Source organism: Sarcophilus harrisii, chromosome 2, assembly GCF_902635505.1.
Source record: "Sarcophilus harrisii chromosome 2, mSarHar1.11, whole genome shotgun sequence".
NCBI classification, from domain to species: Eukaryota; Metazoa; Chordata; class Mammalia; order Dasyuromorphia; family Dasyuridae; genus Sarcophilus; species Sarcophilus harrisii.
The window spans coordinates 628,774,545-628,987,453 of NC_045427.1; the positions used below are offsets into that span (position 1 = coordinate 628,774,545).

At 45.3% G+C, this 212,909-nt stretch overlaps 2 protein-coding genes across 2 annotated transcripts; one reads left to right on the top strand and one right to left on the bottom strand.

Annotated features, from left to right (window-relative positions):
• Positions 1-2,582: 2,582 nt before the first annotated feature.
• Positions 2,583-5,177, bottom strand: LOC116421973 (relaxin-3 receptor 1-like). Its single transcript, XM_031956763.1, has one exon. It carries the CDS (start codon positions 5,049-5,051, stop codon positions 3,798-3,800), a length of 1,254 nt encoding a protein of 417 aa, XP_031812623.1. The 5' UTR covers positions 5,052-5,177; the 3' UTR covers positions 2,583-3,797.
• A 17,937-nt stretch (positions 5,178-23,114) lies between these two features.
• ADAMTS7 (ADAM metallopeptidase with thrombospondin type 1 motif 7) lies at positions 23,115-182,713 on the top strand. The gene is made up of 24 exons (XM_031956764.1): positions 23,115-23,408; positions 31,283-31,641; positions 64,671-64,866; positions 67,495-67,691; positions 76,584-76,667; positions 77,405-77,529; positions 79,366-79,515; positions 84,582-84,725; positions 110,454-110,598; positions 111,457-111,549; positions 114,831-114,976; positions 127,780-127,949; positions 128,541-128,674; positions 131,969-132,089; positions 134,426-134,670; positions 138,418-138,559; positions 148,347-148,473; positions 149,446-149,659; positions 151,786-153,585; positions 155,965-156,117; positions 156,611-156,784; positions 157,185-157,331; positions 157,958-158,117; positions 181,801-182,713. The coding sequence occupies exons 1-24, from the start codon at positions 23,291-23,293 to the stop codon at positions 181,962-181,964; spliced, it is 5,508 nt and encodes a 1,835-aa protein (XP_031812624.1). The 5' UTR covers positions 23,115-23,290; the 3' UTR covers positions 181,965-182,713.
• The last annotated feature ends 30,196 nt before the right edge of the window (positions 182,714-212,909 follow it).

The following is a 212,909-nucleotide window of genomic DNA, read 5'->3' on the forward strand; positions in this document are numbered from 1 at the left end:
TGAAAAAAGCACTTTATTATTAACCACTGTATATGGGGTGTCTAGTGCCCTAGACTTTGGGGATTTTGTCTTTGGGGATACTCCCAAACATACACACACAAGATTTTCTAATTATTATTCCTTTTGTCAAAAGGATACCTTCCTGATTCTCCCCATCTTTGGAACCCCTCCTTTTCTGTCTTCTTCACTGGCTTCTTCCTCCTCTTATCTCTAAATATTCTCTAAGATACAATCCTTAAGTTTTCTTTACTGTTTTCCTTTGAATAATTCACTCACTGAGCCTTTACTTATTCCATTCTTCTTGCCAAAGATTCACCTATGTGACTTCTCTTCACCCTTAAAGGTCAATCTCATCTTGGAAGCTTCTCTGACTATTTCAGCTCATTGATTCTCTTTTTTTCCTGATTTCCACTTATTTGCTTCTTTTACAAACTATTATTATTGTTGATGATTTCTTGTTTAGGTTTCCATGAATTTCTTTGATAATTAGTAAGCTTTTTGAGAACAAAAAGTCCTACATGTCATTGTATTGTCTCAGGCTATATCTATAGGACATAGCTTTCATTCTAGCTTACCTTTCTAGGTCTCTTTCCAATGAGTCCCTCTCATATATGCTAGGCTGCTGCTGATTCCTAGAAATTACTTTTCATTTCTTTGTGCCTTTGCCCTGGATATTCCCTAAGAATGTTTTTTCTTTTTTCTCCTATATACCTTGGAACTTCTAGCTTCTTTCAAAGCTAAGCTTGGCTGTTATACTCCATTAAAGGCCTTTCCTGATCCTCCCAGTTGTCAAAGTTTTCTCTACCTAAAATAATATTGCATCTTATTGTATATATTTTGCATTTATCTGCATAATTTGCAGTTAGGTGATAAAATAAATAGTGTGTGGAATCATAAGCTTGGCTGTTATACTCCATTAAAGGCCTTTCCTGATCCTCCCAGTTGTCAAAGTTTTCTCTACCTAAAATAATATTGCATCTTATTTGTATATATTTTGCATTTATCTACATAATTTGCAGTTAGGTGATAAAATAAATAGTGTGTGGAATCGGACCCATAAAGACCTGAGTTCCAATTCTGCCTCAGATACTAGCTGTATTAAACAACCTCTCTCAGTCTGAGTTTCCACATCAGTAAAATGGGAGTAAGAGCACCTCCTTCCTAGGGGTGGTGTGAGAATCAAATCAGATGATATATGAAATTCATCTCCCAAGCCTTAAAACACTGTTATTATAATGATTATGCCCCACCTGCCCCTAGCAAAATTTAAGCTCTTTCAGAGAAAGATCTGTCTCATATCATCAGTCCCTGCATAATAGTTTTTTGTGTTTTGTGCATAATAGTTGGTTATCTAGTGCTTGTTGAGTTGAATCACAGCCTCCTTTCCCCACAGTACTGGTATATGGCCAAGCACAAAGTATATACTTTAAAAAATGGATGCTTTCCATCTGATTTGACCACAAAGAATCACCTTCCAGCTATATCTTAAGGATGCATTTAGATCCCACTTTAAGGAGCACCTTTCTGAGACAAGCAAAATACTGCTTCAGAGATTCAGAAGAACAGGTTATAAACAGTTCCCAAGCCTCACTTATTACTGGGGAATATCCTTGGCCCTAGAGCCTCAGTTCAATAGTTTTATTGTATTGGATCACAAGTAGGTGCTGTTTTCACCAACCAGACACTTAAGCTGAGAATCTAAATAGATGGAAAAAAAAGCAATGAGAGTAGGTGGAGATTGAGATAAAGATCAAGGGAGAGAAAGCAAACAAACTTCTCCTTTTTGCTACCATGAAACAATAGGCATGTAAAGGAAATTTGGGAGGATAAATTAATGTCTCATCTTATAATTAACTGAAATCAATGTTCTGTGCTAGCTTTCAACTCCTGTAATAGTACGTTCTCAAAGAAGATATTTCAGAATTCAATAAAATACATCTCTCAACCATTCCATTAGCAGAACAAACTTTCCCAACCATTCAGAAATTTGAGAAAGACACCGCAGTTACCTACTTCTAAAAGATGAAAAGGGTTGCATTTAATAAGCTCCTGGATTTAAAATCTAATCAAGTCCGGTCAGTTCACTCCATTTCACCAACATCTCCTGCCCCAGCATCTATTTGGACCTTTGACCATGATTAATACATTTCCAGCATATTTTTCTTTGAATATTTTAATAACTATGTTTGCTCTATTGTAGCAGACAAGTGTAATTCTTTGGAGAGTCTCGATAGGAATGGTATTGGCCACATCTCTAAATGGAGCAGGTTCCATATTGTGAGTCTAAATCTGTGGCCAGATAAGATATAAAAATTGATATAATTTACCTTCCTCCAGAGTACCTTTACCATTCCAGAGGTGGGGGAAGGAGCAATTTTTCCAAGCACTGGGCTTGGAAATCAGGAAAGACCAAGGTCAAATCGGGCCTCATACTCTTACCCTAGGCAAGTCATGATCCCTGTTTACCTCAGTCTTCATCTGTAGAATTCAATAGACAAGAAAATGGCAAACCAGTCCAGCATCTTTGCCAACCATTCCCCCCCCCAAAAAAAAAAAAACCAACAACAGATGGGTCACTGAGGAGTCAGACAGGGCTGAACAGCCATAACAAAGGGGTGGGGGAAGGAGTCTCTGGGATTTAGGGAGTATTTTGTAATGTTAGATGCATCACAATGAGCTTAAGTGATAGCATACAGTTTAAAATATTAAACTGGAAGGAAATGTTGAATAAATACATGGCCTGTTTAATCTGATTTGACCACAAGGAGCCAATTTACAGCTATACCTTTAAAAGCCATTCCATTTCCAGCAAAATACTGCTTCAGAGATTCAAAAGAATACTGTAACTGTTCCAAATGCTTCATTTCCTACTGGGGGAAGTCCTTGGCCCTAGAGCCTCAATCCAATGGTTCCATTTAAAATACACAGAAGGAAATCGAGGATATGATAGTACCAAGAAGAAATGTCCAGTCTGGAGATGAGCATGAGAGGTAATGGTGATTCCATTTATACCCTTTTGGTTTCAGAAGCAGTTGTTGTTGTTGTTTTCTTTCTGTCATGTACGTATAAGGTGATGCAGTCAGAATATTTTGGAACCCATCTGAGGCTCAAAATTGCCTCCCCCTTCCCCCTCAGGCAGGTTTTTCATGCTTGAAGTTTTCCTGCAATCAATATGCTTAGTTAATGGATACAACCCCTGAGCTCTCGCCTCCACTTCCCAGCCAGATCCACACAAAAACAAAGCAGGGATTTTCCAGAGTAGAAAAAAATCTTAATCGATTCAAAAGAGAATAAGCACGTCCTCCCTTGTACCTCTGGATGACATAACTGTAGGTCATGAGTGAACCGAGCCCTGGGACCCTGGGTTCTGAAGTGCCCCCACGTCAATAAAACGTCATTGTCCAGACCATCTCTTCACAGCCCCTGCCCCTTCGCCCAATCCAGGGCTGACATCTCCACATAGCTCAGGCACACACTGCCACTCCAGCCCGGAGTGGAGGGAAGCAGGGGAAGGAAAGGAGTGCAGAACCTGGCCTTAGAAGGCTGGGATTTAGGTCCTGCCTCCGCCACTTACTAGAAGGTGAGTCCTTAAGTGCCTTTCTTCCATCCAGTCACTATTTGCTTTTCTGCAGAGTGAAAGGGTTGGGCTACCTCAGCTCTATTTCTTGATCCGGCTCTAACTTTCCCCCAGGGAAGCCACTGCCCACTCTCCTTGGTCCTGATCCCCGGAGCTCAGCATCTGTCGGTCCTTTCCTCCCTTCTGGTCCCGGCCAAGGCGGCCGCGGGGTTTCCCCGACTCAGACTCGGCCCCCCGGGGGCGGCTCGCTGCAGCTCGAGCTCCTCCAGCGCCTCTGGGCCGGTCCAGTCGCAGCACTCGCGGGCCCGCCCTTGGCTGGGCGGGAGGACGAGGGACCGCAGCGGCGGCAGCACAGCTCCCACAGCAGCTGCCGAAACTCCGGGCGCAGCAGGCAGTAGAGCAGCGGGTTGAGGCAGCTGTTGGCGTGCGCCAGACAAATGGTCACCGGGAACAGGTAGCTGTGCACCAGGTAGTAGGCCCGGTCCCAGGGAACAGCGTTGAACTTAACCAGCACCCCCCAGAGCGTGATGGCGTGATTGGGCAGCCAGCACAGGAAGAAGGCGAGCACCACCACGGTCACGGAGCGGGTCACTCGCGAGGGCCTCCGGGGGGTAGGGGGGGGCCCCGACGGGCCGGAGGGCCCCCGGAGCCAAGGCCGCGGTCGCCGGCGCAGGAAGCGCACCAGCAGCAGGTAGCAGGCGGACAAGGTGGCCAGGGGCAGCAGGAAGGCCACGGTTATCTTCTGCACGTGGTAGAGAGCCAGCCAGTCCCAGCTGCCGTCGGGGAAGCGGAGCAGACAGAGCCGCTCGCCCGCCACGCTGGCCACCGTGGAGAAGAGCGCGGTGGGCATCGTGGCCAGGGAGGCGGCGACCCAAAGCAGGCCACACACCCAGACCGGGGTGGCCGCCCCGCAGCAGGCGGCGTCTCGGCCGTCGGGGCTGTAGCGGCGCAAGGCCCCCGCCACCGTGAAGTAGCGCGCGATGCTCATGGCGCTGAGGAAGAAGGCGCTGGCGTACATGTTGAGCACCGTCATCGACAGCACAATCTTGCACATGGCGCTCCCGAAGGGCCAGCTGAAGTCCCGGGCCGTGTCCACCGCCCAGAAGGGCAGGGTCAGCACGAACTGGAAGTCCGTGGCCGCCAGGTTGAGGACGAAGCAGTTCAAGGCCGAGGGCCGGCGTCTTTGGCGAGCGCGGACCAGCACCATCACCAGCACGTTGCCCACCAGGCCGACCGCGCACACCGTCAGGTACACCGCGGCGATCAGCAGCCGCAATGCCAGCGCCGCCCCAGCCGGCACCTCCATGGTGTCCAGACTCCCCGAGCCGCGGTCCGGAGGCTCCGACTGGGACCCGTTGCCCGGGGCTCCCGCACAGGCATTTACTGGTCGCTGCGACTCGGCCCCTTCCAAGCCGCCACAGGAGGGCACTGCCCCGACGGCTCCGGGACCGCGCGCGTCCCCTTCTGCGTACATTGTCCCAGGCTGGAGTTGGAGCGATGGAGCCCAAGGCAGGACACAGCCGGGTCTCTCCCTAAGCCGGCACTACTCCCGCGCGTCAGTCACACCACGGTAAGTAAGGACGCGGTGTCCTGGGAGAACTCCGGGGCGCAACTCGCTGGAGGTGAGCATCCGCTCGGTGCTTTTAACAAGAGCGGATCCCGCCCTTGTGGGGCGGCGATTGGTCACTGCAATTGTAGCCCCACCCCGAAAACCCCAAGTCCCCTTTGCATTGGATTCTTCTCCAGCCTCCTGGGGATCTCTTGCCCTGTTATGGTACAGGGCGCCCCTGGGAAGAGACCCAGGTGACTTGTCTGTCACCCAACTGCCACTTTTTCTGCCAGCTAAGACTGAAGGCTCGCGGATGTCCCAATTCCTTCTGGGAAAACGCAGGCATTGCTTTGCGGGAGTGTGGGCTCGGCTCCGAAGGGCTGAGAGAAGTGGGGGGAGGGCTCACTGTGTCCAGCTGCTGGGAAGGAAGGGGTGGGAGGTACATAACGTATTTCGCAGTTAGCTTGCCTGGGGTGGCCCAGGTCCCCTGCACGCATCCTTCCCTCCTCCTCATCCATCCTTCTAGTCCCAGATCCCTCCTTTTCAGTCTTTTTCTCTTCCTTTCTAACCCTCTCCTCTTCCAGTGTTTATGGTGTATCTCTGTCTTTGTCTTTGCTTCCTGCCTTCCTGCCTCCCTTTCCTGTCTGTCTCTGTCCTCTGTGTCTGTCTTTCTCTGACCCTCTGTGTCTCTTTTCTCTCTTTGTATCTGTGCCTCATCCTTTCTGCGTCTCATGTTTCTCCATCTCTGTCTCTTCATCTCACACTCCCCTAATATTTTCCTAAACTTCCCTCTTCCTTATTGCACTGGATAGAAGAACCTAGTAGAGTGGGGGTAAGGAGGAAGAAGTCTAACACGGGAAATGACAACCCTGTCGTTGTATGAATTTGGCCAAGTTACTTCATCTTCCTGAGCCTCAGTTTCCCCATCTGTAAAATGGAGGATCGGTGTAATAATAACACCAGAGTCGCTTACCTCATAGGACTGTTGTGAGGATCAGAGAAGATTGTGAACATGAAGCTTGTGTCTAACGTTTTCTAAACTGTGATGCTGAAAGCACCTTCACCTTGGAATCTCATCTATATCCAAGTCTTAGCTCTATCACTTGCTAGCAAGGTGACCTTGGACAACTGTGGTGCCTCTTTGAGTTTCCTCATCTGTTTAAAAAATAGGTTGAATTTCTCAGAACCCTTTCAGCTCTCACCTTCCATTATTATTTGGAGACGTAATGTGGTGTAGAAGTTGGTTATTGGAAGGCCTGAGAGAAGCACAGAGTTAGAAGGGATTGTGGGGAATATTTAGACCAACTTTTATTTCTCTACAATAGCTCCCATACAGGTGCTTATCTGTTCTCTATTTATAAGTGTTCTGTGATGGGGTCATTAACTTCTGAAAGAGCCCATTCACCTTTTTCTGTTTATTTTTTCTCAATAGTATTTTATTTTTCCAAGTACATGTAAAAATGGTTTTGAACTTTCATTTTTCTAAGATCTTGTGTTCCAATTTTTTCTTCCTTCCTCTTTATCTCCCTCCTCCTCAAGATGGCAAGAAATCGGAAATAGGTTAAATATGTACAATCCTTTTAAACATACTTCTGTATTTATCATAAAGTATAAAAAAATCAGACCAAAAGGAAATAAACCACCAGAAAGAAGTCAGATAAAAAAATGAAAATACTATGCTTCAATCCACATTCATTCTCCATACTTCTCTCTCTGAACGCAGATGGCAGTTTCCATTCCAAATCTATTAGAATTGTTTTGCCATTCAACTTTTTATTGCTATTCAGTTATGATTGACTTTATGATTTCATGGACCATATTGTCTATGGAGTTTTCTTGGCAAAGGTACTGGAGTGATTTGCCATTTCCTAAGATAAGTAGAAGTTATTTGTTTAAGATCACATAGTCTCTGATGACTTCCTGACTCCAGGCCCAGGCCCTGACTCCACTTTATCTACTGAGCCACCTAGATGTCTTTTGATTGGACTTTTAGACAGCTCTAATGGTTAGGAAGGTTTTCTTTGCATGGAACCGCAATCTGTCTCTATCTCCTATCCCACTTCTGCCCTTTGAGGTCAGGCAGAACAAGTTAGTCTTTCTTCCATTGTTAAGTATTAAAAGAGAGATCATGTCCACTTACACTCTTTTCTCTAGGCTAAACACACCACCACCACACCTCAACTTTCCCCAGTGAATCTATTTTTGCCTTGATATTCAGCTCCTTCTCACCACTCCAGGCAGCAAAGCTTCTTAAACTGAAAAGCTAATGAAGACATAATGACTTTCACATTGTTTTGCTACAATATATAACATTTATTTGGGATGTCAGGCTTGGCTAATAAGAAGAATTGCCTGGAGGCCTTTCATTGATCATCCAGTTACTTTACTCTACATTTTAAGCAAACTGCAATGAAGTGGGTCAGCTGGGACACGTTGGAGAACCTGATGGGCAAAGCAAGTCCTTCTGGACAACAATTAGGAAGGAAGTTCTTTTATTCTATTCAACTTTCTTTTCTCTTTTCTTTTCTTTTGTTGTTGCTGAGGCAATTGGGGTTAAGTGACTTGCTCAGGGTCACACAGCCAGGGAGTATTAAGTGTCTGAAACCAGATTTGAACTCAAGTCCTCAAACTTCAGGGTTGGTGCTCTATCCACGCACCACCTCGCTGCCCCTCTATTCCACTTTCTTTATAATTAGAAGATATTTCTTGTTGACAGTCCTTTTGAAGCTAAAATAGCTGAAGGAAGCATGACTTGATATATCACAAAGACCATTCATTGTTCTGGGTTCAAACCTCAGTTGTATGACTTTACTAGTTTTGTGACTCTAGGTAGGTCACAACTTCTCTGAATATCACTTTCCTCTTCTGAAACATAAAACAAATCATTTGGCAAGTCTTGTCAATTCAAGTTCCATATTTATTTCATCCACCCCTTTCTTTCTATTTCCACAGCCAATTACCTAGTTCACACTTAAATAAGCTCTTGTTTGTATTCCTGCAATTACCTCCTAATTGGTCTCCTTGACTACAATATTTTCCCTTTCCTTCATATTGCTGCCAAATTGATATTTCTAAAGTCTAAATCTGACCATTTGCAAAAGCCTCTTGGAACTCCCTATTCCCTTTAGGATGAAATATAAAATCAACACTCTGGAATTCTGAGGACTTTAAAATCAGACTCTCAATCATCTCTCCAATCTTATTTCATACTATGTACTCACCTTCATAAATTTTCTCTTCCAGATAAATAGACTTGTTGCTGTTTTGCCTGTGATATCATTTTTCCAGTTTTTGTGTCTTTGAACAGGTGTTCCCCCATGGACTCTTTTTATTACTATTATCCCTTAGGAATCTCTAGCTTTTTTCTTTTGGGGAGAGGCAATCTGGGCTAAGTGACTTGCCCAGAGTCACACAGCTAATAAGTCTGAATCTGGATTTGAATTCAGGTCCTCCTGATTCCAGGGCTGATGCTCTATCCATCTACCTTCCCCATAGCTTTTTTCAAAACACCATATCCTGGTCCCCATCAGTTGTTGGTTCTCTCTGTTTCTCTAACTCTATCTCTATCTCTGCTTTTGTCTGTATGTCTGTCTGTCTCTGTGTGTGTAGAAAATAGGCTCCTTGAAGGCAGGGACTGTTTCACTTTTGCTTTTGTGTCCTAAATACACACACAAAATTTGCACGTTAAAAATGTTTGATGGATGTGTAGTGAATTTAATTGGATGTTGGACTAATGGATTAAATGATTTAAAAGCTTTCTTTTTACTCTAAAACCAATAATCCTATGATCTTCCATCTAAATTAACAAATCCCTGTACCACATTATTCAATTTGGATGTAGGAACAGTCACTCATTTGCAATGGGCTAGAGATTTTTTGGAAGCTAACCTCTATTAATTCTCTAAGCAGACTGTCATGCAATGATTCTAGTCCAATTCAAAGGAAAGATTTTTCAAGGTGAATCAAGTGGTTCTTGTGAATAAAAGTGAAGTGATGATATTTCCTTCATTTTGCTCCAACTTTCTATAACAATACCATTGTGAATACCATTTCTTTTCTTAAATATTGATATATTTTATTGCTATATTTTCAAACTACATTGAGATGTAGTTCCTTGAGTCAATTTCTCTTCCTCTATACATTATACCCACCAAAGTGCCTTACATATAGTAGAAACTAATTTTTTAATGAAAAATATCCATTCCTTTCAAATACTTTGAGCTATATTAATGCTGTCAATATATAAAATTAAATGGAAAATAAGCCACAGGATGATTTGATGGTATAAAATGCAAATTCAGGAAAAGTTTTAAAAAGTCAAAAAACTTTTATAGTGACTTGCCAGTCACTGGCAAGGACACACAGCCTTAATTTTGCTACAGAAACCATGTTTATTTTCAAGCCAATTTGGGGCCATCAAGGATCAGAATTCTATAAATAAAAAACCATTAGGGGAATTTACTCTTATAAGGATATATAAAACCCTTGTCCATTTGGGTGACTTAAAATAAGTGGTTGTTTGATGTCATTTCAGGGAAAAAATAAAATAAAAGGGGAAAAGAAGAATATATAAGTGAGTATCACTTCTTTAGCTGGAAAATCAGATGGGAGAACCCTCGTATTCCACTTTTGTTTCTCAATATAGTTAGCCATTTAGTAGATGAAATGGTTATGAATTGCACAGATGGGTAGGAATGGGCATGGTTCATTTGTATTACATGGGAGATGACCACACCAAGATCACAGATCCAGTGAATTATTCAAGAAAGAGCCATTTATCTGCCTCATTAATTTTAAACAACAGTCCTGAAAAAAACATAGAGATGAACTAGTGATTTAGTAATTCCTCTAGTCATTTCAGCTTTACATTCCGATCATGCATCGAGAAATAGCTTGACTTCAGGACAAAATGAACTCCAAATGCATATAGGGAATCTCTTAACTAGATAAACCACAATCTTAAATGCAGCACATGCACAACCTGACTCATTTCCTTCTTCCTTCCTTTCTCTCTCCTTTCCTTCATCTTCCCTCTGTATCTCTCTTCTTCCTTCTTTCCTTCCTCCCTCCATTTCTTCTCTTTTCCTTTCCTTCCCACCTCTTTACCTCCCTCTCTACCTCTTTTTCTCCCTGATACCCTCTATTCCTTCTTTCCTCTCCCTCCATTCCTTTCTCCCTTTCCCATCTTTTTCCCTTTCTTTCTTTCTCCCTTCCTCATGTTTCCTTCTTTCTTTCCCTTCCTTCTTTCTTCTTCCCTCCCTTTTTCTTCCTTCTCTCCTCTCCCTCCCTTTCTCTCTTTCTTTTGAACTCTTTCCACTTCTCAAAAAAAACTGCTTCTCTTGTTTAAATTTAATAAATCAAATTAACAAGCATTTATTAATCCCATACTAAATGCAAAATACTATAATAGGTGGTGGGGATACAAAGACTGCTTCCAAGATCAATCAGTCAATATCTGTGCATTTATTAGACATACCTACAATGACCAGAAATAGTGCTAAATAGTGGAGATTAAAAAAAATAGTGGAGAGAATGAAAAAATGCCCACTCCTAAGGAGCTTACAATCTAATGAATTAGACAAAAAGTATATATGAGAGAAAAAGACAGATATTCAGAAAGATATATAGGGGGAGAGACAATCAGACAGAGACAGACTGACAGAGGAGAGACAGAGACAGACATAGAAAGATGGAGAGAGAAAGAGATTGGGAATACAAATAATTCTACTGTACTATGGGAGGGAGCACAGTAGCTAAGGATGAAGGAGAGAATCAGAAAAAAGTTTCACGGAGAAGATGGTGCCCGAACTGCATCTTAAAGAGATGGACTCTAGGATGTGGCCATTAGGAGGAAGTGCATTCTAGGTATGGAATGGCTAATGCAAAGTCATGGTGGTGGGTGCATGTATGAGGAATACATAGAAGGTCAGTTTGGCCAGATCACAGGGTGTACATACAGGAAAGATGCCCAATGCATCTGGAAAGATAGGTTGGGGTCAAGTTGTGTAGGGCTTTAAAAGGTACCATACCTTTAAAAGTATGGTACATTCATGAAAAATAGGGAAGTTCCGAAGAAAGAAAGGTTTAAGGCAACAAAAATATGAGCTCAAGTTTTAGAAATGCTGAGTTTAGGTTGTCTGTAGAACATCAAATTTGAAATGTCCAGTAAATAATTGATGCTGTAGAGCTGAAATTCAGAGGAGAAACTGGAGCTCAATCTATAAAGCTGGTAGGTATCTGCATGGAGATAATGGCTAAATCCATGGAAGCTGATGAGGTTACCAAGAGGGAATAGAAGGAGAAGAAAAGAAGGACAAGAATCAGCCTCAGTGAACATCCACAGCAAAGGGATACATTGTGGATGATGAAAGAGCAAAGGAGACTGAAAAGTCAAGTCAATACACATTTATTAAGCACTTACTACATCCCAGGCAATATGCCAAGCACTAGTAATACAAAGAAAGGTAAAAACAGACCTTGTGCTCTAAATTAGGAGAGAATGAAGTCATGAAAATGGAGAGGGAATGAATATCTGGGAGTAGAGGCAAGGTCAATAGTGTCAAGTACAGCAGATTGGGCATGAAAGAATTAGAATGAGAAAACACTATCAAATCTGGCAATTGAGAGATCACTAACAACTTGGGATAGAGCATTTCCAGTTAAGTGATGAAATTAGACTTTCAAACGACTGAAGGGTCAGTGAGAGAAGAGGAAATGAAGGCATTGAATGTAGGTGACTTTTTCAAGTAATTTGTCTGAGAAATGAAGGAGAGATAGACAATATCTTGAGAGGACAGTAGAATCTACTGAAGAATTTTTAAAGATGGGGGAGATTTGGACATTATTGAAAATAATATGGTAGGTGGATGGTACAGTGGATAGAGCATTGGGCCTGAAACCAGAAAGTACTGAGTTAAAACCTGGTCCTGGGCACTTACTAGCTGTGTGACTCTGGGCAAGTCACTTAGCTTCTGTTTTCCTCCCTTTCCTCATCTGTAAAATGGGGAGTAATAACATAACCCTCCTCTCAGGATTGCCATGAGGATCAAATGAGATAATAATCATAAAGCATCTGGAACATAGTAAGTGCTATGTAAGTGTTAAGATTGTTATTAAGGAAGGAACCAATTGTTAGAGAGAGATTCAAGGGAGAGGTGGTGGTGCTTGAGAATATAATCTACTGGTGGAAATGGAACGGGATAGAATCAAGTGATGCAAGAAGAGTTGTTGACCTTAGTGAGAAGAAAGAAATTCATATCTGATTGATTAGCAAGTTTTATTTTGTCTCCTTCACGTTCATCTTTGTTCTAGGGTGTTGAGACAAATAAAACCATGTCAATCCCCTTTTCAATACATTTCAATAGCTTTCTGTTTCTTCCAGGAGAAAATAGAAACTCCTCTCTAGATTTTTAAGCCCTTCACAATCTAGCCCCTCCATGTCTTTTCAGCTTCATTACTCATTAGTATCCTTCCCACACTCAATGGTCCAACCAAAATGACCTTCTTTCTCTTCTTTATTCTTGATTCTCTCCCTCCTGACTCCATATATTTGCAATCACTGTTCTCTATTTCTATAAAGTACTCTCACCTCACTTCTGCTTCATAGAATCCCTTACTTCTTTAAAGATGCAGTTTCATCAACATCTTTTCCACAAAGCTTTTTTGGGTCCCTCTAAATGTTAGTACCTTCCTTTCCTAATTACCTTTTTTATTTTTTATATTTTTATGAATACATATACATATACATATTTATGTATACATATGTGTGTATGAATATATTGTTGATTAAGACAATCCAAAACCTAAAAAGGTTTTAAGAAAGTTTAGCAGAAGAGAGAACCAGAAAAAGATGGAACTCTCTCCTTAAGTCTCTTAGAGGCTTACATTATATAGAGTTGAAACAAGAGTATAAGCACAAATATCTGGATGATTGGCACATGTCAGTTAGATGATGTCCAGAAAAAGGCAGTGCCCAGGTGATATTGCTTGAGATGCATATTAGCAATTAAGTTTAAAGATTCCATAGAATTTGGGAGAAGGCAAATGAGACATTGGTAAATCCTAAAACACAAGTTTTGGGTGCATCCAAAATAAAAGTTGGATGGGAGCTAAGTATTCTTTGCAGAGATCTCAGCTTTCCTGGAGTAGCTTTCAGGTCAGCCTGATCTACACAGTAAGCTTTGGGTTAGACAATTGGGTTAGACATGAAGCTAAGTTTAAGCAATATCAACACATAACAAAGCATTTCTCCCAGTATATATTATATGTTCTTGAATAGTTATATAAATACATGTTGTCTCCCTCCATAAAATGTAAGCTCCTTAAAGGCAAGGATTATTCAGTTTTTGCTTTTGTGTTCCCAGCATCCGATATAGTGTCTGGTACTTAGTCAACACTTAATTAACATTTTTTGATTGCTTGAGAGCTGTCTCTCCCCTCTTTTCTGGTCTCATTATCCTCATCCTTATAAAAGCACCTGGGGCAGCTAGTTGGTGCAGTGGATAGAGCACAAGCCCTGAAGTCAGGAGGACCTGAGTTCAAATCTGGCCTCAGACACTTAACACTTCCTAGCTGTGTGACCCTGGGCAAGTCACTTAACCCCAACTGCCTCAAGAAAAAAAAAAAAAAAGCACCTGTATTACCTATTCAGACAAAGTTTTCCAACTCTGACTTCCTCCTTCTTCCAGCCCATCTTTGCCACACTGCCAGACTAAAGGACATCTAGACTAGACTCTCCTCTGCTCTACATTTTGCATTAATTCCCTACTGTCTACTAAGTCAAGTTCACACTTCACAACTTGGCACCCCACCTATTGCACCACTATTCCTTCCATACTCATTGTTCCAACCAACTAGTGGACCACTAGTCTTCTCCTAGCAATTTCCTGCTCTTATCTGCCCCCTACTATTCTTTAGTCTCAGAATACCTTTTCTTCTCTCCTATCTCCACCTAGATTTGTACCTGTTCAGTAAAAGCTAACTGAAATATCCCCTCCTTTAGGAAGCCTCTCTTGATTCTCGCAGTTAGTGATAATTTTTTCTGCTTGTCTCTTATCAAATACTATTATATTTAGTGCAATCGTACTGAATATTTATTGCAATCGTACTGAATACTTAACGCTTATGAAGTACTATTGTATATTTTTATGTTATGGGGGAGGGATCAGTGTCTAAATCTGTTCTTTCCCAGTGGTGGAGAAATCTTGTAGAGGAAACTTCCTTGACTAATGTTTATCTGCAAATATTCTTCAATTTATAGTTGCCCCAGAACCATGTGGCCAATATGTTATGGAACTTGAACCTATATCTTGCTGACCCCAAGTCCAGTTCTTTGTATACTGTATCAACTTGTCTCTGTAGTTTTATGTGTCAAGGATTACCCCATTCCTATAAATTCCAATAGGGACGGGATCATAAAGCATGTAAACTTTGCATCTTTGAATTTAGGAGATTAATCAACCAATCAAAATGTATTTATAGGGTACCCACTATGTGTCAGTCACTTGAACTATAAAACCAAAAATGAAGTTGTACCTTGCCTTCAATGAGCTTGTATTCTATTGAAAAGACAATATATACAAATTCAAGAACAGACAAATATATACTAGATAAATTCAGGGAGTTGAAGTAATTAATTTATAAAAGCTATAAACTGTACTAAGACTTTTGGGATATCCTATACATTTAATTTTTTAAATTAAAATGACTTCAACTCCAAGATCCATCCGGAGTCACTGTGGCTGATGTCTTCTTTCCAAGGTCTCTACTTGGCACCTGAGAAACTGTTTACTGGTACATCATCATAGAATCCTTCAGTGGCTGAAGATTTGAGGCCCCTTTGCAAAAGTGGTTAAGGAACCTCCTTCATCCTTTGCTATTTGCATTGTAGAAAGATCTTCACCCTTCTGCAATTAAGAGCTATTTGAAATTATCAGATTTTAGAAGAAGAAACTTTTGAAACCAGATCAAAGATGTGAAATGGAAGCTTAGTGGGATTAAGTGATGAAAGTCACAAGCAGAGTGATGACCTCAATGGAATATACCCTGCTGCAGGAAGATACTTTTTCCAAACATACTAGAACCTAATGGACAATCACTGATAAGTGATTAGTAAATAAGTAAAAGGGAATATCCTGCAAGTTTAGATGCTTTAAGTGCTGCATGTCAGCTAAAGTGAATGTTTGCTGATGTCTTCTAGAAAGGGTGAAAGATTTTCATTTTATCTTAGTAGATATATGGCAACCAGCTCTACCATCCTGAGTTACAGGTCAGTCCCTTGACGCAAGCAGACAAAACCAACCTGACCCTCAGTGTTTCAACCTATAACTTTATTGGTTCATTCCCAGTCTCATCACTACTACCACTTAGGAAGACTTATTATTATTAATTATTATTAGCATTCAGACATAAAAGCAGCTTTAAAAATTATGTAGTCCATATGACGAAGCACTGACTCCCAGAAAAAGAACTGAAGCTATCTGAATACAGACTAAAACATGCTATTTTCACTTTCTTTCCTTTTTTTTCTCAAATTCAAGTTTTCTAGTACAAAATGGCTAATATGGAAAATTTTACATGATTACACATGTATTAACATTTCAGAAGGGAAGGGAGGGAGAGAAAAGAGAGAATTTAGAACTCAAAACTTTTTTTAAAGTTTAAAAAATGGTTGTAACGTATTTGGGAAGAATAAAACATTATTAAAAATTATATGTGCCCATTTATGATTTGGGGTCCGGCAATCCTGGGATCAGAGAAGGTTATTTTTTTTCTCTCCACAAACTCTGTTGCCCCCAAACTTGGCACCTGGCCTGTCAGAGCCAGTAGCAGTTACAGATGAGAGGTCCTAGTTCCGTGGGGCCTTTGAATGCCACCTGTGTTTTTGGCATCTGTTTATGAGCCCTTGTGCAGCTTTTGTTATAATTTACTGTTCTGTGTGGTAACTATTTGCCAGGGTATGATTAAACTTGCATTTTTGGCATTTTTTGTGGTAGAGAAAATAATTGTCCTCTAGTTTAAAAAAAAATGAACAAGGTTTTCATGAGACCAGCATCTCTCAAAAGCCTAGAAATGAATAACTAATCAGATAATCAAGGAATGTTAGAGTGGGAAAGGACCCTATTGTTCGGCTGGCCCAGCCCCTCAGTTGACTGAGTAGGGAAGTGGTTAGGTAGAGTGGATTCAGAAAGACCCGAGTTCAAAAACTACCTTTTGCCACTTACTAACTGTGTGATCCTGGGCGAGTCCTAGAATCTTTCTCAGCTTCAGATTCCTCATCTATAAAATGGGGAATGATGATAGATAGCATCTGCCTTGTAGAGTTGTGAGGACCAAATGAGATTAATTGATGTAAAATGCTTTGCAAACCTTAAAATACGACATAGAGCCACTAGGGGATGCCATAGTGCACAGTGTTGGTCCTTACTGAACTAAAATTTGGCCTCAGACGCTTACTGGGTATGTGACCCTAGGCAAGTCACTCAACCGTATATACCTCAGTTTTCTCATCTGCAAAATGGGCTGGAGATGGAAATGATGAACCACTGTAGTATCTTTACCAAGAAAACCCTAAATGGGGTCATCAAGAATCAGGTGTGACTGAAAAATCACTAAACAACAAGGACAGTGATTTCGAGGGAGAGAATGGGAGACCAGGAGTTCCAATCCTAGCTCTTCTATTGAGTAGTTAGGCTACCCTGGCCAAGTCACCTTGCTGTAGTGGAATCTGGAGACAGAGGATCTGGGTCTCCGTTATTTACTATCTGCATGAGTTTTGGCAAATCACTTAAATCTCTTCATCTATGAAAGAGTGGATTGGACAGGATGATTTTGAGATTCCTTGTCCTCACTTTGTATTGGAGTCCTGTTTAAATATAAAAACAAAGTAACAGGACTGAACACCAGAGGAAACAATTACATTTACTTGGTAGCTACATTTGAATGAATTATAAAGTATCATTACAAATTCTCATGGCCCCCCAGTTACTTCTCCATTAGGACTTTGTTTATCCATTCCCACTCACTTTCTCCCTCTAAGGTTGTGATTAATTTGTGCTCTGCGGTTTTTTCCACTCTGCATTATGTCAGGAAGGACTTTGCAGATGTTTTTGTACTCTTCAAACCTGCTGGTCTTAATGGTGTTATATTTGTAGGCAGAGCATTTGGCACATAGTTAAGTGCTTAATAAATGCTTGTTGACTGATTGGGAAAATCTAAAAGATGGAGAGGACCTTAGAGAACTTTTGAACCTTATTTTACAGAGAAAAAAAATCTTTTGAACCTTGTTTTTACAGAAAAGAACCTTTTGAAGCCTATGTTACAGAGAAGGAAACTGAGGATCGTAGGAGTTATTTTTACTTAGAATAATAGTAGTCACCCTGGGTTTCATTAGAAGAGCCCTCAATCAAGTGTACTAAACTACTATCCATTTGGGCTGATCCTATGTCCTTGGTCCCTTCCAGTGAATCCCATGATGGGGGTTCACAAATGCTCCACAATTTGGAGCACAATTTATTCAGCCATTCCTTTATTATTGTATATTTAGGTTGCTTCCAGTGTTGTTCAGTTACCTCTGAGGTTGCTATTAAAATCTCTGAATAGGGCTGCACAGACTCATTCAGCACTTCAAGGAATTATAATCTCATTAGACCATGCATTTCCTCTTCCAAAGCAGATTGTAAAGGCTCTAAAACCTAGTGAGCAGAAACAGGAAAAACCCTCAGTCAAAATAACATATACAATGACAATAAGGTAAATAGAAAGAATAAAAAGATAAATCCATGGGGGTCATTATCATAACTAATGGAGCCCAGAGAAGAATTGAGGAATGATGATGAGAGTAATGGATAACACCTATATACCAGGCGCCAGGCATTGTGCTAAGCATTATGTAATTATTGTTTCATTTGATCCTCAAAATCACATTGGGAATCGGGTTGTTATCTCCATTTTGCAGGTGAGGAAACTGAAGCAAACAAAAATTGACTTGCCCAAAGTCACACAGGTAGTATCCAAGGGTGAATTTGAACCTTTCTGATGCTACATTCAGTGCTTTATCCACCTAGTTGCCTAATTTTGTGGCTCTTTGGAGTCAAATTGCACTTCTAAAATTTACCTGGTACTTGACCTTAGGTAAGCTCCTTGGCCTGGTGGGGAGGAGCTTCAGGATCCTCATTTGCAAAATGAGAGCTGGGCTACATGACTTCTTAGGTCATTTCCTGTTCTGAATCTAGGCAGCTACCTCTAATTTCCTGGCAGAGGTGGTGGACTGTGGGTGTAGAATACTGTATAACATCAAGCACAATTGAAATGTTGGTTCATTTAATGGCCTGTTCCCCTTCCTCCTTCCTTTTTTAATCTTTGTAACAAAGGATGACTGAATGGGGGAAAGGAGAGAGAAGCAAGTATAAAAACAGAGGATATAAATAAAAATTTTATATATGCACATATATAATGTAACTACATATGATTTAATTACATAAAATATGTAGTTTTGATGGTTTCATATATGTGTATAACAACTATATATACACACATATACATATACATATACATATACATATACACAGTGTGTGTGTGTTTGTGTATGTGGGCTCTGAGAACGTCTGGGCTGAAGCTCATCACTCTGCAGCCAGCTTGGGAATGAGCTTTGAATTGGGTTGGTCTTTGGACAACAGACCTTGTTCCTTTACAGCTTGATGGGTCCTATCAGAGATATAACTCTTGCCTTGGAGAACAGGCCAAGTTCTCCATGTCATGCTGAAGGGTAGGATGAAGGCATTACAGGTTATATGAATCTATTAGGAGGTCATTGGGGGAGCACCACTAATCTGCATTAGTGCACTTCCCATGGATCTCTGCTCTGATCCCTTTCAAAGGGTCCCCAAAGTGGCTCCCACCATGGGACTCACTGTAAAGGACCAAGGACATAGAATTAGCCCAGTGCGAAGTATCTTAGTCCATTAGATCAGGGCTCCTCTAATGAAACCCAGAGTGACTAGTATTATTCTAAGTAGAAATAATTCCTATGATCCTCAGTTTCCTTCTAAATAAAATAAAGTTCAAAAGGTTCTTTTCTATAAAATAAGGTCTAAAAGGGTCTTCTGGTAAAATAAGGTTCAAAAGTTCTCTAAGGTCCTCTCCATCTTTTAGATTTTACCAATCAATCAACAAACATTTATTATGCACTTAACTATGGGCCAAATGCTGGGCATGCAAATATAAGGAGAAAGCAAGCTAGTGTTTGCCCTCCGGGAGCTTACATTTTAAGGGGGGGGGGGGCGAGGAGAAGAACCAAACCACACATGAAAGGAAGCTGCAAAGATAGGATGTCCAGAAAAGCCAGGAATTGGGGACACGGTGAAGAAAGTCCAGAGCACAGCCTGGAGAGGAATGAGCTCTTGCTGGCTTGGGGACCTTCCTTAAATGGAGGTTCTAGGAAGAGTCACTCAAACAGCCGGAGAGGATACTTCCACTGTATGGATTCCAGAGAGAGATTTCAGGCTCTGTAATTCTACATTGTTATTTCTGCTGATTCCTCAGCAGCTTCCTTTAGAGCTTACCAGAGCTGGCTTGGGGATCACACTTGCCCACCCACTAATGGAAGCACTACCCCCCATCCCATTGGACTTATTGTCTGCAGAGAGAGAGTGTTTGCCAGGGCATACTAACATGGTTCCAGGAAAATCTGGTTTCTATCAAGTTGTAATCAGTCTAACAGCAGCCCTGCTGTTTACCCCTGGGCAGGCTGGCCTTCTAAGTGATGTCAGGGGGGGCGGAAATCATTCTGGGGGAAAGGCTGTGCTTGCATGAGTTTCTCTTGTTTTGATAAACATCCACGAAGCAAAATTTAAAAAGAAGCCACTGTCGAGAAGCTCCTCCCTGAGATGGTTGTCATTCATGAAACCGCTGGAGTGGGCTGGCAAGGATTCCTTACTCTTTCACTGAAATCCAGTGAAAGCTGCAATGGGTAGCCTTCTCTCCTACCCAACAGCACCTCTGCTTTCTTGAAGGTTGCTGAGGTGGAGTATCGAGGATGGAAGGCTACAGAGACATGGTCAACAATGGTTCTGCTCCCTCTGGCTGGTGCCCTTTCTTTCCAGCATTGCTAGATATGGAAAGTCTCTGACTTCTACATTTTGTCTGCAGACTGGCACAGGACCCCATTACAACCTGCCAAGGCTGTTTCAATGGCCTCTCCCTTTTGCCTTCTCCCCCCTCCAATTTATCCTTCACAGGCTGTCAGATTCATCTTTCTTAGAACACAGATATTGTGCTGTAGCCCCCTCATCCCCTTCTCAGATTCCTTTAATAGCTCCCTACAGTTTAACCAGCAAAAGTTCAAACTACTTTGCTTGACACTCCAGACTTCCCCAAATTGAGAACCACTTGACTTTTTTTTTTAACCATATCCCATAAATCACTTTCTCTCTGGTCCTCAATTTTTTTTTTTTTTGTAAAAATGAAATGATTGAACTAAATGGTTTAGCTCCAATTCCTTTTTCTATAACTAATTTCAAATGTCTTATAGCCTTGGCTGAGGCAAGGTGAGATTTCTTCTCCTGCCAGGAGGCCCCCTCGCTGCCATTCAGCTAAGCTGTGCTGTCCCCTGCTGCTGTCCCAAAGCCCAAGAGATTGCTGTGCAGTCTGTCAACCCTTATTTATTAAGCTTTATGCCCACAACGGGTCAGACACTGCCTTAAAGTGCCAAGAGTACAATGAAAGGCAAAACTCAATCCCTGCCCTCAAGAAACTCACACCTTATATGAATGTTATGGAATATTACTGTTCTGTAAGAAATGACCAGCAGGATGAATACAGAGAGGATTGGCGAGACTTATATGAACTGATGCTGAGTGAAATGAGCAGAATCAGGAGATCATTATATACTTCAATAATGATACTGTATGAGGATGTATTCTGATGGAAGTGGATTTCTTCGACAAAGAGAAGAGCTAACTCAGTTTCAATTGATCAAGGATGGACAGAAGCAGCTACACCCAAAGAAAGAACACTGGGGAATGAATGTAAACTGTTTGCATTTTTGTTTTTCTTCCTGGGTTATTTTTACCTTCTGAATCCAATTCTCCCTGTACAAGAGAACTGTTTGGTTCTGCACACATATATTGTATCTAGGATGTAACATGTATAAGACTGCTTGCCATGGGGTGGGGGAGGGAGGGAGGAGAAAAGTCAGAACAGAAGTGAGTGCAAGGGATAATGTTTCCGGGCATGGGTTCTGTCAATAAAAAATTATAATAATAATAAAAAAAGAAACTCACACCTTAATGAAGTGGGCAAGAGGGGAGCACATAAGTAACTATATATAAACAAGACATACATGGGAAAAGTGGAAGTAATCAACTGGCTGTTGTCAACAGCAACAAAGTAGACACATTTATTTAGCACCTACTGTGTGCAAAGTTGTGCTAGATCTGAGGGGAAAGAGACATAAAGATGAAAAATGCTCTAGTACCTGCTATCTTTTTTTAGGAGAGAGATAGAATGAGAAATGAGAAACATTAACCTGTTAACGTGTCAGGAGATGATTCCAAAGTAACCAGACAGAGTTGTAAGAGATTCAAGACAGATCAAAGACAAATCACTTCTAGCTGAGGATTACAGAGGGCATCATGGAGAGAAACAATAGCACAGGAGCTGTGATGTGGGAGATTTTCAACATGTAAATGACACGGTGGAAATTTGTTCTCAGAATGGGGGAGAGCCTTTGAAATTTCTCCTCTGTCCTACAAGTTAAGCATCCCTACTCTACTATATCACCGTCCCATGAGTTCAGTGACTATCTGGACTTAGATGATTCCCAAGAATCAAATTAGAGGCAGCAGGTAGTACAGTGAATAGAAAAAAGAAAAAAAAAAGATTTGACGTCGGTAAGACCTGAATCTCAGACACTTAGTAGCTGTTTGAACCTAGGTAAGTCACATAACCCTCTGTCGGCCTCAGTTTCTTCAACCGTAAAGTGGGAATAATAATGTCACCTACCTCACAGGGGTGGGTGTGAGGAACAAGGTGCTTCGTGCTACCTAACGCTAGCTGTTACTGCGCTTAGCTGTGCCCTGTCCTGTCTCTGTAGAGCTCCAGATCCCCGTTCAGCTGCCCGGTGGAAGCTACATTCGAGTCTCCCATCTCCGTCCCATCCAACACGCGGAAAAACGAAATTCATTATCTGCCTGCCCCTCTCCCCCCAGACTCCACCTCCTCCACGCCGTCTCCTGGGGTTGTAGTGATGATTCCCGGCCCTCCCAGGGCTGAACTACTTAAGTTCCGAGGCCCTTTCAGTTCGGAGATTCCGTAAAAAGGACGGGGCTGAAATGGCACCCTCCTTGGAAGCTGTCCGAAGGACCGAAGTGGCCCCGGACTCCGAGGGTGTTCCTCCGGTCGTGTCCAGCAGAAGGCGCCCTCGCACAGGCTGGGGCCGGGAACCGGACCGGGACTCCGGGGTTGGCCGGGCTCCCGGGCGGCGGGTCTGGGGCAGACGCGCGTCCCGGCCCCCGGGGAGAGGGCGGGCGCTGCAAGAGGTCAATGCCCAGCGTTCCAGCGGCCGCGGCCAGGCGGAGGGAGACCCGGCCTCGAGGCCCCAGAACGGGGGCGGGGGGGCCGCTCCCGGCTTAGCCCCGGAGCTCGGGAGGGGACAAAGGAGAGGAGAAGGAGGGAAGGAGTAAGCAGGGGGGCGGGGGAGGCTGAAGGAGAGCCCTCCGGGCTGTATGCAAATGAAGCCGGGCCCAGTAGCGGGCGGGGAGGGGGGCGGGGCGCAGCCGAGGGGGCTCGCTCGCTGCCGCCCAGTGCCGGGTGCTTGCCTTACTCTGTGGCTTCTCTCTTTTCCCCTTTTTTTTCTTCTGCAATCCACAAAAGGGGGCCGGCCCTGCGGCTTTTGTTTGAGCGAGAGGAGGCTGGAAGCAGCGGGCTCTCGGGAGTTGGGGGCCGGGACATCGGGGGCCCGCGGGGCAGCGGCCGGGGGACAGCGGGGTCGGGGGGTGGGAGGGAGGGGGGCATGCCGTAGGAGAGAGGTTGGGAAAGTTCGAGGGGAGAAAAGGAGGCCGCCGAGAAGGAAGCCGTCCTGCCAGCGCCCTCCCGGGACCGAGTGAGGCGGGGGAGCCGAGCCTTGCTCCGCTCGGGCCCCGCGTCCGCACCCGCGCGCCCTGGCCATGGCCGCCCCCCGGAACCCCCGGTCCGCCGCGCTCCCGCGGCCGCTGCGTCTCCTCTTCCTCCTGTGCGCGCTGCCGCTGGCGCGGAGTCTCCCCGGGGGCCCCGGACCCCGACCAGGTGGGTAACTGACTCGCCCACCCATTCACGAGTCCCCTCGTCTCCCCTCTCCCTGCGGGGTCTCCTCTCGGTCTGCCGAGACCACCCCCTCTGCCTAAGCAGCCCCCGGCCTGCTCATTAGCCGGGCGGTGCAGTGGAGAGAATCCTGGATTTAGAGGGGGCTCGAAACCCGCCTCTACCACTTTAGAACAGTGTGCTCTTGGGCAAGTCATTTTACCTCCACGAATGCCACTTTTTTAGGGCTGGAAAGCGAGACTAGACGATTTCCAAGGCCTGTCCCTTCCAGCTCTTTCTCATGACTCTGATCTTCAGGCAGCCTCCCATGCAGAAGGTTTGGGAGGAAAGCGGAGGGCTTAGTGGGATACCCTTGAGGACAGTCCCGGGACCCCCGCGCCCCTGTCCCGTGGGGGACCTACTAATCTCTGGCTCGCTGCCGGGGACCTTGGAGCATAGCGATTAGCGTGTGTGTGCGTGTGTGTATGTGTGCGGGTGTGTATTTGTGTGTCTGCACGCGCGCGCCTGCCTTTGCCTCGGGTTCTGAGCGGGGACGCGAGGGCAAGGGCTTCGGGACCCCCGGGAGGAGGGCGCTGCCGGGGCCCTGTGGCCGCGAAGCCCAGCCCTGCCCTGCCCAGCTCGGGGCTGCTGGGATCCCTCTGTCCGCTGGCCGGCCTCTCCCGCTCTGCTCTGCGAGCGAGTTTGGCTCCTTGGAGCTTTAGGCGGAGCTCAGCCGGGAGCCAGGATCAGGAGTGTCCGGCTTCGGGCAGAGCGCGCTTCCAGCCCGGCGTTGGGACTCCAGTGCTCGTGCGCCGCGAGCTTCGGCTCCCCGAGCGCGGTGCGAGCGGCTGCAGCTCGAACCCCTCCGGCGCTTTCCGCTGAGCCACACTGCCTCCTCTTGGAGTCAGGGTCGCAGTTCCCTCTACCCAACTAGCAGCCGTATGGCCCTGGGCAAAGCTCACCCATTCTGGGCCTCGGTTCCCTTAGCCAGGGTGGGGAGACTAGCTCTCTGACAAGCTCCCAGAGGCAGCGGCGAGGAGGGACCTCAGGTAGGATCTTGGGTTTGAAACGATATTGGCTCATTGAAGCCTGCTGGTCCAACCCCGCGGTTTTTCAGATCTGGAAGGTGAAGCTCGAGGTAGGTTACTGGCCCAAGGTCATACATTGCAAACTCAAGCTTTGGACACGCTGCCTGCAGGAGGAGGCCCCCGAGCCCACCCCCCTCAATTGAAGAGGAAACAACAGCGTTCTGAGCTTCTCCCAGAGAGCACGGGGGAGCGGGGTGGGGGAATGGCTGCTGACCCAGGGGGCAGGAGCTCTGGGTAACTCTGTGGTCTTCAGAAAGTCACTTTCCCCTTTGAAGTTTTCTTTCCTCAACCGTAAAATGAGAGGCTCTTAGAGGAATTTCTTACCTTGGTGTGAATTTAAGGCGGGGAAAGGAGCAGACAGAAGCAGGGCTGGTTTGGGGGGGGGAGGGAAGAAGATGGGGGGAAGGAGGAAAGGGGGAAGGGGGAAGATCCAAAAGCGGGGAGAAGAGGAGGGGAATGACGAAGGGAAGCGAGGAGGGAAGAAGGGGCTGAGGAATCGAGAAGGAAGGCAGGAGGGGGCGAAAGGAGCATAGAGTCAAAATTGGAAAGAGATGGAGAGGAGAGATGTGGAAGAAGATAGTGAAGGGGAAAGGGGGAGTGAGAAGGCAGAGTGGGGCAAAGGCTGGGGAAAGGGATAGCAGAGGAGGGGAAGAGGGGAATAGCTGTTGAGAGCTTTTCTGCACCTTTTTATGATTTCCCAGGCTCCTCCCTAGCCCTTTCCCCTTTGGTTGGGGCCCCAAGATCGAGTCTGGAGCAGAGACTTGGGAGAATTTGCTTTTTCGGCTTTGCTCCTTTAATGGAATCCACCCCAGACTGGGGATCAGGGCCCAGGGCTGTGAATTTGAGGGTGTCTTCTGCTAGAGTGTATGTAGTGGGAAGGGGAGAGGAGGAGACTAGATGGAGGGGAGTGGCTCTGAACTATCTGGCTCCTCTGACTCAGCTTCTGCAGCTCTCTACCCTGGCTTTGAGGCTGAATACTTTGCCATTCCTGTTCCTGGGTCTACCTTGGGGTGACCCTGCCCTGCAGGTAACAGGATGGCTCAGGTGGGCACTGGTGGGCTTGTGCTACCCTGTGAGAGATGAGATGAAATAAATATGTGTGCCCCCCACCGGAGCCATGGGTGATAGGGGCTGGATCGGTCCCAGCTAAGGGAATTCCCTCCTCCAGGGCCGATGCACCCCTTCTCCAACTTGACTCTCCAGAGCAGATCCACCTTCTCCTGCCTGACTCTTAGAGAGTTGCTTAGCACTGAGAGGTTAAATAACTTGCCTAGGGTCACATAGCCACGATGAGTCAAAGGCAGGACCTGCACACAGGGCTTTCTAGACTATACCATCTCATTCTGTGGCTTGTCTCTGGCTCTCCTCCTTCTGGTTCTCTTCTCAGTGTCTCTCTTGGTTTTGCCGATTGTCTCTGTCTCTGACTCCAACTTACTCCCTCTTCATCTCCCGTGAGCCTCTCTCCCTCTCTCTTTTTTGTCTCTGTGTGTCTCTAAGTGTCTGTGTCTCATTCTCTTTCCCCGGGAGGGTTGGAGATCATTGGATTTGCCATAAAGAGAGACTCTGGGTAGAATCTTGCCTGTGACATTAGCTGTATGAGCATTTGCTGTATGACCTGAGCCTTCCCCTTTGCACCTCATTTTCCTGCTCGGTAAAATACAACATAAAATGCTTGTCGTATATTACAATCCCCTGCCATACTCATGATACCTCATACACTCCCACTTCTTTGCTGGAAGAAGCAGATGAGGTACATGGAAAGTACTATGTCACCCTAAGAGATGGGGACATTTTCTGATCTAGATTTAGCCTTGAACTTGTGTGGGGAAGTCTCAGTGTGGAAGCTCCCTCCATTGGTAGAAGGTGGCCGAGGATCTGGGACTTTCTGGTCTGGGACTTTCTTATAGTATTTGAGTCACTGTGGGCACCGGGAGGTATAATCCCATAGTCTCACAAAAACACTTGCACACATACTCACACATGTGAACTCATATGCACACTCACAAACACACATGCACTCACACATACACTTTCATGTGCACACATGTACTTCTCCACACTCACTTACCCACACATACCCACATTTCAGATGCAGGTCTTGAGACCATATTACCCTGACTCTATGGGGAGCTCGGTGCTCTCCTTCCTCACCAGGGAAGTGCTTCAGGTCTGGGTGAGGGCTGAGAAATCCATGGCGAGAGATTCTTTTGTGGAGCTTTGGACTGCCTTTCTCCTTCCTGAAACCTGAGGCTCCAACAGGTTGCTGTGGGTCCCCTCTTCCTTCCCCTCCTGCTTGGGCCCCCTGGCTCTTCCTGACATTCTGTTCTCTCCGGTGTAGCCGCAGACCCCGGTGGGGCAGAGCCTTTGTTTTCCAAGAATAGATCTGGATCCTCGGGCCTCCCACTTCTCATCTCCTCTTCCTTTACCTGCCACTGAGGGTGAACGAAGGAGTCTTATTTCTGAGTTCTGGAAAATTTACAGAGTGACCCTCTCCCTCCCCCCATGTTGGGATGAGATCCCTTAATGCAATTAGCAGCATCACAGTCTTGGTCCTCAGGTCCCTCTTCTCTAAAATAGGAAGATGAAAGGGACGAAGTTGCAAAGCAATTAAGTCTTGGAAGAAAGACAGAGACAGATCCATACAAACACAGAAACAGAGATTCATCTGATGTTGCCAAATGCATCTGCTGCTCCCTCTCAAATGAAAGGTTTTGGAACAGGGGCTCCTGAGGCCCCTTGTAGGTCTGTGTAACTGATCTTATGTTCTTCAATCTGCCCCATGATTCTTTCCTCATTCTTGCTCTGTTGCCCATCTTAGTCTAACAAACATATTGGATTGTGCATTAGGTGTTGCAATATCTATCTCTGTCTGTCTATCTATCTATCTATCCATCCATCCCTTCAGGAATAGGAGAACACAAATACATCCATAAAACACATTCACATTCACACACACCCACTTGTGGCAAAGCAAAGTCTCTCTGGATCAGGATCCTTTGATAAATCTCAGTTAGTTGCAGAAATAGAACCACTATTTGGTTCCAACCCTGTGTCAACTGTTGTGGGGAGTGCAGTCACTGCCTTTAGAGCACAGTAGGGGAGAAAAGTAGACAGCTATGAAAAAATAGTTGAGACAAAATGCAGACAATCAATGTCAGAGGGAGTAAGAGGTGTTTGGGCTGAGTTCAGAGGAGGGTAGAGGTCAGGGGAGGCACTTTGGAGGACCTAAGTCTTGGGTTGTATTAGTCTGTGTTGGAAGTTTGCTTTACGCTTGAGATGACCGTCTTGTCCAAGCTGTATCTGAATGGGAATTTCCCCATCCCTACCCCCAGAGCATCCTCAAACAATAGTTATTCTTCCTTGAGATGAATATCTCCCTAGGCTACCCTTTCCGTTTGGAGACTGCTCTCATTGTTAAGAAGATTTTGCATGGAGTGAACTGAAATCTGCCTCTCTCTAAGTTCCACCCATTGCTCCTATTTCCGTCATCTGGGGCCAAGTAGAACAAATCCCTCTTTTATAGGACATTCTTTTGAGGGCCTGAAGATAGCTATCACACCCTAAGACTTCTCTTCCCTAGCCTAAGCTCCTCAGTCCCTTTACCCGATACTGGTCCACTCTACTTGCTCTCCACCTTTGCTAAAAGGTGATGCTGAAGCTCAGTAGAATATCCTAGATGTGGTTGGACTAGTGTATCGAGCCACGGGGACTGTCACTTCCTTAGTCCTGGATACTCTATCTCAGTCAATCATCAAGTGTTTATTGTGTGTCTTCTAAGGGCCAATCATAAGCCTTAGATTGTATCAGCTTCTTAACTGAGAGGACATTCTTACAACTTATTTTGAGCTTTCAGTCCATTGAGGATCGTTTCCATATGAACTATTTATTATCCGGACATCTCTTTACTACTATGAAATTGATTTTTTGGACACAAATGTAAGACTTTGCATTTTCCCCTATTAGATTCTAACTTATTGATTTGAACAATTGTTGTAATCTGATTTTCTTTTTTTGTATTCCAGTTCTTGTGTCAGATATATTTGGACTTAGGTAGCTCAGTGTATAGAATCTTGGAATCAGGAAGATATGAATACAAATTTGTTCTCAGATGCTCACTGACTACACGACCCTAGACAAGTCAATTTACCTCAGTCTGCCTCAGTTTCCTCATTTATAAAATGAAGATAACAACAGCAGCTACCTCCCAGGATTGTTGTGAAGATCAAATGAGATAATATTTATAAAGTGCCTATAAACAGCTCAATGCTGGCACACAGGTGCTATATAAATGTTAGTTATAAGGGTGATTATTGTGTTAGCTTTCCTTGCCAGTCTGCATCTGTGTCATTATCCAAGTTATTCATTAAAAAGAATATGAGTCAGGACAGAACCCTAAGGCAATTCACTAGAAACCTTTTTCCAGATTGATAACATCTTTTTTGGTTCAGCCAGTTCTGAATCCATCTAACCATGTTCTTGTTGAGCACGTATCTTCCCACGTTGTTCTCAAGGATATCTTTGGAAACTTTGCTAAGTGTCTTCCTCAAATTCATGTATAAATTATGTATTAATTTATGTATAGCTCTTTTAGGCAGCATTTTCTCTTTCTGCCAGTTGAGTAATCCTGGCAAGAGACACAATGAGATCTTCTGGGTTGACTTAAGCTAGTCACAGAGAAGAAAGGAAGACATTTCCGGGGTAAGGGAGGGAAATGGGAGAAACAGGGGTGTTCTAAATAAAAGTATGAAAGGGATATAATGCACAAAATGTCTGCTATGACTGGAACAAGAATTGAGTCATAGAATCTTGGCTAGAAGGGACATAAGAGTTTGTCTTGTTCAGTTCTAACCTAAGTGGGAAGCCTTTTTTTTTTTGCTATTCTGGATAAACCTCTGCTAGATCCTCCGGATAGGGACCTTCTCGCTTCTTGAAACTGTCTTTTGGACAGCTCCCATTATGACTGTTATGTTTTCTAAGAAACAGAAATGTGCTTGTAAAAGTAGAACTTTCGCTATAGGTTGCACAGCTCTCTAATGGTAGATCCAGGATTAATGCAATCAGTGGTGTATTCATTTATTCATGCACACATTCAACATATAGGGGAAAGAACACTGGATTGGAGCCAGAGGACCTTAATTTCAATGACATGAGCAAGTCATTTTGGTCCTCAGTTTCCCTATCTCTCATGGTTGTGCAAGGGAGGAGATTAATAATTGATAATGATGATAACTGACATTTCTATAGTACTATTTTGTGCCACACACTGTGTTAAGTACTTTATATCTATTATCTCATTTGATCCCCGAAACCCTAACGGTAGGTATTATTATCATCCTTATTTTGTGGATGATTAAACTGAGGCAAGCAGAAATGAAAGACTTGCTCAGGGTCACCTAGGTAGTAAATATCTGAGTCAGTTTTTGAATTTCAGTCTTTTTGGCTTCAGGCTTAACATTCTACCCACTGTGCTCCCTCCCAAGATGCCAGCTGACCAGAGGATATCTGAGGTCTCTTCCAGATTTAAAAATCTTACAACCTTTAATTTTTTAAAGATCTTCAATCTAGACTTGATAGGACTTTATAGATCAGAAAACAGTGGTGAAATAATTCACCCAATATCATACAAGTAGGAAGTGACAGATCACAGAGTACATTTTTTAAAAACTTTGAATTCAAAACACATCACAAGAAATGACTGTTTCCATATACAAAGTAGAAAAGAGGATTTTATATGAAACTACTACTTTCTATTATGGACGGCCCTTTTTTTTTCCTTTTAAATATTTGATAAATTCAATATGTAACTTTCAAAGTTGTCCTGCCTGTCGGTGCTGCATTCTGATCTTCTTTTTCTCTATGCTTTAGAAAAACACTTCAAGTCTTTGATTTCTGAGAGAATCAGTAATCTTGATTTATTGATTATTTGCTAGCCAGAATCAATAAATTATTATTAATTCCCCTTCTTTTCTTTTCTTTCTTTTCCTTTTTTTTTTTTGACCCCTTTTTCTTTCTCCCACCATTGGGGAAAAAAAAGAAAGAAAACCAGAAGCCTTATAACAAATGTGTAATAAGGAAAAGCATATCCCATATTGGCCACATCCCAAAACATGTCTCATTCTGCATCTCAGATCCCTCGCCTCTCTGCCAGGAGGTAGGTAGCAGAAGCTCACAGAATTAATCCCATTTTTTTTTGTGTGAAAAATAGTCTTGGGACTGGCAGAAGATCATGTGGTAGCAGGTGATATAGACATTCAAAGATAGATTTACACTGTGAGAATGCAAAGGGACAGAGGTCATTTGGTACAATCTCTTTGGTACAATCTTCTTTTTTTTTAAATTAATGTTTTATTGATTGATGCATTTTATTTTTATAGGAGATTTCCAGATGCACACACACATGCACATTACTCTTTTAGTAAGTCTTCTCTTATAACAAAGAAAAACATTTAAACAAAGCTAGTGGACACAGTGACCAAATTTGACAGCATATGCAGCATTCTGCATCCATAGCCCTCTCCCTTTACAAAGAAGGGGAAACAGGTCCATTTTTTCATCTTTTCTATGGGATCAAGATTGGCCATTCCAAATTACATAGTATTTAACTTCGTTTTAGAGTTCTTTTATCAAGCAATTTTAAAGAGAAGGAAACTGAGGTCCGTGGAGGGTGGGGGAAAGGGGCGAAACTTCCAAGATTAGTTTAATGAGTTGGTGGCTATGATGGGACTACAACCTGTTGTCTGTATATTTCTGGCTGACTGCTTTGGTTGACTATTTGATGATTTCCTTTCTCAGAGACACTCCCTTGGGGCCAACCCTCCCTGGATATCGTGCACCCCATCCGAGTGGATGCTGGTGGCTCCTTTCTCTCCTACGACTTATCTCCCCGGCTGCTTCGGAGAAGGGACCTCTCCCCCAGGACCAGCTCTCCCACGTACTATGAACTGTTATACCAGGGGCGGGAGCTGAGGTTTAACCTAAGCATCAACCACCAGCTGCTGGCCCCCGGCTTCGTGAGCGAGACCCGCTTTGGAGGCATTACCCATGCCAAGATCCGTCCCTACACAAAATCCTCTGCCTGCCATCTGGTCGGAGAGGTTCAGGACCCTGAACTGGAAGGGGGGGTTGCCGCCATAAGTTCCTGCGAGGGTTTGGTAAGTGTTCTGGTGCTATTTGGGGACTCTGTATGCATGTGGGGGGTGTGCGTGCGCAATGAATGCTGGACAGTGCCCATGTAGGGGCAGCAACTTGGTGGCGTTGTAGCTTAGACTCTGCTACTCAGCCTTTAATTTAATTTAATTTTTATTAGTATTAGTATTAGTAAATTAATAATAAATTTAATTTAAAGGCACAGCCTTTAATAGGGCACTGAATTCTGTGTCCCTTGGTTTTTATTTAGTCAAATAGGGACCAAAAAATGTGGTATAGTGGATGGAATACATGGGATACCTGAGTTCAGATCCCTCATGTGACTAATCAGCCATTTGATTATGCACTCCTTGAGGGAAGGGACTGTCTTGTGCCTTTCTTTGTATCATTAGCACTTAGCACAGTACCTGGCACATAGTAGCTGCTTCTTGTTTCTTGTTTGAATGACTGACTAAGCTCTTTGTATCTCAGGCCTCTTCTATTGTCTCATCTAAGTCACACATGGCTTGAAATCTTTCAAAGTGAAGGGATTTTTCAAACTGGGAGGTCCCTATGTTACTCCTTCCCTCATTCACCTAAAATGGAAATAATTAAAAAGATATGCATAGAATGCTGGACATAATATCAGGAAGAATCATCCAGCCTCAGACATTGAATAGCTGTGTGATGCTAGATAAGTCACTTAACCACTGTCTGCCTCAGTTTCCTCATCTGTAAGATAATAGTAGCACCCACCTCCTAGGATTGTGGAATAAAATGAGATATTTGCAAAACACTTGCAAACTTTTAAGCACCATATAAATTCTAGTTATTATTGTTATTAAAGGATTTAAAGTCAGGAGAACTAGATTTCCCTCTCTGCTCTATTGTTTACCTGCTCTGTGACCTCTGTCTCATTGTTAGTCCTCTTGTCTCCAAATGGGAACGCTAATACCTAGATCAGCTGCCCCACAGGGGTACTGGAGGATTGACTGGAATAATGTTTGGAACACTGAAGGAGGGCAGGCCGGAGCTGTTAGGATTATTTGGAGGATCTATTGGCGATGACCTCTAGTAAAGGCATTTTGTAGGGAATGCTGTACAATTCAAATGCAGGTTATTATGACTAGAGACACATGGACTGATTAAACTTTAAAAAGAGAAAAAACCTGCAAGTTGAAGAAGGATTTAGTTCACTAAATATTTCTTATAGGTCCCTTATCATAGATTCATAGAGTCTTAATTTAATTTGGAAAATAGTGGTTTCTGGGTAGTTGAATTTTTTTGGCCGACCTGTCCAGCCTTTGTTGTTTTTGGGCAGGGGGAAGAGTCTTGGAATATATTTGCAATTCAAATCACAGTGGATCTTTAAACAGACTGTCATGTTATAATACCCACTCTGAGACCACGCATCCTACATTGGCAGGTTGTTGTCAGAAAGAAGAATACTGCATCTTCACAATTTCTACTGCCATTTTTGAGCCCCTATCTAGCTTGTTTCCCAATTACAGTAGTCAGCAGAGGTATATTATGTTACTTTCTAGAATGAGTATTTACTGAGAAGTTATTGCAAGAGTAGTAATTACAAAATATTTCTTTCCAACCTAAGAGAGCATTATCTTCTTTTTTTTTCCTGAGGCAATTTGGCTTAAGTGACTTGCCCAGGGTCTGTGTGACCTAGGAAGTGTTAAGTGTCTGAAACCAGATTTGAACTCAGATCATCCTGACTTCAGGACTGGTACTTTACCCACTGTTCCACCTGGCTACCCTGAGCATTATCTTCTTATACAAGAGTCACAAGGTAGAGTTCACTTGCTGGAATCATTTGTATCTACATGTACTTCTCTGTCTCAGCTTCTCTTGTATTACTGATCCTTTTGACTCTGGGGTCAATTAGAAGATTTTTAGTGGCCAAATAATCCCTCGCAGCTGGAAGAAGGCTCTCCAAGCCTGCACTTATTGAACTGGATTCAGGTAGAAAGTATTTGTGTGTTCGATATAATTCACCAGGGAGGTCAAGTCTATATATGCTCTGGGGATTGAACAAATAAAACATTTATTAAGCTCTTATTATGTATGAGCACTGTCGTAAGATCTAGAAATGAAAATAGAAAAATAAGATGACCACTGTTCTAATGGAGCCCACATTCTAATGGGAAGAACAGCATATAGGGAAGGTTTCAGCAGTAACACAGATGGAAAAGTCCCATGATCCTTTTAAAAATACCTCTTTTCAAATGCCATTTGCATCGATAAAATAGTAGCTGCTCCTGAGGTTGAAGTATTTGACATCACCAAAGACATCGGGCAAAAACTTTCTTCCTGGGGTCTTCGGTAATTATGATGATAGATAGCACCCTTGTGAGAATTTGCCTGGTTTCATCTCCAGGATGATGGCTGCGGATCCTGAGTTGGGAGCGTGGCTATTCTCAAGGCTTCGGGGTTCAGTTAGGCTGACTCCAGCAGGGTTGCAAAATGTGGTGTTCGAGGTGGTGGTGCTAGTGTGACTCGCCCGGCACATGGTGCCTCCTATCTCTCCTCCAGGACGCTTTGCCACATCCCATGAGTGGCAGTTGTTTAGCACTTGGTGGGGATGGCTGGCCTGGCCTCCAGATAATAGTCGCCTCTCTGGATGATGACTCTGAGGGCTCCGCTGGAAGCAGGACTGGGGATGCTGCTAGGTTTCCTATGCTTATCTGCCTCTCAGTGGTAGTTAGTCAAAACTACCACTAAGTAGTTGTTGCTGCTGGTGGTGAGGAAGATGGGCTCGTTCTCCGTAATAATGTCTATGGGGGTTAGGTAAAAGCAGGGCTCATGGTTTGAGTGAGACTGATTTTTTCCCCCTATGCTTTGGGGCTCAGGTCCTGGGCTTTCTCCATCGGAGTCAGAGGGAGGGAGAAAGTGGCGGCGGTGGTGGTGGTTTGACTTGCTTGAGATAAGCTGCTTCTTGGCTTTGCTTCAGGGTGCCTTCCTGCTTCGCTATTCTGGTCATTCTCCCCCACTTCACATGGTGAATTCAACCAGAAGATGGCTATGAAAGAAAGAAGACAAGTTCAGTTTTATAAGGAAGACCCACAGTCACAGACTCCCCCAAATAGGAAAGAAGCCGCATCTGATTGGGAATTTCCTTTATGTTGACAAGTGGCATTCAGATTTCTCCCAATGATCTCCATTAATGAGGGGCTCACTATGTTCTAAGAAAGCCCATTTTGCTTTTGGAAGTTGTTAGGAAATTCCTGTCTGTATTTTGTTCTCTGCCTCCTGGTCCTGGCTCTCATGTCTTCAGTCATTTGAATAAATCAAATCGCCTTTTCAGGTGATAACCCTTATCAGTATTTGAAACAGCAATTACATCCCATATGTCTTCTCTTCTCTAAATTACCCCAGTGACCCTGTTGATTTTCTCCAGCTTTTATATGGCCACTGTAGAGGCTAACGCTCTTTCACTGATCTGCCAGTTCTACTTTTCCCCTATAGACCCTGCTGGTCTCTGGCTGTGTCCTGGCAGTCACCTGCCCATCCCCATCACATTGTTCATGTCTTGGTATGGGACGTTGATATATGGATTCTCCAAATACTATATCTTGGCAAGAGTCTCTATTTCCATAAGAGAAAATGTCTGTGGCAGTTGTACCCATCATGAGTTCCAAAAGGTTCTATGGATTTCGTTGCAGTTCAGTTCTTCCTCTGCTTAAGATATATGGGTGATGATATGAGTGTGAAAGAGGTTCTTGTCCAGGAAATAACATCTAAGAATAATAATATCTAATTAATATTATATAATATCTAATAATAATAATAGCTCACATGTTCAATGCACTTTAAGGTTTGCAAAGTATTTCATCTATGTTATTTAATTAGGAATGAGGAAATCCAGACACTGATAATACATTCACAGAGAGCTGGGTCAGAATTCCATGAGCTCGTCTGTCGGGGTCCCACGATGTCTGACTGTCAGGGTCTGATGCCTTCTAACTCAAGTGAGTCTGTGAAAAGGGAGGCACTCAAATAATTCTGTCATAGGCTCATAGGAATAGAGCTGAAAGGGATTTTAGAGGTCATCTAGTCCTCAAGAGGGTGTATAGTGTAATGAATGAATAAAGCATTGGAGTCAGGAGACCTAGATTTGACTCCTGCCCCAGATTCTTACTGGTAGTACAACCCTGAACTAGTAGTCCCTCACCACTCGGTTTCTTCATCAGTAAAATGAAGAGGCTAACTTCAATTGCAGCTATCTAAGATGTCTTTCTAGCCTTTAGCATTCTCCGAACCTCCTCCTTGTACAGATGAGGAAATGGACACCCTGGAAAGTTAGGTGGCTGTCTAAGATCAGGCAGTACAAAATACAGGTAGGGAGGACAGGGAGTAAAATGCAAGATTATGCAAGGCAATAAATAGCTGGCTGAAAAGTTTGTACTTTATCCTAGGGTAATAGGGAGCCACTGGATACTTGTGAGCCAGCGAAGTGACATGGTCAGATCTATGTCTTGGAAGATAGTTCTCCTTCTGTCATACTTGTAGGAACTCTGGACCATAGTGACTTAAAAAACTCAAGTTAACATTATTTGTCTTGTATTTATTTTTATTTTGTTAAACATTTCCTAGTTACATTTTAATTTGGTTGAAGGTTGCTGCCTCCAAATTTGACATCTTTGGTGAGTGGATAGAACATTAGCCTTGGAATATAAGGATCTGAGTTCAAATCCTGATTTAGACATTAACTAGCTTCATGACCATAAGGAGATCACTTAATCTTTTTTTTTCCTCCTCAGGCAATTGGGGTTAAGTAATTTGCCCAGAGTCACATAGCCAGGAAGTGTTAAGTGTCCGAGGGCAGATTTGAACTCAGGTCCTCCTGACTAAAGGCCTGGTGCTCTATCCACTGCACCACCTAACTGCCCCAGATAATCTTTAAGACTCAGTTTCCCTATACGTAAAACGAGAATACCAATCTTTGTGCTACCTAACAGGATTGTTAATGTTTTCATGATCATTGTTGGTAATTCTTCTTCCCCCTCTTATCTGGATCCTCATTGCAACAAGATGATACTTTGACCCTTCTCTAATCACTTTTCTATCTGATCTCCAAAAATTGTGGAACAAGCCTTTTAATGCTTCCTCAAGCATTCCTCCCCCAATCTGTCAGCTGAGGACCTTGTCTTAGAAAGTACCAAAAAAATCGTCAATTCGTCAAGGACTTTCTCCTCTCTCCTCCTTCTCTTTTCATATTGCTCAGACGTCTTTCCTCACCACTGGTTCCTTTCCCCACAACTCACCTCCTGGATAAACGCCTCTCCATGCTTTTCTGATTTCTGCAGCAGATTGCCTGTTCTATCACCTCCACGGTGCCATTTCTCTTCTCTGTGTGTGTGTCTCTTTCTTTCCCGCTGTCTTCAAAATTGCTCATGTCTTCCCTGTCCAAAAAACCCCTTGCTCAATTTGCCCATCCATCCAGACTACGTCGCTTCCTCACATAGATCACTATATTGCTTCCTTTGGACCTGACAACATGTTCCTTCTGGCCCAATCCATCCAGACCTTGGCTGAGCCCAAACTCAGCCATTATTGAAGATAATTCTGTCTTAGAGATAGAATTCTTCTAATTCTAAGAGACTCCTCTCGGGCGAGGGATGACAGTGGAACTCTGGGAGAGGGCCTGAGTCAGGAGGCCACACGGCCACTGGCAGCATATGTTTGATGTCAGCATCTGCCCTGATGCTGCGGTGTGAGTTAGGAGATAATTGCATGTTTGTCAGGATCCTCCCCCACCACGGTCCCTCTGCTGCTTAAGTTTCAGCCATCCTTGACTTCAGCCGAGCCCAGCACTTGAGGTCCGGCAAATGAAAGCATAAGTTTGATTCTTTTCCATTGGTGAGGTCTGACTCTGCTGAGCTGGACCCTATTAATTTTGGGCTGGCTCACTTCCTGGGGCCCCTCATCAGTGTCAGAGGTTGTGCCAGGGCAGAGACTGGTCCAAACTACCTCCCTCTCCTCTCATCTCTCAGTATAAAGTAGGTCTGCCCAACTGGAATATAAGCAGGAATATTTTAGTCACCAAGCATTTATTAAGCACCTACTACATGCCAGGCATTGTGCTGACACACACTCCTTCAAGGAGTTTACAGTCTAATTTGGGAGGCAGTCTATAAATAAATAGGTATGTATGAGATATGGCAGCTTTAGGAGAGAAGGCATCCCACCTTATAATGAGCAGTTACTGAGTTATTTGCATGTGGTGTCCCTTTATTGGGGAGGCAGGAAGGTTCAATGGTATGGTGGAAAGGGCCGGGCTTTGGAGTCATGAGTCTACCTCTAGATTTTATTATCACTCAGACTTGGATTGCTTTGCTACTCTGGCTCTGCCTCTTTTGCTGGCCTAGGAACAGTCTCTGATCTATCATCTATATTATCTAAATCTATAAACTTATTGTAAGCTCCTTGGAGGCAGGAACACTGCTTCATTAATCAAAATAGGGTGCCCCATTTAATAAAAGATCGCTCTCTAGTTGACATAGTGGAGAGAACATTGGACTTATAGTCAGGAAGACCTGAATTCAAATCTCAGCTCAGATGCTTAATATCTACGTGGTTGGATTGAGCTTCTCAGCCTCATTTTCCTTTTCTGTAAAAAATAAATGCACCTATCTCCCAGGGCTGTTGTGAGATCAAATGAGAAAATATTTAGAGCATACTTGACAAGCATGGGTGCTATGTAAATTCTAGAGCAATTATTATTATTATTATTATTTAGTGAACATTTTTCTTTTGAAACATGGATTGTTCATTATTATTTTAATTTTATATCACTTCTCAGCACCATCCCCCTTCTGCCATTTTAACAGATTTTTTTCTAAATAACAAATACAAGTTAGAAAAACAAACTACCGACACATTGATCCTCCAATGAGGGCCTCTTTTTACACTTGCAATCAGCTATTAGCTGTCATCATCATCATCACTATTGTTATTATTATTATTATTATGGAGAAGAGAGAGGACTCCTTTCTAATTCTCTAAAGTTAAGCTTGGTTAGTGGATTAATCAGATGATGCTTGCTCGATCTTTGTCTCTGTCTCTGTCTCTCTTTTTTCTGTTTTTCTGTCTCTTTCTCTCTGTCTCTCTAACACCGTCTCTGTCTCTCCATGCATCTGTCTCTGTCCCTGTCTCTCTCTTTTTTCTCTTTTTCTCTGTCTTTCTCTTTTTCTGTCTCTTTTTCTCTGTCTTTCTGTCTGTTTCTGCATTTCTATTTGTTTCTCTCTGTGTGTCTCTACATCTGTTTCTGTCTCTCACTGCCTCTGTCTGTCTGTTTCTGTCTGTCTCTCTTTTCCTCTCTGTCCTTCTCTGTCTCTGTCCCACAAACCTGTGATTGCACTGGTTTGGGAGCTCCCAAGGGAGTGTTTTCTCCCCCAGCACAAGTCTTCCTCTGCTCTCCTATTGACTGCTTTAGGAATTTGCCTGGGGCTGGGGAGGAGCACTAACATTACAGGACTTGCCTAGAGTCACACATTAATAGGAATCCACATGGGACCGGGACTTCTAGACTACAAAGCCTGCTCTCAGTCCCTCAACTGCTCCATTCTGCCTCTCTGATGTTTTTCAACAGTGTTTTCTTTTATCATGGTGATGCAGTGAGATGATATAAGGGAGAGAGTACAGAACTTGAAGTGAGAGAATGCAAATTCAGTCTCAGCCACTTATTGGGTGTGTGACTCTGGGCAAGTCATGGAACTTCTGTTTGCCTCAGTTTCCTCATCTATAAAATGAAGATAATAGCCTTTAACTTCAAGGATTGTGAGGATCAAATGTAAATTAATTTATTAAGCACTTTGAAAACTTTCTATATATAAATGTTGTTTGTTGTAATTATTAATGATTGTTGAAAGCCCATTCTTCATTCAATTATTCAGCATTAACATTTATGAGTCACTTATCTACCTCATTGAGTCCCCTTCTGGTGGCTCATTCTGGCTTGTAGGTGACAATGTCAATAAATTGTCAATACAAGGAAGGTTCAGACAAATCCTCCCAAGTTGAAGGGGGCTCAGTGAACACCATATGTTTCCCATCCCCATCCCCCTTGCACTAGCCTAGTTAAGCCTAGAAAAGAGTAGAGATGCTGATTACCAGAAAGCTGGATGACCAACATTATAGGATTTTTCTTTTTGGCTGCAAGAGCTCAAAAAGATTGTGCTCTGGAGGAGTGGTGGTAATGAGGACTGAGGGGGTCATAATCTGTGTCAGCAAAAAGAGTGGGGGGGACAGTGTCCACACAGATTGCATTATAGTTGATTTTAGTTGAAATATTTCAAAGTATACTACTAGATCCTGGAATTTGTGTAATGGAAATGGGAATGGATTTTCTTCTCTTTTAAAAAAAAGTTATTTTGAACTTTTTTTCTTAATAAATTATGAGCTCCAAATTCCTTATCTCTCTTCTACCCCCTTCCATCTTTACTGAGAAGGCAAACAATATATATCAATTATATATAATTGTGAAACCATGTACATATTTCCATGTTAACCATTTTTTTTTAAAGCAAGAAAAAGAAAGGGAGAAAATTATATTTCAGTTTCCACCCAGGATTCATGAGTTTTCTCTCTGGATGTGGGCAGCATTTTTTCATCATGAATCATTTGAAATTGTCTTGAATCATTTCTTTGATCAGAGTAGTCAAGTCTTTCGCAGTTGGTCATTACAACATTGTTGTTACTGGTTCTGTTCACTTCATTTTGTATCAGTTCATATAGGTTTTTCCAATTTAAAAAAAAACCCACCCTGTTATCATTTCTCACAGCAAGTATTATTCCATCATATCATATACCACAACTTGGTCAGCCATTCCCCAAATGATGGGCATCTTTTTGATTTCTAATTCTTTACTACCACATAATGAGTTGTTATAAATATTTTTGTACACATAGGTTCTTTTTCTTTGATCTCTTTAGGAGATAGACCTAATTGTGGTATTTTGGGGTCAATAGATGTGTACATTTTTTATAACTTTGGGCATAGTTCCAAATTGTTCTGAGCACTTCATTAATGCACCTAATTTTTTTTTTCTTCATCCCTTCGAGCATTTGTCATTTCTGATAAGTATGAATTGGTACCTCAGAGTTGTTTTAATTTCCATTTCCTCTAATTGATAGTGATTTAGAGCATTTTTTTCATCTGACCAGAGATAGCTTTGATTTCTTCTGAAAACTGCCACTTTATATTCTTTGATCATGTATCAATTGGGAAATGGCTCTTATTTATTATAGATTTGACTCAGTACTATGTTCAGTATATATTTGAGAAATGAGCCCTTTATCAGAGAAAATTATTGTAGAAATTTTAAGTATTATTTCATTGTCTATGGTACCTTTTAGCAAAATGTGGTTTCCCTGATTATCTCTTTTAGTTGGGTCCATTGTTGCTTTTGCTTTATCAATTCGAATTCCAACCTTTTTTACTTCAGTTGAAGCATATTAGATTCTACTCCAGGCTGTTATTTTAACTGTGGGTCTTTCTGTTTTAATTGTGTATCCTGCAAACAACATATTGTTGGATTCTAGTTTCTAATCCATTCTCCTATTTGCCTCTTAAATTTTCTTAGGCCAGAAAAATGGCTTACTCCAAAATTTGATTGGAAGTGTTATTTTAAATTTGTTTGGAAGGGAATGTTCAGCTGGGTGGCTGCCCTTATCCTCGCTTCATCTCCCACAATGGATTTTAAAACAAAGAATCATAGAATCTCAGAGGAAGGAATTTTTCAGGGCAGCTTTTCTAACCCTTGGCTGAAACTTGGGCTTTCCCTACAACATGCCTGACAAATGACCATCCAGCCTTCACCATAAGACCTTTAGTGTTATCAAAGAATCCATTAATCAAGAAATGTTTTTTTAAGTATCTACTATGTGCCAATGACTGTTCCAAAGATTGGGGGAAAAGACAAAAACAAAATTATATCTGCCCAGAAGGAGTTTCCCGTTTTTTCCCCTGAGGCAATTGGGGTTAAGTGACTTGCCCAGGGTCACACAGACAGGAAGTGTTAAGTATCTGAGGCCAAATTTGAACTCAAGTCCTCCTGACTTCAAGGCTGGTGCTCTATCCACGGCACCAGGGAGTTTTTATTTTAATGGAAGAGTAATATACATAAATCAATATATATATATAAGATACATACAAAGTAGTTAGAAGATAATTGTAGAAGACAAGTTACTAAAACTGGGAGAATTAAAGTTTGATATGCTTTAGAATAATCCACCTTTTCTATTTGTAGGATTTATTATAGTAGAGACTTGGCGTTGTTGCAATTAATAATGTAATAAATAAAGTAATTGTACTTACTAAAGTGATGGCTGTATGAGTAAAGAGGACTTATGACAGGTTGAGAAGTAAAATGATAAAATTTGGAATGAGTGCTAGGAAAAAGTCAAGGATGACACCAAAGTTGTGAGCCTGGGTGAACGAGAGTTGTTCTCATCTGTAATAGGGAAGATCAGAAGTAGGGGTTTTAGGATAATGAAAATAATAAAAAGAATATTTGATTTGGAGTTGTAGTTCTTTGGCTCTTCTATTTGTACAATTTAAAGCTTTTATATGTTTTTCCCTAGCCTCCTATAACATTTGTATTTTTTTTCCAATTTTACCAATCTGAGGTGGATAAGGTAGAATCTCAGGATTACTTTAGTTAGGCTTTCTCTAATTATTACTGGTTTGGAGCATTTTTAGTGGTTATTGATAGTTTGGACTTTATCCTTTTTTCTAACTGTCCATTTGATTCTTTATTAGTTTGGTGAATGGCTTTTATTCTTATAAATTTGAATCAGATCTTTATACATATTAGAAATGAGACTTTTATCAGAGACATTTGCTATAAAGATATTTTTACCAGTGAACTATTTACTTTCTAATTCTTCAACATACATTTGTCTTTTTAAAAACTAATTTCATTTTTTAATTGATGAAAATCCACCTTCTCTCTTTTCTATCCCCTTCCTTTATCCTCATGGAAAAAGAAGGAAAAGCAAAACTCTTGTAACAAATATGTATAGTCAAGCAAAACCAAATATTCATATTTCCCTCATCCCCAAACCTATCTGTTTATCTCAGTTTGTACCCTGTTTCCATCACCTCTCTCTCAAGAGTGGGGATAACGTTTCATCATGAGTCCTTGGTCTTATATCAATCTGAGTTTCCAGTCTCTTCTTTTTATATTTTTCACGATCCCTTTGTTTTGCATTTAAAGCTTCTGTGGAGTTCCGGTCTTTTATCTGGAATTCTTGGAAGTTCTCTATTTCATTAAAGGTCCATTGTGGTCCAAAAGTCCACAAAAATGTAAATTTAAATTCAGTTTTCTGGGTCTATTATTCATAGTTGTAAGTTTATATCTTTTTCTTCCTAGAATATTCTATTCCAAGCTCACCTTTTATAGTTGTAGTTGTTAAATCTTGTATGATCCTGATTAGCTCTCTGGCATTTGAATTATTTCTTTGACCTGAAAACTTTGGATCTTGATTATGATGTGGTTTTTTTAAACTATTTGCAGTATTTTTTCTTTGACTTGAAAGCGCTGGATCTTGATTATAATGTTCTTGGAGTTTTTATGTGGGGCTTTTTTTTTTTTTTCAAGAGGTGACCCAAGGGATTCATTCTAGCTTTACTTTGTTTTCTGGTTCTAAGAAATCTGGGAAGCTTCCTTTTATGATTTCTTAGAATATGATATTTAGGGTTTTTTTTTTTTTGGTCATGGCTTTAAGGAAATGCAATCATTCTTAAATGCTCTCTTTTCAATCTGTTTTCTAAATTAATTATTTTTGCAATCAGATACCTTACATTTTCTTCTGGCTTTTTTCCTGAGCTTTTGACTGTTTTTAATATTTCTCTTTGTGCTATGGAGTCATAAATTTTCTTTTGTTTCATTCTAATTTCAAGAAATCTGTTGTTTGGTTAAGATTTTGTGCCTCTTATGCCAAGCTGCTAATTATTTTTCCAATTCTTTCTTCCATTGCTCTGATTCCTTTCGAAATTTCTCAGTGTTTTCTCTAGTTCTTTCATTTAATTTATATGACCACTTTTTAGTTCTTAAAAACTTTTATTTCATATCTTTAGGCAATGCTAATTTAACTTGTTTCCAAGTGTTTTTCTTTGAGACTTTGTGAATGTTTTGGAGTTCTTGTCTGAGTTCTTGCATAATAACTTTTTAAGGTGGGATTCTTTTTTTTCTCATTTTTCCAGCCTTATTTCCCAATTTAAGACTTTGTGTTAGGGATAAGCTCTGTGTACTTCTGGAAGGAATGGCTGATTAAGCTTTGCTTCTGTAGTTCCATTTTGTGTCCTCTTTGGTCCTGTTACTGTTTTTTGAGGTGCTGGTTTGCACTGTTATCTTAGGGTCAGCTGAGATGGTGGATCTGCAGACTTTTAGTGATTATAAAACAATTTAATTCAGAATGCAGTCCCAGTGCTGATCTCTTAGTCTGATCTCTACAACTTCTTGACTTGTGTTTATGTTTGAGCAACCCAACTATAGACTTATCTGTAAATGGAACTGTAGTCAACTGCTTTTGGACTCTGCTACTGTCATCCAACTAGAAGGCTCTGCATGATGAGAATGACAGAGATGTAGGTTCCCCTTTGGTCTGGTCTTCCTGCCCTGGTTATTCCACTCTAAGGAACTAGAGGTTAGATATAGGATCCTGCTGTGTCGCTTGGTTCAGACACAGCTGCTATACTTGCTTCTTAATTATTACAGTCCAGGATATAGGTTCCCTCCTAAGTCTGCATTGGATCTGGGACCAAGCACTCTGTAGTGAGCACCTGTACATGCTCTCTGTGCCAAATCTAGCTCCTCTTTTTGCCCTGTGGGTAGACTCTTATTCAGTCCTGAAGCTGGAAGCATGGGGAATGCTCCTGGCTAGACTCTATCCCCTTCATCTGCAAATCTTTTGCTGCATCTTCCTTTGCCGACCTGGACTATAAAAATTCATCACTGTGATTTTTCTCTTGGATTTCCCATTCAGGACCGGTACATTTTCTAGATCTTTGTGTACAATTCTTGTGGGGGAGGATCATAGTGTATTTCTTCCTTGGGTTTTAGAAACCTAGATCTACTGTGTAAGCCCATGTTCTGAGACCCATCACTTGCCTTCCCTGAACTCTCTGGAATTTCTTCCTTTGTCAAATGTGGTAGTTGGACTAGATGATCTCCAAGGGTGTTTCCAGTTCTCAGGCCTCTGAGATTCCTTGGTCTTGGCTACGTTTTCATTTTAAATGTCAGAAGCAGGATTTGAACCCCAAGGCTGGTGTACATTGCCTTTCATGTAAAGAAGTGAGTAAGATGTGAACAAAGTCCTTTGAGAAAGCCCAGTAGGAGTGAAATTAAGGAGGCCAGCAAATGTGGACCAGGAGGGTACTCAGAACCACTGGGGAGCCGGTCAGAGGAGATTGCCTCCTTCAGTGGTGTTGGAGGAAAGGATGGCTTGTGGTTACAGACTTTAATTAATTAACTAGCTAATCAATTCAACAAAGAATCTGTGAATCCAAGTTTCCTGCTTGGTTCTGCACTGTGGAGGAGACTAAAAAAGGCAGGATGGAGTTCTGGTTCTTCCTCCATCCCCAGGAGCTCATACTTTAATGAAAGAAACCACACACACACACACACACACACAGAGAGAGCCCACAGGTCTCTCTCAGTCCTTAGTACTTTTTCTTCCCTCAGCTTCTTTTACCTTATTTTGTATGGGTTGCAGAACATGATGTACCCTCATCCCACCTCCTCCTACTCCTTCTATTCCCTAGGAAATGGAAGCTCCTTGGGGCCAAGGGCCATTTTGTTTTGTTTTTTACTTTATACTCCCTCTAGTTTCTACTACTTAATAGAAACAATAACTGGTTGTTGTTGAATAAGTAACCTTGTAACATTGTACGTAGTTAGGTGCTACACTAAAGTTAAGGAGGCTATAAAAGCTCTGAAAAGGTAAAAGAGGAGGTAGCAAGGAACAGTCAGGGCCAATTCCCAGGAAGAGGTGAAACTCAAACCAAACCTTTGAAAGGAGGTAGAGCTTGAATAGGAAAACTCCCCCTCCCCCCCAAGGAATTGGGGTTAAGTTACTTGCCCAGAGTCACACAGCCAGGAAGTGTTTAAGTGTCTGAGATCAGGTTTGAACTCAGGTCCTTCTGACTTCAGGACCGGTGCTCTATCCACTGCACCAACTAGCTGTTCTCACCAACTAGCTGCCCTAATAGGAGAACATTCTAAACAAAGAGCTAAGGTACAGCATTAAGAATTTGTATGTCAAGTGTTAGGGGAAAGGAACAGAGGGCAAAAGTTAGTGGGAGAAATCAAATTTGGAAAGGTAGATTGGTTTCTTACTGGAAAGATCCTTGAATGACCGACTCTGGGCATTCTCCTATAGGTAACGGGAAGACACCAATAGTTCTTAGGATTGTGAGATGATATATTTAGAGTTTAAAGGTACCTCAGGTCATTTAGTCTAATCCTATCATTTTTATTCATAAGGAAGCTAAAAAAAGGACTTGGCCAAGGTCACCTCCATGTGGCAGAGAATGGATTTGAACTCAAGTCCTCAGATTCAAAACCCAGTTCTCTTTCTGCTGCCCACAAGGACCTTCAAGGTCCCTTGCCAAGGTGTGATGTTCTGAGATTCCATATTGTTGTAGGGTAGAAGTGTCAAACTCACTACGGCGAGGAACTAGATCAAAAAGTAATTGGAAAATGTTTGTTAAAGTAAATGAAAATGTAATAGAACATAGATAATGTTCATTTGTGGTTTTTTAAAGTCACAAGGCTTCTCTGTCAGAGTGTGACACCAAAGGTGTGGAGCCTCCATAGTCCCATTCTGAGAACTGAGGAACCGTTCCCCAAGGTTCTTGGGAGCCTGCCTTTTCCTGTCCTGTCTAGGGAATGCTTCCAAGTTCTCGGGCTTCCTCAGGATTCTCTGAATTTTCCTGGAGGTGCTGCTGGGGCTGGATTGGCCTTTGATCTATTTCTGTCCACCCTTCCCCCCAAAGAATTCTTCTGTGGGTTGGGATGATTCCTTAGAAGGACCAGGGGGGTGGAGACTTCCCGAGGTAAGTTTCCAGTGGAGCCCTGAAAGAAAGGCAACAGGAAGATGATTTGAGTGGATCCTAGAAGTGGCTCTGGGAAAGGAATTGACCATATCTGTGGGAGTTCTGGGAAGTCTCCTTTCTTTCTTTCCCCACTATTAACCTATGTAACTATTGCTTAAAATAGCAAAGGAAAAACATAGGGAGAGCACAAACTTGCATATGCAGAGATCCCATGGCAAGGCAGTCACAGATGGAGCAGGAGGATGGAAAATGACCTGGGCCAGATGGCCGAGGGTCCAGATTTGAATCTTGCCTCTCCCATTTATTACATGTGACTTTGGCCAATGAAGGCCCCAGTTTCCTCCTCTGTAAAAGAAAGAAGATGAATTAGGAGACATTTCAGGGCCCTTCCCATCCTATATATGTGACCCTGTCAAGTCAAGGAAAGACCAATGTTTAAAAGTAACAACAAAACCTCACTTAGGACATATGGAAAATGGGGGAAGTGGAAGGAGGTAAGTTAGCCAATCAGAGACAAGAGGGAAGATGAGAAAGAGCTGGGATTTTTGCAGAGTGACACCCCAGAGGGAGGGAAACCCAACAGTGTCCTTTTTGGCATGTAGGAATAGGAAAGGGAAGGGAAGGATCCAGTGATCTCTCTTCCCTCTCTGGTCTTTACCCTAGACTATGAGGAAGCTTTTCTGCAGCTCTGGTTCCTTCTTTCTTTCCCCAGGCAGAATTCCTGATTACGTGGGTGTCTCATTCCTCTGCCATCCCTCTGTTTGACTTTGTAATTCTATCCCTGCCACCATTTCCTGGTTTGACAGTTCCAATTATGGATGATGGTCATTTCAACAACAAGTTTCTTATTCTTGTCTTCTGCCTGGAGCTGACTTAAATGATCCTTCTGCCTCTAACCTCTAGCCTCTTTAACCTCATCCTGCCTTCCTGCCTGGATTTCTGACTCATAAGAGCTTCCTCTTCCATTCCTAACATCATTTGCTTTCCTAACTAGACTCTTGACTTCTGAGGCCAGACTGTCCCCTCCAGACCTCAGCTGCCTGCTTGGATCCTGACTTCAGATAGCACCTGTCCTTTCCAATCCTGATGGGCTTCCCTACCTAGATTCTTGATGTCCTGAGAGTCACCTGCTCTCTCTGCAAATCACCATCTTCCTGGATTACTGACCTCTGGGAGCTGTCTACACCCTCTAACCCTCATCTTCCTTCTTGGAGTCCAGATCTTTTTTTTTTTTCCTTAGCGACAGATGCCACCCTTTAGACCTTATCCTGGATCCTAGGTCTCCTGGATGTCAGGCACTGTATGCTTATATCAAGAAGCTGAGGAGCTCATATCACTTTTACAACTCAGTCTCACTCTTCTCCCAACCCTTCCTCAAATCCTTGCTCCATCAGAGTTGGAAGGGATCTCAGAGGGCTTTTAGGTGAAATCAAAGCTGAGCAGAAAACCCATTGGCAGTACCCCCAACTCCTTGGCATCCTTCTGTGAGAGGGAGGCAGCTCAGTCTCCAATTGCACAACTTTAATTTTTAGAATGTTTTTATTGATAATGAGATTAAATCTGCCTCTTTGTTGCTTCACACACTTGTCTTAACTCTTCCTTTCAGAACCAACAGAAACATATTTCAACACTTTTCAGATACTTGGAGAAAGTTACATACATACATACACACACGTGCACGAACACACACACACACACACACATACACACACACACATTCTTCTCCCAAAAGTTCCTTCTCTAGTCAAAATATCCCCAGTTCTTTTCACCAATTCTTTTATTATTTTTAGGCTGTTTTTATTGATTATAAGATTAAATCTGTCTCTATGTAGTCACTCACTAATTTTAATTTTTCCCTTCAGAACTAAGAAAAATATATTTCAACTCTCTTCCACTTTCAAATATTTGAAGAAAGTTATATACATACATTCTTCTCCCACAAGTTCCTTCTCTAGTCTAAATATTCCCAGTTCTTTTCACCAATTCTTTTATTATTTTTAGGATGTTTTTATTGATTGTGAGATTAAATCTGCCCTTTTGTAGTCACCCACTAATTTTAATTCCTCCCTTCAGAACTAAGAAAAATATATTTTAATCCTCTTCTATTTAGTTACCTTTCAGACTTGAAGAAAGTTACATACACACACATGCACGCGCATAAACACACACACACACACACACACATTCATCCCTCCCACAAGTTCCTTCTCTAGTCAAAATATCCCCAGTTCTTTTCACCAAACCTTTAGGGTGGGATCTTTTGTCACCTCATGATCCTAGTCATGACCATGGACCATACTTCATCTTATCAATATCCTTCTGGGGTCCAACACTCCAGATGTGCTTTAATCAGGACAGAGGAAAATGAATAGGATATTTATCTTTTTTGTTTGTTTGTTTTGGACATTGTACCTTAGCCTAAGCTGAGTTGACATTATCTTCTTTTGGCATCAAATCATACCTGACTCATGTTGAATTTTCAGTCCACCAAAACGCCATAGGTTTACTTTATACAGATTCTTTTCGAGTTTCTCCTTTCAGGAACTTTTGAAGTAGCATTTTTTTTTTGAGTTTTAGGTCTTTTTTATTTATCTCTATTAAATCTCATCTTGTTATTTTTGGCGCATTATTCCATGAGGTTGAAATCCTTTTGGATCCTGATTGTCATCCAGTACATTATTTGTCCCTTCCAGCTTTAGATCATCTAGAAATTTGATAAACATGCCAGTTATACTGTTATCTGGGTTGCTGACAAAAACCTGTCGAATTGAACTGGGAGAGAAGTCTGAGGTATTTCCATCAGATACCTCTCCATAATGATACTGATAAAGGGATACATCAGGATATATAAGGAAGTCATTTATGAAGCTTCCTATGAACCACAGTGCCAAACACTGAGAATGTAAATAAAAAAATAAGACAATGGCTGCTTTCAGAGAACTCGCATTCTAATAAGGAGAGATAACATGTATAGAAGTTTCGACTAAAAGTCAGATGGAAAGGCCCCATGGTCTTTGAGATACAGGAGAAAAAGAGTTCATTTTGCCTTTTCTTTAGTATAATTCTAATTGACAAAATAGCATAAGACATTTACAAAAACATCTTTACTGATGCCAGTGTTGCTTCTAATATTTATTTATAATAACTATAGCGACTCCTTTTTATTTGGCATTTTATGGTTTCCTAAGAACCTATTTAAGGATCACAGGATTTTATGGGTCAGAAAAGATGGTACAGATCATCTGATCCCATTTTCTCATTTTACAGATGAGATTGCAGCCCAGAGACGTTTACAAAACACTTGGCTCTTAAAGAGCCTGTGATGGACAGGGTATTCATAACATTCCTATTCAGTCCAACTTTCAGAGACGCAAATGATTTCATGATCTCATTGTTTTGGGAATTCTCTCTAGCAATTCAGATCACAGTCCATTCATGGTTGCCCATTTTGTGTGACTCTTGCTTATGTTCTACCAAAAGTTCACCCTAGGGAATTCATTCAGCATCCTGGAGGTTCTCCTCAACATCTCCTCTTATCATAGGATTCTCATGAAGCTCTCAGGCTAACCCCTTGGCACCTCTCATTCTTGCCACATGACTGGGCCATCATCCCTTCCTATTATATAATGTCTTGATGATTTTTTCCTCCTTTGGAGTTCTATATTGGTTATGTGTTGTAGCCCACTCATATACACCATGGGACTCTCCAATCCTTTTTGTATACTACTCATCTGTAGATCTTCAGAGGCATGGTTCCACATCTCACTGATATATGGTAACATTAGCATTGAAAAGATTTGTGCCATTATGTAGATTGATAATTGGTTGCATTGTTTGGATTGTTTGCTTTCAGAGGAAGTTTGATGTCACTTAAGAAGATTTGTAGTTTTCTGAAAGCAATCCATTCTGCTCTCCTCCTCAAGTTCAACTCTGGGCTCAGACAATTTCCCATCTCTATGGTTTATCACATGTAGACATAGCAATAGATAAATACTCTAGACTGTCTAATAGGCAGTTAGAAGGCACAGAGCACTGGCCCTGGAATCAGGAAGACCTGAATTCAAATCTGGCCTCAGATACTCACTAGCTGTGTGACCCTAGGCAAGTCATTTAACCTCTATTTAATACCTTAATTCCTTGGAAAAGGAAATGGCAAGCCACTTTAATATCCTGGCCAAGGATACTCTGTATGGGATCAATGAAGAGTTGAATATAACTGAATAACAGCAGGACCAATAAGCGGACCAAATGCATGTTGAAATCTGGTCAACAGATATTATTCATTTGCTTTGTCTTCCCTATGTGAATGGACCAACCAGAAACTTTTGAGTAACTGTAGCTGACTTCTAAGAGGTTCTGAAAATTCTAAGAGCTTGATGTGACTAGCATAGTGTCACCCCTTTCTCCAACAAAAAAGAAGCATGTAGGGACCTTATCACTGTGCTGGATCTCCTTCATCACTGTAACAAATACCTTCAGTGAGCACGTCTTTCTCTTTTATATCTCACTTAAAGTTTATTAATCAGAGGGTCATTGGACAAAATTGTTTTTGTTGCTCTCTTCCAAGGAATTCTAATGATTTTTTGCATATGGTTGAGATATCCCTTGTGAAAGAGTCTATAAGGTGACATCTTTTCCCCTGTTGAATCAAGTTGTTTTCATAACAAACAGTAATCACAAAAACATCCCATATTCTTTTCAACTTTCAGTTAGTTGTGAAATGGTAAAGCCATGGTCTACTATTGAATATCAATCATGAACATCTGTTGTTCTCTTCTAATACCCTTGTCAAAGATGCCCTTGATTTGCATACAAGTGACCCTCATAAATGACATCAGCCTTATTATAAAAATTTTATCCAGATGTTTAATCAGCATAAATTAATCACCACAACAAGGAGAATACCTTTGTATCTTTATCAAAAAATACTTTAATCAGCAGACATTTGATTTACTTGCCAAATGGAGAGAGAGCCACATACAATGCCTTGATGATGGTTTTTATTTCTTTTCTTTTTTGGAGGTCCTCATTGTATGTCACCCCTAGCTCCCATTCACCTTGGATCTCTCTGTTGCATTTTCTTGTGGCTCTTCTTCTTATCTTCAGAGGCATATCTGGTGTGTTGTCTTGTTGATGTATTGTAACACTGGTTAAATGTTAGCATTGAAAAGATGGCGCTTTGCTTTCATAGGAAGCCTGAAGTCACTCAAAGAAGTTTGCAGTTTTCTGATAGCACTACAATTTAAATATAGCCATAAACACACACAGTTGAATAAAATCTTATAATGAAACCCAATGGACAATTAATAATAGAGAGAATTTTATGTTTTGAAAGCACTTTACAAATGCTATTTCATTTGATTCTCTAATCTTCTTAGAAAATAGATGCTATTATTATACCCATTTTTAACAGAGGAGCAAACTATGGCAGGCAGAGGTTAATTGACTTGCCCAGGATCCACAGCTAGGAAGTAGCTTCCTGACTCCAGGTCCAGCATTCTCTCTATTATATCACTAGCTCTCTAATAGGATTGTCTCATAAAGCAGAGAGAAGCAGTAGAGAGTGAAAGCAGTTTAAAGAAAACTTAGCAAGCTATCAAACTAAGCAATGTCATTCCAAGGACGTTAACGATGAAAAGTAAAGGAGAAATACAAAAAAAATATTTATAAGATTTGGAAAAATCATTTCAAAGGATTGTTTTTCTCTAAGGTTGATGAAAACATTCCACCTAAACTGTAACCTCAAAGTCCTCTGTGCTTATAGAAAAGGTAAAAATGTCACTAGAGAGAACAAAGACAGGAAAAGCAGCTGAATTAGACCACGAATATATAAAGGTGGTCTGTGCTGGAGGTAATACAATTGTGGGAGCTGTATACCAGTTATCCAAAGAGAGGAAGTTGTGTGTGTATATGGGGGGGGGGAGGGGGAAATCTCCAATCTTGTAAATATTTTAAAAAAGAGCTGAGGAAACATCAATAATTATTGACCTAGCTACCTACTCTTTCATCTATACAAAATTAAATTCAAAAAGCCTTTATTATCCCCATAGTACTGGTGAAGAAAATAAGGTGGATTGTTGACAGGACTTGTATAATGTTGTCACATAGTTGGTCATTTTCAGGATGAGGACCAAAGCCCATACCCTCTAACTCCAAATCCAAGGTTCTTTCTACCATGATGTGCCATTTCTCAATAAGTGAGGATTTTAGGGGAAGTCTTGGTTAGTCTCTTATAAAAGAAGAGTGGAATGATTCAGACTATCATTTGCTTTTTGAACTTTTAGAAGTGAAACTATGAGAAAAGCCATTTTTTTTCCTGCCAGTGGTACCCTAGAAAACCTGTTTCCAAATGTCTTGTGTCTGTTTCCAGACCCCTACCTTACAATTCATCCCTTATTCAAACTCAATTATTTGCTGATGTCCCAGCAGGAGACTTCTTGCAATTTTCTCTTGTCACCCAATTAGATTGCCTGCCATTTGGCTGGTAGCAAAGCTAATGATGGGGAAAAGGTGCACGGCTGAGCTGGAAGACATGGTCTGCAATTTTCAGACAGTACCTGGGAGGCACCATCAGTCTTTAGATTCCTGGCTTTTCATCATCTTGGATTTAAGAGACTGATGATAATTTGAGTTCAATTTAGGATAAATTCATCTGGTACCAGATCATTTGCAGCTGGCACTTGGTGTATTCATGGTTTCTTTTTAGTGGCTGTTTCTTCCATTGTTGCCTTCTGGGCCTTCTTGATTTGTGCCATTCTTGTGAACATTCAAGAGGGCAGCCCTGGATAGTGTATTGTGGGATCCTAGCAAGTTCTGGATTAGATAAAAATACAAAATAGTCTTTAGTTCTTCCATGGAGATGTTGACTGAATGGCGGCAAAGGGGGAATACAATGTGAAGGATCACAGAGTTCTTAGACTTACCCACAAACATTATCTTACTCACTTGATACTCTAAAAGTACCATTTCTTTTCCCCAATTCAGTGAGTCTATATGTTGACTTTCTTAGCCTAAATGAAACCAGAAGACAAAAAAAAAAGCTTCATGAGGGGAGGGACTATTTCATCTTCATATCTCTAGCACATATCACAATACCTGACCTATAGGAAGCTCTTAATAAATACCTAGTTTTTAAGATGGCCCAGAAGTTCTTCTCATGAATACAGATATAAATAAATGACCTGACTTCTGTGTTCAAAAACCATCAGAAATATCTCTTCATAAAATATTTTGATCATATTGTCTTGTGGGCTCCAAGAAGCTAACAAATGCATAGTGGTCACATTTTGGTATACCATTTTAGCAGATGGGCTGATCTAGGTTGAGAGTAACCGACAGGTTGAGTGAGGGAGTGTCTAATCCAAGCATGTGAAGACTTTCCCAGTAGAATCAATGACGAGAACAATTTGTCTCAGTGGCCATAAAGGTGGCTGAAATAGGCTCTATGATGGGGTTAGAGTTTGGTGAGACATTGAAAATTCCAAGGTCATCCACTACATCCTATCCAAATATTTTATATTACCTACAGTTATTTTCAATGGGATTTTTCATTCTATCTCTTATTGCTGGACTTTGTTGGTAGCATATAGAAATGACAATGATTTGTGTGGGTTTGTTTTATATCATGCAACTTTGCTAAAGGTATTTCTGATAGTTTTTTAGTTGATTCTCTAGGATTCTCTCCACATCATATCATCTTCAAAGAGGGGTAGTTTTGTTTCTTTGTTACCTATTCTAATTCTTTGAATTTCTTTTTCTTCTTTTATTGCTAAAGCTAACATTTTTATTATAATATTGAAGAGTGGTGGTGATAATAGCCAACTTTCTTTCATCCCTGATCTTATAGTTTTCCTGATTATTGAATTAGTCCCACATTCCTGATATAAATCCTACTTGGTCTGGCGTATTATCCTGTGATAAATTTCTACAATGTCTTTGCTAATATTTTATTTGAAATTTTTGCATCGATATTCATTAGGGAAATTGGCCTAAAATTTTCTTTCTCTGTGTTGAGCCTTCCTGGTAATTATTGCTTTAATTTCCTCTTCATTGGTGGTAAGTTCACCCTTTTCATTTTTGATACTGGCAATTTTGTTTTCTTTTTTCAAATTAACCAACTGGTTGGTTTTTTCATAAAACCAACTCTTAATTTTATTAGTTAAATAGTTTTCTTATTTTCAATTGTATTAATCTCTCCTTTGAGTTTTAGAATTTTTAATTTGCTATTTAATTGGGAATCTTTAATTTATTCTTTTTCTATCCTTTTTAGTTGCATGTCCAATTCATTGATCTTCTCTTTCTCTATTTTATTCATCTAAGCATCTAGAGATATAAAATTTTCCCTAAGAACTTCTTTGGCTGCATCTCTTAAATTTTGGTATGTTTTCTCTTTATTATCATTCTCTTGGATTAAATTATTGCTTATTTCTATGACTTGTTTCACTCACTCATTCTTTAGGATTAGATTATTTAGTAGGCAATTAATTTTTGGTCTACTTTTCCTTGGTCCTTTATTACATATAATTTTTATTGCATCATGATCTGAAAAGAATGTATTTATTATTTTGGCCTTTCTTTGACTCAGTATTTTGAGTGAATTATTCATTTGTATTGGATATTGACGACATCAAAAAAGCAAGGCAGTTGATCTCATCTGCAGGACAGGAAGGCAGCAGCTGCTGTTAGAAGCCTCAGACAGGGTACTGGGCTCTCTTCTATTCAAAGGCTACCCATAGGCAGCAGCTAAGAAGGACTGGGCTGGTGTCTGGTATCAGGCTAGCCATTATTTTTTGTTGGATAAAGTATTTGTTTTCTGAAAGGTTAGGAGAAATAGAGAATCGTATTGAGAACCCCTGTGTGGCTGAGCAGTGAAGCTCTGGGGAGCTTTCCTAGTGTTTCTGCATTTCTCTTTGTAGCATGCGTCCATTGGAAAAGTGTGATGACCACATATTTTAAAATCAGCCGGAGTCAGGAATTCAGGTTAAGGGAAAATCTTCACTTTTTATTCTCAGTAGAAGTGAAGAAGGATCGGAGGTGAAGGGGGGTTCATGATCGCAATGTGTGCAACTGAGTCAAGAAACCAGCCAGACCAAAAGACAGCCAGCAGTCTCTCTCCGCTTCTCTCCGCCCCTCTGCCTCTACCCACCAAAATCGTCATTTCCTATACAACATATCAGGACTTGCACAAAGAGTGGGCAGGGGCCATTTTTCTTCAAGCATATATATTAATAGAGTATGGTCCAATTACTATTTAGCCTCACGTGCTTGGGACCTCAGTGCATCAACTCAAGCTTCAGCCCATTACATCTCCCGCTTTCTTTTGTTTTATAACACAGGTGATCATGCCATCCCTGACTCCTCAGGGAGGTCAGAGCCCCCAAGAGGAGGTGATCACACCCTCCCTGACTTCTCAGGAAAGGAGGTGCAAGCACCGAAAAGGAGGTGATCACGACCTCCCTGACTTCTCAGGAAGGGAGGTGAAAGCACTACAAAGGAGATGATTACACCCTTCCTGACATCTCAGGAAGGGAGATGAAAAGCACCAAAGGGAAATGGGGGTTGCTAGCGGGTTTCTGGGCTGAAGGGTCTTATTATGCACAAACCCATCAGCATGGGAGGTATTACACAAGCACATAGCAATAATGCAGATGCTATTAGTGATGACCCTCCCCTCAGTCAGTGCAGGCTCGATGTGGTTTAACAAACATGAATTGTACACGCAAGTAGCGGAATAGCAAACAATATAAATCAACATGGTGTTGTAAAAGATCGCCAGAAGTCCTAGAATGGGGGTATGTAAACAGTCACACATACGCCTTCTTCAGCAGCCAAGAGATACTCCAAAACCAATCTATTGTCCATTGCTTCACATGTCAGGGAATTCAATGATCTCCCCCAAGTTTTTGAAGTCCTGCAAAAGTCTTTTTATGTGTTAGGGAACCCAATGATTACAGCAGATTTTGAAGTCCTGTAATAGTCTTATCATTTCTCAGAAAATCCAATGATTCCTGAGGGTTTTAAAGTCCTACAACAATCTTATGTCTCAGAGAATCCAATGATTCCTGAGGGTTTTCAAGTCCTACAACAATCTTAGCATGTCTCAGAGAATCCAATGATTCCTGAGGGTTTTCAAGTCCTCCAACAATCTTAGCATGTCTCAGAGAATCCAATGATTCCTGAGGGTTTTCAAGTTCTACAACAATCTTAGCATGTCTCAGAGAATCCAACTATTCCTGAGGGTTTTGAAGTCCAACAATATTTGATGTTCATGAGTCAAACGCCATAACTGCCATGCTCTTTCAATGGTGAGCACAATCAGCAACAGAACCACCCGATATTTCTTGGGTCTTCTCCTTCATTTCAAGGGTCTGCTCTGTCTCTCTGCAATGGACAAGGTGAATACGGCTCATTGGCCCCCATCTGATTCCTTCTCCACCTGTAGAGATACAAGCAAACCCTCTCCCCAAAGCAGTTAGCCTATCTGGTCCCTTCCATTCACCACTTTCTGGGTCTCTCCACATCACCTGGCGATTATCTAAAGATAGTGGAGCTGCTCGCAGTGGACACTGCCCTTCCAGTGGGTTATAAAACCTGTCTGCCGGAGCCAGTGCATCTTTGTCAAAAATCAAGAAGTTAATAGTCTAAAGGGTTAGATTTAGAAGTTCTCTAGGGTTACTTCCCCCTTTCTTTTGTTTTTGGAGGAGCGTCTTAATGTCTCTGTTTCTCCTCTCTACTATTGCCTATCCTTGAGGATTAAAAGGTATGCCAGTGGTGTGTAAAATCTTATACTGTGCACAAAAGTGTGCAAAATGTTTGGAGGTATATGCAGGACCATTGTCTGTTTTTATTGCTTGTGGCACACCCATAATTGCAAATGCTTATATAAGGAATTCAGTGACCACTTGGACTGTCTCTTTTGCTGCTGGTATTGCAAAAGTGAATCCTGAAAAGCTGTCTACCACAATGTGGATAAAAGACAGATGACCAAAAGATTTATAATGGGTCACATCCATTTGCCAGATTTCACTGGGTCTCAAACCATGAGAGTTCTTCCCTGGAGGCAGTGTAGGAGCGTGGAAAGCAAGGCAAGCTGGACAGGCTTTTACTATGCCCCTAGCTTCCTCTCTTGTTATTCCAAATTGTAAATGTAAAGCTCGAGCAGCCTGATGATATTTAGAATGAGATGCCTGGGTTTCTTGGAATAAAGGAGTATTGATCAACATAGTTAGAAGGCTTCCTGCCTTTAAATTACCATCAAAATGGGACCTGGAAGTCCACTATGAGAGTGGACATGCAAGATATAAATCTTACCTGGATGCTTTCTCACTTGCTCTTGAAGTTTCTTAAAGAGCGGATATATATTAGAGACTACAAATTTTATTTGGGCTGTGGCAATTCTTTGTACAACATCTACTGAATAGGCTGAATCAGATATTATATTTATGTCTCCTGGATAATAAGTAAGAGCTAGAATGATCGCATACAATTCATTCTGCTGAGTGGACTGAAAAGGAGTTCTGACTACTCTCTTTATAGTTAAATCATGAGAGTATACAGCACAAATATTATGTTTGGATGCATCTGTGAAGATAATTGGTCCTTTAAGAGGAACTTTAGAAACTTTTTCTTCAAGGATCCATTGCCAATTATGTAATAGTCTGGTTATCTTTAATGGAGACCCATGTGTAAAATTTGGAGCCATGGCTAATAAAATTTGCCACTCTGGGATGGTCTCACAGCACACATTAATTTGTGTATTGGTATAAAAGGTGTATATCTTGTCAGGTCTTATCCCAGATAATTGTACTGCTCGCTTAAAATCAGCTTATGTTAAGATGTTATTATAGAATTTGGCTTTTGAAATCTTGACCCCTAATGACTGGAAATCTATAGCAAGGATATGCCTAGAACCTGGACAAAACTGTTGTGGCTTTCTGAATATAGTGAGCTCTGTAGGATATAAGCCCAAAAAAATAGTCAAAATGCAGTTCATGCTGCAATCCTCCCTGTGACCTACTAACAGGTGTAGATTCGTATGCAAATGTCACAGTACAGATTAATTATTCCATAGCAGCATATGAGCAAATTGCTGCTAATGCTATCAAACATGGGCTTCGCTCCACAATAAAGATGACAAGGGTGAGGCCTACACAAAAATAACACAAAGGCCAAATGAACTCTTTGCTGACTTTGTGGGACGTTTGCAGACTGCTATCACAAGAACTAATGGTGAAAATGGAGCAACAGACATTTTGATAAGGTAACTTGCTAAGGAAAATGCTAATGAGGTTTGCAGAAGAATTATACTAGGACTACACAAGGATGCTCCTTTAAAGGAGTTCATAAGATGCTGTGCCACAGTGGGCATAAATGCCTTTTATAGCCAGACTATGATGCAGACTTCCCAAGATCCCAACATGGGAAGACAGGGTCCCTTCTGGCAAGGGACTTTCAGAGAGACTTGTCAATGCTTTCAGTGTGGTAAAGTAGGGCATCTGAAAGCTCAATGTTGGTATAGAGACAGAGTGAGAAAACAGGGTAGGAGAACAAGATCCAATACCCCATGTCCAAAATCCAACAGCTTCCATTGGGCCTCAGAATGTAGACAAGTTCAGGGAAATGGGATGAGGGGCCCAGCCCCAGGGCCCCAGGGAAAAAACACTTGGGGCATGATGACAGCCAATGGTGCACCCAGAGAGTGCCTAGAAGTCTAATACCCAGACATAACCAATCAGCCAGGAAGCCATATGATGGGAGAAAGGGATTACACAATCAGCCAGGAAGCAACCTGATGGGAGAAAGGGATTACAATTAGGGAGAATAGAGTTGTATGCAGCTGAGACAATTGAGATACCCCCTGGAAAGGTGAAATCTGTTCCTCTTCAGCCTATGGATCCTTTGCCTCCAAGCACAGTAGGCTTGACCATTTCACCTCCTTTTTGTATGTACAAAACGGTGTCCATCTACACACTGATGTGGAAAACTGGGGAATGTGTAGATAATATCCCAGTCACTAATACAAGTAGACAATGTGTGACTTATCACCCAGGAGAAGTAGTAGCATCAGGTTTACTGATACAGAATCCTAATAAGCAACCTGGTGATAGTTACCCAGATTCTGACTCCAGACCACAAAATCCAGGAATATACTGGACAGCAGCTGTAACAGCTGAACGACCTATGCTCACAATCTATATAAATGGCCTACCATTAGAAGGATTGGTAGACACAGGTGCAGATCGTACAGTCATTAGAGGTGCCAATTGGCCTAGTCACTGGCCAAAGATTAAAGCAGACACCTACATGTCTGGCGTAGGAGGATCAATAGCAGCTGAAATTAGTGCTGCCCCGAGATGGACTTTTGAAGGCAAAACAGGAGTTTTTACTTCTTTTATAGTTGAAAAAAATCCCCATCAATTTGTGGGGAAGAGATATTTTACAGCAATTAGGGTTAAAAATGAGTACTTCGGTTTTTTAAGCAGGGCTGCTGTTGAAGGCCTGCCAACACTTTCACCTGTTCCTATCCAATGGAAAAACTGATACACCAGTGTGGATAGAACAGTGGTCTTTAAGTAGCGATAAAATTCAGGCCTTATTAGATATAGTACAGGAGCAACTTGACCAAGGACCCTACTTTCACTGAAGAAGTCTCCAATGACCAGGAACTTGGGTGAGTATAATAGACAAACAGGGAACTTATTTTCTTAAAGACTAAACTAGTAACCTTTTTTTGGTTGAAATGGGACAGATGCTAGTTAAAGATTCCCCATCCCCCACCCCAACCTCTTCAACCACACCCAGGAATGGTGCTATAGAAAGCATGCTTAAGCTGATAGAAGACCAAGGGCTACTTATAACTTGGGAACAGACAGCTAGACTTCTGGGTACATTAAAACGCACCTCCCCTTGGTTCCTAGAGGAAGAGCAAATCTCTCGAGATAATTGGACATTAATTGGGCAACAGGTCTCCGCACATTACAATGTAAACAGTCCTCATTCAATTTCCATGGAGGCATTCTATTTATACAATATAATACAGTTGGCCTTAAAAAAACCCTGTGATTCCTAGAAAAAAGGACAAAAGCTCTAGAAATGGCCAAATGGGGAAGCCTGAGATAAAGGAGGAAGACAATGAAGAGATTAATGACCATATCCCCACAGGACATGGAGACTTAAGTGAGGCTCAAGGGTGTGGTGAATCTGAGGCAGCTTCAGCCCATTACAGAAAATTCTTGCTCACTGGGCTGTATTAGAAGCTTCTTGAAGAGTTAGGCTTGGACTACACTAAAGAGCTGGGTAATAATGAATATTTCACAAGATCAGAATCAATTATAACCATAACAACATTTTCTACATCTGTCCCTATTTTTCTGGCTGTGAGATCAAAGTATAGAACTGTATAATGTGAACAGTTAGAGTTGGAGACCCTTAGAACATGGAAGGGAGAATGTCAAAATGGAGCAAACTTAGGGGATAGAACTTGGAACATCAATGCTAAAAAGCAGCTTAGAAAATAGAACTCAGAATGTCAGAATTGTAAAATATCTTAGTACACTGAATATAGACTTGTGTCCCTGGGAGGTGATCAAGGAAAGGCCAGAGTTCCACTTATCAGTAATACACAGCTCCTGGCTTGCAGTTAATCAATGTTTATTGATGTTGGAGAGTGGGGCTTCTTAAACTTTTCCCATTCATAGCCCCTTTTTGCCTGAGAAATTTTTATGTGATCCTGGGTATATAGGTATATAAAATAGGTATACAAATCAAACATTTACTGATAATAAATCATAAAGAAATTTGTTTTAAAACATTTCTTTGGTGTGTATGTACACACATACATAATTTTATCACTTATTAAAGATGGAACCAGATTTGCATATTAATGAGATGAATGTACTTGTTTATTTTTACATAGTGAATTAAGTCTTGTGGAATATTTGATACCTAGTTTTACTGTTGCTCAATTTTTCATGACCCCTCCATTCAGTTACTTGATTCCCTGTGAGATCACAATCCACAGTTTTAGAAGTTTTGCTATAGAAGGGCTTCTCTATATTGTGTGGTCTCTTATAGATGAGTTTGGGGTCATGGGAACCTTTTAGAACAAAGGGAACACAATTGTTCCCTGTCTACTCCTGGTGGTATGTGAAGGCACCATAGAGTGGGGAACACTGCCTTTGAAATGATTCATCAGAACCAAAGAAGAGAGTCTGGGGACAAGGCCAGTCTGTGCGCAGGCCAGTGTTATTCTTCCTACTCCAGTAGAGATGAGAACAGAAGCAGGGAAATGCCATACTCCAAAGAGGAAAGAGCCAAGTGGAGGATGGAAGGGTCAGCGAGTGGAGTCTGCCTAGAGCTTTTGGCTATAACCCACATTTAGGAAGAAGTCAGGAAGGGTCGACAATTCCATTGACGTCTCACAGGGCCTAGGTTGGGGGAAGAGAAGAGAACTAAATTAACAAAGAGTCCAAACTTGCCCTCTTGACTCGAGCTCCTGCCCACTCAGAATCCATTGGAAAAACTCTAAGAAGGGTCTGTGTCCCATAGCAAGACAGTGGGCAGAACCCAACTGGCATTTCTCCAGAGCAGCTCTACACATTCAACCACTGCTTGGCAGAGGGAGGAAAGAAGGGGAAAACTGATAAGGGAGAGGGTTTTTATCTGGGTAGGATGGGTGGGATTTCTGTTCATGGTGACATTTGAAGACATGCAAATGAGATAAAAATGAGCCTGCATGTTTATTTTTGAATTAACAACTGAGGATTTTGGTCTGGTGATTTTAGAGCTTACTTCTTAGGATTAGCAACATTTCTTGGTTGACCAAATTCCTTAGCCCAGTTTCAGATATGGAAACTGAGTCAGCAACAAGCTTGGAGTAAGGTCTTATAGATTCCCAGATCGTTCAGATTCTCAGACTCTTGGAGTCGGTTGGAACCCCGGAGGTCAGGCCATCCATACCTGAAACAGAAATCTTCTCTGAGTCTGAAGGAAGTGGCCACCAGCCTTTCCTTGAAGCCTCCCATGAGGTAGGGCCCTACTCTGTCTCGTGACCTGACCTTCCTTGTTATAGTCTTGAAGATCTCTCGTTGTTAGAGGAAGTCTTTCCTGAGGTCAGATTTAAATTTGCTTCTTTTCTACTTCACTTGCTTCTCTTTGATCTGCCTTTTGTTGCCATGCAGAACAAGACTGATCTTTCCAAAAGTCTTTCTAATAGTCAATAAGCTTTTGATTAAGCACCTACTACATGCAGGCCCTGGGAAAACAAGAAATGCAAAAATTAGGTCCTGCTCTCAAGGATTCTCAATCTAATGAAAGACACAGCATGCAAACGATTGTGTACAAACAAAATATAAGAGAGGGTTAAGTGGAGATGATCTACAAAAGCAGGTATACATGACTCCATGTTGGACATGGATTGGTGGGAGCTCTGGTTCTTCATAGGTGGTGGGAACGCCCTTCATCACCTGTATTCCTCAATCACCCCCACTCTGAGAGCAGCCAACCTCAGACACCCATTGTCATTCTCCCTGGGTACTGATATGGGGTCCCTGTTCCCAGGCAAGGGATGGCAAAGCCCAAAGTGGAAAGCTGTCCAGAATATCCTCATAGAGAAGCATTCCTGAGCAGCCAGAGCAGGTGACTGCCTCCTCTTCTGATACACACGTGTCCTTAGGAGAAGAGCTACCTGAAAAGGCTTGTTACCCCCTATGTAGAAGGGTGGCAGAAGGGCAGTTGTCTACCTTACATTGCCTCAAAAAATTGGTTTAAAGGCTCTCTGGTGTCAGCTGTCCCAATAGAGTATTTATAGGGAGGTAGAACTGTCAGCATGGAGGCGAGAATGAGCTTGGGGACAGGGAAGAGAGAAGTTTGAGTAGAACTGAGGATGCCTATCGGGATTGGGAGATGAAGTGGGAGAAAGTGATCAGACTGAATTTTTGGTGTCAAAAAAAACTGAGTTTAAAGCCTTCTTCAGGTGTTTATTTAGCAGTGTGACTCTGGAAAAGTCACTTAGACATTCTCAGCTTCAGTTTTCTCCTCTGTAAAATGGAGATAATAATAGACATACCTCTAGAATTGCTGTGAGATGATTTTGTAAAATATTTCGCAAACTCTAACTTTCGGCATACATGCTAGTTATTATCATTGATTTATATATTGCTGTGAAAATAAAAGATGATTTTTGTAAACTGTTTTGCAAACTCTAACCTTCTACACAAGTGCTAGTTATTATCATTGATTTATATATTGCTGTAAAAATAAAAGGAGATGATTTTTGTAAAATGTTTTGCAAATTCTAACCTTCTACACAAATACTAGTTATTTTCATTAGTTTATACATTATATTGATAAATATATATATATATATATATATATATATATATATATATATATATATATATATATATATGTTAGTTGTTAGATCTTCTTCTTAAGGTTTTCTCCACAGGGCTTGCCATCCAAAGTAATGCAAACTGTCCCTAGCTTAGGAGAACTTTAACATGCACTCCCTGCCCTCAGAAGCTTACAGTATAGTTGAGGAAATGAGACTTGGTGTACAGAGCCATGAGATAAGAAGTAATATAAGAGGCTTGAAAAGATTATGAATACTAGATAGATGCTCAGAGAGGGGAGGAATTGGCCAGAAAAGGCTTCCGGGAGGAAGCAGATCTTATGTTGGGCCTTGACAAAGGGGAGAGTCTGGAACAGGTTGCATGGACCCCGGGAAAGGCCTGAGGGACAGCAGGGAGGCAAGAATGAGCTTGGGGACAGGGAAGAGATAAGTTTGAGCGGAGATGAGGGTTTCCATGGGGATTGGGAGATGAGGCGGGAGAAAGTGGTCAAACAGACTGGAGGAGACCTTGAATGTTTGGTCTTGCTTTTGTGGGTGATGGGGACTGTGTTCTCTCAGCTGATCATTCCCATTGGGGGCTGTCATTGACACATAGCAGTGATGTTTTCTTGTCCATCCCGCCCCCGTCCCAGAAAGGTGTGTTCCAGCTCTCCAACGAAGACTATTTCATCGAGCCACTGGACGGAGTTAAGCCCAGGGCTGGGGTGGCGCAGCCTCACGTGGTTTACAAGCGACAGACACCAGAACACCAGGAAGAATGGAGAACAGGATCCAAGGTTCATACAGGAACCCCCCTCCCCAGGATCCTGGGCACATGCGGCATCAAAGGTACCTTTTGTTTCTCATTATACAGGGGGGACCACTCTGGAAACAGAAGCTTCGTGAGGTTGGGGACCATCTCTGACCTTTCTTTGTCCCCCCGCACTTAACACAGTGACTGGCACACAGTAAGCACTTAATAAATGCCTAGTGACTTTCCTTCTTTCCCTTCCAAACAAAATGTGCCCGGCACTTACTGGTGGCTCACTTATTTGCTTTGGCCAAAGGGGAAGACTGGGAGACCACAGGAAAAATGCCTTCTTTATTAAGGGTTTGATGACTTCCAGATGGAGGCTCCGTTCCCAATCTGTGTGTGAGCCAGCCACCTCAGTGGGTCAGACCTGGGTCAGAAGCTCCACACAGTTCGCCTCTCCCTCACCTTGATGTGCTCTTCCTCCCAGCCTCGGACTGGGAGTAGCCCTGGCAATCGAGGCCTTAGTGCCCTCAGGAATCACACAGGCGTCAGGTGCTAGTGCCAGGAGAAGTGCTGGGAGAGGGTGCCATGCTCCGGGCTGGGGAGGGGACCCTGAGACCACAAGCTTGTAGGACACCTGTGTCCCATCTCTGGTCCTTGTCTGGAGAAAGAGAGGGTGGGGGCTCTCCATCCCATGAATCCCTTTCTTTCTGGATAAAGCAGTTGTCAGGAAGAGTCTCATAGGATGATGAAAATTATCATAATCACAAGAATAGCAATAGCTAGCATTTATATTAATTATTGCTGACTCATTTGATCTTCACAACAAACCTAGGTGGCAAGTGCCATTATTTTCCTCATTTTACTGATAAGGAAACTGAGGTACAGAAAGGTTAAGTGATTTACTACGAGGGTCTGAGGCAGGATTTCAGCTCAGGTCTCCAAGTTCTGAGCTCTATCCACCACACCACCTAGTCACCCCACTCACAGATTTAGATGGAGGGACCACTGAGTCACTGAGACCAGCACCTTCATTCTTCCTGGGTCGTGCCCCAGAGGGTTATAGGATCTTAGGCAAACATTTCTAGGAGCCTCAGTTTCCCTGTGGAGCAGTTGAACTAGGTCACCAGTTGCTCCCTCCAACTCCAAGGTGCTGTTGGGGGGTTGATTTCCTTAGGGAGCCAGCTGGCCTACAGCCCTGAATCCTCAGGTGTTTGATTTGGATTCCCCAACTCTCTGGTTTATACCTGGAGGAAGATCTCTCCTAAGGTCAGTGCAGGTCAGTAAGAGGGGGGGGGGGCTTTGTGCCACAGCAAATCTCCTGGAAAGAGGAGGAGAGGCAGAGGGCAGCAGGTCAGGGAGCATCTTTTAGCCCAGCTGGGAGACTGGTTGCCATGGAGATGGAAGAGCAGGAGGGATGGGGTGGGAAGGACTACCAGTAGTTCTCTGTCTGCATCCCTGTAAGCAGCCCTGAAGCTCCTGGAAAAAACACTCGTGGGGAGTTGGAAGGCTGGCTACGGACTTCTCTGCTTCCTGGCCCTGGGCAACGCACCAGTGGCATATAGTGTATAAACCTTCTCTAAATGTTATTATACCCATTTTAAAAGAAATTTTTGGGTTTTTTTAAAAATAATAATAGCTTTGTATTTTTCCAAATACATCCAAAGATAATTTTCAACATTCACTTTTACAAAATCTTCTGTTCCAATTTTTTTCTTTCCCTCCCCTCCTTTCCCTTCCCCTAGATAGCAAGTAATGTTTAGAACTTCTAACCGTATTGCCATATTTATCATTATGCCCATTTTATAAATGTGGAAGATGAGCCCTAGAGAGGGTAAGCGGCTTGCCTGTATCCATACAGTGAATAAGTCTCTGAGGCCTCAGATAATCATTGCATTTTGCTGAAGTTTGCCTAGTGCTTTATATAAATTTTCTCATTTATGCCTGTGAGATCTATTCTTATTCCCATTTTACAGATGAGGAAATTGAGTACTGTTAGAAATACTCAACTTTATGAGTTCAAATCTGGCTTCAGATGCTTACTAGCTGTATGACTCTTGGCAAGTCACTTAACCCCCTTTACCTCAGTTTCCTCATCTGTAAAATGAACTGGAGAAGGAAACGACCAACCACTACAGGATTTCTACCAAGAAAAGTCTAAATGGAGCCATGAAGAATCAGACGCTCCTAAAAACGACCAAGCACAAAAAATGGTTCCCAGTTGTGCGACTCTGGGCACGTCATTCAACTTGTAACTGATGCCGGCAACTCCCTGGCACTTCTCTACAGTCACATAAGGTGACTTTGTGACATCCTAGGCAGGGGAGGGAGAGAATGTCCATGCTGAGAGTTCCCTACACTTCACAGGCCCTTTTCACCTTCGCCTTTATCTGAGCAGCCATGTTAGAAAGGGTTGCTTCTAAACCAGGAGACAACAAAAGGGATTTTAAAACCCAGAAGTGACCCTTGGGTTCCAAAGGCTCTTCCAGTGGGGGGGTTCATTCTATCAAACTGGGAAGTGTTTTTTTTAAATAAAGGTGGGACTATCTTTGTCCAAGAACTGGTCTAGTTAAGGGTGGAGACCAAAAGGTCTCCAACTGACAGATTTTTAGGAGGCAATGACTTCCCAGGAAAGGCTTCATCCCTTTCTTCCCAGAAGATATACTGACTCAGTCTCTTTGTCTCTGTCTGTCTGTCTGTCTCTCTCACCCCCTCCCCCCCAGAATCTCCTGAGATCCAGGGGAAGTCAGAGAAGAGGAGGGAAAGGTGGGAGCAGAAGCAGCAGCGGAGGCGGCGGCTGCAGCAGCGCTCCATCAGCAAGGAGAAGTGGGTGGAGACCCTGGTGGTGGCGGATACCAAGATGGTGGAGTACCATGGCTGGGACCATGTGGAGAACTATGTGTTGACAGTGATGAACATGGTGAGTCAGGGCTCTGGGTTCCATGTTTGCTTCCTGGCTGGAGCGTATAAGCTTTCTAGTCTATCCCATCAGTGCCTCTTTATGATATGTTCATTCAGTTTTTTAAAAAAGCCAATTATTGAGCACTGTTTGTATATGGGACTCCGGGTTTGATGTCAGGGGACAAAGAGTAGAGTATACAACCTGGCTACCTGAGGAGGAAGTCTTGGAAGGTAAAGATTTATATGGTGATGATTCTGGCAGAAGGAGAGTGAAAGGAGGAAAAAGAAACAGCCCAAGGAAGAACCACAAAACAGTAATGGTGGGCAGTAGCCGTCACTGTTCCCTATGGTGGGGGCAGGGAAGATCTCATGGAAGAGGAGGTCTTAAAAGAACTTGACCATATAGACATGGGAATGGGATAGAGCCATTTCCAAGCATGGGGGGCACCAGTAGGGGAGAAGAGGGCGACATGGAGAGCAGGCTGACTTGGCAAAGAATTAGAATGTAAACAACCAATCAGTAAGCATTTATTAAATGCCTTCTGTATGCTAGGGAGTGGAAAGGGGAATCATATGAAAGAAAATAGAAATCCTGGTAGAAAGACAGTACAGGGGAAAGAATGCTGGAAGGGGAGTCAAGTCCTATATCAACATGGGCAAATCATTTAATGTCTATGAGTTTAATTTCCCTCATGGTAAACTGATTTTATGAAGTGGGGTCTTGTCTAGGGTCTTGAATGCCAAGGTCAATAGTTTAGACTTTACTGTGTAGACACTGGGAAGCCATAAAAGATTAACTTTTGGTGGACTCTGATGGTTATTTTTCCATCATTCAGGAAGCATTTATTGAGCACCCACTTTGTAAAAGGCCTTGTCATAGGTGTTGTAAGAGATCCGTACTGCATATATAAGGCATACTTCCCGCCTTCCAGGAGCCCAAGGGAGTCCAGAGAGAAGAGTGAGGGCATTTTAAGCTGGAAAAAATTGAGTCCCTGATTAATGAGGTGACTTGAACTCAGGTCCTGCTGACTTCAGGGCTGGTGCTCTATCCACTGATAGAGCCCCCAGCTGTCCTGATATCTCTATCTCTTAAAACTAAGTTGCCAGTTGGTTAGACGGAATTTCCTTCCCAAGAGCTGCCTTTGTGGAGGTGACCTCAGATTTACTATAAAATGTACTGGGGTGCTAAAGACCAGCCTTGGGGGCCTGAACTTGGGGGCCTGGATTCTATTCCCAGCTTAGCTACCAACTCCCTGTGGCCAAGTCAACCCTCCCTGTTTTGGATCTCGATGTTCTCATCCACCAAATGGGGACTGGCTCTGCTTCTTCTCCTTCCCAGAGAAACTGTTGGCATAAAGTGGCCTGGGCTGTGGTAGAGAGCCATCCCCACACATTTCCCCTCTCTCAGCCTTTCTTTCTACCACACATGTTGTTTTTCCATATAACTGCCCAGGATTAACTGGCAGCCGCTGCCGCAGGGTTTGGACTCGAGCTGGGTAATTACCTGGCTTGTTTCTCTAGCTGATTGCCGCCTGACTCCCCCTTCCCACTCCTGGCCGTGGGTCCGGGGGGGGCCCCCGGCGCCATCTCTTATACAAGAAAAACAACCCCTTCCCCCTCCTTTTGGCAGCAAGCACAGTTGGAGACACCTCCAGACGTGCCCACTTAAATCCAGGGCCAACTCCATCGCAGGGGGTAGCGGAAAGAGACCTGGATTCCTGGGCAAAAGGCCTGGGTTTAAATTTTAGCTCAAATTCTTACAGGCTGTCTGATCTAGGGTGGATTATTTAATCTTTCTACCCCTCATTTTCCTTATCTATAAAATGAACTAAGTGCTGAGGCTGGGGGAAGTTACAGGGTCACAGGAGACAGTCCCCACCCTCAAGTTTTCACTCTATAACTAGGGAGACAAAACTCAGCCCAAATCTTCGAGGGGTTCCCCCAAATCCCAAGAGCTTTTTAGCTTTTAGCTTCCCCCAAATCCCAAGAGCTCTGTTCATTTACATTTTAAATAGAGAGGGCAGTTCATCTGCCATCTTCCTCTCCACGTATTAGAAGATCACAGGATTTAGAGTTTTTGAGTTTTACAGAGAAGGAAACTGTCACTGACTAGTTACTAGAAGACTCAGGATTTGAACCCAGGTCCATTAACTTCCAATGCTGTCTTTCTGCCCCAGGACATGGGAATATTGAGTCATGATCCCTTCTCTAGACTTGACCTCTTGCTTGGAATATTGCAACAGCTTCCTAACTGATTTCCTCATTCCATCCCTTTCCCATGTTTCCAACCCATCCCATATCAATTAATTCAATGCCTTCTCCCTGCTCAAAAATGGCTCCTTATTCCCAGATTCATTAGTCTGGCAACGACAGCCCTTGGACCCACAGAGCTCTGCACACAGTAGGCACTCAAGTGAATGACTCCATTGCACACACAGTTTAGTAAAATCTCATGAGAGTCATAAAACTCAGATCAGTAACTGGAAAGGATTTTTAGAAAGATTGGTTACCAGGGGTCCTCAAACTTTTTAAACAGGGGGCCAGTTCACTGTCTCTCAGACTGTTGGAGGACTGGATTGTAGTAAAAACAAAAACTTTGTTTTGTGGACCTTTAAATAAAGAAACTTCATAGCCCTGGGTGAAGGGAATAAACGGCCTCAGCTGCAGCATCTGGCCTGTGGGCGTGTAGTTTGAGGACCCCTGCCCAACCCCCCTCATTTTATAATAGGGAAGCAGATTCAGAGAGAATAAATCCAAGATCATACTCAGTCAGTATCAGAATACATTTCTGCCCCAGGTCCTCTGATCATTGCTTTTGCAGGTCTGGTCTGAAATCAAAAGTATGCTTGTAAAATGTTTAATGATCAGTTCCCCCCCCTCCCAAAAAAGGGATACTAAAATGCACTTTTCATTTTAATCTATGTTACTAACACTGTGTATAGCTGCTCAGCAAAAATAAAGAAACAAATAAATAAAATCTTGATTTGCCACATTTGCTGATTTCTGAGGAGTAAATGCTTCTGCTGCCAGTTTAAACTCTTGCTCTGATCCTGACTGACCTTTAAACTCTCGTCCAGCTCTAATATTCTTTAAGTCTACTTCACTTTCCCATAGATTCAAAGAATCCCCAAAGTGAAAGGGATCTCAATGCCCATCTAGTGTGAAGTCCCTCTGTGTTACTGAAAGACTGGGCCGCTTGACCCAGTCTACTTTGGGGCAGCCCTCATTGTCAGCAAGCTTGTCTTTCTATGGACCCCCATTCTGTCTGTCTACAGTGGGTTCCTGTTGTGTTGTTCCTAGTTTTCCTTTCTGGGGTCAAGGAGAATGACATCCTCTCGCTGACGGTCACTTATTGAGGTGTCTGTCACATATGGGAAAAAGATGCTTGCCAACAGCATGGAAGTTGTCCCAGGTAAACCAAAGGAGGGCTTTTATTGATGGTGAGCCTCCAAATGGTCCTTTTGGCAGCTGACATTTCTATCTTGTATCCAGCCCTGGCTGGATATGACTCAGGACTGCAAGATGTTTGGCTCTAACCACTGAACTCACTGGCTGTAGCTAATTGTCTTGTGTGGATAATACTCTGCTTTAACTGTTAGCTGTAGGTGAGGGAACAAATGCATAAGCCTCTGGTCTGGGACCGGTCCCTACCAGCTTCTCTCAGGGATGCCTCTGTGGATACCATCATTGCCTAATCAGTCCTAACCAAATTAGCCACTCATTATAAGTCTATTGTGTGAATCCGACTGGCTCCCCTTTCTGCTTAATCTTCCCTTTGATGCTAATGGAAAAACTAATTGGAATCTAATTGGCATTTAGACTCCCTAGACCTGGCTTCACATTTTTAAATGTCAGGAGCAAATTTGCTTGGTAGATCTCTGCCCAATCTGCAAACCCCACCCTTTTCCTAGGGGAGGGATTAGACCTGCTGAAGACTTCCTGTCATTTAAGCCCCCCCTTGACTGCTTTTTCTGAGTTAGGTCTCCCACAAAATAGGAGATGCTAGATACCGCTTGAGTCAGATGATTTCAATTGATTAATAAATATTTCTTTATTTACATTATTATTTGAATATTAATATATTACTAATTAATTATTTTAAAATTATGAATTAATTAAGAAATATTTTATAAAGCATATGATCTAGTAGGTAGACAGATGGCTTCAATGTTAGGAAAACCCAGATTTGAGCCCTGCCTATCATATGTAGGGCTTAATAGGCCAGAGATGTCAAATTCAAATAGAAACGGTGCCACTAGACCATAAATATAGATCCTTGCAGTCCACGTAATTACTTAGAAAACTACATCTATTTCCATTAAAAAAAAAAAAACTTAATCTCTTAATAAATTAAAATAAAATAGGGACTACTTTTTAATCTGACTCAGGAGTGCTGTGGGCTAAACATGGCATATTTTTGATGTTCCTGCTCCAGGCCGTTCTAAAATCTGAGGAGAAAATACTAACTTGTATTGATAGAGTTTCTTCACTTGGGACATCCACTTACTGGTAAAATCATAATTCTAAGCCTTTCCCCAATGATTATCAATCAGACAATCAATGTGCATTTTTAAAGGACCTACTATGTACCAGGCATTGTGTTAAGCAATGGGGAAACAAAGAAAGGCAAAAAAGTAGCCCCTGTCTTCACAGAGAGTATATTCTAACAGGAGAGATGACCTGTAAACAACCCGTTGCGTACAAGATTTCTCCTGAATAGATGGAAAGTCATAGAGACTTAGGCACCGGAAGTACGGGGGAAAAGGAGGGACTCCAGCAGAATGTGATTTTGGAGCCAAATCTTGAAGGAAGCTGCTTTGAGTCTGCCCTAAAGGAGGTTTTCTTTCATTGAGGGAGCTGGGATATGCCGTCTTCCAGGTGAGCCGTAGACATGGTAGCATGTGTGGGGACAGAGAAGACACTCAGATCAATTTCTCCAAGAACATTGCCGATGGGAGGGAGAGCTCGCTTTCATTTGGGGGAAGCAGATGAGGGAAGGCTTCTACAATTCCATGATTCTGGGTGTTGCTGTCTACGCTGGCCCACAGGGAAGAGGAGGATCTGGGGTTTGGAGATGAGGAGAGAGAACGTTCCAGCTCAAGGACCGGGGGGAGAGACAGCCTGCATTAGAATGTATAGAAAAAGAAATTGGGGGAAAGCTGGACTAAAAGATACAGAGTATGAAAGAAAATTATGTGAAATAAGATGAATGAGGTAGGTTGGAGCCAGATTATTTGGGGAGGGGGCTAATTTTATCCCATTGGTAATAGAGAGCCATAAAAAAGTTTTGCGTGGGTTAGGTAGAATGTTAGACCTGTTCATTAAAAAGATCATTTAGGCACCTGTGTGGAAAATAGATTGTCAGTGTAGATCAGTAAAAGAAATCCAGTCCAATCCTCTTCTATGGGGTCTTCCAATATATCTCAGTTAGGATCTTCCAATCTATCTTAGTTAGGGAGGAACTGAGGTCTGGAGAGGGAACATAGTTTCCAGAGCTGGAAGAGATTTGGGAAACCATGGAATTCTATCTCCGACGTCCTTCCAGCCCCAGAGCTGGCTCTCTGCAGTACTCTTTCTAGATCAGATTAACTCAGAGCTTGGCCATGAACAAGTAACTCTGATTCTTATTTTCCTTATTTGTGGGGAAAAAAAAGGGTGGTGGGTGGTGGGGAGGGAATTATAATATCTTCAGTGTCTTCATCCTAGGGTTTTTTGTTGTTGTTGTTGTTGTTTTGAGAATCAGGTGAAATAATGTAGAGAAAGCACTTTGTAAGCTTTATCAATGGCCATTATAATTACAGATGAGAAAACCAAAGCCAAACTCCTCAGGCAACTCCCTTACATTTTGTAGACAAGAAACATTCTGGCAACAGTTTGCTCTGATGTAAAGACACATGAACTCAAAAAATCGTAACAGATAAGGGAGACTGGTTTGCTCCTCATTCCCTCTTCCAGAATAATTCCGAGACCTTTCCAAGGTTAAGGCGAGTTGAATTCACAGCGCTGGGAGGGGACCTGATTCATGAAATGATAGGATCTAGAGTCACTAAGATCTTGACAGGCTGGAAGGATGAACCGACATTAGCAAGATGAAATTTCACTGGGGTAAATGTTAAATCATGCATTTAGACTTTTAAAAATTACATAAATATGATCTGGGAGAGACCAGACTTGGCTTGAGAGCATGGAGAAAAATCAAATGGATGCTAGGAGGAAATCTGCACCAATATTTAGAAAAAAGCCAGGATTTCTTCAGCAGAAATCCTTTCTTTCCCATCATTCACCCCCATTTATGCCCACATCCTGGCCTGAGGCTCAAAATTGTCTCTGTCAATTACTACCTATGTGAACTTGGAAAAATCATCAGTTTCCCCCCCTATAAAATGGGCCAACTAAGCCATAGTGAATAGAGGGGTGGGCCAGGAATCAAAAGGACTCATCTTTGTGAGTTCAAATCTGGCTTCAGGCACTCATTACCTGGGTTGATACTTAACCCTGCTTGCCTCAGTCTCTTCATCTGTAGAATGAGCTGGAGAAAAAAATGGCAAACTACTCCATTATCTTTGCCAAAAAAAAAAATCCCAAATCGGGCCATAAAAAGTTGGACACGACTGAACAAAATGAGATTGGGCTACATGACTTCTAAGGTCCTTCCAGCCTCGATCTCTACTCCAATGATCCTAAGAATAAGAGGTACTTAGAGAAGGTTTATTTGACCTGGGACCTTGTAAAAAGTTAGTTTAGCCTTTAAAAAAATTTTTACTTAACATCTTAACAAATATCAAATAAAATTATAACATGTATGTACATATGAATAGAAAAAGAGGATTATATATAAAGCTTGGGCTAATTGTATATAACCTGCTTTCATTTTAAAATTAAATAACTCAAAGTATAACTTTCAAAGTTGTCCTGCCTATCTCTGATCCCTGTAATGGTTGTTTCCTCTTCTGTAAAATGGGAGTGATAAAAGCACCTGCCTCTCAGTGTTTTTATGAGAATAAATTGAGTTAGTATTTGAAAAGTACCTTGTAAGCTCTAAAACACCACAGGTTTGCTCATTTTTAAATTCAGTGATTTTTTTTTTGTGGAGGAGGGAATTCTATCTCTGATTCTCCTATTCCTTTCATCACTTGCCCTCTACCCTATTTAAAAAAAAGGAAAGAAAAATCAAACTTGGCAACAGATTGCTGAGACAAGCAAAATAAATTTGCACATTATCTGTATTTGGAAAAATAGTCTGAACTCATTGTATCTTGAGTCCATCACCTGTCTGTCATTCTGTATCTGGTCCTCTGGAAATCACGACTAGTTATTGCACTCATTAGCCTTCTGCAGCCTTTCTAAGTTATTTTTCTTTACGGTTTTGTTTCTTTCTTTCTTTCTTTTTTATTTAATAGCCTTTTATTTACAGATTATATGTATGGGTAACTTTACAACATTGACAATTGCCAAACCTCTTGTTCCAATTTTTTCCCTCCTTCCCCCCACCCCTCCCCCAGATGGCAGGATGACCAGTAGATGTTAAATATATTGAAATATATAAATTAGATACACAATAAATATACATAACCAAACCGTTATTTTGCTGTACAAAAAGAATCAGACTCTGAAATATTGTACAATTAGCCTGTGAAGGAAATCAAAAATGCAGGTGGGCAAAAATATAGGGACTGGGAATTCAATGTAATGGTTTTTAGTCATCTCCCAGAGTTCTTTCACTGGGCGTAGCTGGTTCAGTTCATTACTGTTCCCTTGGAAATGATTGGGTTCATCTCATTGCTGGAGATGGCCACATCCATCAGAGTTGGTCATCATACAGTATTGTTGTTGAAGTTTATAATGATCTCTTGGCCCTGCTCGTTTCACTCAGCATCAGCATGTAAGTCTCTCCAGGCCTTTCTGAAATCATCCTGTTGGTCATTTCTTACAGAACAATAATATTCCATAATATTCATATACCACAATTTACCCAACCATTCTCCAAGTGATGGGCATCCACTCAGTTTCCAGTTTCTAGCCACTACAAACAGGGCTGCCACAAACATTCTTGCACATACAGGCACCTTTCCCTTCTTTAGTATCTCTTTGGGGTATGAGCCCAGTAGTAACACTGCTGGATCAAAGGGTATGCACAGTTTGATAACTTTTTGAGCAAAGTTCCAAATTGCTCTCCAGAATGGTTGGATGTATTCACAGTTCCACCAACAATGTATTAGTGTTTACAGTTTTGTTTCTAATTTATTAATCATTCTCCCAGCTGTGCTCACTCCATTCTGAACATGAGTCTTTCTCAGTTTCTCTGAAACTCAGATCAACTCACAGTGTGTGACCATGAACAAATAACTGAGTCTCATTTTCCTTATCTGTAAAAAAAGGGGGGGGATCATAATATCCTCAATGTCTACATCCTAGTGCTTTTTTGAGGATCAAGTGAGATAATGTACAGGAAGCACTTTGTAAACTTTATCAATATCCATTATAATTACAGAAGAGAAAACTTCCTCTTCATAATTGTATTTGTTTATTTTTTTGGCGAGGCAATTGGGGTTAGGTGACTTCCTCAGGGTCACAGAGCTGGTAAGAATCAAGTGTTTGGAGCCAGATTTGAATTCATGTTCTGCTGACTTCAGGACCCTTAATCATTTCTTTTATATCATAATGTTCCATCATATTCATATTCCATAATTTGTTTAGCCATTCCCCGGTTGATGGGTAGCCCCTTAGCTTCTAATTCTTTACCATACAATATAGCTGCCATAAATATTTTTGGTACATATGTTTCCTTTCCCTCATTAAGCTCTTTGAGGTATAAGCCTATTAATGGTATCAGTAGGTCAAAGGGTATGTCTAAGTGAGTGCCTTTCCTTGTTGAGTGAGAAATGATCCCTTTTCCATTTCTTTTGAACAGGTGGCCGGGCTTTTCCATGACCCCAGCATCGGTAACCCCATCCACATTTCCATTGTGCGCCTGATCTTGCTGGGAAAGGAGGAGGTAACTCATATAGAGGCTCTCAGGGTTCTGGGATCTGGCCTACTTCAGTCAAAACCTGAAAGGGAGATTCACTCAGTCTGTCCCCTTGTAAAGCCCCTCAGGACTGCAGCAAGTAGTCCCCTAAATAGCATGAAATACATTGAAAGACCCACCTGCTCCCCAAATCACTCTCCTATTGACCCAACAAAACTATTCCTTTGGGTTGAGGCATTGAATCCAGAAGGGTCTTGTTCAAATTTCCATTTTACCTAGTTTGGGTAACACTAACTCAATAGCACAAATGGCCTGGCCTTTGGAAGGACTTTAGGAAATGGGACAGAAGCCAGGGTATGGTGTGGTGAAGTGAGATAAGCCCCAGTTTTGGAATTACAGGTTCAGCTTTTCATTTATTCCTTAAGTAAGTTGAGTTGAAGTCACTTAACCAGATAAGTTTCCTCATCTGTAAAATAAGGAAGATAACCTTGGTCTATTCTAGCTCTCGGTGAAGGGACAAGAAAGGGCAGGTTTTCTTCCTCTGTGTAAGCTCTGTTGGCCAGGACCATGAAGCTTTATGACATGAGATGTCCAAGCTTGTTAAGGGTTTCAAGGCTGGCTGAGGGTATCAGCAAGAACACCAGACTGGAGGGAGAAAACCAGGAAGGCATCCGCAAGCCACACTCCACATCTGGACCCTTTCTGAGCTTTCCTTAGGTCCCAGGGGAAGGGGATGCATATGAGCAGCTCATCTCTTTTCCCAGGAGGACCTCAAGATCACTCATCATGCAGATAACACTCTGAGAAGTTTCTGTAAGTGGCAGAAAAGTATCAACATGAAGGGTGATGCTCACCCCCTGCATCATGACGTGGCAGTTCTGCTGACGAGGTACGGAGTGGGAGTGGGTGCTGAGGACTGGTGAGAGCCTACTTTATCTAATGTGCTACTGACTTAGAGAGCTTCTGATCTATGGGGAAATCATGGCCCAAGCCCTTGTAGAGCTTCAGAATGGCAGAGGAATTAAAGCTTCTGCTCTTCGGGAGCACTTGCTTTAAAGAATGAGGCATGTTTAATCCTTAGAGAGCTCCCAATTTAATGGTGAAGTTCTGTGTTCTGCCCTCAGAGAGCGTCTGCTCTGGGAAATGTGTGCCCTACTGTCAGAGAGTTAATCCTCTAATGATGGAGCTGTGTGGCCTGCCCTAGGAGAACTTCTACTCTAATTATGAAGCTGTGTGCCCTACCCTCAGAGAGCTTCTGCTCTAATGAGAGAAATGTGTGCCTTACTCTCAGAGAGCTTCTACTCTAATGAGGGAAATGTGTGCCTTGCCCTCAGAGAGTTACTCCTCTAATTATGGAGCTGTGTGCCCTGCCCTCAGAGAGCTTCTACTCCAATGAGAAAGATGTGTGCCTTACTCTCAGGGAGATCTTATTTCCTTCTGACTGGTTCCTATAGGACATTCCTAGTCTGAACAAGGTCAAAGAGTTCCCGTTCTTGGAGACCCACACGGGGCTGCTTTCCCAGAATTTCCCACATTAATGCAGAAATCATAGATTGGCCATCAGGCAGGTAGCACTTATTGAATACGTGACACTCCCGGGAGTGGGGAGTGACATGGTCAGACTTTAGAAAAATCACTGGTGGCCAAGTGACGATGGATAAGAGCAGGGAGAGCTTGGGGGAAGGAGGCTTGGAGGAAGGCTCTTGCAATAGGCCAATCTCAAAGGATATACCAGGATGGGGATGCTGAGTAAAGAGAAAGGGAGCGATTGTAAAGATCTAAATGACCCAACTTGGCAAGGGATGGGATACGTAAGTAGAATGAGAATGAGGAATCAAGGATGATCATCGATCCTCACCAATGACATCAAGCAAGACAAGCACGAGGGAAGAGAGAATGATAAAAGACAAAGGAATTTTGAAGATCTTGAGCATAGAAGTGAAATACTTATGGGTAATGGTAAGATCCCAAGGTCTCACCATCCTTGTATGTGTGGCTGAGAAGGAGGAGAGGGCTGAGTCATGGAAAGTGAGCAGAAGGAGGAAACAAGAAAGTTTAGGGAGATATTTGAGGGCATCGTTGTAAATGCTGAAATCCTCTATTGTGAACTCAGAATTTGGAATGGAGACCCTCGGAGATCCCCTGATTTCACAGAGGAGGCAGGGTCGGTTCCTTAGTACATATGCTTGAATATGTTCCTCTAAAGGTAGGGAGTGCACTGAACCATCCACACTTTCTTGCCAGGTTCTCTTGGTGGGGAGGCATTTTCTATAGCCAGGAAACAGAGTGAAAGCTAACGAACTTTGAGACTGTAATAATAATGATGATGATGATGATGATGATGATGATGATGATGATGATGGTGGTGGTGGTGGTGATGATGGTGATGATAGACATTTCACACTTGGTAGTTTACAAAGTACAACAACTCTGTGAGTTAGGTGGTAGGAATGACATGATTCTTGTCATTTAACAACTGAAGAAACTGAGACTCAGAGAAGCCATCTGATTTGCTCCTGGTCATATAAATGCCAAATGACCCAGGGGGAACCAAATCTGAGCATTTCTTTGCTCAGTGCCAGCTATGAGCTCCTTGAAGGCAGGGACAGTCTTCCCCATGTATGTAGTGGAACTTTGCTGCCCCATATATTGTAGGATCTCAGTAAATATTCATCAAATTGAATTGAAATTAATTGAGTTGTCTGTCTTTCTCTCTCTGCCCCAGGAGAGATCTTTGTGCTGCCATGAACAGGCCCTGTGAGACGCTGGGCTTATCACACGTGTCAGGCATGTGCCAGCCCCACAGGAGTTGTAACATCAACGAAGACACTGGTCTCCCTTTGGCCTTCACCGTAGCCCATGAACTTGGACACAGGTATCTACCTCCTGTCTAAAAGTGATCATCTTGTGAATAAACGGGAATGTTCCTGAGAATTAAACTTCCCTCTTTCCAGGGAGAGATTCCCACTCAGCTGAGGGCTGATGAATCGCCTCTAAGCTACCTTTCTGTCTCTGAAATCCTGTGATTTTGCTGGGTAGTCATACTAGAGATGGGGATATAATAGCTAAACCGATGGAGAGATAAATATAAATGACAGAAGAGAGATAAATATGTGATGGATGGATAAACAATGAATGATAGATGATAGCCAAAAGATGGCCATCAAAACCATCTAGTAATAGTTAAAGAATAGACAGGGTAAATTGGAACATCCTAGACAAAATTTTCAGAAGCGAGAGGACTCTAATATATTAGTAAAAGGGAAAACTTAAGTTACTTAGGGAAAAAACACTCTATTTTGTTGTTTTTTTTAAAGAGCTGCTGGGAAAACTGGAAAGCAGTCTTTCTTTTTCATTCATTTATTTATTTATTTTGATGCACACTGCTTTATGAATCATGCTGGGAGAGAAAAATCCAAATAAAAGGTAAAAACCACAGGAAAGAAAAAAATAGAAAGAAGAAGTGAACATAGCATGACTTGATTCAATCTCCATAGTTCTTTGTCTGGATGCAGATGGTATTTTTTGACCAAAATCTACTTTTTTTTATAATAGCTTTTTATTTTTCAAAATCCATGCAGAGATAGTTTTCAACATTCATTCTTGTGAAACCTTGTATTCTGTATTTTTCCCTCCCTGCCTCTTTTCCCCTCCCTAGACAATGAGTAATCCAATATAGGTTAAACATGTACAATTGAAAGCAGTCTTCAGAAATTAGCCTCAGACCAACACCTCATACCATACACAATAGATTCTAAATGGATAGACACCTTTAATATTAAAAAGCAGACATTAAAAATTATAGAAGCAATATATACTCACAGCTATGGGCAGGAGATGTAGTCTTTTTTTAATGGTATTTTATTTTTCCAATTATATGTAGAGATGGATTTTGATGTTCATTTTTATAAAATTTTAAGTTCCAAGTTTTTTCTCCCTCCCTTCCTTGCCTCTCCCCCTCCCTGAGACAGCAAGGGATCTCATATAGGTTCTGTACGTGCAATCATTTTAAACAGGTTTCATATTGGTCATATTGTGAAGGGATATGAGTTGGAACAAAGGGGAAAAACCATGGGAAAGAAAAAACAAACAAAGAGAAGGGAAGGTGGTACGCTTCGATCCACATTCAGTCAATGTTTCTGTGGTTCTCCCTCTGGATGCGGATGGCATTTTCCAAGGAGATGTATTCTTAAACAAGAATTAGAGGCAATTGCTAGAATTAAAATAGATAAATTTGATTATCTGAAAGAAAAACTTCTAAATACACAATATTAATGCACCTAAGAAAGCTATCCAGGAAGAAAAGTCTTTGTATAAAATTTCTCTGCTAAGAGTTTGGTGTCCAAGCTATAGAAACAATAAATAAATAATAAACACACACATTTATTATGTTATTCACTTAATATGGGTGTGTGTATGTATAACAGCCATCCTCCAAAATAGATAAATAATATAAATAAATAGTTCTTAAAGAAAAAAGAATGATAGCTAAATATATAAATAGAGAAATACCACAAGGATGGTAGAATAATAGAATTATAGATGGATGTATGATAGGCATTTATAAATATATAAATATAGATAGATAAATAACAATAGTTGAATGAATGAATTAAAGGATAGATATATAGAAAGATGGATAGACAGATAGATGAATAGATAGACATAAAAACAAATAGAAAGACAGACAGACAGATAGATGGATAGTTAGACATGCAGAGAAGTACACAAATTTACTCAGAAAACAAATAGACATACAGATGGGATAGATAGACAGACATGTACACAGAGACAGTTAGAGACAGACAGGCATAAATAGATAGAAAGACAGAAAGATAAATAGATGGATAGCCAGAAATACAGATAGACAAAGAGACAGACAGGCAAAGATTGACAAATGGATGAACAGATTGTTAGACAGGTAGTCAGAGACAAATGGACAGATGGACAGATAGACAGATAGCTGGATAGTTAGATAGACATATAAACAAATAGATACTCAAACAGATAGACAGACAGATGGATAGATTAACAGACAAATAGACAAAATAGAAAGGCAGATAGACAGATGATAGATTAACAAAGAGACAGAAAGACATAAATAGAAAGACAGATAAGTAAATGGATAGTTAGATAGAAAAACATAAAAATCGACATACTCAGATAGACAGATGGATTGATAGACAGAGACAGACAGAAAAACAGAGAGACATAGACAAAAGACAGATAGACGCAAAAAAGGTAGAACTGATGTAGTTCTTTGTGCTTGGTGAAGGACTTCCCATGTGTTATCTCAACCAGGAAGGCTCGACAGCGGCTCTCTTAGCCCAGAGGCAGCAGGTGCTGCCATAGGCAGTGGCCTCCTTACTGAGAGCACTAAAGTCTCCCTTGTTTTGAGGGGTCCCCTAAATGCTCCATAGAATGGAGAGGTCCCAGCCTTGGGTAGGCGTTCTGAATCTGGCCCCTTCTCCTGTGACTGTTAGGAGCCTGACCGGCATCCTCCTGGAGGAGCTCTGGGGAGCCAGCTCGGGGGCCGCCGGGTCTGTGTTGTTGGGTCTCTAGGTGATCTGGGAACCTGAAGCTCCAGGTCACTGGGTCAGTGGTAGTGATGTCCCTGGCAGGAACACCTTCTGGCTTGGGCTTGCCCGAGTCCCAGAGCTCTGGACTCCCTCAGGGTGTCCCCCTGACACCTTCCTGGAGAAGCTCAGTCCTGCTCCTCTGAGATTCCTGAGCGCCCAGAATTCACAAGGGATTCAGTCTCATTATCTGAGCATGTTAATACCTGCACAGCTTACCCAGAGGCTCCAATCCACTCTGACCCCAGTGTCTTTGTCTCAACTGTGACTCATAGGGATGAGGGATGCTGTGGGGCCATGCTCCTCACCCTCCTGTCCCCAGATATCTGGGGAATTTCACTAAGCCTTCTTGAGTCAAAGGTAATGAAATCCCCCTGCAGGGGCACGAGGTAACTTTGACCCCGGCTTTGTTAGTTTTGGGCTAAAAGAATCCTTCCCAGATGTCGCTTACAAGGCATTTGGGAGCATAGATGCGGCAGGTCCAGAAGAAACCTCCGAGTCTGTCTGGCTCAGCTGAGGAAACTAAGACCCAGAGAAGCTGAGCACTTGCCCAAAGTCCATAGGCAGCGAGTGTCCAGTCCTATGGCTCCCGAGGGGACGTGTGTCCTCCATCACATAGTATCTTGAACCAAAATAGCCAAAGGGAAATGGGCCCAGTGTTTGCCCAGATGCTGGGGGCATCTTTACCTTCTGGATCAGGCAGGGGATGTAGAGCAGAAACCTCTCTGTGAGCTCCCTAGCAACGGTTCTCATTTCTCTGCCCAGAAATCGCCCTCCCTCAGGGGAGCCATGTAGGGCTTCATGCCGTCAGACCACAGTGATGGGGACCTTACCACTGCAGGGACCAGCCTGGGCTAACAGTCACTGGCTGGTCAAAAATCCCATTGCACTGGGCAAGTTAACGGGCCAAGGGCCAATCCACAGGATGCTGGGCCTTCAAAGGAGTCCTCAGACGTCTTTTGTCCTAGTGTGATTTCCAAGGACTTAGAATGTCCCATCTGGCCAGGGCTAATTATAAACCATTCTTATCTGTTCATTAAAGTAGGAGCCTAAGGGGGAGAACACAGTTTACTCACCTAATTATAGCTACTTTAAGTACTCGAAAAATAATACGTTAAAAAAATAACTATGATTTACAACTTTCCCCTAGTTCAATCTAAATGAGTGAAGTTTTGAGGTAGACTCACAAATCAGCAGGAAAGAAAAATGGTAAAAGTAACCACAGCTGGAGCCAGCTGTGGGCGCCTGCTCTCTCCATTTGGCGTGGTGACCCCTGGTTCGTGGTCTTAGATGACCCCAAACTTTAAATAGATCTTGTTTCTCTTTCCCCTTCCTCCATCTCTCTCCCCTGCCCCCTCCCACCAAACCTGTAGCCTAATGGGAAAAATAGGAGGAGAGAGAATTATGTTGGGAGAGGGGGAGCAGAGAGTGATCTGTCTTGTGGAGGGGAGTCTCCACGTTTGTTAATGAAGCCATGGGCTTCATAAATGGAGAATGGCTGAGGTAGTAGCTGCCCTCAAGAAGCTTCCATTCTACTGGGGGATAAAACGTGTATATAAAGGCTTTTTTTTTTCCTATTTTTTCCTAGAAAGTGACAAGGAAACAGGAAATCCTTACAGAGCAGCAACAAGACAGGGGTGTTCATTCCCCCACTTTTAACATTAATTTCTCTCATTTGATCCTCTCAGTATTTCTACAAGATAGGCAGAGCGTACCAGCGCTCATTAAGCAGAATTGTAAACTGAGGACTTAGAAATCATCGTATTTAAAATGGGAAGAAACCAAGAGTGTGCTAATAAATGTCTAACAATCAGCTCTGTGGAAATGTCCATACAACACACTGTAAAATTTATTCTCTAAAATTAATCATTCCTCTGTCACTTTCTTAACAAAATAGTACATTGAGCCTTGATTTATATCATTACTGATTTCTGAGGTGTATTAATAATTCCTCTGTCATTTTCTTAAAACACAATCAATAAAACAATACATTGAGATTATTGATTTATAACATTTACTGATGTAAATGCTCACATTGAAAATTTCATTACGAGTTTGCCCCTGGAGGGGCCCTTGGTGCTTGTCTGGTTGCAATTTTATAGATCTGAAAACTAAAATCCAGAAGTTTTGACCAAGATTAGGAGCCAGGTGTCCCATGTCCCCACCCTGTGCTTTTCCCCTCTCAGTTGGCATTTTTTTTAATCTGGCAGGGGAGGGTGGTCCATGGCCCCTCCTTCTTTCTCTGTTTGTGGTCACCGGTTTCTGTTATGTTTCTGTGAAGGGTTAATGTCTGCAGGTGGGGAGCGGTGCGGGCTGCAGGCCCGGCTGCTTACCCATCCCCTCGCGGCCTGTGCTCTTAATGCAGTTTTGGGATTCAGCATGACGGAAGCGGCAATGACTGTGAGCCCGTTGGGAAAAAGCCTTTCATCATGTCTCCACAGCTCCTGTATGACACCTCGCCGCTCACCTGGTCCCGCTGCAGCCAGGAGTACATCACCAGGTTCCTCGAGTAAGTGCTCGCTGCCGGTTCCCCACTCTCCACGCACTGGACGGGGCGGGCTTGTCTCCCCGACCCTCCGCGGGGACAGGGGGTGTTGTGTTTCTCGGCTGAGGGGACCCCGCCTCTAGACCTGGGCCTGGGCAATAAGGTTAGACCCTCAGGGATTCCATTAAGTCCAGAAGTTATTTATGAGTGACCTACTGTGTGCGAAGGGGTTCTGTTGGCTGTTGGACACCCAGACAGAAAACGAAAGGTTCTTTTCTGAATTAATTGTACTAGGGACGGTGGGGTGGGGACGATGTAGAATCCAACCTACATACAGATAAGGGATAAGAGACAGGGAGAGAGAAAGAATGAACAGCTGGGGGACCAGGGAGGGCTTTGGGAAGGGGTGGGCTCTCATCTGGACCCAGTGGGTGGTGGGGAGCCTCCGAGGTGCAGGAGTGGAGAAGGAGGCACTTCCCACCAGTGGGGAACAACCCAGCACAGCGCAAACAGCCAGCAGCTCAACCTGCCTGGAGCACATCTGAAGGGAGGTGAGTCAAGAGGCACTGAGGGATTCGTCATTATGTGCCAGGCTGCACGTACGAGCAAAGGGAGTGTCTGCCTTCAAGGAGCTTACATGCTACTGGGGGCAAGACAGAATGTGAAAGGCAGCTGAAAAGCCGGGAAGGAGTCAGGGGTGTGGAACAAGATCTGTTATCTGCTCCCCCGAAGTGCCTGAAATGTTCTTGCCTTGGTTGTGGAGAACCTTACATGCCAGATCCAGGAGGTGGAGGCAATAGGGAGCCATTGAAGGCTTCTGAGCAGTGGAGTTACAGAGGAGTTTGGTTATACAGGAATATGAATGGGAATGTCTCAAATCTGGCCTTGCCACTGGAGCTTTCTTGATTGAGCGCAAATCTAGAGATAGAAAAAGTGATAATAAGCTTGATCCAGCGCATTCTACAGTGTGAATACCAAAGTTGTGCATATCTGTGGGTATGTGTCTGAGAGAAAGACAGAGAGACAGAGGCAGAGAGAGAAACAGAGAGACAGCGAGAGATGGGAGAAGAGAGATAGACAGAGAGAGAGAAACAGAGAGAGACAGAGACAGCGAGAGAGACACACATACACAGAGACAGAGAGAGAGACAGAGAGAGAGAGATGGGAGAGAGGGGATCCAGGCTGGTAGATGCTCTGCTTTCGGACTCCATGGGGGATGCAGTGGTCCTGGAGCCAAAGGGACCCATGAACTCAGCTTCTTCTGGAAAATTCTCCAATTCTAACTCAGATCAAATAATGCCGAATTTGAGGTCCTGTGTGAACTGATGCAGAATGAATGAGGCCAAGTCAGGAAAACAGTACATTCCCCTGACTGCAAGACTGTTAGTGCGAACAATGAGAGCAAAAGCCAGAATAGTGTGTGACTGTCATTGCCAAACTCTGTTTTTAAAGGATGAGAAAGTCTCTCTGTCTCTCTCCCTCTCCTTCTCTCTCTCTCTCTCTCTCTCTCTCTCTCTCTCTCTCTCTCTCTCTCTCTCTCTTTCTCTCATCTCTGTCTATCTGTCTCTCTCTCTCATCTCTGTGTGTCTGTCTGTCTCTCTGTCTCTCTGTGTGTGTGTCTCTCTATCTCTTTCTGTCTCTGACTCTGTGTCTCTGTCTCTGTCTCTCTCTGTCTCTCTATCGCTGTCTCTGTCTCTCTGTGTCTATTTGTCTCTCTCTCTCTCTTTCTCTGAGGGGTGGAAGCTCTGGGTGTGGAGCGTGTCACGTACCATCAGGCCTGGTGGCCAGGCCGGTTAGCTCTGTGATGAGCTGTTTCCCTTTCATGCTTTTAAAAAAATATTTCCTTTGCCCAGGCTGAGGTGCCGGGGAGGGTCGAGGTATGTCTGGCCCCAGAGGTGATGTAAAGCCCAGAGCCAGGCCTGCTGTTCCTCCTGAGAAGCGGGGTCCTCCCTGTCTAGGAATGGGCCGTTCCGCGTGCGAGCTCTGCACATGACCTTCCTGGGATGGAGGGTTTCTGTTTGTTTTCCTTTTCCTTGTAAACACGTCCTAGAAAACACAGAGCCTTGTGTGTCTGGACCGCAAGGAGGCCGGGGCAGAGGGAAGAGGGGGACCAAGCTCTTAGACATTCAGAAAAGCACTTCCTGCCCTCCCTGCAGAGACCGGACACCCACAGAGAGACAGCCGGGGGGAGGGGGCCCAGGTGCTGCCTCCTCCGTGACGGGTCCCTTCCCACCCTCCGCTGCTCTGTAAGGACTGGGGGTAGTTCTGCTCTGGAGCCTCCTCAGGAGAGTGGAAGCTGTTAAAGGTCTGGCTTATTTCATTCTAAGTATTTCTATCCCAGACCCTAAGTCCAGATGCACATTGGTACATAGTGGGCAGTTAATAAATGCTTGCTGACTAATAATGGAACAGGTCAGAATCATTCATTCCTCCCTCTGCCCCTCTGAATGGAGCTGAGAAGGACAAACATCGTCCTTGAGGGTGGTGGGACGAGGGGTCAGGAGCCGACTGATGGGCTTCCCCCAGGCTGGAGGTGAGGGGCCGGGCAGGAGGCTGAAGGCCAAGAAAGTGTCCTTGTGAATGCGGGGAGCCCAGCTAGCGGGAGGACGTGATCTCCCCCAAGCCCCAAAGCTAAGCCCTGCTTTGCTCTCTGGGGACCACAGATAACCAGGCTCCTTCAGCCCTGGTCCCCAGGTAACTTTGGGGCATGGAGGCGTTGCTCTGGAGCACAGTGAGGTCGCCGTGAAGGGTGAGGAGGAATGTCTCTTTTGCTCAGCCTTCAGGGCTCACATCCTCATCCCCACTTGCCCGGACCCCTCAGAGGATCCCAGAGCTGGACAGGGCCGAGGTCTCCCCCTACCTTGGAGATTTTACACCATATTTCAACCCACTGTGGGTCTTTCCCCCTCCTCCATGAGAGGGAAGCTGGTCCTGTGTTATTCCGCTGCAATTGTTTGTTTGGCTTTCTTCGCAGTACGCCAACTTATAAAAGCCTTCCTAGGGCTCATCATTTCCAGCATTGTAGCAATATTCCATTATTCATATAGCACAATTTGTTCGGCCATTGGAAAATCACTGGGTTCTCTCTCCCCAGTCCTCCTCTCCCCAGTTTTTTAAATCACAAATACTATGAATATTTTTATATGTATAGATCATTTTTATTATTGTCACTGATCTCCTTGGGATAGACAGTCACATGTGATTTCAGTGAGTTATTATATTCCCGAGGCCGCAGCCCAAAGGAGCCCTCTTTACTTTGATGCTAAGAGCAAACAGAGAGATGCTTCGCTTCAGCATAATGATTACATTTAAATACAATAAATAGGGTCAAAACCTTGCTTTTGCTTCATTTGGAAGTCTCTGGCTTAGTACTCCAGGTTCTGATTTTCATCTCGAGATCGTTCTATCTGACTTTAGCCCAATCTCTCATTATGCCCCCATAAAGGTCAACACTTCCAAGTATAATGATTGCCTTGTTACCAGATTAGTATTTTAAAGAGAGGCAAAAGCAGAAGAAAAGTCCGGTTTCTAATAGTGGAAACAATGCGGTAATGGTGGGCTTTCCATTTGTCTTAGAAGGATGTAACAAGGCCGCTGAACCAAGGCCAGGCAGGAATGGCCAGTGGAGAGATGGCTGGAGCCAGTGCACCCGAGCACTGGGTTCTCACCTGGCCATCTCTCAGGACGGTGATATCCCCAGAGCCCTGCTCTCAGCTCCTTGAATACCTAGACCAGTCCATCAGTTCACAAACATTTATTAAGCACCTACTGCATACAAGGCTCCACTCTCAATGTGGAAGACCCGAAGATGGCTATAGGGGATTCTGGTTCCACTGTGGATGTGATCCCTGAGAGCCTGTCCAATCTTGAAACTCTATGATATGCTCCAAGGCTTGCTGTCAAGGAGATCATTATCTAATAGGGAGTAAAGGCAAGCCTTGGCGATGATGGTGATGATGATGATGCAAGAGAGTGTGAGATCAGAGAAGTGCTGTGGGCTTTTTTTATGGAAAGAAGAAGTTTGAAGAATGGATATATTGGTCCAAGAAGGCTCTCTGGAGAAGGTGAGCCTTGTAGAAAGGAACAGAGGTCCAGGTATCTTCAGGCATGAGAAATGGTATCACCAAATATAATGACATTGCTACGGTATTCTAAAGTTGACAAAATGCTTCCACCACTGTGACAAACATTATTATCCCCTTCTATAGATGAGAAAAGTAAGATATTCAGCCAGAGTAAACAGCTTGTTTAGGACATACAACATAAGGAGATGGACTCCCATTGCAAGCAAGTCCAGTGCTTTTTGCACTACAAGAAAAAAGCTGGCTGTGTGTACAAAAATATTCATAGCAGTGCTTTTCTCATGGCAAAGAGTGGGAAGTTGAGAAATTGCCCATTAATTGGGGAATAGCTGAATAAACTGTGATGTGTGATTATGAGAAAAAAGCTTGTTGGGGGCAGCGAGGTGGTGAAGAGAATAGAACACTAGCCCTGAAGTCAGGAGGACTTGAATTCAAATCTGGTCTCAAACACTTAACACTTCTAGCTGTGTGACCCTAGGCAAATCACTTAATCCAATTGCCTCAGCAAAAGAAAGAAAGAAAAAAAAGGAAAGAGAGAAAGAAAGGAAGGCAGGAAGGAAAGGGAGAAAGAAAGAAAGAAAAAAGATTGTTAACAAAGGCAGAGGAGATAGGAGAAGGCAGGGCCAGAACCTGAAACTCTGAAAAGTTTCTTCTACTGGAATATAATGCACATGAAAAGGAGATGTCGGTTGGGGGAGAGCAGCTGATCAAGCAGTCATCAAGGTTTATTTATTAAATATGTGTTTAGGTGTGGGGCAAGGGAGGCTGCAAGGACAAACTGGTGGGACAGGGCCTGCCCTCAAGGAGCTTATGTACTGCAAAGCTAATTGACGACCTAATTATACATTGTGCATAATCCACCCTGCTTGGGGATGAGGGTTGTATAGATAGGATTACCCCCATGTTACAGAGAGGGAAACTGAGGCTTGTAGAAATTTTTGTGGCTTACCATAGTCCCAGTCAGTGTCAAAGCCAGGATTTTGAGCCAGATCTCTCCTGACTCCCACTTACTTTTCCAGCTGGAATAACTTGGGTGCAGATTGTGCAGGGTGAGGAGTTTGCCTGTATACTCCAGGCTGGGAGGAGTGATTTACTCGAGTCTGGGTCTCGGGGGTGGGACAGGGTGGAAGCAATACTTTAGGGGGCTTGCCCTGGCAGTTTACATAGAATGTTAGGATATAAAGATAGTTTGCTGGGGAACCAAGCCCCTTGGGATGAATTTGGGAGTAAAATCATTGTTCTCTGGCTTCCCTGCGGCTTTCCTTGGGAAAGTCACGTAAGTAGTGAGCAGTGGAGGGGGACGGCTGATTGCAGGTCCCGTGTTATCCAGAATGATTCAGAAGAGTTATATCGCTGGGGCGAGTCCCTGGAAGCCGGGAGGCTGGCTGAGAGATTTATTCATCGGGTGCTAGATTAGGCCTAAATTGCCAATTTCCCTTTCTGACAAAAGCCGCAGGTGGTTTTCCTCCTGAAGCTTCAGTCCTGGCAGGTCCTTAGGGGCTGGAATGTCAGAGAATCTGGGGAGCCAAAGTTCTTCCTCAGGCCTTGGTGCTCCTGCAGCGTTTCTCTGATGGCAAGGTTGCTCTAAGGCTGGGGGACTCAAACTGTCCATTACTAAAACTACATGTTTCATTTAGGCTTTGTATTTTTTAACCTTGCTGTCTTTTCTTGATGATCGTGCCTTTCGATACAATCTTCCCTTGTCACAAAGAACAAAAACCCAAACCAAAAGAAAACAATCTGGCATTTTGTCCCTCTAAATTGGGGTATACCCCATTCTGCGTGGTAGTCCACCGCCCCTATTTTGAGCATACTTCACCATGGATTCTCTGGCCTGCACTGATCAGCGTTCGAATGGCTTTCATTGATGTTTGTTACTCTAACCATCCTGTATCCTTTCTTCTGGTCCTGCTTATTTCACTCTGCATCTGTTGATGAACTCTTCCCAATTTTTTTTTTTCAGTTTTTTTGGTTAATATCTCATTGCCGCTCCTCTCATTTTCTGACATTCTTGTTCCATTTCTAAAGGGAGCTGATGTTCACAATGAGTGGAGAGACAGTCCCCGGCCCCAGCAAGTTTTTGCTAAGAGGGCCACAAGGATTCTGCCCTTGGGGAGAGTGACTGCTGAGCCCCTGATAACGATGGATGGGGTGAGAGAGAAAAGACCTCACAGGAGGAGAGAAGGGCCAGAGTTCAGATTTTCACAAGTGGACAAGATTAGATCCCACTTGCTGGGGATCAATGAGTCGGATGGCAAAGCCCCAGGACACATTATTGAAGAATGATTAGGAAACACTTTGAAAGGGAAGCAATCCCAGACAGCCAGTGTTTTGGGCTTTATTAAGGACAGGTCAGGCTAAGCTCAGCTCATTTTCCATTTTTCCCCAGAGGTCAGGGTTTCTAGCTAATAGATGGAGAAAGTCTAGAGATAGAGTTTAGCTAAAATTTAGCCATTCATGTGCCAAAATGTCCCAGATAGTTGTTATGGGAAAGATGGAGTAGTGTGGGGCTTTGGGGACAGCCCAGTAAGAGAGATTCAGGGCTGATTGACTGAGAGGCCACAGTCAGAGAGTAGCCATCAATCATTTTCCACTGAAGACTGTACATCGTCCTGGGTTATTTAACTTTTTGCCCCAATGGCTTGATAGAAAAATGGATGGCATGCTTTTTAAAAAGACTTATGAATGGCAAGAAGCTCATAAGGATAGCTGACACATTGCCTACAAACTCGGGATCCAAGAAACTCTTCACAGCCTAAAACATTATCATACTAAGATGATAATCATGATCATAATAATAATAATAATAGCAACCAAAGTTAGTTCTTACACACACACACACACACACACACACATATGGAGAGAGAGAGAGAGAGAGAGAGAGAGAGAGAGTGTGCTCATCTGCTATGTGCCAGGAATCATGTCCTATTTGATCATCACGATAACCTGAGAGATGGTTGCTATCAATAATTCCATTTTACAGATGAAGAAAATGAGGCAAACATAAGTGACCTCCCCAAGGCCACATGTCTAATAAGTCTGAGGCCATATTTGAACTCAAATCCTCCTAACTCCAGGCTTAACTCTATATCCACTGTGCCCCTTAGATCCCAAGGTGACATTTAGGAGGAATCAATACAAAGTCTTAGGTTCAAAAAACCAACTATACTAGTACAACATGGAACAGTCAGATCTTTTTACCGAAAGAGTTCTGGGAGTTTCCAGGGTAATGCAAGCTCTGTCTTAAGTCAATCATGTGAAAACACGTATAATGCAAACCTAGACAGCATTTTGGGGTACCACGTCTGGGATTTAAGAGATGTCCAGTAACCAGGGCTAAAATTCAGTTCCTCTGTGCTCCGCCCTGGTTAGTCCATCTCCGGAGAATTTTGGTAACCGGTGTAACCCCCGGAGCTGAGAGCCCCCAGAGGAGGGGAGCTGAGACAGCCAGATCCTTGAGCTAATGTCATAGGAACAGTTGAAGGAACCGGGCAGCTGTATCCTGGTTAGGAGGACACTTAGGGAGATGTTAGTTGCCTTCAAGTATTTGCAGGGCTGTCTCTGGGAAGAGGGATTTCATTTGTTTTGCTTGGCCCTAGAGGGCAGAGTTAAGAACAATGGGTGGAAATCCAAGGGAAGCAAATTTAAGCTCGATAGAAGGAAAAACATCCTTCCAATTAGAGATATGACAGAGCGGCATGGGCTGCCTCGGAGACAGGGACCCAGTTCCCCCTCACTGGAGGCCTATAATACAGGTGGGATGGTCACTTGCTGGGGTACGGCAAGAAGGGATTCCTTTTTGGATACAGAGAGAACTGAAGGGCTTTTGAAGCCCTTGCAAATTGGCTGTTTGTGACCTCTCCTGCATTTTGTCCCCTCTCCCTTATTTTCATTGTTCTCTCTTCCCTTCCCATCCTGTCTTGCCTGCTTTCAGCCTTCCTTAGGGTCAGTCACTTTCCATGTCCCATGATCCATTCTGATTATAAAACATCTCTCACATCAGTCAATTAACGGAAAAGCATTTATTAATCACCTACTTACTGTTATTCAATCATTTTCAGCTATCTGATTCTCTGTGACCTCATTTAGGGTTTTCTTGGCAATAGTAGTTGTGGTCTGCCATTTCATCTTCCAGCTGATGTTACAGATGAGGAAACTGAGGGAAACAGTAAAAGTGACAGTAAGTGTATGAGGTCATTTCTGAACTCAGGTCTCCCTGACCCAGGCCTGCCACTCTATCCACTTGGCCATCTTGCTGCCCTTACAAATTAACCATTTAATTAAGTTGGGCACTGGGATATGCTGGGGCTACAAATATAAAAAATGAACTGATCCCATCTTCCATTGAATTTCAATTTCAATTCCTCCCTTCCTTCCCTATTTATCTACCCTTGGAGGTACAAAAATACTGGGTGTGTTGAGGAAAGATATGCGCTTTTTCTCACATCTAAATTCCTATGGCGTGGCTCCAAGGTCCCTTGGTGAATTAGTAACAGAGCCAGGTTTTGAACCAAAGTTCCCTGATCCCCTCAGTGTTTCTTTTAAACAGCTCATATTCTGGTAAGATACCTGGGGTATATGCCAACAACAGCAAGATTTGGGCCCCAAGGCATCAGGCCAGGCTCTAGATCGGCATCTCGAGCTCCATGTATCTGAAACACAAAACTGCTTTGCCTCTCCCTGAGGGTCTCTCCTTTCCCAGACTTCCCAGGGTTACCCAGATTCCCAACCCCAGAGTCATCACTCTTCAGTATTCCAAACCAATCCACTGACAGCTGGTGAATGCAACTTCCAAATCTTTCAGGTGCATCCTTCTCTCTTTTCTAATGAGAGAACTACCATCCTTGCTCTGACTTCCATTCCCAAGCCACTTAGAACAATGTTTTTATAATGAAGTTTTTCATAAACATGGATGTTTCAGTATGCAGAAGTAGGCAAAACAAAACCCAAAATGAGGATTGCCTGTAAAATTGAATTTATGTACAATTTTAAGAAATAGATATTAAAGTTGTTATGACAGGAACAAAATTGCCGCTTTTGTCCCCTTTTGAACTTTCTTCTTCTCTGCATTTTAAATGTTTTATTGACACTCTTTTCTATCTTTTTATTCACATCTCTGTCTCAAATCATTAAATTAACCTCCCCATACACATGTACCCTCAGAACCAATAAAGTATACTTAAACAAAGCACACAACCCATTGGCTGTATCTGTAAATGTGTGTGCCGTTCTGCACCTCTCTGCTCCATCATGGCAAGCTTTCTTCATTATCTCTCTTCTGAAATCATGGCTTAGTTGCTCTCTGCAGGACAGTTCTGAAGTTTTGTGAAACTGTTTCAGTTGACATTTTCATGGTAATTGTGTAACTGTTCCCCTAGTTCTCCTCTCTTCACTCTGCATCAGTTTTTACAAGTCTTTCCTTCTCTTTCTTTCTTTCCTTCTTTCTTTCTTTCTTTCTTTCTTTCTTTCTTTCTTTCTTTCTTTCTTTCTTTCTTTCTTTCTTTCTTTCTTTCTTCCTTCCTTCCTTCCTTCCTTCCTTCCTTTCTTCCTTCCTTCCTTCCTTTCTTTCTTCCTTCCTTTCTTTCTTTCTTCATTAATTCATTTATTTAAAACATTTTTTAATTTTTTAAATTTTATTTTTATTTACTTTTATTTATTTTTTTAATTCTTACAAGTCTTTTCAGGTCACTCTGAATTAGTCCCCCTTCCCATTTCTGATGGCACAATTCTGTATTAGAGTTTGTTCAATCAATCCCCAGTTGATGGGCTCCCATTTTGTTTACAATTCTTTGTTACCACAGAAACTGCTACCATAGATTCTCCTTTACATGTGGTTGAGTTTTCTCACAACAGCTTAATGAGCTGAATAATATGTTTTTTTTCAACCAACATTTTACAAATGAGGAAACTGAGGTTCACAGAGATTATGACTCGCTTGTATGTAGACAGCCAATAACCGTTGGAGTTGAGAATGGATGGACATCGTCCTCACTCCCAAGTCCAGTGTTCCTTTCCCATGTCTCTCAGCTTTCTGGGCCGGATATAGAAACTCTTCCTCGTAGGGAGCATCCCAGCCAAGACAACTGGGTGTTGGCTGTTCTTATCACACTCACCATTCCGTGCTTTCATCCTCTCAATCTGCCTTTCCGCGGGCTGACCGAGGAACCTGGAAAACTCGAGCGGATATAAAACCAAACTGACCTTCAGCACAGCAGCCGCTTGTCGACCTGCTAATTGCCTTGGGAATAACGCGGTGGACGGTGGAGGGATTCGCTCCCGTCCTTGGATATCTCCCCACCAGACCCCTCTCACAGCAAACGGGGCTGGGGAGAGCAGCCGGCCCATTGTATTATTCTCGATCCTGCTTCCAGTTGCCCCCCACGGGAGCGCTCTTGGTCTGGGCAGAGAAGGAATTCGGCAGCTTCGCTCGCAGGCAGTCCAGTCCCTCCCTGGACCTGTCTGTCTTTGGCTCAAAAGCTGCTGACTTTGGAAGCTTCTCTGGGGGAACCTCATGCTGCACCGTCCTGGCGGGGCTCCTGGTGGATGGCGTCCATCAACTCCTGCCAGGGACAAAGAGCAGAAGGGGAAAGAGAGCCTTAGGTGGAGGAAGGAGAAGAGCCAGCCGGCGCTCCCGCTGTGTTTTCACATAAAAAGGGGGGAAAGGGGGATGGCTGGGTAAAGCAAGGCCACCCAGATAAGCAGCCTCCCAAGGATTACTTCGGCTTTCTAGCATATGAATAATATTAATATTCATCGTATAATAGAAAGAATCCCTTATGTGAGTTGAATGCTTTTAGCATTCATCATTTCATCCAATCCTCCCTGAGCCCCATGAGACAACATAACCTTCGGATTATTTCATTTACAGAGAAAATAGAGTCTGGCTTCGTGGCAGACATTCAAAACCTTCCCAGATCTCCCTCTACCTAGCTGTGTCATCTTGGACAAGATGTTTCCTCTTCTATAAAATTGAATCCAGGCCTCTTCTAGTTCTAAAATTCTGCATCCTAGGATTGATAAAGCATCATCTGGTGGCCTCTATCTAGCCACTTTATTGCCCATGGTTCCCTGAGCAGCCTCAGCCTGCTCAGTCCCTTTACTGTACCCCTAATACATTACATACTTCCTGCTGTTGGGCCTGTGTTGTCCCCCAGCTCCTCCCCCATCCTTCTCTTCCTAACAGGCCCAGAGGGAGTCACAGTTTCATCTCATCTAGGAAACCTTCCTCGGCCATCCCGGCCCCTAAGTATCTCTCCTTCCTCCGAATTCCTATTGCAATTAGGCTGAAGTGTCCAGTTAGCTCTGAATGACTGTCCAGATGTTTCCTGCCCATCAGTCCCCACTCCCTGAGCAGACCCCGCACTCCTGGGAGTGACTGTCTTTTTCTCTTCTTCCTCCTACATTGCCTAAAATGGCCAGAACATATTTGCTCACTACCTCTTTGTTGACAGACTAATGGAAAAAAATCCCCTAATAACCAAACAATTTGACAGAGGTTGGGGTTTTTTACAGAACCACAGACTACACGCAAAAGGTGACTCAGTGTAACAAATAGAGTACCGAGTTTGGGGTCGGGAACACCTGGCTGGGTTCAAGTCTGGCCTCTGACACTTATTAGCTGGTGATCCTGGGCTGAGCCTCAGTTTTCCCATCTGTAAAATGCTTCTGAGGTCCCTTCTACTTCTTGATTCACAATCCTGTGATTGAGGCTAAAAGGAGCATCCGAGAATCCAGGGAGGGATATGTCATATAATGGGAGGGGTCTTTGCTGCCTCTGCTATTCTCTCCAGCCCCCCGGCCAGGTGGCCACTTAATGTGCCCGACCCCTCGGTCACCAGGGACTCCAGCTACATGGAGTGGAATGCTGCCCCCTCCTCATCTGAGGGTCAACAGCCTGGGGAGAACCCAGAGCCTGGCGCTATAGGGCAGCTGTTTTCCTTCCTCTCCATCTGTGCAGGGGGAAGGACTTGGGAGCCGGCCAGTGCAGCTGGATTTTCTGAGCCCTGTGGCCGGGCCATCTCACTTCCCAAACAGCCTCTTGGGATGAGGGGCTGGGTTATAATTAGTAGCCAATTAAATAGAAAGATGGCAAATTTCAGGCCCCTGGACTTCTGGGTACAGAAATGCCTGGCCCAGGTCTGTAGGGAGAGAGGAGAGAGAGGCTGTTTGGAGGAGAAAAAGACAGGATTTTAGTGTTACTTCTCAAGAAAGTGACTTTTCTCTTTGTACCCTGGAAGCAGAGGGGCCAGAGAATAGAAGGAACCTTCGACAGCTCTTGATCCCATCACTCCATCTTTCCAGTAGGAAATTGAGGTTGAGGGGGACAGTCATACAGCAAGGTAATGGTAGAATCAAAGCTATTTCAGGCTCCCCACCCAGGACTTGTGTCACCATATCCACTGTGAGAATCTAGTAAAGGAATCCAGAGAAGAAAAGGGTAAACTGAGGCACGGAGAAGTGAAAAACATAGTGATGGTCAGCTGTGGCATCTTCAAGTTTCTTCCAGCTTTAGCTCTTTCCCAAAGGGAAGCTGTTTTTTTTCTTATTTACCATATATCCTGCTTGGTTCTCCCTTCTGCTCTTTGACTAATAATCCTTTGAGAGAAACCTATAGTGATGGCACATTTCTGATTTAATCCTCACTGAAATTCTGGGATACAGGCAGAGCAAGTATAGAATTCTTTGCTGATGAGAAAATAAGGGTCTGAGTGAGTCCATAAACAAGAATTAGAACCCCAAATTCTCTTCTGGGCTTAGCGCTTTGGGGAGCCGTGTTTAAATGACCCAGAATTAGGGGCTCGGTGGTCACTATAATCCCCAAAGTCTTGCTTGTGGTTGTAATCTCCTCCCTCCCCTCCCTACTGGTCCCTAAATTCCTCAGGAAATGGGGGTGAGCATGGAGAGGGAGAATGGAGGCTCTAGAGAGGGAGTAAAAAGCCCAAGAAGCGTCTCCTTAAGAGAATGCTCACAACTCGGCGTGGGAATGTTTGACCTGGAAAGGACTTTAAAAATATAAGATTTAGACCTAGAAAGATCTCAAGCCATCTCAAATGAGATCATATCTGTAAAGTGCTTACCCCAGTAGTTGGTATACAGTAGGTACTTCATAAATGCTTATCCCATTCCCTTTCCCTCCTCAAATCTAGTCCAGCTGCTTTAGGTTAACTATCCGTAAAATGGGCTTATTGAACAAAATTCAATGTGGTCACAGGAAGCAGTCATTGAGAAGCAGTTAGGGAATACTTAAGATGAGGTTTCTGTGTGTGAGACGATTCCTGCTCTCAGTGAGCTCACAGTCTGGAAAGAGAGACAATGTGTTCACAAATAGATACAATATCTGTTCAGAATAAATCCATAATGTTGTGCTGGGGCTGTGGGCCTGGGGCCGAGGACAGGAAACCAAAAGTGAATTCATACCTGCCCTTGGGAAGCTTACATCCTGTCTAGTGAGATCATATGCGCAATAGAAACCTGTATGTTTTCTTGGAAAGAAATCAGGGATTCTGAGAGGCAGAGGTGTGGGTAGATTGCGTTCTGGGCCAAAGTGCAGAGACCAGAAATAAATGTCATGTGAAAGAAAGAGCAAAAAGATCAGTAAAATGTGTCTAAAAAGGAGTGGTGTTTAATAAGGCAGGGAAGATCGCCTGGATGAGGGTAGGGAAGGTCTTTTTTTATAATATTTTTTTTTATTTTTCCAAATACATGCAAAGTTAATTTTCAACGTTCATCCCTGCAAAACCTTGTGTTCCAAATCTTTCTCCCTCCCTTTCCCCCCTTTCCCCTCCCCTAGACAGCGAGTTATCCAATATAGGTTTAACATCTGCAGTTCTTCTAAACATATTTCCACATTTATTACGCTATCCAAGAAAAATCAGCTCAAAAGGGGGAAAAGCACGAGAAAGAAAATGGGGAAGGTCTTTTATAACAGGAGCCCCTGGAATTTATTGGAGGGTGGGGTAACATGACCATGCTTCAGGAAGGTCACTTTAGCAGATGTGGAGGGAATGGTTTGGAGAGGAGAGAGGAAAGGCAATTTTTTCTAGATTAACGGGGGACAGACCTTAAAGAATCAAAATTGTCGAAATTCTCTCAAGGAGTTTACACTCAACTGAGGGACACGACGTGTTTACATATAAGTAAACAGAAAAGATTTCTGGTCATTTTTTACTTGTGTTTGATACTTGAGGTTTTCTTGGCAAAGACACTGCAGTGGTTGGCCATTTCTTTCTCTGGCTCACTTTACAGATAAGGAAACTGAGGCAAACATGGTGGAGTGACTTGTCCAGGATCCACAGCTAGTGTTTGAGGCTAGATCTGAATTCAGGTCTTCTCTCAACTGCACCAGTTATCCACCCCACATACAGAGAACAGGGATTTAGTTTTTCCCCATCTGCAAACTCCTCAGTGTAACCAACTTCCATTCTGAGCAGCCCTTCTACTCATGAGGGTCAATAACTTGTCTGTGACTCATCTTAGAGTCACCTGGGACATTATGAGAAGGTCATACGATATCAGAATTTGAACTCAGGACTTCCCGATTCCCAGGCCAGCTGTATAAAACCTGCTTCAGAGGTGTCGGACACACTCAGGCCAGTCACTTGCTGGCCCACAACACTCCTGAAGGCAGCCCAAACCAGATTAAATCATAATTGGATAGTATTTAATGAAACATAATAGAAATACAACAGAGCATAGATAATATTAATATATAGTTTTCTAAATCAACACATGACCTTCACGGACCCCTGTGGTTAGCATAGCGGTCCCCATTTCTATTTGAGCTTGATCACACTGGGGTACAGCAAGCTGCCTCTCTTATGTAAAGTTATCCCAAAGGACTTCAAGCCCTCAATGACCACAGGACTTCAGATTCCAGAAGGGAGAAATGGGGTCCTTGCAATGTCCTTGCACTGACTCAATCAGTCACACAAGGGCACACTGTGCCCTAGAGATGGAGACTGGAGGAGGGGAGGGTTGCCCAGGGCATCTGGGTCCTGGGATTGCTATTTGATTCCGAAATTCCCCTAAATCCACTGCCATTGCCAAAGGGAAGAACCTTGATCTGGGAGTCAGAAGTAGCAGGACATCTCTCTGCCAGCCTGCTGGGCTGTGGGAATCTCAGAGCTGGATCTCCAAGGGCCCTGAGTCACACAATCCATACAGAGGAAGTGTCTGCCCAGACAGCCCAAGGATGGGCGACCCTCTGTGTATTCCCAGGCAAACCCACCGAGGTCCTCCTTAGCTCCAGGCCATGATCTCCCTCTCTGAAAACACCTCATCCCTTTTAATTCTATCTTTGGGGTCCAGGGAAGTCCCAACCCATTCCCTTGCTGGACCTGACCTCTACGATGGTACAGTGGGAAAAGAGCTGAGTCTGAGGACTTGGGTGCAAGTCCCACCCCTAGGGGCTATATTTGAATCTGAGATCGATAGACCAACCCCATTCATACATTCTTTATGGGGTTGTGACAAATTTCAGGGAGCTTATCCATGTGAAAGCCATAAGGAGTGTCCTGGAGACAACCGGAAGGAATTATAATTGCAGTGACATCTCAAATGGCTGGAGACTGGTCTGCTAGAAGCTTCAGACAACTGGAAATGGTTTGCAGTAGTCACTTGGCTTTGAAGAGAATCAAAGCGAAGAAAAGCTGCAATCCGGCAGTTTATCCAGCACAGATTTGACAAGAAGAGATGTGAGTTCAAATCCCTCCTGTCCCACACTGGCCATGTGACCTTTCAGAGCCCCAGTCCTCCCGTGAGACGCTTATTTTACAGACTATGCAGGAAGGCATCATGTGGAAGGTGAGGGAGACTCCGGCTGATTTTTGAATTTAGCTAAGGAGTTTTTTTTTTTTTTTTTTAAATTAATAGCCTTTTATTTACAGGTTATGTGTATGGGTAACTTTACAGCATTAACAATTGCCAAACCTCTTGTTCCAATTTTTCACCTCTTACCTCCCACCCCCTCCCCCAGATGGCAGGATGACCAGTAGATGTTAAATATATTAAAATATCAATTAGATACACAATAAGTATACATGACCAAACCGTTATTTTGCTGTACAAAAAGAATCAGACTCTGAAATATTGTACAATTAGCTTGTGAAGGAAATCAAAAATGCAGGTGGGCATAAATATAGGGATTGGGAATTCAATGTAATGATTTTTAGTCATCTCCCAGAATTCTTTCTCTGGGCGTAGCTGGTTCAGTTGGAAATGATTTGGTTGATCTCATTGCTGAGGATGGCCAGGTCCATCAGAACTGGTCATCATATGGTATTGTTGTTGAAGTATATAATAATCTCCTGGTCCTGTTCATTTCACTCTGGCTAAGGAGTCTTAAAGGCAGAACAATTAAGAACTTAGAGCTTCACTTCAGTAAAGTAAAATTGTAAAATAGAAAAAAATCGCCAACCATCAGTACAATTTTTGACTTCTCCAAAATCAACTAGTCAGGCAGTCAGTAAAGATTTATTAAAGACCTACTATATGCCGGGCATTGTGATAAGCCGGGGGGGGGGGGGGGGGGACAAAAAGAGGCAAAAGACAGTCTCTGTCTTCAAAGAGTTCACAGTCTGAGAATTCTGGTCCTGCTGGATGAGCCCGAGGTTCTCTGGGATTCTCAGGCAGCAAAGATGTAATCAGTTTTTGGTGATTCCTAGACTCTGTTGTCTGAGGCATAAAAATGGTTGGCCTTGTTCAGTGTTTTAGAACTGCTTCAGTTTTTGGAAAGATTGATATAGAACAAGGACCGGTGCGTTCCTGCAGTCCCAGAGGCAAGACAAGGGAGCTGTGGGGGCTGGGAGGCAGCGGCTGCAGCTGTCAGCCTTCTGGGGGCATTGTGGGCATCGGACAAAAGGGAGGGGTGCCAGGACCTCGGCTGCTTTTCCGAAATCAGCCTGGAATGGAAGTAGGATGGGAGCCTGCTGAAGGCTCTGATGGCCCAGCTGTGCCCTCAGGGACTCTGTTATCTGGAATGCTCTGCTTGCACAATTATGTTTACATTCTCCTTTGCTTGTGTGTGTGGGAAGTATGTGGTGGGTCATGGTGGGAAATCCTAGGATCCCCCTCCAGAGCTTCAAGGGACCTTAGGGATTATTGGATCTAGTCCCTTCATCTTACAGAGGGATTGAGTCTGGAACATAGAAGTGACAAAAGGATTAGAAAATAATATCTGTGTCCCACAGTTAGTGAGAGCTAGCTGTCTTAGCATCTCCCTGCCAGGGTTGTGGGGAGGATCATGGAATAATTGGGAAATACTTAGCACAGTACCTACCAGAGTAATTATCATTATTAGTCTGTCCAGTTGTTAAAATTCAGTAAATAATAGCTAGCATTAACATTAACACTTCAATGTCTGTAAAGTGCAAGTGCTGGGGGTACAAGCAAAGGCAAAAATCGAATATAACAGATATTTATGTATTTGCCTATTTTAATATATTTAACATGTATTGGACTACCTGCCATCTAGGGGAGGGAGTGAGGGGGAAGGAGGGGATAATTTGGAAGACTTTGCAAGGGTCAATGTTGAAAAGTTACCCATGCATATGTTTTATAAATAAAAAGCTTTACTAAAAAAAAAAACGGGGAAAAAAGTACTTATAATGCTAAATACCATGTTTAGTTCTGGATGTATACAGGAAAGGCTGTCAGGGAGTTGACAGGTTAATGGACAGAGCTCATAGATAATAAGACTGAGACTCAGTGAAGTTTGGTAGAACATGTTACAGGGAAAAGACGGCTAGATTTGGAGTCAGGGGACTTGAGTTCAAATACTGGCTTTTCCATTTACTCCTTGTGTGACCTAGGACAGGTTGGGCCAAATGGCGTCTGAGATCCTTTGCAGCTGTAAATCTCTACTGCTGTAACTTATTTAGGGTCACAGAGCTTATAAGCAAAATTTGAACTTTATTATTTTTAATAATTGTATTAATATTATTTTTTACTAATTTTACATTATTTTTATTGTTTTTTTATTTTCAAAATACATGTAAAATAGTTTTCAACATTCACCTTTGCAAAACCTTATATTCCAAATTTTTCTCCTTCCCTCTCTCCATCCCTTCCCCTAGACAGCAAGTAATCCAATGTAGTTTAAACTTGTGCAGTTCTTCTCACTATATTTCCACATTCATCATGCTGTACAAGAAAAATCAGATCAAAAAGGGAAAAAATGAGAAAGAAAAAAGCAAGCAAATAACAGAAAAGGTGAAAATACTATGTTCTGATGTGCATTCAATACCCATAGTCCTTTCTCCACTGCTGGATCAAAGAGTATGCACAGCTTGATAGCCCTTTGGGCACAGTTCCAAATTGCTTTTCAGAATGGTTGGATCAGTTCACAACTCCACCAAGAATGTATTAGCATTGCACTTTCCCCACATCCCCTCCAATATTAATCATCATATTTTCCTGTCATCTTAGTCAATCTGACAGGTGTGTAGTGGTATCTCAGAGTTGTCTTAATTTGCATTTCTCTGATCAATAGTGATTTGGAGCACCTTTTCATATGATTAGAAATGGCTTTAATTTCTTCTTCTGAAAACTGACTGTTCATATCCTTTGACTATTCATCAATTGGAAAATGGCTTGTATTATAAATTTAAGTCAATTCTCTATATATTTTAGAAATGAGGCCTTTATCAGAGCTCTTGGATATAAAACATTTCCCCCAGTTTTCTGCTTCCTTTTTAATCTTGGCTGCATTGATTTTCTTTGTACAAAACCTTTTTAACTTAGTATAATCAAAATTATCCATTTTACATTTCATAATGTCCTCTAGTTCTTCTTTCACCATAAAATCCTTCCTTCTCTACAGAATTGAGAGGTGGACTATACCTTGTTCTCCTAATTTGCTTATGGTATCACCCTTTACGTCTAAATCATGAACCAATTTCAACCTCATCTTGATATATGGTGTTAGGTGTGGGTCAATGTCTAGTTTCTACCATACTATTTTCCAATTCTCCCGGCAGTTTTTATCAAATAGTGAATTCTTATCCCAAAAGTGGAGTCTTTGGATTTATCAAACACTAGATTACTATAGTCATTGACTATTCTGTCTTGTAAATTTAACCTATTCTACTGATCAACTACTCTGTTTCTTAGTAAGTACCAAGTGGTTTTGATGACTGCCTTTTTGCAATATAGTTTTAGGTCTGGTACAGCTAGGCTACCATCCTTTGTATTTTTTTTGTCCTTCCAGATGAATTTTATGATTATTTTTTCTAACGAACTCAGGTCTCCGAGTATGGCACTCCAGCCAAATCACCACCTGGCTGGAGCTCTCTGTAACCATAAGATGCTGTGTAAACATCAGCCCAATGGCTCTTCTGCTGGACATCACCCTCTCTGTAAGCTTTAGACCTGCTGAAGGAAGCAGCTGGCCCAATCCCTATGGTTTGGGATGAGTCTGGGGTCTGGGGCTCAGCTGAAGCCGCCTATTTGGCCAGTCCTTTCTCTATCAGGAAAATTCAGGGAGAGGCTCTTAGCCCTCCAGACGTTTCCAGTCTGGAAATCTCCATGATGGAGAATCCTTGTTTTTGTGTGAGGAACAGTGAGGAGATTGGGAGGACCTTCTAAGGGATAATCTTTATCCACAAATCTGGAAAGGCTTTGAGGCGATCATCGGCGTTAGGTTTGTGATGTGTGTGCATTTTTTTTTCTTCTTTGATATTCAAGAAAATGTCAGTGACTAAAACATACATTAACCTAGTTGTGTGTTTGGAAGGTTGCTATAGAAACCAGCTGAAGCTCAAAGGGGTTGGGAAGAGGAAATCTGAGAAGCAGAAGGAGTAAAAAAACAGAAGCGAAGGGAATGGTGGTCATCCACAGGGCTGTCTTAGCATCTCTGAAGCAAAACACTTAATAGCTCAGGGGAGCCTCTCATGGCGGCTGCTTAGGAAGGAGAGATGGGAAGATTCCCAATCTTTGCTTTTCATCCCCCAGTGCTACCTCCTCCTTCCTCAAAGGGGAGAAGTCTTTGGGAGCGCCATTTATGGAGCAAGTGTGGGCAAGGTGGTGTCAGAAGGAAGCCCTGAACAGGGATTCAGGAGCCCAGGTCCAACTCTCATTTCTGACCTTTAGGATTAGGGGGTTCTAGATTTAGGACCAGCAGGCATCCCTCACTTTACACATGAAGAAGAGGGCCCAGAGAAACAAAATGACTGGTCTGGTTGCTTTTAAGGAAACTGATTTTTCTGGACTGGACTTGTAATTTCTCTCTCTGTCTTAGGGGTGTGTGGGGGAAACAATTGGGGATTAGTGATTGCCCAGGATCACACAGCTAGAAAGTGTCAAGTGTCCAAGATTCCTGATTCTTCCTGATTCCAGGGCCAGTACTCTATCCACTGTGCCATGGATTTATAATTTCATTGGTATAAAGGGATGTCTTGTACCCACTGAGATCAGTTTCTGCTGGGCAACTTATTACCTTAGAAAGCTGTCTAGAGACAAGGAGAGGCAAGTGACCAACCCTGGTCACTAAGAGGGGCAACATCTTTCAAGGATGGCTTTCCATCCACCATCCCTGGGCTGCCTTTTGTTTCATCCAAGAATTTGTGGGTAGTAAGAGGCCCAGCTAGGCCCTGAGTTTGGGTCTGCCTTGTCCTCCCTCATAGCAGGGCTCATGCATCAGCCACCAACACTATAACATCTGGACTGCAGGATTCCCCAGAGAATGTCTTCTCACTCACTCACTTTAGTTCACTTCTTATGGCTCAATATTGTCTGTCTGTGCTCTGATGGTCACAATTCCATCCTTCCTCCCAGGACACTAACTGTCCTCTCTTCTCTCCGTTTTGTGTATATATGCCGTTGTTAATTATACAGAAATTGAATCTCCTTCCCCCACAGCAGCTAATGGTCACAAGAAGCAAGGGAACATTTTGTAACTTCCTAAGAAGGGGAGTGGAAGGAGGGGTGTGTGTGTGTGTGTGTGTGTGTGTGTGTGTGTGTGTGTGAGTGTGTAAGAGAGACAAAGACAGAGAGATAGAGACAAAGAAAGGGACAGACAGAGAGACACACACACACAGACTTACCTAATAGCTTCCTAGGATGAGCTGAACATTGGGGAAAATAGAGATTTTAATATTAATGTTATTTATGATTAAAAAAAATTTGGATCCACTTATTGGTGTAAAGAATTCCCCATATGGAAACTGTCTTGATCAATGTAGATACTCCACCCTCTCGATATTTATGATCTTAAAGAATTATTTGGAGAGTTGCCTAGGATACAGCTTTTTTTTTAACATGTTAAAATATATCTTAAATACAATATATGTGTACATATTTATACAGTTCTCTTGTTGAACGGGAAAAATTGGATTTAGAAAGGTAGAAATAACCTGGGAAGAAAAATAAAAATGCAAGCAAACAACAACCGAAAAAGTGGAAATGCTATGTTGAGGTCCACACTCATTTCCCAGTGTTCTTTCTCTGGATGTAGCTTGTTCTGTTCGTTACAGATCACTTAGAACTGAATTGGATCCTCTCATTGCCAAAGATAGCCACGTCCATCAGAACTGATCCTTATATAGTCTTGTTGTTGCCTTGTACAATGATCTCCTGGTTCTGCTCATTTCACTCAGCATCAGTTCATGTCAGTCTCTCCAAGCCTCTCTGTATTCATGGTGCTGGTCATTTCTTATAGAGCAATAATATTCCATAATATTCCTATACCACAATTTATTCAGACATTCTCCAATTGATGGGCATCCACTCAGTTTCCAGTTTCTGGCCACTACAAAGAGGGCTGCCACAAACATTCGTGCACATACAGGTCCTTTTCCTTTCTTTATGATCTCTTTGGGGTATAAGCCCAGTAGAACCACTGCTGGGTCAAAGGGTATGCACAGTTTGATAACTTTTGGGGCATAGTTCCAAATTGCTCTCCAGAAGGACTGAATGTATTCACAATTCCACCAACAATGTATCAGTGTCCCAGTTTTCTCACATCCCCTCCAACATTCCACATTATCTTTCCCTGTTATTCTAGCCAGTTTGACAGGTGTGTAGTGGTATCTCAGAGTTGTCTTAATTTGCATTTCCTAAGAATACAGTTTTTTAAACTATGGTTTGTAACTCCATAGGAAGCCTTGTAAGTAAATGCGTGGGCCACAAAATTATAATTTATTATCAGCAAATGTTAGATCTGTGTACATGTCTAATATACCTATATGCCCTGAGTTGCATAAAAATCTCTCAGGAGAAAAGAGGCAGCTAAATGGAAAAAGTTCAAGAAGCCTTGACGTGGGCATGAAGAAGGGATGTGACTTGCTGAGAGTTATACAGGTGGCAGGTGTAAAAGCTAGAACTTGGACTGGGACTTCCAGGGTCAGCTCTTTATACCCTCAGCCACAGATACTTTTAAAATAATTAGAATTAATAGTTTCATGGCTACTTATGATTTATAGAATGTTAAGTATGTATGTTAATTTAATATTTATACATATATGACATTGTATCTAAAATTTATGTCAAGTATATATACATATAAGTATATATATATATATATATATATATATATATATATATAAGAATATATATGGACCTGATATATATGTTTATAATGTGTATAGTTTATATGTGTATGTATTTATTATATATGTGTGTGCACACACATATATAGATATATACATACATACATTTTTCTACATTTTCCCAACAGCCCTTGGGTTAGCCATCCTTGGCCTTATTAAGGCCATTTTATAAATCAGAACACTGTGGCTCCCATTGGGGCCCCATAGCTGGAAAGTATTGGAAGTGAGATTCGAACATGGGTCTTCTTGCCTCTGAGCCTGGCATTCTGTCTGTTCTGGCCCCCCAGTCTGACTCCTGTGGGACATAGCCCCAGGAACAGTCAGAGGGCACAAGCAGGTGGGATGGGACCCAGCCGGTCTCTGTGCTGCTCAGGACTCTGAGAAGGAGGGCTCAGTGGGCACAGATATAACTGGGAAGAATTCCCAGAGGGGTCCAACTTCAGCCTGACCTGGAGGGCGAGTCCTTCTTAGCCACACCTGGAGGAGAGGGAAGCGTGCTTCTGAGGGTTAGGGAAAGCCAGTTGGGGGTGAGCCTGTGAAAGAAACGTGGCACAGAGTAAGAGTTCGGGGTTCTAGATATGGCAAGATGATGTAGTTTGTCCATGGTCGCAGATTAGTAAATAAATGTCTCGGGGAGGGGGCCGGGGGGATTGACTGCAAGTCCATTGCCTGATCCACTGAGCCTGTAGTAGGAAGGTCCTTAATGTCTGTTCAGAAGCTTGGAATTGTCCTTGACGCCTAGAATGATGACATCCCCAAGGATCCTTCAAAGGCAATGGTTGAGTTTTCCTCCAAGAGAGCACACCTGAAATGCCCTAAAAACCCACTCCCAGGAAGCCGGGATTGCTTTGGGCGGGGAGCCTGTGGACGTCTCAGCATCCCAATCTGATTACATCCATCTCTGGACGGAGACCAAATGGCCGCCCCTTCATCATGGCAGAAATGGTCCAGCCTGTGGCAGGGGTGTGGGTGGATCAATGGGGCCCTCATCTGAAAGGGCAGGGCACTGTGTGCTGGCTCTGGCTGGAGCTGCTCAGCCCCTTCCCTCATCACACCCACGGTCCAGCCCAGGAACCAACAGCTCTCGTCTTCCAGTTCTGTGGATCCTTGTCTTCGGTCATAGGAAAGTGTGGCAGGCTGGAAAGATGAGAGGTCCCGAGAAATGGTTTCTCTCTTTGACACATCAGAAATCTTCCAGAGAGCCTTTAAAATCTCCAATACATCAAGGAAGAATAACAGCACAATAGAGGGAAAAAGATGTATCATGGCTGTGAAAAATCATGAATAAGAATGTCAGGAACAAAGGAATATTTTCCCCAAGACAATGAAGTGGGGAACAAATACGTTGCAAGAATTAAAGGAAGGAACTGACAAAAATAAAATTGGGAGGAGAAAGCCGGAGCAGACCTGCAGCGTATGGAGGGCAGAGGGCTGGCTTTCCAGGTTGGGATAGAGAATGGGAATGAGCTCTAATTTCTTAAGTCACAGTCATTTTCCTTCAATAGCCTCACGAAGTAGGTGGAGTATCATCACCCCCACTTTACAGATTTATTAAATTAACATTAAGCTTGGAATCGAGCCTAGGACTTCTGACTCCCAATCCACTGTTCTCTCTATTGGACCAGACTTGGATCAGCTGATAATCCACAGCCACTTCCTCCATGAAACTTTCATGCTCTCTCCCTGTCCCACCTTCCCAGATCATCCCCTGGATGTCCACAACCTTTCCTGTCTACCAGCCTCCCGGGGCTGATCAGGGAAGCCCTTGCCTCTGTAACCATCTCTCTGTAAAATGCATGAAATGACCCATCTTGTATAACATAATACTGCTCCCAACCCTCAACCAACCAAGCACAGAATGCCTCGCTGAATATTTGCTGAAAAACTCGAGACTATCATGCCCAATGTCCCACATCCCTTCTGCTCCATCTTACATGGAATGGAGCCCTCTGGACAGGTTTCCCAGTGCGTTACTTTCCCAGAATTCAGATTGAACACAAGGGCAATGATCAATTAAATTCAACAAGTGTTTATTAAGATCCTTCTGTTTGCTGGGGGTTGAGCATACAATGACGAAAATGGAACAATCCCTGCCCTCGAGAAGCTTTTATTATCCCACCTAGAATATGTATAAAGATAAGGTAATTTAAGGAGGGAGAGAACATGCAAAAGGGATGAGGGGGATCTCCCCTTCTCCTCTGGTGAAAGATAAGACCTGAAAGATAAGACCCTGATACTGCAAGGTTGATCTCTGCTCCATTCCTGGTCCAACAGAGGAAGGAAGAGGAGGAGGAGGAAGAAATGGGGCATCTGGGCTCTAATCCTAAGAGAGACCAACATAGAAACAGAACAGTGGAGCCGGGAACCTTCAAGCTCACGTCCTTGGTCCCACAGCTGGATTAGCTCCAGGGGCTCAGTCCAGAGAGAATTGCACAAGAGCGGAACAAGAGGGGACCTACAGAGAGGGGGAGGGGAAATCAGAGAGAGAAAAACAAATGTTTTGAGTTTCCCAAAGAAATCTGCAGGGATGCTTAAGATGCCGCGGACTGTGACCTGGGAAGTTGGGGCCAAGAAAGAGAAGTTCAGTATTTCAGTATTTATGAATTAACCTCCTTCTCCACTCCTCCCCCACCCCAGTCCCTGCCCCAGCTTTGGCAAGAATTCCCTTGGCTCCCAGTAAAGTCTAAAGAGAGATATGGGGACAAAGGCAGTCCTCTGCCCTAAGCTAACACTTAGGGCAGTGCCCAGCACATTTAGGCGCTTAATAAATGGTGGTTGATTGATTTGTAAGCCCTACCACACTCTAGAAATGTCCGTATTATTTTGAAGGAAAAGCAGGATTTTTGTATTTGGATAATGGGAACAGTTGGGGCTGAGGAGAGGAGAGAATTTGGAGGAAAGGCTGTGATATCTGTCAGTCAGTCAATAAGCATGTATTAATTGAACTTACAACAAAAGCATCTTTTACTTCTCTTTGGGCTAATAGGGCTGCTCTTTCATGAAAAATGACAGTTATTTTCCTTAAGTTTTTGTTACTCAACATGATGAATCTGTGGGGAGCTGAGTCCTTTCCTTCTGCCTCTGGGGGGTGACCCCTGATCTGATTCCCTGCTTTTCTTCCTTTTCAGCCGAGGATGGGGCCTGTGCCTAGATGATCCACCCGCTAACAATGTGATTGACTTCCCCATCGTCCCACCCGGTGTTCTGTATGACGTGAGCCATCAGTGCCGCCTCCAGTATGGGGCCTATTCCACCTTCTGTGATGACATGGATGTAAGCCGGGCTGATCCTCAGGGGGCTGGCAGTCAGCAGGGAATGGGGGGCACTGGGGTTCTGAGAGCGGTTGGGCTCAGACCAGGAGGGGCGTGGGAAGGAGGGCCCAGGTCAAGAGAGAGTAGTCTCCAAAGGGGCAGTCTGTCTCTGCTCTAGACTTCTTTCTGGAGCCAGGCTTCTTTACCTGATGTTTTCAGGGAGTCTGTGATCTTAGATAGATAAAAAATGACCTTTTTATTTTCACTGACTCTTACTGGAACTTCCTTCAACTGGTTAAAAAGTATTGGGAGAAGGAATCTATAATGGTTTCGAAGATATATATATATATCTTATATTTTATATATATATATATATAAAATATAAGATCATATATATAAAGTTTGTTTATATATATATAAACAAAAAATATATATATACATATATGTATATATATAAACATATATAAACAAACTTTATTAAGGACCTACAATGTTCCACACACTGTGCTAGGTGTCAGGAATACAAAGAGTCAAAAAAAGGGGAAAAAGGACATTCTGCTATTACAAGGACTCCCCTTTTACTAACAAACATGCTGAAATGACAAGTAGCCTTAGATAGCCAAGCATGCCTTAGGAACTAAATAATGAGTTAAAGACCGAATGTATGTATTGAGAAGAGAGAGGGAGGCCAGGAAGGTGCCATGGACAGGGGGGAGGCCAGGAAGGTGCCATGGGCAGGTGAGTCATTCTGGAGAAGAAGAGCCTTGAGCTGAAGGCCGGGACAGTGGGAGAGAGGAAGGAGAGTGTGTTAATAAATAGTTGGGCTCCTCTGGGACTTGGCCCCTCAAGCTGCTTCCTTCCCTGGACTTGTTCTCCACAGAATGTCTGCAACACCCTGTGGTGCTCAGTGGGGACCACCTGTCACTCCAAGCTGGATGCTGCTGTGGACGGCACCCGATGTGGCGAGAACAAGGTGGGTGGGCAGTGGCGGGGGAAGGGGGCCGGCAGGGTCTCCTGGCCTTGTGTCTGGAATGCAGAGGATGCTTCCCTCTGTTGGCCCCAGGAAGCAGGGTCACGGGGTAAAGGGCCCACAGCTTCTGCCACCATTCTTGGGACTAAAGAGGAGGGTTCTCCTCCCTCCCTGCCTCCCGTCTATTGATCCAGAGTAGAGACATGATCCTCCATGTAAGTTGCTTTATTCTTTTACCCGAGAGGCAAAGTGGAACACAAACCAAACAGAAGTCGGCCTGAGCTAGCTCTGGTCCCCAGTTCTGCCTGATGCCCTCGGGTATCACCCCCCTCGGAAGAGCCTGTGCCATGACGCCGAACATGCCCCCAGAGCCACCTCTGCCACCTCTCCTGTAGGGAAGCTCCCACCCTGGCAGGAGCAAATGCCATCACTCCTCCTCTTAGAGAAGAAGGGAAGGGTTTGGGAACGTTCCCTGGGAGGGTTAAGGGGCTGAAGAAAAAGGTGGGATTCTCTCCTGCCACCCTTCGTCGCACAAGCCCCCGACCCAAGTCCACCCTCCCTCCTGAGCACTCTGTCCACCAGACCAACACTTGTGGGGAGGCCCCATCCTGCCCCTCTTGGCCAAGGCGCCGTCCTGTGGCCCTCTGCTGAGTGAAAGGAGGTTCGGAAATGTGGAAAGCTTGTTTTCCTCTGTGTTATCGTGATCCTCATGCAAACTGTTCTTCTCTACCCCTTCATTTTCCCAAGCACTTGCCCTGTTTCTAATTAATCCCCTGCCTGAGAAAAAAAACAAGTGGCTATTGACAAAGTCACGCCTGCCTTCTCTTTGGGACGTTCTCACAGGAGACGGGGCCTTTCTGGTTCCCACACGCCCTTCCCTCTGCGCTCGTCTGCAGCGCGGTGATTCACACGGTGACGCTGTTTCTCTGCCCTGTAGAGAGAGAGAGAGTGTGTGTGTGTGTGTGTGTGTGTGTGTGTGTGTGTGTGTGAGAGAGAGAGAGAGAGAGAGAGAGAGAGAGAGAGAGAGAGAGAGAGAGAGAGAGAGAGACAGAGAGAAGAGAGAGACAGAGACAGAGAGAGAGACACACACAGAGAGAAGAGAGACACAGAGAGAGAGAGACAGAGAGAGAAGAGAGAGAGAGAGACAGAGAGAGAGAGAAGAGAGAGACAGAGACAGAGGCAGACAGAGACAGAGAGGGACAGAGAAGAAAAGAGAGACACAAACAGAGAGAGACAGACAGAGAGAGAGGGCGGGGAGGGAGACAGAGAAAGAGACAGAGAGAAAGAGAGACAGGGACAGACAGAGAGCCACACACAGAGAGAAGGAGGATGTGTGATGGGGGTTTCCTGATTCCCCCTCTGTCACCTAATAGATATCCTCCTACTTATTCTGCCCATGCATAGGGCTGGCTCTTTCTGCTGCACTCCGTGGCCCCCTCCTATAACCAGCCCTGTCCCCTGCTCCTTTTCACCAACTTCTCTGACCTTTCACCTTCCCATTTGCCTCCCCCTCAGGTGCCCTTCACCTTTTCCTTTAGCTCCCCTTTGCTCTTTGTTCATGGGGGTCTCCGCAGCCCATGGCCCTGTACCAGTGGGGCCGCCCACGTGGCTCCCTGCTGTCCCCACACCCGCTCTGGGGACCTGGCCAACCTTCATGTGCCCCTTACCCCACCCCCTGCCCGCTGTCCCTTCAGACAGTGTGACGGCCTCGCTGCCAGAGATGCCCCATGTGCCCAAGGGCCACCTTCCAGCTGGGAGTTTGAGATAATCACACACGTCACCCTCCCCCAGCACCAGACTGCCAAGGCGAACAGCAGCCTGCAGGATCCTGGGAGAATCTCCCTAACCAGATCATCACATGTTTGGGGATCCTGGGGATCCTGGCCCTCACATGTCCAAGGGAGGGGGAGGGCACAGAAGGGCGAGCCAAGGATGAAGGCGCCACTTTGTGCCAGCCAGCGCTGAATAATGGCTTTAAGTCTTAAAGGGCCTGTGAGGCCATCCCGGCCACGCCCTCATTTTGTGGATGAGGAAACTGGCCAGAGAGATTAAGGGACTTCCCCATGCCCAGGGAGGACGAGGGGAGGAAGGCAGCCCGAAGATCCGGTCAGCTCTGCTCGACTCCGAATGCCCCAGTGCCTGTCACTACCCAGCCCTTGCCCGAGCCCCCCAGCCACTCGCGGTGGGGCCCAGCCTGTGTCCAAGCTCCCCGGCCGCTCACAGCGGGGCCCAGCCCGGGAGATCAGGGAGCACTGCCTGGGCCTCATGAGCTTTGCTGAAGGCCTCCCCTGAATCATTGCCCAGAGGCAGAGTCCCAGGTGATTCGCAAGAAGGGGCTTATTCTTGTCTTGATCGTTAGATCAAGCAACTTGACTTGTCTGAGTTTATACAGACTGTGCTAGAATTGGTATCGGGCCTGTACTTAGGGTGAGGCAATTGGGCCTTTGTCTCAGAGGGCCAAAATTTAAAGGCCACTGATGGCATTTGTACGTAGAAATAACTAACTTTAGAAATTAAGTCAATTAAGAAGTGACCAGTTTCTTTCCCCAGCTGACCATATCCCTAAACGAGAACTTCTGGGGAGCTCCTAACTCCGTCCTGGGCTTTCTCCCTTAGTGAGACTTTGGGTTCCAGGGTCTCTGTAGCCACCATAGAAGTGATGTGTTGTCAGCTATGGGATTTTACCTGAAGTCTCCCAACAATTTCCCTCCATCCCAATGAAAAACATGTTGCTTCATCCAGCCGCATTTATCAGACCTTGGCAAAAGGCAGAATGGTTCTCTCTGGTTCGGCTCTTACCTTAAATCTAAGGTTTTGTTTACTTTAGTTACTATTTTGTTTTGTTTTGTTACTATTTTGTTTACTTTAGTTACTATTTTGTTTTGTTTTGTTTCTATTTTGTTTACTTTTGTTACTATTTTGTTTTGTTTTGTTACTATACTTTTGCTTTAAAAAATAACTAACTTTCCACTCACTTGCCAAGTCCAGCAGAACCCTTCCTTCTAACAAGTGGGGACGGTTGATGTAAAATGGCCGTGTGACAATGCGTGCCCCTTTCTGCCCCCTGGGTCACCGCCGGCTGTCGGAGACTTAAGGGGTCTCAGTCTTGTTTTCGTCTCCGTTACTGACTGTACGTTGTTCTCCTGTGGTTTACTCTCCCTTTTAGCTCCCAGTCTAAGAAGCGCCGGCCCTGACGCTGGGGGGGGGGGCGGCTTTGCCCCGGGACGCCACCGGAGGCAGCCCCCCCCTTGCTCACTGTGCCCTTCTCTCTTGCTTCCCGGCAGTGGTGTTTCGACGGGGAGTGTGTGTCCGTGGGCTTCCGGCCCGATGCTGTGGATGGAGCCTGGGCCGGCTGGAGCTCCTGGTCAAGCTGCTCCCGTAGCTGCGGTGTGGGCGTGCAGAGCTCAGAGAGACAGTGCAGCAACCCCACGTAAGCGCTGGCCTCTGCTCCGGGGCCGGGGGGGTGCAGGGGGAGGAGGTGTTCCAGTCAGCTCTGGAGAGCCCTCAAAGCCACAGGCCCTCCACCAGGGCTGATAGCAGCCCTGCTCGCTCAAGCCTTTGTCCCTCAATCTTAGGCTCCTGTTCCTGATGCAGAGGAGACTTTAGAGACTGTCTGCTAGGGCCTCATTAAACTTCAGGGAAAATAAAGATGGAATTGACTCCCATCCGAGTTTAAGCCCCTCCAGATTCAGACCTTGGATCTCTCATCACAACCACTCTTATGTAGCTGCCAAAGTACAAGGTTTATTGGATCTTCACCACAAGCCTGGAAGATGCTCTTAGTGTTCCCACTTCACAGATAAGGAAACTGAGGCAGGCAGCAGTTTCCTTAAATGACTGGCCCAGGGACATAAGGCTTGAGGTGTATGAGGCAGGATTTGAGTACAAAACTTGCTGACTCCGGGTCCAACACTATGTTCAGGGAGCCACCTGGCTGCTTCATGGCAGGGCTGGTTCTAAGTCCCCGTGATCGCTGTGATCCCAGCTGGGGATTCCACAATCTCTCTCTGGACTTTTCCCCTTCTGAGAATGGGGATGTTAGGGCTCCTCCATCAGAGCAGGGAAGGCCCCCCTCTCCCTTGGCCTGCTTCGGTCTGTCTGCATTTAGGACTCAGTGATTCCAGATGAGGGCAGGTAGGGAGAGCCGGGTGGGCTTCCTGCAGGAGGCAGTCAGTCTTGTGCCAAGGTCTCCCCTCTCTCTGGCCCTGAGCACCCTGGGAGCAGCCTGGGGCCTTCGTGGGTTCCAGAGGCCGTGTGGCCATCGGGGGCTGGGCTTTAAGCAGGGGCACCGCCTTAATGTGCTCAGTGTCTGTCGTGGTAGAAAGAGCTCTGGCTGCAGTGGGTCCTGGAAGGTCACCCCACTCCTGACTTCTGGAAGTCCTCCTGGACTGGTGGTCCGCGCCCTCAGGTCTGCGCTCGCCGCTCTCACCCTCCCCTGGTGAGAGCCCAGGCCCCTAGGGCTGCGCTTTGTCAACCTTCTGGGATGTGAATGAGACTCAGTTTCCCTGGACAGAACACAGGAGGGTTTGGCAGATCAACCTAGGGTCCCTCCCATGTTGTCACTCAGGACTGAATGAGTTGGCCTGAAGGGAAGAGATCTGCTTTGAGGAGTCAGAACTTGAACCCAGAGCTTGGGACATCTAGGACAGGGCTGCTGGAAGCTCCCGATCCTTGTCTTCTTTCCCACTGTCGGTTTCAAGGATGGATCGACCAAGATCTGAGGAGCCTTTGAGGGCCCCCCTCCCTCCAGCTTCAGTATCCCCCCAGATCAGCTTCCTGCCAACACTCTGGGGGAAAACAGGGGGAAGAAAACCAGCTCTGGAGTTAGTGGGCCGGGGTCCCAGCCCCTCCCTCCCCATGCTGATTACTGCCTGTCTGCCCTTGGACAAGTCACTTTGGCCACATGTAAATGCACAGAGCTAGGTCAGAAAGAGTTGGATGAAGATCCTTCCTTGGGTGGCTCCTGGTGGTGAGACCTTGGGCAAGACAGAGACAAGGGAGAGAGAGATACATAGAGACAAAGAGAGACAGAGAGACAAGAGAGATAGAGACAGGAGAGAGACAGAGACAGAGAGATACAGAGAGAGAGAGACAGACAGAGAGAGAAGACAGAGAAAGAGACAGAGAGAGGAGAGAAAGACAGAGAGAGAGAGAGAGAGAGAGAGAGAGAGAGAGAGAGAGAGAGAGAGAGAGAATCTAATACTTCTCTTCAGCTGTTGTGCTGATTCAGGCCATTCTCTCCCCTCCCTTCATTCAGCGGATCTTGGGGAGGTTATATTTTTTCATGGAGGATTTTAGTGAGTTCCTTCTTCCCCAAGAACTTGGAAATCAGTGAGGAGCCGGGAGCTCAGAGGTGAGGGAGCGATGGATTAGAGTCCCTATCATTTGCTGCCCGTATGGCTCTGGACAGGCCACTCCCTGGGCCCCAGATGCCTTATCTGTACATCAGGGCCTTGGAACAGAGGCTCCAGGGTCCCTTTCAGCTCGGTCTGTGAGGGGATTTCTGGGGACTCTGGAACAACCGCTGCTCTCCTGGCCGCATTTTCCGCTTCTGCCAAAGAAAAGGGCAATTGTCGGCTCCTAGGAATTCAGTGTGAAGAACCTTTCCACGTCAGAGGCCGAGGGCCCCAGTGAGATCAACTGCCCCGACCCCTTTATTTTGCTGGTGGAGAAGAGGTGATCCCTCAGCCCTTCCTGTGTCTGTGTTAATCAGTTATTTAAGGAACCTGCCACTGGCCAGCGAGGTCAGGAAATGCTGTTATTTAATCCTAAAAATAGGGTGCCAGGGGCCTGAGGAGAGATCCCTCTACCCCAGCCCGGGCTCTGGTGCTCTTATTCTCCCCCCAGCCCCTTCCTTCACCTCCTTGCCGGAGGCTCAGCTGTCTATGGGCTGGTCACCAGCTTCCCACCCTCCAGATTCAGGGGCACAAGAAGGCAAATTCCTGCCCACCTTCTAGGTCCAGGGCTGCCATTTACATCCCTAAGGCAGGAGAGGGCTTGAGCCGGCGGCCCAAGGCCTTCCCTTAGACATATACAAACTTGCTGGCAGTCTTTTCTCCTGGGATCATTTGTTTTGGCTCCTACAGGGGATATTTTGGTCCCGTGCCATTCCAGCTGGACTGGCTGGGGGATGGAGGATCTGCTTCCCTGTTGGAAAGACTCAGAACCAGAGACTATTTGGAGAAATGTCAGCTTTCCTTGAGAGCAGCTTTCTAGGAGTCAGGAAGAAGCATCCCCTCCAGGGGCCCTCCTGTAGCCTAACAAGTCCACATTTTTTGTGGCAAAATTCATTAGCAAAGTGCTTTGACATCCAGTCTCAGGAGGTCAGCAGGATATCAATTATTGGTCCTTTTTACAGAGGGGAAAGCTGAGGCCCAGAAAAGGGCAGAGCTTTTTGCCCAAAGCTGGGGCTAGAACTGGGGTCTCCTGTTCCCGTATATCAGTGTGACGTTGACATTATCTCTCTGGATCTCAGTTTGCTCATCTGTAAAATTTGATTAGCTGGTCTCTAAGGTCTCTTCCACCTCTAGATTTATGATCCTCTGAGTTTATGAACCTTAAGAAAGGTATAAATGACCCGAGATGTTGTAGAATCATTGCCCTAATCCTAGGCATTGGACTTCATAATAGCTTAATGGAACAATGTCCATTTTCCATGAGAAAGGATGAAGACCTATGAGGGAAGCAATTATCCAGACTAGAACCCAGGACTCTTGATCCCAACCTAAACCCTTTTCCCAGAACCAGTGAAAAAAGAAAAAAAAATCTCTAATTGGAGCTTTGCTTCCCAACGAATCTTCCCAAACATGTCTCAATAGATCCTCCTTTTTGGCCCAGTAAAGTCAAGCAAAATGAACACATTGACCATGTCTGATTTTGCTTCATTCTTTCCTTATGAGCTACCTTCTCTGTGCTACTCCTTGCCTCCTGTCAGAGCCTCCTCTGCCTTAATCCCAGCTCCAGAGCAGCAGGAGCATGGGTCATGTGGTGCCGACAGCTCCAGGGGCCTTGCCATCTTGGGAAAACTTCTTCCAAGGTCCTGTCATTGTGGGAATTCCCTCTACCTGGGCAGAACTCAACCCCTTATAATTCAGTAATCTATAACTTAACTAGTCTATCCTTTAAGTCTATAACTTAACCACTCTAAAACTTGGTAGATAAAACTATAATTTAATAGCCTTTAACTTAATCAGTCAACACCTGAGTAGATAAGTGTTTAACTTAACCAGTCTACAACTTAGCAGATAAGTCTGTAACATAGTACTCTGTCTGTAACATAGTACTCTATAATTTAGTCACTATATAACTTAGTATAAGTCTGGAATTTAGTAGTCTATAACTTAACCAGTCTACAACTTAGTAGATAAGGCTATAATTTAATCATCTATAATTTAACCAGTATCCAATTTAGTAGATTAGTCTGGAGCTTAGTAGTCTGTAACTTAATCAGTTTATAACTTAGCAGACAAATGACAACTTAATAGTTTATAATTTAACCAGTTTACAACTTAGTAGATAAGTCTGGAACTTGGTAATCTGTAATTTAACCAATTTTCAATTTAGCAGATAAATCTGAAACTTAATAGTCTGTAACTTAACCAGTTTACCACTTAGTAGGTAAGTCTATAACTTAGTAGTCTATAACTTAACCAGTCTACAGTTTAGTAAACTGTAACTTAGTAGGTAAGTCTGAAATTTAGTACTCTATAATTTAATCAGTCTACAACTTAATAAGTCTGTAACTTAGGAGTCTATAACTTAACCAGTCTACAACTTAGTAAACTGTAACTTAACCAGTCTACAGCTTAGTAGGTAAATCTGTAACTTAGTAATCTATAACTTAACCAGTCTACAACTTAGTAGGTAAATCTGTAACTTAGTTATCTGTAACTTAACCAGTCTACAACTTAGTAGATAAATTAGTAACTTATTTAACCAGTCTACATCTATAACTTAATAGTCTGTAACTTAATCAATATATAGCTTAGTAGATAAGTCTATAATTTAACCACTCTACAATTTAGTAGATAAATCTGTAATTTAGTAGTCTGTAACTTAACCAGTGTACAACTTAGTAGGTAAGTCTTAGGGCATTGCTAGAAATTCAGAGTAAGATTAAGTGACTGTGGTCACACAGCAGAGTCAGAGGTTGGACTAGGAGCCCAGCCTTCTCCGTCGTGCATCCCTGTTGTATCTCATGGTGTCCCTGGGTTATCGACCAGTGGATAAGCCAAGAACCAGCACCCTTTTAGGTCCTGAGGAGACGGACAAAAACATCCCCAAATCTCACAGAACTCATAGGTTCTCTTTGGGATTCTCCTCTGTCTCGGACTCATTGAGTGCTCTAGAGATGAGCCCTGTCCAAGAACAGCACGTTCAGAGGAGCGATGGCGGCCCGCGTTATTTCACCCCTCTGGGAGCCCCGTTTTGCTCATTTGGGAACTCAGACACGGCCCCTGCTCATCTCCGAGGGTGCTTTCTGCTAGAAGTCCTATAATTAGAGAGCACTGCTCCTCCTCCCCCTTCCCAGCCAGATGGAATGCTAGTGGGCTCTGAGAAAGAACCTCCTTTAATGTGGCTTTGTGGCTCCGGGAGCAGGGCCGGAACAAGGGCTCCTCTCTTCCCGAGCTGGGTCAGGGCGTTTGTCCTTGGTGAGGTCTGAACCTATCCTGCCTCCTCTCTTTCTGCCCCTGGTAGCAGGAGCCCCTGCATGGCTTCTTGCCCCATGGTCCCTCCCCAGCTCCGAGCCTCCTTGCCATTGCCCCGCAGCCCCCTCTGCTTTGGAAGGGCGGCTTCCACAGCTGTGCTTCTAGGCCCTGGAGGTCACATCACAATATGGGCATTCATGAAAGCCACATAAAAAGAATTCCGCCGCGGGCCCTTGGCAGCTGCCCACCTTGCCTACCCTTCATCCCAGCTCTGCCCTCCTCCCGGGTCAGGTTTGCTGCTTTCCCGAGGCGAGTGGCAGGCATCCGGTGAGGGTATGGGCTGGAAGAGAAGGGAGAGGAAGCCCCCGTGGCCCCCTGAGGACTCCCTAAGACTCAGTCCCGGCAGTTGGAGCAGAGAGTGTGATCCCAAGCTGAATGTAGGGGGCCAGCCTTATGCAGAAAGGCCCTGGAGGGCTGGTGGCTGATTCAGAGGGAGCAGGCTGGGCAGCGGGACACCTGGCCGGACGGGCATCCTGCTTAGGGCCAAGCTGCTGAGGGTCCACTTGGCCTCCCGCAGAGGTTCAGGGCCTTGCAGAGCTGGGGCTGGTCAGGACTTCTCAGGGCTTCCAGGCTTTCCATCCCTTTACAAAAAAGGAAACTGAGGCTCCTCTCACCCAAGGTCAGCCAGCTTGTAACTAGTCCAAGCGGGATCCCAACTCGGGGTGCCATATTGCCCATATCTCTTGGGACCCCAGGCTGGGGCGGAAGCCAGTGCTGTTCATACTTAACCAAGTAAAGGATTTTCCGCCTCTTAGCTTTGTTCCCTACAGATAGGCTGAGCGCCTGATCTCCTGGCCCTTCCCCAGGTTCCTTCTGCTTTTTTTTTTTCTGCCTATTAATAACAATTCCTTAGCAAATAGTGAAAGTATTTGGGGAAAGAAGGTGGCAGGGCATCTGGCTTTGCGATTTGATTCACGTGGGTGATCTACCAGTGTGGAAACACTCCCCCTGTTCTGTAACCGGTGGCAAACTGGCCCAGTGGAAAGGTCACTGAGCTTGGAGTTCAAATCTGTCCTTGGGGACTAACTAGCTCTGATCCAGGGCTATTCATGTAGCCTCTTTCTACAGTTTCCTCAGCTGTAAAGAGATATCAAAATAGCATCTGCCTCCTAGGGTTGTAAGGCTCAAATGAAATATGTGTACAACATTTCACAGAGGGTCTCATATACTGTAGGTGCTATATAAATGCTAGCCATTATTATTACAAGTTTTCAAGAGTTGCCTGGGAATAGTCTGAGCTTAAGAGACCCACCATCTACTTTGTCTCCAAGGCTGGCCTAGGACCAGCTATTTCTGACTCCCCAAATTCAACAGCCCCACATCAGTCTTGCTGATTTTGATGCCCACGGCCTCTCTCAGGGAAGTAACATTCTATGTGTTGGCAGCTGGACAGAAGCCCAGGATGTGGAGCTATGTCCTAATTTTGCCAGCATCACGCCAGGGACTCACGAGCTCCAAGGCTCTCTGCGCTGGAGCTCTGGGCTCTCCCGGGACTGGCCTGAGCCAGCCACGGCAGCCGTCCCTCCCCCACCCCGTCCTGGGTCATCACGGTTCTGTTCAGGAAATGGCCTTGGCCAAGTAGATCTAGTGGTTTAACCATTCCTGGGAAGGCTTGCCCTAATTCCAGTTAGTACAGTGACCCTCACCAACGCAGAATGAGGGGGGTCAAAGTGACCCGCCTCTCATGTGCTTTAGCACTTAGTGAAGCCTTGAGAAAGGCGTTCACATTTACGCATTCATTCACCATGCTCCACTCTGAGTTTCAGCCATTATTTCATTTGATGGATGAGGTGGCAGAAGTATAGGGAATATTATCCTGGTTCTATCAGTGAGGAAACTGAGAGATTAAACTCACCCAGGTTTAAAAAAAAACTGAGACTTAAACTCACCTGGGTAAAAAACTGAGAGATTAAACTCACCCAGGTTAAAAAAAAAAAAAACTGATAGCTTAAACTCATCCGGATAAAAATCTGAGAGATTAAGCGCACCCAGGTAAAAAGACTGGCTCTTCTGGGATTTTCTCTCCATCTGCATATGATAATTTTTTGTTGTTTTGGGAGTAATCGGAGTGATTTTCCGTGACACAGATAGTAAGTGAGAAGCTGGATTAGAACTCAGGTTCTCCAGCCATGCTCTCTCCACTACCACTCAGCTGCCCCTGCATATGGCACTTTCTGAGCTAGAAGCCCTTCAAGAAGGAGGGAGCTCACGCCTTTCCAAGCAGCCTGTTCCTCTGAGGGATGCTCATGCTTGTCGAGATAGCTCGAATGTTGCCTTCAGGCCAGAACTGAGCTCCCTATAACTTAACCCTAACTGCGGCCTGATGGGGACCAGCCTGAAGGATCTCATCTCTCCAGTCCAAAAGCCCTGATATTCCCTGACATCTGAGGGAGGGATCCTGCCTGAGGCCGAGGAAACACCCCTTGCAGAGAGAGCCCGCTCTGGGCCTGCCAGTTGTGAGACTTTGGGGTCCGTGTCTGCCAAAGGAGCTTATGGGAGCAGATGAGTTCTGGGGTTCTTCATTCCATCCCCATGGATTGGTCAGAGAGGGTCAGAGTTTTGTACAGTATTTGGAAGTGGGGAGGAATAATTGCAGAGTTCTGAGAGGCAGAGCTTTGGCCAATCTCAAAGTAAATTGGATATTTGATAAGATGTGCTGCATTATGGGGAAAAGGTCGTTTCATCTTGTGTGGACAAATGTTTTTGTAGTATCTCCTGTGTCCAGGGTCCTGGGCTTGGTCCGGGGGATACGAACATTTAAATAACAAGAGCAGTCTAGGTCCCAGCTTCTTAAAGTTCATGAGTCCAGATGGGGTCTTGTAACTGAATGTGGGGTCCCAGAGTTCTGAGTTGCTGCCATAAATGTTTGACTTGTAGATCTATTTCATATACTTACCTACCCAGGATCACGTAAAATTTCTCTGGCTAAATGGAGAAAGTTTAAGAAGCCCTGGCCTAAGAGACCCCCACAGTGCCTTCGCTCTCTGAGCTTCCTCTGATTCCGAGTTGTCCCCATTCCAGCAGTTGGGGCTGGACAGGGTAGAAAAACTCACTCTCCGAAATAGCGAGGCCCCAGTGCCTCCTGGGAGGGCCAGGAAGGAGAGAGGAGAAGGGCGGCAGTGTCCACCTGTGGTCATTCTCATGCCCTTTGCCCTGGCCTCCCATCTCTAAACAGACCGGCCTTGCCTAGAAAGCAGGTCGCCTCTGAATAGTGCATTGTTCCAGGGGTCACAGAGTTGAAGGCAGCTCAGCTGTGTCTCTGGTGCGTGAGGGGAGAAGAGCAGAGGGGCTTTGTCTGAAGGATCAAGACCCCTTCCTCTCTTTCCTCCTCCTCCCCCAAGCCGGAAGGGCCAGCTGGGCCCTGAGATCAGTGGTGTCATCCCCAGGACACAGGGAGGTCTGTGCAGAGGGTCACTCCTGCAGCCCTGCTGGGGGACTGTGGCGGGGGAGGCTGCTTCTGGGCATTCTCCTGACCACCCAGAAGATGTCCAGAGTGCACCAATTTTAGTGTCAGAGAACCAGGAAGCGTGACCTAATGGAAAATTCAGCAAAACAAGAGTCATTTTGAATCCTAGTCTACCATTTACCAGCCGGGTAACCTTGGGAAGAAGTCAGTCCCCCTCCCTGGGTCTCAGTTTCTACATCTGTAAAACAAGAAGACTGGATCTTCAGGTCCCTCCTGGCTCTGACCTTCTGGGAACCTGTAATGTCATTTCCTTAGCCTGGCATTGAAAGCCCCCTCCCCAACCTGTGTTCCTGTCTTTAGCTCACCTTGTCCTGTGCTTGGCCAAACTTCTCGCCATTCTCTGAGCACATCTGCCATTATCTCACCCACGAGCCTGTGCTTGGGCCGTTCCATCTGCCCCGAATGCCTTCCTCTCCTGCCTCCTTCTCCTCCTCTCCCTTTTCCCCCAGTAAATAAATGAGGAAAAGGCCTGTTTTAAGTTCTTATGACAAAGCAAAGGCTATGGAACCCATGCCTCCAAGCCCAGGTAAAATGTCCCTGAAGTTCGACCAGATTCCTTAATCAATTTATCAACAGTCATTTATGAGGTATTTTACTGTGTGCCAAGGGTTGTGTACAAAGGACTCGAGATACATAGAAAGGGAACAGCGGACGCGACGTTGCTTTGGGGAGCTCCCCTCCCCCTTTGGGTCCCATCACGCCACACTGGACAGCCGGACCTGTTTCCCGGCCCGACCCTGGCACTCGTTTGGGAGCACAGCCCCGGATTTAGTTCTCTCCGTCTGTCAGTTCCTAGCCCTTTCTCTGGAACACGGCTGGTCCTTTGTACTTGAAGTGTTCCACAATGACATCTCTGTGTTCGAGTTGAGTTACAGTATGTCTGACTGTGGCTGACCAGACCCACACAGGCTCGGGATGCCCTGCCTCGGGTCAGCACAAATAAACCCCGGGAACATCTGAGGCTTCTCTGATTTGGGGCATCTTGCATTTCCTTTGGGCTACGTCGGTTCTGATTTGCCATAGAGCCCAGCCCCTTCTCTGACCAGGGCATCCCATGCCACACAGTCCGTGCCAGGGTCTCCCATGTCATCCAATCGATTCTGAAGTTCAACAATGATAATAATAACTACAACAATAGGAAACATTTTTAAGATTTCTAAAATGCTTTACAACATCATCTTACCTGATCCTCACAATATCCCAGGAAGGCTGCAGCTCCTGTCCTTCCTGATTTGCAGAGGAGTTGCCCAGGGAACCATAGCTAGTAAATGTCTGAGGCGGGATTTGAACTTATCATTTCTTGACTCCAGATCCAGCACCTTATCCCCCTGAGCCATCAGCAGCCTCAAGTGCTGAGTGCCAATCATAGGATTATAGCCTTGTGGAGAATTAAGGGCCAGAAAGAATCCTTTGGGGCAGCTCTTGCTCCACTTGAGGGATGCGATATTCCAGGCTAACTGAGCCACTTGTTGGTCCCAGTAGATATCTATTCATCTCCCACCAACATGTCTTTGCACAGCCTGTCACTCATACCTGGCATCCTCCCCCCCCCCCACTTATTTCTGCCTTTTAGAATCCCCAGCTGCCTGCAGAGCTCAGCTCCAGGGCTACCTCCTGCTTGAGGCTTTGGGAATTCCCAGCTGCCAAGGTCTCCTCCCATCCTAAATCACCATAGATCGAGTCGGCCCATAGGAGGTTGACACATAGGAGGCACTGAATAACCCAGGAAGGCTTCACCCTTTCTGTGTTGTGGACATCTCTGTCAGTCTGGGTAAACCCTAGGAACCCCTTGTCAGAATAATGCTTCCAAATGCTTAAAATAAGACCAATTATATTAAAAGTAGAATTTTCCCCATCCAAGTTCACAGATCCTTTAAACTCCATCAAGGATGTGTTGTGGACCTATCAGTCTGGATAAAGCCTAGGAAGCCCTTGTCAGAATGATGCTCCCAAATGTTTAAGATAAAGCCGATTATATTAAGAGAAAAGTAGAATTTTTCCCATCCAAGTTCACAGAGTCTTTAAACTCCATCCATAGATGTATTGTGGACCTGTCAGTCTGGGTAAAGCCTAGGAACCCCTTGTCAGAATGATGCTTCCAAATGCTTAAGATAAAGCCAATTATATTGAGAGAAAAAGACTTTTTCCCATCCAAGTTCACAGACTCTTTGAACTCCATCCATGAATTCCTTGTGGTTCCCATGGAACCCGGTTTAAGAACCTGATTTGGTCTAGTCCCCTCATTTTACAGATGAGGAAAGTGAGACCCGGAGAGGTTCGTGACTTGTATGACTGCCACACAAGGGTTAAGGAACAGGTCCTGAGTTGGAATAAATGAAAAAGCCTAGAACCTGGATGCGAGCTCAGCCAAATCAATGATAACAAATGAAGGAAAAAGCACTTACTAAGAGCTGACTGGGTGCTCTGAGCACTGTGCTGAACCCTGGGGTACAGAGAAACAAGGAAGACATTCTCTGCATCTGTATTTCATGTGGGGGAGACAGTACATAGAAAAAAGTTTCTTTCAGGGAAGGTGAAAAGACTAAGGAGATTATATAGGATGCAATAGCATAGATGGTAAGACCCACGGGTCCTTAGGGTACGTCAGCTGGTTGGATTACAGTGCTGAGGATGTGCAGGGTCTAGAGTCAGGGAAAGCGTTAAAGTCCAGTGGATCTCCATCTCATTGGAAGGAATAGAGTTGGTGGTTCTCATCTAAACTGCAAAGAGCGGTCAAGCTGCTCAGACGAGTTCTGGGGTTTGGGGAGGCAGAAAAGGCAAGGCGGGAGGGTAGTCCTCATAATGGCGACTCTGCAGCCAGAATAGGGTCTGGGAAGTCAAGGATGAAACTCCTTTTCCATCTGTAAAATGGAGATAATAAAGGCACTTAACTCCTAAAGTTGTGAAAATCAAATGAGATAGTACTTATTATGTGCTTTGCAAACCTTAAAGCATTGTATTAGGTGCTAGCTTTTAGTAGGAAATAATCTCTTCAGCTTTCTCCTTTTTATGCATTCGTTGATCTAACTGGACTGGTCTTGGAACCCCTTGCACATGAAGTTCCCTCTTCCTTCTCTCTGCACGGGATCCCTGTGCATTTGTGCAGACAGTCTCCTACACCTGGAATGCATCACCTGCTCAATGCACCCAAGGTCCCTAGTTTCCTTCAGAGCTCGCTTATTATTAGGCCTCAAAAATTATTTTACAAAAGACAAAAAGAACCGATAGCTACAGAAATATTGTTAGCAGCTCTTTTTGTGCTATTAAAGACCTGGAAACAAAGGGAGCGCTCGTTATCTGGAGAATGAGTGAACAAGTTGTGGTCGAGGAAAGCGCTTATGCTGTAGGAAACAAGGAGAAGGGTGGTTTTAGAGAATCCTGGGAAGATTTGTATGTAGTGATTCAGAGTAAAGCAAGCAGATCCAGGAGAACACTTTATACAGTAACAAAAACACTGGAAAGACACAAACAATTGTGAAAGACTTAAGAACTCTGATCAACACAATGTCCACCCAGAGTCCCAGAGGACTGATGTCGCTACCCTGGAGGATGGCCTATATTTGCAAAATCAGATACATATTTTTTTGCATGTTTCACCAATACAGAATTTGTTTTGCCTTGACTATGTATATTATGTAATATATATATCATATGTATCATATTATTAAATATATATTATGAGAGTTATAGTTTCCTTTTTTCCTCCATTGGTGAGGGAGAGGTATAGGAGGGAAAGAAAATTTTAATTGAAAATTTTTTAATTAGTTTATATTTATTTTGTTTTTAATGGGAGTTTTTTCTATTAATTTTTTAAATTAACAAGCATTTATTTTCTCTTTCTTCCTCTGGAAAAAGGAAAAATGTACCTCAACACTAATCCTGTGAGATTTTTTTTTTGAAGTTTTTCTAGTTGCCTCCCCCAGTAAAATGTAAGCTTCTGGAGGGCAGGGACTACTTGACTTTCTGTCTCCAACAGCAGGCACAAGTGCCTTGCATACAGGAGGTGCTTAACACATGCTTGCTGATTGATTTCTCTTCTCCCTTATTCCTCCCATCCAGGCCCAAGTATGGTGGCAAGTACTGTGTGGGGGAACGGAAGCGATTCCGTTTGTGCAGCATCCAGGCTTGCCCCACTGACCGGCCATCTTTTCGCCAGATCCAGTGCAGCCAGTTTGACGCCATGCCTTACAAGGGAGAGCAGTACAAGTGGGTCCCTGTGTCCAACCACAGTAAGTTGCCTTCAGAAATCATGGCTTGATCTCTCGGCTGGCAATCTGTCCCACTCCTGATCCCACCAACCTCAAGCCCTGGAACTGAGCTTCTGAAGACTGGGTCCATTTTTGCTCCACATCCTACCCACCCACAAAGGGTTGTCCATCCTGATGTGGAGCTGTGAGAGGGGAGGTGGTTGCTTGTTTGATGAGGATGGTTTTCTTTCTTTCTTTTTTCTTTCTTTCTTTCTCTCTCTCTTTTTTCTTTCTTTCTCTTTTTTCTTTCTTCCTTTCTCTCTCTCTCTCTCTTTCTTTCTTTCTTTCTCTCTCTTTTTTCTTTCTTTCTCTGTTTTTTTCTTTCTTCCTTTCTCTCTCTCTCTCTCTCTCTCTCTCTCTCTCTCTCTCTTTCTTTCTTTCTTTTTTTCCTTGCAAATAGCTACTGGCCCAGCCCACATTGTACTCCATTACTTTAATGCCTTTATTTAGGAGCTGCTTGCCCAGACTGTTAGCTGTACATAGAGAGTAAGAAAGAAATGGGCTCCCTTCCCTGGCCCAAGGCTTGGTCAGTCCTTTCTGATCTTTCCTCTCTCTCTGGATCTGTCCCTATAGTTAATCCCTGTGAGCTGCACTGCCGGCCTTCAAACGAATATTTTGCAATTAAGCTTCGGGATGCTGTTGTAGATGGGACCCCCTGCTTCGAAGGGAACACCAGCCGAGATTTGTGCATCAACGGGATCTGCAAGGTATGCCCTGCCTCCCCAAGCCCTGCCCCTCTTTGGGCTCAGACCAGAGGGGCTCAGGGGCGGACGAGTCATGGGCAGCACAAGGAGGCCGGGCCCATCCCCAAGCTGCTAAGGAGCTGAGTGTCCAAGGGCTTGGGCCAGAGACTTCCTGCCTCGGTGGCTAAATCCTAAAGAAATTCTGAAAATTTTCATCCAGAACAACTGATGGAAACCAGACACTACAGTGGGGAGGGCTGTGATCATAAAGGGTAAGCTTCCATGGGGTGAATGCTTTTGAAGTATCCCAAATGGGACAAATAAATTAATGTTGAGTTAGTTTATTGCTAGCCTCCAAGGGGACAGAAAGGACAGATCCCCGGTCTTCAGGGAAAAGATGAGAAACGATTTCCTCCTTGTACATGGGGCCATGATTAAAATACATGATCCAGTATAGTTCAATAGGAAGAGTATTACATTTAGAGTCTGGGGACGTAGCTTCTGGGAATGGTTTTGCCACCTGCGTAAGCTCAGGCGGAAGTTCCCTGGCCCTCAGTTTGCTCATCAGAAATTAAATCACCTCATCACTCCCTCCCAGCTCTGAATCTAGGATCTTTTGAGACAGAATGGCCTCCTGGCTGTATTGGATCATAAACATTAAGTCAGGTGTCTGAGTCTCATGGTTTTCCTCCCGAGACAGGAGCTGGGGAGGGCAGGTGGGGAGGCAGCTTAGTTTATGAGAAGATCCAAGTTTGAATCTCCCTTTGTTACTAGCTATGACCTTATTTACGTCCTCTGTCCTTGAACTCTATTTCTTCATCCACCAAAGCTGGTCTCCAAGGCTTTTCTAGCTCAGAAATAGAAAACCTGGTTCCTGGTTCCTAATTCTGGAAAAAACATTTCCCACAAAAGAAAAAACCCTCAAAGAGATGAAAAGCCAGCTTTGTAGTGTAAAGGCTGAGTGGGCCACTGATAAAGGATCAGGGGCGGGACGTTTGGGCCAGGACGGAGGAGATGGGGAGACTGCAAGGCCTGACTTACCCACAGCATTGTCTCCTTGCTGGTTTCTGCAGTTGTGGGGTAACAATAATCAGAACAGGGGGAAATACAGCCTGAGAGGACCAGGAAGTCCAAACCAGACTCTCTGAGAAACTTCAGACATCATCCAGTCTGACCATTCCCATGTTCTCTAAGCAGGGATCATTGCTAGTGATGGGGAAGTCACTACCTCCCGAGTCAGCCATTTCCAGCGTGGGGTAGCCCTAGTTGTTAAAGAACATTTTCTTTGGTCTTTTTCTTTGATTTCACTAGGATGGTGTTAGGGAACTCCCCCTCAGCTCAACCAAAGCAGATCTGCAGTTTATTGTCTTAGAATGTTGCCTGGGGCACTGAGAGGGAAGCTGAGGGTCCCATAGCAGGATGAGTCAGAGGTGGAATGTGAAATAAAATTTTCCTGGCTCCAAGACCCCCACCCCCCTCTATTTACTGAGCCACACTGCTCCTCTAGGGTCCCTTTTAAGAACCCTCGGTGGCTCCGATTTGCTTTGAGTAAAATACACACAAATCTCTGTTTGGCAGTGAAGTCTTTTACAATTGAGCTCTAATCTCAGAGATTGATTTTCCATTACTCCCCCTCATGGACTCCACGTTCCAGAGAAAGCAGCCTATTTGCCATTGTTTGTATGTGATACTCTTGCTCTTTCTCTTTCTTTTCTTTTCTTTTCTCTTCTTTTCTCTTCTCTTCTCATTTCTTTCTTTCTTTCTTTCTTTCTTCCTTCCTTCCTTCCTTCCTCCCTCCTTCCCTCCCTCGCTCTCCCTTCCTCCCTCTCCCTCCTTCTCTCTCTCTCTCTCTCTCCTGAAGCATATTGGGGTTAAGTGACTTGCCTTTACATAATCATCCTCCCATAGCTGGAGAATCCTTCCTCCTCATTTTTGTCCCTGGTTCACAATCCAGAATGTGAGAGAACCCAACCTGAAAGTCACCCTCTCCTAGGGCCATTATTCCACTGGCTGGGGACTCGGGGACGAATGCTTCTACTGTGAGAGGAGGTGGTGGACGGTGGGGGGGGGGGGCGGAGACACTCAGATGCTGGTGGCCCCCTGAGCAACGGAGTCATGAGGGTGGGATGGGATTTAAGAGCGAGACAGGAACGTCATCAGAGAACAAGCAGATCCTTAGGCATTGGTCAGATGGAAGCTCCAGCTGATGGTACCTGTTGGGATTGGGGAGTTAAGCTCTAATTTAACAAACTAAAAAGTAATAAGTAGCTGACCTTAATAGAGTGCTCATTCTGTGTTAAGCTCTTTACAATTATTACCTTATCCGATCCTCACAACAACGTTGAGAGATAGACGTTAGATTATTATACCCATTTTGCAGTTGAGGAAACTGAAGCCACCAGAGTTGTGATTTATTGACGGTTACCCAGCTAGTCTGCGGGCCATAACTGAACTTGGACTGGCTTTAGAACAGTGACCTTTCCCATCCCTTAGGCCCTCTGCTCCCCATCCTGACTCTCACACTCTAGGGGATGGGGGGGGGGGTGAGTCAGGGCAGTGAGAAGAACTGGATAGTGGGGGGAGGGAAGTGAGGGAGGGAGTCTTGAGATTTAAATCCTGGCTCTGAAGCTTTGTCTTAACCTCTGAACTTCAGCATCTGCTTTTTGAGAATGATGATAATAATAGCAACATTCCTCCCACCTGACTGGGGCTTTGTAAATCTCAAAACACTCAAAATAAATCATTTTTCAAATGATTTCCTTTTTAAATCTACCTGAGTTTGTATGTGTTTGCAGACTCTTGGATCAACTATATTCTCCTTGGTTTAATATTTAGTTTTCCTAGTCTGGCTCCTTGTTACTTTTTCCAGCTTTACCACATGTTCTTCCCCTCTGCACAAGGTCCTGCTGACCCCAGGCTCTTCCCCTGCCCTCCAGGACACTTACCTCAGCTCAAGTGCCCCCTTATACAGGGAGGCTTCCTTCCCTACCCAGGGCTCCCCCACACCCAAGTTACTCTGAGCCTGTTTTGCATGTGTTTAACATATAACTATATACATATATACATGTTGTTTTCCTGTTAGAAGGCAAGCTCTTTGGGGGCAGAGGCTGTTTTAATTCTGTCTTCATATCTCCAGTGTCTGGCGAGGAGCCTGGCACACAGCAGGTGCTTAATCAATGCTTATTGATTGATTGCTCCCGCGATCATTACAGAGCACCTGCTGATGAGGTTGGAGACCTCTGGGCTGGGTGGCAAGACCAGTGGGAAGGGTGAGGGAGGTCCATCAGACAGTGACCTCCGGGGCTGGCTGTGTTTCAGAACGTGGGCTGTGACTATGAGATTGACTCCAACGCCATTGAGGACCGGTGTGGCGTGTGCCATGGGGACGGCTCCACCTGCGAAACAGTGAAGAAGACATTTGATGAGACCGAAGGCCTGGGTAAGGGGCAGAGCGGGGGTGAGGAAGCAGGGGTCTGTGGCAGAGAACTTTGTGACCCAGAATTCAAAAGAAGGCGTTGGGTTCTTGGGATCCCCAACTCTTCTACTCACCATTTAGAACAATGTTTCTCAAAGTGGCTTCCTTGAGACCCTTTCAGAGGGTCCTTGAGGTCAAAACTTTTCATAATATTAGCTGGACATTTTAATTTCTTTTTTATTGAAGGTTTTTATTTTCAAAACATATGTAAGGATAGTTTTTAACACTGACCCTTGCAAAACCTTGTCTTCCAATTTCCCTCTTCTTCTCGCTCCCCCAGATGGCAAGTGATACAATTTATGTTAACATAGTAAAAATACAGATAGGCAAATGTATTTACACAGTTATCTTGCTGCACAAGAAAAATCAGATCAAAAAGGAAAAAAAAAAAACGAGAAAGAAAATAAAATGCAAGCAAACAACAACCAAAGAAGTAAAGATGGCTTCAGATTTTACCTCTGATGCTTCTTACTTGTGAGCATTCTCCTTCCAGGTCTCAGTTTCTTTGTTTGTAGAAACGAGGAGATTGGACTAACGGCCTCTGAGATCTGTCCAGCTGTGGGCTGCTTACTTCCTAATGTTTAGCGAAGCGTCCTTGATTCCCTCCTCTGGGATTTTACTTTTGATCATTCTCTCTTTTCATCTTCACGCTCTCCTCTCCTGGGTCTGTGTTTTTTCAACCTATAGACATGCACTTTACAAATATTTCATTTTACCCTTACAGCAAGATCCGAGTTTGGACTTAAACCCAATGAATGGGTCCCTCCTAATTCTAGGCCCAGGCCACTCTCCTCTGTGCCACCTGGGCCTTTCTGCGCCTGTTTTAGCTGTACAATGAGAAGGTTGGACTAGTTTTCCTTAGATGCTTACTACTGGGTGACCCTGGACAACTGGACTTAGTCTGTTTCAGCTCTTTCTTTGTAAAAATGGGGTTAGGAATACACTTGCAAAGCATTCTGCAAACCTTAAGGCACTATATTAATGCTAACTATCATCATTATTATTTTTGTTGTTTTTATTATACTTTTCAGGGTCTCAGTTTCCTTATCTATAAAAGGGAAAAGTTGGACTGGATGGTCTCTGAATCCTTCCCTGTGATTCCTCCATCTTCGTTTTCTCTTCTCCCTTGATTTTTGTGCCTCAGTTTTCCCTCTTTCCTCTCTGTTCCTTCTAAGTCTTCTTCCTTGGTCCATTTTCCCCTATTATCTAACTGCTCTGTCGTCAGCTTCCTCCTCAGTTCTTCTGGTGTTCTTTTTTTCATTCTTGTTCACTTTTCTGGCTCCAGTTATCACTCTCTGCAGATGACTTCCATATTTACATGATCAGCCTCAATCATTTTCATCTGGTGGCCATGTTCAGGTTGATATCTTGCCATCAGTTCACTCATACCGTCCCAAACTAAACTCACACTCCCTTTCGGCTCTTTTCAAGAGATCCTATTACTTCCAGTCCTCTATGCCAAGAATCTCCAGATCAGTGAGCCTGCCTTTCCTCTCACCTCCCACATCCAGGGAGCTGTCAGGTCTTTTCAATCTCACCTCTGCAAAGCTTGTTGTGTATCAGATCCCTCCCAACTCTAAATCCATGATCTTAAATCCTTACTAAATGGTCAAGAGTGTTTCCATAGGCGCCCACATTCTCCATCTATCTCCTTTTCTTTCTCTATTTTCCATTTATCTCTCACTCTGTCCTCTCTCTAGTTTTCTAGTCATTTTATCAAAGATTGTATTAAAAACTAGTTTTCTACTTAAGAATTACTTAAGAACTAGTTTCTAGTTAAAACCTAGTTTCTTGCTCCATTTTATCCCAAGGTCAGCCATGCTCTTGGCCAGAAAGCCAACCTCCTCCTGACCTGAAACTTCCCTCTTTGGAAACAAATCTTCCCTTCTGGGATCTGCTCTTGGAGCCAGCGACTTCTCCCTGTTCCTCGATCCCTCTCCTCTGGGCTCCAGCTCCTAGTGGCCAAATGGGGCAGGAGGGTTAACTGCACTTTTAAAAAACAAACTGTGTGTTACAGAAGTCCCAAGTTTTGTTTCCAGTCGTTTGTGAAATTCTCGTCTGTCTTTTGTTGATGGTCATGAAGTTTATAATTTTTGAGAAACGTGGCCTTTACCGGGGATCAAAACCTTCAGAGAGAGTTGAGAGAATGATTTTAGGCTTCCTCTGGTGAGAGGAAAAGGATGGGAGGTGGGTCGGTTAAGACCGAAATCAGCCTTGTGGGTCTTGAGCCAAGACCAGCTCAGCCTGTGGGTGTTTGGGTGGTTTCTGCTTGGCTGAGGGGACGCTTGAACCCTTTGCAGGATATGTGGACATCGGGCTGATCCCAGCAGGGGCGAGAGAGATCCGTATCGAGGAGGTTGCTGAGGCTGCGAACTTCCTGGCACTGAGGAGCGAAGATCCAGAGAAGTACTTCCTGAACGGCGGCTGGACCATCCAGTGGAACGGGGACTACAAAGTAGCCGGGACCACCTTCACGTATGAAAGGAACGGCAACTGGGAAAACCTCACGTCCCCTGGACCCACCCGGGAGCCCATCTGGATTCAGGTATGTCTGCACCCTGGATCGGAGTACCCTGTTCTGTGCGCCATATGCTGGAGGTGACGTGGCCACTAATCTTGAGCAGCTCCCATTCGGGAGAGGACACAAACTCTCCTCGGGGATCTCTCAGCCTAGGGAGGGACCCAGCCCCATCTCTAGAGTGCTTTTGAATTTTCAAATCCTGTGGGATAGTATTATCTCCATTTTCCAGATTAGAAAATATGGTAATATGGTAATAAGTGGTGGAGGGAAATTTTTCATTCAGATTTCCCACCATTAAAGTCCAATATCTTCCCAACTGTCAGTCAGCTACAAGCATTTATTAAGTGCTTACTGTATACCAGACACTATATACAAACTCTGGGAATACAAACGGACAAAAATCAGTCCCCAGAGCCTCAAGGAGCTCACATACTAGTAGGAAGAGACTAAGCGTAAAAAGATATGGACATATCTTGTGTGTTCTGACCTAAGCTCTGACTCCCCGCTTCCTGCCCTTCCAGGGCACCTGAGCCAGAGTGTGAATTTTTTAAAAGGACAGAGCACAAGAATGTTAGGTTTCTAAACATGTAGAAATCTTATAATAGAATACTCACGGGGGAATGGGGAGATGGACTCGGAATTAGGAGGCCTGGATTTGTATCCTGAGCACTTACCTGTATACTCTGGGGAAAGTATCTAACTTCTCTGGGCCTCAGTTTCCCTATCTGTAAAGTGGGAGTGAGAACTCAGGTCCACATGTTTCATTCCTTCCTATCCCAGGGCTAATTTGGGAGCCACCCTTCTCTGCAGGAAAAAAGCCTTGTTATGGTTCCCTGAGATACCCTCTGGGACCCAATCCTTGCCCAGTTTGGATCCTCCCAGCGAGGGATCATGGGAAAGTAACAAATTGGGCCCAGAGAGCCTCATTTAACAGGCCCGCAGTCAAGCCCCAGATCGGATCATCCCTTGGAGCTCCTCCCCCGGGGTTATCTCATGCCCTGGCGAGCACTGGCTTGGCTTTGCACTTCCTAAAAGTGTCTTGGGTTCAGAACGATAGCCAAGGGAAGCAGGGCCTGCCCTCTGTGGGAAACAGCTGCCCTCCCGGAAGACCCTAACAAGCCCTGGCATCCAAACTCCTCTCCAGAGCGATAGGATGGTGGGGCCGGGGCTGCGGTCCTCGACTCCATGTCCCCAGCACTTAGAACAGTGCCGAGAATGTCTGTCTGTCTCTTTCTGTCTCTCTCTCTTTCTCTCTCTGTGTATCTCTGTCTCTCTGTGTCTCTCTCTGTCTCTGTGTGTATCTTTGTCTTTGTCTCTCTTTCTCTCTCCACCAATCTATCACTCTATCTATGTATTTATCTATCGATCTCTCTAATACATACATATATATATAATTTTTCCTGGAATACAAGTATATATGAATATACAATACATACATGTATATGCCACTTAAATCCTTGGGTGAATGAGTAAATGACTCTCAGTCGGCTGGCAGAGCCCCCAGAGCAGGGCCGGAGTCCTTGTCCCATCGGGGCAGCAGCACTGGGCACTGGGGTACAAGGCCCTGCCTGTTGGGGCACTGTCCTGGTCCCCAGTCCCCACTGTGGGGGCTGCTTGGGCCTCCCACTGAAGGCAGGAACGTGGAGGAAAGATTGCTGGTCTGAGAGAGCTGAGGGTCCGCTGCCACTATGGACTGGGTGACATGACCCTTTAGATCTATTTTCTCCTCTTTTAGATGGCAGGGTTGGACCAGATGGTGTCGGAGGACATACATTGTAGGTTTGGAGCTGGAAGGAGCCGTCTAATCCAGCCCCTCATTTGCCTGGGTGGGAAAACCAAGGCTTCTTGAAATCTCATCTTGACCCAAGGCAGATGGAAATAAAGGAGGGAGAAGGGACTGGCCTCCAAATGTCTCCCCCTCTGTGCCATCCTACTTCCCCCCTTCAAGCGTCCTGTGAGGGTCCGTGAAAGGGTCCAGAGGGGCCCTCTCCCACTGGCCAGAGGGCCGGCCGTTCCCTCCCCAGCTCCCTCAGAGCAGAAGCTCCCTCCTTGGACAGCAGCTGGGCCCCAGATGTTTTCATCTTGTGTCCCTCCCTCCCCCCAGGAGCCCTTCTCCGGGGCCAGGTGGGGGAAGCTGGGCGGCTACAGCAGGATGTGGGCATGGGCAGAAGGGCTGGGGTCCCGCCCCTCTCCTCCCTCCACTCAGCCCCTCAGGCGCATCGAGCTGCATCCAGCTCTGGAGGGTAACCATCCAGACCTACCCTAGAGCTCCCCAGCAAGCAAGAGGAAGGGATGGGGAGTTTGCTGAAATTGTGTTGGGTGAGGAAAGGTGGAAGGATCACGAGGAACTTCCCCTTTTTATTTTACAGATAATCAAACTGAGGTTAGATGGTAGCCCGGGGTCACAGCACCTCTTTCCCTGCAGTCCGATTCACGGGCAAGGCAAGAACTCGCCTTTCTGGGTCCCTGGTCCTTGAGAATGAGGGACAAACAACAACTGATGCCAGGCGGCTACTGACCCACTGTGCGTCTGCCCGACCGCTCACCAGGCACAGGAGACCCAGAGGGAAAACTGAAAGGGTCCCCACCCTCGAGAGGCTTCCATCTTCTCAGGGATAATCGTGCATTTATGGGTGCAGACCAGATGGGAGGTAGCGAGAGAGGACGGGGGTCCCAGAAATTAGGGGTCAGCAAGGGTGGCAGGCGGGTAGAAGGGGGTACAAGGACCAGCCACAGTTCCAGGGAGTCAGGGATGAAACTTGCTGCCCACCCCACGATGGAGGGTGAGGGCTCAGGGTGCAGGAGATGGACACAACCTCTGGGGCAGTTTGTCTGACTTTCAATATTCGTTACAAGGACTTTGTTTTCCTGAGGCAATTGGGGTTAAGTGACTTGCCCCGGGTCACACAGCTAGGAAGGGTTAAGTGTCTGAAGTCAAACTTGAACTCAGATCCTCCCAACTTCAGGGCTGGTGCTCTAGCCACTGCACCACCCAGCTGCCCCATGTACAAATGTACAAAGATGGAGAAGGACTCAAACAAAATCTGAAGGGAAGTGAAAAATTCTCTGCAGCAAAGGATCCTCTGTACAGTTGCCCAGTCAAGGGGCTATCCAGTTATTATATAAATGATAATAGCTTTACTTGATAATGATAATGATAATATTTTTAATGATAATAGCTGTTGTTTGTAATGCCTTTTGAGGTTTACAAGTTGTCTTGGCTACATTATCTTGTTTGAGGCTCATATAAACCTGTGAAGTGGGCAATATGTGTATTATTACTCCTGTTTTACAGTTGAGGAAACTGAGGAAGACAGCAGTCAGATGACTTGCCCACAGCCACCCAGTAAATCTGAGGTCCCCTTTCTTCAAGCCTGACCCCCGGTCACTAACCACAAAACTCCTCCTGTGAGGGGAAGCCCTTTATTCTGGACCCAGGAGCCAGAGTAGTAAGGAGTGACAGAGAGGACAGATTAGGGACGGGGTGCCAGCTGGCAGCCATCTGGGTGTGAGCTGACAAAGCCGGGACCCCAGGGATGACAAGGGGAAAGGAGAGGAAGTCCCCGACTCGCTAATGAAGTGTCTGGCCCGCTGACCCAGCCAAGCCGGCTCTGCTCACCACCTGGGGTTCCAGAGGCGGACATTCCAGGGCCAAGGGGGCAGGGTCCGGTTCGCACGCTGACCCCCGTGGGTGAGCCCCATCTCCGCCACCACAAGCCCCTGGGCACAGCAGTGAGTCACCCTCACCCCTGCCTCCGTTTCCCCTTCCAGCTGCTGTTCCAAGAGAGCAATCCTGGGGTGCGTTACCAGTATACCATCCAGAGGGAGGCAGACAGTGAGAATGAGATCCAGCCCCCCGAGTTCTCCTGGCGATACGGCTCCTGGACCAAATGCACTGTGACCTGCGGCACAGGTAAGACACTGGGGCTGGGGGCAAGGAGGGCACGGGGCAGACCCTACTGTCCCGAGATAACCAATGGCAGAGGGAGCAGCTGGATCACCTCCAGAGGAGTCTTGTGCCCTGAGGCATATTTCACAGGGCTCAAGAGCTGGACAAGTGAGAGCCTGGGGTCCTGACCCCCTTTTGTTTTATAGTTGAAGACGTTAAGACCCATGAGGCAAATTGGGCTCGGCTCAGGTCTCATTCCAATCCAGCATCCCTCTGATCTCTCGGCTCCAAGGGAAGGGTCCTTGGGGATGAGCTGTCACCCTCCTAGATCATTTACACAAATGTTGAGGGAGATTAGCCTTCACAAGAGTCCCAAAGAGACTAGAGGCGATGAAGGAGAGGATGATGGGTATTCTGGATGGAGAACGAGCAGTCATGTTTCCCAGGCACAAGCTGCACAGATGTTGTGTTTGAAGGTTGGGGTATTGTGGGTATGTGTGTGGGGGGTCCCACCTCTCCATCTGAGCAGCTGGGGAAAGTGCGCTTGTGAGGGGCTGTCACTCTGGAGGCGGCTCAGGACAGTCTCCCACCCAGGAAGCTGGCACACTCAGGACTCTGAGCCAAGCTCAGTCAGGGAGAGGAGAGCGTGGACTTCCCTGGAGCTTCTGGGTTCGTTCAGCCCCTCGGTGTCTCAGCCCTTTGAGCCAGCTGGGCCGATTATGGGTCCCCTCCAAAGGCTATTGCTCATACCAGCCATTCAGAGAACCTTTTCAGGGGGCAGCATGAAAGTCTCCTGGCTTTAGAGACATAAATATTCCTTCCCTGTAAACCATAAGCCCTCCAAGAGTGCAGACTAGAGCTTTTGTCTCTAGGTGTAGCTAGCTATTGGATTCATATACTGCCTCGGACCCTTACTAGCCGTGGGACCCTCTTGCCTCATTTTCCTCATCTGTAAAATGGGAGTAGAAATAGCTCCCACTGCTCAGTTGTGATGATCAGATGAGATGATGTAGGTAAAGTTCTTCATGGTCCTTAAAGTGCTACATAAATGCTGGCTATTGTTACTATTTTTAAATCACCATTATTGTATTTCTTGCCCAGCCCCCAGATACAGGCACACAGTAAGTTTTTAATAAATGTCTGCTGGTTCTTTGGTTCAAGTCTTGGGCAAATCGCTCCTCCTTGAGTTTAGTTTATTCATCTACAAATGGCAGAGCCGGACCAGATGGCTTCCCCCATTTCTTCTGTCCAGCTCTTATGACCCAAAGGTCTTCTCTCCTTGAGATTATGGATTGTTTCAATTTTGTATTTGGATCCCAGTTCCTAACACAGGTCCAGGCATACAGTAGGCACTGCATAATTGCTCATTGGTTGGACGAGTTCCAACTTAACGAGTAACTGCCTGAGTGACACCAAACAAGTCACTGAACCCATTTCTTTATCTGTAAATGAAGGGCATAGACTGGGTTTCTAAGGTCCTCCAACTTTATGACGGGATTCTTGATGGCTGGAGGTGAAACATGGAAAGCTTCCTAGATCAAGGAGGTTTTCAGAAAGGCCTTGAAGGACAGGCAAGAGATGGTTGGGAAGGAGAAGAGGAGATCCGAGATAGGCAGGGAGGTATGAGGTTCCCAGGACGGGTTCCTGTAGTGATGCACACAAAAAGTTAAGGTCCAAAGTCCCATCTTCCAGACCCAGGGCGCCATCTCCCCAGACTTGGAAGTGGTAGTTGTGCACATGGGAATGTGAGCACTTTGGTCTTGAGCATCGCAGCCTCTGCTCCCAGCAGTTCTAGGGTCACTGGGGATGCTCCCCCTGAGAATGGAGGCTTCCATGTTTGCCTTTTGCCTCCCTGACACCCAGCAAGCGCCAAACACACAGTAAGTGCTTAATAAAGGCTTGTTGGTTGAGAAAGCTTGAGAGCAGCTGCTGTTGGTTTCCATTCCAAAACTCGTGTGACTCAAGAGTCCCAATTTCTTAGAATTTATCCTTTTAAAATGACTCCATCTTCTCCTTCTCATCCTTCGGGCTCTGGCTCCCTTCTACTCCCAGGCCCTTAACCCAGGGCCCTGATCCTCACCTCATCCCCTCAAGATTAATGGGCACTGTAGTTCAGCATAAGAAGCCTGGCTCTAGGTCCCAGGACGAAGGCGGCCCCTACTCCACATCCAGCTCAGCCTGGCGTTCCCCTCCCTCCTTGCCCCCTCTACCCCCTGTCCTGACTCTGTGCCCCCCCCCACCCGCTGCTCTCTCGGAGGACCGGGCCTTCCCCCACAGAACCCTTGGTCCCCAGCTGCCCCGTGTCACATCTCAGCACTCCAGCCGGCCTCAGCTCGGTCCCATCTGACCTCTTCCTCCCCAGCAGATCAACGCAGGGTGGACCTTGCATGTGGGGCCATGTGTTGTTGACATGAGAAAGGCCGTGGGCGCCAGCCCGGCAGCCGGCCTGGGCCAAGTGAGGTCTTGTGGCCATGGTCGGGCCACAGGCTGGGACCCGGCATTTGGCAGCCTCTTTGTGCCAGTCACTGCGGTCTCGCCACTCACTGTGAACCTGCCACGGATACTGTTTTAGGAGATGCCCAATGGCCGCAGTCACTCCTGAATACTGGGACTGTGGGAAAGGCGTGGGTATATAAGGGGGGGGGGGGAAACGCAGAGATGAGGGAGGGAGAGAGACAGAGACAAAGACAGAGAGACAGAGATAGAAACACGGAAGAAGGAGGGAGAGAGGGAAGGGGTATACTGGGAGAGGGAGACCCAGAGAGGGAGGGAGGGGAAGGGGGGACAGAAGGAAGGGGAGAGAGAAAAAGGGAGAGGCAGAGGCAGAGAGATACACACAGAGACAGAGACAGAAAGAAACAGAGAGACAGAAAGACATAGAGACAGAGACACACACACACAGAGACAGAGAGAGGGGGGTGGGAACAAACAAGAGAGCAAACGCATTTGCTCTTTGCTGTTGAGGGAGCCTGGTGTGGAGTGATGGACGAGTGGCTATGGAGGCTTAGTTTCCCAAGATAAGGCAGAACTCTGGAGATCTGGATGATGAGGACAAGAGCCCTTGGTAACAACACTTGTGCACTTTGTAAACCATAAAGCATCACAGAAATGGGCCCGTACGATTTGGTTCAGCAGACATTTATGAAACCCCATCTCTATACCAGAAATCATGCTGACACACAAAAACCAAAGAGAATCATCCTTGTCCTGGGGAAGCGTGCCTTCTTGGGGGTGAGAGGGTTCTGTGCAATACATGAAGAAGCCCCAGCTCCGAGAGTCAGGGGCCCAGCTTCTGCCCTGCTTCTGCAGCCCCCCCTGTGCAGTCTGAGTCAAGCCTCCCCTGTGACTCAGTTGCCCCTCCTGTAAAAGGCACCTGCCTCCAGGCTTTTGACAGCTCTGGATCTTTGGTACTGTGGACACAGAGCAGTACAAAGAACCTACTGGGACCCATTCCGTCAGCATAGGGGGCTTTGAAGTCGGCAAGCTCCTCGGCACCTTCTCTGTAGCTGAGGGATCTGCCCAGAACCCAGAAGAATGAGATACCTGGGCCAGGATATGTCCGAGGGGTTTGGGGGCCACTGCCCTGTAAAACACATGGACCTCTCTCGGGCAGGGACTGTCTTCGTGCTGTTCGTTGCATCCCCGTCACTTAGCACAGTGCCCGGCAAGGAGTAAGGGCTTAATAAATGACTGCCCTTATGGCCTTATCTATGACCTCTGGCTTATAACCTAGGAATAGCAAGGTCACAGCCAGGGATGGAATATAATGAACACAATTAACCGTTGCCAGTGTAAGAATATTCCCTTGCAAATCTATTGAGACTGAAGCAGTAGGGAAAAGGAGGGAGGGAGAAGGAAAACACTACCCACAGATACACAGGCAGGGTATCATAGAGAGTATCTAAAATGGTCGGAGGAGAATAGCAATAGAGACATTCATAAATTGTTGGTGTTGGTCAATCATTTAAGTCTTTGGGACTCTTTGGGACCCCTCTTGGAGTTTTCTTGGAAAAAACACTAGAGTGGTTTGTAATTTCTACTTCCAGATCATTTTTACGGATAAGGAAATTGAGACAAATGGGTTTAAGGGACTTGCCCAGGCTCACACAGCTAGGAAGTGTCTGAGTGAATTTGAACACAGGTCTTTTTGACTCCAGACCCAGCATTCTATCCCCTGAACCATCTAGCTGCCCAGTATTCACAAACGAACGGGCCACAAAATCCAAGGGAGGGCCAGAAATAAAACTTTTATACTCAGATGTACACCCACAAACGTGTATTTGCTGTTGGGGGAACCTGGTGTGGCGTGATGGACGAGTGGCTATGGAGGCCACTAGGTCTAGGTGACGAGTGAGTAAACTGAAAGGTCCCGACAGAGGGGAAAGCAAATGGACCTTATGGGTATCGCTGAGACGTGGTAGGATGAGACCCGTCCATATCTTTGTGAAATATCGCTCTGAAAAAGCATGACTTGTTTCAAAAAAAATCTCTAGAGGCCATTCACAGTCTGTTTTCATCCTAAAAGTCAAGATGGATTTACATGTTCACTGGGTACGTAGGCTTTTGTTATTCACAGGTTATATACCTGTGAATATATATATATGTATACATATATATATATATACACATACATACATACACACACACACACACACACACACACACACACACTTTACAACTTTGCAACTTTACAAAACTTTACATTGTGCAAAGGCACAATGATTCAGGCTAGCGGATTAGTGGGTTGCCCCTCGTTAGAGTTTTCCAACCAAAGCCTGGATGACCACTTGTATGACACATTGGAGTAGGGATTCTTGTTCAGTAACCCATTTAACCAAATGATCTCTGATGTCCCTTATAACCCTGGGATTCTGAGATTATGTAAAATTGTCTCCCCCCCTATATTCTACTTCTGAATGCTTCCCATCATCCAAGACTCAATTCAAGTCTCAGAAATCTTCCCAGATCATCCCAGCAGAGATCTCTGTGGCTCACCCACAAGAGCTTATATCCTTTATACTTTGCATTCTTCAGTTGACTCTTGTTCAGCTCAATCCAATAAGCATCCATTATGGGCCCCATAGCACAGAGGATGCCAGGTTAAAACCATCACTTTCCATCTGGAGATTGCTCACCTCCCATCGGGAGATCCTACGTGTTCACAAATAAGTTTGAAGATTAAAAAGAATTCATTTCAAGAGGAGAGAGTGTTCCTGATTAGAGAGGCTGTGTGTGTGTTTGTTTGTATGTGTATGTAGGTAGACACGAGAGGTGGTCTTTAGAGAAAGTCAAGGATTGTAGATGGTGGAAGGAAGGAAGAAACACATTTCTGATAAAGGAAACCACTTGGGGGGAAAGCCCATAGGTGGGAAGTGGAATATCAAACCGAGAAAGCAATTAGCAGGCACAGAAGAATATGTGAAGGGAAGTTCTGTGAAACAAGACCAGAAAGGTCCGAGGGATGCAGACGTGAAGAGTTTTAGATGAGGATTTGGTGCTTTGGCTCAGGGGCAGTAGGGAGCCATGGATAGTTTGTGAGTAGAAGAATATGCTCAGTTCTGTGCTTAGGAATATCATGATGTTTGGTAGCTCTGTGAAGGGTGGACTGGAGAGGGAAAAGACAGTTAAGAGGTTCAATTCTGAGATTGTTTAATAGTCCAAAGGAAAGTCTGAACTAAGATAGAGGACTATGAGAGAGACTGAGACTCATGCGGGAGGGTTGGATTGACAAGACATGGCCCACTGTTTGGGCAGGAGAGTTAAGGACAGAAAAGGTCCGGTAAGACCCTGAGAGCCCAGACTTGCTGTGATTTCCATCCTAATGTCCCGTGTTCTAGGTTTCTTTCATTGTTGCTTTTGACAGTTTCTAGAGTTCTTTTCAACTGAGATTCTACACAAGCGGGATGCTGTGTCAGGAGGGAGAAGAGATCTGATATTTTATCTGATTCTCAGAAACCTCTCAGGACTTCCTGCTGTTCACGGGGTCTGGAAAGTGTTTACCAACTGTCCAACTTGAGTCAAAACGAAACTCAGAGATCTTTCAGCCACTCCAGCCACAGGGTCCCTGTGTGTGTGTCCGGCCCTTGGGGTCCGGCTGAGGAGATGTCACGAACCATCGGGGAACGTCATGTTGGGGATGGTTCACCACCAAGTGTTGGGCAGGCGTCCATGTACAAGCTCTTCTGTGCAGAGAAGGAAATGGATCCAGAGTGGGAGAAATGGCTTGTCCAGATCATCCAGGTAGGAAGTCACAGAGCTGGGACTGGAGCTGCAGCCTTCCACCGTTCCAGCAAAGCTGTATTTATAATGGAAAGGAAGTGGTGTTGGTCATTCTGAGCGTTTCCCTCGTAAAAAAGAACAACAGTCCAATTATAGAAACCAGACCCTGATGGGACTTTTGAGTCTTTGAGCAGATGCTTCCTATTTAAACAGTCACATTTATGGGCAAGGCCGTAAAGCAGCCAATCTGAACTGTTGTGTTCCAGTGGGTCAGCGGTTCTGGGGCAGGGTCAGCTGAGGAGGATGGTGTTGGAGGTCAGATCAGCACCGGGAAGAAGCCGGGGGCACAGGAAGGGCCCCGGGAAGGAGGCAGGCTCTCCAAGGCCCTTGGATGGAAGTGTTCCCCATACTGGGCTGGGATGGAAAGGCTGGACCTCTGGGGAATCAGCAGGAACCCTGCCCCCCAATCCCCAGGCCCATCAAGCCAACGTGGCAGAAGGCTCTGCGTGGGGCTTCATGGAGTGGAGAAGGACCCAGCCTGGGAGAGAATCAGAGATGGCAGCACATAAAGATCAGTGGAAGGAGAACATGAAGGCTGCCATTAAGACTGGATACATCATCTGCATAATATATAATATACATATATAGGAAATATAATTACATATAAATATAAATCTATTCCCAGCTTCCCCAGACAATCTATAAATCACCGGCATAGAACTGATTCTTGTACCATGGGAAGTAAACAGATTACCCACTGAGAGATTATAGAGAAAGAAAAAAGGATCCAGGGCAGATTCAGTTAGTGGCAAGACATGGATGAAGATCCAGCAAAGGGAACTCAGACAAAGCAGTCAGAAAGACAGAAGAAGCCAGATTCATTGAAACCCCTAGAGGGAAATGAAGAACCAGCATGAGGAACGTATTCCTCACGACCCTAGAGAGCAGATCCTAGAGAGCCTGGGGTGCATTTCCACTTGATATGAGCAGCTGAGTCCTTTCCTTGAAGGCAGACCCTTAATGTGTACAAGGGGAACCCTTATTCTGACGAGACTGCTTTCTGCCTTCAGGAGCCAAAGGTACAGGTACAGGCAGAAGCTACCAGCAAAGCACCTTGTCCAAGCAGCTACTCCCAGAAGGCTTATTTTTAAATCCATTCATTCATTCATCGGTCGTATTGTTAGAATATTCGGTGACTTTCAAAGCATCTTCACGTGAATCCTCAAGCTCTAATTAAGCACCTGAGTTCAGATTCAGCCTCAGACACTTTTCAGCTATGTGACCCTGGACGAGTCACTTCTCCCTTTTTGCCTCAGTTTTCTCATCTGTAAAATGAGCTGGGGAAGAAAATGGCAAGATGTGCCAGTGTTTTTGTCAAGAAAACTCAATGGAGTCATGAAGAGTTGATTATAAATGAAAAATGACTGAATGATAACAAAATCTCTCTCCAAGGATAACAGAGTTTGGGGAGTTAGATGGACCTTAGTCCTACCTGAACAAGCCTTCCATCCACAAGATGCCTGACAGGGTTTACTTGAAAACCTCTCACAAGGGGGATCTCTTCGCTTCCATTCTGCTTATTATTAGGAAACCAGCCTCAGTCTGTCTCTTTGGAACCTCCACCCTTTGGGTTCTACCCTGTAAAGCCACACAGAACAAATGTGACCCCCACCCCCTCAAATACCTGAAGACAACTATCAGAAGAAGAATAACTAGCATTTCTATTTCCCTTTAAAGTTTGCAAAGTACTTTATTGGTGTTATCTCATTTGATCCTCACAACTACCCTGGGAGATAAGTGCTATTATTATCCCCATCTTAGAGATGGGGGAAACTGAGGCACAAAGAAAAAAAAAGGAAGCATTTATCAAGAACTTACTATATTCTCTGCACTGTGCTAAAAAAAAAAAAAAAACTTTACAAAAACCATCCCATTTGATCCTCAACAGCAATCCTGGAAAGTGGGTCATTATATTATTATACCCATTGTACAGGTGGAGAAACTGAGGCACAGAAAGGTCACATAGCTTACCTAGGATCCCACAGCTGGCCAGCATCGGAGGTCAGATCCCAAGTCAGGCACCTCCTACCTGCCTTTGATAGGTGCCTCCTGAGTCTGCTCTCCTTCAGGAGAAACATCCCCGGTTCCTTCAGGCAACCGTTATGTGATGGGACCCTTCCCCATCCTGGTTTCTCCCCTGCAGATACCCTCCAGCTTCCCACTCAGTGTCCTTAAGCCCAGAAATGAATTCGATGCTCCTGAGGAGGGTGAGAAGCTCTCGCCTCCTTATTCCTGTGTCTTTCAATGCAGCCCAAGATCAAATTGACTTTTTTTTGGCTTACACACACTGAGCTTGCAGTCCGCTAAAACCCCCAGGTCTTTTTCAGGCAAATAGCTTCCTAACCTTGCCCTCCCTCATCTTGTACTTGAGAAATCAGTTTTTGGAACTCAAGGTAAACTTTTCCCTATTAAAATGACATCTAATTTGATGCAGAAAAAATAATTCTTTTTTTTTTCCTTTGGGCACAGCCAATGTGAGAGCAGGTTTGTGTGGCTGTTGTTTCTATATCTTTTTTTTGGGGGGGGGGAACCTGCATGTTTAACAAAGCTCTTGTCACAGAACCGGGTACGTAGTGAGTGCTACGGAAATAGACATTCACACATGAGGCACAGGCGAACCACGTGCAGGGAACCCGAAACACAAATGTAGGGAACCCGAAACAAGAAGGTTTGGGGGGATCCAGGACCTGGGATCCCCCAAAAGTCTTTGTAGCCACCTTCCGCGTTCCTAGCCAGCGAGGGAGGTCGGGGGATGTTCCGGATGCAAGCAGCCGTTAGTTACAGAAAGTTGCACCCAAACGTTATTGATTAAATGACAAACACTCCACAGGGAAGAAGGCTGGAAATGTCGGGGGCACATTAAGCGACAAACAGAAAGTCTTATAATTGAATCCCACATGAAAGGGAGACGTTGGGGGTTATTAAGTAGGAAGGTGACATGACCGAGAACTCCCTTTAGGAGGCAGAGTGGACGAGGGAATCAACAGAGTGCTGAAGCAGCCAGATAATTCGCCAGCGAGAATCTATTAGGAGCCTGGGTCCCCAATCTGTGTCTCTCGGTGCTGGGAAGGTGAAGGGAGGGAGGGAGGGAATCCGGAAAAAAAATTTGAAAAATGAAAAAAAATATTGTTTTTCATCTTATTGGGGGGATTTATTTATTTATTTTATTTTTATTATGTATTATATAATATATAAATATATATTTATTGATTTTGATTTTTAAAATTATTATCATATATTATATATTTATTAATTTATTTATTTTTAAAAGCTCCATAGCACACAGCTCCAGGCATTGTGCTAAGTTCTAGAGATACAAAGGGAGCTTCCAGATTAACGGGGGAGACCACGGGCCAGTGAGGATGTTCGTAGGAAACTTGAACGGGCCCGTGGACGGGCTCTGGCAGCACGGAGGGAGGCCGGGAGGGACCTGGCAGAGGACCCGGGGGGCGCTCGTTGTGCCCAGGGCTGGACGGGCGGGCCTCCTCCCCTCCCCTCCGGCACCCGTACGCACCTGTGTGTCCTCCCCCAGGGGTGCAGAGGCAGGCCGTGCACTGCGTGGAGAAGCTGGCGGGCCTTGTGGAGGAGCGCCATTGCGACGCCCTGACCAGGCCGGACGACAGACTGAAGCCCTGTAACCAGCAGCCCTGCCCAGCCAGGTGATACCCCTCCCCCCAAGGCCCGAGGGGCGCTTCCAACTCGGAATTCAAGGGGCCTCCCCGCCTGCCCCTCCCCTCGGGCCCCACTAATCACGCCCCTTAGGGTCACTCTCCCTTTGTATGAGTTCACTTCAGTTAAACATCATGCCCTTAGTATGTTCAGGCTGCCCATCCGAGGGGAGATGCAAAGAGAGAGAGATGGCGGGTCCTCGGCTTCGGAACTTAATGGGGTGGGGGGAGGGCGTGCGCTCAAATAATGGTGACGGGAAGGGGAGATAGGCCGAGGGAGGGGTGCTGGGCCTGGGTTAGGGGAGAGGTCACTTGCCGCGGGGCGGGGAAAGGACACCAAGCAAAGAGGGGGAACTGAAAAATGAGGGAGGGAGGGAGGGAGGGAGGCCCGCCCCTGGAGAGGGTGGGGAAGTGCAGGAAAGGCGGGGGAGCCCGGGAGGGCAAAGTGAGACCCGGCCAAGGGGAGGAGGGCCCTGGCTGCCTGTGGCTTACTCTGCTCAGGCAGAAAAGGAGAGAGCAGAGAGATGGGGTAGGAGAAAGAACAAGGTTAGGAAGGATGGGGAGAAGGTGGGGGTGGGGAGAGTGAGAGAAGAGGAGAAGATGGAAGAGACAGACAAGACAGAAAAGATGCAATAGGGGAAAAGAACAAGGTTAGGAGGGATGGAGAGAAGGTGGGGGAGAATCAGAGAGAAGAGAGGAAAACAGACATGGGGAGAAGGTGGGGGTGAAAGAGAGATGAGGAGAAGCCGGGGGTTGAAGCCCCAGCCCTGCCATTATTTGCTCCTTGACCTTGGGAGAACCGGGTAATTAAGCCTCAGGTTTTTGCTTTGTAAGCGGGGATGGGGCCGGTGGGGAGAGCAGGTGAGCGGGCAGAGCAGGCGCTGGGAGATACCGGGCGAGGGCGCGTTAAATCCTGGGCTTTTCAGCTGCTTCTGGCCCCGCCCCGGGCCCTCCCCCGCGCAGGTGGTGGTTCGGAGAGTGGCAGAGCTGCAGCAGGACGTGCGGGCCCGGGGGCCTGGCGCTGAGGACCGTCCTCTGCATCCAGAGCGTGGGGCTGGACGAGCAGCGGGCCCTTCGCCCCGAGGACTGCCGGGCCACGCCCAAGCCAGACGTCACCAGGTCCTGCAACGAAGATAACCCCTGCCCGGCCTCCTGGGAAGTGGGCAACTGGTCCGAGGTGAGTCGGGGGCTTCCCAGACGTGCTGGGACCGGGGGCAGTTCTGGATTAGAGGCAGGGTCCCCGCGGGCGGAGTCCGGGTCCTCCTGAGTGGGATATGTGGTAGGAAGAGCGATTGAGGAGAGCCGGGTTTGGATCCCAGCTCCGATCCTCACTGGCTGGGAGCCTGAGGGGCTTCTCTGGAGCTCAACTGCCTCTTATACTACTTTTCTTTCAATTGTTGTTAAAAAAAAAAAAAGTGTTTTGCAAACCTTAAGTTTATTTAAAAGGGATGTGATGATGGGGAGAGACTCACAGACTCAGAAAAGACCCAGAAAAGAGGGTCTTTTACAAATGGGGAAACTGAGGCTCAGTAAGGCCCAGTGATTGGGCTGTGCTCCCAGCATGTACCAGGGCCACCCAGAATCAGGCCCAGTCCTCCCAGGCATCTCTCCTCGGGGATGGGATGGAGCTGAGTCCAGGCGGGGGTCCCAGCAGAGAGATATTTTTGCTGACTCCCTGGGGTCAGTGGAGCGCCTGGCCAGTGGCTGCCGTCCGGCCTCCTGAGAATGATAGTAGCCAATGAGTGCTTCCTGTGCCCAAGCACTGAGCCGAGGAAGCTCCAGGCGCTGGGCTGAAAGCTGGTGGTGATATTTCCTTTATAGACACCAAGGAGCTGGGGGGGTGGGGGTGGAGGGGAGTCCAGGTGGGAGGCCCAGGGCTCCAGGGCCCGGTGGCACCAGTTATTATGTCCAAGATGGTGGCAGGTGACGGTCCCTGTGTGAGACGTGCACTCAGTCAGTCAGTCATGGGTAGCTTCCGTAACAGAATATCGGCCTGTTTCAGGAATTGATCTTGGGAAATGGCAGCAATGTGTTTTACCATTATTATATTTGTTGAGGCAGTTGGGGTTAAGTGATTTGCCCAGGGTCACACAGCCAGGAAGTGTTAAGTATCTGAGACTTGATTTGAACTCAGGTCCTCCTGACTTTAGAGCCGGTGCACTATCCACTGCCCCACTCGGCTGCCCCGGTGGCGGCAATTTGAGTGAAGGTGACAGACCGCCTCTTTCCTCACTGACCCTCAGGTGGCCGTTTCTTCTCTTAATGCAGATACATGGGGGTTATTTTCTAATTTACATATCATTTGTACACTCCCCCATCCAAAACGGAATTGAGGTGGCTCAGTGAGAAATATATTTATCTGGATAACAGATCAGGGACCATTAATTCCAAGCTGAAAAGGACCTTAGATCCCCTCTAGCCAAGAGATTCTTAACCCGAGATCTACTGATCCTAAAGGACAGATCCTGGGAGGGAGGTGATCTCATTATTTCCGTTTTACAGTGGAGGAAACTGAGTCAGAGCTTAAATAACATTCCTAGGCTTAGGGCTAACTCAGATTGGAACTCGGGTCTCCCTGATACCAGACCAAGAACCTACTGGGCCACCTAGAAACATTATCCTGACAAAGGTCCCCAGGCCAGGGCTTTCACCAGAATATCAAAAAGGCTGGAAAAGTTTAAGAACTCCTGCCCAGATCCAACTAACACTGATAGCCAGCATTTGGTTTGTAAAGCACTTTACGAATATCTCATCTTATACGCATAACAATCTTGAGATGAAGGGGCTATTGTTATCCCCACTTAGCAGATGGGGAAACTGAGGCAGACAGCAATAATTATTACTCCAGGGAAGTACCTAAAGAAGTTATCAATCACCAGGCTGGGTCACACAGTGGAGAGAATGTTGATCACTCAGCAAGATCAAAGTTCAAATCCTGATTCAGATACTTATTAGCTGTGGGTCCCTGGCTGGGTCTCTGACAGCCTCAGTTTCTCATTTGTAAAATGGACTAATAATGAGATAACCTTACAGAGTCATATTAATGTATATAATCATCACAGCTATTTATGAAGTGCGTAATGGTACCCGTGGGCACAGGCACCCAGAGCCTGGGGCTTCTCCCTGGTCCGCCTGGGATGTAAGATGCTGCCTCTGCTTGGGGCCGGGGCCGGGGAGCACACACGGCCCCTGCTTCGGCCTTGGGCTTCCCTTCCTGGAAACTCTCGCCGTTCTCTGCAGGGTGGGTGGGTGGGGGAGCTCTGAATGGCCACTGGTTCCTGAGTTCTGTTCCCTTCCTCCTAGTGCTCGGTGAGCTGCGGGGCGGGCGTCCACAGCCGGCCAGTCTTCTGCACCAATGACACCGGAGCGCCGTGCGACGCTGCCCAGAAGCCCATCTCGGAGACCTCCTGTTCCCTGCCGCCATGCCCCTGGGTACCCGAGTGGTCGGGGAGCGGCTCCTCGAGCAGAGAGCTTTTCAACGAGATCGAGTTCATTCCCAGCAACCACTTCCCCGCCTTCGAACCCCCAGCCCCCGGGCCCCCGAGCCACGAGGACTCCAACGTCATCACCGAGGAGGACTTCCCAGCCAGCGACAAGAAGGGCAACGTCTTCGTGGATGACTTCTACTATGACTACAACTTCATCAACTTCCACGAGGACCTCTCCAGCATCCCCTTTGAGGATCATGACAGACCGAGCGAGGGGGTCGGAGGGGATAGCAATGGGAGACCCAGAGATTGGGGCACATCTGATGAAACACCCCTGGCCGCACCCCCCAGCTCGGAAGGGGAGGACCAGGGGGCTTCCGAGAGCCCGACCCAGCCCACCCCGGCTCAGGAGGAAGTCGTGAAGACCAATGGCCAGCCGTCTGTGGACTTCCCACCGGAGCCTCTCCCTTCCACCGCTGCCCCAACACCCTCCAGTCCCAGCCAGGGAGAGAAAGGACAGTCGGTGCTTCCAGAAGACTTCCCAGATCCCTACCCAAGTCCCACCACTCGCCCTTCTAATCTCCTCCTAGATAAATCCCCAGAAGGCCCCATGACAGGCAACATCTCCAAAGAGGACCCCACCTCCTCATCCTCTTCTTCACCCACCTCAACCTCCCTGACCCCTGTGGAGACAGATCCTGAGAAAACCCCCACCAGTGCCCAGGGAGAAGAGCCCGGCCCTCAGAGGCCAGGGCTTCCTGGAGGCAGGGAGGCTGGTGACATTCACCACTGGGAGGTCCCCACTGGGGCCTCCAAGGAAGACCCCGACGAGTTGCTTTGGGAAGGATTGGATGTGGTATCTGATAATGACAACAAGAAGTTCCCCGGAGAAATGGCAGCCTCAGGCGAGAGTAGGACCACCCCTGCGCCCCCTCACTTTGCCCCTGAGCTGAATCTGGCTCTCCCAGCTCCCCAGACGACTCTGGGGTCATTCCTTCCTACTGTTCCTTCCACTGATCCCAGGACAGAAGTCATCCTCCTCCCCAAAGACACTGATCCTATGGAGAGGTCATGGAACTCAAGTGACCCCAGACTGCGAGACAGTGAGCCCCTCCCCACCGAGGAGGGCACCTGGAGGGCTACCTCTACCCCCACCCCCTCTGAGACCAAGCCAGTCAGATTCCCTCCATTAAAGACCTCTCTACCCTCTCCCACCACGTCTAGTGTCCACGGGCCAAGGAGCACGGACCTCCCAGCCCGAGATCTGACCCCATGGGACCTGCAGTCCCCAGCTGAGCCAGTGACCTCTGATCCCAATGACCTGGCTGGCCCAGTAGTCATGCCTTGGGACGACCGCTTCCTCCCTTCTGCACTGACTCCCAGCCCAGGGTTGGAGAATTTGTCCAATGAGATCAGGGTGTCCCACGAACCTGACTTCTCATCCTCCCCCGGCCTCCCCTGGTCTCCCCAACCAGTGGGCACAAACGAATGGCTGGGAAATCCAGGTGGGGAAACGTCACCGAGGAACACTGTTCACGATGGCGGAGACCTCAAGAGTAAGTCCCAGAGCCCGGATGACACCGAGCCAGCTGGGACCGAGGTGCCTCCCCGGGGCATACTGGCTACTCCTGCAGGCCCTGGGGGAGCCAGCTGGGAAGTCGGAAACTGGAGTGAGGCAAGTACCGGCTAGAACCTCTCTGGGCCCCGACCCTCCTCTGTCCTTCCAGGTAGCAGTGGAGAAAAGGGGGGGAAAAGCATGTAATTTGGCAGCAGGGTTAGGGCCCTAGTCATGAAATCCGAACAACTTGGATTTAAATCCTGTCCCTGGCTCCTACTAACTGTACGAGACATCTAACCTCAATTAATTTTCTCATCTGTATAATTTACATAATTTAAATTTCCCACGTTTCTCATCTGTATATTGGGTACAAATAGTTACACCTGTCTCCCTGTGGTAATTATAAGGAGCAAATGAGATAACATGTGAAAACATATATTATAATCATTATATTATATCATATATATTATAATATATAATGTAATATAATATATATATTATACATATATTATAAAATATATATTATGATCATTATTATTATTATTTCTACAACAGTAACAAGCATTTTGAAAAAGCATAAAAGTATATATGCCAGGTAAGTTGATGGCATTATTACTAGTAGGAATCCTATTTGACCAGATAATTCATTTCTTAAAAAAAATCACCCTGCTGATAATTGTTTGTGAATTTGAGGGTTAGAGTTTGAATGGAGTGAGAGAAGCCTCTGTGGCTCTGCTGGAAATGACCAGACCCAGAGCATTTCAGCCTCATGAGGGTCTCAGTTGTCTTGAAATGAGATCTTAGGGATGCTGAGGGCAGATCCAGCAGAAAGCAGCTGGACCAAAATCCGGGCCATCTCAAAGATTAGGACGATGAAAGGTGCCCACCCAGAGGAGTCCTACTTCCAGCCTCCCTTCTCTGTGATGTATCCCTTGCTATACAGGCCCATCAGGGCCTGAGAGCCTGCAAAAAGAAGGGCCCCAGTTAGAAGCCAGAGGAAGTAAATTGGGCTAAGAATAGAAACTTAAATCTCTAGGTTACTGCCCTGAAGGACTGATCCCTAAAAGGAAGAGAATTAAAGCATCGTAAGCTCCTCTCATCCAAACTCCCATGATGGATTGAATCCCCTCTGTCTAAGCTTCTACAAGATGTCCAGACTCTGCTTAAATATATCTCTTGGCACAGAGCTTACAGCTTAACAAGACAACCCATTTCATTTCTGGACAAGTCAAATTGTCTGGAAATAAATTTTTGTAACACGCCAAAATTGGCCTCCCTGTCATGCTCTTCCCCCATGATTCCCAGTTCTGCTAGCTGAGCCAAGAAGAACAAGTCTAATAGCCTTTCTAATCCTTGAGAACTGTTCTCCTCTTTTCCTGGGTCTTTTCTGCTTCAAGTTTCAATATTCCTAATTCTCTTAAGGCAAGTTCTATTTTATCAAAGTCCTTAATATTTATAAAGTATTAAGGATGAGAAGGAGGAAGGGGCAAGTTCTACTTTATCAAAATCCTTCCTAAAATAAGGTGCCCAAAATGGGTCTCTGGGATCTGAATAGGACCCAAGTGGGATAAAGTATTATGGGTGAGAAGGAAGGAGGGTATTTCACATCTATCACTTGAGCCCAATATCACCTAATCGAGCAATTAACAATTATTCCCTGTAATGAAGACAAAGCAGACGATTCCCCAGCTTTTAGTCTCCTCCTCTCTCCTCCCCCCAGACCCTGCACCCAGCTGAAAGTACAGATACCTGGGATTTGAAAAAGGACTCCTTACGTGGCACCATAATGTTTGTGGCAAACCCACCCTATAGCCTTCCCTTCCTCCCTCCCTCTCCCCACACCCAAGGCTAAAAATCTGGGGCTTGAGTCATTCAATTCTATTTGATTCTAATCAATTCGAATGTCAGTGTCGAGATCAGAAAGCCCATTTTTCAGACAGAAAGGTTTGGGCTTACAGAGGGGGAATAGCTGACTGGGAGCTGCAGGATTGGTTTCGAGCTGAGATTTGAATATAAATTTTCCGACGAGAGAGGGTGGTTAATGGTTCTGCACGTGTTCCTCCGGGCCTGGACCGCAGCTCCGTGCAAAGGAGAAATAGACTGGCCCCCATCCAAGGCCTGGCCCCTGGCCATCCAAGGCTGGACCTGCCGGCCTGAGAACCCTTTTGCCCTTCACTCATTTGCCCCACAAGCGCTCACCAAGGTGGACTGTGCCTATCTGACCCTCTGCCATCACTAACATTGTGCACAGATTCTGTGCCCACTGAGCTTGCCGTCCGGCGACGGAGCATGAGGTAAGGGAGCAGGTAATAGAGACCGGTTCCAGAGCAGAACAGAAGGGCGGCCCTTGGTTATTCTGCGTCTCAGTCGCCCTGACCTTGTGGCCCTGACTGGCTGCAGGCAGTGGCCGACTCCCTCAGCCTCAGGTGCTTGAGCCGCGTGTCAGTGGGTCGTACTGGGGGTTGGCCGGTACAGCCCGACTCTCCTCCCCAACAGTGCTCCACGACTTGTGGCCTGGGAGCCATCTGGAGGGCCGTTCAGTGCAGCACGGGGCGCGAGGAAGACTGTGTCCCCACCAGCAAGCCGGTGCCCGCCCGCCGCTGCTACCTGAGGCCCTGCTCCGCCTGGCGCGTGGGCAACTGGAGCAAGGTAAGGGCCACCCCCTTCCCCCCACTGCACCCCCAGGGAGCAAGGTAAGGGCCCCTCCCCCCACTGCACCCCCAGGGAGCAAGGTAAGGGCCCCTCCCCCCCACTGCACCCCCAGGGAGCAAGGTAAGGGCCACCCCCTCCCTCCCACTGCACCCCCAGGGAGCAAGGTTAAGGCTCCCCCCCACTGCACCCCCAGGGAGCAAGGTAAGGGCCACACTCTCCCCCCCACTGCACCCCCAGGGAGCCGAGTCTTTGATCTGATCTCAATCTCCCCTCTGGGGAATCAGAACTGGCCAGAGTGAGGGCAGGGGGCACAACCTGCTGGTTTCTGGGGCCGCTGGAGGAAGGAAGGATGGGCAAGGGAAGAGGGACCAAGCCTGAGCTTGGTGTGAGAGGGCCCGTCCTCCTCCTGCCCCCATGGACGCTTTGGGTTGGATGGGCTGGGGTCAGCCGCCCCCCTCTGGCTCTCAGTGCCCCATCTCCCCCTCCCCAGTGCTCCCGGAACTGCGGGGGCGGCTTCAGGTTTCGGGACGTGCAGTGCGTGGACACCCGGGACCGCCGGCTCCTGCGTCCATTCCACTGCCAGCCCGGCCTCTTCAAGCCTCTGGGCCAGCTCTCCTGCCATGTGGACCCCTGCCTCGACTGGTACACGTCATCCTGGAGAGAGGTAAGGGCGCAGGGAGATGGCCAGAGAAAAGGCACCTGAACGTATTCAGAGGGGGGGCCGTCTTCCTGGTGTCTCCCACCCCGCCTGGGGCCCATGCCCACTCCGTTTTTGCTTGAAGGCAACCTTGCCTTCAGAATTTCTCTTCCTCAAACCGAGAAGGCCCCTGCCCCGCCTGGGGCCCCACCACCCCGGCTCCCCTTAGAATAATTGGCCCCTGCTGGGGGGTAAGACAGTGTCCAGGCTCGGGGTCTTGTGCGCCTTGGGGTGGGGAGGGGCCTGTGCAAACCCTTTCTCCAAGAGAAAACCGGGAGCCAGGCTGCGAGTAGCAGAGCCCCCTTGCCCGTCCCTGGGCCCCTGGATCCTAACGAGGGAACCTGGGGGGTCTCCGTTTCCCCCGTAGTGCTCCGAATCCTGTGGTGGAGGAGAGCAGGAGCGCCTTGTGACTTGCCCTGAGTTTGGGCACTGCGAGGAGACCCTGCGGCCCAACACCACCAGGCCCTGCAACACCCACCCGTGCACCAAATGGGTGGTGGGACCCTGGGGACAGGTGAGCCGAGGGGGTCCCCGTTGGAGCAGCACCCCGCAAATCCTAACCATCCTGTACAGTGTGAGCACAAGCAAATGCGTGAATGTTTCTGGGTCTTAGTTTGCTCATCTCTAGGATGGGTTAGAATGTTTAAGAGCTCTTCCCAGCCCTAACTTCTCTGAGTCTTTGGGGGAAGGAGGAGCCAGTCCCCAAGGGCTCCCAAGAGTCCTCGGCGCTCCTCAGCAGCTGCCCGTGAGACCTAGTGCACCCAGAGCAGCCGGGAGGGGGTAAATGCTGTGGAGACGCCGTGCCTCAGGGCTCCCGGGCCGGGAACAGACTCTACCTTTTCTGAGGTGCTTGCAGGGGGCGGCTCCCCCACGGATCCGCACCTGTAGCCTCTCCCACCTACCACTGGCCACTACTGTCAGGGCAGCTGCCCCCTCCTTGCAAGCCTGTCTCCTCCTGGAGGCCCTCCCTGGTCGCTCCCAGGTAACGGCCTCACACGTCGCTTCACCCTCCTGTGCTTGTGTCCGGTCTGGTACCTTTGTCCCCTCCCAGCACCGGACCATAAGCCAAGGGACCGCCTGGTCTCAGGGCCCAGCCCACTCGCCAAAGCCTGTGTGTGTCAGCCCTGCTTTTTCCTGCAGTGCTCGGCCACCTGTGGGGGAGGGATCCAGCGGCGGCTCGTCAAGTGCGTCAACACCAAGACCGGCCAGCCGGAGGAGGACAACAGTCTCTGTGACCACGAAGCGTGGCCCGAAAACTCCCAGAGGTGCAACCCCCACGACTGCCCCGCCAGGGAGCCAGGTAAGTGGTGCCGCCCACCCCACGGCCCTCGCCGCCCTCCCCTTCCCCCCGAGTCCCTGCGCACAGCCCACCACGGGCCAGCTGGAGTCTCAGTCTGACAAAGACAGAGGGGAACCGCCCCCAGGAGACCTGAGCTCCAAACCTGGGCCTGCCTCCTCCGGCCTGTGTGACTGTGGGCAAGGTTGCTCCTCCGCCTTAAAGTGAGAGGGAGCTGGGCTGGTCTCTAAGCTTCCTCCTGAATCTGCATTCTGTGCTTTCTCCCAGTGGGACATTCTCAGCTTTGCTGAAAATGTTCTCAAGGCCCTTCCAGCTCTGACAGTCTGTGTTCTAAGGACTCTCCTTGTGTTCTAGGTTCCTTCTTGCTCCAGCATTCTAGCTTCTAAGACTCTTCCCAGCTCTGATTCTAAGGTTCTAAGGTTCCTCCTTACTCTGGTTCTAGGTTCTAAGGTTCCTCCTTGTTCTGATATTCTAGGTTTTAAGGTCTCTCCCAGCTTTGATTGTATTCAAAAATTCCTTCCCGCTTGGATATTCCACGATTCTCTGTGCTCACCTGTACAATTTATGAATTATCTAGTTCATTTACGACGTTTATTTTCTTAATCCTTAGCGATTTTGAGTATTTCATCACACCCCGAAAAGCTTCCCAGGCCTTAGGCTGCTCTAACAGCGTCCCCAGAACGAGGGAGGGGGCAATCTCCCCAGAAGTAGGGGTTACAGCCTTTCCTGCGTCTGTGACTCACCCCTCATCCTTGTTTGATGGAGCTTGTGGCCCCCTCTTCACAAAATGGTTAGTTCCTTGTATTCGTAATGGGAGGAAATGCTGAATTCCATTTGGAGTTTAGTGAAAATTAAGATACAATTTTTCCCATCCAAGTTCTTGCACCTCCTAAAATCTCTCTGTGGAGACAACTAGATAGAGTTCTAGGTTTGGTTCTAGGTTTAGAGTCAGGAAGACCTGAGTTCAAACACAAGCTCAGGTACTATGATGGATGGATGGATAGATGAGAGACAGAGAAAGACAGAGAGAGAAGGGAGACAGAAAGAGAGAGAGAGAAATGATGGATAACTGTGGCAGATATATTATAGTGGACAGATAGATGATTGATAGAGAGATAGATAAATTGATGGTAGATAATTGCTAGATAATAGATTACAGGTGATAGAATGGTAGATTGATAGAATGTAAGTTGCTAGATGATAGGTGATTGCTAGATAATAGATACAGATGCTAGATAAATTGATACATGGTATATAAATAGGTAATAGATGATATATAGATACATGGGTAATAGATCATAAATATAGAGATGATAGATTGAGAGATGATAAATAGATTGAGACTGATAAATGCTAGATTGATGATCGCTAAATGAGCAATAATAGATACAGATGTTAGATAGATTGATAGGTGATAGATAAAATAATAGAGGATAGATCATAAATATAGAGATGATGGATCGATAAGTAGATGATAGAGGACAGATTAATGGAGAGATGAATAGAAAGAAATTTAATAGAGGGGTAAATAGGTGGACGGCTGGATGGATAACTCTGCTAGGTGGATAGATAGATGGATAAGACAGATAGACACTTATGTATATGCAGACATACGTGAGTTGATGGAGAGAAAAGAGGCCCAAAAGGATTTTTTCCCATCCAAGTTCTTGCATCTCCTAAAATCTCTCTGTGGAGACAACTAGATAGAGTTCTAGGTTTGGTTCTAGGTTTAGAGTCAGGAAGACCTGAGTTCAAATACAACCTCAGGTACTATGGTAGAAGGATGATTGAATGGGTGGATGGATGGACAGATAGAAATACCAATGGCTAGTTCCTGCCCTCAAGGAGCTTCTATTCTAAAGGAGACGGTACCATATGGGGAGACCCTGACGAGTGGGGGGGGCGGGGGCAGGGGCTCTGGTGACCTCTGCAGCGGGGAAGGGCCATGTCGGGCAGTGGTAAGAACAGGGTCTTGCAGGCACAGCCATGGCCCTGACACTTTGCTTGTCCCAGTGATGGAGTCTCAGTCTCCCTCCCAGGTGGCTCTTTTTAAAGCTTCGCACTAGAGATGAGACGTCCCCACTGCGTTCTGGGAGTTTTGTTAAGTGACTGTGGAAGGTGACCTCAGTCATCGTCCTATTCTGTGGGAGGAACAACACACATGTGCACACACATGAATATGCATGTACATACATGCACACATGTGTATGTTCTGCACATTGTGTGAATGCAGTGCAGAGGAGGGTAGAACAGGTCCAGGATCTCATTGATCTGGGGAGCCCCTTCACCCCAAGCAGAAACCCCCCTTCCACTCTAGGACAGCTTCTCCTTCTCTGGGATCCCAGACTCGGCTTCCGAGAACACTGAGAGGTTTGACTAGTTGGGGACATGCAGCCCCAGGATGCCAGTGGTGGGATTTGAATCCAGGCCCGCTGATCCCAGGCTGGCCGGCTATCCGCTACATTTCTCTACCTCCATCCGAGTTAATTGCCTTTTCTTTGGCAGGGGAAGCAACTGGGAGAGCAAAGGGGTGGGGGCTGGGGAAGAAGGCAGAGGAAGGAGGGCTGGGAAGCCAGAGCATGGCCTGCGTGTCCTGGGGATGCCTTTGCGCAGTGGCCAGACTCCAGGAGGAAACCGGGTCCCCAGAGGCAGCCCCGGCCCTCCCCTCCCAGAGCCCCTGCCCTGCTCTGGGCCGAGCTTCCTTCCTCCTCGGGGGAGCGCCGGTCCCTGAGCTCCAGCACCTGGCCCACAAGGCCCTTGAAGCCAGGCTGTCCTACAGTGGGAGTTCTGAGAAACCGTCGCTGATCAGAAGAGGGCAGGGAGGGGGCAAGTCCCGGGGCAGCCCCCTCCCCCGCCATGCATCTGTGCCCGGAACGCTGGGAGATGGCTGAACCCCATAGCCCGAGCCCATTCATCCGGTAATTACCTTTGTGGGTCCTTGCATTGTGGCTCCCTGCACATGGGCTGTCTACTACCAGAACTTAGCAGTGTGTGCGTGGCACAGAGTAGGTGCTTAATAATTGCCTGCTGACTGACTGCCCTTGTGGCAAATATCTCTCTTGGTCTCAGCTTCCTCAGCTTTGCAGTAGGGGAGTAAAGGAGCTCCCGAGCCGCCTCTGGCTCAAAACCAGAATCTGTCAGAGATCCCCCCTTCATGGTGTTTAGCTCTTACTTTGGGGAGACAATCACTAAACTTCTTTGGGTCTCAGTTTCCTCACCTGTAAAATGGGGGCATTTCCCCTGCAGCCCTCTCCTGCTGCATATCCCACGAGCCTAGGAATGAGTCATCAGCTCAGAGCTCCCTTCCCCAAGCCCTTAAGCCAGGAGACGCCTCTCCTTCTGAGAGGGCAGGAAGGCTCCCCTTGTGGCTCAGTGTCGCCCACATACCTTAGAGGGATTTGGGATGAGTGTTTTTGCTAGAACTCCTTCCTCCTTCCCCAACCCCTCCCTGTCTCCTGACCTTAGTTTGTCCCTTCCCAACTCCAAGTATTTGCTTTTTTGCCTCCTTCCTGATGTGCCCTCTCCTCTAATCTCCTTGATTCATATCCCCTGCCATTTCTCAAGCTGAAGAGCATTCATTAAGTGTTTTTTCTGGGCCATGTGCTGCAGAGTATGGCCACAGAGTTGAGTAATGACCCAGTCCCTACTGACAAGGAAAATGTGATATCAGGGAGATGAACAAGCACTTATTAAGCACTTACTGTATGCCAGGTGTCTGTGAGATGGCAAAGATACAAAACCAAAACCCAAATACTTCCTGCCCTCGGGGAGCTCACTTCCCAATGAGGGGGCTGATCTACAAGAGAAATACTAGATTACTTGGATAAAGGCCCTAATGAGATAACATCCAGGAAGTGCTTGCAAACTCTAAAACATGTGGGGCAGTTGTTATTTGCAGAAATGGCTTAGGTTTTGCTCTGAGGGAAGGTGAGACTGAGTTAACTTCCTGAGTCTCAGTTTCCTCACCTGTAAAATGGGCCAAGGATCCCGGCCCTGTCTGTTTTATGGAGCTGCTGGGAGCCTGAGTGAGGGTCACCCGAGTCCAAAGGCTCCTCTCAGTGCCCGTGCTCCTCCGTGCCCCGGACTCTCAGATCCTTGGGTGTGTTTGGTGATTCAGGACCAATGGGGTCAGGTCTCTTCCCGCTCCCGTGCGTGGTGTCCCTCCGTGCCTGAAGTCCTCCGGAAGGGCCCTGCCTGGTCGGGAACAATCCGAGCTCTGGAGAGGGGAATGGCCAGGGCTTCCTGGCCAGCTGGGAGCCATCCCGGGGCTTCCTGACGGCAGGAAGCCAGAGCCGGGGCCCACGCACAAGTGACAGACTGACAGACACATGCAGGGGAGATGTGTGCACGTGTGCGCACCCTGGAGGGGCTGAACACACTTGGCGCCCAAACAGTGCACAGACCTGAGCAACAATGGCATGGCGCCTATGGGGAGTGGCCGTCTCAGGGCGCCTTTATTTCTCAGGCCCTCTCGAGCTTGCGAGTCGGTAAGTGCAATAATGAACGCAGAGCCAACACTCACATGTGATGCGACATCCGCTTGTGGGGGTGAGTGTTCATTAAATCCTGGGCTTTGGGCGCTTTCTAGATGCCGTCCCATTCCATGTCCAATATCGACTGGCTGGGCTCCCCTAGTCCCGGCCAAGACCCCCACCTTCCCGAGAGCCTCACAGACCCCACGGAACCCAGGGTCTTCCTCCTCTGAGGGACTCCTTTTATCTGGCACCGCTGCTTGTCGGCGCACAAGAACCCACGCGCACACCCATGTCACAGACATGCACGTGCACGTACTTGCTTTATCTACATGTACTTACCTGCATGCACACACACATGCATGCACATTCACTTACATATATACATAATACACACACTATACAGACATACTTCACACACCCATACATGCATGCACAGTTACATGTATTTGCGTATGCACCATATACTCACGCATGTAGAATGCACACACATGCAACATGCATTCACATACATGCAAATAATACATAATTTGACTATATACACACATTTACATGCTTATGCACGCACACATGTTTACATGTATATCTAACATGTATTTACACATGTGATGTGCTTAAGACATACTTCATATAAAGTATGCATGCACACTGTATTTACATGCACATACACAGCATGCATTTATATGTGCATGCAATACACATATCATTTACATATATTTACATGCAATACAACATGCACTCATACATGTAGGCATGCACACTTTACATACACATTACAGTGGTGCATGTACACATGTTTACATACATGTGCACTTGCAGCATGCATTTACACACACATATGCAAAGGAACTTTAATACACATGCGTGCAACACACTTTACATACCTATGCATACATTACCTGATATAGTTGCCTACACAAATACATATTTGCATACGTGCACATATGCACACATACAGCATGTATTTATGCATGTGTTTATGCACACACATACTACACGCACACACACGCTTTTCTGTTTCTGTAGCTGCACGGTGGTGACGGCTGAGGAAGGCTTAAACACCAACACTAGCCATTTGGCTCCCCCAGTTATGGAAGGAACTCCTTTCCCTTAACTCTTGTATATATCCCCTTCCCCCCACCCCCCACCATCATATGCAGTTCTTGGGCCCCTCCTCCTTCATTCCCACGAGTTTGCCAATGGGTACGCTGGCTGTAGCTTCTGAGGCATGTGACCAATCTCCGGTCCCTGCTCTGGGCCAACCAGACCAATAGATATTCAAGTCAATAGATTTTTCTTAAGCACCTACTATGTGCTTGGCACATAGTAGGCAAATAGTAGTTGCACAAAAAGCCAAAATAAAAAAGGAAATAGAAGAAGAAAAAAACAAAGCCAGCTCCCACCACAAAAGGAGACGTAGAAAATCAGGAGTCCTGGATTTGAATTTTGTCTTGTAAGCATTAATTATGTGACTGTAGTTAACTCAATAGCCTGTGGATTCCAAAGCTTTTAAACAAGGCATCTGGACATTCTTGGTTATGTGAATGGGACGAATCACTTCCCTAGCTTGGCCCTCAGTTTCCTCCCCTGTAATATGAGTGGTTATTAATCAATACTTCACATTTATATAGGGTGTCCCAAAACTTTTTGTTCAGCTTTAAGCACCTTAAGTAGCTTAACTCAAACTGCATGGAGGCTTTCGGAACCCCCTGTATTGTGTTTTATAATTTACAAAGAGTCCTTACAACAGCAACCCTGTAAAGTTTTATTTCCCCATTTTACAGACTGAGGACTAGGATAATGAGCTAGTAGAGACTGTGGGGATCACCTCATCCAGCCCCCTCAAGTTTCAGAGCCAGGCTTTAGAATGAGGCCCCCTGATTGCCCATCCAGGGCCCCTTCCGCTGTTCTCTGGAAGGTGTCTGAGGTCCAACCCAGCTCCAGCAGCCCAAGACTCTCCCTTCTGGGAAGGTTCCTGAAGGAGGTGATGGGACACGGCTGGATTTTGAGCTTAGTTGGGATTTGGCCAGAAAGACAGAGAAGAGCGGAGAGCAGCAGAGGCCCACTGGGCCCCCTCCCCGGTGGCCATCTGTATCCTAGCACACTTCAGCCTCTAGTCCGGATGTCATGGTCTGGCCCTTTTGAGAAACAAGGCATTGAACCTGGTGACCCCTCGGGTGTGGTGGGATTTCTCAGGGGGAAACTCCATTTCTACGGTTTTTCCTCTTTACCCCATGCTCTGGGACGGACTGAGACCTTTTGTGCTTTGGCAGACACTGCTGGGACCTATTGACCACCCTGTGGGCAGGAGGAAGAGTGGGTCCTTGACCTTCCTAGGCAGACCCCAGCGGCTTAGGGATAGGTGTGAGGGAACACCCAGAAAACCATAGGAAAACACTGCTCCTGCCCTGGGGCACCTGGCGGGGAAGTAGCAGCTGGCAGGGGAGCGCCGGCCGAGCTCGTGCCAGCTGTTGCCGACCACGACAAACAACCAGCATCTGTCAGCCAGAGAGGACGTGCATGATCTTCCCCGCTCCATCTGCTGCCGCCTCTCCCGGCCCCGAAGCGGCCCTCTCTCTGACGCCCGTGTCTAGAGGCTCTTGGGTCCGAGGAAGCTTTGTCATGGCCCGGTGACACTTCCTGGGAGTCACAAGGTCTGAGTTGCCAGGATCCCAGAGACAGCACGGACTGCCATGGGGGGACATGCAGGCGGGGCACCAGGGGCGGCTCCGGCTCACTGCCAACAGGTCACTTAGCCAGAGCTCAGTTTCCTCTGCTGTAAAGGGAAGGGGTTGGTATTCAAAGAAGTCTAAGGTTTTAGATTTAGAGCTGAAAGGCTATCGAAGCCCGTTTGGTCCAAGCCACACTTTTCACTGAGGAGGAAACTGAGCTCCAGAGAAGGTGAGCAACAACTCCCGTCCCTCTTCGTACCCTTGTTGGCTCTCCCAGCTTCCCATCCCTGCCAGGGCCTTCCCAGGGGGGTTTCCCACCATTTATGCCAAATATACCTGGAACGGACTTGGTGGTTTACGTGTCATAGTCTCCACTAGAATGTGAGCTCCTTGAAGGCAGGGACCATGTTTTTCAACTTTCCCGGCACTTAGCACAGCCCTAGTATATAGTAGGTGCTTACTAAATGCTTGTTGATTAACTGATTGCCTCAGTTATGCTGCCAGGAGTCAGAATGTTCATACGTACGTAACCCTCTGACTCATAGTCTACACTCAGACCTCCACTCACCCAGTCCACACTCCACTACCAGGATCTCTCTGTCACCACCCAGATCCTTTAGACAACATCCCTGAAAAGTAGTCATCCATCTTCTGCTTGAATACTTCCAGAGACAGTGAACTCACCACCTCATTGGGTAGTCTGCTTCCACTGCTGGACATTTCTCATTATGGGAGGTTTATTATCTTGGATAATGCAATTTCCACTCTGATCCAAGGGCTACCTGGGAAAACCATAGAGAATAGGTTTACTTTCTCATCAACATAACCATTATTCGGACATTTGAAAAAAAATCACTAAAATTCAAGTCAATGGCTATTTCTTAAGCACCTACTATGTGCAAATAGTAGCCACATAAAAAGGCAAAAGGAAGCCAGTCCCCACCTTCAAGGGAAGTTCCTTCAGTTGCTCCTCATCCCATAGGGCTCTGGATGTCCTTCTTGGAATGCTCTCCAACTTGAAAGTGGCTAACACATAGTAGGTGCTTCAGAACTACATGCTGAATTGAAGAGCTCGCTGCAGATATCCATTTGGAGCCAGTCTCCTGTGTTCTGGATACTGCATTCTGTCAGAATGGTCTAACTTGGCCGTGGCTTTGTTTCATGGGGTCATAATCCAGAACTGCTATAGCCCATCTGTACCAACTGAGCTCTGCGAAGAGGAAAGGGCTTAGGATTAATCAGAGATCTAGCGTTGGTTAGATCCCATCCCCTTGTTTTATGGCCGAGGCTCACATGATCACCCTGGCAGGATCTGAGCCCAGAGTCACAGTGGATGAAATAGCCGGGTACGCCGTGGCTCATGGTACATCCCTGGTCCACTGAAAGTCCCAGATCAGAACGGATCTTTTCAGCCCGAGACCGGCCGAGCCCCAATTCTCCCGTCCCGTCCTCAGATAATTGACTTTCTGAAGGTCAGAAAACTTTTCTGAAGCCCGAGCTGTTCCTGGGAACCCAGGATGGGGGCCAGAGGTCATGGGCTTAATCCTCTCATCTTCCTCCCTCACAGCCAAGCCAAGCACACTTGTATTTATAAGACCTGCACCAGGAAGTTTATTTTTCTCAGCTCCGCCATGACCTGCGGTCTTTATAATAATAATGATGATGATGACTGACGTTTATGTAGCATTTTAAGGTTTTCAAAGCACTTTCTCTAACTGCCTTCTCTGATTCTCATAACAATCCTGTAACAATCCCAGGCAGAACAATAATTCTTTCATTCGCTTACAAAAGGCGGCCATTTAATCCAGTAGTTCACAGAACGTTAAATATAAAAGAACTGTGGCAAGATAATAACTTGTTTCAAGAGCACTTCTATGTGACTTCCATCAAAAATGATTAGAAGGATGTGACAGGAATAGCCGCATTAACAGCTTGCCCTTCACGTGGGGGCGTGCCGGAGCAAAGCCCCGTACGCCTATGCTCTCGTTGGACACTTAGCACCTTTTGGACGTCGGGCAAAAGTATTTAACTTCCCTGGGCCTTCCCATTCTGTCAAATGTGCGGCTTGGACATGATGAGAGAGATTTCTTCTAGCTGAAGATTCTGGCCCTCACGGCTGGTATCTGGGAGCCCGTGGGGTGTCCCCATTTTACAGAAATTGAGCCAAATGAGATAGAAAGGTGGTCTATTAGAATCCTTAACAGATTGGGGTTTGAGTTCTAATTCTGCTTCTTTCTCATTGTGTGACTTTGGGTACCTCACAACCTCAGTCTGCTTCCCCGTGGGAAAAATAAGTATTTCTAAGGCACTATCCATCTCTAATACCTAGATACAAAAGTGGATAGAGTCCTGGACTTAGAGCCAAGACCTGAACCCAAATCTGCCCTTAGGTACTTACATAGTGAATAAACCTAGAGCCAAGACTTGAGTCCCAATCTGGCCTCAGATACTTACATAGTGAATAATTCGGACATTTGAAAAAAATCACTTAAATTCAAGTCAATAGCTATTTCTTAAGCACCTACTATGTGCTTTTTTTTTTTATGTAGCCACATAAAAAGGCAAAAAGAAGCCAGTCTAGAGCCAAATCTAGAGCTTATCTATTTAAATCTAGAGCTAAGACTTCAGTTCAAATCTGGCCTGATACTTATATAGTGAATAGAGTATTAAACCTTGAGCCAAGATGTGAGTTCAGATGTGGTCTCAGCTACTTAATCGCTGTAGGAGTCTGGATAAGTCATTTAACCCTGATTGAGCTCAGTTTCCTCATTTATGAAAACAAAGATAATGATAGATCCTCGGGATACATGGGAAGATCACACGAGGTAGAGTTTGTAAAGTGCTCTGGATATGTTAGTGATTATTATATTTATTCCAGATTAGACAGAAAGCAAATGGAACAGCTGGGAAGGGTAGGGTCATGGAAACTCCCCTCTGTGGGAAGCCTAGGGAGGAACAGAGAGACAGAAACAGAGGAAGAGAGAGACAGAGACAGAGAGAGAGACACACAGAGAGAAAGAGAAGTCTGGGATATGGGGGAGCGGGAGGAAGGATAGGGAGTGTGGAAGCACTCTGATGTTTTCCCAGCACATTGGGGAGGTGAGTTATTCCTCTAGATTAACCTCCTGGGTTAAAGGGGGCCTCTTGTAGGAAAAGGGAGTGAAGGGAAAGGTGGAAATGTCGGGCAAAGAATGCATCCTATTGGGACTGGAGAGGCCGAGTTCTGCAGAGAGAAGAGCTGGAAAAGTTACCGCTGGTTAAGATGGGTTACAGCTAGAAGAGGTCTAAAATCAGAGAATGTTAAAACTGAAGGGAGTCTTCAGAACCTAGAACCTTAGAGGGGAACCTTTAGAGAGATTGATGGAGTCTTAGAACATCAGGACTGGAAGGGGGTCCTCAGAACCTAGAACCTTAGAGGGGAAGCACTTCAAAAGCTGGATGGAGCTTTAGAACACAAAATTGGAGGGGCCCTCAGAATCTAGAACCTTGGAGGGAAGCTCTTAAGGAGCTGAATGCAGCCTTAGAGCATAGAATCTATCAGGTTCATCCTGTCCAACCCCTTGATTTCACAGAGGAACCTGAGACCCATCAAGGTCATATGAGTAGAGAAGTTTCCGAGGTGGGATTTGAACCCGAGCCCTCGCTGCCCTCCTCTTATGTTTCAGCTGCTTCCTTTGCCCCTCCCTGGGCCCAGTCGGGTCTCGGGGTGAGCCTGACTTTGAGAGTTGGTGGCCAGGCCAAGGCCCTTCCATGGAGGAAGAGGAAGGCCCAAAGGTGCAGTTGATGCCTCCAGGCAGTGCTGGGCCAGGTTGCCTGGAACTGCCAGATCTTTGTGCCAAAGCTGACTTTTTATAGCAGAACAGGCCAGAACCTGCCATGGTGGGAGGGGGCAGGCAGAGGGGGAGCCCTAGAGCAGCGTCAGAACAGCCATATGGGGGGAGGTGATACAGTATAGAGGATCTGGATTCGAATCCTGACTCCAGCACTCCTGGACCCTGGGAAGTCAGTAGTCACTGGCTGTTTTCTTCCATGAAAGGATGGAGCCGACCTCCAGGGTCCTCCCAACATCAGTCTCAGCCCAGCGGGGCCGAGGGGCTCCTCTGCTGTTGCTTTTCCGAGCCCTCCTGGCTTGGGGTGGGAGGTCGTAGTAACTCACTTCATGGACCCCTTGGGTGGTCTGAGGAAGCCTAGAGACAGACTTCTCAGCATCATGTTAATACTGTATCCAATAAAGTACATGAGAATACAGAGCAAACCAATTGTATTGAAATACAATTATCTGAATACTTAAAAACCCCCACAAATCATGCAACAGATGTTCAGGCTCCAGGTTAAGAACCTGGCTGAAGGAATAAGGAAGGCCCCCTCCTCACCTCCCCCTTCACACCTGCCTCCCAACTGGTTTCCTTGACCGGGCTCCCCAAGGGCAGCCTCTGGGTGGCTCCCCTTCCTCCCACCCCTTTCCATCCCTCCCCTCCTCACAGCTCCCCCCAGCCACAGGGCTGGGTTCCCGGCAGGGCTCGGCAAGGTCTGGCCTCCTATCACTGGGCTCTTCCCGACCCCACCCAGTTCCCTTCCTCCCTCCTGCTCCTCCTGGGTGGTCGAGGTCCTCCAGCTTCGGCAAGGAGTCGAGGGGCTCCCCAGCTGCTGCCGGAATGGGAAGGATGGTCCCCGGCAGCTGGATGAATTTCAGCTTCATGTGTTTTCCCAGGGATCCCTGACTACAGGGGACTCCTGATGCTGGAGGACGTGGGGAGGGAATAAGCATTTATGCTTGAGAGGGGATAGTGGGGTGAGGTCGCTGCCAGGAACGCAGATGAAAGCCTGCGTGGGGAGTCCAGGCCAGCTGCCTTCACATAGACCTGACCCCACGTTCCTCACCTACGACCTTAGAGACGGAGACAGATGAAGGAGAGGCAGGAGCAGGTCCAGCCCAGTGTGGACGCGGAGGTGTGTCTAGGGGGGCCTGACCCTCTGATAAGGTGTGACCTTGAGCCATCCATTTACTCTGTTCCCAACTGCTCTTAAGCTGTGGACTCTAAACTTCAGAGTTAGATGTATCTTCGGAGGCCCGGTGCTTCGTATGGATGCTGGCTCAAGGCCACATATCCCCTTCTGGCTCCAGATCCAGCTTGCTTTACACTGTGGCCTCCCAGGAGGGAGTCTATGAGCAGCCTATATAGCACGAATGACAAGAGGGATCGTTTCCTCCAGGAAGGAGGTAGCGCCCAAGAGACAGGCAGAAGGAGGATGGAGGTCTAGAGATGGAGGCAAGGAAGGAAGGTGCACGGGCACAGGGGACAGCTTGTGGAACATAGAGGGATGGCTTCAATAAGTTGGCGTCAGATGATGTAAGACTGTGTTCAAATCCAGCCTCTGTGACCCTGAGCAAGTTATTTCACTTTGTTTGCCTCAGTTTCCTCATCTGCAAAATGAGCTGAGCAAGGAAATGGCCAACCACTCGAATGTCTTTGCCAAAAATATCCCAACTGGGGCCACAGAGAATCAGCTGGGACCGAACAATAATAACGAGGATAGAGACCAGAGACAGGGAAATCAATAAGGAGACCATTGTAATTACTTGCCCAGGCAGTAAGTGACAGAGAAAGAACTGGATGTTGTGGAGTTAGAATTAACGAGAGTCAGACAGTGAAGGAGCAAAGATGGTTCAGAAGCTGCGAATTCCAGTGACCAGAAGATAGTAATGCCCTAGACAGAAATCAGGAAGGGAGAAAGATGACTCAGTGTCTCCTGTTTGATGTGATTTTTTTTGAAGGTCACTGACAGCTACATAGTCCAACCCTTTCAGTTTCCCCATGTAGTTTTTCTAGGCCCAGTGATTTGACATCTTTGAAGATAATTAACTGATCCTTTTTTCACAGATAGATGAATAGATGGATGAATGAATGAAAAATTGAACAAAATGAATTTAATTTCATGAACTGAATCCATGAAATTCACAAAAGGAAATTTCACAAAATGAAAATTTAAATAAATCCATTAAGTACTTACTAAAGCTAGACATTAGGCTAAGTGCTGGTATACAAATACAAAAAGAAAGGCTATCTCTATTTAAATTTACTTTCTATTAAGAGAAAACATATGGATAATATTGATCTAATTGCTGTCCCCAGAAGCAGAGGTAGAAAGTTCAGGTTTGGGATGGGAGAAGGGCCAGAGCAGACTGAATGTTAAGTTGAAATGTATAGTCTGGTGTCTGGGGCCAGCGAGAAATAGTGGTTAACTGGGCTAGTTTGCCCTCAGTCGTGGTTGAGAATATTGAGTCTTAGGACTGGAGTTCCAAAGATAATATAAATTTAATCACTCCCCCAGAACCTAGAGACATGAATTCTGCAGCTCCAGGGTACAGAGGTCTAGAGTTAGGCCCAAGGGAGAAGGTTCAGATGGGGAAAAGCTAAGATTCTCTCATTTATCTTAGGTCTTGACTTCCTCAGCTATTTTGGTTTATCCTTTCCAGTTCAAACATGATCTTTCTGTTTAAAAAAAGAAACTAATTAAGAATTTCTCAGGAATCATTGGATTCTCTGAGAAATGATAGTATGTAAACAATAGTCACACATACACCTTCTTCAAGAATTAAGTAATTCTGCTTTCTTTCCATGTTCCATTTTCACATTCCCATCCACCCCAAGCAGCAGTCCTATCCCTATCTTGAGCTTCCCATCATTTCTGTCCATTCTGAGCTTTAGGTCTTTGAACAGTATCCTTCTCCTTCTATTCCCTTGCCTTCCCTTTTCTCTCTTCACACAGCTATAACGCCAAATTCAACTTTTGGTTATTGAAATTTCACAGTATTGTGTGGGCTTTACTGGCTAGATTTATTTTTAAGGATCATGCCTTAAACCCAAATCATTCTGGCTCTCAATGATTGGTCAGCACTAGGTCCCAGTCCAATCCCCAACCTGGTTATTGTTTGGTCCCATTGGCTCTAAGTGAATGAAAATAGCAACTGTTTCTGTTTTGGCCAGAAACCCTGAAAGTTTTTCCTTCCTCCTGTCTGTCTGTCTCTGTCTCTCTCTGTCTCTCTCTGTCTCTCTCTCTCTCTCTCTCACCATTTCTGTCTGTGTCTCCTTCTTTTGCTTCCTCTTGAGTTTGTAGTCCTCCAACATACCCAGGTTGGTTTTTTAAGAGGCCATCTTTAAAAAGAGGCCATTCTCTACCTCATTTATCTGAGACACAGCAACTGCCTGATCATCCTCATGAGCCATACAGTGACAAGTTCTTGCCTTTGTCCTGTTACCTTCTATCTTGTGCACATCTTTTTCTCTGCTTTTTTTTTAACACAAAAGTCATTAAATTTTATCTTTTTAATGAATAGAAAGAAAAGAAAAGAAAAATGAAAACCAAAATTATTGTAACAAATATGCACAGTCAAGCAACACACATTCCCACATTGGCCAGGTCCAAAAATATGTCTCATCCTAAATCTTGAGTCCATCCCCTTTTATGCACATGCCTTTAAAAGCCTGAACCCCCATCCTTTTTTCCCCTTTTCTTCCTCATCAGCATGTATTTGTATTGTCAGAATTTTTTTCTGGAGAATTTCTCATCCCCCCTGAGCTGATTTCCCCTGCAGACCTTTGGACTCTTCCCATATCTAGGATTTGTAGCAGACTCTGCCCACTTTCCCTGCCCTTCTCTCTTTTGAATTCAAAGATGTTGTGGTCAATTCCCATCATGATTCACTTCATGTTCACTTCAGTTGGCAGCTCCTCCTTGTTGGTCAGAATGGTGTTTCCCTCTTCCCCGTGCTCCACCCTAAAACAGTCATTAAGACAATAAGAGCACATCCTGATTTTAAGGGAGCTTCGAAAGCTACCTAGTACTTGAAATCCACATGACTACTATAACTTTATTTATATAGCATTTATATATTTATAAGCTAGGATTTGTATAGTGCTTTAAATGTGCTATTTCACTTGATCCTCAAGTAACTGCATATGTGCTACAGATGAGGAAAGAGTCTAAGGTAGAATTTGAACTCAGGTCTTCCTGCCTCCAAACTCAGTACCACCATGCCCACTTTGGGATCTGTTTCCAGATGTCATGGAATCCCAGCATTTCCTAAGAATAAAGAGCCTCAATGACTGTACAATGTATTCCAACCCCTATTTGAACAAGAATCTCTGTCTCTCTCTTTCTCTCTGTGTCTCTTTGCCTGTCTCTATCTCTCTCTGTGTGTCTCTTTCTCTCACTATCTCTGTCTGTGTCTCCTTTTGCTTCCTCTTGAGTTTGTGGTCCTCCAATACACCCAGTTCTACTGAACTATTACTTCTTACTTTTCAGATGCATTTTTTCTGTATATTTGTGGTTCACCATCCCCTCTGTTTCTCTTTCCTTGTATTCTCTCACTATGTTTTCTTCTCCACTTTGGAGATTTCTCATGTGAGTTTATCTTCAATACCTGACATATAAGTGATTTCTTTTTAGTTTTCAACATTTACTTCTATAAGACTTTTTTATTTCCATTTTCTCCTCCCCAAGACGGCAAGCAATTTAATACAACTTATGCACATACAATCATGTTAAACATATTTCTACATTAAACATGTTTTGAAAAAAGAATCAGAAAAGGAAAAACCATGATAAAGAAAAACATCACAAAAAATGAAAATAGTATGCTCTGATCTGCATTCAGACTCATACAGGTGATAGCTAATAAGTGAACGCTGATTGATTGGTTCTGAATAAAGTCTAGCTTTCCAGAGTCTTAGTGCAGTCCTGACTTTTCCACTTAGCTTCTGTTAAGCCTGTAACATTCAATCTGAATCCTCATATTAATACCTCTGTGTGAGATGCACTGTTCTTTCAAAGGTGTTTTTCACCATTAAACTGCTCCATATGAGGAATAATTTTTTTCAAAAAATCTTATTTGTTCAGTTCAGTCTATTGATCATGTAACTTTGTTCACTTTTTTACAAATCTCAGGGGCTATGGGCATTTTTGTCTCCAGGGAATCCCAGGCCCCGATATTCTTCTTCCTGTGTTTTACCCACCGCCGTCTGCATTACCTTCGCATAGACATTTGTGGGGAGGATTTTCCTCCCCCGGCCTTTTTGGCTCAGCTTTGCCAGATTCCAAGTAAATATGTCTTTGCCAGCCTGGGTTACGTGCGCTCCATCCCTGGCCGAGAGCCTGTCGCTCCCGGCTTTTAAGCCACATTTCAGGGATCCAGATTTCATTCTCGGATTCTGTCAGCTACGCTTTTCCAGTTTCAAATGGTATTTTTTTCTGTACTTTTGATTCCATCTCTAGGGCTTAGGTGAAATGCTAGGAAATAGACTACATAATAAAATAATGAGACTAATAACAACAACATATAGTGCTTACTATGTGCCAGGAACTATACCAAGTACTTTTACAATTATTGTTTCATTTGGTCCTCAGAACAACCTCAGGAGGTAGATGCTAATATTGTCCCCATTTTACAGTAGGGGAAACTGAAGCAAGCAGAGGTTGAGTGACTTGCTTAGGGACACACAGCTAGTAAGTGTCTGAGCACGGATTTGAACTCGGGTCTCTCTGATTCCAGTGCTGGGCTCTCTCCTCTGCAGCATCTAGCTGCCTCTAATACATGGCATGAAATCAGGCTGGAAAGGTAAATGGGAGTCAGAGTTTGGTAGGTCTTGAGTGCCAAGCTTTAAAAAAATGGTGGTCCTCATTTTTAGATGGTGTGAGACAGGATAAAAGTGGGACGTTTAAATTAGGAATCATTACCTGGGTCTAAGAAGGCAAGGGTATCATGCCATATATTCAAACAGCTGCATAGAACAGGGTTAGGATCTGGAATCACCAAGACCCGAGTGCAAATCCTGCCCCAGAAAAGTCCCTTAAACTCTCTGAGCCTCAGTTTTCTCCTCTATAAAATGGGATTGACAATGTTTACCTCCATAGAGTTGTTGTGAGGATCAAATGAGATCACATATAAAACCTTTGCAGAAATTAGAGTTCTAGTTAGAGTTTTATAGTGTATAATCTGGTGCTCTTTCTCACAAATACAGACTCAAGAGTGTGTGCCTGTACTCACACACACACACACACACACACACACACACACAATCTCTCACATATACACTCTCACAAACATACACACATATACACGCACATACACATACACTCTTTCTCACTCCCATTCTCTGTCTCTATGTCTCTGTCTCTGTCTGTCTCTCTTTTCTCTTTCCCTCTCCTTCTCTCTCTCTTCCCCCCACTCTGTCTCTCTCTCTCTCTCCTGTCTCTCTCTCTGTCTGTGTCTGTCTCTTTCTATCTCTTTCTCTGTCACTCTCTCTGTCTCTCTCTCTCTGTGTGTCTCTTTGTCTCTCTTTTCTCTCTCCCTCTCCTTCTCTCTCTTTCCCCTCTCTCTGTCTCTCTCTCTGTCTCTTTCTTTCTCTCTCTCTCTCTCTCTCTCTCTCTCTCTCTTTCTCTTTCTCTCTCTCTCTCTCTCTCTCTCTCTCTCTCTCTCTCTCTTTGTCTCTCTTTTCTCTCTCCCTCTCCTTCTCTCTCTCCCCTCTCTCTGTCTCTCAGTCTGTCTCTCTGCCTCTGTCTCTCTGTCTCTCTTTGTCTTTCTGTCTCTGTCTTTATCTCTCTCTCTCTCTCTCTCTCTCTCTCTCTCTCTCACACACACACACACACACACACACACACACACACTCACACTCACCCTCACACTCCTAGGTGGGCGTGTGGAAAGGCAGGGGGAGGGGCCCATCGTTGTACCGACAACATCTGGCCTCTGGAAGCCACGGGAGCCTCGTGGGGCCTTCCATGGCCCCGAAGGCCGGCCAGGGCTCTGAGCCGCAGACAAGGTGTGTCGGGCCTGGCAACAACAGGGGCTTTTCTGTGTGTGTCATCATTCCCCACAGCTGGGTCTCCTCCCTGCCAAGAAAAGCCTGTGTGTACAAACAAGGCGGACACCAAGGGATGGAGCCTGGGAGCCGGGGAACAGGGTTGGATCTTCCATTTTAAACAAAGGCAAAGCCTCATAGAGTAGGCACTGGAAAGGACCTGAGAGAGACAGTCAGTCCAACCTTGTCACTTCCCTGAGGAGGGAGCCTAGATACAGAGAGTGCAAGCTATTTGCTCAAGGTCACACAGCAAATGAATGTCACATTCAGAACTCAAATCCAGGTCTCTCAACGCCCCAGGCCTAGGACACCATCCACTGCACCACACTGCCTGTCAGTTTTGTCTTATTTTGAGCTTGACAAAAGCTTTTAAATGATCCAAAAAAAAAAAAATATGAATCAGTCAAGCATGTACCTGATGTCTCTATTTTATTCTCTTGTTTAGTTTATCTGATTCTACGTGATCTCGTGGACTTTTTGTCCATGGGGATTTCTTGGCAGAGTTACTGGAGTGGTTTTCCCTTTCTTTCTCCAATGTGTCTCCTTCCTATAAATAAGGAAACTGAGGCAAGGTTAAATGACTTGCCCAGGGTCACACAGCCAGAAAATATCTGAGGCTAGATTTGCACTATAGATGCTATCTACTGTATAATCCCGGGTGGGGGTTTGGGGAGATGGGGGCAGGGACCGTTGTAATGGCAACATCTAGCATCTGGAAGCTGTCGGAAGGGGAAATGCCTCGCGGGGCTCCTCATCCTCCTCTGTGCCTCTAACAGGAGCCAGTGTTATGTAGTGGTGAGGTTTATAGAGCTCTGCGTCCCCACACCTCTGAGGGGCAGAGGCTATTATTACCCTCAGTTTCCAGATGAAGAAACAGAGCTTCAGACCTTGGTTTCCCCGTTTGTAAAACGGGAGATAATATCTGCCTCACTTAAAAGCTCTCAGAAACACGGTCACATCGAGTTTTTCATGTCTGCAGCCCCCCTAATTTCCTCCTTCTCCCCCACTTTCTCCTGAGAATCTTAGGTGGTGACTTGTAGCCCCCACCCTGCCCAGAGCGGGGCAGCCTCGTAGCTACAAGTGGTCAGGGGCCCCAGATTCCAGTCCTGCCCTCTTTTTTAACAAACCCTTCTCTTCATTCTCTCATTTCTTCCTCATGTTTTCCAGATCAGCCCTGACTCTCCCTGTTGGATCAGGAACAATAGAAGGGTGGGGTAGGGAAGATCAAGGGTGGGTGCCAGTCCCAGGAGGTGGGGCTTCCTGGGAAATCTCCCTTCCCCATCACTCACCATGGCCCAGGTGCAGAGAATCTCCCAATCTTCCTCAAGACCGCTCCAGGAAGTGGGAAATAGGCCCAGAAATGGTGGGCAATTGGGCTCCAGGCTGATTCATGGCACGCAGACGGGCGTGTGCTCCCCGACTTAGCCCAGCACTCCTCCCTCTAGACAGGCTGGTCTTGAGCATCAAACCGGGAAAGCTGGAAGATGGGCGGGACCCAGCCCAGCTCCCAGACCCTCACTGATCCATAGCAAATGGTCAATACACAAGCGTTTTGTGAGCATCTGCTCCCTAGCGGGCGCCCTGCTAGTCATACAAAGAATGAAACGGAATCAACAATGGACCGAGGCCCTTCTAACCTATTGTGGATCCAACATATGAATTAAGAATTCTGTGTGTGTGTGTGTGTGAATGTGTGTGTGAATATGTGTGCTGTATGAGAGCGTGTGTGAGTGTGAGTATGTGTGTGTGTGTGAATGTGTGCTGTATGAGAGCTTGTGTGAGTGTATGTGTGTGTGTGTGAATGTGTGTGTGAATATGTGTGCTGTATGAGAGCGTGTGTGAGTGTGTGTATGTGTGTGTGTGTGAATGTGTGCTGTATGAGAGCTTGTGTGAGTGTATGTGTGTGTGTGTGAATGTGTGTGTGAATATGTGTGCTGTATGAGAGCGTGTGTGAGTGTGAGTATGTGTGTGTGTGTGAATGTGTGCTGTATGAGAGCTTGTGTGAGTGTATGTGTGTGTGTGTGAATGTGTGTGTGAATATGTGTGCTGTATGAGAGCGTGTGTGAGTGTGTGTATGTGTGTGTGTGTGAATGTGTGCTGTATGAGAGCTTGTGTGAGTGTATGTGTGTGTGTGTGAATGTGTGTGTGAATATGTGTGCTGTATGAGAGCGTGTGTGAGTGTGAGTATGTGTGTGTGTGTGAATGTGTGCTGTATGAGAGCTTGTGTGAGTGTATGTGTGTGTGTGTGAATGTGTGTGTGAATATGTGTGCTGTATGAGAGCGTGTGTGAGTGTATGTGTGTGTGTGTGAATGTGTGTGTGAATATGTGTGCTGTATGAGAGCGTGTGTGAGTGTGAGTATGTGTGTGTGTGTGAATGTGTGCTGTATGAGAGCTTGTGTGAGTGTATGTGTGTGTGTGTGAATGTGTGTGTGAATATGTGTGCTGTATGAGAGCGTGTGTGAGTGTGAGTATGTGTGTGTGTGATATGTGTTAGGGACGGTTGGTGTGTGGGGTGTGTGGAGTATTGGTGTGGTTAATGTGGTGAATAGTGTGCTGTATGAGGCGGTGGAGTGTATGTGTGTGTGAGTTGGTGTGAATGTGTGGGAACTATGTTGTGTGTAAATGGGAGGGTGTGTGAGTGTGTGTGTGTGTGTGTGTGAATGTGTGCTGTATGAGAGCTTGTGTGAGTGTATGTGTGTGTGTGAATGTATGTGAATATGATGCTGTATGTGGCGTGTGTGAGTGATAATTGTGTGTGAGTAAGTGTTGAATATATGGCTATAAGCGTGTGTGAGTGTATGTGTGTGAGTATTGAAGGGTTGAATATGGCTGTAGAGAGCGTGTTGATGTGAATATGTGTGTGTGGTTGAATGTCTGTAGATGTGTGTGAATGTGTGTGTGAATGTATGTGTGAATATGTGTGCTGTATGAGAGCGTGTGTGAGTGTATGTGTGTGTGTGTGAATGTATGTGTGAATATGTGTGCTGTATTGAGAAAATGTGAGTGAAGTATGTGTTTGTGTGAATTGTGGCTATAAAACTAAGTTAAGTAATATGTGTGAATTATATATTGCTTAAGAACTTATGTGAAGTATATTGTGTGTGTGTAATGTGTGTGTTGAAATAATATCTTAAGAAGCGTGTATGTAGTATTGTGGTGTGAATGTTTATGGGCGATGGTGTATTGTGTGTGGAATTGTGTTGATAATAATGTGCTGATGAAAGGTATGTAATTGTGTGTGGTATGTGAATGTGTGGAATATGGCTTAAGGAGAGCGTGTTGTGTAATGTGTGTGTGTGAAATGTATATATGGAAGCTATTGAGTGTATGAAATGTTGTGGAATGTAGTGTGAATATTGGATAATATGAGAAGCGTGTGTGAGTTATTGTGTGTGTGTGTGGAAATGTGTGTGAATATGTGGCTATAATGAGAGCGTGTGATGTAGTAATGTGTGTGTGTGAGTGTGTGCTGAGGAACTTATGTGAAGTGTTGTGTGTAGTGGAATTGTGAAAATTATGTGCTGTATGAGAGCTTGTGTGAGTGTATGTGTGTGTGTGAATGTGTGTGTGGAATAAGTGTGCAATAGGAGCAGGTGTGAGTGTGAAGTGTGTGTTGTGAATGTGCTGTATGAGAGCGGAGTGTATGTGTGTGTGTGTGAATGTGTGTGTGAATATAATGCTGTAGAGCGTGGTGAGGAAGTGTAATGTGTGTGGATGTGGAATAGGTGTGTGTGAATATGTGTGCTGTATAAGCGTTGAGGTGAAAGTAAGTAAATATGATGTGTGAAATTTAAAGGAGAGTGTGGATGTATGTGTGTGTGTGTGATGAAGTGAATATGTGTGGCGAGAGCTGAGGATGTATGTGTGTGTGTGTAATGTTGAATATTGATGCTGTAAGGGCGTGTGAGTGTGATATGTGTGTGTGTGAATGTGTGTAGATGAGAAGCTATGGTAGAATTGTGTAATGTGAAAGTGGGTGTGAATAATTGTGCTGTATAAGCTTGTAGAGTGTATGTTGTGTGTGGGAATGATGTGTGAATATGTGGCTGTATGAGAGCGTGTGTGAGTGTGAGTATGTGTGTGTGTGTGAATGTGTGCTGTATGAGAGCTTGTGGTGAGTGTGTGTGTGTGAAATGTAAAGAATATATGTGTTAGAGCGTGGTTGATGTATGTGTTGTGAATTATGTGTGAATAGTGCTTAGAGAAATGTGGTGTATGTGTGTGTGTGTGAAATATGTGTGAATATAAGCAATAAGGAGTTGTGTGAGTGTATGTTGTGTGTGTGTAATGTGGAAATGTGCCATATGCTTGTGAATATGATATGTGTGTATGTAATGTAATATGTGGGTTTGTGCATAGAGAAGAGTGGTGAAGTGTAGGTGTGTAAGTGTGTTGAATATGTATGTAATAGGCTGTGTGAGTGTATATGTGTGTGTGTGAATGTGTGCTAGGAGATAGGGTATGTGTGTGTGTGAATGTATGTGTGTGTGTGTGTATGAAAATGTGGGAGTGTATGTGTGTGTGTGAATGTGTGTGTGAATATGTGTGCTGTATGAGAGCGTGTGTGAGTGTATGTGTGTGTGTGGAATATTATGCGATAGCGTGTGGATTAATTGGTGTGATAGTTATGAATGTGGGATATATGTGCTGTATGAGGAAGCGTGGAGAGGTGATATGTGTGTGTGTGAATGTGTGCTGTATAGAAATTGTGTATGATGGGTGGTGTGAATTATGTGGAAAGGACGATGAGGCGGGGAGTGTTGGTGTGTTTGTGAATGTATGTGTGATAGTGCTGAGAGCGTGTGTATGTTTGGATAGTAATGTGTGTGAATATGTGCTGTATAGGAAGCATGTGTGAGGTGTGTGTGTGTGAATTTATGTGTGAATATGTGTGCTGTATGAGCGAGTGAAGGGGAGTATGTAGATTGGTGTGTGAATATATGTGCTGCATATAAGGCGTGTGGTGTAATATGTTGGATATGTGTGCTGTAGAGGAGTAGTATGTGTGTGATGTGGAATGTTTGTGTGTCTGGTAGAAGTGTGGTGTGTGTGAGTGAGTGTGAGTGAGTGGGTCCTTTCACTAGCTGCTGGAGAGACGAGGAGCGGCTGGTGTAGAGCCGGGAGGGGAAAGTGCCGGCCACAGCCGGGGGCAGTGTGGGCGGCTGACACAGAGCAGCTGGGAAGGGTGGAAGCCTATGTACTATGTGATAAGAGGCAACATTACTTGTAACAATATGTTACATCATGTGGTATATGACAATATGTATCATTGGGGATACTACATAGGATACACTATGTAGGATACACTACAGAATGCCCTGCAACATAATATACAATATGTATTGTTATATGTAATAGTAACACCAACGATAGTAAGTTAAATAACATTTAACAGAACAAGCCCCCCTTTGGTTCCCCAGCTGACAGGGAGCAGCTTGAACCCGTAGAGGGAGGGAGGGGTGCGGTCAGACCAGAGATGTGCTCAGGAACTCTCCATCCCCTGGAAACTCAGTTCAGAACCTGTCCTGCGCCAAGCACGGGTCCATCTGTATCCGGCAGGAGGGCCTGAGCGGGGCCTGGGGCCGCTCCTGCACCTGCGGGACGCCCTCTGCTCCTTTGGGACCCCGCGCCGGCTCTGTCCCACCCCCACTCAACCGTGCTCTCTCTGTGCCCCCACAGGTCTCGTCTGTGACCGGGACCGTCTGACTTTCAGCTTCTGCGAGACCCTTCTCCTCCTGGGCAGGTGCCACTTGCCAAGCGTCAGGACCCAGTGCTGCAAGACCTGCAGCCGGGACAACTACGGGGCCCGAGACCGGGGCGACGAGCGGGCGTCCCGCCGCTGAGCCCGCCGCCCGCCCCCTCCCCTCGGAGGGGTAGTTCACGGATCTGAGGAGGCAGCCGCTCCCTCCCTTTGCCCACCTCCGGGGGCAGCACGGAAGGTCGGCCCTGGCAGGAGGGACTCCGGTGCTCATCACAACCCAGGGAAGACACTACTGTTGTTACGATTATTGTTATTTTTAATAACATTATGGTAATTATTATTATTTTAAAAGCACACCCCGTGGGGCGGATTGTTCCACAGCTGAGAAGGATGTGGTCTTACCTCATAACCCACTTCCCTGGGGAGAGCACTCTCTGAGCGTCCCCTCATCTCAAGCCCCCACTCACTCACTCACTTGCCCTCAATGGTGCTAACCAGCAGGATCTCCTGCTCTGTCACCTGTCCGACGGGGACAGACACCTCGACTTCCTGGGAATGGGGGACGCTCCCCCCACCTCTCCCCAAAAAGGTTCTTAATGTTTTTTATTCTAATGAAGGTTCAAGGAACCCCAACTTTTTGTATTATAAATAAATATCTATTATCCCAAAGAACAGGTCTCCTCTTTGCTTATTAGGGGAGGGAGGATGGCAGGAAGTGGAGCTGAGGAAAGTTGGAAATTGGATGTGACTCTGGGATCATCTGACTTCAAAATGGATCCCCCTGGACTAGGAACCAAGAGGGTGCAAAGTAGTCAAGAGGGACAAGGATGGGTGCAAGGCACAGGAGACCCTGAGGATCCCTTTCATTGTGGCTAATGGCAGTAAAACTCCTGAGCTCCATTGGCTCCCTTCTCTTCTCTCATCTGATCCCCAACCTAGGAGCCCCCAAATGCCAGGAATGGGCTTGTCCAAGCTCCCGCTTCAGGACTGGCTCCCACTGTCTGGCTTCCAGAAGAGCTGACTGGGGCTGGGACACAGAGATTCGCCACCCACTTGCAGCTTTCATGGCCATTCTTGTTCCATCCCTCTGGCTTTCCAAGGGGCTGGATAACAGATCACAATTATCCATCACTTTGAGATTTACAAGGGATGGCGAGGCAAAATGGACCCATGATTCACTGGCATAGGAAACTTCCAGGTGAGGGAATCCCCTCTGAAACTCAAGGTCTTGGCAAGTTGCTTGTCTGGAGCATCGAGAAGCTAAGCGATTTGCCGAAGCTCACACAGCCTGGGCAGTGTCTGAGGTGGGTCTCGAAACCAGATCTTCTGGGCCTTCCGGGGCCTTTCCACTATATCATCTGCCCTTCCAAAAGAGTTACAAAGCTCTGGCTTTCTGTCACAACAACCTGGCGAGACAGGAGAGTCGATTCTATTTTACAAATGGGAATAATTAAGCTGTGGTCAAGTGATTTACCCACCACCACCCGGCTGGTTACTGGTCAAAGTCAGGATTCAAATGTACATCTCCTGCAGCCAGGTCCACAGCTTTCCCCTGCGCCCCTCCGTTTCCCCTCCTCTTACACAGAATCCAAACTGTTCTCTAAACAGGGGGGCAGGAATTACTATTTTTGTTTAATGAGGAGGACCCTGGAACCAGGAGCTGTGAAAGGCTCATAAGAGTCTTCACTGGGGGGCTCCCCATTTACTTTGATCAGAATGGAGTGGCCAGAAGACCAGAAGTCGGGAGCTGGCGGATGACCCATTGGCCACGGGAGAATCCCCAGATCCTGAGCACCCGGTTGGATGCCCTTCTTGGAATTCACCCGACTACTGCTCCGGATCTCTATAGCACCCTCTTCCCAAGGTGTCTCCTGATGCGCGGAGCCTTCTGCCGCGGCCCAGGTATAGTTCTGAGGAAAAGGGGGAGCTTTTCAACCACGGTCCAGGAACTTGGTAAAAAATAAAATTTAGATTATGCTATTCCAATATGCGTGATTTCTTTTGTATCTTATCCCTCTGCTGCATTTAAAAATATGATTCTGCAAAGGGTCCATGGGTTCCATTCACTAGCTCACCAAAGAGGTTCAGGACATAAAGGGTCAAAGCCTAACTCAAGAATCATTTCCATGAAGCCTTCCCTCCTCTTCCACTGGCAAGGACATTGTTTACTGCCTCTCCAGTGCCTTTATCACATGTAACAGTTACGTGGGTCTTGCCTTCTCTTCCTACCAGCTAGTAACCTCCACAAGGGCAAGATTCAGTTAACAAGCATTTATTATGCACCTTCTGTGTTCCAGGCAGTATGTTGGATAGAGAAGAATTCTGAGACAAAAGTGAGATCAGTTCCTGTTCCCAAGGAGCTTACAGTCTACTAGAGATGCCCCCTCCCCTCCCCCCAAAAAAAGAGTTTTGCTCTGTACAGCTACAAGATTATATGTGGAGCCCAAGGACATTAGATCATCACGCCTTTTCCACTAACATTAGTAATATCATTCCCTGGAGCAAAGAGAGGAAAGGACATGGGAGTGGTACGTAAGCGGAGGCAGGCCGGATGGCAAGGTGCCCACCTTGGCTAAACTCTGGTGTCTGGGTAGAGCTTGTGCTCTCCCTATAGTTAGCACTTAATACAAGTTTGTTGGATGGATAAATGTTTGGTTACATGGATTGATGGATGACTATACGGATGGTTGGATGGATGGATGGATGGATGGATGGATGGATAGTTGGATGGTTGAATAGCTGGATAGATGGATGGATGGATCAAATAATTCACAACATCACGGATTTTTCATTTTTAATTGAAGAGCTCATTTATTCCTGCTAGGTACTGAGCACCATGCCAGACTATTAGCAAAACAGGCGTAGGACTCGCTGCCTGCCTTGAAGGCACTGCTACTCTAGAAGGGGAGGGAAGACTGAAAGATTTAGGGAAAATCGTGAAGATCTAGGGAAGCAGAGGCATTTTTTTGGATTTCAGGTACCGTTCAACTCTACGTTGTCTATGACTTAAGAAGCAGTTCAGACAGTAAGAGCTTTGGGAGTTCAAAGAAGGGATCCATTTTTGGAGGCTGGACTTTATAGGGAAGCTCTCCCTTATGGTGGATCTTCAAGAAGAAACAGCATTTATATCACACTTTCAGGTTGACAAATCCTTTTTATGATCATAATTTCATTTAAGCCTCATTACTTCATCACACCCCTGTGAGGCGGGTCCCAAAGGTATTGTTATCCCACTTTTCAGATGGGAAAATTTCTCAAGATCCCTGATGATGGAAGATGAAAACTGGAACCGAGTCTCTTAGCCATATCCCACAATTTCTCCCTTTCACAATCACACATATATGAGGAAGGTCATTTGTCATTTTGTCCAAATGATGACCAGGGGGCAGAGCCTGACATGGGCCATTTTTCATCCTTGTGAAAAGCACGGGGGAAAACTCTGTGCAGGGAGTCCCCGGGAGGCACATGGCTCCCTACCCAGGGCCATTCCAGGGCAACATCTGCCTGCCACCTCCAGCTGACCAGGAAGGTCTGGCTCTGTTTGTTTCCTTCCAACCTTGGAATTTGGGTTATTTAGAGATTCTTCAGGCTGTGCTGGGTTGGGCTGTTTGCTCCCAGTAGCATCCTGATCCTATTATGTGTCCTTGGCTCCCACCCCTTGTTCCCTCTTTCTCTTCCTCTTCTCTTCCTCTCTCTTATTATTTCCTCCTTCCTCTCTCTTTCATCCTTCCCCCTTTTCTCCCCTCAATCTTTTTACTCTGCTTTTTCTTCCTCTTACATTCTCCCATTCTCTCCTCTTATTCTTTCTACTTCTTATGTTCTCTTCACTTCTCTTTTTTTCTGCTTCTCCTCCATTCTTCTCTTCCTCATTCTCCCTCCCCTGTCCTTTCTTCACATTCTCTTCCATCTATCCTCCTTCCACTTCTTTCTCACAGAATTCTCCTGCCCCTTTTTTTCTACCTTTCTTTACATTTTCTTACTCTCTTCTCCCTTCTTTCTCCCTCTTCTTTAAGTCTCCCTGAATCTATTTTTATTTACAAAATTAAAAAAAAAGTTCCCCACATTTGCTGCCTATTATGTGAAATATGACTTCCTGTATTGTCCTACACCCCCCTCCTTTTAGCTCCCATGGAGTCCAGGAAGTGAAGAATGAGCCTCCTCAGTCTTGCTGTGAGTTCATGGGTTGTGGCCAAATCCCTTCTTGGGATTTCTTTATGTGTCCAAATCAAAGAGTCCCGGATGGATGGATGCTGTCCGATAATTCTAATGTGTATATTCTAAGAGGGCCCTGCTAGAAATAGACTACCTTTCCAGAATCACGAAATAGGATTCCCAGAACCACCAAAGGGGACCTTCCTGGCCCTAGAGTCCCTGCTCTGCCTAATGGGAGGGTTGAACTTTAGTTCCTCCCATTAAGTAGAACAGGGTCTTACTTTTAAATGTGTATCCCCAGCTCTTAACACACAATGAGCACTTAGTAAACACCTCATTCATTCATTCATCAAATCATTCATTCACTCCTTCCCTCATTCATTCATTCTATAAGGGGAAACTGAGGTCTAGAGAGAAGAGGGAATTGACCAAGGTGGTTGACCCCCAATCTTGGAGAGCCTTTGACTCCCAATTAATTTCTTTTCCTATTTGCCCAAGGGAACTGGAAGCCATCCAGTCCACTCACAACAAATGAAGACATTTAGCCTTTGTTCATAATCCGTACAAAGTATGTGTACACACACTACAGCAGAGGCTCCTGTCGTCTCATGAGGGCATCTGGGAGCCAAAAGGTGAGCAAGGCTGAGGCAAGACGAGCCTTGGACAAATTAATCTCACTTGTGCAGTATCTGGACAAGGTGGATTATATTGTCGTTTTCTGCCTTGATTAGACTATGCCTGGAATATTGTGCCTGGATCTGGATGCTGCTTTTAGAAGGCACCTTGGGAATCATCCAAAAGAGGGCTGCTAGTAATAGTAAAGATAATATTAAATGAGAAACCAAAGAACTTTAAAGTGCTCTCTAAGGGCTAGCTGGTGTTAGTAGGAATAATCCAATGTTGTTCATTTGTTTTTCAGTTGGGTCTGACTTTTTGTGACCTCTTGTGGGTCTTCTTGGCAAAGATACCAAAGGGATTTGCCATTCCTTCTCCAGCTCACTTTACAGGTGAGGAAACTGAGGCAGACAGGGTTAGACTGATGAGGGAAAGATTCCAATCTTTGATTCCCAACCCCCCTAGCTAATGTAAATTACCCTTTGACTCACAAATCCTGGTCCCTTTGAATTCCAATAGAAGTTCCGGACCTGTCCCAGCCCCACCCGGATCTGAGCCAACTTTGGGGCTACACCCCAAAGCCCCTCGAGCTAAGTCTCCGACTTAAAAGGACCACACTGGGAACCCCTCTTTGCAGAGATTCCAAACATGGTCGCCATGTGAGGACCCTCTGTCCACTGGACCCTCTGTCCAGTGCCCTCCTTATCTCTACCTTCACCTATCTCCTACTTCTAAACTCAGTAATAAACCTCCTTTATTAATCTAGCTCTCTGGGCCAATAAATGCTTTTATTGGGAATCCGTGCCGCTACTAGACCTTATACCGCCGTATCCTTGCGCCGAATCCCAGGGGGTTGCAGGGGAACTCTATTTGACTCCCTGTACCCCAAACCCGCCACTAGACCTAACTAAACCCTAATTTCATTTAGGTACCCCAAATGTAGACCTCAACATGTGGTCTACACCTCAACATTTGGTTCCTGACCTCAACAAGATGACTCACCCAGGGTCCCAAGCTATGGTGTCTGAGGCCAGATTTGAGCTCAGGAGGAGGAGTCTTTAGGATCCCAAGCCCGATGCTCTCTGCACTGTAGTGCCATCTAGCCGACCATAATTTGTTATTGCTCTTAATAGTCATGGTAATTATGGGTGTTGATAATGAAAATGGACAAAGCTTGAACTATAAGACTTGCTGGCGATGTTATTGTTGCTTGTTCTTCATTTCCGGTGGAGGAGCCCATCGTGGCGTGATGTCTTGACTCCCTGTAAACTGGATTTAAGTGAAGCAATTGCAGTGGACAAACCTAGAGTCCAGAGGACCTAATTGAGCCTTGCTGGCTGGGTCAGGTAACTCTGTCTGCCTTAATTTCCCCATGTGTAAAATGAGCTGGAGAAGGAAATGGCAAAGCACTCTCTCTGCCAAGAGAATCTGCCCACATGGTCTGTGTCCCAAAGACATTGTAAAATACAACATGTGCAAGAACGTTTGTAGCAGCAAAGAAGTGGAAAATGAGTGGATGCCCATCAGCTGGTCATGGCGGGATAAATTATGATATATGAACATTATGAAATATTATTGTTCTATAAGAAACAATCAGCAGGAGGATTCCAGAAAAGCCTGGAGAGACTGACAGAACCTAATGCTGAGTGAAGTGAGCAGAACTGGGAGAACCCGGTGTACAGCAACAAGGTTATAGAGCAACTGTGAAGGACACGGCTCTTCTCAGCAATGCAATGGTTCAAGGCAATTCCAATAGACTTGGGATGCAAAGTGCCATCTGCATCCCAAGAGAGGTCTATGAGACTGAATGTACACCAAAGAATAATGTTTTCACCTTTTCTTATTATTTGTGATCATTTGTTTGCTTGTTGGTTTCTCCTTTTGATCTGATTTTTTTCTCGTGCAGCATGATGAAGATGGAAATATGTTTAGAAGAAATGCACATGTTTAACCTATATTGGATTGCTTGCTGTCTGGGGGAGGAGGAAGGAAGAGAGAAAAATCTGGATCACAAAGTTTTGTAAAGGTGAATGTTGAAAACTATTTCTGCATGTATTTGGAAAAATAAAAAGCTATCAAATGTCAAAAATGAAAAAGCCATTCTCATCCAGAGAGAGCACTATAGAGACTGAAGATTGAATGAGGATCAAAGCATAAGATTTTTACCTTTTTTTTCTCCTGATTTTTCCCTTTTGTTCTGATTTTTCTTTCACAACATGACTAGTATAAAACATGTTTAAAATGGTTGCATATAACATGAAAACTGTTTGGATCTGCACACATACATTGTATCTAGGATATACTAGGACATATTCAACATATATAGGACTGCTTGCCATCTGGCGGAAGAGGGTGGAGGGTGGGAGGGAAAAATCGGAACAGAAGTGAGTGCAAGGGATAATGTTGTAAAAAAATTACCCTGGCATGGATTCTGTCAATAAAAAGTTACTATAATAATAAAAAAAAATAAAATGGTTGCGTATGTATAACCTATATCAGATTGCTTGTTTCTTTGAGAAGGGAAGAGGTAAAGGAAGGAAGGAAAAAAACTTTGGAACTCAAAATCTTACAAAAGGGATCTTTATATATAATTGGAAAAAATAAAATAAAATACTATTGAAGGAAAAAAAAAACCCCAAATGGGGTCACAGAGAGTCATTTATGAAAATGACTCAATAACAACAGCATTGCACAATGTCACTGGCCTCGTTCTCTCTTCCAGAGTCATCCAAGTCCAGTGGCAAAACAAGTTAGAATGATTGGCAATGGCTTGGTCTGCAGCGGGCGACCTGGGCATCCCTGCTACCTGCCTAAGCTCTAAGTGCTCCACACACCTGCTTCAGCTGCCTTCACGGCCATTGTTCTGGGCCACTCATTCTGCTGGAGAAGTCTTCCCACACTTGTGGTAAACACTCCCCAACTCCCCAACAAGCTGAGCCCTGGTTCTGCTCAGGACTCTGCACATGCTACAGCTTCTTAGTGGGGGGATTAGCTGAACCCAGCAAAGGTGGATGAACAGCCCTGAAAAGGGCTCCCCAAGGCCTCCCACCAGAGGTGCTACTGCTCCTCAACCGCCCATACACCCCACCTGCACACCTAGCTGCCCAAAGTTATTCTAGACATTAACTAATGCTATTAACAATTACTCGTGGTAATTTTATTAGTAACAAAAGCAGATAAACCTTAGAGAACTATATAAAGGCTAGCTATTATCATGCTAGCTATTATTTAGCCCAGAGAGGACAAGAGACCCAACTTCATGTACTGGAAAGACTGTTGCAGAGAAAAAGGTTTAGCTTTGTTCTGCTTGGCCCCCCAAGGCAGATCTAGGAACAACGGGTGGAAGATGAGGTGAGGCAGATTTAAGCTCAAGATTTCCTTGATTTCTTAAAAGATGTTGTCCAATCTCTTGTTTTCATCCTGGCTTTCAGGTAGTCCAATACTTCTTAGATTTTCTCTTCTGGATATAGTTTTCAGGTCAGTTGTTTTTCCATTGAGGCATTTTACATCTTCTATTTTTTCATTTTTTAAAAAATTTTGTTTGACTGATTCTTGAGTCATTCACTTCCATTTATTTGTCCAATTGTAATTTTAGTGAATTATTTTCTTCAGTTATAAGCTAATATTTCCTAACAATTAGAGTTACCTCAAAATAGAAACCAGCTGTCTGGTAAGGTAATGAGTTCCCCTTTCATGTAGAGGCTGGCTGACTGCTCATTGGGGATACTGCAAAGTAACTTCCTGATTGGTCTCTAGATGACCATGAATATCCCTTCCAGCTTTCAAATCCCATGATTTCATGAATTGACAATCTGTCAATGTTTTCAGCTGTGGCCAGTAGGGATAGCATAGAGCTGATCCCTGTAACCATGACCCTCTGATGGAGATTAGAAAGGGGATCTCTGGAAGAAGGGGATCCTGAAAGCTGAAAAAAGGTTCATCTAATATTGAGATTAGAAAGGGGATCTCTGGAAGAAGGGGATCCTGAAAGCTGAAAAAAAGATTCATCTAATATTGAAGTTAAGTAAGGTTATGGGCAGAAGAAATCTGTATTTTAAGAGACAACAATTTGAATGGAAAAAACCAGAACAACAATCCCAAGGAGAAATTCTGGTGTTTAAATAGGGGTTTAAGGCATAGTTTGACCACTAGGTGGTATCATTAGCCACTAAACTGATGCTGTTCAGTGAAAAGGAGCTAGTGCCAGATTGTAGCTTTTCACCTTGTGATTATGTACTCCATCCCACGGAACTGGGAACCTGTCCGGTTCTCTGTGGTTCGCAGAGACTGAATAGCCTTCTATTTCTGGGCATATGTGCAAATGCACATGTGGACACATACACCATCTTTTGTCAGTCTAGAGGTCCCAGTCATTGTGCTTTAACCAATTAGATCAACTCCGATCCTCACCCACAGGCCAAATTCAACCTCCTCCCTGTTCTTCCTATTTTTCAAATACATTAATTATACAGTCTTCACATAATAGTGTCAGCTTCCCCATGGGAATCAATAGGCATGTTCAAATACTGTACACAGTGTTTTGGTGTAGGGTTTTTGGTATAGGATTAATAAAAGAAATAAATTATATAGAAACACAGATCTACTACATTGCTGTCTGTATATCCAGTTTCTCTGGATCCATGCTAACCAAAATCTAGGAGTTCTAGGAAAGGCACAGTTCAACTTTTTAAAATTCTCTGTGGCTGTTCCTCCCTTGGGTGGGAAAAAATGTAGAAAAACAAAACACATGATAAAGCATTTTTAAAAAATACACAGAAGGAAGTTCAGAAAGGGACAAAGATAAGCAGGGAAATTCTGTTATTGTGTTAAATGTAATATACTGCCTCTGAGAGAAGTTCCCCATTTCATAAGCAATCCGATTTTGTTCTATTCTTTGTATTTTTTTTTTAATATTCTTGGTGTTTGTCAAGTTCGTAATTTAAAAAGAAAATAGAAACAGATAATAGGATCAAAGATGTAGAGCTAGAAGAGATCTCTGAGTTCATCTAGTCCAACCTCATCACTTTACAGTTGGAAAAATGAGGTCCAAACAGCAAAAGGGACTTACCCAACATCACACAGATAATAAGTAGTTGAGCTGGCACTGACAATCAGGTCCTGACTCCAAGTTGAGTGCTTCTCTCCTGACTACCATGACGCACCAACCGAACCTCCAGGAGAGTCAGCGTCCAGGAGAGCCGTTTATTAAATGAAAGAGGTGAGATTTCTTTGGGTTCTGGATCCCAGTTACTGCTCTTCCTTAGTGCATGGGTTGTGAACTCAAGAGATGACAGGCAGTCTTCCAGCCAGTATTTTTCCTTTCAATGTCCTTTTGCAGCCAGGGACCTCCAGCTGCTTCTTACCAAAGTCAAAATTAATGGAGGGAAGAGATGTAGAAAGCTGCTCTCTGCCCCCTTGCCACTGGGCCTCATCTGGACCCCTGCATCCTTGATGTCAAGTCCTTCAGTTCACATTTTCTGTGGCCATCCCTATGGCCAAGAGATACATCCTAAATCACTTTCTTTGTTGTTGTTTTTTTCATTTATGGGAAGGGCTGGCCCTAGACACAGAGCAGTAGGAGATAAGGATGCTAACTCTGAGGCAGCTGGTGGTACAGCACAACTCCAAACTTGGGATATTGGAAGTATCCAAGAGATTCTGTGAAGGAAAAGGTTTATAATGGCAGACAAGTGACCCAGCAACTGCCCTCGTGGTTGCTCTGTCTGTCTGTCTGTCTCTCTCTCTCTCCCCACTCTTCTTTCTTTCCTTCTTTCTCTTCCCTCCTCCTCCTTTCTTTCCTCCTCCTCTTCTTCTTTTTCTCATTTATCTCTCTATATGTCCTCTCCTTTTCTCTTCTCTCTTCTTGTCTCTTTCTCTGTCTCTGTCTGTCTCTGTCTCTTCCTTTCTTTTTCTTCCACTTTTTGTTTCTTTTCTCTTCTATCTTTCCCATGTCTCTGCCTCTATCTCTCTGTGTTTCTTTCTCTCTGTCTCTGTCTCAGTTTCTATCCTTTGTCTCTGTTTCTGTCACACACACACACACACACACACACACACACTGAAAATCTGTGAGATACTTCTTAGTCTCAATTACATGATTTCCAAATGGTCTAAATTCGTCAGTAATTGTTCTGAATAAAGCATGGTATCCAATCACTCGCTTAGTTATACCTCTTAGCTGAAAGTATGTAAAGTAACACCTGTCTAATTAAAGTATATTTGACATTTACACACCACTCCAGTGTTGTAGATAGTGCAAAGATTACATGGCCATTTAACAAATAAGGAAACTGAAACTTAGGGGAAAAAAATTGCCCATGGTCTTACAGCTAACATGTAAAGACTAGATTCTAATTACTGTATCCAGTCAGCCAACAAGCACTTATTAATGCTTACTGTGTACTTTACTGTCAGAAGCAAAGAAAGGTCAGGAGCAATCCCTGCCTTCTAAGAGTTCGTGTTCTGGTCCCAAGGACACAGCAGGAGCTGAGGGGATGCACCTTTAAGACCACCAGCCTAGATTTATTGCTATAAGCAGCAGACTCATGGGATTTGAACCTGACGAGCTCTTCACATCCAACTTAGTGGAGGACACAGTGGAGGGAGGGCCCATCCTGGAGTCAGGAAGGCCTGAGTTCATATCCAGCCTTGGACACTGACTAGCTCTAGTACTCTACACAAGTAATTTATCTTCTGCTTGCTGTAACTTCTTGTCTAAAAATGAGCTGATATAAAGGAGAGAAAGGGACCCACGTATGCAAAAATGTTTGTGGCAGCTCTTTTTGTCGTGGCCAGAGACTGGAAATTGAGTGGATTCCATCAGGTGGGGAACAAATTATGATCTATGAATGTTATGGAATATTATTGTTCTATAAGATCTCTAAGAAACGATCAGCAGGAGGATTCCAGAGAGGCCTGGAGAGACTTACATGAACTGATGCTGGGTGAAGTGAGCAGGACCAGGAGATCATTGTACAGGGCAACAACGAGACAGTCTGATCATCAATTCTGATGGACTTGGCTCTCTTCAACAGTGAGGGGATTGAAGCCAGTTCCAATGATCTTGTGATGAAGAGAGCCATTTGTACCCAGAGAGAAGACCATAGGACTGAGGGTGGATCACAACATCGCATTTTTACCTTTTTTGTTGTTGTTTGCTTTTTATTGTTGTTTTCTTTCTCATTTTTCCTTTTTTGATCTGATTTTTCTTGTGCAGCATGGTAATTGTGGAAATATGTATAGAAGAATTGCACAGGTTTAACATATATTGTATTTTACTTTCCATCTAGGGAAGGGAGTGGGGAGGAAAGAGGGAAAAAATTTGGAGCACGAGGTTTTGCCAGGGTGAATGTTGATAATTATCCTTGCCTATATTTCTTATATATATATATATATATATATATATATATATATATATATATATATTTACAGGATATATACATGGGTAACTTTACAGCATTAACAATTGCCAAACCTCTTGTTCCATTTTTTCACCTCTTACCCCCCACCCCCTCCCCCAGATGTTTGCCTATATTTTGAAAATAAAAAGCTTTAATTAAAAAAAATGAGATGACAGCTCCTACCCTCTCTGGCTGGGTTGTTGTGAAGATTTAAATGAGTCAATAGCCATTCAGTGCTTAACACAGTGTCTGGCATAGCGTGGGTGCTCAATAAAGGACCTTGCTCTGTTTCCTTCCTTCCTCACCCATGTTCCCCAAGCTGCCCGCTCGGGAAGCCATCCTCTCTGCTGACACATTCCTGCCTCCCTGGCGGTGTCCCCAAAGCCCGAACCACAGCACTCCCAGCTCCCCTGGGCCTGGGCTGGCCGTCTCCCCATTGTTTATTTGCCCGGAAATGTAGTCCCTGCTGCTTGGGACGTGCTCGGGGCTGGGCTGCCAGGTGGCTGGTTATGAATGGAGAGAAGACGTGAGCTTGCAAGGCAAAGGCAGGGACCAGCCCCTGGGCCCCCGACCTCACCCCTTCAACGGAAGACTTCTTAACCAGATGTTTCCCCACAGCCCAGAGCCCGAGGAGGCATCTCTCTGCTGGCAGCCTTCACCTGGACGCCTTTCAAAGCCTCCCTGGGCCCTGTGGTTTGTCCACAGGTATCTGCTGAGCTCCCAGCTATGTGCCCGGTCCTGTGCTGTGGAAAAACAAGGGGAAGAGAAGGCCTGGTCCCTGCCCTCCACCCCCACCCCTGGGAACTCAGGCAGGCTGGAAAAGATGGGAAACAACCCATGACAATGTGGGATCAGGGCCAGGTGGAGGTGTTACGGGAATTTGGAGGGGGTTGATAATAAACTGACTTTCTGATGGTAACCTGAGATTCAGGGAGCGTTTGGTGCAGAGCAGGAAGAGGACCTCCTTCCTCTGGTTTTTGACTTTGATCTGGCTTAATTTTTTCATGGAATTCTCAAAGGACAAGGAGAAAAAGATCTCACTTTCTTCTAGTTCCCCTCCAAAATAGTGCATTGGTTGTATTGAACTGAATTCAACCATCTGTCAATATTTTTTGAGGGGAAATGAACACAAATCATAGGATAATTTGGGGTCCATTTATTCTTGAGAAAATTGTGTGTATTTCCAAGGCTGATCAACATGGCACATTCTATCTGTGACTCATATTCCAGTCAGGGTTTTCAGGTCAGCACATCTTTCTGGCCGTCCCTTGGGCTATTTCTGGTCGGAGGTCCCTGACTGCTAAATGAGATGCCCCCCAGAGGTATTTCCTAAAAAGGAGTAGAGCTGGGGTCTGGGATTTCCCCCAAAGGAAACACAAGTTGGGGTAGAGAGGAGGAAAGGAAGAAACAGGGACAGATGACCACTAGACAAGGGGTTTCCCCAGGAATAAGTTATCTCATGACAGCTCACTGCTCCGCCTGTTACTGTAGAAATACACCACTTCTAGCTAGGAATGACGCTGAGGTTCAGAACCAAATGTTGAGATTAAGGGGAGCAATTGCCAGCAAAGGATGAGATTCAGTCCTGTGACGAATTCACAATGGCCTTTCTCTTTTTTCATTAAAAATTATTTTTCCTAGTTGTTACATATAAAAAACAACTTTTTTATTATTCATGTACACTCATATTTTTATATATTTCCTTATGAATCATGTTGGGGAAAAAATCAGAACAAAAGGGAAAAACAATGAGAGGGGAAAAAACAACAGAAGGGGAAAAACATGAACATGAGCATGGGTTGATTTACAATCTGTCTCCATAGTTCTCTCTCTGGATAGGGATAGCATGTCCCATGCAAAGTTTATTGGGATTGCCTTTCAGGGGTCCTCAAACTTTTTAAATAGGGGGCCAGTTCACTGTCCCTCAGACTGTTGGAGGGCCAGACTATAGTAAAAACAAAAACTTTGTTTTGTGGGCCTTTAAATAAAGAAACTTCATAGCCCTGGGTGAGGGGGATAAACGTCCTCAGCTGCCGCATCTGGTCCGCGGGCCGTAGTTTGAGGACCCCTGCCTTAGATCATTGAACTGCTGAGAAGAACCAAGTCTGTCATAGCTGATCATCACACATTCTTGCTGTTACTGTGTGCAGTGTATTCTTGGTTCTGCTTGTTTCGCTCACCATCAGTTTGTGTAAATCTTCCCAGACCTTTCTAAAATCAGCCTGTCCATCATTTTTTATAGAACAATCATATTCCATTATTTTTATTTACCACAACTTATCAGTCATTCCCCAGTTGATGGGCATCCGCTCCTTTTCCAATTTTTGTCACCACAAAAAGAGCCACTATAAATATTTTTGTATATATGGGTCCTTTTCCCTCTTTTCTTATTTCTTTGGGATACAAACTCAGTAGTGTACAATCGTCTTTCTCTTTAGCAAAAGGCATATTATTTATAAGAAGAGGTTACGGACAAAATAAAGAGGTCAAATAGACACCAGGAGTGGTAAATATGAAATAGATTCGGGAAAACTTACAGTTAGCAAGGGAAAAGGTTTTAACAGTTAACAATGGAAAAGTCAAGATGGAGAGAGATAATTTAAGAATTATTGGCCTACATGAAAGCAATGATCAACAAAGGAAGCTAGCCATTCTCTTTCAAGAAATTACCAAGGAAAACTTCCCTGATATTCTAGAACCAGATGGTCAAATAGAAATTGAATGAATCCATTGATCTCCTCCTGAAAAGACACCAAAATTTAAAACTCCCAGGAATATTATAACCAAATTTCAGAGCCCTCAGGTCAAGGAGAAAATATTGCAAGCATCCAGAAAGACAGAATTTAAGTCCTGGGGAGCCACAATCAGGCTAATATAAGATGTAGCAGTTTCTACATGAAAAGATCAGAGATCTTAGAATATGATGTTCTTCTGGAGAGCAAAAGGAGCTAGGATTACAACCCAGCAAAACTGAATAGAATGGGGGAAAATGAATATTCAATGAAATAAAGGATTTCAAGCATTCATGATGAAGAAAGCAGAGCTGAATAGAAAATTGGACTTTAAAAAGCAAAGCTCAAGGGAAGCATAAAAAGGAAAACAGGAAGGAGAAATCCTAAGAGATTCAACAAGATTAAACTGTTTACATTCTTACATGAGATGATGATATATGTAATTCCTGAGGAACTCCTTTCTTATTATTAGGGAAGGTATAAACATAGACAGAGTTGAGTTGAATATGTCTAGAAAACATAAAATTAAAGGGTGAGAAAGAGGAATGCCCTGAGAGAAAATGAGAGTAAGAGGTAGGATGGGGTAGATCATCCCATATTGAAGGGGCACAGAAGGGTTTACAGGGGAGGGATAGGGGATGGTTGTTATTGTTGTATGTGTCTTTGTGACCTCCATTTGGGATTCTCTTGGCAAAGATACTGAGGCAAGTTGTCATTTACTTCTCCAACTCATTTTACAGATGAGAAAATGGAGGCAAATTAGGGTTAAGTGACTTACTTAGGGTTACACAGCGGGTGGGTATCTAAGATCACGTTTGAACTCAAGAAGATGAATCTTCCTGAATTCAGGAGCAGCTCTCTAAAAGGGCCCTGGACCTGGTGAGCCGGATCTCTATCTAGAGAAGATTTCAGCTTCCCTTTGTCCATCTCTGTAAAACTACATGGCCTTTAACACCCTCGGGCCACTCCAGATTTCCCTATGTATTTTTTCTCAATAATATTTTATTTTTCCAAATACTGTAAAAATAGTTTTCAACATTCATTTTTGATAGCTTTGTGTTTCAAATTTGTCTCTCTCACTCCCTTACCTCCCTCCTCCCCAAGACATCAAATGACCTGACATAGGTTAAATATGTGCAATTCTCTTAAACATATTTCCATATTTGTCATGTTGTACAAGAATAATCAAAACAGGGGCAGCTAGGTGGTGGAATGGATAGAGCACCAGCCCTGAAGTCAGGAGGACCTGAGTTCAAATCTGATCTCAGACACTTAACACTTCCTAGCTGTGTGACCCTGGACAAAGTCACCTAACCCCAATTGCCTCAGCAAAAAAAAGAAGAAGAAGAATCAAAATAAAAGGGGAAAAACACAAGAAAGGAAAAACAAATGAACAAAAGATGAATACTATGTTGTGATCCACATTCAGTCTCCATTGTTCTCTCTCTGGATGCAGATGGCTCTTTCCATCCCAAGTCTTATTGGAATTGCCCTGAATCACCACATTGTTGAGAAGAGCCAAGTTCATCATCACATAATTTTGTTATTACTGTGTATAATGTTCTCTCCGTTCTGCTCACTTCACACAGCATGAATTCATGTCAGTCTGGAGATTTCCCTATGTTTTTGAACAAAACTTCCTGGACTATGGTTACATCTATGACTTCATTTCCTAGATCTATAATAAGACTGGAACCCATGGATAAATCTCGGTACCCTTTTATCTTTTTGGCAAATGAGTGTTCCATCAGGACTTCATAAGCTATTAATAAACCTGTAGTTGAATTAAAAGGCAGTCTTGACTGAGTTTTTCAATTTGAGATCCAGAATGGGATGAACTTGCTAGTGTTATGTGGGGGAAAGCACTGGATTTAGAGTCAGGAGTTGACTCTCTTCTAATATGTGATTTTGGGTAAATCATTCTCCTCTTCTGAACCTCAATTTTTTCATCTGTAAAATGGAGTTGTGAAGAAAGTTACCACTCTAAATAGGAAATGTTCTCCCCCAGTCCCAGAGCAAGGCAGATGCAACAAGGTCATTTGAGGAGATGGGAACTGGAAAAGTACCCAGTGTAAGGAGATCCCCTGGAAAACTCCAGTTTTTGTCCAGTGGACAAGGCGTTTGGATGGAGAGGAGCTCTGTTATATAGCCAACCCAAACTAGAGTATTCTCTAGTGCCCTGAACTCCATGTCCATCCTTGATAGAGACAACTTGAGGCCCTTGGAGTATCAGTGCAGAGACCAAGATTGCTTGCCAAGGGGCTCTGGAAAGCACTCAAAGAGATGAACGTTCAGCAGGGATCTGCAAGCCCTCCCAGGCCCAATGCCAAGGCTGGTTCTGCTCTAGGGCATCCGTCTTGGCTCACCCGAAGCCTAGGGTGTGGGGGAACAAGCTTTCCATTTCCTGAGCAAGTAGGGCTCTGTACGGGCTCTATTAGGGCTCTTAATTGCGTCATGAGCTGCCTTATTGCCTCTTAGTGTTTCACGGGGAAGCTTCCAACAGACTATGGACACCCTAAGGGTAAAGACTGTAGTCTCTTCTTCTGTCTCCATTACAGTCTTCCCAATATTTCCCAAGTACAAAGAGGTTTATAGGATGGTAGAGCTTGGAGGGATCTTAGAACAGAACAGAGAACATCATAGTTGGAAGGGATCTCAGAACCTAGCAGGCCAAAGCTGTAAGGGACTTTAGAACCTAGAATGTCAGGTCTAAGTGGGAATTTAGGTCATTGAACACAGAATTGAAAGGAACTTGAGAATATACAATTTCAGAACTAAGAGGAATCTTAGGGCTTAAAATGTCAAAACTAGAAGGGTCCTTAGCTCAGAGTGTGTATAATGTCAGGGCTAGGAGGGATCTCAAAACATAAAATGGCAGAGGTGGGAAGACCCTTAGAACCTAAAATGTCAAAGCTGTAAGGGACCTTTAAACCCAGAATGTCAGATCTGGGAGGGAATTTATGTCACAGAATACAGAATTCAGAATTGGAAGGAACTTTAGAACATGCAATTTTAGAGCTAAGAGGTGGTGTTAGAGCCAGGAGGGATTTCAAAACATAGAATTTCAGGGCTAGGAAAACCCTTAGAACCTAGAATGTCAGTCTTTAGAAAATTTAGGTCATAGAACATAGAATGGAGAATAGGATGACACTTCATAACATACAGTGTCAGAACTGAGAAGACCCTTAGAACCTAGAATGTCAGATCTGGGAAAGGCATTGAATAGGAAGAAACTTTAAAACATACAATTTCAGAACTAGGAGAAATCTTAGAATATAGAATTTAAAAGCGTCAAGAGCCCTAAGGTCACAGTGCATAGAATGTCAGAGTTTGGAAGACTCTTCCAAGCTAAAATGGAGGAGCTAGCAGAAACCTCGGAACATAGAGAAGAGAATGTCAGATTCTGGCGAGCTTTGGAGGGAAACAGAAGGAGATGATTCAGCCTCTCAGTTTGAGGTCACCTAAAACCAGTAGCATTAGGGTTTATCCTCTAAATCACCTTACCTAAGGGTGAGATCCTAGTCCAGTGACCAACAAATGGACACACTCCCAGACAAATGGAATCATTCCCATCTTGAATTAAATCAGAAGACAAAAGTTAGTTTTTTCATGTAAATACCAGACCTGAGTAGCTTCTAGGCTAACCTTAAAATAAAAGAGTTGGTTTTATTGTGCATTTAAGGGCAACAATTTTATCTTCTATTACGGCACTCGTAATAGCCGTGTGTTAAAGTTGCGTGTATATCTGCAAAATCGATAGAATTAATTCATTGCCTTGATGCCTTTTCCAGCATAACAATCCATCTTTGCTTTGGGAAGTTGGATCAAAGGATCTGCAGTTCTCTCCATACTCAGCCCCCAGCTAGACAACGCTTTTGGCAAAACATCTCAACATTAAATCTCTCACTGACTCTTTTCTTAGAAGCTTCCCCTTCAATTTTCTCCTCCCAGTAAGTACCCGCAAACTTCCAAGTGCCAGTAGTTAATATTGTTAACAAGGAAAAGATAAAGATTTAAAGGAAAGAAAGGTCAACAGACTGTTTCCATGACTAGAGGGAAAGGCTTCAAGTTCCCATTAGGGATCCTAAGGCTGAGGAAAAGGAAATAAATGATTGTTGCTTTGAGGGCTGTAGTTGAGAACTATTCCAGCAGAACAGCTTTTGTTCCAACACTCTTCATATGCAATCAAGCAGCCTTGATCTCAGAGTACTTTCTTCTGTCTGTGATTCTTTTCTCCCAGCATCCTTTTGTCCAGCCCCATACTTCTACAATTCTCATCAGGGTGGGTCCTATTTGTATCTCTCTGCTGGCCGGCCTGAATAAGATTGAAAGGTCTTCAGGATGCAGAATCTCTATCATTCTTTATCCTATGGCATAGTTTCCTTTCTGGTTCACTCAAGGGACTAATCGGTGCCATGTAAACGATCAGCAAACATGGGTGGATTTTTATATCCTTTTATCTGGTCTCTTTTACATATTTGGGTCTGTGAAATATCAAAGCCCTCCTTACACCAAGAAAAGCATAACTGAAGTCTGTGCGCCAACCTTTGTGGCAAAGGATGAGGAGATAAGGAAATTCTCCAAAAATAGCAATAAGCTCCAAATTAAATTAACAAAAGCTTTAATATTTGTTGGCTTCAATGCAAAAAAAAGAGAGAGAGAGAGTATAGAGAAGGATGGGGGAAAATATGCTGGAGAAACGTAGCTCAAACAATAGAAAAGTGAAAGAGCAAAAAAGTCCCAAAGACCAGTCAAGATGGCTTTTTTATCATTGGTGACAATGGAGTGAGTCAAGTGTCAGAATTCTCACCGTCACAGTCTTGTGGTACTGAATGGGGAAGTAAAATTAAAAAAACAAAGATGGGGGAAAGAACTGGGTTGACCTAGTAAACATGGAAGAGGCCCTCACTGGAGGGATCAACTTTCAAATTATCTGAAAGAAAAGAAGTGAAATTCTTGAGGAAAAAAATCACTGGAATCTAACACTCTCTCTCAAAAAAAAGTGAACTGCCCTTTGCTCTAAAATTTCCAACTTTCTCTATGAACAAAGTCACAACTCTGCAACTCTATCTCATTTAAATCCAACTCATAGAGAAGTTAAGACAGATCCTACGGTGTCATTGGGCCCCCTTGAAAGCAATGGACAAAACAACTTTCTCGATAACGTTTTCTGAGAATCTGTTCCACACCGAGGGCCTCCTTGATGAAGGCACGAGAAGGCAACGGTCAGACTTTCACATATGAGGTTCCATAGCAGACCTCATCTTTCCAGAGCCACCCGTGACTAAAAGGCCATATGATAGAGAAGATATAGAATCCCACTGGGAATAACCAGTGAATAACTTGATTCAGGAGAACAAACTGCTGCTTTAAGGATTATCCAACCAGCCATTGCCCACTCATAAGCCCAAATCATACAACAGCCTTTATTTTATAGAAGGGGGAGCTATTGATAAACCCTGTTATTAAGAGTGTCAAGCAAGGCACAAAATAGGCAGATATGTCGTCAGCAGAGCTGGTGGGTCCTGGAGACCCACATGGAGTTGAAGGGAGCTTCCCCGTGATGGAGAATTCCTCCAGAGGTTCCTGTTTGGAGATGACATCTTCCTGATTACAGGAATGATTACATTACAGAGATTCTAACGTGAGATGTATAATCTCTCCAAAGATTTTGGTCTAATTACATATACAGGAAAATTTAGTATTACATGATCAAGGTTCTGGCGATTGTTATTATTATTATTATTAATATAAAAATGACTTTCAAGTGTTTGGAGTCTCCTACCAATGGCTGACTGAACTTCCACCCTGCCATTCCCTTCCCTAACCCCAAGTCCTCTGCGGCCATTCCCTTCCCCACTCCTCTCTTCGATCACCATAATGTCCCTGGAGTGATTGGACGGAGCTTTAGAGAGCACCTCCTCCAGTCATTCCCTTGTACAGATGGGAAAGGAAACCTTGAGCCACCCATTGAATATTTCTCCCCGGGCCCTCCAAAATAGCAGGTTAGCTGCTTGAAAAAGTCCTTTTATTGATGCGTAACAGAAGGAATTATTGAGGATTCATCCTGGGTAATGCACATGCATTTTCTTTATTACTGTTATTTTAAAATTTGTCAGTTTTCAACATTTGCTTTTATGATATTTCGATTTACATTTTTTCTCCATCCTTCCTGCCCCTCTCCCTGAGATGGCAATTTGATATAAATGATGCACCACATACATTTTCAGAAAATAATTCTTCTATTTTTTCCCCAGTAAATCCCAGTGACTATCTTTGCTCCGCTCCCCTCCCCGCTGCCTGACCCATTTCTGAAACCACATTTTCCTCCTAGGGGATGCAGGGCCAGGTATAATTACACTTTGTGCCCGGCTCTCTCTCATGCAAGTGAAATCAAACTCCTGGTTCAGCAAATATTTACTAATTAAATTCAACAATCATTTATGAAGCACTCACAGCGTGTGGAGCACTAAGATACCAAGTTTAAGAAGAATATAGTTGCCAGAGACATAACTAGGGTAGGGTGATCAGGCCTTTGTCCCGGGATGCTGACTGATGAGGGTGCTGGACTTGAAAACAATGGATAAAACAACTTTCTCGATAATGTTTTCTGAGGATCTGTCCACACCGAGGGCATCCTTGATGAGGGCAGGAGAAGGGAACAGACTTTCACATATGAGATTCCATAGCGGTCTTCAGGAGTATAGAAATGACAGAGCTTAGTCCTTAATGAGCAAGAACAAGACTTAAGGACAAGGACTGGAGCTAGGGTTTCATTAGGAAAGGGAATTGTTAGGTGAGAAAAGTCTTCCCACTAAGACAGATTAGTACCTCTCTGTAATGTGCACAGGGTCAGTTAATGAGAATAATTAGCCCAAATGAGAGCTGGAGAGAAATCCTTTCTTCCTACCATAACTCCCGGCCCCAGTCCCCAACCCAAAGCATGAAGGGAGAGACCTGGCCGTGGATTCAGGAGTACCTGTTGTTTAAAGCCCAGCCCAGAGACTCATTACCTAGGTCTCTCTAGATACTTAGTCATTCTGGGTCTCAGTTTCCTTATCTGAAAATTGGACTCAGTGGCTTCAAAGGATTCTTTCATGGATAATTCTATAAGTCTGGGAGCTGCCTCATGCCAGGTTTTATAGGTGGAGAGAAACGAGATGTGAGATTTAGGTCTTTTGGTCCACTAGGAGAAATGTCTCCTTCTTGCTGTCTCTGAGTCCCTGTCCAGAGGATCAAAGTCAGGATGCTACCTGGAGGGATGGCTTTGCCAAAGCCCTCTTTGAGGTATGTGGTGATGGGGGGAAAGGTGGAGGCTGACAGAGGAGGCTGTTGTGTTGCCTCCTCCTCAGGCAGTTCCCAATCCCAGTCTCAACTCTCCAGGACATTGTCTCTGTGGCAATTAGTCTCCAGGACTCTAGGAGAATCTTATCGATGTCTCTGTCTGCTTGTGCCTCACTCTGTCTCTCTCTGTCTCTCTCTCTCTCTCTCTCTCCCTCCCTCCCTCCCTCCCTCTCTCTGACTCTGTCTCTCTCTCACCACTCCTTCTTCAGGAAGGCCGTGGTGGAGCTCCTGAGATCAGAGCCGAGGAGACAGTGGGAAAGGCTGACCAGCCACGGCCCCTTGTTATTGCTCAGTAGCTGGTCAGCCGGGCCCATAGTGGCAGGAAGAGTGACTCAGCAGCACCAGCTTCCCCGAGCCGACACGCAGCCGAGGCTCAGTCCTGTCTGCCTGCCCTCGTCTCTGCCCTGTCCCGTGGGGCCTGCGGGGCATCTGGGGCTCCGTGTGAGTGCGGAACGGAGGCCGGGCACAGGACAAACAGACGCTGGAGCTGGGAAATGTCCCACCACAGAGGCAGGGAGCAGTCACGTGGCACTGGGGCAGCGCCAGCTCCTGACACTCAGGAGCTCTGGGGAGGGGCCATGTGTGTTTGGGAGAGACAGACAGAGACAGAGACAGAGAGAGAGACAGACAGAGACATGGAGACACACACACACACACACACACACACATACACACACACACACACAGAGAGAGAGAGAGACAGAGAGAGACAGAGACACAGAGACACACACAGAGAGAGACACAGAGAGAGAGAGAGAGAGAGAGAGAGAGAGAGAGAGAGAGAGAGAGAGAGAGAGAGAGAGAGACAGAGACAGAGACAGAGACAGAGAGAAACAGAGAACTGTCAGACCCTGTGGACCTTCAGTACAGCCAGGCCAGGGAAGCGGGGTGAGGGCACACCAGCCTCACAGCCAGCTCTGAGGGCCAGCAGAATGGGCTGAGCAGAGTGTCCCGGCCCAAGCCCAATCCTTACCACTTGTGTGATGTAGGGACCACTCATATCCCCTCCTCTTCTCCCAGGGAAAGGTGGGTCAGGCCACGGCTCTTGGCCCCTTTGCTGCAGGTTCACTCTGGGCCAGGCCGGAGAAGCCGAGGGGAGCCTCCCAGAACCACAACACAAAGGCATAGAATAAAAGCCAGCAGCTGCAATGGAAACCGAGGATATGAAAATCCAGTTATGACATTAAGGACACATGTTTATGGCCAAAATGGAGACTCTGTAGACAAGGTGATCTCCATGACCCTTTCAGCTGTATGTCCTATAAAAGAATGCTCTGGTGTCTTCTCTAATTAGGATTTCTTCTATCTGATTCATTTGTGAAATAACAATTCCTTTCCCCAGGCCTCCCCGTGAGTGGGGGGGGGGGGTCTGGAAGGTCTGAACTAAAGGTGGCACCAAGTGGGAAAAGGTGTCAAACACAGAACAAGGGAAAGACCGAGTGCCCACCTCAGGGGGGCTTCACCTTTTTTGCCCCAGGCCCCTCAGGCAGCTGGGAAAGCGTGGCTCCCCTTCTCAGAATCATGTCTTTAGATGGAGGCTTACAGCAGTGACCACTTATAGCGACAGACCCAAGAGGGAGGAGGGCGGCCGAGCCCATTCACAAACTGCCTCCAAACAGAGCTAGGAAACACCCAGACCAAATCCCGACAGGCAAACCCAGAAGTCCCAGAGAGTCACTTGTTCCAGGGAGACAGGGCAGTCTTTGCACCCTGGAAATAGGGTCAGAGCAGGAATGTGTGATGGGGAGCACTCTGGCACCCGGGGAAAGGCCTCCCATCAGGCAAGAGAATGTCCTTCCTCCCCTCGAGCCTGGACGAGGCACCAAACTGGCATCTCTGCCACCTGCTACCCAGTCCCAAGCCCAGAAGCCCCGTGCTGGGCAGGCAGCAGACAGACCTTGCTGTGGATCAGACCCTTTGGGAGCCTGAGCTGTCCCTGAGACTCTGGGCTAACCCGTGGCAACAGGAGCAGCTGCCACTTACCCTCCAAGAGGGCCTCAGGGGCCAATGCGAACCTCTCCATCCCAGCATTAAGTCCACAGCTAAGACTAGAAGGAGGAGCAAAGGGAAAAAGAAACTATTTAGTGGCGGGAATCTCAAGACGCCGACACAAAGAGAATGACTCCAGGACGTCTACAAGCAAAGACTTATAGAAAACCGTGGCTTGGGCAAAAGTTCAGCGAGAATTCCTAGAAGATATGAAATGAAAGGGTTTTTAAGTTAGAGCGAGGGCAACATATATACAGATGTGTCTTTTTCTCCATCTCTGTGTTTTTCTGCTTGTCTTTCTCTGTGTCTTGTCTCTGTCTTTGTTTCTATCTCTGTCTCTCTGTGTGGTGGATAAAGCAGCAGCCTGGACGCCAAGTTCGAATCTACCCTCCCATACGTGACACTTACTAGCAAGTCACTTGTCTCCGATTGTCTGAAAGGAAAAAAAAAAAAAAAACAAAAAAAACAAACACGTTTTAAATGCATTTCTAAATGAAATGAGAGCGCTTGAGGAAAAGAATGGAAGAGAAATGAGAGTTATGGAACAAAGAACAGGAAATCACCAGTTTGTCACATAAACCTTGCAATGAACTCCCTGAAAATTAGAATGGACCCAATGGAAGTTGAAAAGCTAAGCTGGTGGGAACCCTGCATGCCAGGCCCGGGGGCTTGAACTTTCCTTGGCAGACAAAAAAATTGGGATTTCAGATCCTGATTCCAAATCTGTGCTTGCATCCCACTTCCTTCTGGTATTGTTAGAACAAATGACATTATGGCTGTGGAAGCATTTCAGAAAACATAAAGAAAAGTACAAATACATAAAATGCAAGGAGTAAATAGCAGACTTTGGCGGGTACAATGCAGGGGATAAAACAGAAGTTGGAAGGTCTGGGTTCGAATCCTGACTGATCTCCCAGTGGTATGGCTGGCATTCAACTCAATCTACTTGGCTCCAGAGGGTAGAAACAGAAACAACTGGTGGAAATTGTAGAACCATTCGCAGAACATTAGTGCTATGCCAAAGTAGAACAAGGGTAGCTAGGAAGTGGGGGGTACAGAACACTGGCCATGGAGTCAGGAAGATCTGAATTCAAATCCAGCTACGGACAGTTCCTAGGTGTGTGACGCTGGGCAAATCACTTCCCCCTGTTTGCCTCTGTTCCCTCATCTGTAAAATGGGCTGGAGAAGGAAATGGCAAAGCACTGTAGAATTTCTGCCAAGAAAACCTCCAAATGGGGGTCACAGAGAGCGTGACAATGGCTCAACAATAACAGCCAAGTACAATGGGCAGCCTGAGGGGGCTGAGAATCTCCCCTCTTCCGGTGGAGGTTAGCTGATATTTGGGGATATTATTACATAGAGTATTCTCAGTGAGGAAGAGACAGGCAAGGCTAGGGCAGAACCAGCTGAACAGAGTGGGGAGTGCCAATGGTTAAATTTCCAGTGTAAGCATCTACAATTCAGAAATCAAGCGCTACAAATAAATATTTATTTTGTCCATCATCTGGATTTAAGAAAGGGATAAAGAAAATGCATATTACACTTATTACTTTTTTGTGAGCCCCTTGTTAAATCATTTCTGAGAACAGCCCTGGTAATAAGTTAAAACCAGGAAGGGAGAAAGAAAAAAAGGGTCCCCGGAGTTTTGGGGTTCCCTACCTGTTCTCTGACTTTCTTTGTGTCTCCCCTTTCTTTTTTTTGTTTCTTCTCTGTCTCCCCTTCTGTTCTTTGTTTTTAAATTTTTTTTTTTTGTTTTGTTTTTCCTTTCTGAAATTTCTGCCCATTTCCTTTTTTCTGCCATTGTCTGTTTTTTAGTGGTTTGTTTTTTTGTTGGGTCCGCTCCCCCCCTCCCCTCCCTTCCCTTTTCTCCCCCCGTTTTCTTTCCCCACCTTTTTTTTCCCTTTCCTCCTTCTGCCGCCTTTCCCCCCACCCTTTGCGTTTTTTCCCTTTTCCTTGCCCCCTGTTTCTTACCCCCCTGTCTTTGTTTTTTCCGCCCTTTTTTTCCCTCTTCCCCTTTTCTTTCCCTTCCAAAACCCCTTTTTTTTTCGTCCTTTTTTCCCTATCCCCCCCCCCTTTTTCCTTCCCTTCTTCCTTCCCATTTTCTTCCTTCCTTCCCCGGGCTTTTTTCCCTTCCCTTTATTTTTCTTCCCCCCTTCCCTTTTGAATTCCCCTTTTTTTCAAAAAAAAAATAAAATACAAACCCTTTCTCTTTCGTTCCCCCGTTCCCCCCTTCCCCCCTTTTTGCCCCCCTTTTCCCCCCCTTTTCTCCGCCCCCCCCGTTTTCCCCCCGGCCCCGTCCCCCTTCCCCTTAGCTTCCCCCGGGTTCTAAAACAAAAGCACCCTTTTCCCCCCCCCCAACCCTCCTTCCCCTTCCCGATTTCCCTTTACCCTTAAACCGCCCCTCCCCCCCCCAACCGGGCGAACCGGCGGGCCCCCGGGAAACCCCGCGCCCGCCCGCCCCAAACCCCCAAACCCTTCCCGGGAAAAAATCCCTTTGCCCCCCCCCCTAAAACCCGGGCCCCCCCCCCCCCTCCCCCCCTTCCCCCCCCCCCCCCGGGGGGCCCCCCGGGGCCCGCCCCCCCCTCCCCCCCACCCCCCCCCCACCCCTTCCCCCCCGGGGCCCCCCCCCCCCCCCCCCCCCCGGGGGGGCCCCCCTTTTTCCCCCCCCCCCCCCCCCCCCCCGGCCCGGGGCCCCCCCCCCGGGGCCCTTTGGGCTTCCCCCAAAGGGGGGTTTCCCCCGGGGCCCCCCCAAAATGGGGAACCCTGGGGGAGGGGGGGGGGCCCCCCTGCCCCGGGCCCCAAAACGGGAGCCCGCCCCCGGGGCCGGGGCCAGGGGGAGAGTCTGGAGCGAGGAAGGCGCCTTATGGGCCGCGCGTTTGCAGGGTTCTTGTGGGAGACGGCGACTTGCGGACGGGGCTCATGGCCACGGCATCCCCGGGCGTTGCCCGGCCTCCATCCCTCGGCTCTCAGGACCTTTGGTGAGCTTCCCTCGATGAGCGCGTTGTCGGCGACGGTGCGCCCCGCTGCCCCCCCCCCCCCCCCAACAAGGAGTCCGGAGACCTGCGGGCAAAGGCTTCATTGCGGCACGTTCGGCCCTCCCCTAACTTCGCCCCGCGCTTAGCCAACAAGGCCCTAGCGACAGCCAGCACATCGCGATGGCCAGGTTTGCCAGGACGCCCAGAAGTGGCGCCGGCTGTGCGTGAGCCGCCGCACGAGGCAGCGGCGCGGGGACCGGGCCGGAGACCCCCCGCGGCGCGGCTTCCGGGCTGCCTCTGGCGCGCGCTCCTGGATGGGCCCTCACAGAGCCACGGCCGCGGGAGGGGGAGCGGCCTCTGGCGGACGCGGGGAGCGCGGGGGGAGCCCGGCACTCACTACAGCAGTGACTGGCCGGCGCTGCGCTCCGCGCTCCGCGCTCGGTGAACATCCCGTGTGGGGCTCAGGACACCCCCGGGAGAAAGGCGCGGTCACACCCCCATTCTGCGGAGGAGCAAACCGAGGCCCGCCGAGTTTCGCTGATTCGCTCAGCGACGCGCCGCCTCTGAGGGCAGATTAGAACTCGGCTCCTCCTGCCTCCGGACCAGCCGCCCCCGGAACTACTCGGCCGCTGTTGGAGCGTAGCGCCACCGTGCGGACAGGCGAGGTGCTACGTCTCACGCGGACCCATAAAGCGATGGGGGTCACCGCGGGCTGGCGGGAGCGGGCTCTAAATCCTGTCGCACACAGCCCGAGGCCCAGAGGTGTGGGTGCTTTCTCCGCCTTTCGCGCGGCCGATGTCCCACGTGCGCTGTTTGCCAATAACGAGCACCGCCACCGCCGTGTACCCTGCGCTCAGCGGGGGGAGGAGGGAGGGAGGACGGGGGGAGGAGGAGGGCCCTTCTCTGCCTTCGCGGGGGGGGGGGAGGGGGTCAGCGGGGGAGAACAGGGAATGTGTCAGTGAGTGTGACTGTGGGTGTGTGTGGTGGGGAGGGGGAAGAACACACCAACCGCGATTCCTAAAACGCCCCCAAATGTGAGACAAAGGCGTCTCGCGAGACACGACCTTGCCCGGGTGTGAGCGGAGAGCGCGCAGGGCTGAGGGACGGGCCCCTGGCTCCTCTCCGCCCGGAAGGGGGCGCCACCGGCAGCAGGAGGAAGACGGGGCAGCGAGGGTCAGCACAGTGCAGCCACGACCAGGGCGTGGGGGGGGGGGGGGGGGGGGGGAGGCAGTCTGGTACCGGCGCCCCCCGGTGGGACGGGTCCATCCTTGGGCCGGACCAGCCCCACGCGGGACACAGTCTCTTCCGCCCGAGGCTCCCGGGCCGCGGCCCTCAGTCGGCCGCCCTGACCGCCCCTGCTCTGAGGGTGTTTGCAGTTGTTTCCCGCTCCCGGCGCCCGCGCTGGGCGGGGGGATGACGGGGGCGGGGCTGGAGTCGGGGAGGCCGTTCCAAGTGGTGCAGGACCGGGGCATAATCGTGGAGATGGCAGGGGCACCGGGTGATTGCTCAGTTACCGGCCCAAGACCCCGCAAGAACAGCACCCTCCTGTTGGAGGCCCAGCCAGCACACTCTCTTCCAGGCCTAGCTTGGGTGAAACCTCCCTCAGGGAGCCCTTCCCGATCCCTCCCGTCGCTTGTTCCCCACATCCCCCAAATCATCTGTTTTTCTCATCTGGGCGTGGCGTGCACTCTCCAAGCAGGTTTAACCTTCCCTCTTAGCACTCTCTCCTCCAGGGTCTCAGTGCTAGACGGGCACCAAGACAGCAGTCAGGCCCGGCCCTTCTGCCGACTTTCCAGTGGAAATGCGCCTCCGCGGCCCTGCTGCTGGTATAGCTCCCGCAGAACTAAGCTCCTGCAGGGCGGCGCTCTCACGGTTTTGTCTCAGTGTCCCCCCCAACCTTAGCGCCTGGCCTGGAACATAAGTGATTAATGTTTCTGGAATTAACCGAGTTGGCTGTTGGAAAGAATTAACTTTTAATTATTCTCAAGATTCCTTAAGCTTTCATTAAGCTTAATTAATGCTAATGGAGGTAAATTGTCCATTACCTTGGGCAAACATTTAAGGGTGTTCTTTTATTTCTCTCCTAGTCCAGTGTTTATTTTTAATTCATTTTTTAAGTCTTTCATTATATACTCAATCATCAGCAAACACAAAGACTTTGCTATACGGGTTAGAACAAAAAGAGGATTATATGTGAGGCTTGTTAAGGTGTTTCTGTGTGCACATACAGGCCTTCGGGTCTAAGCTGTATTAATAACTGTCATTCCTCCTGGTCTGAAAAAGGCTTCACGTATAGGCTCCACAAAGCGCATTTTTATCGCTCAGACACCAGCCTCGTGCGAAGGCTGACTATCCTAAGCCTTGCCTGGAGGGGGAGGGGGGCTCGTTCTATGAACATATCAGCCGGGGAATTAATTCTCTGCTAAGGCACCCACCCCCGCCTCCATGATGGAACCACAGCTCTATGGATTACTACGGGACTTGTTCAACTTCGTTTTCCACTTTATAAAATGTTCCTGTCTTAAAAGAGTTGTTCATGCTGGTGTGTGTGAGTGTGTGTGCGCTACATAAACGTTTCACAGGGAGGCAAGAACAGACCCCTCTAGTGCCTCCTGCCCTCACTTTACTCCAAGAGAGCTCAATTCCTGGCCAAGGGGGAAAGCAGGAGGTCAAAGCCAGAGGCTGGGCTGCTTCGCTCTCATGAGAGAGGGTCCTGGGTCAGAAGGAAAGCTCTCTAGTCTCTCAAATGTAATTAATCTAGGGATGTCATTTTTAGGTTCAAGCTTAACACCTGATCACCATCCTTTCTGAGGAAGGACTGCTCCGAGGTTTCTTTCCTGCCAGATGCCAGTTCCACAAGGAACATAAACAAATGGCCAAAAGGAATTCATTCACCTAAACTGATAGCAGAACAGCAAGCAGAGACGTTAGGCTTAGGAGAGTGTACGTGGGACACAGCAGGATAAATGAGCTCTCTCATTGCGAGCAAGATAATTTCAGAGCAACAAAAGAGAGGAAAGCTTCAGACCTCACCCAAAGGGAAATTTCCCCAAGGTTTCTGGCAAAGGAGTTCAGGTAAGAAAAGCAGGAGGGATGGAGACGGTGTCACGTGAGCAGTGCTTGAACAAGGATGGATGTTTAGTTTAGAGAAAAGAAAATGTATGGAAAGTCATAAATGCAGTATCTTCCAGTACCAGAAAAGGCACCTTAAGGCACTTGAATGAATTGGACCAATGAGAGACATGGAAGAACACATATAGGGTGATAGGGAAGCCAGAAATATCAGTAACTGAAAGGATGGGGTGCTTTCAGAAGAAATAAAGAAGTCTGGAAGAAGGGAAAGATGATGAATTCCATTTTGGACACGTTTGGTATGAGATACTGGAGAAACATCCTGGAGAGATACCCAGCAGGCAATTGGTGACGAGGAACTGGAAGCTCAGGGCTGAATAAATACATTTCTTATCTTAGCTTGGAAGAGCTTATTTTCTGCAACACTGATTCATAAGCCACATTATCTTTATGGGGGTCTTTTTGCTTATGCTTACTAAACACCATGAAACCAGATGATGACCAAATGCTCTGTGAAAGGATCCTTTCTGTTGCCTTTGGATATACAGCTGTGGTGGTTATACAGTCATTTCAGTCGGGCCTATCGGGGGTTTTCTTGGCAAAGATACTAGAATGGTTTGCCACGTCCTTTTCCAGCTCATTTTACAGTCTGGATACACACAGCACTTAGTTTTATTTGTCCCTTCAAAGAGAAAGTATAGGTCATGCTTCAATTTATGTCATTTCTTTTATTTTCTGGCTTCCATTACAAGGAGAAAATCAATTTTCACATGCTTTAGTTTCTGACTGCAAGGCTCTTATGTTGGCCCT

Bases quoted from the DNA above. Each gene is read 5' to 3' on its own strand.
- ADAMTS7 (XM_031956764.1), top strand. From the start codon at position 23,291: ATGGCCGCCCCCCGGAACCCCCGGTCCGCCGCGCTCCCGCGGCCGCTG. The intron at 67,692-76,583 runs GTGAGTCAGGGC...TCTTTTGAACAG, and splicing joins TGTTGACAGTGATGAACATG to GTGGCCGGGCTTTTCCATGA. The intron at 148,474-149,445 runs GTGATACCCCTC...TCCCCCGCGCAG, and splicing joins CAGCAGCCCTGCCCAGCCAG to GTGGTGGTTCGGAGAGTGGC.
- LOC116421973 (XM_031956763.1), bottom strand. From the start codon at position 5,051: ATGTACGCAGAAGGGGACGCGCGCGGTCCCGGAGCCGTCGGGGCAGTG.